Source organism: Xenopus laevis, chromosome 6L (genome assembly GCF_017654675.1).
Source record: "Xenopus laevis strain J_2021 chromosome 6L, Xenopus_laevis_v10.1, whole genome shotgun sequence".
Classification (NCBI taxonomy): domain Eukaryota; kingdom Metazoa; phylum Chordata; class Amphibia; order Anura; family Pipidae; genus Xenopus; species Xenopus laevis.
Window position 1 is genome coordinate 92278671 of NC_054381.1, and position 232674 is coordinate 92511344.

At 39.0% G+C, this 232674-nt stretch overlaps 5 protein-coding genes across 12 annotated transcripts; 3 read left to right on the forward strand and 2 right to left on the reverse strand.

Annotated features, from left to right (window-relative positions):
* Positions 1 to 31904: 31904 nt before the first annotated feature.
* On the forward strand, positions 31905 to 126800 carry slc22a23.L (solute carrier family 22 member 23 L homeolog). Of its 2 annotated transcripts, none has more exons than XM_018267750.2 (10): positions 31905 to 33515; positions 58787 to 58890; positions 68796 to 68950; positions 98915 to 99083; positions 99798 to 99925; positions 100412 to 100514; positions 101614 to 101846; positions 102970 to 103002; positions 104306 to 104429; positions 107446 to 107957. In XM_018267750.2, the coding sequence occupies exons 1-10, from the start codon at positions 32991 to 32993 to the stop codon at positions 107498 to 107500; spliced, it is 1629 nt and encodes a 542-aa protein (XP_018123239.1). In that variant the 5' UTR covers positions 31905 to 32990; the 3' UTR covers positions 107501 to 107957. The 2 variants fall into 2 exon arrangements, with proteins under 2 accessions (XP_018123239.1, XP_018123238.1); XM_018267749.2 differs by lacking the exon at positions 107446 to 107957 and adding an exon at positions 123210 to 126800 and having other exon boundaries at positions 31907 to 33515.
* Positions 126801 to 129342: 2542 nt separating this feature from the next.
* Positions 129343 to 139923, reverse strand: psmg4.L (proteasome (prosome, macropain) assembly chaperone 4 L homeolog). The gene is made up of 4 exons (XM_018266862.2): positions 139906 to 139923; positions 138565 to 138750; positions 136342 to 136417; positions 129343 to 129749 (listed from the first exon to the last, which is right to left on the reverse strand). Exons 1-4 carry the CDS (start codon positions 139921 to 139923, stop codon positions 129628 to 129630), a joined length of 402 nt encoding a protein of 133 aa, XP_018122351.1. The 3' UTR covers positions 129343 to 129627.
* On the forward strand, positions 138747 to 160110 carry XB5835883.L (uncharacterized XB5835883 L homeolog). Of its 6 annotated transcripts, none has more exons than XM_018266670.2 (15): positions 138747 to 138928; positions 139914 to 139980; positions 141127 to 141248; positions 141787 to 141911; positions 144083 to 144173; positions 144370 to 144449; positions 146900 to 146944; positions 147951 to 148006; positions 149657 to 149811; positions 150446 to 150542; positions 152130 to 152207; positions 154078 to 154197; positions 154707 to 155725; positions 156978 to 157057; positions 159758 to 160110. In XM_018266670.2, exons 3-15 carry the CDS (start codon positions 141144 to 141146, stop codon positions 159822 to 159824), a joined length of 2118 nt encoding a protein of 705 aa, XP_018122159.1. In that variant the 5' UTR covers positions 138747 to 138928; positions 139914 to 139980; positions 141127 to 141143; the 3' UTR covers positions 159825 to 160110.
* A 34908-nt stretch (positions 160111 to 195018) lies between these two features.
* Positions 195019 to 200313, forward strand: tubb2b.L (tubulin beta 2B class IIb L homeolog). Its single transcript, XM_018267752.1, has 4 exons — positions 195019 to 195212; positions 196599 to 196707; positions 196793 to 196903; positions 198967 to 200313. The coding sequence occupies exons 1-4, from the start codon at positions 195156 to 195158 to the stop codon at positions 200025 to 200027; spliced, it is 1338 nt and encodes a 445-aa protein (XP_018123241.1). The 5' UTR covers positions 195019 to 195155; the 3' UTR covers positions 200028 to 200313.
* Positions 200314 to 202364: 2051 nt separating this feature from the next.
* bphl.L (biphenyl hydrolase-like (serine hydrolase) L homeolog) lies at positions 202365 to 229260 on the reverse strand. Of its 2 annotated transcripts, XM_041565576.1 has the most exons (8): positions 228964 to 229260; positions 216204 to 216479; positions 215071 to 215174; positions 212092 to 212258; positions 210246 to 210399; positions 208092 to 208223; positions 205869 to 205992; positions 202365 to 202801 (listed from the first exon to the last, which is right to left on the reverse strand). In XM_041565576.1, exons 1-8 carry the CDS (start codon positions 228975 to 228977, stop codon positions 202708 to 202710), a joined length of 1065 nt encoding a protein of 354 aa, XP_041421510.1. In that variant the 5' UTR covers positions 228978 to 229260; the 3' UTR covers positions 202365 to 202707. The 2 variants fall into 2 exon arrangements, with proteins under 2 accessions (XP_041421510.1, NP_001089794.1); NM_001096325.1 differs by lacking the exon at positions 228964 to 229260 and having other exon boundaries at positions 216204 to 216315.
* Between the last annotated feature and the right edge of the window lie 3414 nt (positions 229261 to 232674).

A 232674-nucleotide genomic window follows, 5' to 3' on the forward strand; every position in this document is an offset into this window, starting at 1 on the left:
TTTAAAACCCGGAAATTCGGCTCTTAAAGGTACCTCTCCGGCGTTGCCGCCTGAGGCGAGTTTCTCAATTCGCCACATCGGCGGCGCGCCCCTGTTTGGAACACTGTGTAATTCTTGCATCTGCAGTGCTTAGGAATGTCATCCAGATTGTGAAAATATGATTTTTTTAAAAAACTTTTTTGTAGGGATGCACCAAATCCACTATTTTAGGGTTCAGCTGAATCATGAATCCTTTGTGAAAGATTTGGCCGAATACCGAACTGAATCGAAACCCTAATTTGCATATGTAAATTAGGGAAACAAAGGGCGAAAGAGTACTGCATGAACAGCGTGTGATTAAATATAATTTGGAATTACTTATTTGTGTGACGAAAAGTCATGTGATTTTTTTGGATTCGGATTCGGGTTTGGCTAGGTGCTTGGATTCTTGCTGAAAAGGCAGAATATTTGTTAAATTCCTAACTGAATCCTGGATTTGGTGCATCCCTACTTTTTAGTATTACAAGAAATGAGATCTTTGGTTATACCATATGGCTTTTTTCAGCCATGTCAAGGCAAAGTTCTAACAACCACTTGAGATATGTCCCATGGGGTTATATACAGTTGAATAAAAAAAAAGTTTGGGAACCCCTCTCAGCCTGCATAATAATTTACTCCACTTTTAACAAAAAAGAAAACAGTGGTATGTCTTTCATTTCCCAGGAACATCTGAGAACTGGGGTGTTTTCTGAACAAAGATTTTAGTGAAGCAGCATTCATTTGTATGAAATTAAATCAAATGTGAAAAACCCAGGTCTGGCAGGCCAAGAAAAATACAGGAGAGGCATATGCAAAGGATTGTGAAAATGGTTACAGACAAACCAAAGATCACCTCTAAAGAAATGCAAGAACATCTTGCTGCAGATGGTGTATCTGTACATCGTTCTACAATTCAGTACAATTTGCACAAAGAACATTTGTATGGCAGGGTGATGAGAAAGAAGCCCTTTCTGCACTCACGCCACAAACAGAGTCGCTTGTTGTATGCAAAAACTCAAATTTGGTGGAGGCTCCATCATGCTGTGGGGCTGTGTGGTTAGTTCAGGGACTGGGGCTCTTGTTAAAGTCGAGGGTCGGATGAATTCAACTCAAAATCAACAAATTCTTCAGGATAATGTTCAAGCATCAGTCATGAAGTTGAAGTTACTCAGGGGTTGGATATTCCAACAAGACAAAGACCCTAAACACACTTCGAAATCTACAAAGGCATTTATGCAGAGGGAGAAGTACAGTATTCTGGAATGGCCGTCACAGTCCCCTAACTTGAATATCATCGAAAATCTATGGGTTGATTTGAAGCAGCCTGTCCATGCTTGGCGGCCATCAAATTAACTGAACTGGAGAGATTTTGTATGGACGAATGGTCTAAAATCCCGCCATCCAGAATCCAGACATTCGTCAAAGGCTATAGGAGGCGTCTAGAGGCTGTTACATTTGCAAAAGGAGGCTCAACTAAGTATTGATGTAATATCTCTGTTGGGGTGCCCAAATTTATGCACCTGTCTAATTTTGTTATGATGCATATTGCATATTTTCTGTTAATCCAATAAACTTTATGTCACTGCTGAAATACTACTGTTTCCATAAGGCATGCTATGTTTTAAAAAGAAGTTGCTACTTTGAAAGCTCAGCCAATTATAAACAAAATTCCAAAGAATTAAGAGGGGTTCCCAAACTTTTTCATATGACTGTAACCCTTTTCCCCTTTTCTGGTGCTTTCTTTGTTACTCAGTGGAAATGTAAATACACTGATTAAGTAATACAGAATAGTTGTGGTGCTAGAAGCTACAGAAGAGAATATCTTTTAAAAAGAGACCAGAACAGCCAAGTAAAATTGTAGGTATATAGTAATTTATACACCTCCAAGCTAAGCATACAGAGTATGGCTCCTGTTGTACTGTTTTGTTTTTTTAAATGAATCATCACGTCATGTAATATTTCATCAGGTGAAAGTCATAAAGCAAAGGTTGTTTGTGGGCACACCCTGAAAGAGAAACATTGTCTGATGATTTTCATGGAAGTCATAACGCCACAAAGCAGTGAAATCCCGATTACACTGCAAAATTATTCCATATGAAATCTCTAGTTGGATGATTTATTAACATATAAGCAGGTGCTTTATGATCTATATTGTCAGCTTTTAAAAAATACATATATGGCTACAGTTAACAGAGCTTTTCTAATACTGGCAGGTTGATCCATCCGTTAAAACTTTTACCCCAAAGGCCTAAATTCAAATCTTGAAACCTTTTAAAGCAAGGAAGTCCATTTTACTTTGAGATACAAAATTTACTGTTTTAATAACAAGGGTTAAGCATTGCAGCGTTAATGTTACATTATTGGGGGCATGTGCAAGGCCTCTTTGTCAGTCACATACAAAACCTAAAGCAATAAGTGATTGGTGCAGAACTGTATAAGGGACCGACTAATTGGAATTGACCATTTACAGGCAGAACCATGGCAAAATACACATCTGGTTAGTATTTTAAACCTATTTATTTACAAATAATAACTTTCATAGAGGGAAAAAAAGCAGTTTTTGGGAACATCAGGTAGGGTTGCCACCTGTCAGCCCGGTATTTTGAAGGGCTGCAACGGTCAAAACTTCCTTCCCGGTTTGCCAAATAAGGAAAACCGGGCAGGATTCCCTTGATTGACACAGTGATCGCCGCATCATAGTCCCAACCCTTGACATCACAGCCACTCCGATCTACATCATGGTCCCGCCCACTGACATCACGGCCCCACCCCCTGCCCGGTCTCAGCCGTACGGAAAGGTGACAAACCTAACATTAGCACAAAATTTTGGTGTAAAATCCGGGAAAACATTACTCAAAATCAGGGAAATGCACTCATTGAAATGTATTATAAATTGCTGGGACCCCAAATAAAAAATGTAAAATGTGGGTCCTTAAAATCAAGGTTTCACTGTATGTAGATGTGTAACTTTATTTGTCCATATAAATACTGGATATAAGTAAATACATGCATATTTATTGATAAATAAGATTTTAAATAATATTTAATCCTTTAAGGTATGTTAACCATGCTTGTGTTGTTTTCATACCTCCTTTTTAAAACATTTGCCTCTCTTTTACATATGGTGCTTGTTTATATAAGTTTTATACATAATTGTTTTAGACAAATGCCATAAACAGCAGAAGATGGAATTGCTTGATGGGGCAGAAAAAAGGGGTTGTGCGACTGGAAGCGTGGCGCATGGATAAAGTAAGCTAAACCCCAGTGGAGTATTTGGGCAGCGCTGGGCCCCCTGGCAAAAAATCTACTGAGGGGGTCCAACGCAAACAGTCCTCTTTCCCTGGCCCTCCTCCCAAGTCCCAACCCATTAGTGTCGCACCTCCCTGGCCAGCACTGCAACACTATTTAAAAAGTAAAAAATGGGGTGGGGAGGGAGACTATGATGCAGCAGACCCCGCTATTCGGGATCCTCTGTTGCTTGGGGCCCCCCTGTGGGGTCTGATGTATAGGTAGATACGCCAGTGCTACACCCACCTTGTATAGGCCTTGTATAGCAGGAAGTGGAGAGTAACTGCATAAAGTGGTTAATATAACAATAAATATATTGCAGATAGAACTTTCAAACCTACCTGATCCCCAAGCTGACTGATTTCCATATAGAACATGGATGTCTGCCATGACCAGTGGCCATCAAACATGTACAGATAACTGTGAAAAAATTATTTCCAACGCAATTTTACCTGTGCCTAAATGCCACCTTTACAGTTTTTACACTTTATTTTGTGCAAAAAGCGGTGAGAATTATTTTAAATTCCCAGTGAAACCCACACTATGGCAACCTTGAAATATTGCATAAGAACATTATTATCACTCATTTATAAAGCTCCAAGATATTCTGCAAGACTGTACAATAAATGGGTACATAGACTGATCATACAGATTAACATACATAGCAGTCAAAAACTGATAGATGAGGTAAAGAAAGCAAGGCCCAAAAGAGTTTACATGATATATTTATGGTTGTTGGGACTTACTATTCTGTAGCATATTCAGGATAACATTTGTTGTCAGGCCGGAAGCTGGTGTACACCATCAATGACACTTTAACTGCATTATACAGTGAGAGAAATATGTAATAATAATAATGATAAAATGCTGTACTGTGCCTCTTTCAGTAGCTGAGTTGATCAATACACATATAGATAGCTTGGAAATATGTTGCAAAAGCCTTTATTTGTAATGTTGTATCTTTGTGTTTTTTCTAGAAGTCTCCCTGATTTTTCACCGAATTGAGTGACATTATCGTAGCACAGACTTACAGTATATATATATATATATATATATATATATATATATATATATATATATATATATATATATATATATATATATATTAAAAATAAATGGCTTCCAAAAATGTTTTTAACCTGCAGCCCAAATGGAAGGTGCACCCCATATTCTTAATAGCAGCCCATTACTGTTGCACCTTCCCACTCCAAATGCTATAATGTCATGACCTAACTGATATTCAAGAGAGTGCTAAATTTAAGAAATATAGGGAAGGTTCTGCGAATAATATTTAGCAATACTGAGATCAATTGTTTCAGGAGTTATTATATTTGAGAACAGCCTCCCATACATTCAATGGCAACAGTAACAATTTAGCAAAACACAACATATGTTACACGTTCCCATCAAAGCTCAATTGTTACTGTTAATCTCCATTGCTTGGCAACAATTGTTATTGGTGTAACCATGTCGGTTCAAGGCGAACATTGGGCTTTCAGGCCAAAAGTTCTATTAGCTATTCAAAATTCAATTGTGCCCACCACCCCCGCTCCAATTACTTTACAACTAAATAAAATAGCTTATAAGTCTCACTATTATTATTCTCAATGTCTGCTTATTTCCAAACCAAAAATTTGCACCTGTTGTGTGTTTACCTCTGCTTTATCAAAGGATTTTCTTTGGGAAGATATAACAGTAATGGGTTACTATTGAGAAATTCTTCTCTCATGTGGTTTGTATAAACAATTACATTTGCGTACTATTTAACTGCTTCCCTGATTTATGAGGAAAGTCCTTTTGTTTCTGTTGCTCTTGTTATTAAAGGGGTTGTTCCCCTTTAAATTAATTTTTAGTATGATGTAGAGAGTGATATTCTGAGACAATTTGTAATTAGCTTTCATTTTTTATTATTTGTGGTTTTTCAGTTATTTAGCCTTTAATTCAGCAGCTCTCCGGTTTGCAATTTCAGCAATCTGGTTTCTAGGGTACAAATTAACCTAGCAACCATACATTGATTTGATTAAGAGACTGAATTATAAATAGGAGAGGGTGAACCATCCCTTAAAATATAATAGGAAGTAACACGCAGCTGCCCTTTGGCAGAGAAGATGCATGTGGCAAAATATCAGGAAGAAAACAAATGAGGTTACATCTGACAAATCTAATTTTAAACAACATATGTAAATCATCATGCACTGTGGTTCAATATTTGGACCTTTGTTAGTTTGGATTGCTAGTTAAATACAAATGAACACATATAAAATACAAATGAACACATACAAAAAATGTGTACAAAGATGATTACTAATTAGGTTTCATACATTGTGCAGGCTGTACAGATTTATATTTAGTCATGCTGTGTAAATCTGAGACTATTATAATGCAACCATGCAGGATGTAAGTTTTAGGGTAGAACTCCACTGGTGATTTTACCTGAGATACCTTCCGTTCCGACGTGATGAGACTAATCGCAATCGTCACGTTGGATGTAAGTAATACAAATGTCGCACATAGAAGCTGATTCCATCCGACACGACACAACTGGAACGGAAGGTATCGCAGGTAAAATCACCCATGGAGTTCTACCCTAACAGGTAAGCGATGTCAGAAACCAGGATTATTATTAAACTGCAGTACTGTAATTCCTTGACCCCTACAGTGAAGTTCTTTTATGATCTTGCTACCCTGTTACTCACATTTCCCTATTAATATAATTAGTTCAAGGGTGCAGCTAAAGACATCATTACGCCATATAGCATCAGGCCCGAATTTGTGGCAAGGCCACAAAGGTCCGGTCCTAGGTTGGCAGAGCTAATGGGGGAGCATCTTGCTCATCTGCTTGTGGGGAACTCTGGGGTCTATGAGCGAAGGTCTCTGTGCTTCCTGTCCCTTCAGGATCTGATCGCGATGGGGGAGAATACCTGCGTGCCGTGATTAATGCCAACCTCGGGGCACCTACAGCTAAAATCTGGCCCTGTAAAGCCTTCAATTATGTATCATCTGCATCACAGCTAAAAACTTTAGCTGAAACTTAGATCGCACCTATTCATTTCTTTGGTCAATGACCCAAGCCATTTTTCAATTATTTTCAGTCCAGTCAGTAGAACTGTAGAACAATTTATCCAAACTCTATGCTAAGGTGCTTTTAGATGCACAGATATCTGAGCAGAATGACAAAAGTCAAGCGATCTGTCCAACCACATACTAATTTAGGGGCAGATTTATTAAGGGTCGAAGTGAAAATTCGAATTTTCTAAATTTTTTTTGGTCAAAACTCTCAAATTCAAATTGTGAATTATCCAAACTCGATTCGAGTTTAAATTCGAATTTCGAGATTTATCATAATCTGGCCCTTTAAGTACTTGAAATCGACTTTTGACAACCTAAAACCTGCTGAATTACTGTATAAGTCAATGGGAGAGGTCCAGGGATCAATTTGGTGATGTTTGTAGCCTTCCTGACAATCAAGTTTTTTAAATTTGAAACGGGTTTTTATAATTTAAATCTAATTCGATTCGAGTTTCCGGGTTGTTTAAATTTGTTTGTGTTTTAAAAATTTGATTTTATTAATACATTTCGACTAGTCGAATTTGGAATTTATAGGAGTTTAAAAAACTTACATGAATTCAAAATTCGATCTTTGATAAATGTGCCCCCCTATGTTTCACCTATAAAACGACAGCCTTTTAACAGAGTTTCTAACATACCAGTAGAAGAAAGAGAATGGATAAGAATATATGCAGGGCTGGACTGAGAGTCAAAATAGGCCCTGGCATTTCAGGTACAAAGAGGCCCAATCAGCCTACACAGAGGCCCAAACAGACCCCACCAGCCCACTAAATAGTGACTTTCTATGGCACTTTATAGCAGCCCCTCTGGCATTTGCCAGAACCCACAGATTGCCAGTCCGGGCCTGAATATATGGTTGGAAACAACTACACTGAATGTTAATTTAACAACTTAGATTTACAAAGGGGGTGGATTTTGTTGACCTGCTCACTTTTGTTGACGCTCAAGACAGCTTCAGGCATTACTCCACATTTAACAAACATATTGCTGTTAAATTTTTAGAAAACAATGAATCATAAACAGACTTACAAAGGTGTCTCCTGCCAAACTGACCGAATATGATATATACACCAGAAAACTGCCTTGAGAAAACATTCCAAGTTAAAGTAGTTACAGGCATAAACAAATATGCAGCTGAAGGATTTAGCCTCATAATAACTTTGCTCCTGAGCTTAGCCCAACTGTATAGTCATGTCATAGGAACTAAGAAGGGTGTCCTACTGGGAAACTAAGGCCCATTTAAAGGAGCACCATAACTACACAAATTTGCAAACACTTTGAATGCCCATATTAAAGTGGCAGTAGCAGAGTGGTTTGTCAAATCTCTTCTAGTTTGTCCTACTAAGGACAACCATTATAACAGTGATCCCTAACCAGTAGCTCACAAGCAACATGTCGCTTACCAACCCCTTGATGTTGCTCCCAGTGGCCTCAAAGCAGGTACATATTTATGAATTCCTGGCTAGGAGGCAAGTTTTGGTTGCATAAAAACCAGGTGTACTGGAAAACAGAGTCTCCTGTAGGCTGCCAGTCCACATAGGTGCTACCAATAGCCAATCAGAACCCATATTTGGCACTCCCAGGGACTTTTTGCATGCTTGATTTTTTGCTCACAGGGAAAAAATTCAGTGGACACAAGCTTTAGAACCTATGTTCTATATCCTTGCTGCCATTGTGAGAGTAAGGGTAGAACTATATGGGCGTTTTGAACCTTCTGTTCTGATGCGCATGCGCCAAATCGAAGGTTAGTAATAGGAATGTTGACCGTTGTCATATCGCACATCCGAAACGATTGTCGGATGCGAATGATGCATGTTTCGTCTTCATCTGACAGTCATGTCAGATGCATGCTGTGACAACGTACGACATTCCTATAATTAGATTCAGCGCATCTGTCGTGACGCCTGCACTTCCTCGTGTTGCGTCGTAACAGATGGAAACGAATGTCAAAACGCCCGTGTAGTTCTACCCTAAGGGTTCACATTACTACTGTATAGTAATGCATCAGACCCTGTCAAGAGGGTCACAGAAAAATATGTGACTGCCCACATTTAAATTTTTTCAGGCCAATGCCATTCACAGTTATTTCTTTAATTCACTGATCTGTTTTGTTTTTTGCATATAATAATGTTTATTTTATCTCTCCCTGATTTATTACCTACAAACCATTGTTGGTTCCAGGGTATACCATTATTCTGTGTTCATTTAATTTATGCTCTATAAGGGTATAATACCCTTGCTTTCTGAAGCTAAGTTCAGAGAAAGTGTATAATTAAAAAACTGTTCAATAAAAATATAATTGAAAACAAATTTCAGTGCTCTAACTTAATACTTTTACAATGTACATTCAACTTATATTTTGGGGTTTAATACATGATTATATGTACAGAAGCATTCACAGGAAAGCTGTAGCTATTGACATTATTCTCATAACTACAATGTTAGAGAATAATTTTAGAGTTTAAGCAGATTTCCTGCTTCCTCTGCAAAGCTGTTTGTACGCTATAGCAAAAACCCTGGGTCTTTGAAAAATAGACCTAAAAATAGAGAGACAAAGAAGCGATCTACTAAAATGTAATTTTTATTTCTAAAGGAAATGTGTATTAGACACAGATAGGAAATTTCACCAGTTACACAGGCATTTCCTGGCTCTCACATATGCACTGTATAGGAAGTATCATTGTCATGCATCTCGTGTGCTTTTCAAAGGTAAGTATTGTGGGGATGACATTAGTTGATAAATCATATGAAAGACATAAAAGGAAAAAATGGCACAAATAAAAAAAACTAGGCCCATCTAGCCTCTGATTTCCATGACTTCTGTGATTCCTGATTCCTGTGTTCCCTGCCTGGTTCTGTGTCCGTTACCCGTTTCCCTTGCTCCTGTTCCCACCTGGTTCCCGATACGTGTCTTCTGTGGATTCCCTGGTTTGACCTTTGGCCTGTTACTCGACCTGCATCACTGCCTGCCACTGACCATGCCTGCCATTCGGACATTGCTAAGTCTTCCGCCAGCCCTGACCTTCTCAGCCCGTTACTGGAGTCGCTCAGTTTTCTGTCTCTACTCAGAATTTTGGGTTATTTCCCTATAATTTGAAGCCTCTGAGGAAGTCGGGTCTCTGACAAAATGCATCAGGCAGAAAGAGGAGGAAGCACTAGATGTCACTACCACTACCTTCGAAGAGAGGGAGCAACGCTGGCCGGGGGTTGATTGCTGTGTTTGCGGGTGGACACTAGACTGGCGGGTTTGTGATGCTTGGACTCATGATTCATTTGTGAGTGCGATTTTAAATTATTTTATAACCAAATAAAAGGGTTTTACACTATTTATTTGCTCCATTTTTAAGCTACAATGTTGGATGGGAGTTGCAGTTGAGGACCGATCTAGTCTGATGTGCACAGATTACCTTTTAACATTCGTGAGTACCAAAACCACAGTTGGTGATCAAAAACTACCACGTATGAGAGACACACGAATCTGCATGCTTGTTAACTCTGTATAAATGTGGAAAGCGGGCTGACATAAAAAAAGAATTATAAATACACTACACTATATATTACTATTTGCTATACTGCTTATTCCCCTTAAGATTTTTTAGCGCTGACTCAGCTTTAATTGAAGGAAGGTTTTGTACTCAGAGGAGAACGAGTGTTTTGGAGTTGGCAAAGAAAAGGGGAACTCCACCGTTTGATTTTCAAACATTTTCTAAAGAAGTGATTCACCTTTAAGTTAACTTTTGGTATAATATAGAATGGTCAAGTCTAGGCAACTTTTCAATTGGTCATTATTTATTTTTTTATAGTTCTTTAATTATCTGCTCCTCTTCTGATTCTATCCAGCCTTCAAAAGGGGGTCACTGACCCCATCTAAAAACCAAATGATCTGTAAGGCTAAAAATGTATTGTTATTGGTACTTTTTATTACTCATCTTTCTATTCAGGCCATCTTTTATTCATATTCCAGTCTCATATTCAAATCAATTCATGTTTGCTAGGGTAATTTGGACCCTAGCAACCAGAAATTGTAAACTGGAGAGCTGCTGAATAAAAATATAAAAAACTCAAAAAAGATAATAAAAAATTAAAACCAGTTGAATATCATACTAAAAGTTAACTCAAAGGTGAACAATCCCTTCAAAGGTTTACACGTACATTGTATACTGTTGCATGGTCAGCAAATACTTTCATTGGTTCACAAAAGCTATATTAAATTCATGCAAAGGAAAATAATTTTGCACAAAGGGAACATATTTTTCCTTTGCACATATTTTTCCATTTAACAGCTTTTATTACTGTTTGAAACTGGTTAAAGATGTATTTCTGCTGCAGGATGAAATTTCCATTCATAGGTTAAGGCATTACTGTATAACTCCTCATGGAGAACTATCATGCAAGGAAATATACATGAGACCAAGATACCTATCTGCAGAAGAGAAAGGTCAAAAAGACTGCAGCAATGTGACATTTTCAGTTCATTTCTTTAGTCTGAGTTTACAATACAAATTTAGTGACATAGAATGAACTTTAAAAATATCGTCTTTGGATTTATCAAGATGATCTGTCTAAGATATCACAAACTAAAGGTTATTAGAGGGCATGCTATTAAGTCTCTGTACTTTTTTTAATGTTATTCTAAAACATTACAGAAAAAGAATATAAAATAGAAAGAGCCATGTGTACCACTCACGGACAGAGACGTCAGTCATAAAACAATCTGTCTGTAGCAGAAATTACCCCAACCTACCTGGGGTTCACATAGGGAAAATAAATCCAAAAATGTAGCACACTGAAAAAGATATTGTACTGTGAATGGTTTATTAAGTAATGAATATGAGGTTTGCCTTCTCATATTGCAACCTTACAATCTTATTCATAAAGTGTTATTTATGTGCAAACTGCCTTTGCTGCTTACAGAATTGCCACAGGTCTCAGCACTCCGTATTTAAGTACAGAGACCCGAGTCACTTAATGGCATATTTATTATGTGGTGTAAAAAACAGCAGAATAATTCACCGCATATCACCAGGCATCGCCAAGTTAAAAACGGCGTAAAAATGATGAACTTACTTACAAAGGTCTGAAGCAGTGTAAAATAACAACGGAAAATCTGGTGTTCATATCTCATAAAATAACAAACAGCTTCATAAATTTATCATACATTGCTTTTTACACAGTTTGGCAAATTTTGATTTAGACAGAATAATAAATAGGCCCCTTAGACTACTCTATGACAAAAAAGTTGGTGCCACACCCATTTTTGTGGCCACACTCCCTAATTACCATGTTCATTTTAAAAATTTTACATATTTCTGTGTTTTTTTTCCAGTTATTACAGTTTTGCTAATGAAGGTCATTTGCCATTTAAGCTGTGAGTCTAACTTCTCCCAAGGGACCTGTTATCTTATATTGTTACAATTACTTATTTGCTTATCTAGAAATTGTTACAAAACTATCTTATCTGCTGCTGTGGCTGTTCTGGGGTCTCTGACAAAAGCCAATAAAGTTAGAAACTTTGTTTCTTTTTCTGGCTGTTCAGTGCAGGGAAAAACTGGAATTTCCAGTAGAAATGATGGACTGCGGGTTGAGCTGTCAAAAGAGGGACTGCCCCTCTGAAAACAGGACAGTTGGGAGGTATGGACAGGTAGTGAGAAAAGGCCACAATTATTTTATCTGGCGTGAAGAGCATAGCACAGGCATTCCTCTGAGCAGAAGTGATACCTGAATCAGCACTTAGGATTGCCCTCTTGCTCCTGTTAGTGCTCTTGTACTTCTGCTGGGAGCATTGTAAATTACCCCTATAGTCTTTTGAAGTCTCAGCTACACAGTGGGACAGGGATGTTTCTGCCAGGCCTCAGGCAGCAGTTCCCCAGAACTTAACAGGGGCTGCAAAACTTTAAGAGCCGAATTTCCATTTATTAAACCAGAAATTCTGCTTCTCTAGCACACAGAGGGTAATTAGCACTAGCAATTTGCCCCCCCCCCCGCCTGGACCCTTGCTGGCTATGTAAAGTAAGTGTGGGGGATAAGGGGGGTGCAGTATCAGCGACTTTAATGCAAAAGTGATTAAAAATATTATTTTAAGATACTGGACAATACTTAAAAATGATCCAAAAATTGGTAAACTGTTTTGTACCCCTCCAATTTTCTCTTACAAGAGAGGTAAAAATATTGCAGATATAATCAGATATAATCAGATATAAAAAAAAATGTCGAGTGGAAAAAGCACCCCCCGGGACTTCACACATCCCTGCAAAGATACACGCCCCCACACAAAGGGGTTCCAGACATGCAATTCAGAGAATGTGATTTATTGCATCATATGCCCGTGTGGTATGGCCTATATTGGTCAAACAAGTAGACCAATCAAAACAAGATTGAACAAACATAAATCCACCATATGGAATCTTAAACTTATTACAGAGGAGGACATTACGGGGCCGATTCACAAAGGGTCGAATATCGAGGGTTAATTAACCCTCGATATTCGACTGGGAATTAAAATCCTTCGAATATCGAAGTCGAAGGATTTTAGCGCAAATAGTGCGATCGAACGATCGAAGGATTATTCCTTCGATCGAACGCTAAAATCCTTCGAATCGAACGATTCGAAGGATTTTAATGCAACGATCGAAGGAATATCCTTCGATCAAAAAAAGTTAGCCAAGCCTATGGGGACCTTCCCCATAGGCTAACATTGAGTTCGGTAGCTTTTAGATGGCGAACTAGGGGGTCGAAGTTTTTTTTAAAGAGACAGTACTTCGACTATCGAATGGTCGAATGGTTGAACAATTTTTAGTTCGAATAGTTTGGTTCAAAGTCGTAGTCATAGTCGAAGGTCGTAGTAGCCCATTCGATGGTCGAAGTAGCCCAAAAAATATTTCGAAATTCAAAGTTTTTTTACTTCGAATGCTTCACTGGAAGTTAGTGAATCGGCCCCTAGATCTAATAAATACAAAAAACACAAAACTACATTGGCTAAACATTTCTTTGAGAAACACCACAAAATATCACAACTACGATGGCAGATTTTAGAGAAAGTGGTAGTTAAGAGCGGACACAGTTTGAAACAAAAACTACTTCAGCGTGAGAGTTATTGGATCTGGCTCTTACAAACACAAGTCCCAAGGGGCTTAAATGAGGAGTTCAGTCTATCTTGTTATATATAAAAATTGTTTCTTTTAACATGTAAAGGTGGCCATACACCGCAGATTTTTTACTTCCAACCGACCGATTCCAGAACTTTGCGAGCATATCGATAACCTATCGGATGATTGATGGTGTACGAACGATCGTCGGACGAACAATCGTCTCAACATTATCGTTCGCAAAATTGATCAGATGAGTTTAAAAATTTTAGTCGTTCAGGGATAAAATCCCTCTTTGCGCATGTCAGGATTGTAGCACAAGCCAACGAACATATACGGAACAGCGAACATGTACAGAAGGACCCGAACGTTCTTTGCTGAAAACTTCATTTGTAACCATATCAACTATGTAAAGAGTTCATGGCATATCGTACGGTAAAATAATCGGCAGATGATCGTTTAACGATACGATTGTTCATCGCAGAACGATAAAATTATGCCCGTGTATGGCCACCTTGACAGAAAGTGGTTAACTTGTATCTGTAATCAGGACATACAGGGGTAAATTTATCAAAAAGTGAAGTTCCGCCACTAGAGTGAAATTCCGCAGCTCTCCATTCATTTCTATGGGATTTTGAAAGGTGTATTTATCAATGGGTGAAAGTGAAAGTTCACCCTTTGATAAATACGCCTATAAAAATCCCATAGAAATGAATGGAGAGTGGCGGAATTTCACTCTAGTGGCGGAACTTCACTATTAACTTCACTCTTTGATAAATATACCCCCTTGTTACATTGTTTCTTTTTACCTTACAGATAACCTTCTTGTATGAATACATTCAAGGGAAAGGTAATTGTTATGCTCTTAAACAGGGAAAGTACATTCACATAATTGTGTTCTAGTAATTTTTGATTTTTTTCCAGATGGATTACTTTTTGTTCGTCGGGAGAATGCCACCTAGCAACAGCTGTTGGGTTAGGTGGCAGCCTCCTGAATATATCGCTGGAAAACTTCTGAATGCTCTAAAAAGAGCTGGAAGAAGTTACAGGAACAGGATCTCTTAACTCTCCTGGGATCTTGTTCCTGTCAGAATTTTTCACAGCGCTGTGATGGAGGACGCACTTTCTGTAAAGGCTACAGAGTCCGTTGGACAGTTAAAAGAGGAGACAAATTCAGTCTCTAGATAATTCTTCATCCTCGGAAGAGGAATTCATAAAAAATAATAAAAAGAAAAACTATAATATTCAAGACTCTTCCTCAGACTCGGGTAAGAGTTCTGAGCCCGTAGCTGGCAATTCAAATGTCAAGAGTTGATCTCCTGGGGAAAACACCTCCACCAAAGTTATTTAATGCCAGATGGGTACTTAATGATATATCTGAGGTGTATGATTTCACAAACTATGCCTTTTGCTCTTCTTTAATGAAAGAAGATGACTTAGTTTTAAGAAATCATATTGGAATCCCTGATATACAGGCTATGTTAGCACCAGATGTAGACCCTGCACTATCCTCTATTACTGGTACAGAAACCAATAACGACAGGATGGATCAGTCCTTGCGCAACATACAATTTAAAATTGCAAATGCAGCAGGTCCTTTGTTACTCATGCTTGATAAAGCAGAACAAGAAGGACAACAGTCAAGAAAGAATATTCATTCCTTGCAATCCTCAAAATTAGCACTTCTTAAAGCATCCACTAGGGCTGCATTGATGATTGGCCAGGCTTTCAATCAAGTCACACGTGTAAGAAGAGCTTGTTGGTTATATACTATGGGCATGTCTGACCTGGCTCCAAAATCACATGAATTTCCAAATTCTAATTTATTATTCTAATTTATTTGGTCCAGATTTTATTAAGGAGGTGAAATCATGCTATAAGTCAAGAAAATCGTTTGGGGACTGGAAAAGACCTTCCTTTTTCAACAAAAAACCCTTTTGTGGAGAGCGATGTCCTTACAGAGCTCAAGGGTCGTCCCGTGAATCCTCACAAAGCTATAAGAGACCTTTCGTTGGCCAGAGAGTCCAGTCCAGTGGACAAGCAACCAACCCAAAGTGGTCTACTGGTTATAAGAAAAGAGTGCCAGATAAACAAAACTCATGTATTTTCCCATTCAGAAATTATACAGTTTTGGCAAACAATAACCCACAGGCAAATGGGTTTTAAAGATAATAAGAATGGTCTTCTACCTTCCACTAAAATCCTTCCCACTTCATGTTAAATCTCTTTTTATTAAGTTTTCAATAATCCTTCCCACTTCAAATCTCAAACAGATACAGAGACACCAGTGCAGTTCTAGACGGTGCCTTAGAAAAGGCTATGCTAGAGGGAAAGATAGAACTCTCAGACTTTTCACAGTCAGGCTGGATAAGTCATCTTTTCCCAATACCAAAGCCAGACGGTTCTGTCAGGCCAGTCCTGAATGTGAAGTCTTTAAACAATTTTTTAAAAAGGAAACATTTTAGAATGGAAAACATTGCAGATCTCACATACCTCTTGAAAGCAAATGCTTATTGCATAAAGACAGATCTAAAGGATGCATTCCATGCTATAAAAATATCAAAAAAATCACAAAAGGTTTTTGAGATTCCAGTGGAATTAAAATATTTACCACTGGAATGTAATGGTGTTCGGCCTCTCCAACGCTCCATACACATTTTCCAGGGTAATGAAATCGGTAATTTCTCACATAAGACAAAAAGGGATAACATGCATTTTTTATCCGGACGACATTCTTATTCTAAATCCAGATATTTCAGTTCTCATAGACCAAAGACAGATGTTCATCACTTTAATGCAAAAATTAGGATTCACCATAAATTGGGAAAAGTCAGTACTAAACCCTTGCCAATCAATAACATTTCTGGAATTCACAGTAGATACAACAAGGTTAACCCTTTCCATTCCAAAGAAAAGGGGGAACATATTCAGGTTTTCATAGCCCAGTTGCTATCACTTCGTCAGGTTTCCCAACGTTTAATTGAAGCAGCAATAGAGAAAATAATTGCTTTGTCCCCAGGATGCACTCAAACACCTCTTCTGTGTCGGCACTCACAAATGTGGCTAGCACAAAAATTAAGGAAAAATATTCACTGGAACAAAAAATTAACACTTCCAAACAAAGTAAAAAGGGAACTCGCTTTGATAACCTGGCAAACCCAGCCTTTCCCAAAGCCACTTATAAAAAAACAATTACGACATCATCATAACAACGGACACCTCCTTAAGAGGTTGGGGAACTTACACTCACAAAGGAGCAGTCAGAGGTCTTTGGTCAGGAAAAGAAAAAACACTTCACATAAATGTATTAGAGCTAAAGGCCATGTTTTTAGATTTAAAGGCTCTAATTTCCCCAAATATTCAAAGTCAGTGTTAATTCAGTCAGACAACAAAACAGCAGTTTCATATATAAACAGAATGGGAGGAACAAAATAAAAACACTTTGTTATTTGGCGTTAGACCTTTGGGCTTTTTCCAATCAAATCACATTACACGCCACATAAATTCCCCGAGAAGAAAACGAATTAGCAGACGCTTTATCGTGTCAAAAGGTAACACTATCACAAGTCTCACTTAAAAAGGACATTTTCCACAAAACTGCGAGAAAGATCAATAGATTTATTTGCCTCCCAGGCATCAGCTCAAACAAAGAAATTTGTAGCCAGAACCTGGACAAGCAACACATGGAGAATGGATGCACTTTCCTTCCCATGGACAGGCTTAACAAACCTTTATGCCTTTCCCCCTCCATATGGTCTCCCGAATGTTCTCCAAAAAATTCAAATGGAGGGAGTCAGAGATCTAGTCTTGGTGTATCCAATTTGGCCATCCAAACCATGGTTTCCACTGATACAACCCCTAATTTCAGGCAGGAAGGTTCCTTTGGGGTTCACTCAGGACTGTTTTCAGGGTACACAAGAGATACTGAAGAACCTACCAAAACTAATGTGGATTGCAGCTCCAATTTCTTATACCAAAATCCTTCATTGAAACATTCTACCATAAACCTAATAAATTCTTCCCTTCGATCTAGAACATGTAAAAAAATATAATTCCCTCATTGCTGAATTGAAAACTTGGATGTACCCTCATTTACAGGACTCAGCATATAAATTTGAACAAGGGACAGCTTCTAATACCCTAAAATCATACGATTCAGCACTACATTTCTTAATTCCAAATTTCACGGATAGTAAACTCTATTTAAGATTAATCAAAGGAGTTTGTTTATCAAGACAAATTTGTCCTAAATATGACAACACTTGGGACACAGAACCTCGGTTGCACTACCTATCTACGATAGATAATCAGAATGCAGACTTGAGAAGCCTTACTATCAAAGTGACTGCTCTCTTAGCTCTAGCAGCAAGAGGAACTGAACTAACTCTCATCCACATAACAGAACCGTGGTTTTCTTCAACCCCAGGTGGTTTCCACATTATTCTTAAAGGTAGAACTAAAACGCTAATTGAAAACTCATCTCCAGTGGAAGTGGACTTAATTAGAGATGAGGAAGATCCATCTTTATGTATTGTATCAGCTTTATCCACCTATTTAGAAAAATCTAGTGAGGTGAAAGGTGATATGTCGCAATTACTCTTGACAACAAGAAATCCTTTTCGTCTTGCTAAAGTAAACACAATTAGAGGGTGGATACTGCATGCTATCAGTCAGGCCTCAATTGATACTACCATATTTAAAGCACACACTCTAAGATCAGCCACAGCCACAAAGGCAGCATCAAAGGGGGTATCACTTCCCATCATACTCAAAGCCGCCAGGTGGTCTTCTCAGAGGACATTTTCAAAATATTATTGGAGACCTACAGAGCAAGATAAACTCAATTTCATTCGGGCAACCACCAGGTGTGTGCTATTCTAGCCAAAAGCTGTTGCTAGGTGGCATCCTCCCGACGAACAAAGAGGAGTTTGCAAGAATCTATGATCTGCGAACTCTATTTGTTCTAGGGAATAGTGATGGGCGAATTTGTGCCATTTCGCTTCGCGGGCAGGCAAAGGACAATTTATAGAGGTGGCTGCCCAGAGCCCCCCTATCACTGCGCCCTAGGCAGCTGCCTCTTCTGCCTATCCATAGTTCCGGCCCTGAATTTATTGACAAAATGTTTTTTCTATCAATTGTGTGTGGCTTTTGACTTAAGGGCTGCAATTGTTAATTACCACTTCACCTGACGAAGGGGCCAGCCCCTGAAACGTTGTGAACTTTTGTTTGATGTAATAAACACGTAGGGGAATCACGCATTTGCAAAGCTACTGTGTGCCAGTACTTCATTTGAAGGATCCTATACTCGTGGGGAGAGCCGTATCCCCCAAGGACTGAGCACCTAGCAACAGTTACCAAGGAAGGCCAAGGTATGCAGGAAAATTCTGTCTTATTCGACTTTAATGCAAGGATCTTGCATTCAAAAATGTTCAAAATTTTAGGAATCACCTGCTGCTGCTGTTGACTGCACCACAGCAGTTTTGCAAATTTATTTGGAAATTCGATGCAATTCTATGCCTGTTGAATTTATTCACCTATTACTAACTGTGATTGCTTAAAATAGAGCTAATTACCTCCATAAGGAACGGTTGTTTGCGGCTATATAACAAAAAAAAGTAAAGAAATGCTCTCTATACAAAATGATTTGTTCGGATAAGTAAAACTCTGATCTGTATGTATTTAATTAAATCAGAAAACAAGTTTAGCCATGACTCACCCAATAAACAGTTTGACCTGGGTGCAGGGGTGATCCTGCCCATTTTGCCGCCCAAGGGTCGACGTGCTGGGTCCACGTCGCTAGTGAAGAGAGCGCAATTGCGCTGAGGCACACCGATGTGGTAAAACTTGATTTTACTCCATGAATTAAAACAACCTCATCCTAAATGTTTTGTTTCTAGAGATACGTAATCAGGCACCTCAAATACCTCAAGCACTGCTTAGTGGTAATAAGTACAAAACCCTGTAAACTTTAGTTGGAAATGGAAAGAAACAGATGAAAGTAAAGGCTATGTCACGCAAGACATTTGGTTGCCATCTGCAACCAATGTTGATACAGAAAATACAGTTGCAAAGTTTGCTACAGTATAATAACCTACAGCAACAACTGAGCATGTACTGGTTACCTGTTAAAAAGCAAATATCTTATTAGATGCTATGGGTTAGTGTACAAGTGTGGGCAAACTTGGGGGGTAATGTAATATACGGTTTTAATGGGCATCTATTGTCAAAAATTGCTGACTCACCCCCCCCCCCCCCCGAAGTCTAAGTCAATCGCACCAGCAGGGAGCTCCTGGTGCGGGTAGCCATGTTGGGACACTAAGGGGCAGATTCCCTAAAGGGTGAAGTGACTAACGCTAGTGAAAATTCGCCATTGTGGCATCATTTCGGAACTTTGCCGATTCCCTAATGGGCACAGGCATCACTTCGCTAGCGAAGGAAATAGATGCTAACGTTGAGTTGCACTTTAACGCCAGATGAATTTTCGCTCTGACAAATGGATGTAACTCCACAAATTCTATTCAAGATGTGGATTTTACTGAAGTGCCTCATTCGCCAGACTTGCCTTCGCCAGCTCAGACCAGGCAAAGTGCAATAGAGTGCATAGGACTTCCTCAATTTTTAGTGCAAAAAAAAAGTCCCAAAAAATGCTGGCGTCTTTTCCTTTTTTCTGAGTGATACACTGCAAAGGTCCGTAAATTTCCTCCCTCCATTTTCTAATAATGGAACATAAACTATACACTGGGGCATTTTAGGGCATTATAACAACTCTATTTATTAAGGTCCCCTGGACTTGTGTAATGTAATGTATTTGCTGCAACATATACGTCCATGTAACTTTATCAGTTCTCACCGTATGCAAATTAGGCAATGCTAATGCATCTTTCCTTTATTGCCGAAGTAACGCTAGTGAAAATTAGCCAGCGTTCTGGGCCCTGGATGCAACTTCGCACTTTAGGGAGTTGGTGTTGTCCTATCGAATTTACTCTTTGCGAAGTGTTGCAATGGCTGCAAAGCCGTTGCTGGCGGATTTTCACTGCTTAGGGAATTTGCCCCAAAACATAGTGTCCCACATCTTATGGATTGCTACTGGTTAGTAGAAGTGGGCAAATTAAGACTTTTTATTACATTACCCTGTCTGTGCCTTTTGTTTTAACTGCCATTACTGCCTAGAAGATAAAGAAAATGAGTATGCTTCTGTCATATGTGTGCTTGTGGTTTGACCTTGGTTTACTCTCAAACTCAGTCTTTAGCCTTATCTCTGTGCTAGAGAGCAAGACAGCTGGTGCTGATTCTTCCTTCCATTTCTCCTTGTGCTGGCAAATATCTTATTATGGTGCTAAAGGGCACATCTATAAGCAGAGACAAAGATCATTCAAAAAAGATGTTTTTGTATGTTACAGACAAATGTAAATTAAGCAACTTTACATAGTAACATAGTAACATAGTAAGTTAGGTTGAAAAGTTCAAGTTCAAGTTCAACCTTTTTACTTTTTTTACTTTGCCTATTTGCCAGTTGATCCAGAGGAAGGCAAAAAACCCCATCTGAAGCCTTTTCAATTTGCCCCAGATGGGGAAGAAAATACTTTGCAACTGAACGTTGTATAACATTTTTGGTAACCTTTTATTTATTGCTTTAGTCTGGTATTAGAGGTCAGTGACCTTAAAAACAAATTAAAAGACTAGTTACACCAAAATGTATGGGTTATCTATGCATTTAAATATGATTTTCTGTTACCTATTACTGTGTGGTTTCTTCAGAAATTTGAAAATATTATTTAAATAAATATTTTCTGTAGCCATGGAGGCAGCCATTCAAGTTGAATAGGGCTATCGGGCACCTATTTTCACCGCACATAACAGATAACAGATAAGCTTTTTATAATACAATTGCTTTAGTACATAATAACGTAGAATCAATTGTCATTCATGGATTATCAAAAATGTAAAGCTCTCTATATACAGTAATAAATTACACATACATAATCATAAATTTGTGACTGGTGAGCCTACACTTAGGGGCAGATTTATCAAGGGTCGAATTTCAATGTAATGGGAGCTCTCTCCCTTTGTTCACTCTGGTGCATGGAGAAACAGGTGCACGTTGCTTGTCAATGCAAAGGAAAATATTGGCAGCAACTCCATAATCCAATGAAAAATATTTCTGTATTCAATTAATAATTGCATAGCTTCTAGGTCAGACGTGACTGCCCTTAATTATAGCCATTAATATTTATATACACAGCGACTCTGACGCTGTTAACTACATATAGAACAACCCAATCAGTCACTATATCTGCAGCATTCTAATAAATAATCATTTGATCTCACCCACTCATTCACTTCAGTAGAGGCAGGGGCACTCCTGCTATGAGGTAAGGTGAAAATCTTGCCTCAGGCAGCGGCACCCTATTTATTATCAGCGGCACGAAAAGTTGCACTTGGTAATTTTTAGAGGTAAATTACTGATTATTAAAACAGTTTAATTTCTGGCATCAGTATCTCTTTAAAGGGATTCTGTCACAGGAAAACATGTTTTTTTCAAAAGAGAGCTTGAGGCTATACATGTTGCCAGTTTCCCAGGTGCCCCCAGTCTTGTGACTTGTGCTCTGATAAACTTCAGTCATTCTTTACTGCTGTACTGCAAGTCAGAGTTGTATGATCCCCCTCTAATCCCCCCCCCACAGCAGCCCAAAAATGTCTACCTCCTCCTCTGGCAAACACTGTGGCACAATATTAAAGTAAATATAGAAAATGAAGCTTCAGATCTTTTCTGAGTTCCTTTTCAGTTCTCTTTACTGTTTCAGTTCTCTTTACTGTTTTGTAGCTTACAGACTGACTTGTTGATATAAAAACATTAGTATGATCACATTTATGCCTCCCTGTTCAATTTTGCATTAAGCATTATGGGAATAGGGGGGCCCAGACTGCCGGGTCTGCTGCACAAAAAAACTCCTGCCCCAACCACTTTCTAATTTAAAATATGCGCACCCACAGAATCAGGCAGACGTGTGTGACCAGGGAAGGAGAAAAGGGCAGAATGCTGTGTGCCGCACCCTCTAAAGATGTTATTGTGGGGGGGGGGGCAGTGAAGGCTAGCAACCGCACTGATGATATCTGTGATCTGCATATCAATATTTCTTTAGATAGTTTGATCTCTGTCCCAATAGAATATTCACTGTTATCTGAAATGCACCTTTCCTAATTCCATTTAATTTGGTACAATTAAATCTAGTGTCCAGCAAATGTTCTTATACCAGGCAAATGTTTGATCAGAATAACTTTGGCCCCTTTGATGTCTTCTCTCTGTTCTTCTAAAATGGCAGGTACAACTCAATTTCAGTGTTGACATTTGCAAAGGGTTTAGCTTTAAAAGCCCACTTGACATTTGATTCAAAGAGTGTGTGTTACTAGCTTTTCTGTCAAGAATACTGGCTTTCTGGCACATACTGAATTAAATATTCAGAATAGCTAGTACACCAGTCAGTATTTAAATGTATACGTAATTACTAAAACAGAAATAAATGATCACAATATTATCTATCAATACTTTATAGGTTTTGTAGACAACATGTCCAAAGAGCCAAGATGGACATAAAACCCCACATGAGTACCTGACAGTATTTAAATCCAACTGTAATCATGACAAAGTGTGTTAGGACTATGAGAAAAAGGGACAGTTATTTACTATTAGGATACTGTATGACCCGTTTGAGTGAGTAAATCAAGGGCTTGTATATCAACCCTAGTACAGTTTTCTTTAGTTAGCTACTCAAGTAAGTTCCATTGCTTCATTATGATCTTTGTCATCAATCATTGCTTCAGATACTGCTACATAAATGTTCTCAGCGGGGACTTCGAAAAAAGCTCTTCAGTGATTTATTTTCTACAAAATTGTTAAAACCATCAGAAATTGAATCTTGAATTATTAGGGAAGACATTCACAAGAACATGAGGATCCTTTCTATTTTGTCCTCCATTAGACCCCCAAGAAGTTGAAACAAGGAATATTACCACCAAGAGAAGATTTAATTATGGAATATAGTGGGCCCTTTTTAGAGCTGACAGGCACACAATTAGATCTGATATATAAATCTGATTTATAAATCTGAAAACATTATTGACTCTGAGACCACCTAAAAAAACTTTAGTCTATCTGCTCGGTCCATTTTTTAAGCATCACACATTGACATTAAAACATCAGATATCTATTCACCATTATGCCAGCAAGTAAATCTTAATAGAAGTGCATTCAAAGTATTCCTTCCAGTAACATGCAAATGTGACATGTTGGCCAGTCGAAAAATTATATGAAACATAACAAAAGTGGTATAAAGGTGATACCTTTATTGGCTAACTAAAATGATAATTACAGGAAGCTTTACAGAACTTGAATACAAAGAAGCAATATTTGTTTGTATGTTGAAAAAACACATAAGCATAATTTGAATTGTAAGCTAAGGCAGACATACAGTATGGGGAAATGGGTTATGCAGAGGGGGGAGTCAGGCATGATATGAATTAATTAATCAGGTAACCAGACCAGGTAAGAATTAGACCAAAGGTGTAAAATGTATAGATTACATCTGCTGTGGCAGTTTGTTGTCTTCACAAATGTTTGCTTTTTTGATTTGTACAGACAGGTCCTAATGTACGCCATAAATCCATTGCCTATATTAAGTCATGTCTCCAGTCTATTAAATGTTTTCATCAGTTTGTATTACCTTACATTTCTTTAATTTACTGTTTTGAAACTGCCTTTGACAACAGAGATTTTAAAGTCACTTAGGTTATGGTTGGGTTGTTTCCTAGTTTTTTATTGGGTTTTATTTTATTGGGTGTTGGGTAGGCCTTTTGTGAGGATTTGTCTAGTTTCTACATTAAAAATACCTCCTATTTAACAGTTAATGCATTTTATTGCATAGACCACATTGTCATCTTTAAGGCGGCACCCAACCTGCCCCCTCTATTGACGTCAGAGATTGATGGAAACATCACCTGAAGAGAAAATTATGGGAGGTGAGAAGGTGGGAGGTCTTCCTGCTTTATCTGGATTTATTTTGGATTTCCATGCGGATACAAAGGAAGTATAGACATTTTGTAAAGCAGTTACTTACCTGGTTTACCTGTGGTTTGTGTTTTTTGGTGCATTATAGGTAAAAAGGTGTATTGAGCCTGTTTTTTCATGTTGCCACCATTCAGCGAATTAGTGCACTTTTTTCAATCTTCCATCTCTTCCATCTCTTCTGAACATTTTGGTAACTCACAATATCTATTGCAAACAGGAAATGGATGGGAAAAAAGGAATATTATCTATATTCCCTAATTATTATATTATTTTTCTATTTTCATATCAATGTATTGATCACTTACTCTAATGCTGTGGTATACACAGCAATATATTTCACAATATAGCATGGTAATATTTAAAATGATATATAGAATGCAGATTGATCTACGTAATAATGACTGTAAAGCAGAAAAAGCCAAGGCAAGTCTGTTCCAGAACATTTTACAACGAGCACTGAGGAAACCAGTCACTTGGAAGTCAGCTGGGAGCTAATCAATAGTAAATACTACTGGGATTAATTAACTTTCATAACATATAACTATCTCTATTGTAAATGAGATTTTCCGAAACAACTTATAATAACAAACAGGAAACATGGCTAGGTTAGTAAACTATCTGTATCTTTGGGTTCTTTATTAAACTATCTATGCAAATAATAATATTTATACTTCTTACTATTCTATGGTCTAAAGTGTCTTGCTTGTAGGCAGGTTAATCCTTGCTGCCTGCATAATGCTGTCCTTCAAATGGTCTCATTGTTCTATTCACTTTTGCGGTTACTTTTACCCTGAATATGATTTTAGTTTTCGTTTAGAGTCGTCTTGTATTTATTGGTAAGGAATATCTCTTGAATACAATGTATTGGGATATTTCCTTCTAAGGATAACTATAGTTATAAAGCAACTGTATATTATGAACTGCTTTATGAAAGTATCCAAAGAAATATACATATATTCATATAAAAGTGTTGAATACAATTACATTTTTTTAAAAATAGTGGTTATACTGTATTTTTTTTACTTTTTTCTTATTTTGCTTTTCCTGACAGTGTTGGTTTTATTTTTCTTAAGGGACACACTATTTCTTTAAAAATAAAGCCTTCTTGACTTCTTAAAATTGCTCTTCTGTTGTCCAAATGTCAAGGCAAAGTCTATTCAAGTGAATAGGAAAGGAAACAAAGGCACTAAGGTGTATAGAAACCAGCTTTGGTAGTAAAAGTCAATATGAAACTTGCATATCTTGTTAATTATGCTGATTTCTATGCAAGTTTATATTAGACTTAGGTTTACATAGGGGCTACCAATAGTCAATCACAGCCCATAATTGTTATTAGCACTCAATGGCGCTCCTGTCTCTGTCGGAAGTGTGATGACGTCATCCCGTCTGGCGCGAAAATTTTAAATAAAAAGACGCTGAGGTCACGGGTTCAATGCCCGTTTATAGGATTTCCTTTTGTGTTTCCTGGGTGCTTCTAAAATTACTCCTGAACCTTTTGACCTTGCCTGGACATTGATATTGCTACTCATCTTTTGCCTGGAATTGACTATGATTACTCCTGATCCCTTATTAATTACCGCAAACTTGGACTTTTACCCGAAGCTTCCTCCTTGGTCCGGACGTCTCAGATAGGCCGGCCGATAGGCCCCCTGACAATAATTGACCCCGCCAGAAACTTTTTTGCATGCTTGTATGGCCACCTTTTGTAACATTTTCTGATTATTTTTTACACTACATTTAGACATCAATACTTTTCATGTGTGCCATTTAAATATGGCATATAAAGGATAATAATAATAATAATAATAATAATATGTTGCCTCAGTGTTATGGAGCTATTGACATGAATCTGTAAAAAGCAGCCTTCTGTATCACATGCAATATAAACAAATTTGTGTAGCAGAACATGCACTATCAGTGCCATAGCACATATATCTCCTGTTGCTAACAGAGCAAGCAGAGAACTACTCTTGAAACTCATTGGACAAAAATATGCAGTCACCAGAGAAAAGAGGGATGTTACAGAGACGTTGAAAACCCCTTCCAAGCACTAAACAACAAAATGATTATTCTGCAGTTTCACTTCTATGCTTACCAGTGCTAAGAGAAAGAAAGTCACAATGTATTGGGTAGTACATAGAACAAAGGATATTTTAGTTCATTGTGTCAATAAGAAAATGTGAATTCAGCAAGAGTATCACCTTGTACCAAAGCGAGCAGCATTGCTGAAATATTAGATGTTACCCTAAAATATGTTTATCTCTATCTCCCTCAGTGCCAGGAGTGCATCTATGGAGGAAGCAGATTCTGTCACTGCTGGGGGGGGGGGGCAAGGAGGTATAGGGGGCCCAATGGAGCAGTCACTGATAAATAGTTTCAGTGTGTGTGTATAATAAATGTTTTATTTGCAAAGTTTAGGGGGCCCAAAAAATGAATGTGACATGGAGCCTAGTAAGTAATTTTTAGTTCCGCAACTGCCTAGTGTATTTTGTATCTTTGATTTTTTTAACTTTTAAGCAATATTTCCATTTTTTCTCTTCATCTTATTCATTCAGATATATACAGGATATAATTTTAACATCAAGTATGTCTACATGGTGTCTGCATGTTCCTTTTTTACTCTGTGGTTTTCCTCCTACATTCCAAAAACTTGGAGTGTGAGAGGTAAATTGGGTCTCTGGCGGTGCTGCCTAGACATGGCCTCCAGTACAATCCCTCACCTATGTGATCGGAGCTTGCAGTCCATGCACCAACCTTAGCTTCACTGTCTAGGGTACTAAATAAAAAAACACATCAGTGGGCATAAACATCTATATGCATTGCAGAGTGAGATTCCAGGAGGGCCCAAAGAAAAAGGGAGCCTGGTAAGAAGCATCCGAACCATTTATTTGCAGGATCTTAGTAATGGAGGGTCGAATATTTTTCTGCAGGTGGGCCCATCAAAGTCAAGTTAAGCCACTAAAATACAGCTGGAACCCTAGTAAAGTAAAAATATATTTTCACCAAATTCAGACTAAAATTATAAATAAATAAAGCTTTGTTAGAAAAGTGCTTCTATAAGCACCAAATACATCACAAATGACTCAACACAATACAGTATTTTTTAAATTAGAACAGATACGCTCAGTACATCATTTATTGCCCAAAAATAATCTTTTTGCTCACAAATACACAAGTATTTGGTACAATAAGAAGACCAATAAGTAATAATCATGGGGTATAGTATAGATAAAAATGACATTTAATAGCAATGTGATTAACAGGAAAGAAAGATAAGAAAGAAAGGAAAGATATATTTTTTTTTCAGAAAAGCTTGCATCCCTAGCAGACACATCTTCTGCATTAGTGCTGTTGTAACACACAGCATTGTCTCCACTGTTTCAACCCTGTGATGTGTTCAACCACTGACAATAGGGTTGGACTTTTCTGCCGATCTCCCAATGGGTCTATGCAATAGTGGGTAGCAGTCTGGGCAAATTCCTATAATCCCTTTCTTATTTCCACCATAAAACTAATATAACCTCTATTACATTTTGCACTGTCTCCACCTAATTGTTGTGAGAGTGGATCCTTGATATCAGGTTCTCTGATGGGGCCTAGGAGGCCTAGTCTGACACTGACTAGCAGGCATGGAATTTGCCCCGACTGAGCAGTGACAGGCGAATGTCATACCTGTCAGTGACAAAACACAAGTGGCAGTAGTTGGATGAATTGGTGACTTCTCCACTGGTGGAAAAATGTTGTGTGTGACATTAACCATATAACCCCATTATTTAGCTAATCTGCAACTTACCCTGCACTGCACACAAGAGCATGGATGTAGGTTTTCCCAAGTCCAACTTATCAATAACAATATTAGCAGGACTAAACAGACAGATTGTAGAGTATACATAAAACAAATTACTTATAACCAATTTCTGGTGCTAGGATGAAAATGGTCTCCAACAGGGACTTACACATTTTCTTACATCTTGTAACACTGATACTCTCAAACTGTTCCAGATCTTGATCCAATTTATATTAGTATTGCTAGGGGTTTCTGCTCAGGCTAATTGTATAAATACCATGCCTTGTTAAGTTTGCACTGTTTGATTGGCTGGTTATTATTTCTCACTTGTTTGTGCCTTTCGCTGAAAGCTTCCTGTCATGTTCTGATTACTATACTGCACTGCAGAGTACAAGCCTGCTGAACAACAACATGTTTGTGCATGAATTGTTCTGTATAAGCATTTTATTTAAAAAATGGAACAAATTAAATTTAAGGTCTGCCATTGCTCAGGAATGTTGCATTCAAATTCTATTTCTGCCCATAAGGAGTAGCTCATCAGTCTAAAATGGTGAAAACCTATTGCTTTACTAAAAATATTTACAAATTCAGGGTCGGACTGAGCTGGCAGGACACTGGGAAGAAACCCGGTGGGACCCTCTGACCCTGACCCGCTCCCTGTGCACTGCCCCCTGACCTCCCCCTCTGGCCCGATCGTGGGCAGGAGAAGAGGAAACAAGGTATGTGCCGGGAAGGTGAAGCAGACAGGAGTTGTTGCTGGGGTGGGAGTGCCCCTGAGGCAGCAGCCCCTGTGGGCCCGGACCCCCCAGTCCGTCACAGTACAAGTTTAAGGGGTGGTTCACCTTTAAGGTAACTTTTAAGGTTTATTATGTTATAGAACAACCAATTCTAAGCAACTTTTCAACTTGTTTTCATTATTTATTTTTTATAGTTTTATAGTTATTTGTCTTTTTCTTCTGATTCTTTGCAGCTTTCAAATGGACGTCGCTGTCCCCCTTGTAAAAAAACGAATGCTCTGTAAGGCTACAAATGTTATTGCTACTTTTTATTACTGATCAAATCAAATTGCAAATTATGTCAGACTATCACTCTCTACATCATACTAAACGTTATCTCAAAGGTGAACAACTCCTTTAAACAAACTAGGCAATGTTTCGGGCTAACACTCTTTCTCAAGCCTCCAGACCCAGATTTACAACTGAGGCACATCTAGGCTGGCTCCACTCGTTTCGTCCCCCATTTACATCCCCCTCCCTGTTTCCTTTCCCTGTCCCCCTCCCCTTCGTGTGCGTGTGTGTGGAACCGGCACAGCACTGGAGATTGGCACCCCTGAAATTCTGGCACCCTAGGCCTGGGCCTTTGTGGCTTTGAGGCCTGACTAGCCATACAGCAAACCCGCAACATGGGGCCCCGGAATGCAGGTTCTGCTTCATCATATTTCCCCATCACCCAACTTGCTGTGTCTTTTGATATAGTTGCACTATGCAGCCTGGTGAGTATAGCGCAAGCAGACCAGAAGGGGACAGACTGTTGGTGCTAAGCCCCTTTAGAATGTTTTTTGCTGGGGGCCCATGGCACCCGTTATGCTGTTGGGTGGCAGGGGGCCCTGGGTGCAAAGTTACACCTCTGGTGGCCATAACATGCAATATAGAGATGCCATTTTTAAATTTTTCTGTCATATTTGGCAGGTTCTATACCTGAAGTTATTATTAGAATGTATTTATAAAGCTGTTTACCAAACCCCAATGGGTTTGAAACCAAAGCATCAGATGGGGCCAAACCTGACATTCAGTTAGCATGTAATTTGGTAACAATGATTACTTGCTGTCTTAGATAACTACTGCTGTGAAGGTTGGCGAAGATGAGATTTGAAGTGAAAACTAAGTTCTACATTAAATTTTGGAACCACAGCAGGATGACTGAAACAGTGCTGTATCTGTAATTGCGATATGAGCTAGAGGGACCCAAACCAAATATTTTAACATAAAGGGGACTTGTGTCCAAAAGGTCATAGAACCACAGTTCTATTCTGTGTAATATAATTGTAACAAAAATGAAGAAGACAACACCATCAAGGAATATCAATTTAAAAAGCCTTTATTAGCATTTGATCTGAAAAAGTGGACACTATATGAATTGCCAGGGCCGCCATCAGAAATCGCAGGGCCCCATACGAAAAAAATTCCTGGGCCCCCTGGGCTGCGCCAACCACAAGCCCCACCTACAGGCCCGCCGCCCGCCCTTGGTGGCTATGGTTCCCACATGTTAATGAAAAAATATTGGTGGTCAGGGCCCCCCCATTGAAAAAAACATTTGTGGTCAGGGCCCCCCATTATAAATATTGGTGGCTGGGACCCCACATGGGGAAAAAAAATTGGTGGCCAGTGCCCCCCAACATTATAAGAAAATTGGTGGCCAGGGCCCCCCTTAAAAGTCCATGTAAAAAAACTTGCCCCCCCCCACAACAGGGACCACAAAGGGTTACCTTTAGGGGGCCCTGCCATGTTACACTTACTTCATTAGTGTAGCCCACCTGCTGTCAGTGAGCTGCCAACTACAGAAGGGAGAAGGGGAGCACCGGTGTCTGTATCTTCTTCCAGTGACAGCATTTTCTTCCCTTATTGGTCACAGAATTTCAAGTCCTGGTAAAGCTGCATGGTGATTGGATGAGCTGGAGAAGTTCAAACCTCAGATATCCAATCCCTGAGCAGCTCAACCGGGACTTTAACTCAGTGACCAATGAGCGGAAGTAATAGACAGAAGATACCTCCCCTTGTGCTCCCACCCTGCCTTCCCGAAGTCAGCAGTTCTCAGAAAGCAGGGGGGCCCGGCTAATCAAGAAAGTGTGGCGTGGCTGGGCCCCCCTTACCCTCGAGGGCCCCCTACAACGCTCCCCCCTGTCCCCCCCCTGATGGCTGCCCTGTGAAGTGCACCTCTATTTTTGGAAGTTGTAAAGCTTGGTGAGTGCTGCCCACTACTAATGTAGTTGTACAACAAATCCTACTAACAAAATCTGCTGTAACTCTAACAGCTCAATCCAACGCCATTGACTAGACTAAAACTACATTATTCCTCCTGTGAATAGACTCACACCCTACTTCACGCCTGGTCCTGGACTAGCAATCTGTCGATTCTGGCAAATTCCAGAGGGGCTGCTGCAAGATGCCACTTACAGTCAATACTTATTGGGTTGGTCAGTTACTGTTTGGGCCTCTTGGTACTTAAAATGTCAGGGCCTATTTTGAATTCCATTAATGTAATGAGATGGAGCATGCTGTAATGGTATTTCAGTAAACTATAACACATATTCCATATGAATATAGTGTTATTCCTGTCATCATTTTTCTGTGAACAGTGGATGAAGCATTGGTTATTCTCAACATGGAACATTTTACTTCCAAACTGTATTTTTATTCCTGAATGTGTGTTGGAATCCTAATGATAATGAAAATGGAAAAATGTTTGTTTAACTTTTCCATGCTTTTCCATTGTACAGACACTGCAGAGGTTTTAATCAACAATGAATTCTATGAGCCTCTAATATTGTATTTATGAACTAGTGATGTCTATGTGCAGATGATTATTAGGGGGATATCACAACACAGGCCTACTCCTCCTGCCGATGCAGGGACTGGGAGTCAAGTAGCACAGTGCCAAACAATCTGGTGGTGGAGGAGGAGGTTTTATTCATTCAAACTGCTTTTTTGCCAGCAGCTTGCCAAGCAGGAGGCATCTCTATCAGGGAGCTCGTAATACCTGATCCCCTCCCCAGGGAGGCAGTGCACAGAGGCAGGTTGCCTTTAGGTGTAAGTGCCAATACTTCCGGGGGCGTTGATTAGGGATGAAAAGGCGAAGGGAGAGAGGGAAAGAGGTGGCAGCCAGCAATGCAGAAACTGACAGCGAGTACTGACCAAACCGGTTGGATGATGTTATTCCAGTCTCGGCCTTGGGAGTCGTGGAGCTGAGTGGAACACTTTCTCTCTGGGAAGGGGACAGATTGTGCGTCTGGGATCTCTGCTCGTGCTCTGCCTTCACTTCCCCGGCGCTGGAATTGGAATCCGGGGCAGCATTTCCCACAGCACGGCCGCTGCCTCCTGAGCTTTCCTTCCCAAAAGCCGATCGTGGCGCTCGCTGGTGTGAGTGAGTGAGTGAGAGAGGAGGAGGAAGAGAAGGGCAGCTAGTAACCAGACTCGATCCAGGTCCGAATTGAAGTACGCGGCTTGGCGCGCTGATTGTACATGGAGTTGCTTCCCTAGGGTCTGGGCAGGATCGGCTCTACTGCTGCTGAAAATATACACATGCTGCACTGCCGGCTAGTCCAGACATTTTATATTCACAGTAACGCGTGATGTCTATAGCAGCCCATTGAATCCTACACGAAATTTACTGAAACGCTGCTGCTGCATTGGGCTCAATCTCTTCTACCAAATATCAGTGTGAGCGGCGTATATACAGTAAAAGCTGCGCACCCCTGGCACACACCGTATATATGTAACATTGTGTTGTATCTTTCCCATCGCTACCCCAGCGATACAGTGACTGAACGGACAGTGCGCTCTGGGAGGCATCAGCGACAGACTAGTGAGTGCCAGGGTGCAGGTGGCTGCTGAGTGACAGGGCTCCGGGTGCCCGGATGGTTGCATGCTGTCACTGACGCTCTCCCCGTGCTTTGCTAAGGATGTCCAAGGAGCGGGAATGTGGTTGGAGGAGGCAGCCAGAGGCCGAGGAGAATGGTTCAGTGTTGCCGGCTTCCAGCTCTGTGGTTCCACCGTCTGAGGAAATTCCGGCGGCTCCTGTATCCCCTGGGCGACCCGAGGCCACCTCTCGCTACAACTCGCTGCTCCTGGACTATGACGGCTCGGTACTGCCATTCCTGGGCACCTACAACAAGCGGCTGGTGCTGCTCACGTGGATCCCGGCTCTGTTTCTCAGCTTCAGCCAGTTCTCAGACTTCTTCCTGTTGGATCAGCCGGACAAGTGGTGCCAGGTGAATAGCAGCCTGGGAGTGCATGGCCCCGCCGGGACACGGTCTCATGGAGGGAATGACAGCTCAGGGGCCCCGGGGCTTCTTCTCCTGCTCCCCCCGCCACAACTTCCAACCACCCCGGCTCCCACCAGCGCCACCAACCACACGGACAGCTGCCTGTGCAACAAGTGGGACTACAGGATCCGGGCCGGACTGCTACACAACGTGGTTAGCAAGGTAAGGAACCAGGGGCATTGCTGGAATTCATGTGTCCGACCTTTTCCTCCTATAAGCCTTTGTGCAAATGGTAATGGCATCTGGGGGTCCCAGTCTGTCCATAATGGACATTAAGTATACTTTCTACTCTGTGGCTTTACAGGGAAGCTGTTAAATAAAATCACAGTAAAGTTCTTTCCTCTTGCCAAGAAACCTTAGTTCAGGGCCCTCACACATTGATCCATGACCTTAAATAATCCTGTAGGAGAACCTTTAAGTGCTCATGACCTTAATTCTTCTATTTACTGCAACACACATTATATCCTCTATTAAATTAATTTCACTTTGTTATCCCATTTTCCTTTTTTGCAGTGCATTTGGCTCCCAACAAAAGGATTTTCAGCCAGAGTTCCTTTTGTTGGGAGCCAAATGCACTGCAAAAAAGGAAAATGGGATAACAAAGTGAAATTAATCTAATTTGGTGCAGAATGCGTACTGCTTATCTATACATTGCTTCCCCCACTATTAAATGTGAATTAAACCATTCACACTCTTAAGGTGGCCATACACGGGCAGATTAAAGCTGCCGACTGATTCGGCAGGTTATCTGCTCATGTGTGTGGGCTCCCGACAGGTCCTCCAGATCGATATCAGGCCAAAAATCAGCCAGATATCGATTGGTCAAGTTTGATTTTTTTGCAAGATACAGGACTGCATCGTCTGCGACCCGTCGGAGCCCATTTGTAGTATTGTAATCCGATCGTTCAGCACCAGGGCCGAACGTTCAGATTCACCCAATGGCGACAAGCCGTTAGTGGGCATATAGGGTCAAGATCCGCTCGTTTGTCAACCTTGCCAAAAAAGCCGATCTTATAGTGTATGGCCACCTTTAGGGCTCACAAGTGGTTTGATTTCTCATATGGCAAAGAGCAGGACATCACCATGGTTTGTCTTCAATTGACACCGCTGAGGTGGCCAGTGACTGCCACTTGAGAGAACTTTTGCTGGTTCAGAGGTATTGAGTTGCAGTGCTTCCTATTGCTGACAATGGGAAACAACCCATGGGGATCCCTAGTGTTGAGCAGCGCAGAACAAATTTCATTGTGTACTCTAGCCCTTATTCATCCTGTCCTTCATTTCACATCCGCCTGGCAATGAGAAAACAACATAGGATCACTTTGTTCCTATATGAATTTACCTTTTTCTATATGTGATGACAGAACAAGGCACATGGTAACTAAAAAAATTCAGTTAATTTTTTTTCATTTCAAGAAACGCATGGCGCCATACAATTTAACAGTGATTTCCCCTGCTCTTTTTTTTTCTTTTCTTTTTTTTTTTAATATATTCTGTTCTAACATACTGTATCTGCTTGTCTGCATTGTGATTCCTGCACATACTCGTTACTATATATCCAGGGATATATATCAGGCATTTTCAATGTTTTTACATGTAAATCTAGGGACAGATTTTTTCATATTATGACATCCTACAAAGAGCCCTTGAGTCGACTGGAATCCAAAAAAATCCCTTTGAGGGTCACATCCAGCCCATGATCCTTTAGTGCGATAGCGATGTATTAAAAGAAATATATTGCTGAAATATTTATTTATCCCGTTGAAAATTTGGGCAAAAACCTTTTTTATTGATATGGACTGAAAAAAAAGCTCTATAGATGCTTTTTGCATTTTGACAAATTAAATATCCAGAATTGCTTAATAAATGTTTTTTTCCCTTTCTGCTTGTTAATAATTTAGTTTTTGTGTTTCAGTTGCTATGTCTGGTGTGTCTTTATTTAATACCATTGAGAGACCCTCTCGTCTGAACATCTGTTCTCTCCCTCTGGGATGCCCTGTAGGTCTTATTACCCAGTATGTTCATTACAGGAACCCTTCAGTGACAATCGCTTTTCTTTTTTCAAAATACCCTATGAACTATACATCTTTAAATTGTATGTTGTAACATTATCCTTAGCGTAAACTGAGTTGCATAGTGCTTGAAAGAAAACTGTTATCTAATGTATTGTTTGAATTTAAGCAATGTGAATATACCAAAGCAGTTGTTTTGGCATATTTGCTATTGTGAGTGCTGTCAGGTAGCACAGACAATTGTTGGTTGCTTTGTCTACTGATACTTTGTCAGACTGAGATAGCTCTGCTATAGAGATGGTAAATTGACTGCTTACCATCTATTTTGACTATGAAGGGTGGATGATCCCCGTAGTTGTTTTAGTAGCCATAGACCCACAAATGCCATAACCCTTTAATAATCTATACTGACCATGCTGATCTTAACAAGCTGGTTTCAGATTTCATTATATTTAGTTTATTTAATTGAATATTATCTGTTTATACCTGTTTTGTAGCACACACACAAATGCTCTGCTTTTAGTCAGTTAATCTCTTTGGTTGGGGAAGATAATTTAAATCAATAATACATTTTAAGATTAGTATAAATGTATGTATATACAATTTTATATATTGTTTTCTATTGTCATGTGATCAGTGTCAGACTGGCCCACCGTGATACCAGGAAAACTCCCGGTGGGCCCTCTTGCTTCTAACCATTTGGCCTATTTCTTTTTAATAATGGAAAAATAGAGAATAGTATGTAGAGATAAAACACTAGGAGAAAAAAAGGTTGAATGAGGAGAGGAGGAATAATAGTTTGTAAAGTGGGCCCACAGCCTAAGGGTCTCTGGTGGGCCCCTGGCATCAGGCCTGGATTTGTGGCGAGGCCACATAGGCCCAGGCCTAGGGCGGCACTTGTCAGTGTTGCCTATTGTGAGAGTAAGCAAGCACCATTCCTCATGTGTATACTGTAAATCAGATAAGTGAGTCAGCATAGACACTTGCTACGGACACTGGAAGCACTGTTCTCTCTGTGATACTTGTGAGTAATGCTGAACTCTCAATCATACCAGTCTGTGCATGTACTTACAAGCAAAGGCAAATTATTCAAAAACATAAATAATTAAAGCCAACTGCAAATTTGATCGAAATAGGACATTCTATAACATGCTAAAAGTTAACTTAAAGGTGAACCGAGTACAGTAATTATTAGAGATGATTTGTGCCCTTTCCTCCCCAAATGGTTGTCACTAGTGTTGGACGAATTTGTTCCGTTTCACTTCATCATGAAAACGCGGATTTTGACGCCGTCGTCTGTTAATTGTTGCCGGCGTCTAAATTGTCACCAGCATCTAAACGTGGATATACGCAGCGAATTTGCACCTGGCAAATAAATTCGCCCATCACTAGTTGTTACAATATTCTCCTTGACGCCTTGCATAGGATTTTCATTCTGTACTTACAGAAGTAATAAAATGCTTCCTTTCGCTCCTCGTTAAATGAGAGGAGGTGATTGCATAGTTGGCAGGCTACAGTGACTGAGTGCAGTTGGCTCCAGTAATGAACAGATTTAGTTTAGAAGCTTTGTATATGTAAATGTGCTAATTTGTTAAAAATGTTGACACATTGTTTAAAAAAGTACAATTGTTTATTTGTATATCTTTCTTAATTTAACAGTTACAATGCATATGTGACCTGAGTACTCTGAAAGATCAAATATGCTATAACAGCTGTCTAAAGACATGGTTGATAGAGATAGCTATATTCATTAACTGTAGGAAATAACATTTGAGGTGATCTCTGTTTCCTTTAATTTCTCGTGGTTTAAGGCCTAGATCTTACTTCTGGTTGGAGCAAACAATTTAGAAATAAACACTTTAAAAGTGACAAGCGTGTTCTATTCCAACACTAAAATATCCTCAAACATTTTATCTGGAAACTATTCTGGAGATTATCTGGAGACTCCTTCTCTAGAAAACCTTGGGTCCCTAGGATTCAGAATAACCGATCCAACTTCTCCACACATTAATATATAAACATACATACATATACAGATAAATATACTTTTATGATATGGATTAGATGATGCATATGTTACCAGGAGTCTTCTAGCTGTTGCTTATCTATTACCCCACAGCAGCTGAGTGCTGAACATTCTGAATATGCATGAGTGTTTCTTAATATATGAGTTCATGAAGTCTAACCTCAAACAAATTCAAATAATTAATTCAGCTGCTGTTTGCTTTTCTACTCTTCTTTTAACTGATACATACTAAGAAGTTCAGATACCTGTATAATGGCACAAGGCCCGAGCATCTGTTTGTACAGTATTAAATTTTCTGTAGTCACATTTCTTTATATAACATGAGTTTAAGGGCTGAATATAAATCCAGCTCAGCTTGAATATAGTGTGTACAAAAGGAGTAAAAATTTGCTGATTACATATTTAATGTTTGACATACAGTGTATATAAGTGTTACCACACCTGTTTAATACAAGGTCTTCGTTATTAAAATGGGATCATAAAGGGGGCCGCCACCCAAAAAAACTTATTTTTTATTTTTTTTATTTTTTTGTTTAATGAAAGAGAATATAATATCCTTTATTTTAAATATATGTCTGTCATGGCCCATGAACATCATGGTGTGTTAGTTAATCAGGTGGTAAATACCTGCAATAGCAGTGTCAGTTTGTAGCCTAAATTGTAGAGCTATATGGAATGATAAGTGGGCGAAAAAAGCTTCCTGAAAATTCTCCTAAAATTCTTGCCATAAAAAAGTTCTCCACATGGTTATAAAAGGGGTAAGCATCACCCAGTGACAAAAAGCCAGACCAAAAATACATTTAAATGCCTTTCAAAATATTAAACATGCAGCAAGTGTTTGGCTTGAACTCCACTTCAAATGAGAGTTACATACGGTTCGACTGAACTTGGCAGAGGAGGAACTAAACAAACCATTCTGATGAGGTTTACATGTTGTGCATTATTAAAGGTAAATGAGCTTAATAAATAATGTCCGCAAACTCCATATCTGATCATCATAGAGGTCTCGCATAAGTTCCTGATTATACATTCATACATCTTTTTAATGGGAGACAAAAAGTTCATCATAAAGTAAACTTTAGTTCCAACACAAAAAGTGGTTTTATACACACTCCACCAAGACCCTGCATGATAATTTATAATAATAATAATGGAGATATACAAGATAATAAGATATTGGTCAGAGGCATGCACAGTATCTGCAAAAGAAACTCGTGCACACCTGGCCTCTTCAACGTTAATATACGTTAATATACCTTAATATACACAAGCAGAAGCTATAGAGAACTCTAGCACATGGGAAATAATTGCAAAATGGGGATTACACCTCTGTCAAGCCAAACATTACAACATTTTGGGGGTGCACCTGATGGAGTATGCCCCCAAAATGTTGTAGTGTTTGGCTTTACATATTAAACACAGGAGTTTTGCAATTATTTCTCATGTGCTTCAGTTTTCTATAGCTTATGAAAGTATCTGACCATTGCAAGTGGTAGCTGTTTGCATATACCGACTGCTTTGTATACTAGTATACTAGATACTCATCAGAGCAAAGGAAACTCATTTCTACCAGCTGTGCTAATGGATCTTACAGGCACAACAACGTTCAGTACAGTCATAGTCACATATTTTAGGTTCAGTAATGTGAAAACCTTCCCCTACACTGCAGGAAAGGATACAATACTTTCCCAAAATGTACATACCCTTAAAATCTATTGTATCTCTATGAATGTTCTTTGTATTTTGTTGCCTCCTTTCTCTTCTCTTTTAGAATAACTTAAAATACTAACTTAAAAAGCAGTATTACCCATGTATTGCGTAGGTTATGTAGTACTATGAAAAGAGAGGAAAAATTTGTTGGATACAATTTGTATAATGTTTAGCCTTTACACAGAAAATGCTATTGTATTTCACAAAGATAATTCCCTTATAGCTTGCTGTTTGGATTGCTGTTAAGAGGAGATGCATTGTTTGAATCATGATACTTAATTATATCTCCCTTTGAGAATATTTCTTTAACCAATGTATTTTCTATTATAAATTATTTACAATATGTCTAGTACAGTCTACCTAATAAACACTGTAGCTAGACATTGGTGAAAAACCTTCCATTATGTGAAGAAGGCAAAGCTAAATATTAAAACTGCAGTCCAATTTAAGCTAAATTAAATATATATTACAGATCTTGAATATGTTTGACCACCAAAAATTTCCTGATCGTGAATAGAATGAAAACGAAAGTACTAAAATTTGCTGGGACACTGTTCGCCAGTTTGACGTTCATAAAACTACTCCTAAATATTGTTTTCCCCTTTTCTTATTTTCAAGTAGCAGCTAAGTAAGCCTGATTGTAGAGTTTTTAGGCTGTTAGAATTTGATGCATTAGTTGCAGCTAAAGCTTCAAGTCTTTGAACATGGGTGGTAGATACTAAAGTAGTTACTACTGAGAAATGCCAGCAACTTATGTGAAGCTTAGTACAAAGTTGATCCAGGGACGGGTCCAGTTTCCATAGTGGTAATAAGTAAAACATTTCTCCCCTCTGAGGCTAATTGGAGATGCTTCAAATGGGGTTTTGCTCTGGATCAACTAGCAGTTAGAGAGGTTTCACTTTGACATACATGGTTGAACTAAATGGACAAGTGCCATTTTTTCAACCTGTGTGATTGCTGACTTCTGTGTGGAAACTGAGCTATGATTAGCTACTCACATCCCACTGTATTTCAATAGGCACATATGTAACATGTAAGAGACGAGACCAGAAAGCACCTCCTACAAGTGGAGAAGGTGTTGGCCTAACTGATAAGTGATCACACTAGTGGGAAACACTGGTTCGATTCCCAGCAGCAGCTCTTTGCAACTTGGACATGTCTCTCAATCTCCTATGTCGAAGCATATCAAGTGGGCTTATATATGGGCAATTGTGTCTATGTATAGTGGCTAGCTTGGTTGCTGAGAGAGAGATGGATGCATGTATGCCTTGGTTACTATCTTTTTCAGTGGCTACATTTACATTTCCCCACAAATCCTCTCCACATTTTAAATGGCAGCTAATGATGCGTGACGCCAGTTTTAAGATTGCCGACCATTATTATGGCTAGTTGTTCCTATCACAGTTAGTGTAATTGTGCTCTCTATGGCAGCTGAAAACAACTGACACCAGAAAAATCTTGTTTGGTATCACTAGAAATGATTCAATTGGTACGCATTCCTGATCCTTGTGATATTACTTGGAATAATTTAGTTCAAAGGGCCATTGCTCTTCTGCATGCTGGAAACTGAGTGCTGACTGTTAAAGGATGGCAGCATTTTACCACTCCCCTTTTTAGCGCTATAATGCTGGCATTACAGGGGCTTTTTTCAATTCAGATGTTTTCAGATGGTTCACCAGGAAGACTTTTTCTTTATATTTTCTAAGTGTGGCTGTTTTTCCAATATTGAAGTGTAAAGTTTCATTTTTCACTTTGTCTTTCTAAAGCAGGTCTGGAAGGGGTTTCACCGATTTATCTAAATTGATACATTATTTGATACATTTCTTATCTTTGGCCCTGCTGAGCAGAATCCCTGAGTTTCATTAAAGGCAGCTGTTAGAATTGATACAATAGTTGCTAATATTCCACAGATTCAGTTGACGCTATTAAATGTAGCAAAATTGTAACAGTTCAGAATCTGCACCTGGATTACTCAACTGTCAGACTAAAACACCAGAGACAAACTTTAAATTTACATTTTGGAAAAACGGTAAAAGCAACTGACAAAAGTATATATTTCTAATGAACAATCTGAAAACAGTTTAGAGAAACAGTATAAAGACCCACTGACCTGGTTAACTAAGCCTAAGAGGAGGTGGAATTTTTTTTTTTGTTTAAAGCCTGTATTTTTTGCTATGCCTATACAAGTTTTTAGTAAAGGTAAACTATTCCTCCCTTGATCATATATTGATCCTTCTGTAGGGAATTGTGACACAGCATCTAACTTTATTATCTAAGGTGCCACTGGATACATTAGACTATGTATGTATTTTCGAGTGTGTAGATATTTGTATGATGTCAGTTATGTTTTCATGTTATCTGTTGCCTAGAACTGCCTGTGAACAGCCTGTTCCAAAAACCGGAACATCTGCTTCAAGGTAAGGGTTTTTACTTGCTCAGAGTAGAATGATTGCTTTGTCATTTCATATGATGAATGTTAAGTAATTACCCTGAAGGTATGTGAAGAAAGGGCAGGAAGGTTTTTTTTTAACATGACATCATTGAAATATGCTCATAAGGCCATGTGAATTACCAGAAATGGTAATGAAAGAAATCTGCATTTGTGTATTATAGCATTGGCATTCATACACTGCTATTGAAAAATATACAGCTAAAATGTGTATACCATTTATTTGTACTACTGAATTAATGGGGTACCACACTTTCGCAAAGAGCATTGTTTTCCAATAGCACACCTAGGGCAAACTGACAAATAGTAGCAGGTATTGTATAAAATTGTATTAGTTGCTGTATAAGTCATCTCATCTAATGATTCATTGAGGACTGGATTTGTGCTGAATATTGTACATATTAAAATATCACTGAAGAAGCTGTTGGAGTATTTGCAAAGCAATGTCTTCAATACAGTAACATTGAATTGTGGAGTGAGACATGAATAAAATAACACAACACAAGGGGATGCTTATTAGAAGTTCCAATATATGTTATCCTTTTCTGAATATGTCTGCTATTTTGCTCTCACTGTACTGTTCTCTTAACCATACAACTAATTTAGAGAGTATTCAAAAAAGCCTGAAGTGATAGACTGATATTACATCTATAGGAAATCGGTCACTGCAGCTAAATAGCATGAAGGTCATGTGGCGTAGGATTCTCTGAAGCAGGATATTGATATGTTTATGGTAAATATTGGCCACAATTTGGGAAGTTGTTAGGTACTGAGAGATTGTTTATGTGTGGTTTTGGATCTGTCTTTTAAAAGAAAGATACAGTAGATGCAGTCCTCTAACCATTCCAAAGTATTTAATCTGTCAATGTGACAATGTGATTAATTGTCTTTAACTGTCTGTGTTTTTGCTTGTGCCTGATACCTGTGTGATCAAATATATATCTGTTTGTATGGTGTGACAACATTTATTAACAGTATCCCACTGAGTATAAATAATACATTGCTAGCTTCTTTTTCTCCTAAAGCTAAAGTCTCAAGCAGAGCCACAATTGAGCTTGCTTAGTACCATGCGTCTTAATAACCATACAAGAGTGAAAATGTGTTTTAGTACATAATGGAAACTGGACAAATAAAGACGTCCATATATAATTTATCATACATCAGTGCTATAAAGTATTGCAGGTTGGCAAGACTGGTTTACTTTTAAATGCATCTCTGTGTTTTGTAACTGGAAATTCAGCTCTAGTAGTGCAGTTGCACCAAAAAAGTAAGTGTCTGATTAATAGGGGAATCAGGACAGGTGCTTCAGTTATGTCCCCAGTAGCTCCCCGTCTACTTTTCTACTGATTCACAACACATGCTCTGTGCTGCTGTCAGTTACCTGAGCTTAGGGAACAATTCACAATAAACTCTATATATAGAATATAAATTCACAATATAAGGCTGATTAGTAATATGTAAATTTCATGGCAGCTCAGAGCAATAAGCATTAGAATTTAATAATCAGCCCTGTAGCATCAGCTTATATGACAGGTAAACCTCCTTTTCTGCTTGAAAATTTATGACAATACCTGAGCTTAGCGTCACATAAATTGCCCAGAGCACACTGAGCATGTGTGTGTCACTAACGGGGTCAGACTGGGCTGGCAGGACACCAGCTAAAAAAACAGTGGGCCCCACCAACACATACCCATGCAATGCCCTCCTGATCTCCCTCCCTGGCCCCAATCGTGGCTGTAACTAAAAAACAGGTAAGTTAGGGGAGATGTTGGGTTGCAGCTGGGGCAGGGGGCCCAGAGGGGGGGCTCCTTTGGTGGAAGCCGTCGGTGGGCATATGGCCTACCATGTTATTCAGAGTGGGATAAAACAATATGAAATTGCTACCATGACACTTCCTATCATTCTAATAGTGAAACGCCTGGAAGTTGTGACTTTGGCACGGCTGCATTTTTGGTGCTACCATAGGCACCAGGCACCTAGTTGCCAACAGTTTGTGTAATGCACATGTGCTGAACACAGAAGAAAAAAGTAACCCCTTCTACTGCAAACCGCAAGTGTACTCCGGGGGCAGAGGAATTTTTATGGTTCATTTTTTTTTTTTCTTGAACTTTTTTTTAATATGTGGCCCAGGGGTGCCTATATATAAATATGACCGTGGTCACTGGCACTTTTCATTCTGAAAATGTAAACTAGCATGTTTTCAGCCTTCTTATATTTAACTCTAAATACAGATTGTAGATATATATATATATATATATATATATATATATATATATATATATATATATATATATATATATATATATATATATATATATATATATATATAATTATATTTTCCCTTAACGTATTATGCATTTCATTTTTCTCAATATGTGCACACATTTTGTATTATCTTTATATTTTTCTCTAGGGGTTATCTGCACTGATGATTGGCGTAATTCCAATATTTGTATCTTGAATGTTTTCGTCCCTTGACCCTTATTGAACATGGTGTTTTCCAGCATTTCTCATAATAGCCCAAATTATTCTCACCAGTCAAAAGGCGTGAACTTAGTTGGCACTGCATTTTTCTTTCAGATATGAGAGGAATGTAAATGAGCAATGGAACTGGCATATTAGGCTGATGGATTGTTGTACTGAATGGAATGTTGAAGGGCAGGTGTTGAAATTATTAAGACTCAAAAGGGTTCATTCATTTTTGTTGCTAATGATAAAAGTAGAATAATTGATTATTATTAAAGAACCTTCTGCATAGGCATACTATATGTTGCATAATTACATAGTGATAAAGCAGTATGGGTAGTATGATTTTTCAACATCAAACAGATTTAATTATAGAGAAGGGTGGTGCCTGGAAGCAATCCTGCATATGGTAGCTCTGAATGGGGAATTATTATGGAACATGTTTGCCAGCTTGCCAGGTTCAATGGGGCATGACTTAATGTAGCAAGAGGACATTTTAGGTGTCCCAAATTCTGATTTTGTTATATACATAATATATATAATATATAAACAAAGCATTTGTTGAGATTTCAGTGCCACTTTAAAAGAGCAGTGTACCCCCTTGTTCAACATAATTTAAATGAATAGGGCTTGCACTGAACCTACCTTTTGCCATTGTTTAAATCATGAAATAAACTATGATTTTTGTTATTTTGAGGTAAACAGGACATACAGATGTCGGATGAATGTAGTTGTTACTTAAAGGTGAACAATTCTTTAAACTATTTTATCTGTGCAGCTACAGAATATTGTAAATTTGGAGTTCTTTAATTACTGTTTCCATGTTATCACATTGCAGCTAGGTTAGACTTGTTTAGTCCTCAAACCTGTTCTCAATTGCATTGTATAATCCCTTAGTTCCTGGCTGTACCCTCATTACTTTGCAATAAACTTTTTACACACACCTACACAAATGAGATAATTGTGGGTTTCTCCTTTTTTGCTCTTTGCTAGGTTAAAATACAACTTTTTGATATTCCTCTAATAGTCATAAAGCCTGAAAGCCACAATACTAATATCAGTCCAAGTGTGCTGAAAGCAATTACAGATTTTGTTTCAACTTGTTTCAATTACAAAATTCCGGGGAAAAATGTTTTCATTCATGATTGATTCATAAGATTTAAACAATTTTTATGCTATTTAACTGAATAATAACTGATTTTGGAAACAGGGGCAGAATTGTCTTTGGCATTATTAAATAAACATGGGGACTCTTCAAGAGATATTCAGGTGGTTTTTACTGGTCTATGGACTTGCATTGTTATATAAAAAGTACTATTATAACCAGATGCCATTATCAAATGCAGATTAGACTAAGTATTGTATCCTTAATTTGTAGCTAGATATACATTCAAATATTATATTAATGCAACTTATTAGCAAGGGATATTTCTCACTTTTTAGTAAAATAGTTCAGTAATCTAACTGCACATCTTTCCTGACTATTTCAATCTGAAATATTGCAGTATTGCAAAAAGCTGATGCCTGAATTAAAGTATAGTTTTTACAGGATATTATATAAGAAGGGACTGCATTCCAGTGTGTGACATAACTGCAATTTGCATGCTTGGTCATGTAGGAAACACAGGGCCTTGAAAAGGAGGAAGGAATTCAAAGGTTGTCTGCAGATTACAAATTTAGATACACCTTGAAACATTTAAGTAATTAAAGATGTAGCCTCCGTGCAATAACTGCATCTCCCACATAAAAATATGTTTATTTGCACCTAGTAAATATTTCACAACATAGAACTACAGTAAAAATATTTCACTACAATAAAGTACAGTAAAAATATTTCACTACAAAAAAGCACAGTAAAAATTGCTCCATATTCTGTTTAGTATTTTGACGGTGGCATTTTATCACCACAATTTTGACAAACTATGTTGAGATATATATATATAGATATCTATAGATATCTATAGATATATATAGATATATATAGCTATAGAGATATATATATATATATATATATATATATATATATAGATATATATATATAGATATATATATATAGATATATATATATAGATATATATATATAGATATATATATAGATATATATATATAGATATATATATATATATAGATATATATAGATAGATATATATATATATATCTATATATATATATAGATATCTCCCTGTAACTTTTTTTTTTTTCATTGCCCAATAATAACAGTTATTTTCAATGTAAAGATTGCTGCATGCCTTGCCTATGTTTGAAGATATGTTTTCTACCTACTAAAATAAGGATTTCAAATAAGCAGCACTTTGGTGGGCTGTTCTGCCCAAAATAGCCCAGTTCACATCAAGCCTTCAATTAAGTATGTTTTTAGCAAGATCACATAAAAGCTGTGTGATTCACCAAGGTTTCTTTGTTGATGTAACCTTTATATTATTCTTTGTGTGGTAATGGAGATATTTATGTGGTACACCACAGTGCTGCTCAACCACAGATTTAATTTGCAGAACTTGATGTGTGTTTGAATTAGAAAAAGCTTAAAAATAATGCATGCGACACCTAGGCAGTGATTTTGCCAGATCTCTGTACTAGGAGAATAATTGCATACATAAATCCCAGTTTTACATTGCTTATTATATTCGGCCCTATGTTCCTGTAAAATTAATTCTCAGTCATTACAAAGAATAAGTGGCCCCGCAACCGCAAAGTCATCATTATTTACTTCTGGACAGTGTCATCATTCACAGGACACTATGTGAAATGCTGTTTAGAATGGTTTGGGAAAAACATAACTGTACTTAAAGGTAATAATGTATGTGCTTAGTTTGGGAAACCGTGGCACCCATCTGGGAATAGATATTGTAATTTTTACAAAGTACCAAAACTGAGATATAATAAAAACAGCAATTCCTCTTATGTGCAGCTTATCTTGTAGCCTAAATGGATCATTTACATAGACTGGGGAGGTATACAAGAACACTAGGGTGTGCAAGAGACTGACTGTGGTCTGAACCTCACAAAAATGTCTGAAGTGAGGTTAAGGCCACAGCTTCAAGGGTAAAGAAAAGCCCTGTCCTAAATGTCTGACATGGGGCCAGACATTGTGTCAATTTCCCAGCTGCCCCTGGTCATGTGACTTGTGCCTGCACTTTAGGAGAGAAATGCTTTCTGGCAGGCTGCTGTTTTTCCTTCTCAATGTAACTGAATGTCAGTGAGACATGGGTTTTTACTATTGAGTGTTGTTCTTAGATCTACCAGGCAGCTGGTATCTGGTTACCTTCCCATTGTTCTTTTGTTTGGCTGCTGGGGGGGGGAAAGGGAGGGGGGTGATATCAATCCAACTTGCAGTACAGCAGTAAAGAGTGATTGAAGTTTATCAGAGCACAAGTCACATGACTTGAGGCAGCTGGGAAATTGACAATATGTCTAGCCTCATGTCATATTTCAAAATTGAATATAAAAAAATCTGTTTGCTCTTTTGAGAAATGGATTTCAGTGCAGAATTCTGCTGGAGCAGCACTATTAACTGATTCATTTTGGAAAAAAAAAATTCCCATGACAGTATCCCTGTAAAGTAAATTACTATAGTCCTTTTTTGCATAGCTTACCATGACCCCTTGTTTCAAGGGTAAGTCCATAGTTTTAGCTGTTTCTTGGACATTTTTTACCTGAAATGTCCCAGGACCAATGGACCAACAGTTTTAAAGAACTGCACTCAAAATTAAGTGTAATTCTAAGCAACTTTCTAATATATATTAATTTAAATATTTTCAGTGATTTTAAAGTTATTTTTAAATGGCATTGCCTGTTGTTTGTGGCTACATGTAAACTTTAGCTGTAGCAGGAGTTGCTTAGAATTGAATATTTTCACTTTTTTTTTATATATTTGGGTAGATTCCCCCTTTCAAAAAAGGCAAAAGGTAAAATACTTTATTTTGGCAGCTGTATTTTAATGTTCTTGCATGCTTACATACTAGTTTTGTCATAGGCCTGACAATTTGGCATACAGTATCATGGTGGGTGTGACACTTTATGCATTTTTGAGCAGGTTTATGGGCTGCACTCTTTAAGTGACATAGTGCCCTTGAGCCTTTCTATGCAGATGTCCATTTCTATAAGCTTACCAGAAGCATGTAGAAAGTTACTGCAGCAAAGTAGAGAGATCAGAGTAATGCTTTTCTTTATAAATAACATGGTGATAATATCTATAAAGTACTAATATAGTCAGAGAAAATGAGCACTTATTGCATAAATGCATGAAATATATTATTCTAGCCTGACCTAGGGTGGCCATATCTGCTTCTGGAGCACTGGGGACTGAGAATGTGACCAGTCCCCAGTGGTAGAAAAAAAAACTAGAGTAAAGGGGCACGGTAGCGGGTAGAGTTGGGGAGTGTTGGTTTAATAATCCGTGGCCATAAAAATACAGATTAAAAAGTGCCACCCTCCTTCTGTTGCTGTCCTCAACCTTCTCCTGCAGTTTATCGCCACCCTAATTACCTTATGTATTTTCCTTTGCTTTATACATGGCTTAGACGGTTGTGCAGTATTCTGTCCTTGATCATGTACGGTGTGCATGTGTTCCTCTCCACCCACCCAGAGCTTCACACGCCTCATACATAACTGGCTGATAAATATAGACAACTCTGTTGAGCCTTTCTCAGTTCGCTGCAGGCTGCTTAACTCCATGTGTACTGACTGAGCTAAAAGCATGTTTAACACATTCTACAAATCAATTGGTTTTGCAGGTGTTGTTTTTGAAATTAGGATAGTGAGTTATTATTAAGTGTTTACACCACATTAAATTAAATGTCATTGTGAATTGTGTAAACCAATAAGGTCCCATCCTGCATTTCCTGGCTTAAATTATAATTGCATTCTTTACTGCTGGTATCTGTAGTTAAATACAACTTGGGTTTCTTATAGCACTTAAAATGTTGCTTTATGTGGTGTCAGTGACTGTTCTTTTGCTTGTTTTGTGGCATTGTAACCACTGTGCAACATGCAATTTATAACCAATTAATGAAGTGCTTACTGGTACATATGAATGTTTTTGTTTTTTTTCTTCAACAATTGCTATGAGTCAGGCAGTCAGTTTCTTTTTGTTTGTGAGACAAACTGCAGAATTTAAGTGTACACCTTAACAAGGTGATGATGGCGTATGATGTATATTATGATTTTCGGACACAATTTGCATTTACTTTTCATTTTTTATTATTTGTGTTTTTTTTTTATTTTATTCAGCAGCTCTGCAGTTTGCAGCTGCAGCAATCTGGTTGCTAGCCTCCAAATTACCCTAATAACCATGCATTGATTTGAATATGAGACTGGAATATGAATAGAATAAGGCTTGATTAGAAAGAGGAGTAATAAAAAGTAACAATACATTTTGTAGCCTTACATAGCATTTGTTGTTTTAGATGGAGTCTGTGACCCCCCCCATTTGAAAGCTGAAAAGAAAAAGTAAAATAATTCAGAAACCTTTAACTTGCTTCAAATTAGCCATTCTATAACTTAATAAAAGTAGACTTAAAGGGAAACACCCCTTTTAAAGCCCTATATAGGTGCAATGTCAGTTTATCACTAGCAAGGAGTTTGTATGTTCACTGGCAAGGTGTTTGTATGTTTTCCATTTGCTTGTGTGCGTTCCCTCTGAGCAGTGTTGTTTCCTCCAACACGCCAAAACACTGGTTGTCTCATGGTAAAATAGACCATGAGTAATGGGACTGATGTGAACAATGTGTTTGTCATAGTCAGGTTTTCATTAAGGCTTGGGGAGGCCTTGATACCATTGTGACAAGGTCTCACTTTCACACCTTTGTGAGTTTCAATCAACCCCTACCTGAATGGTTCAATGGAACCAATGTGATTGGATTTTGGTGTGTCCTTATTGGGGTTGTTCACCTTCCAAACACTTTTATTTTCGGTTCAGTTGTTTTCGGATTGTTCACCATAAACAAAGACTTTTTTAATTTGCGTTCCATCTTTTACTTTTTGCTGTTTTCCCAAAATCGAAGTTTAAAGTTTAATGTTCATGCCTCTGGTGTCTGTCTGACAGCTCAGTGATCCAGGAGCATTTGAACCGTTACAATTTGCTACACTTAAAATACAATTAGTTAAAACACTTCTTAGCAGTATATGAGGAATATTACCAACTATTGTATCAATTCAATTGACCGTCCTCTGGATCAACTAACAGATCGGTTTGGCTACTTTCACTTACACACAAATGTTGATGGTTGAACGCAAGTTTTTTTCTCAACCTCATATACAGTTATATTGTATTACTTAGAAACTGCAGTAAAAGGGCAGCTACTGTTTTTGCAAGGGGACCAAAATATATCTGCATTATACTTTCTATGAATAAGATCTCCCATGAATGACAGTTAACATATGTTTTATGTGAAAGTACACCAATAAACATGCTTTAATGTTAAACAACCCGATTATTAGCCCTGATTTCCAGTAATGTGGATGAACTGAACTTTTTCTATAATGTTGAGAATAAAAGAGTGCTATGAATATTATTTTCAAAATAGTCTGGGCTTTAGCCATGTCAAGTAAAAAATGACTTTGTACTTAACCATGCAGGGTGTTTGCCAATCAGTAAGTAGCTGTTAAATTTGCTCAGGTATGGGACAGATTTCAGATTGTAGTGCAGTTTTAGACAAAAAATCCTCCCTGTGCGCTCAGACAGGTGAATTACAACTTTTGCTAATGCTTATAATATGGGAATGGATCATCTGTTTCTACGCCAGTGGAAAATCACAGATGAAGAAACTGTTGATGTAACATTAGACGTAGCCTACCCAAATAAAAAAATCACCCTCCATCTATGGTGTTTATAAAGTGCTGGGGAACATGTTGGTGGTATTTAAATAATGAATCATCATAATCATAAAACTATACTTTCACTTAAAAAGAGAAACACTCAGTGGAATCCTTTCTAGCACTGTCGACAAACCATTTCTTTTGCAGCAGGTTCTTATTTTGGTACATGAATGGTGCATCAGACAGAATGATCGCCTTCTATCAGAAGGATCAGATGACCCCGTAGAGAGCAGCTACTATTACTGAAAACCTCCTGGGGAAGCAATCCAAGAACCAGCAAGGGCAGGACTATCCACAGTGCAGTGACACTGGGGTCTGAAAAGCCTATTGGCTTTCAAATTATAGAATTTCATTGTGTGTTTTCTAAAGTTTTGTTATGTGGAGGAGCAGAACATTTTATAGTCCTGCATTGGGCCCACCTGTAATTCGTTTTTCCCTTAGATTTTAGTAATACAGTAGAACTTAAGTTTTACATCCCCTGATTTTGTTTTCCCTCATTTTACATTTGTTTTGTGGTCCTACCTATAGATTATGCATAACATATTTCCCTGATTTTACATTTTCCTGGATTTTACACCATTTTTTCTAGTCCCCTGAAAAACGTAAAATGGGGTTGCTACTGTAATTGATGGAGGCTCAGACCTTGTGAATGTGACTATGTGAACAGGGGGGGCTGTCAGTGAGAGGTGAGAGGAAGGTGCATAGGTCAACCAATGTAGACCAATATATCTCATGAGACTTAGACAACAACGGTTTCTCTTTACGCACTGTTGGGCTAATGCCACACCAGGCTGTTCTGATCTGCTCTGTGGTGTAAGTGCACTGACAGGCATAATGTTGATCTATGCATGCATACAGTACACTAAGTGGATTTCATACTTTTGTGTTTTTGCACCAAGATCCATGGATGACAGTGGATTGACTTTTTCTCCACGTGCATATATACTCAAATAAACCGTTTGGCGTGGCATTAGCCTTAATGTAAGTGGAGCACTATCAGGGCAAATATCTGAGCCTGTGTTTGCAACTATGTCTTTGGGAAAAATAATGAGATACACCTTTATGTTCACTTTTATCATTATGTTATAGAATTGCTAATTAAGCATCTTTTCAATTGGTCTTAATTTTTTCTTTGTTATAATCTTTGAATTGCCCACATTTTACCCTTACTGGTCTTAATGCTTGCCCCCCCCCAGTTGTTGCACTACACTTACAGTATTTGAGAATTTTCTTCAAAACAGGTTACTGGATATCAATATACCGTATATAAATATTGGGAAAGTAGGGCTAGAAGCACTAAATCAGACATGACCTAATGTAGTCTTGTGATTATTATTATGTACTTGCATGCATACAAGTACACTACATCTTTCTCAGGGCATTGTCAGGAGCTTAACAGAGAGACACAGACATTTTGCCAGTGTGTGCCTTTTACTTTAAGGCACTTATTCAAACATTATACGTGCCAAATAGCAAGCCGTTTGAATGGCTGCCCTTGATGTATCTGTTTTGCTTCTTTCCCTGTTCATGTTCTTAGTTCTCTAAAGCAGTGACTGATTTGCTTTTTGAGTGGAAAGGCCAACAAGAAAAGAATAAGAGAACACTTTCTGCAGTAACAGGAACAACTTTTAAATCGTGTTCAGCTCTTAGTGGTTCAGCACACATTTATCCAATTGCCTCTAGAAATATAGCCTTGTATATTAGTTTTGTAATATTAGGACAGGTTGGAAAAATGTATAGGTCCCTTTTAATTGTAACAGATTTCAGTTTGTTTCTGAAAAATGTTCAAACAAAACCATGGCACTGAAAAAGGTAGTCACTGCTAATGCATAGATAGACAGGGACTGTGAATAGTGAAACAGGTGCCAACTGTAATGTAATATTCAGGGGACAAACTCGATGTTGCATTATGTTAAAATTTGGTGCCTACCTTGTTTTTTTGCATTCTTTTATTCCCAGGCATTTGGGTGGCTATAGATGTAACAATTACAATCTTTCTTGGAAAAGATCTTTCCAAGAAAGATCGTTTGTTTCAATATACACGTCTAGAGCTGAATCGTCAGATATACAGGTAGATATACGGGAAGAAACAATAGAATTCTACCTGTATCTGACGATTCAGCACTAACAATGGCCGATGTTTGGGTCCCTTCAAAGGCACCCGATCAAAATTTTCTGACCAGCCAGATCGACGAGCCGACCAATATCCAAGTCTTCTGCCGATATCGGTCGGCTCTTTTTCCACCATACACGCACCGAATATCGGACGAAAATTTTTTTGTACGATATTATCTGTGCGTCTATGGCCACCTTTAGGGATCACTGATTCAGCCCACAGCTGGTTGAAACATCACCATTGTGTAATCATCCAATTGAAAAAAGCCTTTGGGCAGTGAGAGTTGCTTATCCACCCTGTGTCTCTAGCCCATACAAACACTACACTAAAAAGTGTAAGTTTTTTTTTAGCTATGTATGATTAAGTGCATGTAAAGTGAAGCTGAAGCTGAAACCCTTGTTTGTGACTGTCGGTGATCACGAGCAAGGGCCAGTGACACAGAGGTCTCTGAAGACTATTTTTAGTAGCATTCTTGCAAAAGTCAGTTGGCAGGAATATGTAAAATCTCTACAGTTTCTTATGGCGGGAGAAGTAAAATTGTTTGCTTTCAGGGGCTTAACTACAGAGGAAACAGACCCTGCAGCTGCAGTGGAGCCCAGGAGGTATAAGGGCCCCACATTGCCCTAATTCATATGCAGTTTCAATCAATATTGGTAAAACAGGTCAACCTCTTTCCGGGGCCTGAAAAATAATTTGCTGTGGGGTCCAGTAATATTTAGTTACACCACTGTTTGGTTTTTTTATATATTTTTTTTGGGGGGGAAGGAGGGTGCACCAATTCATCCTCTGAATATCTTCACATGTGACATAAAATGGGTTGTTCACCCTTTAGTTAACCTTTAGTATGATGTAGAGAGTGATATTCTGAGACAAATTGCAATAGGTTTTCATTTTTATTATTTGTGGTTTTTGTTATTTAGCTTTTTATTCAGTAGCTCTCCAATTTGCAATTATAGTAATCTCAGGGGCGGAACTACAGGGGGAGCAGGGGGTGCGAGCAGGCCAGGGCCTGCACCCCCTCAGGGCCCCCCGGCAGTCCGCACGCTGCATATTCCCGGCCAGTTCCGGGTGTACGGAGGGGGGCTCGGCTGTGTGTCCTGCGCCAGGGCCCGCCCCCCTCTAGTTCCGTTTCTGAGTAATCTGGTTGCTTGGGTTCAAATTACCCTAACAACCATACATTGATTTGAATGAGAGACTGGAATATAATTAGGAGAGGACCTGACTAGAAAGACTAGTAATCCAAAGTAGCTATAAATATACATTTGTAGCCTTACAGAGCATTTGTTTTTTTTAGACAGGGTCAGTGACCCCCATTTGAAAGCTGAACAGAGTCATAAGAAGAAGGCAAATAATAATGAAGACCAATTGAAACGTTGCTTAGATTTGGCCACTCTATAACATACTAAACGTTAACTTGTTAACTAAATGTTAACCACCCCTTTCATCTAAAGAAAGAAAACATACAATTTCCATAATTACATGTAATTTATTCAACACATTCAGGGATAGTGTGTTTTGTTGCACTGCAAGTCCATCATTCAAAAGCCGGAATACAATTCAGCACTTTATGAATTGGCTTTTGCTTAGAAAGTAAGCAAGAGGTCATGGAGGAAGAGTACAAAAGACTGGCTTCGGGGTTTCTGAAAGGAAGATAAGAATATAGGAGGCTTAGAGATTTGCAGGTTGACAGAAGCCAGTCTATGTGCCCTTGCTGCGTAATGTAATGGAAAATGATTTAACACTTGACATTACTTGATTAGTTATCATGGAATGAGTTCATAACTGAAAGGTACGTTGGCGCATGAGTGCTGATGGAAATGTAATCAAGCGCGTATGATTTTCTATATCCTAAACGTGAAGGAATCTTTCACTGATCTCTCTTGTCTCTTTCATCACTGATAAATTATGCTTGAGAACTGCTGCTGTTAGCTGAAGAGGCTGCATGATTGACTGAATGTTTCACTTATAGATGCCTGATGACTCTGCTTATTGCATAGATTTTGCAGAGCGTTCCCATAACAGCATTAGACATAATCCATAGTGTGTCCTTACATGAACTGAACTGGGTTATTCTATATGTCTCCCTAAAATTGTATATTCTGATAAACATCTATTGTCGAAGTGCAACAAACTTTGAAACAGTGAAGATACCATTTTTTTTGCTGGAATGTAAATGAGAGCCTCAAGAGATTTTGAGACGTAAATTGGAATGTGCCAGTTTAGTAAACATGAGTAGAAACAGATGTAGTTAGTAACTCTACACTGGTTTTTACACACATTTGCGAATTACACCTTTGATGATGGTCCAACCTGAGTATACAGGGCCAGGGATGTAAAGTCTATTTGTGAACAACTGAAGACAGCATTTTGGGAGTAAAGAGCTACCATAGTGTTACTGTAACATACACACATTGTAATCAAGCAAAAATATGAAAAAACAAATGTATCTTGTTGGTGTATGTGATTTAACCCATCAATCCTTGCAATTAATTGAAGTGCATCAACACAATGTATTAAATTTTGATTTATAAGGGGTTTATATTCTGTATTTATTTCCCCCATCAGATTGGCCACATCTCCTTGCAGATTCTGCTGTGTCATTGTTGCAGAGAGCCATTTCCTGGTGTCAGTCTCACTGTGAAAAATGGCAAACAAAATAAAAGCAACTAAAAAAGTAATTATTTCTTGTGTAGTTGTTCTTACAGAAAACAATACAGTATATGAACTACTAGGGGACTGCACGAAGCAGCAACTGGTAAACCCTAAAGTCTGCTTCTTTATAAAATAAATCATTACTGGAAAGACTGTTATATCTTATATTGAACAGTACAGTCAGCAGATTTACTATGCAGGTAAAGATGCCAATCAGAAACCTCATCCTAGAGCTCTTGGGCAAGGAAAGCATTAGTGACATGGAACTTTAGTAAGGGTAATTGATACTTTCTACCTGGGCAAATTGGCAGTACCACAGATGTATTTTATTCGTAAAAAAATATGGAACACTTTAATTAAAAGGAAAAATGTGACCATCAGCACTGGTAGAAAGTAAAGGAGAATATTTTTAAATGTATAAAAATGCTGAGTTTATCCCTTTCTGGGAAAAGGCAACATTATACATTTACAACACCTGCCATAATGTAAACTGTTGTTGCCGATTTAATTGATGTAAAATTAAAGGGATACTGTCGTGGGAAAAAATTTTTTTCAAAAGGAATCAGTTAATAGTGCTGCTCCAGCAAAATTCTGCACTGAAATCCATTTCTCAAAAGAGCAAACAGATTTTTTTTATATTCAATTTTGAAATCTGACATGGGGCTAGACATTTTGTCAATTTCCCAGCTGCCCCTAGTCATGTGACTTGTGCCTGCACTTTAGGAGAGAAATGCTTTCTGGCAGGATGCTGTTTTTCCTTCTCAATGTAACTGAATGTGTCTCAGTGGGACATGGGTTTTTACTATTGAGTGTTGTTCTTGTGTTAGGGAGCTGCTATCTGGTTACCTTCCCATTGTTCTTTTGTTTGGCTGCTGGGGGGGAAAAGGGAGGGGGGTAATATCACTCCAACTTGCAGTACAGAGTGATTGAAGTTTATCAGAGCACAAGTCACGTGACTTGGGGCAGCTGGGAAATTGACAATATGTCTAGCCCCATGTCAAATTTCAAAACTGAATATAAAAAAATCTGTTTGCTCTTTTGAGAAATGGATTTCAGTGCAGAATTCTGCTGAAGCAGCACTATTAACTGATTCATTTTGGGAAAAAAAAATTTTCCCATGACGGTATCCCGTTAATGACGTCACTTTACTTTGTTATTATCTTTATTAGGGATGCACTGAATCCAGGATTGGGTTCGCTATTTTGCCAGGATTCTGCCTTTTTCAGCAACATTCAGATTTGGCCGAATCCTAATTTGCATTTGCAAATTAGGGGTGGGAAAGGAAATCACGTGACTTTTCATCAAAAAAAAAAAAAGAATTAAAAAAAAAAAAAAAGGATTTACACTTTTTCCTTTCCTGTCCCTAATTTGCATATGCAAATGTAAATTAGGATTTAAATTCGGTTTGGTATTCGCTGAATTCAAAAGAGTGGATTCTCTGAATTTCTTTATGTGCTCAGTATGCACACTGCTTGAGTGTGGTTATCTGAATCTCTATACAAAACATTGTTAAAAAAGTAATCTTATTGTAAACAAAAACAAGGTTTATCAGACTGTTTATCATCTACCAGTCTATTACACTGTAACATGCTGGTGCAGTAACCCAATAATAATTTTGCACCAGTGCAGTAACACAGAAGTTAGAAACTAAAGGTGGCCATAGACGTTACAATTGCAATCTTTCCTGGAAAAGATCATTCATTCAATACAAGTGTAGAGCTGAATCATTAGATATACATGTAGAAACAATGGTTTTGTATCTGACTCTTCAGCACAAGCAATGGCCGATGTTCAGGTGCATTCAAAGGTGCCAGATTGACTAGCTGACCAATATCTAAGTCTTCTGCTGTTATCGGTCTGCTCGTCTCCCACGATACATGCACCGAATATCGAATGAACATTTGTTACGTACAATATTGGTGTGTCTATGTCCACCTTAAGGATAGGTCCAGACGATGTTACGCATAGCAGATTCTCCATAGGCAGAGAATTCACTGTCCTGCTGCTCCCCCTTGGCTTTTCAGTGCCTTGTCTCCATAATCTGCAGCGTTTACCTCCTCCACCCATGCCAACACAATGCTTCCGGGTACAGGCAGACCAATGCAATGGAGAGAAACGCAGGAAGAGATCTGCCATTGCCTGACCCTGATTGTCTTGTCTGATTTTGGTTTTTAGGTTATGGCACTGGTACAGTATTATCCAGTGTTTATAAATCCAACTCGTTGTGTTTTGGTTTTCTGCAAATAAGAAAGCTGTACTCTGCTGGTTTCACTGGATGACCTGTAAACCCCAGTGCATTATTATAACTCCATTGTGGATTTGTGAGCACTTGAGGTATTGCAGAATGTTTATCCCATCACTCTACTTGTCATTTATTGTTCCAGTTACACTTAATCCCTTTCATTTCAGGGGATTGTTTTTGGATATTTAGTAGTGACTCATAAATAAGACAAGCGTGGGATCTCATGACCAGCTGCCTCCATAGTCATCTTAAACAATGCCCTACTCTGATTTAAATTGTACTGTGTGACCAAGATACAGTGTAATGAAACTTGCCCTTTAATTATCAAGGATGTGCACAGAGCTACACTCATGGTTTGTCATTAGTTTTGACTTGCCCTTTGCTTATAAGAAAAGTACTGTTATTGAGAAGTTATTTTTAGACAAAATCAGAAAGTTTAAAGGGATTGTATTATTCCACAAATTTTTGTGAGCATGGGTAATAAGTGCTGGGCAGTTTCTGTACAATCACATATGTCAGTGCTCTAAAAAAACTTGTTAATAATAATAATCACATCATTTAAAACAGCTGTGTAGAGGTTAACACAGCATTGATAAGCTTAAACACTTCTAATTAATTTTGTTAAGTGTCTGATGTTTTAATCAAACTTTTGGGTCATATTATAAATGTGGTGTTGCTCAGTTTTATTTGTTTCAATTTGTTTTCAAGCTCAATACTAAAGCCCAAAAACATTAATTTTCAGTTTTTGTGTCTGTGACTTTCTCTCCTTTTCAATATCAACTTTTAAGGATAAAACATATGCAGACTGACTATATCTAAAATATCCATTTATTTTCCAAGCTTGAACAGCTTGCAATTAAAGAGTAAATTGATGTTTACTTTGCTGTATATTGCTTGTTTCAATGTGAGTCTCTTGTTTTGTCTCCTAGTGGGATCTTGTTTGTGACTCTTCTTGGAAAGTCCACATTGCCAAGTTTTCTCTGCTGGTTGGAATGATATTTGGATACTTGATAACAGGATGTATTGCTGACTGGTAAGGTTTCCATATTTTGAATTGAAGTGTGCAAGTGTTACATTCAGTATATTTTTTAAAAGGTCAAAATTATAATATACTGTACTTAAATGTACAGTTCACCTTCATAGTATTTCTTATTTTTAATCGTACCACCGCTAGTAATGCCTTTTTCAATTACTTTCTATTTTCTGTGGTTTATTTTCCTGCGGTTTTTCTAAAATGTACATTTTAAAAATGAGTGCTTAATTTCCCCCCAGATCTATTGAGCATGCACCCAAAGCTTTAATAATGTCTGTCACAGAGCAACTATTTTGCTGCCATTTCTGTGATGCTGCTGATAAATATATGTACTAATAAAATCTTAAACCATTTAGAAAGCTGGTGACCTTATATAATTTTATGAAAGGGGGGTAAATATTACAAAAAATTGTACAAAATACAAGTAGAAATATATTATTTCTGGCATTTGAAAATCAGATTTGTGAAGGCTGACTTCCCCTTTAATATGCGCAAGATTATTTCTATTAGGAAAAGCACTGATGAAGGATCTGCCACATGTGCACTTAATCATAATTGCCAACCCTAATATTGCTTCCTGATTTTTATTTTACTTGCATGTCATAAGCTTATGTAGTGTGGTTTAGACTCCACATTAAACTAAAGGTATTTTTGCCTAGGAATCATAGTGTCTAGGAGCCCCAAATGTACTGGTTTTGCTCAAGTTACCGTTGTTACATCATTTTTTGGTGGATCATAGTCTTCCAAGAAAAATAAGTATACACTTCTAGGAACTGTCACAATTTTTAAAACCATAAATTACATAAAGTATTGGCACAGACATGATTTTGCAGACAGAATTGCAATCACATCTTATTCTTCAATTGGATTCCTTGGATTCTTTCCTTTTTAGAATTCACAACATGGAAGATTCCCAAAATATTTATTAATGACTATACAATGCAAGATCCTGCCTAAAGGTGGAAACACACATGCATGCCAGAATGATGAATTAGTGATTACAGAATGCTACAGTTTTCAATAAAGAAGGGTTATTTACAAACACAGTGCAGTTTGTAAAGTTAAATGTTCTGTTGCAGAGTGCCATGTTTTTTTCCCCCTGAAATGCAATATTTTTGCAGCTTCATGCTGAGTTGCACCTGATTCAGCATGTTTTTGCTAATCACCCAATCTGAAAATCTTGCATGAATATTGTATCGCTGTATTGTATCCATGGTGTGTTGATTTTTGGTAAAACCATAGCAGCTATTATGCAACTCTATGTGGTAACCCTGAAATTACTGCCACATTCGGAGTGGCAGCAGTTCTAGCGTTACCTAGCCTAAGTATGCACATGGTTCATTAGAAGAGGCGGAACAAAAAGATTGGAGCTTAGCACAGCTGTGCAAAGAGTGTATTTGGGCACAAGTTCCCAATATTGTCCGTATGCACACAATCTTTTGTCCATTTAACATGTCTAAAGTTACACTTCTGGTCGTAAATAAGGATTATGATATCTGTATAACGCTTTGCACTGTCTTTTAAACTGGTAAAAATACATAATTAACTTCAGGTTTCTGTATTTAATATGTGATGAATAATACAAATTATACAGAATATATAATATATTTCCATTAAAATTACCTATGTATACATCCTGTGATAAGTAGTATCATACTGGACATGGCAACCCCCAACCATATTGTAAGCCCAACACTGTGTGGAAAGATATTTGCAACCTTAGCAGTAGTGTAGCTTTTCCCGTGCATACCCACAATTCAGTGATGTATGCTCCAATCTTCATTATACACATATGTCCATTACACCAGAACACAGTGGAAAGAAATAGGCACATAACGTATTAGAATTGTGCCATGGTGTGGGCTAATGTCAAATGGAGCGGAGGTCGCTTATCATATGTAAGCTTTAAAAGCAGGCCCGGATTTGTGGAGAGGCCACCAAGGCCCGGGCCTAGGGCGGCAGGATTTAAGGCGGCAGCATTCTGCCCAACCTCACACCACAAACACTGGAGATGAGCAGGAGATACAATTGTTTTTTTAAATATCCTGTGCACCAATCGCCATTGCTCCGGTCCCGGTGATGAAAATTTGAGTGAATAAAAGGAAGCGGATGGAGGCGACGAATGACAGTGGGCCTAGGGGTGCCCTCTATTTAAATCCAGCCCTGTTTAAAAGGTATCACTATAGAGATTAACTTGCTCCGGCATTATTTACACTTTAAATTCAGACATTAATCCCCCCTGCATTGTTCACACCGCTAACACCTCTAATTGTTCACACCCATAAATTCCTGTACTGTTCACTCAAACTCAGACTGAAAGTGCCCACATTGTTCACCTGTTTATACCTCATACAAACTTCTGGAGGGCACCAGCATTGTGTCACTGTATGTAGCACAGTATGAACTGTTCATCTTAGAGTGCTTCCCTGTCTGCTGCTCTATTCTGTCTGCGTGCCATATTCTGCCTCCCCTATGCTCCCTAAGTGTGCTATACCTGTGTGTGGCACACCCTGCCTGCTCTACTTTGCCTGTGGGATCTGAGCTAGGTAAGGGTTTGTTTTTGGGGTTTGTTAGCATTTGGAAATTGTTGTTAGTGGCCACTAAGATATTCAGTCATGTGCTGATGTGCAATCATGTGCTGTGTTATCCAAAGGGTGGGAGGAGGAGGCATGTGAATTTAAGGGTATGTCTTAATATTTCGTTTTTTTGTATGCTAGCACCATTAATGTGGGTATTGTCTTAACATTTCTTGTGATAACACGGGCGTCATCAACACTGGCTGCCATTATCTGCCTTTCACCATGTAGGCCAGAAACATTCCGGACCTCGGTACCACAGAAGTTGGACAGCGGTGTTGTAGGTTATGTACTGTACATGTTGGCATATCTTTCAGCCTCACATCAGTATTTAAACAAGCTATTTTATCCTTACCTTAGGGTAAAGACACACAGAGCTGCTAGTAGCATCTCCTTGTCATGGCTACAAAAAAGACAATCGTTATAATTGGCTTTGCTGAGGCACATGTGTTTTAGCAGAGGCAATTCTCAGTATTGTCTATGACAGGTTTTTCTGCCATAGACAATACAAGTACTTGTAACAGCTCCTTTTTTTGTGGCTACAAAATGTCAAAAAAATACCCTGCCATAGACAATACTGAGAATTGCATCTGCTAAAACACACGTAGTGGCTTAGCAAAACCAATTATCACTATTGTCTCTGCCATGACATGTAGCTGCTAATAGTAGCTCTTCACTTAGGAACATGGAAAACTGTAAAAATTTGCTGCTCTGTAGCAGCCCTCAGCAGTTTGCCTCTAAACGGTGTTGCTCATATCTTTCAATCCAGGACCAGAAAATATTACTGAACATTGTGAAAGCCTTTTTTCCTGCCTCGCCCCACTGTCTAAATGTGTAGTATAGCCAGATGGCTGTGTCACAGGTGCAACAATTTTTTTTATCAAGATCTATAACTTAGTCACTAGGGCTCCCATAATATTGAAACTGGAAACCAGGACATCCTTGTGTCATTAACCTGATCCCTGCCAGCTCATTTTCCATAAATACACCTAAGCTAGCCATACATTATAAGACACTTTGAGGTAGTAAATATCGGGCGGATCTGAAAGGTTACAAGAGGGGGGTTGTGGGTGCACTCCTAAGGCCATATAAAAAATATTTAAATACAATAATCCCCTGTCTAAAAAAAGAAAAACAGGGTTTTTTGTTACAAAGTTATGATCATAAAATTGGTAAGCCGCCATACCACGTCAAGGTAAACCCCATACGGCGGTCCCTAACCTGTTTACCTGTGATCAAAATTTAAAACCTTGGTTTCAATCTGGACTAGATCCTCCCCCGCCACCTGCATATGCGGCTTTTGAAGGGGAGACTGCCCAGACCAACGCCCATTTAAAAAAAAAAAAATGTGATTGTGAAGAGACCGCCGTATGGGGTTTACCTTGACATGGTATGGCGGCTTATCAATTTTATGATCATAACTTTGTAACAAAAAACCCTGTTTTTTTTTTTTTTTTTTTTAGACAGGGGATTATTGTGTATATATATATATATATATATATATATATATATATATATATATATATATATATATATTTTATATATGGCCTTAGGAGTGCACCCACAACCCCCCTCTTGTACCGGATCTGAAAGGTTAACCCTTGAGCTCACGATCTGATCATAATTGCTGTAATGCCAGCAGTCACAATGAGGACGACATCAATGCGCAGATGTGGAAATGTTTTTACCTCACATTTGCATTATTTTGGTAGTTCTTGCTTCATTAATGAGGCAATATTAGAATTTTTAGCTAATATATGTATGCATGTTGAAGAGGAAAAAAGCCTCTTTGCCAAATTTTTAGTTTTAGTACCAGTACACAGCCCCCATTCCCCTCTCCAATATGTCACTGACACTTGCCCCCCTAAAGGGCTGCTCAGCAGTGTTGGTGCCACCTTCAGCTGTGTCACTTCTGTTCCACCATCCATCTGTTGATCAGCAAGCAGTGGGATTTTGAACTACTGCCCATGTTCCTAGCTGAAATCTATGATGGGAATGAAAGTTACATGGGCAAAGATGCTGGTGTGGTTCTGGATGGCCCAATGGCCTCAGTTGAGTTGAGGCAGGTGTAACTGATGTGGTTTGGGAGGTGGGCTGGAGGATCTGTGCAGTAGCGCTAAATCTAAACATTTTCTAGGAGGTTTTACTTCCCCCTACAGGAGACACTTAAAGGGATCCTGTCATCAGAAAACATGTTTTTTTCAAAACACATCAATTAATAGTGCTACTCCAGCAGAATTATGCACTGAAATCCATTCCTCAAAAGAGCAAACAGATTTTTTTATATTCAGTTTTGAAATCTGACATGGGGCTAGACATTTTGTCAATTTCCCAGCTGCCCCTGGTCATGTCCCACTCTTTTGAGAAATGGATTTCAGCGCAAAATTCTGCTGGAGGAGCACTATTAACTGATTCATTTTGAAAATAATGTTTTTTCCCATGACAGTATCCCTTTAATGAATACTTATGTGGCACTGCATTCATCAGTTAAGAGATGAGAAATTAACTGAAATTGTAGCTGATAAAGCCTGTGTTCTGCAGGGAATCTCTTCTCTGAAAGGCACAATCATTAGTGCAAGGCAAAGTTACAGCTGAGAGTCGCATGATAGCAGACTGACAGGCTTAGGAGCAGCTAAAGACAAATTCAGAAATAATGTTTTGTGAAAGACGCCATATGGAAACTGTCGGCTTAAAAGACAAATTCACAGTTCAAAGTGAAGATAAGAGATCTTTTTTTTTTGTCGCAGTATCACCACTTGTGTGAATTCCCCCCATTGTGTCAAAACACATATTTGCCATTGTATTATTCACCTCTGTACTTTACTGAAAATGTCCCAAATGCCCCTAGGGTCAGATCAGAGACACTTGGAGGCGGGGCTATCACTATGGGGGTGGAGTAATGGACAGAAAAATCTGGATAGGACTGCAAAATGGGCAGAATGGGTAGGTAAATAGGCACACAGAGATGGGTTTGCAGTTATTAGGGAAATGTATATGGTATTATTAATTTAACAGTAAGTATATTGCTGATATTGATTCCAGCCCTAGCTGTTGACCGGCCAGGGTGTGTATATATTTATTTATATAGCGTTCCATGGGCAGTAGACATGTGTGTGTAAAAAAAAAAAAATGGCATACAAAACTAGAGAAAGATTTGGAGCTTTGTGCTTCTTTTAAGCCCCACAACTAATTACATAGATACATTTAGGCCCAACATTAACATCATTAACATCTAAGGAGCCAAGACCAACCATTAACCATTGGAGCCATGCCTAATAGCAAAGAAATATTGATACATCCTGGGGTGGGGTGTAGGGAAAGATCACTGCTTTAAATGCATCTGGTTAGTTAATACCATGTGGTTTGAAATAATAAAAAAATAGCTGTTTTATATAATACAAAGTACTATGACAGAAATATATTTTATTAAATACACCAAAATGCAACTAATCTGGATAGACTCTGTCCCTTTAATGTGCCATTACCAAATATGTATGAGATTATTGACTTGTAGATCAGAAACAGATTTTTCATAGCACCAATAATTAGCACACTTTAGATTCCAAGGTGAGAAATGCTACTAACCAATAAATTGACATTTTTGTCAATTTCCCAGCTGCCCCCATGACTTGGGGCAGCTGGTAAATTGACAATATGTCTAGCCCCATGTCAGATTTCAAAATCGAATATAAAAAAAATCTGTTTGCTCTTTTGAGAAATGGATTTCAGTGCAGAATTCTGCTGGAGCAGCACTATTAACGGATTCATTTTGAAAATTTTTTTTTCCCATGACAGTATCCCTTTAACAATATTAGCATTCTGCTACATGCCCTTAGGAATGACAGGGGTCTTCTGAACAGTTTGATGCTAAATATGCATATGCTTTCTAAATTGTAAACTAAGGCGCATGTAGAGGGCCAAAATTGTTAAAAATGTTCATGGCTGACATTTTGGCTGCTACAATACAAGCACACCTGTTTTTATTTATGGTAAAAGCCACAAAAATAATATATTATTAGAAAGTAAACATGTTGGTGAATTTAAAATGAGTATATGTATTTCTACCTCAAACTAGCCAACTATAAATCTTTACCAAACTCTTTTTTTTATTGTTATTTTTATAGTTTTTATTCTGTTTATTATCAAAATAGTCTTAAAGCTTTAAGTACTGAGATTAAATGTTCTAAATATGAATCTGGAATCTTCTGAATAGTTTCATGTCTATTATACATAGGTTTGCAAATGTATGTGCCGTGTAAACACCCCAGAATTAAAATAGTACATATGCCTTTTTATTTCGGATTCAACAAAGCACACTGTCTATATTTTATATGTTGTAAAAGCTCTAAATATATACATGTATATTTTTGGGAAAAACACATTTTGACTCAAGAACCCCTAGATAACATGAAGTTGTTCAAGTGTCGTTGCTATTCGAGGCAAAATGCAGTGTATTGTGCCAAGTAGTGCCCAGAAGTCCCACATGTGAATTCTTTTCTTGGGCAGTCAATTTTAAAGAACAGGAATCTTTAAAATTTTAAAGAACAGAGAATCTCTCTCTAAAAAAAAAAAAAAGCACCCTCTGTTCTGCATTACAACTCCCAGAATCCTCCTCTAGACACTGGCTGGGAGGCAATGAGTATGACATTCCTGGCATAGAACATTAAATGCAATAAAGAAGTGCAATTCTATTCAACTGAAAAGAAACACAAGGGTAATAGACGTGTTCGGCATGGACTAGAAAAATGACTATCATCCTGCTGAGTGGGAAATAAAAACAACAATGTGTGCATTCAGTTGCATGTCAGCCCTCCTTTTAATTCTGCAGGTTGCCGAAAGAATACTAATGCAATTCATTATGATGATGAGATTTCCTTTTAACTCACGCAGGACAATATATTTTCATGTGTCTGTGGTTAGAGGATAGGTTGTAATTTTTAACCCTTTCTGTTTGTAACACTGTCCTACAGTTAGTTCTCTGCAGCAAACTGTATCCTGAGTCTCTGTTTCTGCCCAGTGACAAACTGTTGTGCCATCTGTAAACCAGGTCATATAGTGTTTTCTATGTAAATGGAAAGAAGTCCAGACATGTTATGTTTTGCACAATATGAGCAATATTTTGTTATAGGAGCACCAGGAATATTTAAAATAAACACAACCATTTTCCCTAGTAACCTTGAGATTGTCCTTCATAGTTTTCAAACATTTCCCCCCCATGTATGTTACTGGCCAAATAGAGATGATGAGGTAAAAAGGAACACTGCAGGGTTTCAGCAGTACGCATGTACAGTTTAACTGCAGTTGCTAAGGAACCTTGCAAATTGCTGCACAGAAGGAAAATGCAGGATTTCACAAGAAAGTTATTATTGAAGTTAGGATATCAAATGTATTTCCACTGAGTACTTCCAGAAAAGAAGGATTAGCAAGCCTTCCTAAAGGCTGCCTGGTTCAAAATTGTCTCCACTTTTGTAAAATAGACATACATACTGTATGTGTTAAAGAGGTAGTTAATCCAAAAATAAAATGCTACTTAGTGACGAAAATGTGTAACTCTTATTCCATTTGAAAGTAGCATTTGTCTATCCATTGCCCTTTTCTGCACTCACTGCTGGTTCTGACTTTTAAACCAATTATTAAGCAGAAGCCAGCTCTCCTCCAGCCAAAGCTGTAATGAACACAATGCTACATTGTTTCAAATGTTAGAACCTGCAAAAGAGCAAAATACTGCTTTTTAAGCTTCCCTTGTCACTTTACGATTACAGACTTCTATGCATGTTGGAATTTCTTTGCACGGAAGCAACTTTAAAAAATAACTGCAAGAAAAAAATTAAATTCTCAACAAATTGAATTCAGGTACAAAATGACTGGATAAAATATATGGGTATGTAATAATTATATTGATTTACTGGGTGAGGTGCAGTGCGTCATTTAAGAACCAGTACTGTTTGTTTGGTGAGCATTTAAATACTGCAAGCAACCCATTTAAGCAGTTTAGGTGAGATTAATGTACCACCCTTCATCGGATTAGGTGAATTTACAGACTAGTCTTGAGTTAGTGATATGTTGAAATTACTTTGTAAATTATCCTGGCCTTTAAAGGCGCCATCCCACCAGTATCTGAATGTTTGTGTGTGTGTCATACCATAGTTTATAAAGGCAGCCATAAATTGTGCCATCCCGAACAGTATCTGATCGATGGACCAGCAGGCCAATATTATGTAGGTGGCCTATAATATGGCTGCCTCTCTATTGTGACATTTGCTCAGCCATCGATGTGAATGATCAGAAGCAGGAAGTAAAGAGAAAGTACAGCTCTTGTTCATTTTCTAATCTGTTGGTGCATCATGCATAGATTTTCAAAAATGGTAGATGCACAAATTGACCATTATCCATGGATATCAGTCAGGATCTGAAAATTGTTCACAATCGGTACTTGTATAACCAGTTTAAAGGAAAACTATACCCCCCAAACAATGTAGATCTCTATTAAAAGATACTGAGTAAAACAGCTCATGTGTAAAACCCTGCTTCATGTAAATGAACCATTATAATAATAATATACTTTTTTAGTAGTTTGTGCCATTGGGTAATCATAAATAGAAAATTGCCATTTTAAAAAATAAGGGCCGCCCCCTGAGATCGTACGATTCACTGTGCACACATACAAACCACATACAAACCACATGTAAGGTCACATGAGCCAATTAACACAGAGTTCTGCCTTTTGCTTCCTCACTTCTTCCTGTTACAGTTAGTGTTGTAGTATTTCTGGTCAGGTGATCTCTGAGGCAGCACAGATAGAGTCACAAAATGGTGGTTCAAGGCAAGAGATGTAAAAGGGCAATATTTATGTAAATATATATTCCAGTTTGGTAAGATTCTTTAATATGTCATTCAATTTGATATAAACTATCTGTTGCTTAAGTGTTCATTTTGGGTGTATAGTTTTCCTTTAAGTAAATGAGTGCTGGATAAGTATCTAGTGACATTTGATACTGCTACTACATCCAAAATATTGAAATATCCATAAGTATCTGAGGGAATTAAAAAAAATTTGGCCAGGAAATGTAACCCATTTATATGAAAATATGTACTATATTGCCCTTGCTACTTCTTATCTTCAGCTTCAGACAAAACCCACTATTTTAAAATGTGTTTGATAGTAACATTTTTATTACGTATATGAAAGCATATGTATTCTATGCAATGTTAACCCATTTGCTATGTTTTCAACAGCATTATATAGCAAAGTTATTTTTGTTAAAGCAGAATATCATTTTTTTTTCATATCTGAATATCTCTGATCGACAATGTTTTTGTTTCCTTTAGGATTGGTCGGCGTCTTGTGCTACTGATCGCTGTAATCTTCAATTTGGTATTTGGACTGGCAGTGGCCCTTTCAGTAGACGTGAATATGTTTAGCACACTCAGGTTTTTTGAAGGATTCTGCCTGGCTGGAATAATTTTATCACTGTATGTACTGCGTAAGTATCTCCTTATTTTAAATTTTGCCTATAAAGATAAAATTGTTGTTAATTTATAGAAATGGTTTGCATATTTATTATTTCTGTCCTTGAACTTCCCTTCACTCTAACTAACCTTTCTATAAATTGAGACATAATGCCTTATATCATAAATGATAGATCTGTGTCATTGGTGACTTTGGAATTGAATTAAAAGTTATTTACTGGCCTTTCTTAATTAGGAGGGAATCCATGCATTCTGTAAATGCAGTATGAGCTGTATTAATGTTCCAATTTCCCTCTTATCTTTGTATATTTATACAACTGACTGATGTGTCACAAAAGAACAGCGAGTTGCTTGTGTAGTATGCTACAGAACCTGACTTCGTTTGATATCAGAAACTTATCAGGAGTGACCTAATATTTTATGCAGTGGTCACAAAACTGGCAGATACCTTAGCTTATGGTATTCGTTTAAAGGGATTCTGTGACAGGCAATAGTGCTGCTGCAGCTGAATTCTGCACTAAATCTATTTTTCAAAACAGCAAACAGATTTTTTTTTATTTTTAATAATATAGAGATGTTGGTTTTCCAGGTACACCCAGTGACTTTTATAAACTTCAGTCAATCTTTACTTGCAAGTTGGAGTGATATCACCCTCCCCCCCAGCAGCCTATCGGTAGAATATTGGGAAGGTAACCAGATAACATCTCACTGGCACCCTCCATTGCTAAACGTGCTCCCTTGAGATAGAAGAATAGCACTCAATAATAAAAATCCCTCGTGACTCCTTCAGTTACATTGAGTTGGAGAAACTGTCTGAAAGCAGTTTTGTTGTGAAGTGCTGACTCTACCTAAATGCACAATAAAAGATTTGGGAGGCCTGTCTTTGTTCGGAATGCAATTTTACAGGTATTCTTTCTGCCTTGTCAACAATATAGCTCTTAACTGCTTTGCAAATAATTAACTTAAGGAGTTATTTCAGATTTAGATTTTGTTTGTCATCACAGTTAAGGTGGCCATACACGGGCCGATAAAAGCTGCCGACAGACCGTGTCGGCAGCTTATTGGCCTGTGTATGGGGCCCCCCGACGGGCTTCACCGATCGAGATCTGGCAGATAGTCGGCCAGATCTCAATCGGATGGGACAAAAAATCCCGTCGGATCGCGGCCGCATCTATTCGTTGATGCTGTCCTGTGATCCGACCGCCCATTGGTATTCGTTAGGATCCGATCGTTGGGCCCTAGGGCCCACGATCGGATCAGCCCGATATTGCCACAAGGTGGGCATATCGGGGAGAGATCCGCTCGTTTGACAACATTGCCAAACGAGCGGATCTCTGTGTATGGGCACCTTTATACACAAAAGTACACAATGAGACAAAATCTTTACGACCAGATTAAAACCTACGTCATTCATAATATAAAAATATTGTTTTTGCAGATATTGTGATTTTTGAATAATACCTTACTATAAGTAACTATATTCTGGACTCTGCATTAAATAAAAGGCGCAAAGTTTGCAACCGTCTAATAACCTTTAGCAGCCAATTCTCAGGTATTTGTTACTGGCCACCTGTTTCAAAGCAAACATAATATGCTTCTCATCCTCCCTCATGTTTATGGTTGCATTTGTAAGGAAACAAATAAGCAGTGGCCTGTAGGATTGACCATTTTAATCTCAAAGTTGTTTTTTTTAATCCTACTTCCCTGTCTGAAATTTGAGAGTTTTCCTTTTATTTGGGGCCTGTATGAACTATGCATCACCGTAAATTTATCTTAGAATTATCTTAGAATTACTGTAATTTTATTATTTGTAATGATGCTGATGTCTAAAGATGTTGTTGTTTGATGAGAGCACACAAAATATAAAAACCTGTTAAATTATCTGTTAGGAATCTGTATTTTCATAATCTTTGGTTCAGATAGAAGTTTATATATAAAACATCATTGGATGTGTGTCCGAATTTTCCCAGTATTAATTTTTTAAAATCTAATTACACATGAAATTATGTATTTCAGGCATGTGTTATTAGACCTTTTTAATAGCAATGCCACCTGACCAGTAAAAATTATGCTCAATGCCAATGTTATTAACAGGGCATAAAAAAAATGTAGGAAGGCCAGTAATTTATTTTCAAAAAAGGTGTCAACCCACTTTCCAAGTGGTTCTTAGATTTTCTACTTCCTAAATTAGCTCTTTAGATCTGGTTGTGTGTGTATTTAAAGAAAAGCACAGTTACTAGATCAAACTTGCATTGACCTCATGGATTTGTCTTGAGACTGCAGGATGGTTCATTGGATTGTCACATAGTCAACATCAAGTGTTAAAGCCTGGTATGTGACTTTGTCAAATAAAGGAAGTCACATTTTGGTGTGTTTGCTATACTGTATGGTAACCACACAGATGGCAAACAATGCAAGGTTAAGCAAGGAAAAGGATTACTGTATGCAAACTAGAAGGGTAACTGTTCAAAGTTCATTCCCTTTAGACAGTATGTAATTGTGAGCAGATCCCTCTAATCCCAGTTTTATTCTGTTAACCTTGTTTGTGAATTTATTTACCCCTGTTATAAATTAAGTGCTGTGTCACTTGCTGACACTATAAGTATAAATGTTGATGATTACACGTGAAGATGTGCTATTATATCCTGCTGTGAATTAGTCATGTTATGGATTTCACAAAGACATCATTATATAAACCTTGAGCTTTCGTTTACAAGGACAGAAACAGACATGGATAAAATCATTATAGACGAGAAAATGTAATCTTGGAACACTGTTTCTGTAGGGGATTGCTGATTGCTGGGTTACTGGAAATTTCCTACCAGATAAACAGAAGTCGAAATTCTTTATAAACAAGGCTTTCATTTGTGAATCTATGGAAAGTAGTTCCATGCTCTAGGTTATTGACTATTTTCTCCATAGCAAATGGAAGAAGGTGAAGGAAGGTTAAAAGGAGGAAAGAAGCTATTCTACTGTACAATAAATGCAATTAAAAGCTTCTTATAACAGATGTCACAACAGGTCCTTATAAAAGTGATTGGTGGCTTTGGTAGATGCTGACTGAGTTAACTGTACATGACTGTATTTTGACTGTATTTCAGAGGTGCCTGCAAGATTTTATATTGATTACTGGTATGCAGAAAGCAAAGCAAACAGATCCCTTGAAAATCTGGCCCAAAGCTGTCTTTCATTGGCTGATGACCCCATATGTGTGCCTGTGAGGATGATATTCCTGTTTGTTATTCCATTAAGAGTGATTGGTGGTGGTGCAATTGTAATAGAGTGAAGTAGTTTGAAACGCTTCCTTGGAGGCCCCACATATGAACCTTTGGTTATTCAATTGGAAGATATTGAATTGTATCACCTGGTTACCATCTCTGGCCAGCTAATACAGGTATCGAGCCAATACTCGATCAATTCAAGTTTTCGGGTTGTGGGACTTGAAATAGCAGAATCGGGTTTTTCAGATTTTATTTTTTTCTTAAATAAGATGCCATTAGAGTTTTGCGTTTATTTGAGGTAAAAATAAAAAACTCGACCTTTGATAAATAACCCCCATAATGTATCTGCTGAGCCTTCTCTTAAATATTATTGTTCATTTTGCTCCCACTTAATATTTTACAAAAGATTACATATATATATTTCATTATAACTGTTGGTGTCCTTTTTCTAGTTTTTTCTTCCATTTAGCAGCAGTTTCTTTTTGTTTCTGTTCTGAAAATAATGAATCTGCTGCAAATTCTCAGTTGACTGATTTCAAGAGATTTGTGTCTATAGTACAAGAGTTAATGCCAAACAAACCTTTGTACACTGTTTCAAAGTGTTTAATTCACTCATTCAATTTTGATGTGTAGAAAAATAGAATTTCAGCTGACTACATGGGCGAGTAGCAGTGGGTTGAGTGTTTGCTTTTACTTTTTTTTCATTTAGTATCTGTTTTGGAGTTGACTAAAACATTAAAAATGTACCCCTGACTTTCATCCCATATTTTTGATAAGCTTTTAATTTATTTTGGTCTTGTATAGAGGTACCTTTTTTTGGAAACACCAAATAAAATTTGGATTAATATGTTTTTTAATAATGTGTTTCTCCGATCTGATTGTGTGAATGTCATCTAGCATATTTTCCCCTCTGGAAATTAGGAATTTTCCATCAAAACTGGGATTTTATTATTTAAGCAGATGAGTAAATAGCTACACTGAATCTGTTGTGTTACCTGGTAATTGTTGCAAAATGTGTGCATTTAACATGGAGCACTAAAAAGCTGCCCTGTATACTTTTAAATTAAATATACAAGAAACTGGCAGCAGCCTGTCTGAATGTATCTGGTTCACATTTCCTCACGCTTGCAGCCAAACCAAAAAGCAGATTTACTGGGTTACTCATTTAGCAAGTTATTGTATCTAATTGCTTGTTCATACGATTCTTAATGTGGTATTTAGAAGGCAGTTAAACTAAGGTCATGTGTTTTGATCAGAGTTTACTTAACCGTTCAAATGGACTTTTGTGTTATTGTTGTAAGCCAACCAATTCCAAAAACCCAGTGCAAAATAAAATTTGTGTATGATTCAGTTAAAAATGTGTGATTAAAATTAAGGGGCTAACTGAATATAAAACTGTAAGGGCACTTATACATGGGTCTTTTGCCCTGCGCTCAGTTTCCACTTCCGCTTTGAGTTGTCAGTGGCTTCTTCCTTGATTATATTGAGTATAATAATATTACAGTACTTGGTCAACAGGCTGACGGGCAACAGCTTATCTGTAGAAACCACATGACTCATTTGCTTTGCTGTTATGTAATGTTTTTCATCTGGTCTGCACCTGTTTTCCTGTCATTAGCTATTTTTTTATAAAGAGGCAATCAAGTCACAGGATCAGACTTCCATATTTAAGACAAGGCATGAACAGATGCAGAAGATGAGGAAGGTGGTATATGTAAGGTATCAGCCTACCTTATTCCCAGATACATTAGCAAGGAGCCTTAATTAGGTGTGTTGCTAAAATTTCATGGGTCCCAGTGCAATATTTTAAAAGTTTTATGTATAGAGTAGAATTTTTTGTTTATTGTGTGTTTGGACACTGTATGATTGCAACAGAACATTTTGTTAAACAAAATGGGGCCCTCTCGTGCAATAAGCTGAGCTTCAGCCCTAACACGCCTCCCATCCGACCAATCAGTTGCTTCTTTTTAAAGTAATGTAGAATTTCATACCATGGTGACAAATGACACTTGGTAGCATTGCCACCTTTTCTAGATATAAAACTAGATGGTGATATCATGCAGGTTAGGGCGATGATGATGCCTGCAATTTTGAACTGGAAGATCTACTTAGCAGAGCATTCAATTTCCAATGAAAAACTAGCTATCAGCTAGTTTATTCAAATACACATTTAAATAAGTAAATAAGAATCTTCAGTAACACATTTTAAGTAATGTTACGTGCTCATCAACAGATGCACCTTCCAAGAGATTTTTTATCCTGAAAATGTCACTCAGCGTTAGCCAAATCTTATGAATGCTTATTAGTCCAATGTCTTAGGCTGGGACACACTGGGCGATTTGGGGAGATTTAGTCGCCTGGCGACTAATTGCCGCGACTTTCCACGACCAATCTTCCCCGAATGCCTTTCCTCGCTCTGCGCCTGCCTAAAATGAAAATCGCCCGCGCTAATCACACGCGGCGATTTGTTTTCCGAAGTCGCCCAAAGTTTCCTTGTGAGGCGACTTTGGAAAACGAATCGCCTTGTGTGATTAGCGCCGGCGACTTTTCATTTTATCCAAGTGCAGAGCGAGGGGAGGCATTCGGGGAGAAAAGTCGCGGCAATTAGTCGCCAGGCGACTAAATCTCCCCAAATCGCCCAGTGTGTCCCAGCCCTTATGTAGCTATACATATCTCAGTATAAAGTTGAAACACCTTAAAGGCTAAGCAATGAAAATATTCCTCAGTGCTTTAAGTTTTTGGGAATTTACTTAAATGTAAATATGGACATACTTGTTAGGATTTGGGGCACCCCAGCTAGATAATCACTGGACTCCTCTGTAGTAGGAGAATACCCCAATAGATTACCTGGGCCCATGCAAGGTGGATATGTACTCCTTTAAATGGATATAGATTCAATTAGTCCTTGGGTCCTAAGTGCTTGAAAATAATGAACCATTTATGTTCTTTAGGGTAATATAGTTACTCACAAATATTGTTCATGGAACGCATAGCAATCAATCAAGCAATCTATGTTTGTTTTTAAACAGGTGGAGCAGTAAATGATCATACTTATTGGTATCTGGTTTGTTTGATGCCATGCTAGAGTGGAATCTGCCAACTGGAAAGTACCAAAATTAATTGCTTGCGGCGAAACATGGAAATTCGCCTCAAATTGGTGTCTGGCGAATTTATTTGCCCATCACTAATTGTGATTCCTATCAACCCAATGATCAGATCAGCTGGATATTGCCCACCTTAAAGCAGGAATATCAGTGAAAGATCTGCTTATTTATTTATGAACCATTTTCAGCTAGGCGGCTTAAATAGTTCTGTTACATTAGTAACATAAATTCCTAAGCAAGCTGTTTAGATTGGATATTTACGATTAGTGGGACTGTGTTGGGTTTTATGTTTAACATAAATCTAAATCAATTTAACAGGTTACAGTGCAGAGTACAGTGTTAAATAGAGAAGATGGCAAGTGAGGGGAAAGGAGTAGGAGGGGGCTCTCGTCTGGCATTATTAGTGTCATAAAGCTTCCATATCATCTCATCAAAAAGTACGCCTTTTTCCATGCGGATAGAAAGATATTCATTTACAGTTGCTATATGTGCATCTGTTTAATGATCGAAGTACATTTTTAATAATATTGAGTGAAGAAGAGCATATGGTAGTTCCAAATAATATTTGTCTATTAGTAAAGAAGAGCTGTTTATCCTTCTATGGAAATTGCCCATAATAGCAGTATTGCTAAAAGGAGCTATTTTAATGAAACGACTGTACACATCAAAGCAAGAGCATTCAGCTATCAGGAAGAAAATTACAAAGCACTCTTGCTTTTACAGGTATTGCTGGCAGTGGGTATTTTGAGTGTTTTGTTGCTTTGTCAATTTGCAAAGAGATTCAGCTGGTCTTGTCTTAGAGTTTTACTTTGGATGAGTCAACAAATTGCCAATAGAAGAAACTCTGAAATTGCTGTAAAAACAATGTATTTTGATTCAGTCTCCTTTGGTAAGATTCATCTTACCATTGCTTTTTTTTTGTTGCTCAAGATGCAAACGATATTTCCTAGACAAGGCCACCAAACACTATGGTCAGCTGAGGATTTTGACCTTATCTTATGAGCTACTAAAATGACCAAAATTCCCTAGTGTGCCTATTGAACTAAAGCTGGCCACACACACCAAACAGGCCACCTTCACAGATCAATAATGAATTTGACCCCTGGGAGACAAAAGTGGAGCACTTTACATCTAGATCCACCCTTACCATACCCTACACTGTTGCAGCAATCAGAGCTGTCATTTTAAAGTGGCACAGGTGGGAGGTATGGAAAGAGATGAGGAATGATGTGTAACAGAAAGAACGTTTTTCTGCAAGGCATGACAATGCAAGCATAGATTTTTCATAGCGTTCCAGACTGAGCTGTCTGTTCTTGGACAGTCCTAAACACCTGACAGATTGTGTCAAGTTGGGCATGAGGGAGAAATATTGATCTGAAACTGCACTAGTCTTCACTTCCACCTGGTGATCCAACTAACTTGACCTACAGATTATCCATCCAGTCAATTCATTGTGAACTCCTACATTTGGTCAAAGAGTACTGATATTAGAATGATTATAACAATTGACAGTCACCCAGTCATTCTTCATCATGGTCTGTGTAGCAAGCTTTTTTGATTTTTTGATCAATAACTTTTTACTGCACCATAATATTCTGGCAGCAGTCAATTGTAATATATTAGTGTTATGTTTAAGCACTCAGCCTTAAATGAGATATAATATGCTCAGACAAAAGCAGTAAGGTTTTGTAGTCCAATAAAATGACTGGGAAAAATGATTGTTTGCTCATATATTGCTTTTCAGTTAGTCACATGCATATGTAAGGGGTCTGCTTAACTGCCAGTGAATTTCTCTGGAAGCTATTCATATATTACTGTACTTTTATAGGTGCATCAAAAAAAATCTGCAGCATGTGTAGTCACTGTGAAACAGCCTGTAGTAGAGTGATTCTCAGTCTTTTTGGGTTCAAACATCCAGAATGAGAACAAAGTTTTAGCAGGCATATTACAGAATTTCCAAGAATGGACAAGGCAGAAAATAATTGCTTCCCCAAACCTCACCCATGCTTTTATTCTAGGCTTTCAGGAAAGACAGGGACAAGAATCATTCACCCTAAATTCCTTTCTAATTTGTGTTCAGTCTGTGTTCAGAGACAACAAGCATTTACTGTATGATCTTTTGTGTCCTTTATGGAGGCAGTCACTTAGTATGTAAGGCATACTATATAGCTATATATCAGATGTAATCATACTAAGTTTAAACGTTTTTATATATGTTTAAACAGTTTACACAGTCATTTATTTTACACCTACGTACGTTGTAAACCGTATTTATGAAAAGTGTTCTGAGGAAACACAGAAATGATTAAATAATCCATGCATTGTTTAAAGCTATGAAATATGTCCAACACAAAAAAGCAATTATGATAAAAAGAGCATCAGGGATTTGGGAAGAGCATACAGCTCCAAAGGCGTAATTGCTGGAAATCCAGCGTATTTTAAGCCGTGGGATGCTTGGCATGGTCCTTGCAGTATGGCAATTGACGTGATAGAGAGAGCTTTTTTTTCCTCCTTTTGTAGCTGTGTCATTGCATCTCTGCATAATAGTCCAAATGTACTACCTGCAGTCAGAGCAGTACAATTGGCCTTGGCCATTCAAATTTACTTTGCTTAACAATGATAGGAGAAATAAGTAATGTTCATTCTTCCGTTATTGCAGTCTATGAACTTACAATAGTCTTTCTATTCTATTAGTGTGCCTTGGGTTTTATAATATGTGTTTATTAACTGATCAGCTCACTGGTTGTGTACATTTATCAATATAATTTGTTTTTTTTTCACCCTCACATTCTTTTTCCTGCTTTTAAAAATGGATTAATGTACTTGTAGTATACATCAAAGTAAAGTGTGTTATATTGAGAAATATAAAAGGCCTATTAGTCCTACAGAGGGGTGAATACTGGGTATTACATTTTAAAAGTTAAAGGGGTAGTTCCCCTTTAATGTAACTTAGTATTTTATAGAATGGCCAATTCTAAGAAACGTTTCAGTTGGCCTTCGTAATTTTTATTTTTTTTTTGTACTTTTTTTTTGTAATTTTTTCCCAATTATTTGCCTTTTTCTACTGACTCCAGCTTCCAAATGGGGGTCACTGACCCCCATCTAAAAACCAACTCTGTAAGGCTTCAAATTTATAGTTATTGCTACTTTTTATTACACTGCTTGTATTCAGGTCCTCTCCTATTCATATTCCAGTCTCTTATTCAAATCAATGTGTGGTTGCTAGGGTAAATTGGACCCTAGAAACCAGATTGCTGAAATGGCAAAATGGAGAGCTGTTGAATAAAAAGCTAAACTCAAAAACCACAAATAATAAAAAATATTAAACCCTATATAAATTTTCACTCTCTACATCATCCTAAAAGTTAGCTCAAAGGTGAACAACCCCTTTTAAATTGACTTGGAATCCGCACCAACATTTTGCTAAATAATGTATTGGCATTATTCTGAAAAGATAATTTTAAACCTACTTATAACCCCAGGGTGGGAGCACTGTAATATTTGAGTATGTCTATTGACTATTGTCAATATATATCAGTAGTGTCGCAGAAGCCATTGTGGGAGCTGGAATTACTTCTGTTTTAGGCTAATGGCACTCTACTCAGTTGCAAATTATATATATATATATATATATATATATATATATATATATATATATATATATATATATATATATATATATATAAATTTTTTTTTTTTTTTTTTTTTTTTTCTTTAATTAGGCAAAATGTTCTATTTGGGTATACATCCCCTTTGACTTCCAGATTTTAAATGTTTTATGAAATTGTCAAGTCCCACTCATATTTATAAACTGGAAGTTTTTCCTACTTCTCTTCTCCTGTAAAGATATTTAACATGCTGTCTTTTACATATAACACATTTCCTTTAAATCCGCAATGTGGAAAGTACAGTATTTTAGGGCTTGGGTGTTTGTGTCTGTTATAACCTCAATTATATCCAGCAAAAGTGTCATGCAGATAAAGGTTTCAAACTGCAGCATGTGCGTCATCAATCTATCTAGATTAATAGCAGCAGCAGCAGAACTCAATACTCGGGCAAGTGCCTTTTATAAGTAAAGATAAAAGATGGCACAGATCTTCAATTGCGGTTATTCCTAATAATACAGGCTTTCTACCTTATGTTCCCTCTGGCTACTTTTGTTCTATTCTATTAGTGCCAATATACTGTAATCCTTATTATGTCAATGAAATGCGAGTGTTGAGGTGCACTTACTAATCATACAAAAAGATGATTGCAGCCTGTGCTTCTTAAGCTGGCCATAGACGCAAAGATCCGATCGTACGAATCAACGTACGATCGGACTTTCCCATCTCCCGACCCCCCACTAACCATTCAGATCAAAGTCTTTACCATTCCGATCAAATAAGAACAGATCACCCAATGTTCTGCCCCTGACAGCAATCGTACGATACTTATGTCTGACAACACTAGTGACAGTCTCCCTCTGAAAATCGTACGATCGGCAATACACGCAGAGATATTATCGGCACACAACAGAAATTTTCTAACCTGTCCGATCGACCAAACGACCGATCTCCGACGGACGAAAAATGTCGGGACTCTCCACACACGGTCCGAAAATCGTACGAATCCACGATTCGTACGATCGGATCTTTGCGTCTATGGCCAGCTTTAAAAGCTGCTGTGTTGTTCCTGCAAAGGAAGATCTTTCCGGTGTAGGTCTGCTAGTATGACCAAAACATAGCTATCTTTATTGGCTAATGTTTGAATGAATGTACCTCTGCTAAGGATGGTAACATAATGGAGGTGGCGCAGTGTATTGTTGACACATATTCAGGGAGCACTAAAGCCCTGTATCCTCATATGGTATTTCAGTGCTGACATGTTGTGAAAATAGCACAGGCATCAATAGGGCATGAGGCAGATGATGTGAAGTTGTGTCCTGCGGCCTCATAATAAGTAAAGCTGATTGAAAGCGATTGAATGTAGGGTACAGCTGATTTATATAGAACTAGTCATTCTTTAAAGTATAGCAAACCATGTTGCTGTACTAACCATTCAATTTCTTTGTAATTGTGTTATTACAATGTCAGAGCGAGTCATTTGTGATATATGTGTAGCCTTTAAAAAAAAAAAAGTAGATTAATTTTATCTAATTTTTAACAAAACATCTAATACTGTACTTGCATCCACAATTGTGTAGTTTAGACTTGTACTTTGCTACATTAAGTAAAATATGAAATATTTGAAATGATCATAGCCAAAATGTTTTACCTAGTGTTATAAAGTGTAAAAAAAAAAAAAAAGATAATGCGGAAAACAGACCTTGTGCTTAGACTTAATATTGACTACATACCATGCTACTGCTGTGTACATACCAATTTAAATATATTGTCTCATAAAGTGTGACATGCACATGGCGGGTGATAGCTCAAAAATACCTCTTTGTAAAGCACACAGTATATGACCTTTTCATACAGAACTGTGATCATATACTAGACCTCGGACATCTGCACTCACTCACTGCAACGTGTATGTGTCCAAAATTCAGGGGAGAGGGCAAAGTAGGCATATGTAATATATGACCACCAAGTAGAATCAAAGGCAAGCCATGTAAATAACAGGTAAAAGATCTTCATGTGTGCGTATTTGGATTTGCTAGAGCCACTTATCTAGTAACTAGTACCTGTATTATTATCTTCCATCAGAAGTGCAAACCACCTATATTAATATTTAAACATCATGTAACGTGCGTACGAAGAGCATGCTCTTCATCTGTTACAGTATACTGGCAGAATTGTCTCAGTAGTGTCAGGGCCGGATTTACATAGCGGGCGCCCCTAGGCCCACTGCCGTTCTTCACCCATGTTCCCTCCCCTTTATTCGTGCAGTGGGATTGGCGCATGGGAAATTAAAAAAAATTATTGTATCTCCTTCGCGTCCCCAGTGTTTTTGAACTAATGAGGGTGTGGTTGGGCAGCATGCCGCCCCCTAAAATCCTGCTGCCTTAGGCCCGGGCCTTGGTAGCCTTTCCACAAATCCGGGTCTGAGTGCTGTAACCCGCAGTAAACCATAGCAACCGATTAGACAGTCCCAATGTGTTTCCATACAGAAACTCATAAAAAATTTTTTTTACACAAAAGTAGCAGCAATACAATGTGGGAAACTATCACCTGATAAATCTCCTAGTGTGATATCACAATTAGAAGAATTCATTTCTGATAACCAGCTAGAAACCTGTGTAGATTATCTATTCCACTGGAAATTATGTCACAATATATAACCATATAAATCACTATAATAAGCAGAAGTTTGTTTCACATTTTGTTTTATATTCTCTCACCTGCACTAGTGCCTGCTGGTTTAGTTCCCGAGGGCAAGTTTGACATTTATCAGCACATAGTTTAGACTTGTGTGTCCCAGAGGAAAATAAAGGAAGAACATTTAGCCCATGGGAAGATGGAAAAGAGAATAGCAGAGGCATAGCAGCACAGCACATGGTCACCTTGGTAAAGCCACAGACTTTTTTGAAAACCTATCTTTGTAAACACTGGTTAAAATGGTCTATACATTCGCTATTTATACATCCCTTGAGTCCAGCAACTTCCTTTTAAATATTTTGTGGTAGCACAGATATATTAGAAATATATTATATATATATATTATATTGTGGTAGCACAGATATATTAGAAACTTTCTATCCTACTGTAATATAGTCCCTGATCCCTGATTGACTGGCCCTTGTTTATCACCTTCCAAAGACATTTATTTGCAGACAGGTGGATTCAGGTTTCTTTCCACTTATTATTTTCCAAGTTAGCATCTCCCTTCCCATTCTAGGAGTTCACTGAACTGAGTTACAAAACAGCCAGTCAGTGTCTAGTGCAGGTGGCATTTACATAATTTTTATGTAATGGTGTTGTCAGCCTCAACTGTGTTTTTTAAAGATTTGACATGATTCCACATGCAAGTTATGGGATCTGTTTTCCTGAAACCCGTTGTCCAGAAAGCTTCAAATTAGGGGATGGCCATCTCCCATAGACTCTATTTTATCCATTTATCCATTTTATCCAAATAATGCTAATGTTTAAAAATGACTTCCTTTTTCTCTGTAGTAATAAAATAGTACATTGAACTTGATCCAACAACAATACAGTATAATGAATCCTTATTGGAAGCAAAATTAGCCTATTGGGTTTCTTTAACATTTACATGATTTTCTAGTAGACTTAAGGTATGAAGATCCAAATTACCGAAATATCAGTTATCTGGAAAACTCCAGGTCCCGAGCATTCTGCATAGCAGGTCCCATGCCTGTACTACATAAAACTTGCATACATTTTAAGCCAAAGGACTGTACAGGTCTCTTTCAGAACTATAAAATGGTGTACGTAGATAATGAAATAACAGTTTAAAAATCGCAAATACAAATAAAGAGTTAAAAAAAAATCTTGTGCAAGGGAACAATCATTACATTCAACTAGTATTTCCTTGATTCTGTAGCATTTATCAACTAAAGGGAGCTTAAAATCCCATTATGATTTAAAGTAATTTAATCCAAAGTGCTCTACTAAGCATGTCTAAAAATGTCATATTCATTCTGTTTTCCTTGTTCAAGATATTGCATCTTCCATGGTGAGCTTGCAGACATATAGGGATTGGGACGCTGCTTAGAGCTTTCCAACCTCAGTACAGTGTAGAAATCCTTGGGGTAAAGGGAACAATAGTTTTTGTTTAGTTCTTCTTTTAAAGTAGAAAAAAATTTATGTAAGCCCAGGAGAGCTCACTAAGCATAACTACTTCACTCAGAGGGATCTTCTCATCTTCAGTGATAAAAAGACATTTCAAAAGCATCCTTCATCATTTTCCCTTTGCCTCAAAGACAACGATATTCTCTTGTTTATATCACTGTGCAAGGAATGTTTTAAGCACAGTGGCACACTTATAAAACTGTACAGAGTGTTTAGTTTATGGATCTTGCGAAACTCTAGTTGGAGCAATTATTTTTCCTGGTTGCCTCCCCTTATAGGTAGGGGAACATGGTCAAAAATCATGCATCTGAGGCTAGCTAACGAGTGCTTTGTCATTAGGAAATGTTGGGCCACCGGTGTATCTGCTTTTCCGGTCTCCGGGGCTGCCCGGATAGAGGCACGGTGGTTTCCCATCCGTTCACGAAAGGTTGTGATCATCTTGCCCCCATAGAATAAACCACATGGACATTTAATAAAGTGAATTAAAAATTTTGAGGTACACGTTAACCTGTGTATTTTTTATAGGTTTTCCAGTATGAGGATGGTTCAGTGATCAAATTGTTGCAAGTGGTACAAGAGGGGCATTTTTGGGTTTAGCCACATGTCAGGGGCTTTTGTTTGGTAGCAATAAATCGGGTCCGTCTTCACCAATGCGTCCCTTAAGTTTCTGCCTCTTCTGTATGCTATTTGTGGACAGTTCCTAAATATAGGAGGCAATGTTCTGTCTCTCTCCAAGACTGTCCAATGATTTTTGACCGCTTGAACCAGTCACCTCTTGTCTGGAGCATATGTGGTGATAATTAATTTATCAGTGCCTGGTTGTTGGTTTGTAGGGGATTCCTTTGTTAGAAGATCTTATTGCGTGTATGCCAGAGCCCTGGACTTACATTCCTCTAGTTCCTCGAGTCTGTAACCAAGTTGTAGGAACTGGACGATGAGGTCATTGAGTTGTTTCTGCAGCTGTCCCTTTTCTGAGTTATTCCTGACCATCCTTATCATTTGCAAGTATGGGATACCCTTCAGTAGATGCGGAGGCAAGAGGAATGATGTAATAAAGTATTATGGACTGTATCTTTTGTATATGTAGTGGTCATGAGTCCTGTTCCTGACCAAATTAATGTTAAATCCAGGAAGGAGATTTGGGACTCATCGAGGTTTGCCAAAAATTGTATAGTAGATGGTATCGAGTTCAACTCAGTAATCATAGTATGGAATTCCTCTACACTTCCAGTCCATAGAAGGAACAGATCATCGATAAATCGGAATAAATGATAAATTGTCCGTAGTTGTTGAAAATGTGTGTCTGTTCATATTTGAACATAAATAAATTGGCGAACGCAGGGGCTACGTTTGAACCCATACTCGTCCCGTTGACTTGTAAAAAATACGAAAATTCTAATTTAAAGTAATTCAAAGTTAAACATAAACTGAGTAATTGTATTAAATATTCAGTGGGTGGTCTCAGTTGATCTGGGTTCTTAGTTAAATACTCTCTCATGACCTCTAGTCCTTCCTCTGTGGGGATGACTGTGTACAATGAAGACACGTCCATGGTGACCAGTTTTATGTTAGACAGGAGTGGCGACGCCCCCTTTAATTTTTTCAGAAAATCACCAGTGTCACAAATATATGTGGATGTCTTCTGGACCAAGGGCTCTAAATGATGGTCAACATACATAGCTGGGTTGCAGCAGAGAGTCGTTGGCACTCTCAATTGGGTGTCCAGGAGGGGATATAGGATCTTAGAAAGTATTTTAGAAAGCGTATACAGGATAGGACAGATAGGGAAATCCTGTCTTCTTCTCTCCTGCTCAGTGAGCCATCCTTGTTGGAACTCCAATTCAATAACTGAATCAATCTGTTTCTTAAATTTCAATGTTTGATCGCCATCAACGGTGGAAATCACATGAGATTGTTAAGGGTGGAAATCATAAATTATATTTTATTACATAAATTATATTTTACTAAACGGATCACAGGTTGTAGTGCACGTATGGCATTTTTCAATGTGGAGATGGTAATCTGTTCACTCATCGGTGGGGGTTCAAAGGTTTGATGAATGAAAGGGGTGGTACACGTTTTTACACTTCAATTCACATTGGTGATGTCACTTGAGGTTCACGCCAATACTACGTATTTATTATAGTGGATGCATTTGTTTTTTGTACTTTGAGAAACGTCCGTATGTGCCAATAAATATACATTTTAGTTTTCATAAGACCTGAGTAGTGCGGTTTTTCTTGGTCTATAATTGAATTTTTCCAAAAACAGCACCCAGGCATCCATTGAGTTTTTTGAGAGTGCCGATATTCCATTGTTGTTATTTAGATATATATCTACATTAAGTTTCACAATGTAGATCTGGGTAGTATAAACTTTTTTTATTTTTTTATGTTTTTATATTCCTCAGCTGCACAATTCAGAATATATTGCTATACCTATTGTGGGTTTACAGTAATAGGCAATATAGTCGACAGTTCCATAACAAAGAGTGTTTGAGACCTACTCAACTAGGATTCCAAAGATCCTTTCACAGCAAGGCGTAGCATTTACTTTCTGCAGTGCAAACAATGGAATGTCTTCTCTGTAAACAGAAACTGACAGTGAATTTGGATGCTCAGCATGTTGTTTGTTGCACTGTCACAAAGTGGATATTTGTTTGTTGTTAACACACTTTATTTTTAACTTCACACAAATATTGTTGGCAATACACACAGATCTGTTACATTGAAAGTCATTTCAGTAAATATACAATACAGCCAACCCAAATAAACGTATTAAATAGAGGCATTGCCTTGATGTTAGTTACTGAAACCAGTATGAACTGCTATCCATTGAAACTGGTGAAAGCAAATGAATTGTATCATAGCCATAGCTATGGTGTGTCCTACAGCTGATTGGAATAAAAAATGTACTTCTTTCTTTAAATATGGGATGTGCTTAAGTGCCTTCCTATACAGGTCCACAAGTATTAAAGGAAAACTATACCCCCAATCAATGTAAGTCTCTCTAAAAAGATATTGCATCAAACAGTTCATATGTAAAACCCTGCTTCATGTATATAAACCATTTTCATACTAATATACTTTTTAGTAGTACGTACCATTGGGTAATCATAAATAGAAAATTGCCATTTTAAAAAATAAGGGCCACCCCCTGGGATCCTAGGATTATATATATATATATCTGTTGCAAGAAGATCCGCACTCACAGGACTTATAAAAAATATGAAGATTTATTGCATGGGACTAACGTTTCGGCCTCCCCAAGGCCTTTCTCAAAGGTTGGCAAGATTCTATAATATGTCATTTAATAAGATATAAACTCTGTTGCTTAAATATTCATTTTGGTGGTAAAGTTTTCCTTTAAGAAAGCTAAGGAATTGCATTACTGTACAGGTCAACCGTGTCCTTAGTTCCTGAATTTTTAGGACAGAAGACTGTAGAATGCAGAACTAAACCAGTTAATTAAAAGACCTGGAGAAGAACCTATCCTGTTACATTGTTTCAAGAGTCAAAACCAGAGAACAGAGAGATACTGCTTTCAATTGCAACAATTACATTTTTCTTTCATTACTTTTGGATTCAGATTAACAATATATAAATAAAAAAGTCTGAGCTTTCAAAGTAGCAACTTCTTTTTAATATATAACATGCCTTATGGAAACAGTAGTTTTCAATAGTCACCCAAAATTTCCTCAGTGAGGCAACTTTGGGCGACTATTGAAAACGCATCGCCGTGTGTGCATTAGCGCAGGCGATTTTGCGCTGTAGCCTATGGGGAAAAGACGCTGAGGCAGTTCGGGGAGATAGTCGTGCAAAAGACGTGGCGATAAAATCTCCCCGAATCTCCTCGTCTGGCCTTACCCTAAGAGGAGTTCCCAAACTTTTTCATATGACTGTAGAAAGTATAGCTAGCTTATTGTTTACTAATGAAAATGTGTAAATTAGCAGACTGTTATATGGATATGGGATCCATTATCCAGAAACCAGTTATCTAGAAAGATCCAAATTACGGGAAGCCTATCTCCTATAGACTCAATTTTAATCAAATAATTCCAATTTTTAAAAATGTATATGCTTTTTCTCCTTATTAATGAAACAATAACTTGTGCTTGATCCCATATAAAATACAATTAATCCTTAATTTAGTAGACTTAAAGCCGCAGGCCCCGAACATTCGGAATAACAGGTTCCATGCCTGTATACAAAGGGTATACAGGTCAATATTTGCTTTCTTTCTCAGAGGGAAATTGGGCACAGTTGTGTACTGTGTACACAGCATGCATGCTAAGTGCCATACATTCTTTTAAAAAGTAGTTTTACTACATCTGTATAAGCATAAACATCAGCACATATACCACACATTATGCAGAGCAAATAGTAGTTTTTATCCTTAAGGTGCCAAAGTTGGCATTCATTAAAATCCACTTTGAATAAAAATGGAGTGAAAAAGCTTTGTTAGTAAGGTCAGCCTGGGCTTGTTTTGGATATCACTAAAACCAATCTGAGTCTGCAGATCACATGCAAAATGATATCTTTATTCTAACAACAGCCATTGCAATGAGTTCTTTGAGGTTATTAAGAGATAAAGTTATCACTGTGCTATGCTTTAGAGTCCGGCCACACGGGCAGCTTCAAGGATATTAGTCGCCTTCCCCTGCCTTCCACCAGCTAAAATGAAAATCATCAGGGGGCAGGCAGTCGGAGCGATTCGTTTTCCGAAGTCGCCCCCAGTATCCTCGTGAGGCAATTACGGGCGACTTCGGAAAACGAAGCACTCCAACTGCCTGCCCCCAGGATATTTTCATTTTAGCTGGGGGAAGGCAGAACAGGGAGATTAGTCGCCTGAATCTGCCCGTGTGGCCAGATCCTTATGTCAAAGTTTTAAAGAACAGGGACTTCTTTGCACCTTTTCTCAATTGCGTGGAATTTAATCTCTGGAACAGAGTATATTTTAATGTATTAAGTACAATGTGTATCTTACAATATACAGTGCTGCAGATACTAGTGGCACTATACAAATAAAGATATGCATACATACCAGAGTGTGTAAGCAGACAGAACATGTATTTTATTTTTGAAATGAAGACAAGCAGAGAGCACGGGGATACTGTTTACTGTCTTAATTTGATGCTAATGTTATTTTTAATTATACAAATTAACATGTATTATTTAGGCATAATGACTGATGAACAGCCTGCTTATTTAGTGCTGAGTGTGGGATTTGAATGTTTCTTCCCTGGCATGGTATTACTGCCACTGGGGGATTTAAATGTGGTGTATACAGATAAAGCATCATTACATTAACATCTCGAATACATCTCTGCCTCCTACACCATATTAAGTAAATACATTAAAAAATAAATAACATACAGAGCTGGTGTGTAGTTCAATAAATAAGTCTGCTGGAAATTGAGTTCATTTAATGTAGTTTAGCTGAATATAGATAATTCCTTTTTATATTCTATAGAACGGTTTCAGTTTTTAGTGGTAAATGTCGACTCTTGAGTAAAGCATAAAGTAAAATAAGGTGGCCCATTCCTCCACTGACTTCCAGCACAACTCTTTGGATTGAATCGGCAGAAATTGTCTCTTATCTTGGGCAATCTAACTAAAGCAGGGTGGACTTCTCTTTCTCATTCTCTGTGATCTGCCTCTATATACTGTAGGACAGGGCTGTCCAACTGGCGACCCCCCCCCTTGTGTGGCCCCCCATATGAATATTTGCCTGCTGTGTCTGTTTACTATTTGTAAACTTTCAAAGGTTTACAGAGATTAATTGATCCCTGCATTGTTTAAATTCAAATTCAGACTGTAATCCTCTGTATTCACACCTGCATTGTTCCCACTTTACCACCTCTATTGTTCATACCCTAAAGCCCTGTACTGTTCACACCTAAATCCCAGACTGAAACTGCCCACATTGTTCACCCTCTGCTGAAGGGCCACTGGCACCGGCATTGTGTCACTGTATGTAGTACATCTTAGAGTGGTCCTGATATGTTTCCCTGTCTCCTGCTCTGTTCTGCCTTTCCTTTGCTCCCTATGTGTGCCATACTCTGTCTGCCCTATTATGCATGTGTGTGCCATGCTCTGCCTGTGGAACATAAGCCTGGTATTTGTTCTGGGGGTTTGTTAGCATTTGAAAATTATTGTTAGGGGCCCCAAATGTGTTTAATCATATGCTGGGGGTACTGTATTGTACACAAGGGATGAGGAGGCATATGAATTTAAAGGTATGTCTTATATGACTTAACTTTGTTCACAGTGATTAGGGATATCCCTGCAGTGAGCACCAACCATTTGGTTTTTTGGTGTGCTACCACCATTAATGTGGTCATGTTCTTGTGGTCACATGGGTGTGGTTTTAAGTGGGTGTGGTTTAAAAACAGGGAGTGGCCAACACTGGCTTCCATTATCTGCCCTCCACCATGTAGGCCAGAAAAATTCCGGCCCTTGGTACCACAGAAGTTGGACAGCACTGATGTAGGAGAAAGGGGAGGTGTGGGGAGATATAGAAAAGCTGCAGAAAAAATGGAAGATGGTTAACATATTACCAAACTTCAGAGATGAAATTGAAAATCGTGAGTTATATCAAATTATTACTGTGCACCACAAAGGTAACATGTACACCTATGCACAGATAATACTGTTAATTCTTTGTCATATTTGGGGTTGTTTTGTCTGGTTTTCAGTGGCGGAACTACTGGGGGGTGCACCAGGATCCGGAACCCCTAGGAGCCCATCCAGTGGCGTAACTAGATGTTACTGGGCCCCACAGCAAATAATTTAAGGGCCCCCAACATAGTTACATAGTTAAATTGGGTTGAAAAAAGACAAAGTAAATCAAGTTCAACCCCTCCAAATGAAAACCCAGCATCCATTCACACACCCCTCCCTACTTTTAATCAAATTCTATATACCCATACCTATACTAACTCTAGAGCTAAGTATCACAATAGCCTTTGATATTATGTCTGTCCAAAAAATCATCCAAGCCATTCTTAAAGGTATTAACTGAATCAGCCATCACAACATCACCCGGCAGTGCATTCCACAACCTCATTGTCCTGACTGTGAAGAACCCCCTACGTTGCTTCAAATGAAAGTTCTTCTAGTCTAAAGGGGTGGCCTCTGGTACGGTGATCCACTTTATGGGTAAAAAGGTCCCCTGCTATTTGTCTATAATGTCCTCTAATGTACTTGTAAAGTGTAATCATGTCCCCTCGCAAGCACCTTATTTCCAGAGAAAACAACCCCAACCTTGACAGTCTACCCTCATAATTTAAGTCTTCCATCCCTCTAACCAATTTAGTTGCACGTCTCGGCACTCTCTCCAGCTCATTTATATCCCTCTTAAGGACTGGAGTCCAAAACTGCACTGCATACTCCAGATGAGGCCTTACCAGGGACCTATAAAGAGGCATAATTATGTTTTCATCCATTGATTTAATGCCATTTTTTATGCAAGACAGAACTTTATTTGCTTTAGTAGCCACAGAATGACACTGCCCAGAATTAGACAACGTGTTATCTACAAAGACCCCTAGATCCTTCTCATTTAAGGAAACTCCCAACACACTGCCATTTAGTGTATAGCTTGCATTTATATTATTTTTGCCAAAGTGCATAACCTTGCATTTAGCAACATTGAACCTCATTTTCCAGTTTGCTGCCCAGTTTTCCAATTTACACAAATCACTCTGCAAAGTGGCAGCATCCTGCATGGAACCTATAGTTCTGCACAATTTAGTATCATCTGCAAAAATAGAAACAGTACTTTCAATGCCCACCTCCAGGTCATTAATAAACAAGTTGAAAAGCAAGGGACATAGTACAGAGCCCTGCGGTACTCCACTAACAACACTGGTCCAATTAGAAAATGTTCCATTTACCACCACTCTTTGTAGTCTATCTTTTAGCCAGTTCTCTATCCAGGTACAAATACTATGTTCCAGGCCAACATTCCTTAATTTAACCAGTAACCTTTTGTGTGGCACTGTATCAAATGATTTAGCAAAGTCTAAGTAAATCACATCCACTGCCATCCCAGAATCGAGGTCTCTACTTACCTTCTCATAAAAAGAAATTACGTTAGTCTGGCAAGATCTATTGCGCATAAAACCATGCTGGCACAAACTCATAGTATTATGATTTGCTATGAAGTCCAGTATCTTATCCTTTATTAACCCTTCGAAAAGTTTTCCTACCACTGACGTCAGACTAACTGGCCTATAGAGGCTGAGAACGTGATCCTTTTTTGAATGATAAAAATCCAGAGATTGTCCTGTATTATCATTACAGGGTCTGCTGCCTCTGTAGTTATGCCCCTGGGCCCATCGGAGCCTCTCGTTCATCCAAATCAGTAGAGAAAATTGGCAATCTGTGGGTTCTGGCAAATGCCAGAGGGTCTGCTGTAAGATGCTATAGACAGGCCCTATTTATTGGGCTGGTGAGGGGCTGGTTGGGTCACTGTGTACCTGAAATGCCAGGGCCTATTTTGATTCTCAGTCCAGACCTGGTCTGGAGGGGCGGTGTTCTGCACGTCATGCCCCTGGGCTCGTCAGCATTAGGTACGTTACTGCTGCCTTTCTATTAATGGGATGGTTTAGTATGGTGTATTCTCATATATTTAAAGAGGGTCTTAAACAATATGACTTGGAATGAAGCACATTGTTTACAAAGCTGGCAAAAAAAAATCTAAAAAGTTTCAGCAGAAACAAAGTGGAATAGAAACCAATGTAGAGAAGTGATTTCATTCATGCCTCCGTGTGTTTAATAGCATTTATCTTTTTTGCAAGTGGCCAAACCTGCAACCCTTTCTTGTCTGTGCATGGAAAAAATTATTATATTGCTTCTTTTCACAGCAGAACTTGAGTCACAAATCATTCACAAGAATATCTTGTACTTTCAAACAGTAGAACTCAAGTTTAAAATAAGGATTGCACCAAATAATCCTTTTACTGGCCATTTAAATATGTCTTGTCATCTCCAAAACTGATAATAATTTGAGCACTAAATGTAAAGTTGCTTTTATTCTCACTCCAATCTTAGTTTTTCTATCCAGTCCGACTGAATTATCCTCAATTCATATTGTGCCATTTAAATAGATTGCTTGCTGTTAATTAAACAGAGGTTTCAGTGTGACGGAGAGAGGATCTGACAGTAAATGAGTTCTTGATCTGCAGTAATTGTTTCTGTTGGAAAGCAATAAGCAATGAAAGAGATGTCGACATATGTTCTCTGATAATAATGAGTGGTATTGTCATGTAACTGACCGTTTATTATTACCTAGTTGTGTCTGCTGAAAATGGCAGTGTTTAATATGGAATAGCTGTAGAATTCTGGCTGGATCTTCCTGGTAAAGCGGAGATGCATTATAGCCATAATGACATTTTTTTTCTCTTACAAAATGTATTTTGTCCCCCTCATTCGATCACCCCATCCTCCTTCTTATATAACATATCTTCATTGCTGCTGCAGAGAGCCATGCCTGCCATACTCACTTTCATCTCATTTTAAAGGGGTGGATGTCATAGAATGATCAATTCTATGCAACTTTTCTATTGGTCATCATTTTTTTTTTATATATAGTTTTTTAATAAGTTGCCTTTTTCTTCTGACTCTTTCCAGCTTTTAAATGTGGGTCACTGACTCCATCTAAAAAAAATGCCCTGTAAAAAGCTTTTTTTTGTTGCTACTTTTTATTACTCATCGTTCTGTTCAGGTGATACTCATATTCTAGACTTGTATCCAAATCAATGCATGGTTGCTAGGGTTATTTGAACACACCAATATCGACTGGCTGGAACCTCCTTCCTACATATTTACATTTTTAGGTAGGAATAGAAAATACCATATTACGTGCCTCATGTTTGTCATCTGCCATAGTATACAGCATAAACTACTAAAGCAAAATCAACAAATTTAAGGGGCACATTTACTAAGGGTCGAATTTCAAAGTGAAAATACTTAGAAATTCGACCATCAAATTTTAGTAGTACGATAGTCGAAGTTTTTTATCGATGGAATATGGCTGTTTTAGATCAAATTAATATCGTTCGATCGCACGATTAAATCCTTTGATTCAAACGATTTTACAAAAAAAAACTTTGACTTCTCAAAACTTAGCCAAAACCCCTATAGGCTAAAACAGCAATTTGGCAGGTTTAAGGTGGCGAAGTGTCGAAGTCTAATTTTATAAAAAGACAGTACTTCGATTATGGACTAACGACTAATCTCCCTGAATCTGCCTGTGTGGCCAGACCCTAAGACCACTTCAGATCAAATAAAAAAAAAACAATAACCCTTAGTTATCGACACATGATGGAATTTGGGGAAATCAATCAGTATGTTGACCACTGTAGGTGGCTAGATCGATTTGGTCAGTCACATTTGTTGATTTTCATTTGGTCGAGCATTGCCAGTGGGGGTACTCCAAAGATTTGCTGAGGCACAAAATCCGGAGCACAAATTTAGTGGCTTCAGTGACAGTGACAAAGGTAGTTTTTTTTTTTGTTTTTTTTTACTTAAAATAAATAAAACAAAAAAATATGAAAATGAAGAATGAAACATTTTACATTTGCAGTGTTAAGGGACCAACGCAACGATTTCACAGACCATGGGATAATAGAGGGAGAATAGATGGAGCGCATTAAAGAAACTCAAATTAAATGAATACTTAAGCAACAGATGTTTATATCATATTAAGTGACATATTAAAGAATCTTACCAAACTGGTATATATATAGTAAATATATATATAGTAAATATTGCCTTGAACCACCATTTTGTGATGGTCTCTTTGCTGCCTCAAAAATCATCTGACCAGAAATACTGCAATTCTAACTGTAACAGGAAGATGTGTGGAAGCAAAAGACAGAACTCTGTCTGTTAATTGGCTCATGTGACCTAACATGTATGGTTGTTTTGTTTGTTTGCCTGCACCCGTGAACCCAGAGGCGGCCCTTATTTTTTAAAATGGCAATTTTCTATTTAGTATTACCCAATGGCACATACTACTAAAAAAATGGTTTATTTACATGAAGCATGGTTTTACACATGAGCTGTTTTATGCAATATCTTTTTGTAGAGAACTACATTTTTCGGAGGGCATAGTTTTCCATAAATCAATAAAACTATAAAGATAACTTTCTGTGAATTTGTTGTGCTCAGGGTCGGACTGGGGGGCCCTGGGCCCACCGGGACCGCTGTCCGGGGCCCCCTCTGGCCCCCCTAATGTGAGGCGCCGATCGGGCCACATGCATGAATGCGTGGCACCAAAAGAAAACTTTTGTTTTTTTAGCATTCCTATATCAGAAGAGTCTGGCCCGGCAGGGGGCCCATGAGGGTCGGGGCCACCGGGTTTTTTCCCGGTTTCCCAGTCCGACACTGGTTGTGCTTATGACATATTTACAATTTAGCGACCAGCACTGAGAACTGTGTATTTACTGACACTTCTGTGGATTCCTCTACAGAGTATGCTTTATCTAACATAAAAAGTCAAAATAAATTGAATGCATGGAGGAATAGATGTTAAGACAAACTGTGCCTTGACCCACCTACCTTGAGGAGAGTCTAAAAGACAAGCTGAAACATTGCTGTTCAGATAACTGTAAAATCCCTACCAGGTGCCACAGCTGTAGTAAGAACCATAGCAGAACACAAACTATTAACCATTTTGAAATCCGATGTGACTTAATCTAGATATAATGCTATTCTGTTTCATTTACTGCTGTTACTGTGCTTGTTGGCTTTCTAATGCATGTTTCTATTAGCTGTTTGTTACCTTCTGAATAAAATGCAACAAGAACAGTCTCGCCGTTTTGTTCAAGTCAATTGAGGATGAGTCAGAAGGTATTCTGAGGTTTTGTTTGTTTCAAAGTGAACAGTTAAGTGTTCTGTATATAATAATCATAGCAATGCAGTCAGAACTGATAATGTCTGGGTGACATTTGCACAATATTATGAAAGGTGCCTCTCATCTGACTCTCAACAGACTGGCTCTTCACTATAGAGAATTAAAGGGGTGGTTAGCCTTCATGTTTTTTTTATAGTTTTGCAACTTCTGACTCTTTCAAGCTTTCAAAATGGGGTCACGGACCCCATCTAAGAGTACAAATATTCTGCAAGGCTATACATTTAGGGGGTTATTTATCAAAGCCCAAATTTATCTCAATATTTTCTGAAAAAAACTCTGATCAAATCTGCACAGGTTTTTTGGCATTATTTATTAATAAATTTTCCCGAAGATTTTGTTTGCGGGAAAAAATCATGAAAAATCAGATTTTCACAATTTTTTCTGATTTTTCATCCGATTTTCAAGTTTTTTCTGATTTTTCACCTAAAAACTCTAAATTTTGTCTGAAAACTTCGGTGTATTACCAAAAACCCAGCGCACATCAAAAAATCATTGGGACTTCTCCCATTGACTTATATGCAACCTCGACAGGTCTGAGATGCCTGATTTTCAGATTCAGACTTTTCCATCCTCGGGGTTTAATAAATTCTGTTAGTCCGATTTTATAAAAAAAAAATTCACAAATTATTTGTGATTTTTGTTGTTGCTACTATTTATTACTTGTCTTTCTATTGAGGCCCTCTTCTATTCATATTGCAGTCTCTTACTCAAATCAATCCATGTTTGCAAGGGTAATTAAGAACCTAGCAACCATATTGCTGAAATTGCAAACTGGAGAGCTGCCTAATAACAAGCTTAAAAACAACAGATCAAATCAAAACCAATTGCAAATTGTCTTAGAATATCACTCTCTACATCATACTAAAAGTTAATGTAAAGATGAACAGCCCCTTTAATAACTTGTTGGCAGAAGAGGGGCGCAGCAGCAGGAACAATAGGATTCAAAGGCACAAATACAATTTAGGTATTCTGCTAAGGCTGCCAATTAAAAAGCCAATATGGAGTAAGCCTCAGACTCGCATGTAATCTTTTATTGGTGCTTCATAAGTAAGTTGTAGTAAAGTGCTTACATATTCTGCAGTGCTGGGTATGTTCAGTGAATGTATAGATATATATATATATATATATATATATATATATATATATATATATATATATATATATATATATATATATATAGAATAAACCAATACAATACTGGGCCCTGCTCAAACAACAGTTGCGCATGCTTGTCTCCCTCTATAATGCACCTAACATTATATCTGTTGCTGAGAATTTCTTAAAATGTTGCCTGTGAAAGAATAAAGATATTTTTATTTGGCAGAATAATTAAAAATGATCTGTCCAACCAACTTTCTTAATTCCTCTTTACATCTGCTATAAGCCTTGGTGCCAGTTGTGCCTACCCCCATTGTTTGTTTTTATGTGTTAAGCTTCTTAGTCATAGATAGGTAGCACTGAGCAGTCTGCCCTATGTGTCTACGTGCTTAGTGATTCACTTGTTTGCATAGAGGCCAAAATGAATGAATCTGTAAATGAAGTATGGTATGTCCCCCTCCTGTGGCCAATTTGTCATTTGGCTCTAAGACAGACCGCTTTCTTGATCTACTATTGCATAACAGAGTCAGTTGAACCTTTAGGAATCTGAAAAGTACTGACTCATTATATTATTTTTGGTCTTGGCAAATTGTTTAGCAGTGTGTAAGGTCTTGTTATGGGTGTAGTGACCCAGATCAAGTTTTGTTTCACACATTCTCGCTTTTACATTGAACTGCATCTCTGGAAAATGAATCAGGTGGTACAGTACTAGCTATTGAAGTGTCAATGACCTGGATGGATAGAGCTACAATAAAAATCTGACTAAGATAACTGCTATTGTACTATTGTATACAGCTTTCATGTGATCCTTCTATGTAGAGGATTGCAACATTGTGATTGCTCATATCTCACGTTACAAGTGATTAGAATCTAAAGTGATTAGAATCTAACCGTAAACCTAGAGAAAGAAACAGGAATGAACTAAAATGCATATTGCTTGCAAGAGACTTGTGGAAAGCATTCAGTTAAATTATCCAGTGGTTTCCTATTTTCTTTGGAATAAAAAAGTGTAATCATTTATATAAAAGACATATCTCATTGACCTACACTAACAACTTTGACTGCATTTATCTTGGCCTCGAGATAAGTGTCTTGTGCCGACATAAGAAGGAAAGCAGCTGTTCTTTGGTTTGGGATGTCAGAAGAAGGAGATTTTGAATTACACTATTCATTTCCTCAAATAACCTTCCAAGTCAACCTTAAGAAACGTAATACTAATTTCTAATGAGTTGATTAAATACCTTGCTGAGCACTTTATTTTAACTACAGATGTCATCATCTCAATACCTGACAAAAAAACCTCTCTTATCTAGGAAAGCAGAGTAATCAGAATGGATTGTTTGGCTCTCCATGCTCCAGACCAGTTTCAGTAGAAGTCATCTGTTTCTGTAGCCTGCATAGCAACTGGAGTTTGTGCTTTTCTTACCTACATATTTTTTATTAACATTCTTGAATGTATGGAAAATACAGTTTAGGAAGGATTAAGCAATGTTAAATTAATAAAATATCATTGTACATTTTGAGTAGTGTTAAATAGAATTTTATTTTAAGGTAAACTTGTTTGAGTGAACTGCTGAATCCTGAACTGAACCTGAGCCCTAATATGCATTTGAAAATTACTTTAAGAAAGGGAGAATTTAAAAAAAAAAATAATTTATTTAAATGTGTGACCTAAAGTCAAATGATTTTTAGGTTTTCCAAGGCACTTGGATTTGGCTGAATCTGAATCAAAAACTATACCCGGGATTTGGTTCATCCCTGATATTGACAAACCAGTTGGGCCAGAACTTGTGTCATCCATCACCTCCACAAATGAGTCTCAGACGGTAGTAACTGGTTTATTTAGTGCCTCAGGGACTATGGTCATCATTCCGTTTCTACACGCTTAACCCTCAGATTTAAAAGTTCCAAAGGCAATGTGTGTAATACTCTTCATCTTTAAATCTACTCCTTCTATTTTAACAGTCCTTGTTTGATGCTCCACCCCCAGGTTATTTAATTTCTAAAGGATGATGTTCAAGGTTTAAATGTCCCATCTACATCTTTCTTGTTTTACAATTTAGGCCAGGGAGGTGTGGGTTCCAAAGGAAATTTTTTTAGTTTTGTCACTACTACCTTCAGTGCATGGTATTATCTCTAGAATGATACATGGGTATTGAGAGTCATGTGACCTAGAACTGTGAGAAAATATTTTTCAGTTATAGTAAAAGGCATGTAACATTTGGATTTGGCTAGTCTATGAATTGATATAAAATACCAAATAAATGATTGCCTAAAATTTGAGGTATTTCTGCCTTAATTCATAAATGCAGTAGAGCGTGGATTATTTCATAAGGCATTTGCTGGAAGAAAAATTAGACATGTAAGATACTGTATGTAAGCCTAAAAATATTAACTTTTGATATATCAAGCTAAAGGCAGCAGAGCAACACAAATAACATGTTTTGATCACATACTTAAAGTAGAGATACATTTTTGTTAGTTAACCTGCCAAGTATTATATTTACTATTAATGTTGCATACACCAATTGTTATTGTTGGAGCAAAGGGAAACTTCGAACAAGAGGTTATCCAGGTTTCAGTAATGTATGGGAATCATTATGTTTAATGAGTTGGAACCCTGTGTTATTCGATAACTCACATTATTACCTCGCTGTTATTTTTATATTTGAAAATCTCTTACTGCAAATAATCCTTACTTAAGCACACCTCTGTATCAGTCAGTTCCAGTGCTGATGAGATGTCAATTATGACAATAGCCATAAACTGGTTTAGATGGGGCTTTATTTACGGGAAATTAGTTTTTTTGCACCAGACATAAATACTTATACTCAAATAAATGTTTATTTTGCTTGTATGAGAAGGCATAGATATTTATGATAATTGTCTTTTGGTTTCAGGAATAGAACTTTGCCCTCCTAGTCACAGATTTATGATAACAATGGTCGCCAGCTTCATTGGAATGGCCGGACAGTTTCTCCTACCCGGCATTGCAGCACTCTGCAGGGATTGGCAGGTCCTTCAAGCTGTTATTATATGCCCTTTCATCCTGATGTTTTCATACTGGTAGTAAGTATCCTAGTATAGGATGTCTTCATTTATTTGAAATTATATAAATCGATTTTATGCCTGAATAAAACTGTCATTTTAATTTGGTGATGTATTGCCTTTAAAGGTTAGATTTATTTCTAGTGTTAATAAAGTGAGAAATCATTCTAAAAAACATTGTACACTTTAAGACAGTGTTGCTGGCTGACCACAATTTTGAGATGTTCTCCATCAAGGCTTATGGGGTTATGTAATAAAAGGCACTAAGTTTGCCCAGGAGCAGTAACCCATAGCAACCAATCAGCAGATAGACTTTACTGATCACCTGTTTAAAAGCAAACATATTATTGGATGCTATGAGTTACTGCTCTTGGGAAAACATAGTGCCTTTTATTACATATGGGGGTATGTCTTACCAACACTGTGAAGTTTGGTTTGGGGCAGATTCTGCAAAATGCGGGTGAAAATACTGAATATGAAAAAAGCAAAGCTAGCGCCTTATAAGATCTATTTCTTCATACAAAATCAAAAGGAAATATACATAAAGAAACAAACTTATTTCATGAGCTCTGTTTACTTTTTGTAATCACTGTGATGTTTGCCCCCTATCATAATGTGCACCTCATGCAATTTTTTGCCATTTTGTCATATTGTAATTTCCTTTTAGAAGAAAACTATCTACTATCTTTCTAATCCTTTAGTATAAATAATAATTAATGAATAATTTACCTGCAGTATTTTCCCAGAATCCCTGAGGTGGCTCATGGCCACAATGCAGTTTGAAGCTTCTAAGAAGCAAATTCTTCAAATAATTCACAGAAACAGGGTGAACATGGAAAGTGATATCAAAGGAGTAATGCCTGGTAAGAATTTTCATCATGGTGTATCAGTAGTCAACATTTAAGGCAGCAAGTTAAAACTAAAGTGAAATAATAGTTTGTAAAAACAAGTTAATACATCTATGGGATCTATTACCCAGATGGTTTGGGACCTGAGATTTTCCAGATAAGGGGTCACTATACTTTAAGTATATTTTTTTTAAAAAATTATTGTTTTGCCGCCAATATGGATTTTATACAGCTTGATTTACAATAACGTACATTGTACTATTTTATAAAAAAAAGAAAATCGTGAAAAAAAATAATTAAATATTTGCTTAAAATTTACTTTATGGGTGATGGTCTTCCTGTATTTCGGAGCTTTCTGTAAAATAGGTTTCTGGATACTCAATCCCATCCTTTTAAATTATTTATTATTAAAGTAAAGTGCAAAAAAAGTAATATTACTGTTGTGTTTTATTATTTTAAGTAAGGATTCAATATTCCTCATTTCACATACATTTGTTGCAGAACTTGAAAGAGAATTCTACACAAGGCCCAAGAAAGTGTGCATTGTAAAAGTAGTTGGAACCAGGAATCTGTGGAAGAATATTCTAGTGCTCTGTGTAAACTCGTAAGTCTTTGGCAGTCATTTCCAGTGGCCAAAAATTATATATATGTATGCTATGGGGCAGATTTACATATGGTCGAATATCGAGGGTTAATTAACCCTCGATGTTCGACTGCCGAATGTAAATCGAAGGATTTACCGCAAATAGTTCGATCGAACGATTAAATCCTTCGAATTGGTCGATTCGAAGGATTTTAATCCATCGAATCGAACAATTTTTCTTCGACCAAAAAATTGTTACAAAGCCTATGGGGACCTTCCCCATAGGCTAACATTGCACCTCGGTAGGTTTTAGATGGCGAAGTAGGGGGTCAAAGTTTTTTTTTAAAGAGACAGTACTTCGACTATCGAATGGTCGAATAGTCAAACAATTTTTAGTTTGAATCATTCAATTCGAAGTTGAAGGTCGAAGTAGCCAATTCTATGGTCGAAGTAGCCAAAAAAACACTCGAAATTCAAAGTTTTTTTTTTTTTTTTATTCCTTCACTCGAGCTAAGTACATGTGCCCCTAAGTGTGTGTCTGTATATACAGTATATTTGCATATCTTTAGAACTTTTGAGCCCTTTAAAGTAGTTGGTAGTGGAAAAAAGGGTAGCATGTTTTTTGACCAAGGCACCTCCACTGCCATTGACCAAACTCCAGGAGCTTCTATGTTCTCCCCGTCTTTATGTTTTTTCCTTCAGGTACGACAGTTTTCCCTCATGCCAAAAGCATACAGTGAGCTTAATTCACTCTTGGCAAAATTGACCCAAGTGTGTCTCTTGTGTTCATGTAATAGGGAATTTTAATTGAAAGTTCCACTGGGGGGCAGGAATGATGTGAAATCTATATAAATCACTACTATCTGTCAAAATATGCTGGTGCAGTATAAATGAAAGAGAACACATTTTGTACTGTTACTACTACATAACAGTAACTTACTGTCTGTGCGGTTTAGACTTTTATATGAATAAATCACATACTGTAAGGTAGCGCTGAATCCAGAATTTTTCTACAGTGTGTGGCTAAGGTTTTTGTTGAAGGGGGGGGAAGTATTACTTAAATGTGTGTTTTTATTTTTAACTGGGCCCTAACCTTCTTTTCCTCTGTTGGTACCTCCAGACTGACCGGCTATGGGATACATCATTGTTTTGCAAAAAGTCTGATGGACCCTGAAAATAATACAAGCTTCATGCACAACTTTTACGTGAACTACTTTGCCATGGCAGGGATTGCTCTGGCATCATGCCTGGCAATGTGTCCTGTGGTTGGCTTTCTAGGGCGAAGAGGAGGATTGCTGCTATTTATGATATTAACTGCACTAGCATCTTTACTTCAGTTGGGCCTTCTGAACTGTAAGTTATTTAACATATTACATACTATCAATAACTATTTGGCTCTTCATTATCTTGGTACAATGTCATTGAGACTTTCCATCCACATGTAATGACAGATAAGATAAATAGTTGTGACTGTTGTCTATCATACGTATACTTTAGTGATGGACTGCCCAGAACATAACAGTGCTATGGAGTAGTAGCACGTCGGCCAGCCTGAAACATGCCGGTTTACCCCACGGCATTACTCTGCCAGCTCCCGTCTCCAGCAGCCTCTGTTTATAGGTGCGCACAGATGGGAGGGTCAGGCGTGGGTATATAAATAGAGAGTCTGTCCTGGGTTGTGTAGGTTCGGAGGGCTTGGGTTAGGGTCAGGTTTTACAGTACCATATATGTTAAACCATTGCAACCAATCAAGTTTCTACTGCTCTAGATGAGAAAACTGAATTGGTTGTTACAGTCTGGTTGTGTTACAACTACCTGTAATACAATAGTTCAAAAGACTGTGGCTACTGTATTGTGGTGTTCTATCCAGAAAGTTTTAGCACAATTTCTGAAGTGTGTGCCATCTGACTTTTTATGCTATATACAACTACCTGTATAAGGTTTACTGTACAGAGCTGCCATGTTAAAAAGTATTGATGCCACTGTGTTGGATGAAATGTTTTGCCTTTACTTAACAATCCTCATAACCTTCAAAATGTATGTGTAAGATTTTTAGTCTTCTATAAATGACAGATACCATTTTTTTAAATAGATGTTTTATAGTTTTGCTGCAGTGTAAGGTGAGAGAAAAGTCTGCCAAAAGAATATAATTCTGAGCAAACAGCTTGCCCATTCTTTGAGGCTGCAGCATTCTGTATGATTTATTTACACTTTTTTCCATCACCCACAGAGGCCTCTGTTAAATATAAGTCATGGCTGTGTTTTGTTTGTGAATTCCGCTCATCTTCTGCATATATATTGACATATCATTAAGATTCTGCCTTCGGCTTTTGAATTCACGTAGGGGCACGCATACTTGGCTTTGTAAAAGAATGTAATGTTCGCTCATCATTCTGAGTAGTGTTCAGGTGAATAAAAAAAAATAAAATGTATGTTAATATTCTTCTTTTTTCTTATTTCCACTGTCTGGCTAAAGTAATTGGAAAATACAGTCAGCGTCCTGAAACAGGTACTGTTACATTTTTTTGTTATACATTGCATTGTACATGAATTTAAATAAATGACTGAATTAGTGAAATTCATATATAGGCATACTTTGAACTTGATTTTTGGTCAAGTAACCTCTTAGACAGAAAAACCAGCACCTGCACTATACCTTTATACTGCTTTACCCGCAAGCCATATATGTTTCATGCATTAATCACTGCATATCATTGTGTTATCCTGTCAACAGCTATCATGGAATTATTGATATATAGCACATGTAGATATACTTTTATTCATATAGCTCTACTTATATACACAGTGCTTTACCACAGGACAATAAACTAATAGAATAAACAGGGGTCATTACAATAATAAATACAATGAATGCAAAGTACAGTTACATGAACGATTAAGAACGAAGGGGCACATTTACTAAGCGTCGAATATCAAGGGTTAATTAACCCTCGATATTGGACCATCGAAGTAAAATCCTTCGACTTCGAGTATCGAAGTCGAAGGATTTACTCCAAATACTTTGATCGAAGGAAAAATCGTTCGATCGAACGATTAAATCCTTCGAATCCAAGGATTTTAATCCATCGATCAAAGGATTTTCCTTCAATCAAAAAAAGCATAGAAAGCTTAAGGTCCCCATAGGCTAACATTGATGCTCGGTAGGTTTAAAGTGCCGAAGTAGGTAGTCGAAGTTTTTTTTAAAGAGACAGTACTTAGACTATCGAATGGTCGAATAGTCGAACGATTTTTAGTTTGAATCGTTCGATTCGAAGTCGTAGTTGCCTATTCGATGGTCGAAGTACCCAAAAAAAACCTTCGAAATTCTAAGTTTTTTTTACTTCGAATCCTTCACTTGAGCTTAGTAAATGTGCCCCTAAGTGTCATAAAGACAAGCGGAAGGGAAACCCTGCCACATAAGGAAGAATGAAATTAAAAATCACAAGCAATGTTTAAAATTGAGTTTTTGCGAATTGTAATGCTGTTTGCAATGTTAAATCTTTCTCTGGTGAATATTACAGAGCTAAGCAAAGGTTAGCATTAACACTGGCTTTGGAGTTCCATTAAATATTTTATTGAAATTTGCGAAATTTTATTACATACACTGCACATGTTCGCAAAAGCCATTTGGTCTTTGCGTGGAATTTGTTGAGGTCTGTATAATCAGTCTAAAAGCAAACATGGTCACTGATGTTCGCAATAGTATTTGCAAACATTACATTCTCCCAATAGAGCTTACGATCTGGGTAATAGTTATAAAAATGTGGCTATAAAAACACTTGGTTGATATCATTGTATTTTTCTGTCAACAGGTTTGAGTGACATTGTGAAAAATAAGTTCTCCATCATTTTCTCCATCATTGGGATGTTTTCTTCTCATGCCGTGGGGAGCCTGAGTGTGTTCTTCTGTGCTGAAATCACACCTACGGTTATCAGGTACATTTGTCATTTATTATAATAAGACACATCATCATCATCATCATCATTTATTTAGATACGCAGTGCTTTACACATTTAGCATGTAGTTCATACTAGACAGGGGCAGATCCTGTGAACTGTTTTGGTCCCAGCATTATCTTCAGGGCTCAGTCACTTGTTTGCCAAACCTAATCCATGATAAATATCATTTTGTTTGACCTGGTATGATCTCGGATTTGGTAACTAAGGCAAGTTTATTTGATAATATTTACAACAACATCAGCATGTCCGCTATCATATACAGTTGCATAGGACATTAGCAGATTTAATTCAACAAGAAGTAGTATATAATCATAGATATCCTGGAGTGTACAATGACATTGGGAGCACAGCTTACAGCACAGGGAGTCAATCAACATGATTTCACACTGTTTCTTTTTCTCTTCCATAAAAAGTGTGGATAGTTACTGCACTATCCAGTATGCAGGGCTTAGGAATTAATACTGAATAAAGGGTGTATGGTGTAGAAATTGATGGTGACTGGGGCACAGGTGTATCAAGGATGCAAGGAGGGATCCTTGACTCTCTAGTTACCGCAGCACTTACCAGTGAGCGGCTTTGCTAAAAACTTTTTTTTTTTCAACTAGGCATAACACATTAATTACTATTCCAATCTTTGCATGATAACTCTGAATAAAGTGACATACCTTCTTGTGACTTCAGTCTGTTAATGTCTACATATAAGGGAATAAAATTACTTGACATGTCTGGCTGCAGAAAAGCATGGAACCTTTAAAATTACTGAATGTGAATAAAAAATGTCAGCATTTGCAAACAATCTAGAGTTGAATTATCAGAAAGTTTAGAGTTAAATGTCTGTCAGGCTGTGCATTGTGGAAAACTGTAAAGGTTAAAGCAATACAGATTGCGAAATTGTGTGAAAGTTCTTTGTACACATGCTTACTGGATAGACCATAAAGATAAGCAACTACACAGCACATTATGTCTGCTATCACTCAACTTGCAAGAAACTTTGCTAGCAAATAACTTGATAACCCACTTCACTGCCCCAACCACACTTTCATCTTGGAGTCTGTAATGTGCTGTGCATTTATGTGGCATTACTTATGTAGTGGTACAGTACATGGACATGTGTTTCTGCATGAAAGAAGCTTAGAAGGAAATCTATAGATTCAGAAGGGAAAATGTAACCATCAGATATTTCCATTCAAACAGTAGACCGTAACGGCTATGTTCTGATTGGCTGCTATGGTGTAGTAATTATGTCATATGAAAAAAATATAGAAAATAATGATTTTTTTAATGAGTATAATCCCAACATTATAACTATATTGCTTACACAACATAAAGACTAAAGAAAGACTGGTGTCACAGTACAAGCATTACTGTATTGTAACACTTTCATGCAAATATCTACATTTTCTAATAGTGACGCAAAACTATTCTTTAAAAGACCGTTAAATCTATTGCATTGGATAAGCACTTAATCTTCTTTACTGAAACCGAAGCACCTGACATGCTGAATTTTCCTATTAGCAGGGGCACAGGGGTGGCAGGTAGAGAGAATAAATGTTATGCTTTTGATGATTCATAAACGAGAAACACAAAACATGAATAATATTTGCTAATGGGCAAATGTGCCATGAATTTCAGGTTAGTCGACTAATGTTACATCACACGTTTCAGTCTCAGTTTCAGACCCCCTGAATGGTTTCCTTTGTCTGGTAAATATTCCCAGTGAGAAAAATTATTTAAACCCTGACGTATAACTCCTTGAAGGAATGGCTCTTTATGTCTTTAAACAAAGAACAAGCCTTTATAGCAATTGAGCAGTGTTGTAGCACTTTTTTCATATTACAGCGCTACATGTATTCATTTAGGCATGAGCACAATTTAAGCTTTAATAAACAAATCTTTCAGATTAACTCCAATATTACCCACTCACACTAAATAAAGACTATTTTCCGGTACTTTCCGAGTATCCCAGCACAATAATTAGCTATGTGCAACAAAAATATATTAAAAATCGTATAAATTCTATTTACATCCACTTAGGTAAAATACCCTATCCCATAAAAACAAACAAACATAGCACAACACTTGAAGGGGCCCCTCAGGTGAATAATATATTATGTACTTATGATTTGATTCCCACTGGGGGGGAAACTACCATATAACTGTTTTTGTAGCAGCAGCTAGGGTTGCCACCTTTACTGGAAAAAAATACCGGCCTTCCTATATATTTACATTTTTTCCCTATTAATAACATTGGGATCAACCATCATTTTTACTGGCCAGGCCGGTAAAATACCGGCCAGATGGCAACCCTAGCTGCAGCTGGTGTTGCAAAGTTAATAGTTGTTGTATCTCATATTTCACAGTGTCACTTGGTGCCTTTAGGAAGTAGCTCCCAGGGGTACTGCTAAGTTGGCATCAAAATCAGTCTATATGACATGATATTCGAAATTTACAGTGTCTCTATACCCCAAGCCAAAACGATAGGCATAAAAACATTTCCAGTTAGTGTCAGTGTCGGACTGGGGGGCCCGGGGCCCACCGGGACAGATGTCTAGGGCCCCCCTCTGGCCTCCCCGTCCGGCCCCTACTTTGAAGTGCGCCGGCGCGCACGCATTCTGGCGCGCTCAGCGCGCACGCACGATGCTGTACTCGCCGCATCGGCGCATGCGCAGGCTGCGCGGCGCAGTTTTTTCTTTCCGATATGTGAATGGAGAGAGGTGGTCTGGCCCGGCGGGGGCCCATGAGGGTCGGGGCCCACCGGGTTTTTTCCCGGTGTCCCGCCGGGCCAGTCCGACACTGGTTAGTGTTATTTAGCTGAACTCCATTGTAAGTTGAATCTGCCTCACAGCCAGATAAATCTCCTTGGACATGCTCCAATCATTGTAACATTAAGCTTATTCTGTAGCAATGCACATTCAAACACTTCTGATTTTTTATATAATTTTATATAATTTTTTTATATTTTATATAAGGGTCTTTTCCCATTTCTGTGCAGGACTCCCCAACAGCCGTTTCGTCACAAGAGTGACTTTCTCACTGACCCCATCTGAAAACAAATGCTCTGTAATGCTACAAATGTTGTTATTGCTAGTTTTTATTAAACATTTTTTCTATTCAGGTCCTCTCCTATTCATATTCTAGTCTCTTAGTTTTTACTGTGGCTGAGGTGATTTTCTATTGGATGGAGTATTATTTTCATTGAGGGCCATTGGTTCAACAAGATATTGGTGCAGGGCTTACATGGTGGCTGCTGCACCAGGCAGAGCAAAGTTGTTCAGGTAATCATTGAACAAAATATATGTCCCGTAGCCCTTAATTTGTTTGAATGCAAAAGTTTATTCAATTTAACATCATAGCTTGTTAAAATTAGTACACATTTCGTACCCTCTGTTACTTACTCATATGTGTTTGTCACAAACACCTATGATTAAGTACCGGAGGGTACGAAACACATAAGGTGGGTCATAATTTTAATATGCTATGGTGTTAAAGGAGAAGGAAAGCTAAGGAGGCATTTTATTGCCAATAGATTAGCTGCAATAGTGCAAGCTAGAATGCTATATTTATTCTGAATGTTTTACCATACCTGAGTAAAAAGTTCTAGAAGTTCTCAGTTTGTTTAGGATATCAGCTGCAGTATTAGCTTGGTGTGACATCACTTCCTGCCAGTCTCTCCCTGCTCACTTATAGCTCTAAGGCTCAAGTTACAGCAGGGAGGGGAGGAGGGAGAGGAGCAAACTGAGCATGTTCAAGCCCTAGCCCTGGAGGTTTAAGCTGAAGGCAGGAAGTCTGATACAGAAGCCCATGTGTACACAATAGAAGGAAAGAAATGTAGTGTTTCTTTTGACAGAGGACTCAGAGCAGCACTACATTGAGGTTTTATTGGTATATTTAGGTTGCCTAATAAGGCTTACTTTGTTTTAACCTTTCCTTCTCCTTTAAATTGATTAACTTTTGCATTTTTACGAACTATGGGCTATGGGACATATATTTTGTTCAATGACTATTTAAAGGGCAACTAAAGTCTAAAATAGAATAATGTTAGAAATGCTGTATTATGTATACTAAATATAAACATGAACTTACTGCACCAGCAGCCTAATAAGACAAATGATTTATGCTTTTAAAGTTGGCGCAGGGGGCTGTCATCTTGTAACTTTGTTAGACATTTCTGCAATATCAAGACTCGCACATGCTCAGTGTGGTCTGGGCTTCAGTTGGGAGGTTAAGCTTAGGGATCGTCATAAATTATCAAAACAGCACAAGTCAAATAATATCTGCCATAGAAGCCAATACAGTAAGGCTGATTAATAATCATAATATAGAGACTGCACTGCGTCTCTGGATACAAATCTCTACAGGGAATCCAACAATGCTGCTAGAGTTCTGGGAAGTAAGGTGGGGGGGCTCCCCCTGCCATTTGAAAGTATGATCGTTTACCTGCACAGCAGTTGGGGACCATCTGACAATTCCTATCAACAGCAGTAAAAGAAGGGGGAATTGCATTGCATACAGTCAGGTTTATGATAAAAACTGTAGACATCTTTTAATTAAAGTATATTGGAGATAGATTTCTTTTTCATTAAAGAAAGTAAAAATGGGATTTTATATTTTTGCCTTTACATGCCCTTTAATGGTGCCTTGGGAATTGGGGCACTGCATATTTTGGAATGATAGCATAGACTCCCCCATCTTTTTAAGAAAATTAGGGTCTGGCCACATGAGCAGATTCTGGGAGATTAGTCGCCCCAGTGACAAATCTCTTCTTCTTTGGGTTGACAATCTCCCTGAACTGCCTTCCCCCTGCCTTCCGCCGGCTAAAATGAAAATCGGCTGGGGGAACGCACGCGCTTAATTTTCTGAAGTCACCCGAAGTGAAACTCCCCGAATCTGCTCATGTGGCCTGACCCTTAACCCTTTGCCTGCCAAGCACGTACACCGTACGTTCTGGCAGGCAAGGGCTTTAACTGCCAAGCACGTACATTGTACGTGCTTGCAGTTTTACATGCTGTACTCTGCATCAGCGGCTTTAGCCGCCTCTGCAGAGGTTTAGCAGCATTGACAGCCCCCTGGGCAACGAGGCTGGGGGGCTGTCATGTCGGTCCTGCGACTGGATTGTCGCAGGGCCGACCTAAAAGAGGCAGACACAGCAAATCGCGTGTCTGCCTTGCTGCTCTGCTTCCTCCTGCTCACCTCGTGTTCCAGCGACGCCCACACACTTCCTGCTTGCTGTAACTCTGCAGATCTCTCTTCTCCAGCTCTTAGATCAGCCAAAAACGGTAAGTGCCCTTTATTTTACACACTTGCATACACCTACCTACCTTATACACACATACACACATATTTTAGTAGTAAAAAAAAACAAAAAAAAAAAACGTTTTTTTTAATTTTTCATTTTCCACTTATATGCATTTATATACACTTATATGAACTTATATACACACTTATACACACTTATACACTGTCACACAATTCTTGGAAGTGTACACACATGTATACACATTTTATTTTTTTTACTTTTTCATTTCACCAATTTGTGTTTTTTTTACCCATAAAAACTGTTTATTTCAGCAGCGTGACTATTGGATAATCGATTTCGGCCACTAATTACGCTGTCGGTGCAGTTATTTTGTTATTTCATTGATTTGCACAATTTTTGTGGTTTTATTGCAATTTTATCCCTGGATTATTGTTCCTTATGTATCTTTAGTATAGTTTTGCTGTTTGGTGCTTTGGTATATTATTTTACTTAGATTGATCCGTCAGAATATATGCTTTCCAAAAATATATGGTTTTCTGGGGTCTTTTTACAGTTTGGGGGTCTTACGGCACATAACGCACAGTTGGGGTTCTCTTTTCAGCAGCTTAGTTGGCCAGTGTGAAAATTCATATGCACATTTTTCATTTGCGGCCGTACACACCATATACTTTGGTAAATCTATGCATATTGGGCATCAAACTATTCAGTAGACCTCTGATGTCCATATTTGGGGTGATTTTTCTTTGTACGTAAAACATTGTGTGAGATAAATGTGGCATACTTCAACATTTTTAGGCGATTTTCAGAAATGTAAAAATCTCTATGTTTATAAAAGTTTTGCAGTTTGGTACTTTGCTGTAGAAAGACGTCTTTATCTTGGTTGTTTTCGTCAGAATGTGTACTTTCCAAAAACATATGGTTTTGGGGGGTCTTTGCTGTTAGGAGGGTCTTGAGGCACATAATATGAAGTCAATGGTCTATGTTTACAGAAGGCGAATCGGCAGCAGAGAAAACTCATATTCACTATTTACATTTGGGGTCCGCACATGCCAGCTGCCTTGGTATATCAATGCATATTGGGCATAAAACTGTTCAGTAGACCCTTGGCATCAGTATTTATGGTGTTTTACAATTGTATGTAAGAAGTTGGGTGAGATAAATGCGGCCAATTGCAATATTTTTAGGCGATTTTCAGAAATGTAAAAACCGTTGCTTTTATCGCCAAATTTAGGAAAGGCTTGCGACTTGGTACTTTGGAGTACAAAGACATGCATACCCAATTTGGATTCGCGGGAATGTGTAATTTCCAAAAATATATGGTTTTCTGGGGCGAACATACTTTTTTCTACCTTTGCCCCCCCCAAAACTATGTAAATGTGTTGATTTTGCAGTACCTGAAATGACAGACCATATGGGGGTCTTCCTTTTGGGGCCCTATATGCCACGTGCTTGGGTACACCTATACATATTGGGTATCAAACTGTTCAGAGGACCCTAGGCTTTCATATTTGGGGTGATATCTCTTGATACCTAAAAGTATGTGGCTTATACGATGCTGCAGGGTAGAAATTTTGAGGTGATTTTTGGAAATGTCGCCAAAATCATCAAATTTAGGAATGGTTTGCGGCTTGGTACTTTGGAGTACAAAGACATCCATACCCAATTTAGATTCGTGGGAATGTGTACTTTCCGAAAATATATGGTTTTCTGGGTTGAAATTACTTTTTTCTGCCTTTGCCCCCCCCCAAAACGATGTAAATGTGTTGATTTTGCAGTACCTAAAATGAAAGACCATATGGGGTTCTTCCTTTTCGGGCCTCTATATGCCACGTGCTTGGGTACACCTATACATATTGTGCATCAAACTGTTCAGAGGACCCTAGGCTTTCATATTTGGGGTGATTTCTCTTGATACCTAAAAGTATGTGGGTAATACGATGCTGCAGGGTAGAAATTTTGAGGTGATTTTTGGAAATGTCACCAAAATCACCAAATTTAGGAATGGTTTTCGGCTTCGTACTTTGTAGTACAAAGACATGCATACCCAATTTAGATTCGTGGGAATGTGTACTTTCCGAAAATATATGGTTTTCTGGAGTGAACTTAATTTTTCCTACATTTGCCCCCCTCAAAACGATGTAAATGTGTTGATTTTGCAGTATCTGAATTGACAGACCATATGGGGGTCTTCCTTTTGGGGCCCCTATATGCCACGTGCTTGGGTACACCTATACATATTGGGCATCAAACTGTTCAGAGGACCCTAGGCTTTCATATTTGGGGTGATTTATCTTGATACCTAAAAGTATGTGGGAAATATGATGCTGCAGGTTGGAAATTTTGAGGTGATTTTTGGAAATACCAAATTTAGGAATGATTTGCGGCATTGTACTTTGGAGTACAAAGACATGCATACCCAATTTAGATTCGTGGGAATGTGTACTTTCCGAAAATATATGGTTTTCTTGGGTGAACTTACTTTTTTCTACTTTTGCCCCCCCCCCCCCAAAACGAGGTAAATGTGTTGATTTTGCAGTACCTGAAATGACAGACCATATGGGGGGGGGTCTTCATTTTAGGGCCCCTATATGTCACATGTTTGGGTACACCTATACATGTTTGGCATAAAACTGTTCAGAGGACCCTAGGCTTTCATATTTGGGGTGATTTGTCTTGATACCTAAAAGTATGTGGGTAATACGATGCTGCAGGGTGGAAATTTTGAGGTGATTTTTGGAAATGTCACCAAAATCACCACATTTAGGAATGGTTTGTGGCTTGGTACTTTGGAGTAGAAAGACATGCATACCCAAATTGGATTCAGGGGAATGTGTACTTTACGAAAATATATGGTTTTTTGGGGTGAACGTACTTTTTTCTACCTTTGTCCCCCCCCCAAACAATGTAAATGTGTTGATTTTGCAGTATCTGAAATGACAGACCAAATGGGGGTCTTCCTTTTGGGGCCCCTGTCTGCCACGTGCTTGGGTACACCTATACATATTGGGCATCAAACTGTTCAGCGGACCCTAGGCTTTCATATTTGGGGTGATATCTCTTGATACCTAAAAGTATGTGGGTAATACGATGCTGCAGGGTAGAAATTTTGAGGTGATTTTTGGAAGTATCACCAAAATCACCAAATTTAGGAATGATTTGTGGCTTGGTACTTTGGAGTACAAACACATGCATACCCAATTTAGATTCATGGGAATGTGTACTTTCCGAAAATATATGGTTATCTGGGGTGAACCCACTTTTTCCTACTTTTGACCCCCCCAAAACGATGTAAATGTGTTGATTTTGCAGTACCTGAAATGACAGACCATATGGGGGCCTTCCTTTTGGGGCCCCTGTATGCCACGTGCTTGGGTACACCTATACATATTGGGCATCAAACTGTTCAGAGGACCCTAGGCTTTCATATTTGGGGTGATATCTCTTGATACCTAAAAGTATGTGGGTAATACGATGCTGCAGGGTAGAAATTTTGAGGTGATTTTTGGAAATATCACCAAAATCACCAAATTTAGGAATGGTTTGCAGCTTTGTACTTTGGCGTAGAAAGACATGCATACCCAATTTAGATTCGTGGGAATGTGTACTTTCCAAAAATATATGGTTTTCTGGGGTGAACTTGCTTTTTTCTACTTTTGACCCCCCCAAAACGATGTAAATGTGTTGCTTTTGCTGTACCTGAAATGACAGACCATATGGGGGTCTTCCTTTTGGGGCCCCTGTATGCCACATGCTTGGGTACACCTATACATATTGGGCATCAAACTGTTCAGAGGACCCTAGGCTTTCATATTTGGGGTGATTTTGCTTGATACCTAAAAGTATGTGGGTAATACGATGCTGCAGGGTAGAAATTTTGAGGTGATTTTTGGAAGTATCACCAAAATCACCAAATTTAGGAATGATTTGCGGCTTGGTACTTTGGAGTACAAACACATGCATACCCAATTTAGATTCATGGGAATGTGTACTTTCCGAAAATATATGGTTTTCTGGGGTGAACCCACTTTTTTCTACTTTTGACCCCCCCAAAACGATGTAAATGTGTTGATTTTGCAGTACCTGAAATGACAGACCATATGGGGGCCTTCCTTTTGGGGCCCCTGTATGCCACGTGCTTGGGTACACCTATACATATTGGGCATCAAACTGTTCAGAGGACCCTAGGCTTTCCTATTTGGGGTGATTTCTCTTGATACCTAAAAGTATGTGGGTAATACGATGCTGCAGGGTAGAAATTTTGAGGTGATTTTTGGAAATGTCACCAAAATCACCAAATTTAGGAATGGTTTGCGGCTTGGTACTTTGTAGTACAAAGACATGCATACCCAATTTAGATTCGTGTGAATGTGTACTTTCTGAAAATATATGGTTTTCTGGGGTGAACTTACTTTTTTCTACTTTTGACCCCCCAAAACGATGTAAATGTGTTGATTTTGCTGTACCTGAAATGACAGACCATATGGGGGTCTTCCTTTTGGAGCCCCTGTATGCCACGTGCTTGGGTACACCTATACATATTGGGCATCAAACTGTTCAGAGGACCCTAGGCTTTCATATTTGGGGTGATTTTGCTTGATACCTAAAAGTATGTGGGTAATACGATGCTGCAGGGTAGAAATTTTGAGGTGATTTTTGGAAATATCATCAAAATCACCAAATTTAGGAATGGTTTGCGGCTTTGTACTTTGGAGTTCAAACACATGCATACCCAATTTAGATTCGTGGGAATGTGTACTTTCCGAAAATATATGGTTTTCTGGGGTGAACCCACTTTTTTCTACTTTTGACCCCCCCAAAACGATGTATATGTGTTGATTTTGCAGTACCTGAAATGACAGACCATATGGGGGTCTTCCTTTTGGGGCCCCTGTATGCCACGTGCTTGGGTACACCTATACATATTGGGCATCAAACTGTTCAGAGGACCCTAGGCTTTCATATTTGGGGTGATTTTGCTTGATACCTAAAAGTATGTGGGTAATACAATGCTGCAGGGTAGAAATTTTGAGGTGATTTTTGGAAATATCATCAAAATCACCAAATTTAGGAATGGTTTGCGGCTTTGTACTTTGGAGTACAAACACATACATACCCAATTTAGATTCGTGGGAATGTGTACTTTCCGAAAATATATGGTTTTCTGGGATGAATCCACTTTTTTCTACTTTTGACCCCCCCAAAACGATGTATATGTGTTGATTTTGCAGTACCTGAAATGACAGACCATATGGGGGTCTTCCTTTTGGGGCCCCTGTATGCCACGTGCTTGGGTACACCTATACATATTGGGCATCAAACTGTTCAGAGGACCCTAGGCTTTCATATTTGGGGTGATTTCTCTTGATACCTAAAAGTATGTGGGTAATACGATGCTGCAGGGTAGAAATTTTGAGGTGATTTTTGGAAATGTCGCCAAAATCACCAAATTTAGGAATCGTTTGCGGCTTGGTACTTTGTAGTACAAAGACATGCATACCCAATTTAGATTCGTGGGAATGTGTACTTTCCGAAAATATATGGTTTTCTGGGATGAACTTATTTTTTTTTACTTTTACCCCACCCCAAAACGATGCAAATGTGTTGATTTTGCAGTATCTGGAATTACAGAACTGATAGCTCAAATGAGGTGTCTACAGTTTAGGGCCCCTATATGTCACGTGCTTGGGTACACCTATACATATTGGGCATCAAACTGTTCAGTGGATCCCAGGCTTTCATATTTGGGGTGTTTTACATTGATACCTAATGATGTGTGGGAGATACGATTCTGTAGATTGGAAGCTTTGAGGTCATTTTTCAAAAATTCACCAATTTCTATAAAACATTATAACTTTAGGAAACAATTGCAACTTGGGAGTTTGGAGTACAACGATATGTTTACCCATTTTTGATTCACCAGAATCTGTTCTTTCTAATAATGGGTAGTTTTCTAGGGTAAACCTACTGTTAGTGGAATGTTTGGCCTTGAAATCAGAAGTATGCCGTTTGGGGAGCGGTGCTTTGGACATTTGCTAGTGTACTGCTTTTAGATTTTGATCTATACAAGTGAGAAATCTCCATAAAACTATATATATTTGGTATTGCCGCGTTCAGGAGACACAGACCTTTCCAAATCAGCTGTTTTCTCATACATAAAGTAAATAATGTTTCTGATATATGTGATTGTTCTTTGTGAAACATGATTTTTTTCATTTTATTGGACACTTAGAAGCCTATATTTTTTTACAGAAGTAGAATTACACCAAAATTCTTGCATATTTTGAAAGTTCAGGTTGTCCTGAAAAAAACAATATATTGTTTTCCTGGGTAAACTAAAAGACCGCCCCAGGAAGGGGCCTAAAAGTGAAAGAGTGCAAAATATCTAAAAACTGCTTGGCAGTAGATGTTCGCATCTAGGACAAAACGGCTGGCAGGGAAAGGGTTAAAGTTGTTTAAGTATTTGTAAAGTTGTTTAAGTATTTGTTCAGTCTCATTTCCTCACCAAAAGTAAATGACTTGGCACAGCTTGCACAGGGTAAAACAGTTATACAATGTGCTGTTTTAGGACAATAGCCAGTATTTCCTGCTACTTAAAATTCCACATTATACCGATGTTATTTGTTTCAAACATTTTATTTACTGTTACAATACACAACACAAAAGCATACTTGTTTGCAATCTGTACTAATCTGAGGATGCCTAAACAATCCAGGTATGTTGAAACTTGATCCATTATTATGGAACTTTTGCTTTCATGCCAAGCTGAAACTGCCTGCACATATTTTGCCAATGAGTTTCTAGTTTAAAACCAATCATAAACAAATGGAAATTTCCAGTGTTTCAAGTCAGTACATAGTGTATATATCATTCCCATGTGTCAAGCCTGTAAGCATTTCGGTAAAGATAGATGGCAAATCACTTTTTACTTGCCTTACATTTATTCAAAGCCTGTCTAGAGATACTATGGAGTCAGCATGTGTGCACTAAGCACCATTATGCAAACTGCCTGTTAATGAAATTATAAGATGCCATGATAATTTTTGATCATTTGGATATTTTTCTTTTAGGGATGCACCGAATCCAGGATTCGGTTCGGGATTCAGCCAGGATTCGGCCTTTTTTCAGCAGGATTCGGCCGAATCCTTGTGCCTGGCCGATCTGAATCCTAATTTGCATATGCAAATTGTTGGCAGGGAGTGATTTCACGTGACTTTTTGTCACAAAACAAGGAAGTAAAACAATTTTTTCCACTTTTTCCTTTCCTTCCCCTAATTTGCATATGCAAATTAGGATTCGGGTTCGGTATTCTCCCAAATATTCCAAGAAGAATTCGGGGATTCGGCCAAATCCAAAATAGTGGATTCGGTGCATCCATAGTTTCTTTATTACCAACCTGGAAGGTTAATAGCAAGGAGAAGTGGTGCATTCCACTATGAAGAGGATATGACTTCATATTACAACTGATCCCCCTGCATGCACTTGTGTCAGACAAATGTTTATGGTGAATCCTATTTAAACGTAAATATGTATGCATTTACAACATCATAAGAACACACATAATAAAAAAAAAAATAAAACACTCAAAATGACTAATTCTGGAAACAGTAGATGTAGTGGGATATCGGTTGCTATTGAGCACTATATAATGAGAGTAACAGGCTAAAATACACAATCAACATTAACTTCAGGGATGCGAGGTAGCAGGCAAGCCTGTTCAATTCATATGTGTTAGTGAGAACAGTATAAAGTGACCAATTGCAACTGCCTACTTTAGATTGTACATTTTAATACATATGAATTGGGACTGCTGGATACATTAAAGCCTTGCAGTTACTCTTTCACTTTGTGGTTTAATTAAGATCCAGATCCACTTTCTGGATCTAGTGTTTACTAAAAAACTCTCTCTCTCTGATTTTAACAGCGAACCCTTCCCCCTTTCCGATCACAATTTGGTTACATTTTCCATCTCTCACTCTCCGTGCCCACCTGCTTCTTCCCCCACTGTCTTAGTCCGGGATACACGTGACATTGACCTTCCAGCCTTAGCTCAGTCTTTCAGGTCCAGTCTCATTTCCCTTAAGGAAATGTCTGATCCTGATATCCTGGTAAATGAGTATAATCACATACTATCCTCAACCATTGGCTCATTTGCCCCTTTACAGGCTAAGCGTTCACGTGCTCTGAACCCACGACCCTGGCTGAATTCACAAACCAGATACTTACGCTCCTGCATGAGATCTGCTGAACGTATGTGGAAAAAATCCCGTACGCAAGCAGACTTTATTCACTATAAATTTCTATTGTCCTGCCTCAATTCTGCCTTGTCAAAAGCCAAACAAGAGTACTGCAGTACCCTTATAAACAATCACAAATCCAACCCACGACGCCTGTTTTCTCTATTCAATACTCTTCTCCATCCCTCATCAACAGTATCAGTCAACCAGACACACTCTCCTCAGGACTTTGCTGATTTCTTTAAAGACAAAGTAGAGTCCATCCGCAATCAGATCCCTACCTCTACTAATGTAAACCAGTTCCTCCTTCCTAAGCCCCCTTCTGCATGTCTTAATTCCTTCCCTCCAGTAACAATGTCTGAAGTCTCCAAGCTTCTTTTGTCCTCCCCGCTCACAACTTGCACCCTTGACCCTATGCCTTCTTCTCTGCTCAAACACTGTGTTGCAGAGCTTACCCCACTACTTACTCACATCTTCAATTCTTCTCTAGCTTCTGGAACCTTCCCTTCTCCTTTCAAACAGGCCTGTGTAAAGCCTATTCTTAAAAAGGCCACGCTTGACCCAGCCCGTCTATCAAATTACCGTCCTGTCTCCCTTTTACCACTTGCCTCTAAACTCCTAGAGCATATTACTAACTTTCTACACACCCATGATCTGTTGGACCCTCTGCAAGCTGTTTTCCGGCCTGGTCACTCTACTGAGACTGCTTTGTGCAGAGTTACAAATGATCTTCAGGTTGCCAAAGCCAAAGGTCACTTTTCCATCCTTCTCCTCCTTGACCTATAATCTGCATTTGATACAGTTGATCACTCTCTCCTGATGCAGATTCTCTATTCACTTGGCATCCGTAACCAGGCTGCATCTTGGCTCTCTTCTTACCTCTCTAACCAATCATTCACTGTCTCCTATGATAACAAAACCTCATCTCCAGTTCCACTTAATGTGGGGGTGCCGCAAGGCTCCGTACTTGGTCTGCTGTTGTTCTCCCTGTACACTCTGTCTTTGGGAGATCTCATCCATTCATTTGGCTTTAATTATCATCTGTATGCTGATGATACCCAAATATATTTATCCACCCCTTCATTAACAGCTGAAACAGAGGCTCAGATCTCTAACTGCCTCCTGGCTATCTCAAATTGGATGAACCAACGCCACCTCAAACTAAACCTAACAAAAACTGAACTTATCATCTTTCCACCTAAGCCTGGTCCTACTCCCCTATTTACTATCTCTATTGATGGCATGCTCATTAATCCTGTCAACTCAGCTCGCTGTCTGGGGGTAATCTTTGACTCCTCTCTCTCTCCTTCTCTGATCATATTAACACCACTGTCAAAACCTGTCACTTCTTCTTACACAATATTGCCAAAATCCGTCCCTTCCATTCACCTGATACATCCAAGACACTCATGCATGCTCTCATCCTATCCAGACTAGATCACTGTAACCTTCTACTAACTGGCCTCCCTAACTCCCATCTCTCCCCTCTACAGTCTGTATTAAACACTGCTGCAAGAATTATCCTCCTCTCATCCAAAAGGGTACAGGCCCCTCCGCTACTGAAGTCCTTATCATGGCTTCCTATAAAACAAAGAATAACTTATAAACTCCTCCTCATAACCTTCAAAGCCCTTCATTCCTCTGCACCTAACTACATCTCATCTCTTGTCTCTCTATATGTTCCTGCCCAAAACCTCCGCTCCTCTCAGAGCAACCACTTGGTTGTACCCCCCACTACTACTGCTGTTTCTCGTATCAAACCCTTTTACCTTGCGACTCCTTATATTTGGAATGCCATTCCTGAATCTCTCAGGAGAGAATCTTCCTACAATGTTTTTAAAACAAAACTCAAAGACTACCTCTGGGAGCACCTGTATAACACCTGAACTGGCACCTATATAACAGTGTAACAAACTGTAACCCACAGCACCTTAATACCCCTCTGAATTGTGTCTGTATGTTACCCCTCCCATTTAGACTGTAAGCCCTACGGGGTAGGGTCCTCTAGCCTTTTGTTTCCTTGACACTGAGCACTTAATCTGCATTGTAATTATATTTTATATTTTTGTGAATTGTATTCTAATAATGCACTTATTGTTACTTTTTATTCCAATGACCCCTTGTTTGTTACTACTAATTTATTGTTTTGTTGTACAGTGCTTTGCCCTCAAGGAGCGCTTTACAAATAAAAATATACATACATACATACATACATACATAATTGATTACATAGAAACTGATTTTTGCTATAGTTTATTAGGGATGCACCAAATCCACTATTTTGGATTCGGCCGAACCCCCGAATCCATATGCAAATTAGGGGTGGGAAGGGGAAAACTTTTTTTACTTCCTTGTTTTGTTACAAAAAGTCAAGGTATTTCCCTCCCCTAATTTGCATATGCAAATTAGGATTCGGATTTGATTAGACCGAATCCTGCTGAAAAACGCAGAATCCTGGCCGAATCCCGAACCGCATCCTGGATTCAGTGCATCCCTATCGTTTATAGTATCAGCCGGGCTCTATTTCTTTAAATCAAACAGTCCATAGGACTAAAATGCTTACCGTATATACCGAAGTATAAGCCGAGTTTTTCAGCATCCAAAATGTGCTGAAAAAGTCTACCTCGGCTTATACTCGAGTCAGTGGGCAGTAGCTGAGATTGCAGTCACTTTTAATCATTCCTATACCAACAGTTCGCTTGGGGAGAGACTGCAATATCACACAGCGCCCTCTGTTGGTTATATGAAAGAATAACAGTGCGCCCTCTGTTGGTTATATGAAAGAATAACAGTGGCTGCAATATCACACAGCGCCATCTGTTGGTTATATGAAAGATTAACAGTGACTGCAATATCACACAGCGCCCTCTGTTGGTTATACGAAAGATTAACAGTGATGGCAATATCACACAGCACCCTCTGCACATGGTATGGGACAGTGGGACAATGCGCACAGTAATCCGTTTGGCAATTCTCTGTCACCATCAACTTTGCAAAGAAGCCCAGTTGATCGTTGGGGGGGTCGCTTTGGCGGAATGTGCGCTGCTGGGAGACAGGGCTGTAGTTGTGTCTAGGCTTATACTCGAGTCAATAAGTTTTCCCAGTTTTCGTAGGTAAAATTAGGTACCTCGGCTTATACTCGGGTCTGCTTATACTCGAGTATATACGGTAATCTCATCATGACAAATCTTTTAAATAGCAACCAGGGCACAGGGTAGTTTTGTAGGCTTTATTTAACCAGTCAAACGACAAAAATATACAAATACTAACAAATACACGGCAAGGTTTTGCCATTGTTCAGTTACCCCTAGCAACAAAAATTACTTTGTCAGAATACTGACAACATCTAACGTGTTGTTGTGAGTCCCTTCATCAATAAATGTCATATAAGAAAGTGTTGCAAAAAGGACAACTAACCTAGGATAGAGCAACACATTCTGATATGAAACGTTTAGTACACTGTACTACTTTGAGCAGTAATTGTGGCTTATTATATATTAAAGGGGCTCTAAAGCCCCCAAAAATTTTTTGATGTAAACTTACTCAGTGGTCCTCTGAGCACTTCTTCAATTTAGATAAAATTTCTTAGTTTTTTAGTGCTTTGATAATATATGTTTTATAAATTTTAGACTTTTAATGGCTTTCAGCTATTCTGACTGTCTATGCACTGCTACAGGCACAGTGTGACCCTAAAGGTGGCCATACATAGGAAGATTTAAGATACTGATCTGTCCGTGTATTGGCCTCTTCCATGGGCCTACCTGATCGGGCAGGTTTGATTTTCCCATCGAATGAAGGAGCGTATCGGCTAGTTGCTATGGTTCTCTCTCTTCGCTGGATCCTGTATTAATTTAACCCTGACTCTATTGATTCAAAAGCCTAGTCTAAAACAGCTAATGTTTCAAAAACTAAATGTAAACTGCAAAATTGCTCAGAGAAGTATTCTTGAGTAAGTTTTAGTCAATTCACTTTTTGGGTTTAGATCCTCTTTAAAAGTTGACATTAGCATTTTCTCCATGTATAAAAAATGCTGGTACAACCTTAATGTATACACTGTGTTATAACTATGAGATCATATATGCATGTGTGGGTTGCCCTCTTGTGGAAAACTTGTGAATTATGAGACATTACAAGATTATTTGTTTCTTCCTATATATGTGCTCTCATCGTTTGATTCTTTGATAGCTCACATATTTCTATGATAATGAAAGCAACGGAATATATTGATGCCGTTACAGTATTTTATCCCAACATTTTTCATTAACCGTTTTAATGAATTCCCTTGCATTTAACCAAGTCTACGTCATTACAATTAAAGATCACTCATTTTATGTTACAACCACCTAAAGTATGCTCTGCCTAATAGCTACCAGCTGCTATTATTATTATTAAAATGTATTTATAAAACACCAACATATTCATTTTTGACAGTATATTAAATCTCCTGCATGAAGTCCCAGTGCAGGCAGATAAGATGTGCATGTGCACTTGAGAGGGGGGCGGGAGCAGAAAGACCCAGGCCAGCCTAGGGGTGCCAGAAATAGAAATCCGGCCCTGGGTCTGCTTCCTCTATAGCAGGAGTGCCCATACTTTATTATTGAGAGGTCTTTTAGTGATATTGTCCCATTATGATCTAGCACTCAGTGAAAAATATTACTTAAATATTGATTTATGAGAAAATGTACATTGTTATATTTAAACATCTATTAATTATGTATCTTTAACATCATAAATATTTGGATGAAAAACATGAAACAGGAGGGTGATTGAGACAAACTGTTTGTTGACAGTGTCTTGAGATCTACCAGCTAAAGGTCTACTGGTAGATCCCGATCTACCTTTTGAACACCCCTGCTCTATAGTTAAGAAAATTCCCCCTTCCCACTGTTTTACCGACTAGAGTAACCAGGGGAGCGGGAACACGATCAATTGAGCGAGCAGGTGTTGTTATGCTACTGTTATTCTCGTTAGAGAAATAGACAGTTGCCGTTATAATGAAGATAGCCTTGACCCTTTTTAGAAAAGAGCACAGCTGACTGTGTAATACAATAGCCAAGACTACTTATTCTATTATACTGTTTCAAGATGAACTGCAATCTAATATGATTTAAACAGTGGCAGGAGTGATTGTGGTCCCCCGTCTGGCACTTGCAAAGTTCAACACCTTAATCTGAATGAAACTAGATTGAATTTGGCTACAAGTATTGTTTGTTGCTAATGCTAGAGTTTGTATCACTTTGAAAATCTGGATTTTGTGTATTTCAGGGGTAGTGGTCTGGGGCTAGTTCTGGCCAGTGCTGGATTTGGAAGTCTTACAGCCCCCATAATGGAGCTCCACAATCAGAAGGGATACTTCCTTCACCATATCATCTTTGCCTGCTGTACCCTCATCTGCATTATCTGCATTTTGCTATTGCCAGAAAGCAAGAACCAAAATCTTCCCGAGAACATCCCTGAAGGAGAACACTATACCCGCCAGCCTCTTCTATCACACAGGAAAGGGGAGCAACCACTCTTGCTAACAAACTCTGAACTTAAGGATTACTCCGGCCTCCACGATTCTGCAGCCATGTCGGATGGAATATCTGAAAACACAACCGTAAATGGTATTAAATCATCATAACCAAGAGACGCTCATGGAGGAGCATACCTATATTTATTTGTTTCCCCCTTTGCACAGGTCTTACAGACCAAACGTACAGTCAGATTGTCTGACGTGGGTAGAGCCTCCATAAAGCTGCTAAGCCTTAGGAAACGTCTATTAACACTCCAGAATATGAAGACTTATGTGGATTTTTTTTCATGATTTCTGAAATCCTGCCATTATTAAAGAAAAAGTATGGCTTATTTTCTTAATTTGATTTTTATACCACTGTATAAGCACTTTTGTGTTTAATAATCAACAAGCCCCACCAAACAAAAAGTGCTGAGGGTATTTTTATTTTGTCTCTAATTGTTCCTAAAGGTGTAGATTACTAATTAGTCTGCAGTGGGGGACGATGATATAAAGAACTGTTTTTAAGAGCGTTTCAAAGTCAATGTACGCCCTACTTTTCTCTTTATTAGGTGTAGGTTCAGATGCCCAAATTTCTTTCAGGTCAGTGAGTAGCCTAAATATGTAAATGGTGGACAAGGAGAAAAATGTCTACAACACTTGAGTTATCTAAGCTCCATTGAACAGCTACTGTCTGTAGTTGCAACACTATTACTGTACAACGAGTGACGCTTATTAACGTACATAAAAGATGACCTAAAGTGGAAAGACTAACAGATTACCTAACCATGCGCTAATGAATTCTAGGTTAGAATTCACATTGTTGTTTTCTAGAATTTGTGAGCAATACAGACTTAATGGGAGAAGCCTATGAGCTGCTGCTGCTCCATTCCTGTAAGACGAGGCTTATCTACCATTTAACCCTCAGGTTTCACATCTTATATTGACAACTTTTAGGAAAAAGGTTTATAAAAATGTTTGGTAGGAATGTGCCAAATATTGCTCGCTATTATCCTCCTGTATAAACAAAACAGATCCTGCTTCTACAAGTCAGTTACCTTTTGTTATTTATGGAAACAGTGGAAATATGAGCTAAGTCATTGGGATCCTATTTAATGCTGCTGCAGACTGATATGAGAGAGAGTACTTGGACTATTTAGTTGTCCGTGTAGGACAAAAGTAAGACATCAGCTACAACTCCTACAGCTACAACTCGTACAGCCTGTATGTAGGCACCTCTGCTGTGTGGCTCAGCCTTGCTGCGTTCCCAGCCTTGTGGCAAAGTGAGGAAAACAGAAGACATTACAAATAAAGCAATGCAAATACCGATGCCCATGAAAGCAGAAAAGAAGTAACATTTTTCTGCTTTCAATTACATGCTTCTGTATTTATATGCCTCCATAGTCAATAATGTACCCCCTTTCCTTTTAGTGCTGGGTGTCTGAATGGATCTTGCACCTACTGCAGCCCAAAAACTAAGACAACCCTTGTGTACAGGCTACAGCCTTTAAGCATAATGGTGAGTGAGCAGAAGCCTTAGGATATTTAGCATTTCTGTGGGACATTTACTATCTTGTAGTATACTTAATGTGAAACAGTGCGTCTGGAACAGGCAAGTATGGCCCTCTTTCTTATAAAAGGGATCATCTTGCTTGCTTTAAAATGAACTTTTTGGCTGCCGAGAAGTGTTCTTGGCTATGGATTTTTTTCCCTGTTACTTATCCAGGAATAAATACAAATTAATGGATGAATTTTGAATACAATTAAGAATGGGTTATGTCTTAAATAAGTGTCAAATTGATAGCAAATGGACACTACTGATTTGGAAGGACAAAATACACATGCTGGTCGAAACCCATTGTACTGACTCAGCTCTCAGTACCAAAGAAAGGTTGTTCAGAAACCAGGAATAAAACAACAATTTATGACAATTATGGCCTAAGTAAATGGTTCCTACGCCTCGCCTTGACAACACCCAATTACCTACCCAGCATGGAACTGAAATCATAATCTTGATGAACTGTTAGAATAGAGCTTTACTTGTTCAGCAGCCATTTATCACAATGTGAATGGAGCTGCTGCGAAACGGTCTACTTCATTGGTACAAAACCTGTAGCTTTCCAGCTGTTGGGCAATTGTATCTTAATTTACTAACGACAGCTGAGCAACAGCAGGAAAGGGAACAGGTTGTCTACTCTTGGAAAAACAATGTGGGTCATCTACTTGAAATCTCCTACATAAGAAATTAAAGTGGGAGGTCAAATGATTTGATGCTTTATGAAAAAACAAATCCACGGTTAGTTTTTAAGAATATCGTAAGAATGAACAAGATTTGCTTAGCGCAGAAACAAAGTAATCAAATCAATGTGATTTTTGTGATTTGATGAGAGATATCGTTGGGATTGTACAGATGAAAAATAAGTGTTTGTATTTTATTGAATGTTGCTTAATGTTGTAGAGCAAAGTAATAGGGCCACCAAACTGGAAGAAGTGCCATTATTTGATCTGAGTGTTAACCACATCACTATAGGAGGGGCTACAGTACACGGTATCTCTTTTGAAATAGATGAGGTTATAAAGCACCTTAAGAATTGTGTGTTCAGAATTGTAGTGTGTGCTTTTGGGGAAATGCTAGTTTATGTAAACGAAACTAAAAAAAAAATTCACATCGATTTCTGTGTATCAAACGAATAACCGTAAATATCCTCTGTGCCGTAATTTACAAGCAATCACCAATGGATTTGTAGGCATTGTACTGTATTTTTACCAAACCACTACTACTGCTTGTATCATTATCCATCAGCTAATTTCCATAATTTAACAGATTGGCCATCTCCGACATTGTATAGTACACTGGGAAAGAAAGATGCTACTGCAACAATGGCAGTGTTTCTGGAAGCCTGTACTCTAACCTGTGCTTTCAAGGACAAAGAGCACATGATAGAAACTCCTATACATTGCACTATAAACTAGAAGGTAATGATCTTTGGTGTACTTACTTGGTCTTGTGTTTCAATGGGCTCGGCGGTCTCTTAACTGCCCTAGGGATTTTGTGTCTGTCTTTTTTTATGTTACCTGTACATCAACAAAGGAAGGAAAGTGGTAATATTTTTAAGTTTTTTTTTCTTTTTTCAACAATTGATGGCTTTATCTGCCAAAATTTTAAGTAGGAAATTGTTTTTACTGTTTTTTATTTTATTATTATTCATAAGAAGTAGTCTGGTGGTGCTCATCCATAGCACAAGCTTCAAATCAAGTACTGCAAATGTCTTAGAAGCTAAATGTGTGCATGTCATCTGGTTGTATCTGAGCAAAATACTTTGTACTGTAAATGTACAGAAATAAAAACATAGAAACTGGCACTTGTGGTACTTGTAAGTTAATGTCAAGCTTGAGTCTCACAATAAATGCACCTGGTAAATAGAGGGCAAATACTATCTACTGAAACCTGCAAAAAAAGCTGAAGCACAGAACACTGAATGTTATGGATCACCATGTAAAATCCAGTATATTCATCTAGCTGCATATTAAAGAGGAACTATCTCAAAAATGAAAATTGAATAAGCTTCAGTATAGAGTCCTGCAGCGGGTCGGGTACCTGCGGACTACCCGCTAAAACCTGCGGGTTGCAGGTAGAAGTTCCAGGTGCAGGCATAGACGCTGGTCGGGCCCCGGTCTTCTCAGTGATGATTTTTACTCCTTTATACTAATCACGCCTACTTCCGTTGATGTCACTTCCGGTTTACAATGACAGCACTTCCTGATTCTTGATTGTCGGTGGGTCGCAGGTCTGGGTTGCAGATAAGGTACTTGCGGGTCGGGTAGTGGGTTCAAGCGGGTAAGCATGCCGGTTGCAGATCCGGGTTGCGGATTGCAGGTTGTGGGTACAAGTTCCAAAAAAATGGACCCGCGCAGGACTCTACTTCAGCATACAGAAATAAGAATTTTTCAAAATACAATTAAATTCTGTATTGTTTCTGAAATAATCAAGTTTATCTTCACTATTCCTCTCTCAGCATCTGTTTCTCTTCATTCTCTCTTTATGCAGCAGTTGGGTGTCAGATATTCATTGCTCTAATACTTGTTAGGAAAGTATAGGAGCCCACCCTATAAAATATATTGGATCTAACTGTCACTGACTATCTGACACCCAACTGCTGCATAGAGAGAATCAGATGCTGAGAGAGGAATAGTGAAGATGCACTTGATTATTTCAGAAACGATGCAGAATATTTAGTTGGTTGTATTCACAAAGTTTCTTATTTCATTATGCTGAAGCTTAAATTAAATGTTAATTTTCGCGATAGTTCCCCTTTAATTCTGGGCAAAAGCAAAGCTTTCTGTAAAAACTGGAAAATAGGCTGTGTAAATTCTGTATTCAACACCAGTGTTTTACTAAGCTTCCTACACTTGAATTACATTAGACCACTATTGTTTAATAGCATAATAGTTGCTTATCTTTTTATACTAGCCCTCTCCTATTGATCTTTCTTTCTGACATCCAAATGTCTAGGGTCAAAGCACTAGCAACTAGACAACAATTAAAGTTGATTTTTTATTTGTGGGTTTATTTAAAGGTTAAGTATCCCTTTAAATGTTGCCTTAGCATTGCAGAAAATGTAAATTTTTCAAAAGCCACATTAACAAAAGAGACATTGCAGATTATCTTCGAATACTGTAGTCTAGTTCATATAAAACTGAGCATGCTAGCCATTCAGACAACATCCAATCTACCACTGCACTTACCATGCAGGTACCATCTAGCCTGACATTCCCTGGTGATGTGAGAAATATTTACCAAATCAGTGAGCATCCAGTATCTGCACCTAGGGGCCACCACACTGAGCAGGTGCTTTTTTTGGGACAGGGCAGAGCAAACTAGCAGCACATGGTACATCACAAGTATGTGTATATCTTTGACATGTCATAAGCATGTGATCCAACTGTGACTGTCTGTTGCATGCAACAGTAAACACAGCACCAAATATTAAAGGGGAGCAAACATGAACATTAAGGGCCTTATTTATCAAAATCCGAATTTTTCGGATTTTGATAAAAAAAACTCCAAACTTAAATTCATTATTGGAGTTTATTTATTATAAAAAAAAAACCCACAATTTCATTGGATGGATTTCCCCTCCCCCACTCAAATCGCTTGATTTCTTTTGGGTTTTTTTACGAAAAGACCCGAATTTTTCGAATTTCTCCCGAAATCCCTGAATTTTTTGTTTTTTTTGCACGAAAGTTTGAAATAGTCGGATTTTCGGGCTACTTCCAGCACAGACCACAGAAACTTCCGAAACAGGATAGGGACCTCTCCCATTGACTTATATACAACCACGGTAGGTATCAAATGCCTGATTTTCTGATTCTGACTTTTTCCATCCTCGGTATATAGTAAATCTTGAAAAAAAACAATTTTCCCCACTAAAAATTTAGATTTTATAGTAAAAAAATAAAAAATATTCGGATTTAAATAAACCCTTTAATGTAGTATTTATCTAATGGAAATAAGACATTTTCTAAAAATAACCAATTAAAAATTCTCTACCGTTTCTGGAATAATCAAGTTTATGGTCATTATCCCTGTGTCAGCAATTTGTCTCTCTACATGGCTTTGTGTCAGTTGGTTATTTAATAAGATGGCTGTAATACATTGTCTAGGCAAAGGGAGAACATGCCAAGGTATTTGACCCAAATTTCAATCAAAATCTTACTCCAACCCTTGCACAAAGAGAGACAGACTGGTGAGAGGGAGCTACTGAAGAGTAACTATTCTAAGAAAGGGTACATCATTTTTAATAGATTTTTACAAGTTTCCTTTTTTCCATGAGATTATGCTCACATGAAATGTATTTTTGCAATTGCTCCCCTTTCAATATAGAAATAAATACTCATCAATAACACGTTTAATATTTTTAATAAAATAATTTTCTCTATAAACAATATTGAAAAGGTAGTTATTTTTCTGTTTAACTTTTTGTAAAATAAATGGATCTTCTCAACTCAACAATCAATGAGCCACTTTTGGTGCATACACCTTTGGAGGGAGCACCTTCCCCTGCACGGCTTCTTAGCTATACATAGGACTCCCATAATGGAGTTCACTTGGAACAGTCCACATATTTCTGTGTATTAGGTTCTTCATAAAGAAAAGGAATACACTTAGGTGCCTTCCAATTCACATCATCAGAACTTTTCAGGAAAGGCGTCCATCTCCTGCCGGATGCGTTTCTCAACCAGTATCATTAGCTGGCTTTCCTTATTTGGGATGTTCATGCTGGAAAACACTTGTTTTTTTGTCTTCTTTGCTGCAAGTTAAAAACAAACATTTACATTTTATATTATTTGTGGTTTTCAAGTTATTTAGATTTTTATTCAGCAGCTCTCAAGTTTGCAAATTCAGCAATCTGGTTGCTAGGGTCCAAATTACCCCAGCAACCACTGGTAAATGGATAGGAGAGGCCTGAAAAGAAAGATCAATAATAAAGTTGCTTAGAATTAGCCATTTTATAACATACTAAAAGTTAACTTAGGCGAACCACTCCTTAAATTCAGCACTTTCAAATCTATCTCTTGGCTACAAGTCTCTTATTTTATATGAGAAAGGTGTTCATTTTTTAGTTACAAATAACCCCTCTTTAGGTTCCTGTTTAAAGGAAAACTATACCCCCAAAATGAACACTTAAGCAACAGATAGTTCATATCATATTAAGTGGCATATTAAAGAATCTCACCAAACTGGAATATATATTTAAGTAAATATTGCCCTTTTACATCTCTTGCCTTGAGCCACCATTTCGTGATGGTCTGTGTGCTGCCTCAGAGATCACCTGACCAGAAATACTTCAACTGAAGCAAAAAAGAAGTGTGGAAGCAAAAGACACAACTCTGTCTGTTAATTGGCTCATGTGACCTAACATGTATGGTTTGTTGGTATGTTTGTGAGCACAGTGAATCCTAGGATCCCAGGGGGCGGCCCTTATTTTTTAAAATTTTCTATTTATGATTACCCAATGGCACATACTACTAGAAAAGTATATTATTATGAAAATGGTTTATTTACATGAAGCAGGATTTTACATATGAGCTGTTTTATGCAATATCTTTTTATAGAGACCTACATTGTTTTCCTTTAAGAACTAAAACCATTGTATTCTCCAGACCATATCTATTATCTGATGTGTTAACATGAGCCTTTTCCCCCGGGTAGATTAGCTGCCCCCATGGTTACACAGCAGCTTATTTATATAAACGGTACTAGTGTTTCTAAAGCAAATACACTGGGTTTTTTTTTACCAGTGCAGGTTAATAGTACATTATATTTAAATGCATATAAAACCTTTTTTGTTGGTGTTACTGTTGTTTAAATTCACACCCTTCAGGGCAATTGTAACTAACACCCTGGGCTACTGTGTTGCTCCAGGCCAATAATTGATAAATCCCTGCTGCTACAGTACATGTTGATCTCTGCTTCTCCCTCCTGGCTGCTGCTAAACCCAACTTCTTTCAGCCCAGCAACAAATCCTGTACAATGTCTCCAGATATGAACATATGTACAGGCCAGCTATTAATCCCTGGGTCAAAAGTGCTTGGTAGTGATTATTAAGATGGTTGTGAATTTTAAAAGAGCATCGCAAAATGGAGATTGTAATTCCTTGAAGTGCTCCAAATCATCGTCAGACTAGCCCACCAAGAAAACTCCCGTGTCAATGGGCCCTCCTGCTCCAGACCATTCCAATCCTAAGTACTCTATAAATGTATAAAGTGTTTTCACTTTCTGGCAATAGTACAATAGTGGTAAATTTATCTGCACCATCACATAATCCAGGTAATGTTACCTCTCTACCTGGTGCTTTCACACACTTTATGACACCAGTATACACAGAAAATATTGTATTGAAACCCATAATGCAGCACTTGCTCTGCATATATGTTTTTGTGCATAAATAAAAATATTTGTATGTTAAGCATGTTATTAGAAACAAAAGGGAACATTGCATGTGAGTGAGATACACAAATCCCATATGTCTGCTCAAGCAGCAAAGTCTGAAAAGATGCCCAAATATACTTGGGTCGTGAGGTTGGATTTAAAATTGATAGTGGTGTGTTACTGGAGCATGCCACTATCACTTCAGCAGGGGAGGGGTTACTATGAACAGATATAAATGTAATATTGGATTATGTTTCACTAACATAATCTGGGATGACCGATACAGGGGATCCAATGATAATACTCCCATAATAACCAGGCAGAAATTATGGGGTAACTTTATCTTAAGGAATTCAGACTCGTGTGAGAATCATGCTCCTATATAGATTTCAGGACTTGATGTGTTGAAAAGGGGCAAAATCTGAGCAAGTGCTGACGTCCTTTAAGATTCAGTTCCAGAATACTGAAGAACAACAAACTTTTGTACTAAATTATTTCCCCAAGTAATATCACATTGATCAGAAATGTGTATCAATAAACTTCTTATTAGGTTAGTGATAAAAGACTCATATTTCTGGTGACAGTTCATTTCAGCTGCCATAGACATCACAATTCCACTAACTGTGATGGGGAAAAGTACATGGAGTCAATGAAAAAGTTAAAACAGCAACCACGCTAGTCACTATACATAGACACAATTGCCTGTATATAAGCCCACTTGATATGATGGGACATAAGCGTTTAAGTGACTTGTCCAAGTTACAAGGAGCTGCTGCTGGGAATTGAACCAGGGCTCCAGAGTCTGATCACACATCAGTTAGGCCAACCCCTCCTCCCACTTCTTTGAAGGTTCTATGTTGTCTTATCTCTTACATCATATGTACCTGTCCACGGACAATAGTTTGTGAGCAGCCAATCACAGCTCAGCTTTCACACAGGAGAGGGCAGACATGTTCATCCAGCTGCTGTTTGACTATTTTACTGCAGTGTAAAGTGCTAAGAGCTTCCAGCTGAAGAAGCAGGAAGTGGAACAGCTGGGCAGTATTTGAGGAGCTTTGGGGACATTTACTGTAAAGTATAGAGGTGAATAATACAATGGCACAGACTTATTCTTGACACAAGTCCACAGATATGTATCTTGCTCATGCCTTGTAACAGTGCTGTCCAACTTCTGTGGTACCGAGGGCCAAAATATTACTGGCCTATGTGGTGTAGGGACGATAATGGAAGTCAGTGTTGGCCACTCCCCATTTTAAACCACACCCACTGTAAACCACACCCATGTTACCACAAGAACTTTTAAGATCATGTCCACATAACGGTGGCAGCACACCAAAAAACCAAATGGTTGGTGCTCACTGCAGGGAAATCCCTCATCACTCATATGTGAAAAATTGAAGTCATGTTAAAACATAACCTTAAATCCATATGCCTCATCCACCCCTGTGGATAATACAACAACCCCCTAACACATGATTAAACAACTTGGGGGCCCTTAACAACAATTTCCAAATGCTAACAAACCCCAAGAACAAACCCCTAACAGGCTTACATCCTACAGGTAGCATAGGGCAAGCAGAGAATGGCACACACAAGCAGCACTGGGCAAGCAGAGAATAGCACACAGACGGAGCACTGGGCAAGCATAGAATGGCACACCCAAGCAGCACTGGGCAAGCGGAGAATGACACACCCAAGCAGCACTGGGCAAGCAGAGAATGGCACACACAAGCAGCACTGGGCAAGCAGAGAATGGAACACAAAAGCAGCACTGGGCAAGCAGAGAATGGCACACACAAGCAGCACTGGGCAAGCAGAGAATGGCACACACAAGCAGCACTGGGCAAGCAGAGAATGGCACACACAAGCAGCACTGGGCAAGCAGAGAATGGCACACACAAGCAGCACTGTGCAAGCAGAGAATGGCACACACAAGCAGCACTGTGCAAGCAGAGAATGGCACACACAAGCAGCACTGTGCAAGCAGAGAATGGCACACACAAGCAGCACTGGGCAAGCAGAGAATGGCACACACAAGCAGCACTGGGCAAGCAGAGAATGGCACACACAAGCAGCACTGGGCAAGCAGAGAATGGCACACACAAGCAGCACTGGGCAAGCAGAGAATGGCACACACAAGCAGCACTGGGCAAGCAGAGAATGGCACACACACGCAGCACTGGGCAAGCAGAGAATGGCACGCACAAGCAGCACTGGGCAAGCAGAGAATGGCACACACAAGCAGCACTGGGCAAGCATAGAATGGCACACACAAGCAGCACTGGGCAAGCAGAGAATGGCACACACAAGCAGCACTGGGCAATCAGAAAATGGCAAACACAGGGAGGGAAGGCAGAAGAGAGCAGGAGACAGGGAAACCTATCATTCTAATATGTACTACATACAGTGGTACCCCATTAGTGGTAAGCAAACACAGCATGTGAAATCTTAAGCCATATCCCTGACAGTGAAACCATTTAGATGAACCATTCGCTTACAAATAAGGGAGAGTGGTACTATTTGGGCTACAATTCAGGTAATAGAAAATTGTTTAGTTTTTCCTTAGAAGGTTTTGCTATGTACCTGGCAATATTTAAATAAATATAACTGGCCTATACTATCATGGTGATGCTGGGACCATGGACATCTGCAAAGAATGTTCCAGGGGGAGGGCATATACACACAGAATAAAGTCGAGGGTTCAGCCTGGGATTCTGTGGATTCCCTTGGTGCAGTAGCCACAAATAACCATGCTCCCTCCCCACTTACTGCACAATAATGCCCCCTCACACACACTCAAGCCAACTCATACTAAGTCTCTCTCACATACACAAGCAGATTTTGCCGATCCCCCCCACTCCGATAAAGACATATTCTTATCTATCACATAGAACCCCAAGGGGCCCACAAAACACATAATTGCACCTGCTACTGCAATCCCTGCTACTGCAATCACTGCTACAACCCCTTAAAGGGGATGTAAAGGCAAAATAATAAAATCACTCAACGGGCAATAGCAAGCTCATTTCTCAACTGGGAGAGAAAATAAGTTTTAACAGACTCCTGGATAATATTGCAATGACCTCGCTGGAACTACACACTGGTAAACTATTTTATTTGGTAAGGGGAGGACAAGGTGCTCCAGAATTAATTGTAAAGTAACTCACCAAACAGTGAAAGTGGTCCGGGTGCACCAGCCCCAGACCCCCAGCTTTAGGGAGCGGTACAGCAGAAGATAAGGAAGCAGAGCTGACTGGCACTCAAACGGATCCACAAGACCAGAGATATTCAGTTAAAAATTACCAATAAATTTATTTTTTAACTGAATATCTCTGGTCTTGTGGATCCGTTCGAGTGCCGGTCAGCTCTACTTCCTTATCTTAAACTATTTTATTTGTCACACTAACATCTCCAGGTGCAGAACCTAGTAATGTACAAGAGACCTCTCATAGCATTAGCAACCAGGAGAAAGCCAAGAACAATGACACTAAGGGAAATCCTGCTAGGACCCAGACCTAGACCTAGGAGCTCATATTACTGAGAATGACACCAACCTCACTTCTTTAAATCCCTATTGGCTGGACAAATTAATCCATTGCAGTGTAGAGTGATGGGGTTATTATGATTATATATATATATATTTGTTCCGAAAGTACCTGCTCTGGTCAGATGTAGTGTATAACCTTCAGAATGGACCAGCACTCTAGAAATTTTTCAATCAAGAAGTTTTATTGAAACATCACTTGTTGTGTCCAAATTTTCGGCCCACAGTGGGGCCTTTATCCTTGATATATATATATATAGATATATATATATATTTATATATATATATAGATAGATATATAGATATATAGATAGATATATAGATATAGAGATAGAGATATAGAGATATATATAGAGATATAGAGATATATATAGAGATATAGAGATATATATAGAGATATAGAGATATATATAGAGATATAGAGATAGATATAGAGATAGATATAGAGATATATAGAGATATATAGAGATATATAGAGATATATATAGATATATATAGATATATATAGATATATATAGATATATATAGATATATATAGATATATAGTGAATAATGTACCCCCTACTGTAATTTATAAAGATATTATTAGTCACCGAGGAGTTATGTGACCATATAAAAGCACGAGGCCGCAGGCCGAGTGCTTTTATACAGGTCACATAACTCCGAGGTGCTTATAATATATTTATAAATTTTAAGTAGGGGGTACATTATTTATTATAATCTACAGTTTCAAAGTTCAATTTTTATATCCTGTCTTTGCTTTTTACAAAATGCATTACTTTTTTTTTGCTGTAGTCCCTCCTTGTTGATTTAAGTACCTGTATTTCTTTTGCTTTCTGTAGATTATTTTGCAGGTGCCTGCTCTGTGTGATGACATTCTGCTGCATCAGAGATGGGGGTGGGGGCAAGGGAAGAAGAGGGAGTGAGACTTGATATAGTGATGGGAGGGGCGAGTGAGACTTGTGATTGTGGATGGGAGGGGAGCGTGATTTGAGATGATTGATGGGAGGGTGGAGCGAGACTTGCCATAGTGGACGGGAGGGGGAGCGAGAGTGGAGCGGAATCGTGTGAGGAAGGAAGCGACATCAGGGAGGCAGCTGCAGGAGACGTGAGAGGAAGGAAAGTGCAGCCGATAGATGGGAGGCAGTGAAACAGGTGGAGCGTGTTACGAGTGGGCGGAACAAGGAAGTCTGGCGCTTGAAAGCCAAGCTGGCTGGAAACAAGGGTACAGGATAGAGCAGCAGCTACAAGTGCTGTCTCTTTAAGTTTATAAACGGCGCGTTCTGACGCCAGAACGCGCTGTTTATAAGGATATAATTTACAGTCTGGTCCCATAGGGAAATGACCAGACTGTAGATTATATATATATATATATATATACACACACACACATACATACACTATGTACAGTACAGTTAATACATACCTAATCTTTGTGCAAAAGAAGTTGACATGATATCAGAGGTATCCCCAAGAACCAATGTAGACATATTGTTATTTTTCTAACACAGGATGATGAAAAGCAATGTGATTTGTTGGATTCAGATTCTGTTCAGCCAGGCACTTGGATTTGGCTGAAAAAGGCAGAATCTTGGCTGAATCAAGAACCGAATAAGGGACCAGTGCATCCCTACTTTGGCTATACAACAAAGACTAAATGTTTCTGCTGTTATGGCCTTCCTCTCTGGAAAAGCTATTGTAGTAAGTGACATTAGTAATACAATAAAAAAAAAACATTACAATAAATGGATTAACACTTGATTAAGACTTCTAATCATGAAGATGGATCTGGAATTTTGCCAGCTCAGACCTGCTCTACCTGACCCAACATGCAACTGTCTGAGGGGAGGCCTGTTGTGAGAGAAAGAGACAAACACTTTACTGGAACAGAACTGCAACTACATTTAGCTACCTGTCCATTACCTGAATGTTCTGTGCACTCAACCAACTACAGGACTCTAATTCACACTCTAACACATTCTGTGACTCTGTCTCTGTGACTCTGTCTCTGTGACTCTGTCTCTGTGACTCTGTCTCTGTGACTCTGTCTCTGTGACTCTGTCTCTGTGACTCTGTCTCTGTGACTCTGTCTCTGTGACTCTGTCTCTGTGACTCTGTCTCTGTGACTCTAACACATTTTCCTAAATTTATATTTCCCTGGGTTTTAAACCATTCTGAAAAAAATAGTGCTTCTGCGCATTTCTGTCCTGCATCTAATCTGGATAATATAGTCATACAATAAACTACAAATTAGGTAGTTCAGACATATTTACATCGGCAATTAAAATAATATCATAGACTAACTGCTTTCTAGGTTGCAAGGGGGTATCACATAAGAAACTGTTTATGGCTCTGCACACACACACTTAGCACTCTTGAGCACAACAAATAATAATGCCAAAACCTAGGCAAAATTGGTCTCTGTTTTAAAACAACCCAACTAAAGCCACATTTCATGACTTATCAAGGAATGAATGAACCGCAATACTAATTTCCATATTTCCCAGCTGTAGGGTTCTTTAACTTACCAATATGAATTTGTTAATATTAGATCAAGTAGCATATAGGTGTTGCTCATATTAGATAGACAAACAACTTTGAACTGCACCACCTTGGTAATGAATGGCCAGCCTGCTAACTGTGAAGTATATGTTATGTGACAGAAGCAGAAAGCGGTGAAATAGGTCAGAAATTTGGAATGAATGATGGCAAGTGTCTTGTTTATTTGGACATAATAAACAACAACATAGCAACAAAGATGCACAATGCTTTTATATATACCTTATATAAAAGTGTATACTTTAAATAAGAAATACATGATATAAATTAATGGTAAAATTGGGAAGGCATACAGATGATCAGCAGTTCAACATTAATCTAAACTGAACGAAAGCCTCATCATTGGGAGGAATGACAAGACTGACTGCATATAAAGTGTTAATGATGTGGCAGTGGCATGTTCATTCTATGGCTGTTGCTACGAGGGTAAAGCTGAGAACGCTATAATAACAGATCAAGCAAATGAAAGCATAGTAGAATGAATATGCATATAATACACAAAAGCCATGAATATCTTATAAATGATATCCTTATAAACAGTGAGTTCTGATGTCATCGGTTATAAATGGTGAGTTCTGATGTCATTTCTGTCACATGGCTCACTGAAACTTGTGTATTATAATAAATAAAGTACCCCCAGTTGCAAAATATGAGGATATTAGAAGTTACCTCGGCGTTCCATAACCTGTATAAACACATGAAACTCTTCGGTAACTTATAATATAGTGAATAAAGTACCCCCTCTTGTAAAATATAAGGATATTATAAGTTACCGAGGAGTTTCATGACCATATAAAAACACGAGGCCGAAGGCTGAGAGTTTTTATACAGGTCATGGAACTCCGAGGTAACTTATAATATCCTCATATTTTACAACTGGGGGTACTTTATTAATTATAATACACAAATTTTAGTGAGTCATGTGACAGAAATTACATCACTACTCACCGTTTATAACTGATGACATCACTACTCACCGTTTATAAGGATATAATTTACAGGATATTCATGGCTTTTGTGTATTATATCCTTATATTTTACAAGAGGAGGAACTTTATTCACTATATAAAGGATAAATCATTTAACTCACAAATCTCCTGCACATAGCCACGGACAAATTGGCTAAAAGAGGCGAGAGCCCGACCCACAGGAAGAAGCAGTCCTCCATGGCCATTACATGGAAATGCACGAGCTGTTCGCAAATCTTCTCCGATAAGTAATGGAACTGGACAGCGGCTCCATCATATACAGTGAAAATCCGAGCACTGTTGTAGCGCTATACAACTGTAACGGCGCGCTCAGAGAACGTCACAGAGCATATACGTCAGGCTCGCTACGGGGCCATTGTTAGTGTGGGTTATTCCCCCAGTTTATAGGCAAGGTTTTGACGATACAGTATTTACCCAAATCAAAGATGTCTGCCTTCTGTTTGCGTCTAGGATTCTGATCATCGGGTGAGCAGCAGTTTTATAGCGATATTGGAAAGAAGCTGACGTTGCTTGGTTATTGGAGCTGTGGCAGCTTATTGTCTTTTTTATGTAATGGCTCATAGAACATGAATTCCTTAGTGGCAATATTTTCTGAGAACCTAGAGCTGCCTTGCTCTACTTTGTGAGCGGGATTGTGACAATAACACAGTGAAGGCAGCTATAGTGGCTGTGTGTCACATAACTTATTTACACCAAGTGGTTACGGTCCATCTCTGTCAATTGCCAAGTAAACATCTCACTCACCAGTGAATAAAAAATACCTCCCAACTGTCCCGTTTTCAGAGGCACAGTCCCTCTTTTGAAAGCTCAACCCGCAGTCCCTCGTGGAAAGTCCTGTTTTTATCTGCACTGAACAGCCAGAAAAAGAAACAACGTTTCTAACTTAATTGGCACAGCACAGAACAGCCACAGCTCCGGATAAGATACTTTTGTAACAATTTTGAGATAAGCAAATAAGTAATTGTAACAATTTATATAAGGAGGTCACAGCTTAAAGGGCAATTCACCTTCATTAGCAAAACTGTAATAACTGGAAAAAAAACACAGAAATATGTTCAAACTTTCCTAACTTGCTAAATTTTGTAAAATGAACATGGTAATTAGGGGGTGTGACCACAAAATGGGCGTGGTCAAAAAATTCAGTGCAGCAACTTTTTTTGCCCCTCCTTTTCTTTACAAAATGTTGGGAGGTATGAAATGATATCTAAATAGGGTGATTTACAGGCAGCCCGAGTGAGTAGCTGCTCATTGTGCTTGAGGTCCAAGTTGTAGCATTAAAGATTCTGGGGGGCAGGTCTTGGTGAAGGTAGAGAACTAGAAAATTAACGAGGTATGGGTATAGGAATGGTGAGTTCAGGAAACATATATTTCATGATGGCTCTGCTATATATTTATTTGTTGTGAATATGCTTGTAAGTATAGGGGGTATGTTTTTGTTTTACCTGCACAGGCACTGCCATCTGTCATATGAAGTTTTTTTGAAAACTGAGTCTAAATCAGAAGCAGAAACATCCGTTGTAAGCTTGTTTATCCAGCTTTTGCCAGTATGCATGAACCTTTGCTATAAAACTGCCTAGAGGTCACACTATACCTATGTCAGACTGTCATTTTAACATACGATGATTGAGGTGGGGACATTATTCAAATTGTTGAACATGTTATTGAATAGTTTTGTCTGTATTAGAACTTGTCTGTCTTATTATTTATAAAATGTGTGAGTGTATGAGACCTGTTAACCACAAAGCTCAGGACCTGGGGTTTTCAGGATAACAGATCTTTCCGTAATTTGGATCTTCAGTCTTGTTTCACCTCCTATCACCAACTACAGAGAGTGCTGATCCTGCTTTTACATACATAATCTACAATTGATCGTGCACCTCTGGCTTTGCCAAAGGGTGAGTGCGGGCACTGTGCGAATATATATATATATATAAATGTATAGGTAAAAAAGTGCCTGGGTGCCAAAGAAGTTCAAATAATAAATATATATATATATATATAAAGGGATCAAAACGTTCAAATAAACCATTCATTTTGATTTGCATCAAACAAGTCCTTTGAGTGTCGCTACTCTCTAAACAAGTTATCAATTCTATTATTGCTGGCACCCCGGCATTTCTCAGGTAAACGGAGTGCATCGCTACACCTGTCTTAATATAAATATAATTTCATGGTAAAAGACTTTTTTAAAAAATTATATGTCTGAGTCAGGTGTTCAGTGAAGACACCTGTTTGAGAGCTCACAAAATAATGTTTTTAATGAAGCTATAGTAGAAGCAACGCACTAAAAATTATAATGCACAATTGTAATGAAGTACAGTCAATTTATAATAAAACAGTGCCTTGTACTTGATGGTAACTAAGCTGCATACATCCATATTGGCACAAAAAAGCCTATTGAATTTATTAAAAATGTTTTTTTAATAGGGCTAAGGTATGGCGATCTATAGTACAGAAAACTCCTAATACTTGCTATACCTAGGCAGGGGCAAAGAAAAGAAGCCAGACGTCTTAAAAGGAATTAAGGAATAAATGCATTGATTTTTTTTTAAAACCATATTGAAGTGTTTACTGTAAAATACTAAAGTGTGCCACGGTTTTGTATGTGTATATTTTTTGTTACGTTCAGTCTTCTACAATATATTTCTTTTTTGTGTTTCTAGGATACTTAAGAACAGATATGACTGCCTATCAATGTTCCATTGGTCACCCTTGGATAATGGATATTCTTGCCAAATATAAGAAAAATGTAAAATACAAGCCTGTTACTGCCCAGGTGGTTGAGGTACTTATCACAATTTTAGCGTAGTAAGGAAAGAAAAATATGCTAGTATTGTCTTTGCCTTTATTTATTCATTTGTGCACATTATGAAACTGTATTGGAAATCATCACCATGGTTCATCTTTTCTTTTGGATATATCATTCTTTGGCCCCTAGAGCAGTATATTTGTTGTGTCCTTAGAGCCTACAAATGCATTACAATAATGCATTCACAACAAGTAGTTCTATTGATAATTACTTTAATTGAATATCCATATCACAGGCAAATTGGGGCAAAAACTAAAGGTGATCACTGATACTTGGGGACAGATCAAAATCAAGTGAGATCACAATTGGTTGCCCAATCACGGATGGTTGAAATAAAATGCTACAAATCTTTGTATATACACATAAATGATTGTCTTCATATACATTAAGCACTTGAAATTTGTTGGGATGAATAATCAACAGAATAATTTACTAGTTCTTTTCTACACTGTCTGTCATTTTGCACATCACATTTACTTACATTTACTTACACCATTGTTTGAACTGTTCTCAGTTTGTAAAGATGTCGGCTATGTCCTCAGATGACTCCCAAGGTGTAGCAGCAGTTGTACATATTTCTGATAGAAAGTACTACATCCGAGGCATCATCACAAAGGAAGCACAAGTAATACTGGAAAGGTATGTGCACTTACATCCCAAAACTATAACCCATCAGTTCTGTGTAACACCAGGGGGATTTGCTAAAATATGCTGGGTGCATGAAGAAGTCTAATTGTAACGTTAGCAGTGTTGCAGTTCACGTAAAAATGACATTTTGTATTCCAATTTCCTCTCTTTAGCTCACTGATATCACTTTCTGTGTCACCCTTTCTCGTTCTTTCTACTCCCCTTCTTTTAAAATGTATATTCTAAAAAGTGTATTATTTTTGTAGTGTGGCATAGAGCTGCTTTTATGTTGCTTCACATAGATACCCCTATGAACTTTACAGCTTCCTTTTAAAACTACCCTTACCTGTACCACATGTGGAGCCTCTCTTCACTTGTCTCTGGTATTCTGCATGTTCACAGTGCCACCTAACTGTGTAGTACACTGCACTTTCTAACAGCAAACTTCTGCCTTCCATGAGAAGCAGGATAAAAATGCTGGACCACGAGCTGAATAAAATAGAGCAATATACTTTCTCTGCTTTATTTCCCCCTTATTCTATCTACATAATTCTTTATTTTCTTAATACTAAACCTTCTTCTGCTCCCACATCCCACTTCTATGATGTAACATACTCTGTCCTTCTCACCAAGCCAGTTCATTTTTTTTGTTGACATCCCTATCCCTCTGTCCACCCTACTCCTTGTTAATTTGAAACTTGTTAATTCAGACAACCCCTTTAAATGAGCAATATTCTGTTAATCTTTGTGCTATTAGTGGTGCAGGATAACATCAGGTGGAGTCCCTGGGCCATCTTTCCTCTTTATAGTGTTTTATAGGGGTTGTTCATAGGGAAGGGGCGAATTTGACCCGTTTCATTTCGCCAAAAATTTGCAGACGGCGAAATGTTGCCGACTCCCATTAAAGCCTATGGTTGTTATAAAATTTGTAAATAACATTTTTTTTTTTTCAATTGTTTTTGTCGCACGACACCATATAAGTCTATGGGTGTCATTTCCGCGTCAAAACAAGGCGAAAAAATTCGCCCATCCCTAGTTGTTCACCTTTGAGTTAACTTTTAGTATGATGCAGATTGTAATATTATGAGTTAGGCAAGGAGTTGCGCACACACACACCTGGCCCCTCCATTAATTACGTACGGTGCCTGGGGTATAGGAGGATGGCCCCTCCACAATTCAATGAGCAAAGGTAACTCCAGCACACGTAGCTTGCTCAAGGGATTCCTTCTGTGTTTAATGTCAATCCCCGAAACGTTGTTATTGTTGGATTGACATTAAACACGGGAGGAATCCCTTGAGCAAGTTACGTGTGCTTGAGTTATTTTTGATCACGATATTATGAGACAATTTGCAATTAGATTTAATTTTTTATTATTTGTGGTTTTTGAGTTATTTTGGGGTTTTTTTCAGCAGCTCTCCAGTTTGCAGTTTAAGCAATCTGGTTGCTAGGGTCCGAATTATCCTAGCAACCATGCAATGATTTGAATAAGAGACTGCGATATGAATAGGCGAGGGACTGAATAGAAAGATGAGTATCAATAACAATAAATGTGTAGCTTTATAGAGAATATGTTTTTAGATGGGATCAGTGACCCTTGTTTTAAAGCTGGAAAGAGCCAGAAGAAAAATGCAAACAATTAAAAAATAAATATGAAGACCAATTGAAAAGCTGCTTAGAATTCTATAACATACTAAGGGGCAGATTTATCAAAGGTCGAAGTGAACATTCGAATTTCAAGCTAATTTTTGTGTACTTCGACTAGGGAATAGTCCAAATTCGATTCAAATTTGGAAAAAATCAAAAATTTTAATTTTGAAATTTCTCATTTACTGTCTCTTTAAAAATTCAACTTCGACCATTCACCATCTAAAACCTGCCAAATTGCCGTTTTAGCCTATGGGGGACCTCCTAGAACCCATTTGAGTCAATTGGTGGACTTTGAAAAATCAAATTATTTGGGGGGAAAAACAATTCGAATTCAATCGAAAACAGACCTATTGGATCGAAAACTGACCTATTTGGCCAAAAAAACTTTGATTTAATTTCGGTTGGTCTTTTTGAATTCAAATTTCGATGTTTTTCAAATTCGAAATTCGACCCTTGATAAATCTGCCCCTATAAGTTAACTTAAAGGTGAACCACCCCTTTTAGCTAAGAACAAAATTGTTTCTTCTATCTTTAGAGAGGATGAGCACTTCACATTGGGTGACATCAAGAACAAAATTATCATCCTGAAGAATTATAATGTTGTTTTTACTGCAGTGGAAGACCTAGTAAGTGCTTTTATTTGTAGGACTGTATTTAATATAATTGTTAACATAATTATTTGACACTGATTCTCGTATACACTTCTTTTTTACTTCTACAGAAGTTTTTTTTATTTTCTTGTTTCTATGATATTAACTGGTGATTTTTATTTGTTAAAATTCCCAATGTATCCACGAATATAATTTACATCTTTTGTTTCAGAACAGTTGTGAATTCTCCATAACTGTTCACCATTTCAGTATATTGCCGATGGAAACAAATAGTGTAGATCTGTTGAACTGGTAAGTGTTTTGGTAATTTATTGTAATTTTTCTTATTTACATTATCCTGTCTAAGAAGTGTCTTTAAAAAGAGTTGCGATAACAAATAGAGGTAAAGATTCTATGACCAATTGTTGTCGGGTCGGCTGTGCATTTGCTCTGTATTTGCCATGGAACGCATGAAGCCGCATGAATATTTTAAAAAACCCCAAACATGGCTTTGAATTCTATAACAACATAATTTGTTTATTTATAAGTGCAAGTAAACATCACAGAATTGCTTTAAATTTTCTTCACATTTAAGCATTGTTCATAAAGGTACATGTTCCTTGTACCTACTACCAACTTGCTGGTTTGGAGTGTTTAGATGAATTGCATGCAGGGTTTAGATGAATTGCATGCAAAGTACAAGTCTTAGGGTAGAACTACACGGACGACTTTCAAGTGATTTCAGCGGATCCGACGGTAGAACTACACGGACAACTGGCGCCAAAATGCAGGCGTCAAGTTGGATGCGACGGAAAGTAAGGTAAGCACTACAAATGTTGGATGGTGTTGCAGCGTTCATCCGATGCAACACGACTGACGCTGCGTCTGCATCCAACAGTTGTGTCGCGTCAGATGAACCCGCGTCACCATCCAACATTTGTAGTGCTTACCTTACTTTCCGTCGCATCCGACTTGACGCCTGCGTTTTGGCGCCAGTTGTCCGTGTAGTTCTACCCTAAGACTAGGACTGTGTACTTCACCCACACATCACAAAGTCCTCTCGACTTCAGCAGAAAAGTGTTTAACTCAACAAGCTTGTGATGGTGAAGAAGAGCTGGGCAGCAGGGAAAACCAGCCTGGGGAGAACACTGGCTACATTGGAGGCAAAAGGCATGGCAGTCTTCATCAGTGTGCAATTCTTTATTCATTTTTGAAAACTTTATATTTTTTTGTTAAAAGTTTTTATTGTTTCTTAGACAACAAACATAAGCAATATGATTGTAAACTAGGGATGCACCGAATCCCCTATTTTCGATTCGGCCCAACCCCCGAATCCTTTACGAAAGATTCAGCTGAATACCGAACGAATCCAAACTCTAATTTGCATATGCAAATTAGGGATGGGAAGGGGAAAACATTTTTACTCTCTTGTTTTCTGAGAAAAAGTCACGTGAATTCCCTCCCCGTCCCTAATTTACATATCCAAATTGGATTCGGTTCGGCTGGGCACAAGGATTCGGTCGAATCCTGCTGAAAAAGGCTGAATCCCGAACCGAATCCTGGATTCGGTGCATCCCTATTGTAAACGGTATTGTGAGGGGATTTATTGTGCTTGTAAAATTGTTGGCCATTTGTGATTTAATGCATTTTGTAGGGCATTTTCAAATGGATTTCCTCCCTTGTTCTTCAGCTAGCATCGCCACAGACTACTATGCACAGAGCAGGAATGTTAGCTATACCTAAGAATTGGGAACTGAACTGACTGTGGTAGTAGTAGTAGTAGACCTTTTAATTATTATTGTTATGGTGCAGACATCCAGTAAAAATATTATATTAGTAGATAATTCATATTAAACTTTTTATATATTCTCATACACCACGGGGCACATTTACTAAGCTTGAGTGAAGGATTCAAAGTAAAAAAACTTTTTTTAAAACTTCAACCATCGAATAGGCTACTACGACCTTCGACTACGACATCGTTTCGAACGATTTGAACTAAAAATCGTTCGACTATTCGACCATTCGATAGTCGAAGTACTGTCTCTTTAAAAAAAACTTTGACTACATACTTCGGTAGTACCTCGGTAGGTTTAAACTACCGAAGTATGTAGTCGAAGTTTAGTAGGATTTGCCCAAAATCCTTCAACTTCGATATTCGAAGTTGAAGGATTTTACTTCGAGGGTCGAATTCGAGGGTTTATTAGCCCTCGATATTCGACCCTTAGTAAATGTGCCCCCACATGTGTTTTTGTATTTTAATAAGATACTCAGGGATAGACGTTAAATCCTGCATCTTTGCTTATTAACTTGCATTGCTTCCCATTTGTCTCAGGGCTAGATGGTGGGAGGTACTGTAAATATCCAGAAGGGCTTAATGATTACTTGAGACAGGATACATTGCGTTTCTTGACTATGACTGTTTGCTTTTTTTCTTAAATGATATCATATTTAGTTAATACTATAAACTGACATTCCTATTTCAATATACATTCCAATTTCAATATACATAAAAACATGTAGACAAGGTTTTAACCTGGTAAACACATTAATTAATTTAAATGGAAGCATTAAAATGTCAGTAGTTATGGTTACAAAATTACCTGTATTATTAACCCTTATTTGTTCTTTGTGGGCATTGATTGATGGTCAGTGACAAAATAGTTAAAGCATTAATATTGGTTTGATGAGGAAATACACGTTTATAATCTCCATTTCAAAAAAATTGCACATAAATAAGGTAGCACGTTGTACCATTTCAGCAACATGAACCCTGCAGTGAGAAGGAAGATCAAAGAACTATGGCAGTGAGTTGAAACTTTGTTTCTATATAGAGTGTTGTATAGAAGAGACTTGTCTGTCCATTATAAATATGTCTGATTCAGTATTTTTGCTACAAGATTGGCATTAGTTCAGCTTTCAGTTTTAGGGGCCGATTTATCAAGAAGTGAGATTAGAAAAACTCACCTACTTTCTATTCAATCCTATGGGGTTTTTAGAATCATATCATACCTCCCAACTGTCCCTTTTTCGGAGGGACAGTCCCTCTTTTGACAGCTCAACCCGCAGTCCCTCATTTGTACTGGAAAGTCCCTCCGCGCTACATGCGGAAAAAAATTTTTGTCCCTCTTTTTACTTCCAAAATGTTGGGAGCTATGTCATATTTATCAATGAGTGAAAGTTAGAGTTCACCATTTGATAAATGCAATTCTAAAAATCCCATAGGAATGAATAGCATCAATAGCATAGTGTGTCTGTTTTTCTGTGGTGAGCTCTAATCTCACATTTTGATATATCTACCCCTAAAATTTAGGGCTGAACTAAATCTGTCCCTTAGTCTTGCATAAGCTGCCAATGACATTCAGGCTAAAACCTTTATCTAGATCATTAAGGGACCATGCAAGGAGCATTGTGTCTGCACTACACATTGCTACTGAGCTTAGGAACCAACTCCCAATATACTCAATAATGTCACAATATAAGGCTTATTAGTAAATAATTATTGGTACATGGCAGCTCTGAAACCAGCACATGATCTGTGACAACCCCCAAGCTTAGCTTCTCAACAGCTGCTCAGAGCCCACCATGCATGTATTAGTCACAGATACTTCTAACAAACATACACATTTTGAGGCCAGGGCACACAACAAATTGTGCGCACAAAGAATTTTGTGTGAAAACACAAAATTTTGTACTTTCACACAAAATTCTTTGTGCGCACAATTTGATAAATAAAAAAAAATAATTATTTGATAAATTCTTTCATTTTGTATTTTAGCTATTCTTCCCCTTTAAATTAAATTTTCATTTCAGAAATTACACGGCAGAACAGGCTATGAATGCATCATCAGCTGATATGAGTTTATCAGGTATGGTGCCTGCTCACGGGCTTTAATTCTTTCTCACACTATTAGCTGTGTTTTTACATCTGCACATTCTCCAAGAAAACACCTAAATCTGAGGATTGGACAAATCTTTTACAAAGCATACTGCTGAAAATCTCCTTGAATCTCCTTGAATTCTCATTTTTCTGATTAACATTTTGAACTGTTATTTTTTGTCTGTTTACAAAACCGAGGAATCGGTTATTCTCAGGAACCAGTTTTCATTTCAAATAGACCCTATTTTAAAGAGGTAATTCACGTTTAAGTTTACTTTTAGTATATAAGCAACGTTTCAATTGGTCTTCATTATTTATTTTATATAGTTTTTGAATTATTTGCCTTCTTCTGACTCTTTTCAGCTTTCAAATGAGGGTCACTGACCCCATCTAAAAAACAAATGTATACAAATGTATTGTTATTGTTATTTTTGTATTAGTCATATTTCTGTTCAGACTCTTTCCTATTCATAATCCAGGGTAATTTGGACACTAGCAACCAGATTGATAGAATTGCAAACTGAAAAGCTGCTGAATAAAAAACACAAATATTAAAACATTAAAACCAATAGCAAATTTTCTCAGTATGTCAATCTCAACATCATACTAAAAGTTCATCTGAAGGTGATATAACTATTGATGGCTGGTGAGGAGGAAGCTCATAAGAGACTAGAATGTATGAAAGTAAACAAAGGTCCAGGACCATATGATAATCACTCAAGGGTACTAAAAGGGCTAAGGTCTGTAACTGCCCAGCAACTTTACTGCATTTTCTAGGATTCTTTGATGTCTGACTTGGTACAGAGTGTTTGGAAAATTGCTAATGTGGTGCCACTATTCAAAAAGGGACCCTACTCCCTAAACCAGGGATCCCCAACCCTTTGAACCCGTGAGCAACATTCAGAAATAAAAGTAGTTGGGGAGCAACATTAGTATGAAGAATGTTCTTGGGTGCCAAATAAGGGCTGTGATTGGTCATTTGGTAGCCCCTATGTGGATTGTCAGCCTACATTGAGACGCTGTTTGGCAGTGCACCTGGTTTTTATACAACCAAAACTTGCCTCCATGCCTGGAATTCAAAAATAAGCACCTGCCTTGAGGCCACTGGGAGCAACATCCAAGGGGTTGGAGAGCAACATGTTGCTCACGAGCTACTGGTTGGGGATCACTGCCTAAACTATAGGTTTGTTAGTATGACATTGGTGGTAGGAATGCTTTTGAAGAGGGTAATAAGGCATAAGACACTGGCATACATTTCAGTTCCAAAATTCTGTGGTACAGTTGTTTTCAGACAGTAATTGTCCTAATTCACATATAGAAATGTAAACTTTTCAGAAAATCTCCGCTTTATGTTCTCTAATATAAATATTCATACATGATTCCATTAATAAGTCTTCATGTTTTATGTAGAGATCCTTAAAAATTGCCATGTAAGGGAAAAGCAACAAGGAAGCTCCCACTAATTACAAATAATGCAAAGGAATGTAATGCGTACTATAAATATGCCATAATACTGCCAGTTCAAATGACGAGGAAACCAAAATAATGAATTAGGTAGTTGCAATATTATATATAGGTAGTTTACTACAAGCATATTCTTCACCATTATTATCCTACTTATTTTCTCTGTTTACAACAGAAATATCTCTTACTCAGCTACTGAATATTGCATGTGAAGAAAGGCTCAGTGCTTTAAAGTCACTTGCAGAGCAGTGCCTCGATATTGACCAACCTTCTAACCAGGATACCCCACAAGCCATGACTAGGTGGGGAGAGGAAATAAGGAAAAACACGGTAAGAACCCATCTTAATAAGGCACAACATTTAGGGGGTTATTTATCAAAGTTTTTTATAACTTGAATGAACTCACAACTTGAATGGTTTCTTAAGAAAATTCTTGAATGGAAAAATTTGATTCTGCGAGTTTGAGTTGTGAAACCCAAAAACTCAAATAGATCGTGTTTTTGGCAAAAAAAACTCTAATCGTTTGAATTGATCAGGCTATTAACATCTTCAGATGGTTCAAGGGACCTCTGCCATTGACTTCTACATGACCTCAACAGGTATTTTTGGATTCGTGCTGTTTCCAGGGTCGGGTTAAAATAAATCTCAAAAAATTAAAAAAAAAAAATTTTTTACCCGAAAACACAACTTGAACCTTAATAAATAACCCCCTTATTTTTTAAATGCAGTATTTTTCACATTGTGAACTGGTGTTACATGAGCTGGTTTTAATTCATTCATGCTTTCCTCTCCTTCATGTATCATGTGAAACCATCTGGTATTCATTTCATTTCTGTTGATGCATAAATTCAAGATGGAGCGTTTGTATCTATAGTCATGCTAAATATGCATTTCTGATTATTTAAATAATAAAAACTATAAGAAAACATACAGTGTATTTATAGATTATGGCATTTTTTTACAGGATGCTAATAAGTTTAATATCCCTTTGGATTTACTCCTTATTTCACCAGATGAGGAAGCTGCTTTGGAACAGATTACAGGTGCTACAGTGCAACATTGTGAGTGCGGAAATTTGCTAACAATGTATTTAATTTAAAATGTTTAGATGGCTTTAACGTTAATCTCTGTGTTTTCAGATTCAGTTTACAAATAGATCGATCACCTTGTTGGTAAACTACATATCGATACCTTTTTTTAAAGAACAAAATTGATTAAAGGTCGCCATACACAGGCCGATAAATGCTTCCTTCTGGTCTAAAGGTGGCCATAAACAAGGTCGCCAAACAAGTGGATCTTTACCCAATTTGCCCACCAAAGGCAGTGTGAAATTGGTTTAATCCCTAGAACCAAACGATCAGATTACAACGAAGAAACAGGGCTCAGACGGGAGGAGGACCGCATCAACAAGCCAATTTTTGGCCTGATATTGATCAGGGAGACCCGTCAGAACTCCAAGTACACGGGCAGATAAGACGCCGATTTGGTCTAAAGGGACAATATCGCCAGATTTAATCTGCCCGTGTATGGCCACCTTAAATCAGCATTTTAATGGCCCGTGCGGATCTGACATTATGTCCATCTTAATTCCTTATACCAATTAAGATGCAAATATATGCCTACCCTGGCTCTCTAGGAAAGGGGTGTAAACCACAACGTACAGATTCTCCCCACTGAATCCTCAGCTTCTTTAAGGCACACCTCCAAAACTTTTAATTAGTATTAATTAAATTAATACTATATAACTTTTTTTTAATAAGGCATAATCAGTTCATATGATTATTACCAACAATTCAGTCAAGGTAAAAAACAAATAAAAACAAATAATTCCTGTGACATTAAAAAGTGTCCCAATTAATAACCGCATAATAAACGCATCCAATTAGCAGCAATTAGTCGAGATCAACAAAAATGGGTTTTGAGTACACTTTGTCCTAGTTTGTTTCAGTTTTGCTTGAGTACTTTGGCAGCAGTGACAGTCTATGATGCTCAGCACTGCGCTACTCACTGTGACTGGGTTAGTGTCTGATAAGTATTGCTATTTTGATCAATTAATTGGGATACTAATTATTATTTATTTTTTAATGTGACAGGTTATTACAGGTATGGGATCCAGAAACCTGTTATCAAGAAAGCTCCGACTTACAGAAAGTATCCCATAGACTCAATTTTAAACAAATAATCCACATTTTTAAAAATTATTTCCTCTAATAATAAAACAGTACCATGTACTTGATTCCAACTAATATATTATTAATCCTTATTGGAAGAAAAACCCGCCTTGTGGGTTTGTTTAATGATTACATAATTTTCTAGTAGACTTAATGTATGAAGGTTGAAATTACAGAAAGATCCGTTATCCGGAAAACCCCAGGTCCCAAGCATTCTGGATAACAAGTCCCATGCCTGTGTCTGTTTTTTTTTATTGTTTATTTGTTTTTTGCTGAATGAATTGTTGGTAATAATCATATAATTCATTATGCCTTAGTAAGATGATAGGAGCCTAGGAAATTTCTTATGGTTTTAAAAATATTTGTATTGTAGACTGGCTAGCCACAGGGTACTAAGCAGAATTATTTGAATTTATATAACATGTTTTAAATGCTGTGCAAGCGTGATGGCAAATATGTGATCTATTTAATTTTCAGCATCCTGTAATGATACTTATGTGTCCAGTGAAATGGATGATGCCATAGCTGAGCATCATAGTGAAAAAGAGCCTTCCTGTAAGTATTTTGTAATGACCTAGGATTATGACAAAGGGCATAAAGCCTTCTCATTTTTTTGTTAGCAATTCTCATAATTCGAGAATAATAATGAATATATAGATCTGTGCCTGTAAATGTAGGATGTTTCAGAGACTTTAATGTTGTTATAGTCGAGATCCATTTATTTTTTGTGTTTCCATTTCATTTTACTATTTTTTGACTTTCTATATTTTTTTTAATGCTTTATTTTAGTTTGTATAATACAGCCCGAATAGATAAATAAGTCCCAAATAGCCATAAACTAGTACTTTGCCTTACAGAAGATACAGTATATTCTCAAAGATAAAAGCTGTAAGGTAAGGGGTATCCAATTTCTGGTTGTATTAAATGAAATTGGCTACAGTTCACATCAAAGGTCTTGGTAACAGGATATAGTAAGCCGATGGCTTTCAAATTGGGCTATTTGTGCTGTAAGAACAGAACATCTCATTTGACAGTATATTAGACAGGGTTAGGCAGTAATGGTAAAATTAACCTTTATACAGAGCTCAGCCCTTTGAACCAACTAGTTCATTATATGGGTACAGTATTTGGGTACATATTCTTATTCATAGATACCTTGTACTTAATGTTGACTAAACCCATTTTGATGGCACAACCATTAAACTGGGTTTACACGTTTGTGTTGATTTTGGGCATGGTTCTCTGAAATGTCACTTATCCAGATGATAGATATGGATACTTTTCTATTCCCTCAATATCTATACCGCATTGGTCTAATATTACATATTTCTAACAAAATATACAAATAAAACTGAGAAGATCAGTGTGTAGAAGATAGTGTTTGTTTATTTCTCTATTGCATATGACCTCTGCTGATTTTATTTGTTTTGGCATCACATCTCAACAACACACAGCAGCTTAGGGGATAAAACTTTCCCCTGTGGGTAGTACATTTGTATTGTAATTATTAGATGTTCCCTAGCTACATGAAGTTTAACAAATACATTCTGGCTGACAGAATGCTTAATTCAACTCTGAACTTTTATCTCCTATTGACAGAAATGGATGGTAGGTTACATGAGGTGATAACAGCTCCTATGGTTGGTTCTTATGAGGAACTAGTGAGAAGCAGTACTTCAGTCAGAGTTGGAGTATCAGACAGGTCACAATGATCCAAATGATCCAAATGATCCAAAGTCAGTCACAAACTGTTTGATAGAGGCAGATGGAGTTAACACTGGCTCTTTTGCCTTTCTCCAGAGTTCACATTTTGGGTGATTTTGGGTATTGACTGGGTTACTGCCCAGGTACACATCTGCCCATTGTTTATAAATTAGACCCATATTTCTTCCTTTAAAATAGGATTGTCCAAATTAAGGACCAGGGCATTTAAACTAATGCTTGTGGTATTCAAACTGATTAAGTTTTCCATAGATTTTTTTAAAAATAAAATGGTCAATGTAATATGACTTGGCCTTTGACTTTGTATATCAATTAACTGGCCTACTTTTTTTAGATGATTTTTATTATATAGATTTGTGGACATGTTAACATTTTTAAATTGCCCTTATTAAGCCCCCTCACTCAGGCCACAAAGGCCCGGGCCTAGGGCCGCAAACTTTTAGGGGCAGCACACCGCCCAGCCACATCCCTAAATACTCAAAGTTGCCAGCACTGGGACCATGTGGCCTTGGGGCACTGCTTCTCGAAATCGGGCCCTTCCCTCACCCGGTCACTTGTAGTATCAGATCCATGGCCTGCTGTCTGCAATTAGCAACTGAAACCTAACTTGCCTGCTCCATTGCAGTGCATAGAATCATCACCCGAAGGCATGTAGGGATTTATGTGTTCTGTCATATTTTCTGATGATGCATTTTTGTTTCAGCTCCCTCATATAGCACTGCATTGTCAACTCAAAGTGATGACTACTTTGATGATGTTCCTGCAACTCAGTCTGTGAATCCTTGGAACAAATTGCAGCCACTTAGCCTCACTTTGAGCTCTGGTGAGCACCTGCATTTTACATCATTGCATCCAACATAGGATTCTGAAGTTATAGTATAGTAAGGTTCATTTATGACCAAGTTTTTGCCCAGTGGGTTGTGTCCCGAGGTGCAGGTCCCTGTTTGGATTAGATCCCTGTTTCTCACCAGTTAAGTACAAGTACTCTGGGCTAGCACAGGGATCTCCACCTTTGTTGTTGCTGAATTGCAACTGCTATCATCATGCCATAAAGCATTTGCTGTAAGCTGTAGTTCAGAAACAGGAGAAGTATCATATCGATATTTACCCAAACATGGTGTGGATATGTAGATATGGAAGGTAGACAATGCAGCTTCTGTATGATACTAATTTAATGGAATGGGCACTGTGAGTAGACATTTACAAAGTGACTTACTTTGGTTTCTCAAATACATTTCACAGACACTTTTCAGTGGTAATTCATCTTTATATTTTACATTTCATAAACATTCATTTTGTCCTTTGAGACCATATCTTTCTTTACTACCTTAGTTTCCCAGGCAAAAGCCTCTTCCTCTGAAGCCCAGCAAAATACAGATGAAGATACACTTGAAGATTCAGAGAGTGGAGAGTCAATTGCACAAACTTTACTAGGGCCTTCAGTTCGAGGATCATCTGGAAGCCAGCAGGAGAGTTCTCCTCTCATTTTTTCAGACAGAATGTGCAGACGAGAGGCAATTGAAGAATCCAGTGATATACATGAAACGGTCACAACTCAAAGGCAGAATGTTAGTAGCAACTCTGGCTTGACCAGTGGCCAAAGAAAAGTTAATTCAGATAGGACCACAAGCCCACCTCTATTGTTACCTCTTAACAGAATTTCCCTTAGTAGTATTGCTCCAATAAAGCGACAGAGCTCCCCTAAGAGGTTATGTTCAATTATATTATCTGATTCTGAAAGTGAGCCAAGTCACAGTAGCATGAAACCCCTGGTCTGTCCTGAGGAAACTGCAAAAAAACATGAAGACAAAAGGGAATGTTACCCTCTGAGAGGGAGGAAGGCTAAGAGGAAGACATTCTTTTCAGATTCTGACACATCACTTTCTGATGCAGAATCTCCCAATTTGGAATATGAGCCTGTGCAAAAAATGGAGCAGAACAAGTTTGAGAGCAATGTGTCTTTAGTAGGACAGGACTTGAATGTCCCAAAGTTAGTAGGAGAGGACTTGAATGTTCCAGATACACATAATGAAGCAGAAAAGGCTAGCAGTCATATGTTAGGGGGAAAAGACAGGGGAAATCATTGTTTGTTTATTGAGAAAAAGCAGTGCAAAGAAGAAGGGGCAATCAGACGTGTCTTAAATCCTAAATTGTGCACAAAAAAGAGCCCGAATAAAACGAAACACAGTTGGCAAAGTATAGAGAGCACCAGATCAAAAGGGGAAAATGCAAAAATAGAAAGTGCTAGAGCAAGTACTACCAAGCAGATAAATGCATCTGCAAAGAACCAAGCAAGGAACACCAGGAGTAAAGACATTCAACTTACCCTTGATTTCAGCAACACCAACATGGTAAGAAATTCTCTACACTCTCCATGTTCAAAATACTGGATTAATATGATTTGTTTTTGTGAATGTAGATTTTTATGAGTAATAGCAATGTGCTATGACTATCTTGCATACATTAAAGTGATACTGTCATGGGAAAAAAAAAATTCAGTGCAGATTATGTCTTCCTTAAGGGCAGTAGGGCTCAAGTGCCACTTTTCTATTAAAAATGCCCTGATCACACAAATTATTATGATATCACAGGGAGATGTAAAGTTAGTTTTTTTTTATCTGCTGTTCAAGTAATATGTATATTCATTACTAACCATATAGTCCAATTTAAGTCGGAGTGCAAACGTTACTGTGTTGAAGGGGTTAGTCACCTTTAAATTAACTTTTAGTATGATGTAGAGAGTGATATTCTGAGATAATTTATAAAACTTTTTCATTTTTTATTATCTGTGGTTTTTGTTACTTATCTTTTTATTTATCAGCTCTCCAGTTTGCAATTTTAGCAGTCTGGTTGATAGGGTCCAAATTACTTTAGCAACCATGTACTGATTTGAACAAGATTCTCGAATATGAATAGGAGAGGGCCTGAAGAGAAAGATGAGTAGTAAAAAGTAGCAATAACAATACATTTGTAGCCTTACAGAGCACTGGTTTTTAGATGGAGTCAGTGACCCCTATTTGAAAGCTGGAAGGAGTGAGAAGAAAAAGGCAAATCATTTTAAAACTATCAAAAAATAAATAATGAAAACCATTGACCGGTCTATAACATACTAAAAGTTAACTTAAAGGTGAACGACACCTTTATTTTTGATGCATCGGCTGCAACTACACCGGCAGCGAAAAGAACAATAGCGCTACTACTGCCTTTTCTGTAGGCGGCAGCAGCTCCAGGGTTTCTCTGCCTCAATTGGAGCAGCAGTACTTGATTTTGGAACAGAAGGCAGGAGGAAGGCAGCGACTGTAAGCACAAATATATGGAAGTGCAAAGAGCACATATAGGCACAAATATCTTTAATGAATGGGGTTTTACACATGTGACGTAACCACTTGTGTGTTGTTCTTGGGTATGCATTGAGCCCTTTTGTATTTATTTAGCAATATGCACAGAGTCAAACTGTTAAAATCAACCCCTTTATGGTAAATTAAATATATTGTACACCAAAACGTGTAGGGGTTATAGCTGAATATGTGACACTATTGCTGTACTAGAATTATTGTCCATGTGTTAATGATGTATAAGCTGACTTTTTTTCTGTTTGTCCAGGTACACTATGATGGCACCCCTTTCCAATATACATATACCACTCCTTCTGCAGAACTCTGTTCCTGTGTAGATACCATAAGGTTTGTGTTAAGCATAATTTTTCTTTGCTGAAATGCATGTTCGGTGTGACATTTTATATCAGAGTATATTCAGGCGCAAGTCTCCCGGTACATATTACGTAGCAATAGGCAACAAAACGAAGTGTATATAGAGGGAATAAAGCATACAGTGCTATCAATTAATATTGCACAATATAACACCAAATACTTGTCAAGTTTAAATCTTTTACTTACATTTTTACACTTAAAAAAGCAAAATAAGCAATAAACAGAGTAGAAAGGGTAGATATGTCACCGGCCATTAATCCCTAGTTTACACTGCAAAATGTTGTGTGCACTTTTTTTTGATAAGGAGAGAGTTACATTTTGAAATGAACTACGGTGCTTTTTCTGTACTTTATATATTCTGTTCTGCAAATTGGACTGTACCAGCTATTGTTCTGACTTGCTCTATAATTTATAACATGCGTTGGAACCAGACCTTTGAACAATGAGGAGGAGATGGAATAGCAACTAAATGGTCTGCAACTTGCTTCCATTCTGTGAAGAAACATAAGATTTACCATTATTAAAAATGATGATAATACAGTAGAAATCCCACTTTAACATACACAGATTATACGTAACTACTGGAAATTACTTTGTGTTTCTTATTTGGCCAAGATTTACTACATGTGACCCTAGCTATACAGTATTAAAAAAGGGAGGATGGATAGGACATATTATTATATAGTACTAGTAAAAATTGTACAGAGTGCCATGTTATTCTGACATGTGTATATATAATACTGTCAATTATTCACTGAAGGGTCCTCTCTATTATACATATAATAATATACATATAATAAGACAGACAGATCTAGATAGAGCATGGGGATACTTGATATGGTTGGCTAGCACTTATTCCTATGGTTTATGTTATAGAACCAAAACTTGTATCCGTTATTATCCATTATTTGCTGAAGATATGGTGCTATAATTAATTGTTCTGCATCGTATACACTATATAACCACACCAGCCCACCACTCTAGGCTGGTGCTCCTATCAGCAGAAAAGTGAAAATCATATCATACTTACCGAGATTTTCCTTTCCTGGACTGTAGCATGGCAGTGGGCATGGCTTGGATGCCCACTGCCATGTGAAGGAACAGGAAAACTGCACCGACCCAGGGTTCTGCCCAGCGATGGACGTCCTGCTTCTTCTTTCAGCATGTGTCTGCCCCAGGAAATTTGAAAAGCATAGAAGCAAGAAGAGGATCACTTTGTGGTGCTCTCTGGAAGAACCCTGGGTTGGTGCAGTTTTCTGCTGAACACCAGCCCAGAGTGTCTGTTAAGTAAATACAATCACTTGGGAGTGCCTAATGTTTGGCACCCCCAAGTATAAAATTACTTTCCTTCTCCTATATGCCATGATTGTTATGTTTAAGTTTATACTCTCTGTTCCCTTATAAACTGATTTTTAATTGAAATGTTTATTTTGTGGCCGATGTATTTTTAAAGGGATACTGTCATGGGAAAAAATTTTTTTCAAAATGAATCAGTTAATAGTGCGACTCCAGCAGACTTCTGCACTGAAATCCATTTCTCAAAAGAGCAAACAGATTTTTTTATATTCAGTCTTGAAATCTGACATGGGGCTAGACATATTGTCAATTTCCCAGCTGCCCCAAGTCACGTGACTTGTGCTCTGATAAACTTCAATCACTCTTTACTGCTGTACTGCAAAATGGAGTGATATCACCCCCTCCCTTCCCCCCCCCCAGCAGTCAAACAAAAGAACAATGGGAAGGTAACCAGATAACAGCTGCCTGGTAGATCTAAAGCTGGCCATAGATGTTGAGATTTTTAAAAGATCAGATCCTGATCGTGAGACCACGATCTTCTCAGAACGATCGTACGATCGTACGAATTTACCATCAACTAAAAAGACCAATTTACCAGGAAAACAAAGGGGAGCTGCCTGCTTGGTCCTGCAAACCTAGAGAGATTGCACTGGGACCGACAAAGATTTTTTGACCTGGCCGATCAATTTCCCGACAGATGTCGGCCGAAAAATCGTAAGATGTACGATCGTTCGAATACCACTAACCACACGATAATTGGTCGGGCTTCCCTAAAATCGGTCGTTCGGCAAGAAGAATCGTCGCTTCTATGGGGAGCTTAAGATTGGATTTCAGTGCAGAAGTCCGCTGGAGTCGCACTATTAACTGGTACGTTTCCGATGACAGGATCCCTTTAAGGGGCAGATTTATCAATTTTATGAAAATTCAAATTTGAAATTCGAATTTTCAAGTTTTTTTTATAGTCAAAACTGTCAAATTCGACTAGCGAGTTATTCAAATTCGATTCCAGTTTTTCAAAATATTTGATTTTTGAAATTTATCATACTCTGGTTCTTTAAGAACTCGAATTCGACTATTCGCCACCTAAAACCTGTTTAAGTCAATGGGAGATGTCCAGGGATCAATTTGGAGTTGTTTGCAGCCCTCCTGCAAACGAGTTTCAAATTTGATTTGAGTTTTTGGGTCAATCCTATTCACCTGAGTTTAAAAAAATTTGATTTTTATAATACATTTAGATTGTTTGAATTTCAAATTCATGGTAGTTTTAAAAAACTCACATGAATTTGAAATTCGACCCTTGATAAATGTCTAAGTTTTGAATAAGATATTGTGTTTGTGATATACTGATAGTTGTCTTTTGAATATTTTACCTTTCAGGCTTCCCGCAGACCTCTGTGAATGGGCAAGAAAGATTCTTTTGGAACCTGAGAAGCTGGTCTCTTGAATAGATTTCTTTCTGCAGTTAAACAGTATTTTCATGTTCTAATTACACTGTGTTACAAACAGTCCAGTGAGCAGATGCTCAGAGAAGCCATTCCTAGCTATGCAATCTGACAAGCTGATTGATCTTTGCTTTGCTCATTAGACTATGTAGAAGCACTAGTATAATGCTATTAACATGTTCTTGCCAGACCACAGAACACTGCAAAAAAATTTTTCTAATGCTGGTTGAATGTTATTGTTGTTTTGTTTTTTCATACACATCCAGATAGATGAAACATTTTCTTATAGAACGCATTCATTTGAATATGTCTTTTTCTTGTATAGGCTGTAAACAACTGCAATTACACGAAGCTAGAAATATTTATATTACATACTTTCAAACCATCACACACACTAAAGCTAATCCTAAAGGTGGTCATACATGGGCCGATAAAAGCTGCCAACAGACCAAGCTTATTAGCCGCTGTATGGGGCCCCCCGTTATAAACGTAGAGTCTGCTCAGTGATATGTGACCCGAAACTAAAAATATAGTTAGACTAAATAATAATTGTTTAGCCTAAAATAAAAGTACCTGTTGTCATGAATAAGATTAGATGATGTTGAGATTCCATGAGTGCTGTTATCTATTTTGTGTGTAATATAAAGCACTGCAGCACCTACTGTAACTCTCTCTATAGTAACATTTCAGTATGCAGTTCTGCCCTTAGCAATATCACAAAAGCAAATGGGGTCAGTGTCTGTACATTAACCAGGCAGAGTGCTTGAAGCCAGACATACAATACATAGCAAGGATAACAAGTACAAAGCAAATATTTCCCTGTAAATTCACTGCTAATTTGTTGCATAGCTGATACTATACATGATAGGTAATCCTACATATATATCTGTATCAGTTATTTCATAGGTTCAAGTATGAATGCATTTTTCCTTGATGATTACATTTACATTGTAAATGGTACTGCAGGCTCAAAACTGTTCATTTTAAATCGCCATGGGGTATATTTATCAAAGACTGAAGTTAATAGTGAAGTTCCGCCACTAGAGTGAAATTCCGCCACTCTCCATTCATTTCTATGGCATTTTTATAGGCGTATTTATCAAAGGGTGAACTTTCACTTCACCCATTGATAAATACGCCTTTCAAAATCCCATAGAAATGAATTGAGAGCTGCGGAATTTCACTCTAGTGGCGGAACTTCACTCTTTGATAAATTTACCCCCTTATGTAAAGTGTGTGCACTTGGGAGCAAGGGTGCATGTTGTGTTACTGTGTTACATTATAGCTTGCACTTTGTGGTGCATGCCAAGATGTGTGAAAATGTAGCAAGTGCAATTACATTAAAATTTGGGGAACAAAACATGGAACAATGGGCTAAATTGTTGCACTTTCCAACCCTTCGTAAAAATATTATGTCATTGTCTCATTAAAGCACTTTTATGCCTTGGCTGATAAACAGAGGCATAGACATTGTGCTAGGCATTACCATTAGCAGCCTAAACAATAGACTGACTTGGTAATGTTAGATAATAAATCATGTTATATTGATTATTAAAGGGAAGATATACCCCCCATTTTGAAATAAGTTTTTTAAATTGGGCTAATGTACAAAGGTGCATATATACTACCTGTTTTTTGTTTTTGTTTTTTGTTTGTTTGTTTTAATGCCATCAATTGAGAGGAAACCACAATACTAGTCTCACAATGTAATGCTACCCCTTCCTCACCTTGTTCTATTATGAAGAACTAAATACCCCTCAGCTTTCCATAGCGGGTGGGAGGTTCTTTGGAAAGCAAAGGAACTACATCCATCACTTTACAATGGAACAAAGTTGCACGAGGGCTTGGATTACACAGTTGGGATATATATATATCCTCTAAATTATATCCATATAAATTTAGCTATGCAATCTGTTATAATCTGAGCTCAGTGATATAATTTCTGTCACATGACTAACTGAAACTTGTGTATTATAAATAAATAAAGAACCCATGTTGCAAATATGCAATATTAGAAGTCACTTTGGACTTCCATGACCTGTATAAAAACTCGCGGCCTTCAACCTTGTGTTTTTATATGGTCATGGAACTCCTCTGTAACTTATAACATCTTTATATTTTACAAGAGGGGCTACTTTATTCACTATATACATTTACATTTCTTTTGGGTTATTTGTTGCATAAACCCAACTAAAAGTTTTAACATCTGCTTTTTCATAAATAAATCATCTTTAAGGGCGATAACACACACTGAGATTTCTCTAATTGTGCCATTGCCCCTAAACCATGAACTGATGTAAAGTAAACATACTAAGTAATTGCATAATATGTAAAAGAATAAGGACATACTAAATAACTAGGGGCTGTAGATATTGTTTTTCCCAGGCAGGCACAGGCTTTTTCTGTAGAAGGTCCACTTGGCCTTCTATTTATCGTTGCCCATATCTCTAGCATACACTGAGACTTGTATAGTAACAGTTATGATTTTTGTATACTGCTCATGCACTAGTCCTGGGGTCACTTGGAAAGACAGGTAAGGTGGCTAAGCAGTGCTGCTAAAGAAAAGACCCTGGCTCCAGCACAGTCTGACAGCCAGAGAAAAACAGATCAGAACTTGCACATGGACAGAGCCCATACACAGGTACTAAAACATGTTTCTAATGATTTAGATCTATTTCTGATCACACACAGTAAAGGGTGCACTGTATGTTTTCTACAAAAAGGGTGTAACTGACCGGGGTCATGTTATTACTAATAAAGGATATAAGTATCTATTTATGCATGTATTAGTCATATATATCAATCACACATTAGCTGCCCCTTTCTATTGCTGTACATTAGCCTAGCATTACAAAAGCCCGTTGATTGCCTAAAGCTTCCATTCCATACTGAACTATATAAATCTCTATAGCTGAACCTTTTGCCTCAGCTGCTTTGTTCAAGGATACGTTTTCAGTGTCTTCATTACTTTGCCTCTAGCCCTCAGCATCCATCTGCTACACTTCTATTCGGCAGCTCAAGAGGAACTAGAAAACCGTTCATTGGAAAAGCATTGTACTTCAGTTCCCCACCATTGCTTGATTACTTTTTGCAAATAAAATATTAATAATTAAGTTAACCATTTACATGGTGGGCCCAGGTGTCAGTGGGCCCTTGTGCTGCTAAACATTTGGCCTATTTTGTGGCCATTCCCTATTTCAATGAGAACAAAGAGACTAAATAGAGAATAATAGATTATATTATGTAAAGAAAAGAGACTATGAGAATAAAGGTTGAGTGAGGAGAGAAAGAATAATAGTACTGAGAGTGGAGCCCTAGTCTAAGGGTTTTGGGTGGGCCCCTGGTGTCCCAGTCCGACACTGGCTATACCTTAAGATACAACAGTAGATATACAGGTATTGGACCTTTTATCCAGAATGCTCGAGCCCTGGGGTATTCTGGATAATGGATCTTTCTGTAATATTGATCTATATATCTACAAAATCATGTAAACATTAAATAAACCCAAAGGACTGGGTTTGTTTCCAATTAGGACTAGTGTCAAAGGGTTTTTTTTGGCCGAATAGGTCATTTTTCGATTGAATAGGTCCAAATTCGAATCATACGAATCAAAGTAATAGCGCATTCGGTCGAATTCGAAACAAAGTTTTCCCCAAAATAAACTTCGATTTTTCAAAGTCCACCAATTGACTCCAGATAGGAGGTCCCCCATAGGATAAAACAGCAATTCGGCATGTTTTAGATGGCGAATGGACAAAGTCGAATTTTTAAAGAGACCGTACATGATAATTTTTTTCAAATGGAATTTTGACTAATCCCTAGTCGGGGTACACAAAACTAGCTCGAAATTCGAATTTTTTTAATTTGAAAATTCACCTTGACCCTTGATAAATCTGCCCCTGTGTGTGTGCGTGTGTATGTATGTGTATATTTATATATAAATATATATATATTTCTACACTCACTGATCATATATATACAGTATATACTATATGCGCCACAGCTTTCATTAGGAAAATACCTCTCCATATACCACAATTCTTGCTCATATTATTGATTATACGAGAACATTACATTAAATCCAAAACCTTTTGTAAGGTTAAACTGAGCATAACTATTGTTACCACTCAGCAAAATTTACAAAAACTTAAAAGATTGCCTCCTGAGTCTTAAGCTCACTAAGCTTGTATTATTTTCTCCATTGTCGGCTTGGGGGACACAGGAAACAGTGGGGTATAGCTGGTACCACTAAGAGGCAGGTCACAACAAAGTAAAAAAACTAGCTCCTCCCCTGCCAGCTATAACCCCCAGCAGGCGGAGCGCAGTTCAGTTTTTTGTTGTGTCCTCAGGAGGAGGAGGTGATTATTCATACTCAACTTCTATATATTTATTGAAGAGGCCCAGGACCCCTACACTGAGAAGCTGGTCTCTGCAGGCATTCTCCCAACGTGAGATTGTCTCTGGGGTTATGTAGGTGTGTGTTTGCCACCAACCACCCAGTCCTATAATGTATGCAAGGATGTGACTGGCTGGATGACAGGAGGGAGCTAGAAGACTGCAACAGTAAGTATGTGCAGCTAGCTTCCCTCCCAGTTATGACACTACATTCCTGGTGTCTAGGCTCCCCTCCGCCTTACCCTACCTCCGTTACTCTTACCAAGGGTACTCAAGGGGATGCTCAGGTAGAAGCAGGGCGAGAACTGTGCGCTACTCTTGGTGTTCACGCCACTGCGATACATCTATTACCGGCACCATGACTCTGTTATTTGCCTCATGCACACACTGAAAAGCGTGCTCTATGCAGGATGAGGCCCCTTACTTCATGGGTTTCCGCACTACCTCCTTACCGTGTGCAACCAGGTTGGCGCCAAATCTCCCACTCTGGTCTGGAGAACGGTGCGGTGAACGGTGGGGTAGCTGCTGCCATACGATCAGCAGGAACACTCCGGTTGGGGCCTTACCTCCACACCTGCTTCCTACACCCTCCACTGCAGGCAGGTCCCAGAACAGCGTATAGCTCCTAACAAAGGAGTGGGTCGCTTCTCTCTACAAGCCCTCAGGCTTACCAGGTATTGCACTACCATGTCTGAGGGGGCTAGTGAGGGCCCTTTTCTTAGAGGAGGGGCCTCAGTGAGGACATCAGTAGGACATCAACCGCTGGGTCAGATTCCACAGAGACTGCTCATCCCCAGGGGGCTCAAACTTCCCAGGGGCAGTCAGGAAATTCTCTCACAGACATTCCTTCCCAAGACACTCAGGATATGCTACAGTGGGCATCCCAATTACCAACAGGGATGCCACGGTTGGCTCAGTCTCTGGATAGGCTCCTGTCTCATTTTGAAAGCCCTGCTGCTGTTAGGACTAATAAGAGGAGGACTCCAATCTCTTCTTCAGAAAATGAGAGCGAGGGAGAAGACCACGGCCAGTCCCTTCCTCCCCCAGACTCCAATTTCTCAGACGGAGAACTGTCTCAGAGTGATCAGGAGGAAGAGGAGGGCTCACATTCTCATTCTTCTGAGGCCATAGACTCTCTAGTCAATTCTGTACTAAACACCTTACATCTTCAGGAGCCAGTAACTGCTCTCAGGCGCTTCTAGCTCCTTTTTCAAGAGACGGTAAAGTGTCCCCAGTATTTCCCTCCCATTCTCAACTAGATCAAATAATCCAACAGGAGTTGGACAAGCCCGAAAGACGCTTTCAAGCTAACAGGAGGTTCCTAAAGAACTATTCATTTAGTACGGAGTCCGCAGACAAATGGACCACACCTCCTTCAGTAGATGCTCCTGTGTCCAGGCTTTCCAAGAACACTGATTTACCAGTCCCTGATGCCTTGTCCTTCAAGGACGCAATGGACAAGAAGATGGAAGGTCTTCTACGCTCAGCCTTTTCCACTTCTGGCACATCCCTTCGCCCGGCTCTCACCAAGGCATGGGTTAGCAGAGCAGTCCAGTCATGGTCAGACTTGACGCCATTCAATAGGGAGCACCACACCATGAACTGACAAGTTTGGCGTCACAAATCAAAGAAGCAAATGACTACATTTGTGAGGCTTCCCTGGACACAAAACAGGTAATCAACCGGACCTCTGCCTTAACGGTAGCCGCTCGGCGATCACTTTGGCTCAAACTATGGTCCGCTGATATGTCCTCCAAAAGATCCTTGACTTCCATTCAAGGGTAAACTACTTTTCGGTCCTGATCTGGACAAAAAAACTATTTTATAAAACTTAGCCAGGTCACAGGTGGCAAGAGCACTACTTCCACAACCTAAAACAAGGACTTCCTTTCGTAGAGGAAAATGTTTTCGGGGCTCACATAACAAGAGTTCCAGAGCGTCGCCCCTCGTCTTTCCACCTCTGGAAAAGGCCGTTTGGGGGCAAGACCAGATCTGCCTGATGCAGAAAAACTGACTGCAGGGGAATGCATGGCGAAATGCCCATGGGGCATGTTTACTAACATTGGAAATAAATATCTCGAGAGATTTCTGGAGATGTTGCTCATGGCAACCAAACAGCAATTATACAACTATAAGTTAGAAAACAAAAGCAAAGATCTGATTGGGCAACATCTCCACAAATCTCTCCATATATGTATCTTCAATTTTAGTATCTTGGAAAAGTAGTCAGCACAACGATTATCTCTCCTGTAGAGACTTGGTGCACGTTCCTCAGTGGCCACTTTCCACTGATATCACGACAGCCTTTGTAATAATAATTATTTTCAGTTTGAGGATGATTTCTATATGCAGATTAGGGGGACGGCAATGGGGTCCAACGTGGCCCCGGCATACGCAAACATCTTCATGAACCAATTCGAAACTAAATTTGTGTATGCTAATGAATTATTTAAAACACATTGTAAGAAATGGATGAGATACATCGATGACGTGTTTGCGTTGTGGGCGGGGCCTCGTTGGACTCTAGAATTGTTTGTTCAGGAGATTAACAATGCTTTACCCTTTATAAAGTTTTCCCTGAATGCACATTTGGAAGAGATTCCATTTTTGGACACAAATGTGTATAAATCTACAGAGGGTCTTCTAACAGATCTGTATGTTAAACCCACAGACTGAAATCTGCTACTTAATTTTAAATCTTTTCATCCGCCACAACTAAAAAAAGCATTACCCAAATCTCAATTAAGTAGGGTTAAACGGATAGTGGCGTAGAATGAAGTAGCAGACAAGAGACTGGTGGAGATGTGTGAAAAATTCAGTGAGAGGGAATATCCTGATCATCTATTACAGACACAGTTGAAGGAAATACAAAAACAAGATAGGGCAGAAATGCTAAAGGGGGAACCGAAAGGGGGAGAAAGTAAGGTCACATTTGTGACACAATACAATATGTTAAGTAAACAAATCGCAAACATCTTACGGAGGCATTGGCCCCTATTAAAAGAGAACCTACCCCAAATTACATTATTTGCTAGACCACCTGTTATAGCTTATAAGAAAGGTAAATCACTGGGATCCATGGTGGTACACTCAGACATAAGACAAAATACAGATCCAAGGAAAGGAAGAAAAGGAAAAATGGGGACCTTTCCCTGTTACAATTGTAATTGTTGCTCCAATGTGCAACAAGGGGATTGTATTTTTCACCCTAGGAAGGGTTACCCCATAAAAATTAGAGGTCAATACACGTGTTGTTCCACATACGCAGTTTACATCATTAAATGCCCATGTGGATTAGCGTATGTGGGGCAAACCAAGCGGACGGTCCGTGAGCGTATCAGGGAACATAAATCAGCTATTAATACAGGTAAAAAGGAACAGGCGGTGGCGGGGCATTTTATTGAATGTGCACATAGAGTAAACCAACTTAAATTTCAGATAATCGAGACTATTGAAACTAAACAACGTGGAGGTAATAAATTAAAGGAATTGTTGTATAGAGAGGCATACTGGATCCGTAAATTCAAGACCCTGGAGCCAAGGGGTCTCAATAAAGAATTCAAACAAATAGAAGCAGTAGCACACCTGGTCTCTCAGTATCCTCACCGGTGCTTGGGGATAAAGGAGGACGGCACCTCCAACAATTGATCAATAAGATGAAACTCCAGCACACGGATGCTTAAGGGTTCATAACCCGTGTTTATTGTCAATGCCAAACAGGAAACAACGTTTCGGGGGCGTACCCCTTCGTCAGGTGAGCTGTGCAGACCCCACCTCCACCTTAAGTAGAGGGCAAACCCGTGCAGGTGTGCCTTTCAATCCCAAATCCAAGGTTAACCCCCAATTAACCACATAGTATCAAAAGATTAACATATCAATGTACAAATGCAATTAGCAGAAATATCAGTCCACATTTTGATCAGAGATAATAATCTACATATTTGGTCAAAAAGATGTCAAAAAAAGTCCATAATAATCATTGGAAAAACGTCCATATCTGAATACATATTGATCCTGAAAAATGAAAAAAGTCCAATGAAAAATATTCAATGTTCAGTGAAGGCAAAATTCATAGCAACATAAAATGTACAAAAAGCTCTATAAATATGGCTATATAAGGAAGGATTAGATATTACCTTTCCTTAGATACTTTGTATCGAAACAATAATCAACTTAGGAGAATCTGTAAGAGAACAGGAAATAAATTAGCAACAAACGTATTTAGCAACTTTGTAAATAGTTATAAGAAGCAAGCCAAACTGAACTCCTCGTTTAACCCTCTAGGAACCTGTGTCTGCAATAACCAGATCCAGAATGCTTCACGTTGTGCCAATTTTTGTTTTAGAATGTGCTCAGGTGCCTTAACCTTTTCTAAGACCTGCCACCTTAATTGGGACACTCGGTGACCTTTTTCAAAAAAATGTTTATACAGAAATGTTTCAAATTTTCTCTTTTTCTCACCTATCCCTTTGATAGGTTCCTTCTGTGGTTCATAATTCCTGATAGCCGCCTTGTGTTCATTCAACCGTATTTTAATTTGTCTGCTTGTTTGGCCAATGTATGCCAAGCCGCATGGGCACTTTAAACAGTATATTACCCCCTGAGAGTTGCAGGTGTGGAAACCCTTAATGCTGTGTTTTGTACCACTCAAGGGGTGTACCACGTAATCGCCCTTAATAATGCCGGTACAATGCCCGCAATTAAGGCAGGGATAGGTACCCACCTTAGATGTATTTTCCACAGGGGTAGGCATACCTTTCTTCTTAATCATGTCACCCACATTCCTACCACGTTTATAGGAAAAAACTGGGGGTAGGCTGAATAACTTGCCAAATTTAACATCGTTTTTGAGACACTTCCAATGTTTTAAGATGGTTTTTCTTATATACTTAGAATTAGTATCGTAGGTAGAAATGAATGGTACACGTTTGTCCCTATCCTGTGTTCTTTTCTGTTTAACCAGTAAACTAGCTCGTGGTATCTTACCCACCTCCTCCCGTTTGGCTTGCTTCTTATAACTATTTACAAAGTTGCTAAATACGTTTGTTGCTAATTTATTTCCTGTTCTCTTACAGATTCTCCTAAGTTGATTATTGTTTCGATACAAAGTATCTAAGGAAAGGTAATATCTAATCCTTCCTTATATAGCCATATTTATAGAGCTTTTTGTACATTTTATGTTGCTATGAATTTTGCCTTCACTGAACATTGAATATTTTTCATTGGACTTTTTTCATTTTTCAGGATCAATATGTATTCAGATATGGACGTTTTTCCAATGATTATTATGGACTTTTTTTGACATCTTTTTGACCAAATATGTAGATTATTATCTCTGATCAAAATGTGGACTGATATTTCTGCTAATTGCATTTGTACATTGATATGTTAATCTTTTGATACTATGTGGTTAATTGGGGGTTAACCTTGGATTTGGGATTGAAAGGCACACCTGCACGGGTTTGCCCTCTACTTAAGGTGGAGGTGGGGTCTGCACAGCTCACCTGACGAAGGGGTACGCCCCCGAAACGTTGTTTCCTGTTTGGCATTGACAATAAACACGGGTTATGAACCCTTAAGCATCCGTGTGCTGGAGTTTCATCTCAATAAAGAATATGACTTGAGCCCTATTTTTAGATAAATATATTTACCTTATTTGTTTATGTCAAAAAGATAATAATCTGTATTTTAACATAAAAAATCTTTTTAATGTGTTTTTATTCATTTATGTTTTACAAATGTTTGTTATATACACATGCTGTCGAATACTCACCTTAAGGTTTGAGCACCTATTTATAATATATATATGGACACTGTGTTCATTTGGTATTGTTACACTACTCTGATTGTTATGAGAGTTATAGTTCTATTTTTGTAAATGACCACTAGATGGTGGTGGAGAGTATAAAAAGCATGTTTAATGGAGTGTCAGTAAGCTTGACAAAAGGCCGCATGGCCTGAAACGTTGTGGTGATGCCCAAAGCTGAAATAAAGGCTTTTTAAACACTAAAGTTTCACAGTCTGATGCTGTTCTACATACAAAGGCTGTCTTCAATTTTAGTAAACATGTCCCTTAGGGTGTATTTACAACTGAACCCACAATTGCGGTCACATGAAAATGGACACAGTAATTTTGCGCATTGATGCTATTCTTTAAAGGTACTTGCATCCAAAGCACTTACCACCACTGCATCCATCCCACCTCCTCTGATGAACTGCTTGCAATTGACACTCGGGAATCCTGAATCTACAGCCGCAGTCAAGTGTGTGGTAATTCTGGGGTTCCCTCTGGAGGCTGCAGATATGCACACCCAGTGAATAACGTGCAAACGTCATATTTATACTGACCACCATAAATCACCAATCCCAATTCTGACTAGTTCAAACTTTGGGGCGCAGTTGATTCCGATTAACCAAAATATGCACCTGAAATTATATTCTCTTTGATGCATGGGGTGCGATTGTGGCAGGTACCCTTTTAGTCAAGTATGGATATAAATTCATCAAGGATGAACAGATGGAACTAGAACAGTGTGAAGTGGAAGATTAAATGTAAAAAACCCAAACTACAAAATATTATAAGTCAATTCAGCATTTCATGACCTGTAGGAAACCTTTGTATGGAACCTTTGTGTCTTATAATTATATTTTATAGTGTGGGTACATTATATCCTATATGCCCAAGATCAGCTGTTTCCCTAATTAGAACTATTCTCAGTGGATGTTATCTACTCACTGATCATTGATTCCCTGCTGCTACACACCACAGGCGTTTCCATCAATCAATAGGAAGCATTGGGGGTTTCTCTGTTCCATAATTATAGCTTAAAACATTTTTAAAAAGGCTCCGATTGTGTTTGAGTTAAAAAAAGTTCATAAGATACAGTTTAAAAGCTTCATTTCCCTTTGGCTTTGCCACTGCTATGTCTTCTCAAACACTACTCAGTAAATGTTTCCTTTAAAAAATCAATCGGGCTTAATCAGTATTGTGAAAGCATAAATATTCAGTGCATGCATTATTCTTAAAAGCCTTCTGGTGTTAAATGTTGCTGCACTTCAGTATGCAAATACTCCTACTGTAAAAGCAGGTTTTAACAGCTGTTCCTTCTTATATCTAAGAAATATGTAAAACTCCTAACGTTCTGGATGTATGATTTGTCACTTTCACCTATGAAGAGTTGTTCTTGTTGTGAAGTCCAGAATTTAGTCAAAATGTAGCAAAAAAAAAGCTTAAAATACATAGAAAAGAATATATTGAACTGATGTTATTATCAGCACATGGTTTGTATATTCAGGGCTTACTACATATCACTCCATTACATTTAAGGGTATATACTACCCACTGAATCCACAGCTCATGAAAAAATGTATGTGTCATTGTCAAGTCTGTTTTAAGTAGAAGCAACCTGACTAGAAATATTCTAGAAGGCCTCGTCCCTCCTATGGGTACATTTGGAGAGCCCTGGCCTAGATGAATTGCCTGGTGTTTTATTTTTGTTCAAATTAAAATTATTTTAAGGGTCAGGCCACACTGGGCGTTTTCGGGAGATTTGTTCGCCTGGCGACTAATAGCCTCGTTTTTTCGGAAACTAATCTCCCCAAACGCCTTCTCTCACTCTGCGCCGGCTAAAGTGAAAAAACGCCGGCGCTAATCACACACAGTGGTTCGTTTTCCAAAGTCAACACTTCGGGCGACTTCGGAAAACGAACCGCCGTGTGTGAATAGAGCCGGCGTTTTTTCAAAACGCCCAGTGTAGCCTGACCCTGAAACTCAAGAGAAAAATTGTCTCACTTATTAAAGTGAAAGATAAACATACACTATATACTTCTGAGAAATAGCTGACCAAGCAGCTTTTCCAAAGCATTTCCAGATCATGTATCACTCACATAATGCTGTTCAATTATTCACTGGCTGCCCCCCCCTTTTTTTCTAAACACCTGGTCTATTACTGTAGCTAGAACATGTGCTACTTGTGTAATAAAACAGTCAGAATGAGCAATCACAGACTCAAGCTGTTTGCTCAAATACAGTACAGCTTGCTTTCATATCCCAAAGAATATTAAATCCCATATGTAATATACTGTACAAGATATTGCAAAGTAAAATGTCATCTCCTATAGCATGTTTAGCAGATTAACATTTAGAATGTTATAGAATAACCAATTCTAAGCAACTTTTAAATCGGTCTTCATTATTTCTTTTGTTATAGTTTTTGAATGAATTGCCTTCTTCTTCTGATTCTTTCCAACCTTCAAATGGGGGTCACTGACCCCATCTAAAACAAATACTCTATCGTTTTATTCAAGCCTTCTTCTATTTATGTTCCAGTCACTTATTAAAATCAGTGCATGGTAGCTAGGGTAATTTGGACCGTAGCAACCAGATTGCTGATGTTGCAAAGTGCAGAGCTGCTGAATAAAAAGGTAAATAACTAAAAAATCACAAATAACTAAAACCAATGGTCACTAAGCTGCAATAATCCATCCATCCATGAAACAGATTCTATGTTTATATGTAGACTTAAGATATGGTGATTCAAAATACAAGAAAAAAAAACCTTGTTTGAAAACCCCAGGTCAGATTGTTTGTGAAGATTCTCATTCATCCAGGTCATGGTATATCTTTATAAATAATTCAAATCAACTGGACTTTTGTTTTTCTTGCTGTGTTTTTCTTGAAAACGTTTTACTAGTCACCCAACTGGCTTTTCCAATTCAGAATAACCCGGGTCAGATTCCAGATAAAAGATCCATTACCTGTACTAACCATGTTATACATAATCTCTGAAAATCCAGATATTATACTGTATGTGGCCTTAGGTTTCATGACTGTCATGATATCAGTTATTAGATTGGGTATTTGATATGAATGTGAGTATATTTTTTACACAAAGAGAAGGAGAATGATTCCCAGTTTACAGTTCCAGCCTTTTAAATACTTGTTACAAAAAGTGATGTGTTTGTACCTTACTTTGGCCAAATATGTCAAGGCCCCTCACTGCATGTGAGTCCTACACTGCCTATTTATTACTATACTAATTCTGTGCTGCATTTAAAACCATTAGTCCCCCAGCAAACAGTGTGAGTAGTAAGACCATATTGCACTTGCCTATAACCAGAGCTGTGCCAAATAGTATTTGCCTCTGAGACAATGCTTCTTGGCTGATGCCCCCACTATCTCCAACCTCTGATGCAGCTGGATATTTGTTAGTTGTTTCTGCCAGAATGTAATGACATATGTCAGGGTTCCCCTTGCAATAAATTCTTTGAAGGGACCTGGTGTGTATTGTAACCTCCCTGCATGTGCATGCGTGCCTAACCCTGGGGGAAAGTTGCTGCATCTGCTTGCTCTATAGTTACGCCATTGGTTGCCGCCCATCTTTAATCCTCAGGAAGTTCATCCCTTCCCCTCTTGCACCACTCTGGTGCCCTGGCGAATGCCTGTGCTCCCTACTCTGTGTTTCAGCCATACCATTAGCTCAGATACCCTGTAAGGAGTTGCAGCCATTTCAGCTAACAACAGACTGTAACACAGAATGACTGAATTATACGTGGGCATTGATTTTTCAATTGCCAAGTCCCTTGATCACTCACGATGTAGAATTGTAAACTGTTAATTATTAGGTCATTAACTAAAGTGTCCATTTCTTCAAAAATGTTATTATTTACAGTGATATAGCCAATGGTGGGCCTGAGACTTTCCAGACTTCAATACTATACACACTCATACCAATACTGGTCCCCCCCCCCACACACACACTATTATCCCATGTTTTCTTATGAGTTGGTCCCTTAACACCACAAATGTTTGGTGGAAAATGTTTCATTCTTGAATCATGGGGGAGAGAATTCACAAAAGTGGAGATAGCATTTGAATTAAAAATGGTGTCAACCATCATATTTTCCACTTTGCGCTCTATCCCATCCAAAATGAAACACAAGGGTCTGAGCTTACCAGATGAATACAGCAACACCTGCACGTGGCAAAACTGTGAAAATGAGGGGCAGGCTGGGGGAGATAGGTAGACAAGAACCATCCCATCCCTTACCTGCCCCCAAGCTTGCAAATCATTTAGAGAAACAAGTTAGTGATCCCTGGCATATATATGCATAATGTATACAACATTTTTGGTGCTACTGTTGATATAATTACAGGGATGCCTTACCATGCTAACTACTGAGCATACAGTAACATATTAACAATGTGGTCACATTGCCTGATCTTTAATGTTTGTTTCTTGATTTAAGAAATGAACTTATATATCATGCTCCAATTACTGTAATGTGTGGTTAGAGAAACAATTTTATTCATATTGTTTATTGAACATTTTTTTTCAATACATAAAAGAGACTAATTCCCTAAGTAATGCATTATTCAAATCATGATACAAAGTACTATATTATGAATGAATTAACCCGAATAAATTGTTAAAATACCCTAAACCAGGGTTGTCCAACCGGTGGCCACATATGGCCCACAACCCCCCCCCCTTGTATGGCCCCTCACCTACCTGCTGTGTTTGCTGACCATGTGTAAAATTTAAATGGTATCACTACAGAGATTAACTGGCCTCTGCATTGTTTAAACCTCAAATTCAGACTAATCCCCTGTATTGTTCACACCTACGTTGTTCACTCTTGTGACACCTCTATTGCTCACTTCCCTAAAGCCCTGTACTGTTCACACCTGAGACCCAGACTGAAACTGTCCTCATTGTTCACACTTTATACAAAATGCTAATGGGATACCAGCACTGTGTCACTGTATGTAGAGTAGAGTGGTCCTGATAGGTTTCCCTGTCTCTTACTCTGTTCTGCCTTCCGTATGATCCCTGTGTGTGCCCTGCTCTGCCGGCCTTATGTTCCCTGTGTGTGCCCTACTCTGCCTGTGTGTGACATACTCTGCCTCTGTGTGCCCTGCTCTGCCTGTGTGTGCCCTGCTCTGCCTGTGTGTACCTGGCCCCTGCCTGTGTGTGTCCTGCTCTGCCTGTGTGTGCCCTGCTCTGCCTGTGTGTGCCATGCTCTGCCTGTGTGTGTCCTGCTCTGCCTGTGTGTGCCCTGGTCTGCCTGTGTGTGCCTTGCCCCTGCCTGTGTGTGTCCTGCTCTGCCTGTGTGTGCCCTGCTCTGCCTGTGTGTGCCATGCTCTACGTTTGTGTGCCCTGCTCTGCCTGTGTGTGCCCTGCTCTGCCTGTGGAACATAAGCCTGGTATTTGTTCTGGGGGTTTGTTAGCATCTGAAAATAAATTATTGTTAGGGGCCCCTAAGGTGTTTAATCATGTGCTGGGGGTGCTGTGTTATCCAAGGGGAAAAGGAGGCATATGGATTTAAGGGTATGTCTTAATATGGCAACTTTTTTTAAGATATAAGTCAGTGATAAGTGATATCCCTGCAGTGAGCACCAACCATTTGGCTTTTTGGTGTGCCACCACAATTAATGTGGACATGGTCTTGTGGTAACCTGGGTGTGGTTTAAAAACAGGGAGTGGTCAACACTGGCTTCCATTATCGGCCCTCCACTATGTAGGTCGGAAAAATTCTTGCCCTCTGTACCACAGAAGTTGGACAGCACTGCCCTAAGACATAAAAACATTCGATTATTCAGACAATCAGCCATGTCATATTACTGTACAGATTAATTAAAGTTTATGTTTCAAATATCTCTATAAAACTTCCACAAGTCATGTTAGTTTGAATGGAAAATCTCTTGTCAAACCAATTTTCTCCATCTGAAAAATCTGCTCATTTGTAAATAACTTTTTATATTCAATTCTGTGCCAAGAATAAAAGTGGAAAAGAGGACAAAAAGAGAGAAAATAAAACATTGTGCAGATTTTTAACTCTTTGTTAAAATTTTTAATATTCCCGCAGCACAGATTCTATGTGAATCATACAAAGAAATGTTATTTAATAATTTAATATTAACATGTATTAACTGCAGATTTTTTGATGTGTAGAAAATTAGTTTGACCAGAGACTTCCCAGTTTTAGTCTGACTTCAGGCTGGGTTCCTATCAGCCAACTTTCTTTGTCGACAAAGGAAATAATTTCACAACCACTGATTTAGATTTATCCCCTTTCCTAATAAAAAATGGATGAGAATAACAAAATATGACATATATTTAGGGTCGGACTGGGGGGGGCCCGAGCCCACCGGGGCTGCTATCAGGGGCCCGCCTCTGGACCCCGGCCCCCACTGCTGCCGCGCTAGCAGACGCGTGCGCACCAGCCCCCCGTCACACCGCAGAGTGCATGCACACCTATGTTTTTCCGGCGGACGCGGCAGCAAGGAGCCTGCAAATCGCAGAGTGTTCTGCTGGCCCAGTCCGACCCTGCATACATTTTCCATATAGGCTATATACAGGGAAGAAGTGGCACAAGTTCTGCAATAGAATAGTTATACATTATTCATATACATACTAATATTGAGTGCCTTTGCACATATGAACAATAATTTCTTATGGAGAATGGATATGCATGAGCGGATGGGAGCAACAGGGCAGTGTTCTTTCAGGTGCCAGGCTGGTTGCAGTCCCATGACCAAACTGATGTTTTAGTAACCAGTCTGGGTTTTCTTGCACCCATGTAATAGTCCCTTCTAACTTGGCGCACTGCAGAGTTTCTAATTCTGCTACTATGCCCAGTGCTACACAGTTAATATCAACTGGAAAGTAATCGAGTTGCACTCGCACACCCTGGCCTTCAATTAGGATAATCCCTGGTGCACAGCAATGGAGGAATCGGCATCCCACATTGTAACAATGGATCAGAAGAAAATTCACTGGCACACAGGTACTGCTAGCAGGGTAAACCCTTGCTGATTTATTAAATGGTTTGCAGCATGCAACGTTTCAGGGTAACCCCCTGTTTGATAAAGGGGGTTACCCTGAAACGTTGCATGCTGCAAACCATTTAATAAATCAGCAAGGGTTTACCCTGCTAGCAGTACCTGGGTGCCAGTGAATTTTCTTCTGATCCATTGACACAGAGAATATCACACAGTTCCAAGTAGCTGATCATGATCAGATTATTCATTTTGGTGATGCCACAGCAGCGAAAGCTGTATCGATTCCTTTCCAGCCTCCTTGGAACTTTTGATTGTAGCTGCTTAGACTGTGTGCTGTGCAGACTGATTGATTATTGCAGCATAGTGGCAGGGAGGTTAAAAATAACAGATTACCTGTCAGTTTGGGGGAGGCTGATTGAGTAGGAGAAACAACAGCCTGCCTGAAAGCAGTTCTATCCTGAAGTGTTGGCTGTTTCTGAAAGCACATGTCCAGGCAAAATGACCTGAGATGGCTGCCTACACACCAATATTACAACAAAAAAATACACTTGTTGGGTTAGGAATTAAACTTTACATTGTAGAGTGAATTATTTGCAATATAAACAGTGTAATTTAGAAATAAAAACGACCCCATAAAAATCATGACAGAATTCCTTTAATTTTAGAGCCCAATATGCAAAACATGTAAACAGACTGCTATCAAATATAACTACAGTTTGGCAAAATCCCAAGAGTAATATGGCTTTACTTAATGAGAAAAATGTCTTAACAAATGATTCAAAGAAAATTTTTCAAAACTTCTACCTAACTTTACACTCCCCACCACGTCCAAATAAAAATGCAAGGGACTTTTTTTCAATAAAATATCTTTGCCTCACATTTCTCATATATTTTACCAAAATACTTTCTACTGAACAAAATGGATTTTTTAAAAGATAGATCAGGAGCTAGGAATTTGAGAACCCCTTTGGTTTTATGGGTAATTTTATTGAGCTTATAAAATTATGGATCAAACATTGTTTATGGGTAAAATATCTAAAACTTTTCAGTTGCATAGGGGTACCTATTCAACCTATCTCTTGAAACTTTACTTAGATTCCTCAAAGATTATTGTGTATTTTAGGGCAAACAGATCTTAAAAACAGAAATAAAATGCACAGTGTTTGCTGATGACAAGGTCCGCAAAGCTCAGTATTAAGGATGGGCAAATTTTTTCGGCTTGTTTCGCCGCTAAAAAGACGCCCATAGACTTGTATGACCTTCGCACGTCAAAAAAAAATTTGCCATGCATCAAAAAAATTAGGCGCCCGTAGACTTTAATGGGTGTTGCGACATTTCGTTGGCAGCAATTTTTGACTAATCGAAACGGGTCAAATTCGCCCAAGCCTACTAAGTATACCTTTATCAAGTTTATTGGCTACAAAACATAGAATAACTCAAATTTATCAAGTTTTCGATCGCAAACCAGCAAAAAAACAAGCAAAAATCATGAAGGAAAAAAACATCTTCAAATGGTTAAAGGGACTTCTGCCATTGGATTTTACATTAATTTAATGGTTTTATCTGGAGTATTTTCGGATTTGGAATTTTAGCAGCTTCGGGGAATAATAACTCTTGAGAAATTCTAGTATTTTAGTGAAACTAACCTCTCAAGATATTTTTTATACTGGCTGCCTGGTAAGGGGAAATTTATGAACATAGCAATACACTGGCATGTAGGGACCTTAAAGGAAAACTATACCCCTCAAACAATGTAAGTCTCAAAAAAATTTATTGCATAAAACAGCTCCTATGTAAAACCCTGCTTCATGTAAATAAACCATTTCATAATAATATACAGGTATGAGACCTGTTATCCAGAATGCTCGGGACCTGGGGTTTTCCGGATAATGGAACTTTCTGTAATTTGGGTCTTCATGCCTTAAGTCTACTAGAAATTAATTTAAACATTAAATAAACCCAATAGGCTGGTTTTGTTTCCAATAAGCATTAATGATATCTTAGTTTGGATCAAGTACAAGCTACTTTTTTTATTATTATGGAGAAAAAGGAAATCATTTTAAAAAATTTGGATTATTTGGATAAAATGGAGTCTATGGGAGACAGCCATTCCATAATTCGGAGCTTTCTGGATATCGGGTTTCCGGATAAGGGATCCTATACCTGTACTTTTATATTTGTATGTGTCATTGGGTAATCGTAAATAGATAACTGCCATTTTAAAAAATAAGGGCCGCCCCCTGGGATCGTATGATTCACTGTGCACACATAACATAAACAAACTATACTTGTTTGGTCACATGAGCCAATTTACAGACAGAGTTCTGTCTTTTGCTTCCACACTTCTTCCTGTTACAGTTAGAATTGTAGTATTTCTGGTCAGGCGATCTCTGAGGCAGCACACAGACCATCACAAAATGGTGGCTCAAGGCAAGAGATGTAAAAGGGCAATATTTACTTAAATATATATTTCAATTTGATACGAATCTTTAATATGCCACTTAATTTGATATATACTATATGTTGCTCAAGTATTCATTTTGGGGGTATAGTTTTCCTTTAACAGACAGCTAGGCAGTGTACACAAAAGACAATATCTTACTGCATTTGTTTACTAGAAATAATTCAATTCAAAATCGGGAGTCCATATAGTTATTCAGCCAGGCCCAAGGGACTTGCCTCAGTTCAAAAAGGCATTCAACTGCAGAAAAGTTTATATCAAAAACGATATAAGTCCCAAGGCCTCTTCAAGTAAAAAATATTAATTTATTGTTATTCACATTAAAACAGTAACTAGTACATACTACCCCACATACCCCACCTTACGCGTTTCGCACCCTCCGGCGCTCAGTCATAGGTGTTTCTACTAGAAATAATTGCCTACCAAATAATTGTCTTTAAGGGCTCCAGAAAATTTGCCAGTGGGAGTCATAGGCTGTAAAAGAAAATAGGATGCGTTTGTTATTAGCAGGGAGATGCATGAGTAATACTGATGCCAGGCATTAGTCATGCCATATAACATTTTGGACTTGGAGGCAGAAAGTTTAATAGGACACTGTGAAAGTAAAAGAAAAGTTGTATTTAGGTGAACGGCCTATTTATTGTGGGTAAGAAACTTCATACAGGGGCAGATTAATGCACAGGCTTCCCTAGGCTGTAGTCTAGGGGGCCAGTGGGATCTCTTTTATTTTATTATTTTTTAATATTTAATGTTTTTTAATATTCTTATTTGCGTTGCTGGGTCCAGTCAGGCTCACCTGCCGGGAGAAGAAGGCAGTCTAGGTACATGCATGTGCCCAGATATGTGCAGATCCATTGACATCACTGGCACATGTCTAATCCAACCCAGAACAGAGAGCTCAGGTGCTCAGGAGCAGCCTAGAAGGGGGGCCTGTGGATGTAGCCTTGGGGCCTCACATCTCATTAATCCGAAAAATTACTTCATAGTCTTTGAATAAAACAATGGATTTGTCAGGCTCTTTTGGAGATTCAATAGGAAGAGCAGTTAGAACTGCTGTTAGTGTACAGCTTGCTGAACTTGACCCGAAGGAATAGATGCAAGTCAAAAGCGTGGTCGGAGAACAGGCAGAGAGTCGGTAGGCGGGCAGAGGTAAACGTAGTCAGGTACAGGCAGAGGTCGGAGGCAGGCAGAAGATATTCGTAGACGGGAATCAGGCAATAGGTCAGTAGGCAGGCAGAAATACTCGTAGTCAGGAACAGGCCGAGGTCGAAGGCAGGCAGAAGGTAATCGAAGTCCAGGTCAGGCCGAGGTCGGTAACAAGAAAGACAAATCCAAAGAATAATCAGAGAACACAGTAACAAGCACTAGCAAGGAAATCACCAAGCACTGTTTGCTCTTGCTGACGTCTTTTTATAGGGACAAGTTTGGCGCCAAAAACGTAATGACGCAGCGTCAACGCGCCCGCGTCCATCGCGACGTGCGCGCGTCCGAATGAACGGACGCGCGCCCGCGCAAAGACGCGCGCGCGACAGACGCCGGGAATCCTCAGGAACCTAAGCACCCCCGTGTCTGCGCCTCGGCTGCGGTTACAGGTACCTTACATTGCCCCCCCCTGAGGGGCGGCCTCAGGACGTCTTCAGCAGGCTTCTCAGGGTGACTCCTATGGAAAGCTGAAACCAACCTCGGAGCATGAACGTTTTCCACTGGTTCCCAGGAATTCTCTTCGTTAGGAAATCCTTTCCACTTGACAAGATACTGTAATCTCCTGCCTCGAAGCCTTGAATCTAGAATCTTCTCCACCTCAAATTCCGCGTCGCCTTGACAAGAAACCACAGGAGGAGGAGGAAGGATACGACCATGAAAAGTATTTGGAACAACCCTCTTGAGCAGAGCAGAGTGGAAAACAGGATAAGCTTTCAAGGACTTTGGTAAATCAAGTTCAAAAGAGACAGGGTTAACAACTCTTTTAACAGAAAAGGGTCCCAGAAACTTCGGAGCCAGCTTCTTGGAGGGGTTAGAAAGGCGTAGATTCAATGTAGACAGCCAAACTTTATCACCCACCTTGAATTCCGGATCCTCCCCTCGTCTTCGATCTGCAAAGATCTTAAAGTTTTGTTGAGCCTTGCTGATGTGTATCTTCAGAGTCTCAGAGTTTTGCTTCAAAAACTTCAAACGATCCTGGAGCGAAGGAAGGGTTATTTCAGGCAAGATATCTGGAAACATTATAGGATGGAATCCCACATTAGAGAAGAATGGTGTTTGACCTGTGGAAGAATGTATAGAGTTGTTATAACAGAACTCAGCACAGGGAAGGAGTGAAAACCAATTGTCCTGGAGATAAGAAGAAAATGTACGAATATATTGTTCAAGAGTCTGATTGGTTCTCTCGGTTTGGCCATTAGTCTGTGGATGATAGGCAGAAGACCGGGACAATGAAATACCTAAAGCCTTACATAAAGCAGTCCAGAACTTAGAGGTAAATTGTGACCCTCGATCGGAGATAATTTCATTGGGTAAGCCATGTAGTCTCACAATTTCCTTAATAAATACCTCTGCAGTAACTGCTGCAGAAGGTAACCGAGGAAGCGGAATAAAGTGAGCCATTTTTGTAAGACGATCTACTACCACAAAGATAGTGTTATATTTGTCTGAAGCGGGAAGTTCCACAATAAAATCCATCGAGATAGAACTCCATGGTCTCTCAGGTAAAGGTAAGGGGCGAAGTAACCCTACCGGTTTGTTACAAGATGGTTTAGACCTTGCGCAGGATTCACATGAACGTACAAAAGAGATACATTCTTTTACTAAAGAAGGCCACCAAAAGAATCTTCTAGCCAAATCCAAAGATCTTCGAATCCCCGAATGTCCAGCTAAAGGATGATCATGAATAAGTTTAAGAGCCTCTAGACGAAGACTGGGAGGAACAACCAACTTGTTGTTTCGAAAAAGAAGTTTATCTTGAAGTGACAAGTCATTAACCCCAGTATAATCCGTAAGTGACTGAGGAAAATTTCTTAAATTTTCGATAAAAGAAGATTGAAGAAGTAAAAAATGTCCAGGCTGAAGAATCGTGTCAGGTGCCAAATCATCTTTTTCTACAGGAAAAATTCTGGAAAGAGCATCCGCCTTCATATTCTTAGAACCAGGCTTGTATGTGATATGGAACTGAAAACGAGAGAAGAAAAGTGCCCATCTTGCTTGTCGAGGATTTAATCTTTTTGCTGTGCGTAAATATTCTAAATTTTTGTGGTCAGTAAAAATGATCATTGGATGCACCGCTCCCTCTAAAAGATGTCGCCATTCTTCTAAGGCTCCTTTAATAGCTAACAGTTCCCGATCTCCCACGTCATAATTTCTTTCAGTCGGGGATAATTTCTTAGAAAAGAAGGCTACTGGATGTAAAATGTCCTTAAGTCCTGTGCGTTGGGAAAGAATTGCTCCAATGGCCACCTCCGAGGCATCAACTTCAAGAATAAAGGGTTTGGATACATCAGCATGTACAAGAATGGGGGCAGAGACAAACAACTTCTTTAGACATTGAAAAGCTTGTTGAGCAGCCGGAGACCAGAAAAATTTAATTTTACTGCTTGTAAGATCGGTGAGAGGTTTGATAATAGAAGAAAAACCCTTGATGAACCTTCTGTAAAAGTCAGCAAACCCTACAAAACGTTGAATACCCTTACGATCCACAGGCGGGGGCCAATTAACAACTGCCTCTACTTTCTTGGAATCCATCTTGAAACCTTGATCGGAAACTAAAAAACCCAAAAATTCAATGCTGGATCTCTCAAACTCGCATTTGGAGGCCTTGGCATGAAGTTGATGTTGTCTGAGGCGAAGTAACACCTCTCTTATATGAAGCCGGTGTTCTTCCAAGGAATTAGAGAAAATTAGAATATCATCAAGATAGACAATGACGAACTGGTCCAACAGATCATGAAAGATGTCGTTGACAAAGTGCTGAAAAGTGGCAGGAGCGTTGCAAAGACCGAAAGGCATAACAGTATATTTGAAATGACCATAACGAGAACGGAAAGCAGTCTTCCACTCATCTCCCTCACGAATACGAACCAAATTATAGGCTCCCCTGAGATCAAACTTTGAAAAGATTTTAGCACGACAAAGTCTTTGAAAAAGATCAGGAATGAGGGGTAACGGATAACGATTCTTGATAGTTATTTTATTGAGTTCTCGGAAGTCGATGCATGGTCTTAAAGAATGGTCTTTCTTTTCGACAAAGAAGATGCCTGCTCCAGCGGGAGAAGTAGAATGTTGGATAAAACCCTTAGCAAGGTTTTCATCGATGTAATCATTTAAAGTAGCCAGTTCAGGTTCGGATAAAGGATAAATTCTTCCGAAAGGGATGGCTGCACCGGGAAGTAAATCGATAGGACAATCATAACTTCTGTGTGGAGGAAGGGAGTCCGCTGCTTTCTTACTGAAGACATCTAAAAAATCGTGATACACATGAGGGACCAACTGAAAAGTCTCATCATCCACAGTGGTGAGGCCTAAAACTTGTGAGGAAGGAAGACAATTTTCACGGCAGTAATTAGAATTAAAAACAAGTGTCCCAGACTGCCAATCAATACAGGGATTGTGACTTCTTAACCAAGGAATTCCAAGAATGACAGGGAAGAGAAGATTTTCCATCACATCAAATTTTAATAACTCAAAATGCCCCTGAACAGAAAAGGTCGAAATATGTGGGGTCTCCAAGGATACTGGTCCTGAAGCAACAAAATTTCCATCCGCCATCTTGACAGGAATGGGCTGGGTCTTGGGAATGAGCGGAATCAAATGAAGATCTGCAAAAGCCTGATTAATAAAACATCCACAGGCTCCTGAGTCCACCACGGCATCCACTTCAAACCTTCTTTGGTTCCACTGAAACGAGAGATGAAGTAGAATATAAGATTGCAGCGAAGGAATGCAGGGCAACTTGTAAGTTTGAGATGAAGGAATTTTACCATCAGGTCGTGTGGGACAATTCTTAAGCAGGTGTCCAGCCAGGCCACAGTACAAACATAGATTTAGACGTCTACGTCGAAGTCTCTCCTCCACCGAAAGTGCCTTACGGACCACACCAAGTTGCATGGGTTCTGGTGACACCTCTTTCTTGGCGCCTCTCCCTGAGTCTCTGGTCGATTTGAATAGCGAGGGAAATCACTTCCTCCAGGGAAGAAGGTAAACCAACCCTTGCCAATTCATCCCTTAGGGTGTCGGACAGTCCCATACGAAATTGATGTCGAAGGGCTCTGTCATTCCAGAGGGTATCTGGAGCCCAGCAGCGAAACTCAGCCACATACTCTTCTACTGGACGACGGAGCTGACGAAGGTTTCGTAGAGCTGCCTCAGCTGTATCTACTTGGTGAGGGTCTTCATAGATTTTAGACAGGGCCTGAATGAAGGAATCTGTCGTAGCCAAGAGGGGACTATTTTGCTCCAATAAACGATGAGCCCACGCCTGAGGTTGCCCTTGAAGCAAAGAAATCATCACTCCCACCCGGATCTGATCGGTAGCATGAGACTGAGGTTTCAATGTAAACAGAAGACGGCAACTATTAATAAAGGTTCTAAAAGTCCTTCGGTCCCCAGAAAACTTGTCAGGCATAGCTACCTTAGGTTCATGAGAAGAAGAAGTTGCTCCTCCGGCGGCAGCACCTGATTGCCCAGATGTGGGAGCGACTGAAGGAATCGCAGAAATCTGTAAATCTTGCAACTGTTCCTGCACATGCAAATAATCTCCCCGCAGTTCTCTCACTACCTGGGTGAGTGAAACGATTTGTTGAGACAAGTCGACCAGGGTAGGCAACTCTTCCGAATGCTCCATTTTGGCTTGGTGATTCTGTCAGGCTCTTTTGGAGATTCAATAGGAAGAGCAGTTAGAACTGCTGTTAGTGTACAGCTTGCTGAACTTGACCCGAAGGAATAGATGCAAGTCAAAAGCGTGGTCGGAGAACAGGCAGAGAGTCGGTAGGCGGGCAGAGGTAAACGTAGTCAGGGACAGGCAGAGGTCGGAGTCAGGCAGAAGATATTCGTAGACGGGAATCAGGCAATAGGTCAGTAGGCAGGCAAAAATACTCGTAGTCAGGAACAGGCCGAGGTCGAAGGCAGGCAGAAGGTAATCGAAGTCCAGGTCATGCCGAGGTCGGTAACAAGAAAGACAAATCCAAAGAATAATCAGAGAACACAGTAACAAGCACTAGCAAGGAAATCACCAAGCACTGTTTGCTCTTGCTGACGTCTTTTTATAGGGACAAGTTTGGCGCCAAAAACGTAATGACGCAGCGTCAACGCGCCCGCGTCCATCGCGGCGCAAAGACGCGCGCGCGCGACAGACGCCGGGAATCCTCAGGAACCTAAGCACCCCCGTGTCTGCGCCTCGGCTGCGGTTACAGGTACCTTACAGGATTCAACATTGGCTATGTATGGAGCCTTGACTATGGCCCGCCCAACTTATATCTGGCAGAAAATTGGACAGACCAGAAAATCCCATCTGCTGAGGGTCACCTTGGCATGCTGAAATGGTCCCATCCAAATGTGCAATATGTTTTGTCTTGTCTGGTTAAAATGATCAGAAATGTAGATGTTGCAGAAAGTACAATAAGGCTCAGTTATGACTCCAGTTGTGGTTGTGCTAAAATTGATGCAAGTTAGTTTGTGCATTGATTCCATTCATTAAATGTATGTATGTATGAGTCCAAACATGCTCCTTGCACTTCCTTGAAGTTGCATTGAGCACTAATATGTCCATCAACTTAATTGTGCACAAGTGCACCTATTGACGCTGGGAAACCCCAGTAGGTTCTCCCAGCAGGTTGAGTCAATAGCCACAACAGATTTAAATAAAAATTTAGACAAAATTAAAACCAATTCACAAGAAAACATGCAACTTCATTAGTTTGGATGTATCATGTGCAATTGCAATGGATTCAATTTAGCGCTCAGCCACAATGACTGTGGCATTCAGACACTACATTCAGGGGAAAAAAATATGGTGATTTCCATTTGAAATTGCACTTTGCACATGACACTATATTCATACATTACATAGTAAGTAAGGTTGAAAAAAGACACATATCCATCGAGTTCAACCTTTTTTTTTTTTTTTTCTTTTTTTATTAACTACCTATCTGCCAGTTGATCCAGAGGAAGGCAAAAAACCCATCTGAAGCCTCTCCAATTTAGAGGGGGAAAAATTCCTTCCTGACTACAAAATGGCAATCGGACTAGTCCCTGGATCAACTTGGACTATGAGCTATTTCCCATAACCCTGTATTCCCTTACTTGCTAAAAAGCCATCCAACCCCTTCTTAAAGCTATCTAATGTATCAGCCTGTACAACTGATTCAGGGAGAGAATTCCACATCTTCACAGCTCTCACTGTAAAAAACCCCTTCCGAATATTTAGGCGGAACCTCTTTTCTTCTAATCGGAATGGGTGACCTCGTGTCAGCTGGAAGGACCTACTGGTAAATAAAGCATTAGAGAGATTATTATATGATCCCCTTATATATTTATACATAGTCATCATATCACCCCTTAAGCGCCTCTTCTCCAGCGTGAACATCTCCAATTTGGCCAGTCTTTCCTCATAGCTAAGATTTTCAATACCTTTTACCAGCTTAGTTGCCCTTCTCTGTACCCTCTCTAATACAATAATGTCCTGTTTGAGTGATGGAGACCAAACTGTACGGCATATTCTAGATGGGGCCTTACAAGTGCTCTATACAGTGGAAGAATGACCCCCTCCTCCCTTGACTCTATGCCCCTTTTAATACAGCTCAAGACCTTATTTGCCCTTGATGCTGCTGACTGGCATTGCTTGCTACAGCCAAGTTTATCATCTACAAGGACTCCAAGGTCATTTTCCATAATGGTTTGCCTAGTGCAGTCCCATTAAGGGTATAAGTGGCTTGGATATTTTTACATCCCAGGTGCATGACTTTACATTTATCAACATTGAATCTCATTTGCCACTTAGCTGCCCAGATTGCCAGTTTGTCAAGATCATGTTGCAAGGATGCCACATCCTGGATGGAATTAATTGGGCTGGATAATTTTGTGTCATCTGCAAACACTGATACATTACTTACAACACCCTCCCCTAAGTCATTAATGAACAAGTTAAATAAAAGTGGACCCAATACTGAGCCCTGGGGACCCCACTAAGAACCTTACTCCAAGTAGAGAATGTCCCATTAACAACCACCCTCTGTACCCGATCCTGTAGCCAGTTTCCTATCCACGTGCAAATGACTTCATTAAGCCCAACAGACCTTAGTTTAGAAAGCAGTCGTTTGTGGGGCACAGTATCAAACGCTTTGGCAAAATCCAAATAGATCACATCTACTGCCCCCCCACTATCCAGAATCTTACTTACCACATCATAAAATGCAATCAAATTCGTCTGACATGACCTATCCTTCATAAAGCCATGCTGATTGTTGCTCATAATGCCATTCATTAGGACAAAATTTTGAATGTGATCCCTTAACAAGCCTTCAAATAATTTGCCCACCACAGATGTCAAGCTTACTGGCCTATAATTGCCAGGCTGAGATCGTAATCCCTTTTTAAATATTGGAATAACATCAGCTTTTCTCCAATCCATAGGCACCATACCAGATGACAGTGAATCTGAGAAAATCAGAAATAAGGGCTGGTCTAAAACTGAACTAAGCTCTCTTAGAACCCGGGGGTGTATGCCATCAGGCCCTGGAGCCTTGTTTGCATTAATTTGTATTAGCCTTTATATCTTTTATTGGTCTATCACATGGTAAGTGTCAAATGCCTTTAAACATTTATTACATTCTGCAGCACAGCACAATCAGAAATTCTTGCTGCCATACACATTCACTGCAGCTTCCATAAGACATTACTATTTTTTTTCGTTGGTGCCCTGTGAAATTGGAAGGCTGTCCGTGGTGAAAATAAGGTTTAAAAATCATCCAGATTTATTACAGTATTTGAGATTTTAGGATGTAGCTTATAAAAAACATGGCAAATAAGGTGAATAAATTAACAATAATACAATTTAGCACTTATTTGGTACTATAGAAGATGCAAGAATATGTATGTGTTTTATCCATTCTTATTCTCCACATATCTTAAAGCATAATGTCCGTTTCAATGGATACGCAGCATGGAGTAAATATGCTTCTCTTGCCAGGAGCAGATCCTGATATGTGTGCCCTGTGCCAGACAGACACGACAACAGCAGCCAAAAGCCCATGGCAAGGATTCAGTAATGTAACAGATACTTAGGGGAGAAACTGAGGGACTCACTGGCTACATTATTCTCATGCCTTAAAGGAAAACTATACCCCCAAACAATGTAGGTCTCCATAAAAAGATATTGCATAAAACAGCTCATATGTAAAATCCTGCTTCATGTAAATAAACCATTTTCATAATAATATACTTTTCTAGTAGTATGTGCCATTGGGTAATCATAAATAGAAAATTGCCATTTTAAAAAATAAGGGCCGCCCTCTGGGATCGTAGGATTCACTGTACTCACAAACATACCAACAAAAAAAACATGTTAGGTCACATGAGCCAATTAACAGACACAGTTCTGTCTTTTGCTCCCACACTGCTTCCTGTTACAGTTAGAGTTGAAGTATTTCTGGTCAGGTGATCTCTGAGGCAGCACACAAAATGGTGGCTCAAGGCAAGAGATGTAAAAGGGCAATATTTACTTAAATATATATTCCAGTTTGGTAAGATTCTTTAATATGCCACTTAATATGATATGAACTTTCTGTTGCTTAAGTGTTCATTTTGGGGGAATAGTTTTCCTTTAAAGGGATACTGTCATGGGAAGACAGAATTCTGCACTGAAATCCATTTCTCAAAAGAGTAAACAGATTTTATTATATTAAATTGTATTATTATTATTATTATTATTAATACTGTATTATTATTAATACTGTATAATACATACTGTATAATACATACACTTTAATCTTGGGGGGAGTCTTAAGCATTATACCTGTTCCCATTAGTGGATTGAGACTAAATAATGCAGTATATGCCATGGATATGCAATAGGATGTCTTGGCATTTTTGTTATATTAGAAGCAAGCATTTGGCTTAGACACATGCAGATATAATGTGAGAATCTGGTTAAAGGAGAACTAAAGCATAAATAAAGAAGTAGGCTAGAAATGTTGTACATTATGTTTTAGACTTCTGTACCAGCCCAAGGCAACCACAGTCCTCTGGCAGAGAAGATCTGTGTCTCCAGAGATGCCCCAGTAGCTCCCCATCTTCTTTTCTGCTGATTCATTGCACATGCTCTGTGCTGCTGTCACTTACTGAGCTTAGGGCGCCACTCACAATATACAGTACACATAGAATATAAATGCCACAATATAAGGCTAATTAGTAATTAATATAGATAATTACTACATGGCAGCACAGAAACCAGTGCAACTACCATCAGATTATTATTTTTAATAATCTGCCCTGTAGCATCAGTTTATATTACAAGCAAACCTAATTTTCTGCTTGATAATTTGTGACGACCCCTAAGCTTAGCTTCTCTGATCATATGAATGTCGCAGACACTTTCCGAGATGGTGACCCCCTGTGACAAGTTTGATGTCCTGGATCATTGTTGCCATTGAGAAGCAGAAACTTTCGGATGGTGCAATGAAATTTGTAGCCATATTCATTTTTAGGTTTTAGTTCTCCTTTAAAGGTGTTCATCTGGGCACAGTGCTTGGATTTGCTTGATCACTTCGCACAGACTATTATATGGGGTTGCCAGTTTATGTTTGTCACCATTTCAAATGTGTCCCTTCCCTTGACAGAGTAACGTCTATGTCTCTCTTCCAAAAGCAGCATCTTCTCCCCCTCCAGGTACCATGTGACACTTTCATTAGCATTGCCTCATGCTTTGTGTGAGTTTCACCATGCGCTCCCCTCCCCTGATGCAGTACAAGGCAGAAAGGAGAAAGCTGTGTCTGCATATCAAGCGAAAAGCTGCACGTTCCAGAGGAAGAATGCCTGTCTCATGGGCCTCTGCACATGAAACTCTACCACTGAAATCCACATTTATTGGCAGTGGATCTGTTACTGACATTTATAGCAGTCACTACATTACCTTCAAAAAATGGCAGTAAGGCATTGGAATGTTGCAATACTCATCTTCAGTAATATAAACTTTGCTTTCTGTATTTTTTTTTTAATCATTTCAAGTTCCTTCGTAGTCCTCTTAAAATGCAAACATAACCAAACAATATTGACCAACTGAATCACCAATGCACTGGGCTAAGTCAGGATGATAATCAGATCATAATTGCTGGTCTAGGGAGACCCATTTGGAGAGGACCACCATCAACATGCCAATGTGGTCCTCACCCAATAGGATTATCCAACCTGCCTGATAGATTTACAGTATCTGTTTGATAACCAAATACAGGTATGGGATCTGTTTTCCGGAAAACTATTATATAGAAAGCTCCAAATTACAGAAAAGTCATGTCCCATAGACTCCATTATAATCAAATAATTAAAATGATTTTCTTTTAATCTGTAATAATAAATCAGTACCTTACACTTGACCCCAACTAAGATCTAATTAATCCTTATTGTAGGCAAAACCAGGTTATTGGGTTTATTTAATGTTTACATGATTTTCTAGTAAACTTAAGGTATGAAGATCCAAATTATGGAAATATCCGCTATCCAGAAAACCCCAAGTCCCGAGCATTCTGGATAACAGGTCCCATACCTGTATTGGTCAGGCAGGCCATTGAGAAGGCCCCATGCATGGGGCAATGAGCTGCCAATAGGGTTGCCACCTAGCTGGTATTATACCAGCCTGGCCAGTTAAAATAATGCTTTATGCCAATGTTATTAATAGGGAAAAAAACATATAATAAAAACAAAATATAGGAAGACTGGTATTTTGTTACAGAAAAGGTAGTAACCCTAGCTGCCAGCTAAGTCTGGAAGGGCTGAGTTGGCAGCTCATACTATAAGGATGTACTGATTCAATTTTTTTTTGGCCAAATGCCGAATTCTAATTTCTGGATTTGGTGTCTGCCTGTTTAATAGGTATACTGTATATTTAAGCATGATGCAAATTTGATTTTAAACTCCATCATGTACTTTAATATCTACTGTGTTTTTTATGTATAGAATCAATACCCAATCCAAACAAAAGTGGCATAAATATGATATATTGTAAGGAAATGACACCGGTTTATTGGCTATTAATCTCCTTTGCAATCCACATGCTGCTCTGGTAGCTTTAATCAGCACATCAACACTACAGTAAGCAAAGAACTCCTGGCTGTCATGCTGACTCTAATGCTCAACAGCATTTTACACATTTTGCTGCATTTTCTAGAAGTCAGCTGTTTACTCCCAGAATCCACTTGTATTCTGACGCTTAGCTCATAACAAGGGCCACTTACAAGTATCTCTATGTGGGTGTAACTAGAGAGCAGATGGGCTACATAAAGAGTGTACCTGGCGCTACTTATTTCTTACCAAGGCAGAAAGGCTTCAGATTGCAATGGGTAGAAATGCCCCTACAGCATACAAAGAATTGGTATCGGGCACACAGAAAAATTCCACAACGGCTGCCAAAATCAAAGTTAAAAATATAATATTTACTATAGATTCATTAAAAAAGGAACCATATCTCCATTGGTCTTACACCTTTTGTGCACTCCAAGGCACTTAATCATAGGTTAGTAGCTCTCTAAGCTGAGGGGCTGGGGCTGGTGAACCTGGACCACCTGTTCTACGTGGTGAGAACCTTATGCCCTGGTGGTTTAATGTTACTAGAAGGGCCCCTAGTATCATGTGGGCACAAACTTAATGTACATTTGGAAGGGACTATCCAGGGTAATGATAATTCCAATAGCACGGGTTGGTGGTTACCCATCCCCATTCAGCCTGGTCAACATAAATATCTACTTAAATGTAAATTGAATTTTTTCACACTTGTATTTTATATGTCAGCAAAACCTTTCAAGAGAAACTAAGGTGAAACTGGAGGGATCTTTATTATGTGACACAGCAGTTAGTGCTGAACTGCATTCCAAGGCCTGGATTTGTGGAAAGGCCACCTAGGCCCGGGCCTAGGGCGGCAGGATTTTAGGGGGGCGGCATACTGCCCAACCACACCCACATTGGTTCATTTTTTAAATTTCCCCTGCACCAATACCCATTGCTCCAGTCCAGATGATGAAAATTTGCACGAATAAAGGGGAGGGGACAGGGGCGACAAACGGCAGTGGGCCTAGGGGCGCCCACTATGTAAATCCGGCCCTGTAGCATTCCTCTGTATTGACAAATATTATTCAACCTCCTCATTCTTCTAATACGGTCACTGGTCTTTACGGAAGCAATTAAATAAATCAAGGGCTATATCCTGCCACCAGTGCTTGTGTGTGTTAGTTTGTGTCTGAGCCAAATGTGCTGCTTCCAGTTAAATGGAGGGGGATATTGATACACTGACTCTAGGAAACCACAAGAGAGTGATTTGAGGCAGAAATGGATATGGAACAGTATTGTGTGATAAAATGAAATTTTGAGGCAGCTGCATAGGGTTCCACCCATCAACACTGCACCTTCCTTCACCCTACCTACACAGCTCACTATGATTGGATGGGTGGGTTGTGTGGGGAATAGTATCTTCTAGGTTTCGGAATAATTGTTAGGCTACAGTGTTGGACTGGGATTCCAGGGGGCGGGGCCCACCAGAAAACCTTATACGGTGAGCCCACATTCCTAGCTATTATTACTGCTTTCTTCACTTAAAGGGATACTGTCATGGGAAAAAAAATTTGTTTCAAAATGAATCAGTTAATAGTGCAAAATTCTGCACTGAAATCCATTTCTCAAAAGAGCAAACAGATTTTTTTATATTCAATTTTGAAATCTGACATGGGGCTAGACATATTGTCAATTTCCCAGCTGCCCCAAGTCATGTGACTTGTGCTCTGATAAACTTCGATTACTCTTTACTGCTGTACTGCAAGTTGGAGTGATATTACCCCCTCCCTTTCCCCCCCAGCAGCCAAACAAAAGAACAATGGGAAGGTAACCAGATAGCAGCTCCCTAACACAAGATAACAGCTCCCTAACACAAGATAACAGCTGCCTGGTAGATCTAAGAACAACACTCAATAGTAAAAACCCATGTCCCACTGAGACACATTCAGTTACATTGAGAAGGAAAAACAGCAGCCTGCCAGAAAGCATTTCTCTCCTAAAGTGCAGGCACAAGTCACATGACCAGGGGCAGCTGGGAAATTGACAAAATGTCTATCCCCATGTCAGATTTCAAAATTGAATATAAAAAAATCTGTTTGCTCTTTTGAGAAATGGATTTCAGTGCAGAATTCTGCTGGAGTAGCACTATTAACTGATGCGTTTTGAAAAAAAACATGTTTTCTGATGACAGGATCCCTTTAACCTCTTTATTCTCCTAGTCTTTAATATCTACTTACTATTCTCTTCCATTATAAAGCATTTTTTTCCCATAAAGAAATAGGGAATGACCAAGAAATAGGCTAAAGGTTTAAGGCCCCCATACACGGGCTGATAAAAGCTGCTGACAGACCTATTGGCCTGTGTGTGGGGCCATCTGACGGGCTTCCCTGATCGATATCTGGCCGCATCTGTGCGTGTATGCTGTCCCGCAGTGTCGGACTGGCCCACCGGGAAACCAGGAAAAGTGCTGGTGGGCCAAGGTGTCAGTGGGCCCTCATGCTGCTAAACATTTGGCCTATTTCATGGCCATTCCCTATTTCAATGAGATCAAAGAGACTAAATAGATGGAATAATAGATTATAGTATGTATAAAAATAGACTAGGAGATTAGAGGTTGAGTGAATAGAGGTAGAATAATAGTGGGCCCCTTGTTTAAGATTAATTGGTGGGCCCCTGGTCAAAGGTTTTTGGGTGGGCCCCTGGTGTCCCAGTCCTACACTGCTGTCCCGTGATCCAACTGCCCGCCCGTTTTGGATGCATTGTGATCCGATCGTTGGGTCCTAGGGCCCACAATCGGATCAGCCCAATATCGCCCACTTCAATGTGGGCATATGGGGGAGAGATACGCTCATTTGGCAACATCGGCAAACAAACGGATCTCTGCGTCTATGGACACATTTAGAAGCAAAAGTGCCCACTAACACCTGGGCCCACCGGGAGTTTTCCTGGTATACCTGTCCAACACTGTTAGGCAAATATCAATAGCACAGTTATTGCTCATCTAGGCTTAATTGGCTCCTCATTCGTGTTTTAATTAAGATTTGTTTTATTGTATTATGCAATAACCACATTTGCAGCATCTTTCCACCTTCTTGGTGGGTGCAGCCTGATGGGGAGACAATGCAGCACCCATTGCCATTCCCTCCCCAGCCATGTGATTGGCTCTCATCCCTACTATGCACTGTTGCACAGGGCCAGTGGCTCCATCCTCCATGACATCATCCGGGTGGCAGTGAATGGGAGAGAGCAGCTGTGGGTGGGAGTAGCCCCCTCCCTGATCACCCTCCTCCCTGATCACCCTCCCTTAGCAGCAAGTGTATAAAAGGCAACAGAACGCGCATCTGCTCAGATTCCTAGCCGGCCGGACACCATCAGGGTGTTGTACAAAGGGGAAGTAAAGCAACAAGACTGATTATACCGCTGTAACACTAATATCCACCAATCGGAACCATGCGTGAAATCGTGCACCTCCAGGCTGGCCAGTGCGGAAACCAAATTGGAGCTAAAGTAAGTAGAAGGCATTACGCACGGTGCTACCCCCAGATATGTGTGGAATGCTGGTAGTTGTAGTCCATTAAGCAGTGAGCCCGGGTTTCAGAATGACCGTAGGCAAAGGCTTGTAATAAACAGGTATAAAACTGGCTGTAGGGAAGCATCACTATAGCGGGAGGTGGCCGGTGGCAATGGCACCCTATGAATAATTCATCCCCATGCACAGGGCACAATGATTTGTGCTTGAGTGGCCACAAGGAATGTCTCGCTTTCCATTCAGCCGCTTATTGTGTGTGCGACTGGAATCGCTTTATCAGATCGGCGAGTCACTTCCCTGCAGAATCCAGTCCGGCCTGGTCAGAGAAAGGAATCTTTTCTGTGGCATTTTAGTGCCAGACATTCGCTGCCTCAGCTCTTCTTCCCACACTTCATTAGCCTCATCATGTCACCAAATGTTTCTCATTAATATTCCATAGACTCGCGATTAGCATTTCCTTGTAACACCATCATATCGTGTAAATATTACATTAGGCTTCTTTTCACTTGTTCCCAGACAACAAAGCATGGGGGGGGGGTTCTATTGCGGGGGCTCTGCCTTTGTTAAGGGATCACAGCGAGCAGCCGGCGGGTCCTGCACATCAGTCTGTGGGTGGGGTCCCTGTGACAGCCGCTTTTATTGTGGGGGTGGTTGGACAGTCTGGCCTTCTGCATTGCCTTTTGTCTCTTATTAACCTTAATATTAATGTCACTTGGCACACTTTACAACAATTATTATCTATCTATTATCTATCATGTATATATATATATATATATATATATATATATATATATATATATATATATATATATATATATATATATATATATATATATATGTCTATCTATTTATCTGTCTATCATCTATCTATCTATCTATCTATCTATCTATCTATCTATCTATTTATCCATCTATCCATCTATCAACATTCCTGGAATTGTCTCCATACAGCATTGATTTTTCTGTAGATCACAATTTATTTTACATTTTATTGCACTATTTTTGTATCTCATTATTGCATGTAATAATAGTAGTTTCCCATTTATTTAAAAATTGACCCCTGCTTACTGAAATGTCACATTCTTCAAACTGGTGTCAAATAGACCAAAACATTCTAAATGTGTCTGTGTATGTAATACCAGATATTATTTAATATCACTTAATAAGCCCACCAAGTGTCTGCCTCAGTTCATTATACTGGGTGTGGTGTTCAGCTTTGTAGAAGCAAACACATCTTTTGGAGAAACCCCACTGTTCCATTGTGCTTTAGAAAATAGGATTATTCATTCAGTATGCACTATATATTTATATTGATATAGGCTTGCAAGAAAAGTGATATTTTATTCATTTTTTTTTTCTTTCAGTTTTGGGAAGTCATCAGTGATGAACACGGCATTGATCCTACAGGGAGTTACCATGGAGACAGTGATTTGCAACTAGAAAGGATCAACGTATACTACAACGAAGCCACAGGTCATTAACTTTTAAATCCGAAGGGGGACATCCCAGAATCAACAGATTTTTAAACTAGATCTGATTTGTTTTTCTCTTCCAACAGGTAACAAATATGTACCCCGTGCTGTCCTTGTGGATTTGGAACCGGGCACAATGGACTCTGTCAGATCTGGACCATTCGGGCAGATTTTCAGACCAGACAACTTTGTATTTGGTATGTATCTATTTTCTTACTATTTATTTATTAATTGTGAGCCAAACTGTAATCCAATAAAAATAATCTTGCATATAGCAATATGCCTCTGTCTTCATTCCCTCCCAATGTTATTCTACAACCTAAAGCCTCCCATGACAGTTGAAACCTAAAGAATCACAGGATGAATTTCACAATTAGATTTTTGAGCAATGCCTCAAAATAAAATAGGAATGCTTGCCTTTTACACCCACAGGAGGGGTCCTGTTTCATTCGATTCTTAGAATGAGATTTCATTTAAACTCAATAAGAAAGCATTACGGCAGCTCCACTATAATTCCTTATAACATATAAATAAGGCTTCTGCATTTAAACATTGTTGTTTCCAAACAATGCACATAATGTACTAATTAGCTAATTTTGGCCCCGATATAAGTAACGTCTTTCCCTCTTATTAACTTTGTCATTTTCTGTTTATATTTTCAAAATGATATAATTGCATATTTAAAGGCATTCCTCCCGTTCTCTTATAGAAACACATTTACAAAATTGCATAAAATATAAAGTGAGCAATACCTTTATAATGTGTTGTACAAGCAGAAAATGAGCTTGTTTCTAGTATGTTACAGGAGTACTTTTTCAATAATGTGTTTGGTGTTTTGAATTCCACTTTCCATGGTGTATTATCTATTAGCTCATACATACTGCATTTCTGTAAAGTACTCAGTGTTAGCTAACAATATGTTGTTCTTGGAGGATCAGGTTGCCAGAAGAGACAATTTCCTCTTGTTCACAGTGAGCTGACATTGCCTGTAAGGCAGACTTTAAACCTTCTTCATCTATTACTGTATATGGTTGTTGCCATGGAGACCCAAATCCAAGATTTCAACTGGGGAACTATTAATATGCATTCATGCCTACACATACCAGCGCATGGTGTACTCATTGCATTTGTCTGCTTACCAGCTGTACTCACAAGGGAATAAATAGATTCATAGGGAAACAAAGAATAAATGAAAGATCTAAAAGTTTGGGGAGCAGTTATGGCAATATTGACATAGTAGTGACATGTATGATATATAAAACAGGCATACAGTGTAATTTAAGAAGTGGGCATGTAAAGGCAAAAAAAAATAAAATCCCATTTTTACTTTCTTTAATGAAAAAGAAACCTATCTCCAATATACTTTAATTAAAAAATGTGTACCGTTTTTATAAGAAACCTGACTGTATGCAGTGAAATTCTCCCTTCATTTACTGCTGTGGATAGGAATTGTCAGATGGTCCCTAACTGCTGAGCAGGGAAACAATCATACTTATGAACAGCAGGGGGAGCCCCTGCCTTACTTCCCAGCCATGCAGAACTCAAGCAGCTTTGTTTATGACGATCCCTAAGCAGCCCAGACCACACTGAGCATGTGCACAGTCTTAGTCTTGCAAAGATGTTTAACAGTTACAAGATGTTAAATGGATGCTGGGTTTTCATTTGGAGGGGTTGAACTTGATGGACTTTGTCTTTTTTTCAACCCAATTTAACTATGTAACTATGTAACCCCCAACTTTGAAAGCATGAATTGTGTGTTTGATTAGGCTTGTGGTGCAGTAAGTTCATGTTTATATTTAGTACCGGTATACAAAATACAGCATTTTTAGCCTTATTCTATTTTAGACTTTATATGCCCTTTAAAGACTTTAAAGCAAACCCCCTAGCCAAATGTCATCTGACTTCCTGCCATGACAGCTTGGCTTCTCCACTCATGTCCATTACCACCCCCTTGTTATCTTCACCCAAGAAAAATATTAAAATAAGTTTGTTGTCTGTTGGGCCATACAGAATGTACAAACTTTAATGCCCACATGTCTTAATAGGTCAGGACTCACACAAGAATTTTTTATGTACAAAGGCACTTTTTATGCAGCGTGGAAAAACCATATATCATTTACGTTATAACTCCTATACACATCATTGCAATTGTCTAAACATTCTTTACACATTCAATTTTCTACTGTTTCTCCATGTACAACATTTTTGCAACTCTTATCTCTCTTTGATGTTTATAAAAAGTCTCTAATTGTGTTTTTAGGTCAGAGTGGCGCTGGAAATAACTGGGCCAAAGGTCATTATACAGAGGGAGCTGAGCTGGTGGACTCTGTTCTAGATGTGGTGAGGAAAGAATCTGAGAGCTGTGACTGCCTACAAGGTTTTCAGCTGACCCATTCTCTGGGTGGTGGCACAGGCTCTGGTATGGGAACCCTGCTCATAAGTAAGATAAGGGAAGAGTATCCAGACAGAATCATGAATACATTCAGTGTGATGCCTTCACCCAAGGTCTCAGACACTGTGGTTGAACCATACAATGCAACACTCTCGGTTCATCAGTTGGTGGAAAATACAGATGAAACCTACTGCATAGACAATGAGGCCCTCTATGATATCTGCTTCCGCACTTTAAAGTTAACGACACCAACATATGGTGATCTGAATCACCTCGTATCTGCCACAATGAGCGGGGTAACAACCTGCCTTCGTTTCCCAGGCCAGCTGAATGCTGATTTACGCAAACTGGCTGTCAACATGGTGCCTTTCCCTCGACTGCACTTTTTTATGCCCGGCTTTGCCCCATTAACAAGCCGTGGCAGCCAGCAATACCGAGCCCTGACAGTGCCAGAACTAACACAGCAAATGTTTGATTCCAAGAACATGATGGCGGCATGTGATCCTCGTCATGGGCGCTACCTCACAGTAGCTGCTATCTTCCGTGGAAGAATGTCTATGAAGGAGGTAGATGAACAGATGCTCAATGTCCAGAACAAAAACAGCAGCTACTTTGTTGAATGGATTCCCAACAATGTGAAGACCGCAGTATGTGACATTCCACCAAGAGGCCTCAAAATGTCTGCAACCTTTATTGGTAACAGCACTGCCATTCAAGAGCTTTTTAAGAGAATCTCAGAGCAGTTCACTGCCATGTTCCGTCGCAAAGCTTTCTTGCACTGGTACACTGGCGAGGGCATGGATGAGATGGAGTTCACAGAAGCTGAGAGCAACATGAATGATTTGGTGTCAGAGTATCAGCAGTACCAAGATGCAACAGCTGATGAGCAAGGCGAGTTTGAGGAAGAGGAAGGGGAAGATGAAGCTTGATGACAAAGGCTCCTAGCATTTTTAGAAATCAAAAGGCACAGTTTTTAAATAGCTAAAGCATTTGCTCAGAATTTTGTTCCAGCATGCTTCTTCATTTTCTATTGTCAATAATACCACAATCAAATTTTTGTAACCTTTACAATGTCAAAGTAACAGTTGTTGTTTTTAGCATCTCTTCGAACTTTTACAAAATGCCCTAACATGATTAGGATGACGGTAGAAGTGATTTTGACCGCTTTTAGATGTTTCTCCCCATTGGATAAGATCATAAAAATATTTGTGCTCATTCTTGTCTCTTTGTATTTTCTAATGTACTTTTATAGCATGATGTATTGTACATAGCATAGTCATTTTCTCTATGTGCACAAAATGGAGGAGTCACATTTTTTTTGTCGGGTACAAAAAGTGCAGTGCTTCTCTGAGAGACACACTTATACAATTCTAAGCTGGAGACCCAGACAGCAACCTTGTTTTCAGCCCACTTTGGTACATACACAGAGATATCTTGGCATGGCTAAACAGGTATTATTGTATTTTGGATTGCAGATGAAATAACAGCACTAGGTAGCACATGTCCTCCAATCACTTTCACTGAGATATCTATTAAATCCTATATCCACAGGTATACCACTAGTGTGACAGTGGGAAGAGGAGTTTGTGGGCAAATTCATAAACAATTACAGGCAATTAACAAAATGCAATAGTAGCTAGAGTGGTAACCATGGCAGTTATAATACATTTGTACAGGTATGGGACCTGTTATCCAAAATGCTCAGGAGCATTGATCACCATAAGTAAAATTAGTAATATTTTAGTTATGAATAAGTACAAAGTATTGGTTTTTTGTTTAAAACTGACTCTTCCTGTTATTAGGAGCTTTCTGGATAACAGGGTTTCCCATACAAGCAAATATGTAGCTAGTTTATAGTATATTTTGGGAGTTGTGTAATATTGATAATGTTAGTGCCTTTGCATTCTGCTTCCCTGATGTTTTGTCTACCAAGTCTTACATTCTTTAACTTATTGAACGGAATCTTATGAAACAATTGTAATGAAGCATTTTGCTCCTAGTTGTTTTAGTCTATCACAGTGGTCACAAACACTATGGGCCATGTTTATCAAGGGTCGAATTCGGAAATTTTGGAGTTTTTTTTATTGCTAAAACTGTCAAATTTGACTAGGGAGTTATCCGAATTCGATCTGTGTTTTTAAAAAAAATTGATTTTCGAAATTTATCATACTCTGGCCCTTTAGGGTCAGGGCACACACTCGGATTCGGGGAGATGAGTCGCTCGGCGACAAATCTCATCTTCTTTGGTGCGACTTATCTCCCCAAGCCGGCTAGAATGTAGATCGCCGGTGGGATGGCACTCGGAGCGCTTCGTTTTCCGAAGTCGCCTGAAGTTTCCTCGTGAGTCAACTTCGGGTCGACTAATTTCCCCGAATCTGAGCGTGTGCCCTGACCTCGAATCGAATTTGAGTTTTCATGTCGATCCTATTCACCCAACTTTCAAAAATTCTATTTCAATTATAAATTTCGATTTTATGAAATCACATGAATTCGAAACTCGACCCTTGAAAAATGTGCCTCTATGTGTGCCATAGATCCAGGGGCGCTTCTCACACCAGGCAAGGTGAGAATCCCAAAAGTTGCCAGGGACAGAAAAAAAACACTCCTTGTCATTTAAAGAGACACATTTCTGGTTATTAAATCAGAAATTTGGGCTTCTAGTACAGATAGCTCAAATTGCTCTATGTGCTCCATTAGCGCTGTAAAGGTAAGCACATGGGCAGCATGGCAAAAGCTGCATCAGATGGCTTTGAGCTAAAATTGCCCCTGCATAGATCTTAGCTTTGCATCAGTAACAAGGCACCAGAAGGCCATTTATGGAGTTAACATGAAGAACTTCCAGTCAACGAAGAAATAAAAACAATGGGGGAAAAAAGTATATTGGAGGGCAAGAGACAAGGCCAACATAACGGGTACCCAGTACAGGTATGGAACCTGTTATCCAGAATGCTTGGGACCAACGGATCTTTCTGTAATTTGGATCTTCATACCTTAAGTCTAATCGAAAATCATGTAAACATTAAATAAACCCAATAGCCTGGTTTTGCCTCTAATAAGGATTAATTATATCTTAGTTGGGACTGAGTATAAGGTATTGCTTTATTATTAGATTAGATAAAGGAAATAATTTCTAAAATTATATAAAATGGAGTCTAAGGGATACAGCCTTTCCATAAATCCAGGCTTTTTGGATAATGGGTTTCCAAATAACGGATCCCATACCTGTACTAGACAGAGCTCATAGAAATTAAGTGAAATGAGAACAATTAAAGGTTAAAGATTCTCTTTTATGAATAAGCATAACATTTTACATTATATCACTGGCACTACATAAACAAAACAATCTGTTGTTTGGCCATAACTAATACTTTATAGTGTTCTTGGGAGATAACAGTGTTCCGTGCCAGGTGATTTTCCAGAGGAAATGTAGAATTAAAACACATTGTGACAATACCCGAAGGCTTTTCATGTAGCCTCTGCATACATCCAGATTATTTTCGCATTCAGTTGGAATTGATAAAAAGTAAAATTCAAAAACATATTTTGTTAAATATGAAGTCGTTTGGTGCACTTAAGTAGATTGCTCTTACAGGTAATATGGGAAAAAAGCTATTTTTCACAAAGAAAATCTTCTACAAGTCCATTAAATTCTTCTGCATATCGTAAGTGAAGATTGTGCTTCCCTTCTGACATCAGATGAAGTCTGCAAAATACATGAAATATGTATTAAATGATAAAGCACTGTCCAAATGAGGGGAACTGGTACTCGTACTGGCTGCATGAATCTACAGTAAGGTCCCTTTATTGGTTCAGTTGTTTGTTGTGATGACAAAAGCAGTAACAAACTAAATCGAAAGATGAGTAATAAAAAGTAGCAATAACAATACCGTATATACTCGTGTATAAACCGACCCGCGTATAAGCCGAGGTACCTAATTTTACCTATGAAAACCAGAAAAACTTATTGACTCGCGTATAAGCCTAGACACAACTCAGAAGTCTCAGAAATCATCACTGCATCACTGAAATGTATTACCTGGCCCGAGAAATGAGCAACCGAAGCAGTAAATAACCCTTAAAATAACCCTTAACAAGTTCAAGTTCAATTCAGACTGAGAGATTGCTCTCTAACAGTCCACCTGTTTTTCTGTACTATGTATTACAGGATTTCATATTCATTTATTCCCACTTTGGTGCCAAGCACATGATGATTCCGTTAACTGTTCCAGCACTGAAGGTCCTTACATGATTGTATCAACATACCAGTAACTTTTCTTCTCTCACCAGTCCTCCGATACACAGAGCACACTCTAGCTATCCTGCTTCTTACAATGCTATATCCATGGTGACGTCAGCGTAGGCACACACTTGCGCTGTTGCAAACATGGCATCCCTGCAAGTGCGGCCCATAACAAACACGGCGCGTCTCAACTGGCCTGTTCCCTCCCCCCTCATCCTCCTCACCCGCAGCCTCACTTACCGGTAAGTCATAGCTGGACAACAGATTTGCCGCAAACATGGCATCCCTGCAAGTGCGGCCCATAACAAACACGGCGCGTCTCAACTGGCCTGTTCCCTCCCCCCTCATCCTCCTCACCCGCAGCCTCGCTTACCGGTAAGTCATAGCTGGACAACAGATTTGCCGCAAACATGGCATCCCTGCAAGTGCGGCCCATAACAAACACGGCGCGTCTCAACTGGCCTGTTCCCTCCCCCTTCATCCTCCTCACCCGCAGCCTCGCTTACCGGTAAGGCAGCTGACCCGCGTATAAGCCGAGGTAGGATTTTCAAGCACATTTTGGGTGCTGAAAATCTCGGCTTATACGCGAGTATATACGGTATATTTGTAGCCTTACAGAGCATTTGCTTTTAGATAGGGTCAGTGACCCCCTTTCAAAAGTTGGAAAGATTCAGAAAACTGAGGCAAGTCTAAAATAGAATAAGGCCAGAAATGCTGTATTTTGTATACTAAACATAAGCATGAACTTACTGCACCACAAGCCTAATCAAAGAAATGATTTATGCTTTCAAAGTTGGCCACAGGGGGTCACCATCTTGTAACTTTGTTAAACATCTTTTCAAGACCAAGACTGTGCAAATGCTCAGTGTGGTCTTGGCTACTTAGGGATCGTCATAAATTATCAAAACAGCATGTAATCTAATGTGGATTTTAGAGTTTTTGTATTGTTTAATTTAAATGTTCTCCAACTCTGCAGAAACAGTGGCTGCTGCAAAATAATCCTCCAAATAGAATCCCAGTTTATCTGTTTAAATCTGGTTCCATGATCTTTGTCCCTGCAGCTGGAGTTGGAGTTGGAAACAGTAAACGGGATGTAAAGGCAAAAATAAAATCCAGTACAAATCTCTTCACAGTCTCCAACTGCTCTACAGGGAAACAAACAAAGCTGCTTGAGTTCTGCATGGATGGGAAGTAAGGCGGGGGCTCCCCCTGCTGTTCATAAGTATGATTGTTTCCCTGCAGAGCAGTTAGGGACCATCTGACAATTTCTATCCACAGCACTAAATGAAGGGAGAATTTCACTACATACAGTCAGGTTTCTTATAAAAACGGTACACATTTTTTAATATAAGTATATTGGTGATGGTTTATTTTTCAAAGTTAAAATGGGATTTTATTTGTTTGCCTTTACATGACCTTTAAAGTAGAACTAAAGCTTAACTAAAGAAGTAGGGCAGAAATGTTGTATATTATGTTTTGGGCTTCTATACTACCAGCCCAAGGCAACCACAGCCCTTTTGCAGGGAAGATTTGTGACTCCAAAGATGCCCCAGTAGCTCCCCATCTTCTTTTCTGCTGATTCACAGCACACAATCTGTGCTGCTGTCAAGTTACTGGGCTTAGGGACCAACTCTAAATATACATTACACATAAGACTATAAATGTCACACTATAAGGCTGATTAGTAATTAAAACAGATAATTACTACATGGCAGCACAGATCAGTGTAACTAACATCAGAATTGAATAATCTTAGCATAATTAGCAATAATTTTAGCATCAGCCAACCTCATTTTCTGCTTGATAAATTTGCGACAACCCCTAAGTTTAGCTGCTCAATAGCTCAATAAGTTAATTTTTAGGGTTTATTTCTCCTTTAAACCATTTGTGTCTGAACTACAAACACGAACATTAGATTAGCTTTCTTATTGCAATATAGCTTAATGAATTTTTTCACCGACGTTAGCTGCACCAAAAAATGCGAGCTCCTCCTTTCTGTTGTTTAATAACAATATCCTGCCGATAAAAACCCACAATAATCTCTGTAATAATCTATATGTATAATGAAAGCAAGACACAGTCTCAATAAGAAATATTTTCAATAGTAAATTCTCTAACATCTGTTATTATGTTTTTGGAGATGATCTTAAAGGAACAGCAACAGCAAAAAATAACATGCATTTAAATATAATGTGCTTTTACCCTGCACTGCTAAAAGAATTTATATAAAAAAAGCTGCTGTTTAGCCATGGGAGCAGCCACAAAAGATAAAAGCACAGGTTTATATAGCAGATAACAGATGCGCTCTGTAGAATACAATGGGCTTTGTTCTTACATAGGAAGGTTTTTTAAGGTCATTATTGTCTGTCTACAGAAGTAAAGACTGAAGACTTCTCATGTAAAAGAAATAGTTTATTTATAAGTGCTGGATATTCAGACACAAACAATAATTGTACAATAATATTTTCAGTTTTTATTGCTACTGGTCCTTTAAGCAATGATAAGTATAGTCAGCACTGGCAGGTCTTACCTGGAACCTTTGATCTGTTGATGAATATACTGTGGATGAAAGGACGGGACCATTGGATCTTTCTCCCCATGTATAATCAGTGTTGGGCAATTGATCAAAGGAAGTAAATGTCGGCAAATATTACCTGTCAATAAGCCATATATGTCATTTTTAAAACAATTGAAAGCCTCCAAAACAGGTTTTATTTGCAATTTACATATCGTAACTTTCCATTTTGAAGCTTTACTTTTCAGTTTGTGAAGCTGAAATTGACAAAATATATTATTTGTTAAAACAGCAAAGGAAAAAATAAATTATACAATTATATATTGAAACACTATCTCTTCCATTTTAGTCTTTGTTGTCATTAGCTGACACAGGAATTGTCATCAGGGTACAATTTTACAGCTTTACATATTCATTTGGAAACCCATTATCCAGAAAGCTCCAAATTACAGAAGGACCATCTTCCATAGACTCCATTTTAATCAAATAATTCTAATTTTTAAAATTGATTTCCATTTTCTCTGTAATAATAATAAAACAGTACCTTGTACTTGAGCCTAACTAAGATATAATTAATCTATTGGAAGAAAAAACACCTAATGGGTTTAATTAATGTTTAAATTTTTTAGTACATTTAAGTAACGGAAATTCAGATTACAGAAACAGTCTTACCTGGGAAACCCTAGGCCCTGAGCATTCTGGATAACAGTTCCCATGCCTGTGTTATTAAAAGCTGAATAATACAAAACAAAGGTAATCACGATCTCTGCCTGCCATTCATTTTAGAATGAGTCTGCCACACAAGTATAACTTTAATTGTCTTATTCATTCTATATTCTTCTGTTTTGGGTTTCCCAATAATAATGTAATTTGTCTGTGTGTATGCAAGAACCAGTCAGTAATGGAAGGTTTAGGTGGGCCTGGTGGGGTTGTTTGTAATTGATTTTTAATGCTAATTTAATAAAACAATATTTTTATGAAAACAAAAGCCTTGGGACAGCTATCTTTGGATAAAGGACTTTTTTATATGTGATCGCCTGAGAACTGGGGCGAGTCCCTTAGGCATAATCAAATATAAATCAGATGTGGACTCCCAATTGATGTATAAAGTAATGGAAGGTCACCTGCAAGTATCTGACCCTGACCCAGTAAGGACTGGCAGTCTAATTAGCTAATTAGAAACATGATGGTTATAGTTAACACATTGGTTGTTTTGTCTGTAGCATAATGGCTGGTGATTATTAACTAAAATATTACGGAGATTTTTAGATAAACTATGGGGGTAATTTATGAAAGGTTGACTTTGTAAGATTCGTAAGGGTTTTTCTACCTCAAATAAACTTACAACTCGAATATTTGCTTATTTATGAAAAAACCCAAATGAAAAAACTTGATTTAATGCAATAGGGGGGAAAAAAACATGAATACCTCAATTCATCGATTTATTGGCTAAAAAAAACCTTGAATACCTCGAATTGATTGAGTATTCGAGCGAAAACCACTGTAAAAAAATTATGAAGAAAAGAAATGGTTCAAGGGACCTCACCCTAAAAATCTATGGGTGGTATTGCAAGTTAATGTTAAATGAAACAGGTATCTGCAAATTCACTGTGTTTTCATTATGTATTTTAATTATCTGGAAAACTATAATCCAGAAAGCTCTGAATTACAGAAAGGCCGTCTCCCATAAACTCCATTATAATCAAATAATCCAAATTTTTAAAAATGATTTCCTTTTTCTCTGTAATAATAAAACTGTACCTTGTATCTCAACTAAGCTATAATGAATCCTTATTGGAGGCAAAACCAGCCTATTGGGTTTATTTAATGTTTACGTGATTAGTAGACTTAAGGAATGAATGTCCAAATTATGGAAAGATCCGTTATCCGGAAAACCCCAGGTCCCTAGGATTCTATATAACAGGTCCCATACCTGTATTATAATGCATTAATAATTTTTAGGCGCAATAAATACATTTGTTGTATGATTATTTGACATATTTTGGGTAGATAAGCACAATGTTCAGCTTCATTCACTAATGTGAAACAATGGCAATACCACTTGTGCCAATGAATGTGACCTGGAGCTAGATCTTTTCCCAAGCACAGGGGCAGAGATGTTTTAGTCACATCATCACTTGCTTCACTGCATGGAAACAGAAGAAATGTGGAACCCTACATGTTCCTGTCTGGTTTAGCAGTTTTATAAACATTGTGGTTGACTTTAAATAATCTTACCATCAGTTCTGCTGGCAAGCTTACACATTGCCTCACACCATGCTTTAAATGTATCAGCAAAATACTCCTTTCCATAAAGATCCTCCATAGGCTTTCTCATCTTCTCACTCCAGTTTGATACATCCTTTATAGCTGTAGAGTTTTTGAATTGAAGAAGTATCTTTTGTGATTCCAAGAGAAATATTACATATAATATTACATTTGCCATTTAATGAACAATAACAAACTTGTAAACTGTTAATAACATGATTATAAATTCCTGACATACAGGAACTCCTCTTGGAGTAAGATTTTGCTTGGTAGGCATATACAACGCACAAAAATAAACAATATTAAAGCAGGGGTTTCCAAACTTTACCCATTTAGTGGCTACTTGTAGGGTACCTTAGGGTCAACAACTTTTACACTGCTATGGACAATGACAAAAATAAAACACAGCTTGTTGCATTTAAATTGTCAACAGCCATTCATAAGTGATTTAATATCTGAATAATGGAAAGTTCCCCAATGGGTGATCTAAAAATTTAACTGTTTGTGGGCGATGCAGGGCTGTTGTTATACACTGGTTGCCAGCTCTAGACTAGACTAGAAGACTATTTGTAGGGACAGCTGTAAGATCTAATCAGACTGTAGTTAGAAGTTCTAGGTTACAAAGCCTGTTAGCCAAATAAATATGATGTTAATGGGCCAAAAGAATTAATAGGGCTTTACCACCGACTGACTAACCATTGCAATATACTCATCAATTTATGTCACCAAATGTCAAGCGTTTTGATTTCATAGAAATCCAGTGCTCTGTAAGCAAAATAGTCCTTTTATACCTAGCCAAAGGACTAACCAATCATTTTTTGCCCCCTTCTTCTTTAGGTTGGAATATTTAATAAGCATGGCTTATCTGACAGTACTTGTATAAAATTTCAAGTACTCCCTTTTATTACAAAGTTTTGAGGAATATTTTTGTGCTTTATAAATGCTTGTTAATAATAATAATCATCATCACTAATTCCTTGAAGCTGCAACATAGTGCTAATGTTCACATTAATAATGCTTACAGCAGGTTCTGCAATGCTCACCAATTTCTGTTAACAAAATATGCTTTTCTAGACTTTTTAAAACTATTATATATACCCGCCACTCCGACGCCATGGACAAGATGGCGGCGTCCAGGAGTTCCACGCCAATGCATCAAAACGTGCGCTTCAGCGCGCAACGTCAGCGTGTGGCGCCTATAAAAGACGCCAGAGCCTTGCAGACCTTGCCCAATTATAGATTCAACTTATTGTATTCCTGGGTGTGATTTACTGATTTTGATTCCTGTTACTGACCTCGGCCTGGTATACCGACTAAGAACCTTGCTGCCTGAACTGACCTTTTGCCTGGACGTGATTACTCTTCTTCTTCAGCCCTATTGATACCGTGAACTGTGTTGGACTTGCTGCTTCCTCCTAGGTCCGCAAATCCAAGTGGAGCCTTCAGGCCCTGACAGCTATTGACTGTCTACTAGTGACTTTTTTGGTTCAAGTGACCGATCGAGGTTGAACCTTGGGTAAGAGCCCCCTTTAGCACATAACATGATACAGATATATAAAAACCTTACTATAGCAGTAATTCAGACCTAGGTCTAACAATATATAGAACAGCAAACAACTGTTCACCCAAATATCCACTTTATTTGATCTTCATAGACTTCCAGGAGTATATGAAGAGCAAACAGGTATTCCCCTCAAATCCCACTGTAACCTGACTTCAGGTGAAGTTCACCCAATCATTGCTAGGTGGCACTATCATTAAAGACAGAACAGAAAGGGGCAAATAGAAAGTCTAGTCCGCTACCTCGGTTACACCTTGTAATATAGCATAAACCACACCTATCTTAAAAGAGAAGGAAATGTTAGGCAACCCCCCAGTGATTATAATCACTTACCTCATAGCCCAGGCCAGTGCTCCAGCAGAAAACTGCACCAGCCCAGGGTCGTCAATGGCCCTGGCCAATGCGTGCACAGTAGAGTTTTTGCTCTAAAGTTTTGCTTAAAGGTCAGCTACAGAAATGCTTTCAAATAGGAGCATCAGCTACAGGGTATCATGCAAGTGATTAAAATCACTGGGGGGTACCTAACATTATGGTAAAACTAGGACATTTCAAATGTTACATACCATTATAAAGCTTTAAGTCTTCTTCTGTTACAGATGCATTTGCTCCCCAAACAACAAGCTTTCTGATGAGGGATGGGTAAGTGCCTGCCCCAATGAGAGCAGTTACACCACCATCACTCCATCCTAACAAAGAAAATTTCTTGAAGTTAAGTGCCTGGAAAAAAATATGTCATGTGTTTATAAATATTAATAATGGTAAAAATGCATCACATCCAAATACATAAGAAAGACAAACCAATGCTGCTGCAAGAGGTGCCCAAAGCTATCTTTTCATACACCACTGTGAGACCTCTATTTAGTAAGTGGGAACCTGTAGGAACTGGATTTGTGAACATACTGTATGGTCTATTTGCAGTCCAACTGCAAATGATGAAGGAAAGTGCCATATCTACACTCACAATCAGATTGGAAAGAGCTACACCATGTCACTACATAACTCCAAGTACCATAGACTGAACAAGTGCAGTTCAATCCTGTTAGTTCAGGTGACTTGTTTAAAAAAACTTTCAGTTCATGGGAAGTGTAAAGTTTAAACTGAACTACACTGACTAGTAAAAAAAACTTCAATATATTGAGATAGCAAATCACGGAAAAAGGGCACTTGCTGCCCGAAACATGTTGTGTGAAATGCACAATAAAGATTGAATAGCAGGTATTCTGCTCTTTGCTGTTTTCCGTGATTTGCTATCTCAATATATTGAAGTTAACCCTGTGGTTGCCTGTGACGGAGCACCAGTGCAAATCAGGAATATTCAACCAATGCTGGGTGCATGTGTGTTACCTTTGAATGTGTTAGTAAAAAAAACTGCTTACTCTATAGCTGTAGAATATTTTATATGCTATACAGTTATGGGACCTGTTATCCAGAATGCTCGGGACCAGTGGCTTTCCGGATAATGGATCTTTCCATAATATGGATCTTCGTACCTTAAGGGGCATATTTATCAAAGGTCAAAGTTAAAAAAAACTTTGAACTTCGAATTCAAAAAGACCAATCGAATGGTGGTCGAAGTTTTTTGAGGTAGAAGTGGGCCTACTTCGAATCGTACGATTCGAAATAGCGCTACTTCGATTCAAAGTTTTTTTACTTTGACCTTCGATCTCCCAAACTCCCCCAATTGCCTCCATACAGGTTCTATGGTCCCCCATAGGCTAAAACAGCACTTCGGCAGCTTTTAGGTGGCGAATGGTCGAAGTTTTAAAGAAACAGTACTTCAAAAAAATTCAACCTTCCAATTTAGAAGTTTTTTCATATTCAAATCAGTTGGACTATTCCCTAGTCGAAATACCCAAAAAATTACTTCAAAATTCCAAGTTTTTTACTTTGAAAATTCACTTCGACCTTTGATATATCTGCCCCTAGGTCTACTCAGGGGTGCTTCGCCAATGAGGCAAGTTGAGGCTGTCGCCTCAGACGGCAGCGCCCCACTAGGTACCAGGAGCGGCAAAAATGCTGCTCCTGGTACTTTAAGAGCGAATAACCGGTTGAGGGGGGGCAACTGCTGCTACCTCAGGCGGCGGAGGGGCCAGAATCGCCCCTGGGTCTACTAGAAAATCATGGAAACATTAAATAAACCCGATAGGTTGGCTCTGCTTCCAGTAAGATTTAATTATATCTTAGTTGGGATCAAATACAAGCCACTGTTTTAATATAACAGAGAAAAAGGAAATAATTTTTAAAAATTTGTTTAGAAGATTCATAAGACATTTATAGACAGATTTTAATAGCTTATTCATGTGGTAAACCTTTAAATACAATTTCTCACCTTTTCTACAATATGAAAGATTCTTGTATTGATATTGCACCTGTCAATACTTGCCCATGGAATAGCATATTAGTTATTACCTGCATCAGATCCACAGCATCTTTTGCATCTCTTTCAAAGAAATGTAAGGGATAGTCCCGGCTTGGTGGAACGGAGTAGCCATATCCCCGAGGATCCCACGCAATGATTGTAAATGCTTCTTTATCCAGAGATTTGAGCTGAGGGCCAAAGTCTGTCTGACCACTTCCTGAGAACCAGATTGCACATAAATTAGCATCACTCAATGCAGATTATACATAGTTTATTTTATGAATACAGATAGATATACAACATAAGTCACTATAAATTGTATATTATATTAAGGCCTTTTGCCTCATTCTATTATATGGTCATGGAATTCAGCATTGACAAATTATCCTGACATTTTTCAACAGGGTGTACATTATTTAGTCTTCTTAAAATATCAGATATTTTTAGTCTTTTTTTGCTCAGTTTCCTCATTCATGTGCAATATATAGCAGCCTACACACATACTACACATGCAGCTTTTCCTCTGGCTGTTCATTTATTTATGCTTTTACCTATTTTCTGACATTAGATTTTTTAAGAATCATTCTGATTGCTTCTTATCTTTGGCCCTGCTGAGCATAATCTCTAAATTTCATTACAGTCAAGTTTTGTAATTAGGGTTAGGCGAATTTGACCCGTTCCGCTGCGCCAAAAAATTGCCACCAGCGAAATGTCGCCGATGCCCATTACAGTCTATGGGCGTCAAAATGTTTTTATCGCGCGTCATCTTTTTTTTACGCATGCCGCCATACAAGTCTATGGGCGTTATTTTCTAGGCGAAACGAGGCGAAAAAATACGCCCATCCCTAGTTGTAATTAATACAGGTATGGGACCTGTTATATCGATTTCTGGGGACCTGGGGGTTTTCAGTATAAGGGATCTTCCTGCAATTTTAAATCTCCATACCTTGAATTTTTGCTTGGTAAAAACAATACATTGACCCCACCCAAAACCATTCAGAATATTTTTGGAAGTACATTTTTTTGGAAAGTACACAGTTTTGTAACCATGTCTTTCTACTCCAAATTGCAGAATTGCAACATTCTAACAGCTTATCTTCCACATAGCAGAAGGTACCAAGGAGAAAACATCCCAACTATGAATGCCATGGGTCTACTGAACACTTTGATGCCCAATATGCATAGATTTACCAATCTATGTGGTGTACAGAGACCCTCAAATTAAAACAGCGGATATGAATTTTCACGGCTGACACTCTGGCTGCTGCAATATAAGCACCTGGTATGTATATTATGTGCCACAAGACCCCCTAACAGTAGAGAGACCCTAGAAAACAATATATATTCCAAAAGTACACATTCTGACGATTTCAAAATGGGTAAATACGTCTTTGTACTGCAAACTACAAAGCCATTCTAATCATAACTGTTTTTATAAAATTTCTGAAAATGGTCACAAAGTTTGCATTGTACCCCAGTTATGCTCCACATTGTAACGTATCAGCATAAAACATTCTAAATATGAATGCCAGAGGACAACTGAACAGTTTGATGCATAGATTTACCAAACTATGTGGTGTGCAGAGGCACCCAAATGGATATACAGCACCTAAATTTCCATGGGCACAAAACAAGTAACAAAGAAATGGAGAATGCAATAAGTTCACAGAATCACAGTTTGAATATTTTAGCTTGGCCAAATGAGTTTTACGGACAGAAACAAGCAGGCCCGGACTGGCAATCTGTGGGTTCTGGCAAATGCCAGAGGGGCTGCTGTAAGGTCCCATATACAATCACTATTTAGTGGGCTGGTGGAGGACTATTTGGGCCTCTGTGTACTTGGAATGCAAGGGCTTATTTTGACTCCCAGTCCAGACCGGAAACAAGCAAGCAACAACTATGCATAACTGAAAATGCAATAAAATGGCTAAAAAATGCACCAAAAATGGAATACAATCACCAAAATAACATACAGTACTAAAGTTATTGCACAGTGTGGCTAGTGAAAAATGGCAATAAAACAGTTTGTGCAGTGTGTAAAAGTGTGCGTACACTTGGCAAAATAAGTGTTTTATGCATGTGAGTATGTGAAAAACCCCCAAAATGTATGTGTGCGTGTAAGTGTGTATTAATGTAAAAAGTGTTTGTAAGTATATTCTGTATTTTGTGTGTTACATTAACCTGGGGGGTGCAGGCAGCAGATCCATCTTCAGAGCTGTTGGACACGTATCTGCTGCACCAATCTCTTTTTTTAATGTTTAGAATAAAAAAACAAATCACTTAGCTACCTGTGTTTGTTTTGAAATGGCCTTCTCGTTCTCTTTCATTTCATTTTTCTTCACGATGAGCTCCCTCATGTTATATACCCCCAGCCCAAACCCAGCTGTGTATTTAATCTTATCAGACTCTTTATTAATCATGCTTTTCATTTCATTTTTTTTCTTCCAAATACACTGAAAGGTGTATTTGTTGCTCTTACTAGCAACTACTGTGCACACTAAGGGGCATATTTATCAAAACGTGAGTTAAGAGCTTAACAAATAAAAACTTACCCACGTTCTATTCATTCCTATGCAGGGTCAGACTGGGCCGGCTGGACACTGGGAAAAACCTGGTGGGCCCCAACTCCACCAGCCCAGAACCCGAAACCCAATCTGCCCAGGCCCAAAATAAATATTGCAGAGCCGCGCACCAGACTTTGCGCATGCGCGCTTGCATGCCAGAATTTGAACTCTAAATATCTCATAAGAATGAATAGAATGTGGGTGAGTTTTTGTTTATTAAGCTTTACACTCACATTTTGATAAATCTATCTCTTAAGTTAGTTTGGCACGTCACTTGCAGTGCAACTACTGCTGTTAACTTGATGTCACGCGTAGAGTCTATTCGCTGCTATTGCTAGAAATATCCAGTAAAATGATGGTTCAAATCGAATTTTATCACCATGCTCCACATGCAGCCATTGTTCACAGAAGAGCTGGTCTATGTCATATTAGTTTTTTTTATATAAAGATACTGTAGATCCACACCTAGAACACCAGGAAGCAGCAGAACGGCATGATCTCCCCATCCTGTGCGCTGATAATGCAGATTAATGCCATTTACATTCACTCTTTCAGAAATGGTGGCAGTACTGTAACAAGACAAAGGACAAGCGCAACATCATTTTTATATCCCAACAGATTTGTCTAATTGAAATATAAGGACTGGATTTTGTATTTATTTTCCTTCTGTTTAATTTCCCCAAATTACTTTGGAGGCATCACTGACTTGCCTTTGTTACGGTACCTGTTCAGCTGCTGCTGATTGATTTACAACATATGATATAAGCAAACAGATCATTATGGTGTATATGGGCAGATCCTTTTTATCTAGAGATGGTGAAACATTTCAGACAGAATAAAGGACAGGGCAAAGTGTCTTAAAGGGTTTGCGTTTAGTATGACGCAGAGAGTGATATTCTGAGACAATTTGCAATTGGTTTTCATTTTTATTATCTGTGGTTTTTGAGTTATTTAACTTTTTATTCAGCAGCTCTCCAGCTTGCAGGTTCATCAATTTGGTTGCTAGAGTCCAATTTACCCTAGCAACCATGAATTGATTTGAATAAGAGACTGGCATATGAATAGGAGAGGGTCTGAATAGAAAGATGAGTACTAACAAGTAGCAATAACAATACATTTGTAGCCTTACACAGCATTTGCTTTTTAGATGGGGTCAGTGACCTCTATTTGAATGCTGCAAAGAGTCAGAAGGAGAATGCAAGCAATTCAAAAACTATAAAATAAAAATGAATAATTAAGAGCAATTGAAAAGTTACTTAGAATTGGCCATGCTAGAAAATAATAAAAGTAGGTGAACCATCCCTAAAAATGTTTTTTTACTACAGATAAAACAGCTGTTGCTTGTTGTGGTTATTATTATAGTTTTTATTCAATCGGATAACGGTCACTAGCAAGAGAAATACATCTTTTCTTACCTACATGAAGCATATACTGATAATATCTCCAGTTACTACATTACATGGCCAGTCCTATAAAGAGCTACCAGGGAGCACTGCAATCATACAGCCCTACATTATATCACCTTTACCACCTGTGCTTAAAGCAAATTACTTCTCATTGTTGACTTGAAAGTGCAGCACTGCAATTGTTCTCTTTACCAGTAAGAAGTAGCGCCTTGTCGAAGAAAAACACCGCGCAGAAACTGAACGGCTGAGCGCAGCAGTGGAGATTTACGGGACAGCGCCATATTCCTGTCACTTTGCTTCTGGCCAATGTGCGTTATGAAGAAAATGTACCAGCCTGCTTTCCGTACATCCAACATACATATGCTGCGTATAAACACTGCTCTCTGCTGTTCATTTCCGGAACCGCAATTCTTTTCATTTTGCTGCAATTTGTTAGGCGGTGTTGGCGACAGACGGAAGTTGAGTTTACTGGAAATAGAAGAATATTGTTTCTTTATAAATGTATGCTGCTCGGAGCTCTGACATTATATGGGGTTGGAGGCGAGGAACATGGAACACGTTCAGACCAAACCCAAATACACAGGGGAAAAAAACTATAACAATAATTATCAAAGGCAATGTACACCTCACAACAATTATTAGTAACACTAATTTCCTCTAGTCATATTCAACTGAATGGTCTCCTTCTCCCTTTTTGACCTCTTCTTCAATTGACTATAAAAAGTTACAACTGTAGATTTTTTAGATGATGAAACTGGCTCCAGGGTTGCCAGGCTGGCGGTTTTACAGCCAAATTGAAATTGGGCTACTAATTTAAAGCCCAGGTACTAGCCAAGGTACAGGTTTGCGCTACTTTTTGAGCCTTTGGCTGGTTGTTGTTTGGAAACCAGTCAAAGTTTATTCTTGCCCTAGAGCAGGGGTCCCCAACCTTTTTAACCCGTGAGCCACATTCAAATGTAAAAAGAGTTGGGGAGCAACAAAAGCATGAAAAAGTCCCTTGGGGTGCCAAATAAGGGCTATGATTGGCTATATGGTAGCCCTATGTGGACTGGCAGCCTACAAGAGGTTCTACTTGGGACTATAATTAGTTTTTATGCAATTAAAACTTAATTTCAAGCTTGAAATTCAAAAATAAGCCCCTTCTTTGAGGACACTGAGAGCAACATCCAAGGGGTTGGAGAGCAACATGTTGCTCACGAGCTACTGGTTGGGGATCACTGCCCTAGAGCCTGCGTCTCCCAATGCATGTTGGGTAATGTAGTTTTTGTTTAACAATTTGGCAACTGCCAAGTTTTTTTTTTTTTTGTAAATAACTTTATTGAGAGTTTTATACACAAAAAGAAAACATAAAAAGGGGGGTAAAACAGAGGGGGGAGTATGACATGGAAAGAAAGGAAAATACAGTGCTGTAGATACAAGCCACATTGGAATCTCCATAACAATAATAAATGACAACATAGGGTCACATAGCGAGATCATCAAAAAATAAATAAATAAATAAATAAAAAATGCGCTGAGTTAACAGCAATGAGACAAATGAGAAACAGGAATTGCCAGGCTATACATTGAACATGACACCGAAAGAAGGTTATGTTAAACTCCTAAGAGAGTGATTGTTTATAGTAATCCGACTCCTTAAATGAAATCCATCTATACCACTTAGTATTATAACTGAGATTTGGATCAGTATCAAACAATGATAATTGTTCAAACTTGTGTAGTTCTTCTATCTTATGAAACCAATCTTGTAATGTGGGGGAGGTAGTTTGCTTCCATTTTAATGGGATCAACATTTTAGCTGCATTCAACAGGAGAGGTTCAATAGTGGAAGTGAAATTGCGAAGTGATTTGTCCATATGAAACAACAGCACATACGCCGGATCCTCGGGAACATCAAACTGTAGGATACGGCTCATGGTTAGTCTAATAGTATTCCGAAAAGGAACGATAAGTGGACAGGACCAGAAAATATGTAACAACGTTCCCTCCCCAATTCCACATCTCCAACACCTGTCACTCGTGTGTCTAAAGATGCGTTTGAGTCTGGAAGGAGTTAAGTACCATCTAGAGATTATTTTATAGTTAGTTTCTTGCAGTCTACAACACCTGGAGCTTTTAAATAATTTGAGCATACAGTCGGCTAAGGTCTCTTCCTGGAACTGAACACCTAGGTCTGTAGACCACCGAGCCAGGTAGGATGGAGATATGAATTGGTGAGGTTGGCGCAGTAGTTTGTAAATTATAGAAATGATGTGTCTTGGAGCCGTCCCAGTGGAGCAGAGGGATTCAAACGGAGTCAGTTCTCGTCCCAGTGCAGAGGAACCTCCCATACGCTGGAAAAAATGTTTAATTTGGGCGAATTTGTAATGGTCAGTGGGTGAAAACGGGTGAAGCAATTGGAATTTTTCTTTAACTATAAAATCATGGTTATCCAATAGATGTAGAAGTTGTAAATTATCCTTTATCAGCCAGTGGGAGAAATATTTAGTTTGTTGGCCTGCAGGAAAGGCTGGATTATTAATTATGGGAATTAGCGGGGAGGGGAATTGGGTAAGTTTAAATCTAAGGCGGCATTTGTCCCACAGCGAGAGAGTATGAGTAAGGAGTGGATGGTCCACGTATTTGATTCGCCTATATCTTTTGTCTAGCCACGGTAGGTGAAGTAGAAAGCTAGAAGTAGCTTGTTGCTCAATTTCAATCCAGAGTATATTGTCAATGTGGTGCGACCAATCAATGATGCGCCCTAATCCAGCAGCATAGTAGTATAATTTGCAATCAGGTAGAGACACCCCTCCTTGGATTCTATCTTTTATAAGTAGTTTATGGCTCAATCTAGATTTTTTGTTGTGCCAGATGAATTTAGTGATGGCAGATTGTAAGAAGTCTAAGACGGAGTCAGGGAGTTGCAAAGGAATCGTTTGAAAAATATAAAGTATGCGAGGAATAATGTTCATCCTAACCACATTCATGCGTCCAAACCACGACAAAGGTTTATCCAGCCATCTATCTAAGTCTTTCCTGATAGTTAACAGCAGATCCCTTAAATTTTTTGAAGCCCATTCAGTGTAATCTCTCGTAATTTTAATTCCTAGGTAGACTATATTGTGTTGGGACCATTTATAAGGGAAGGTAGCAGTCATGGATTGTATTGTTAATGGTGGTAGGGAGATATTAAGAGCTGCAGATTTTGAGAAATTGACTTTAAAATTGCTAAGGTAGCCAAACTGAGTTAATAAATGGTTGAGAGTCGGGATGGATGTGGTGGGGTGGGTAATAAAAAAGAGCAGATCGTCAGCATAAGCAGCTACTTTATGATGACGAGTTGCAATGGGGACGCCTTTGATGTCTTGATTCATCCTGACATGACATAGAAAAGGTTGCAACGCGATTACAAATAAGGCTGGCGAAAGGGGGCAGCCCTGACGCGTGCCATAACGAATGTCAATGTAGTCAGTCAGTTGGCTATTTGTGCGAATTCGGGCTATGGGGTTGTCATATAAGGCTTTAATCCACTGAACTGTTTTGGGACCAACACCAATGTGTTCGAGGCAGGAGAACATATAAAACCAATTGACTCTGTCAAAGGCTTTCTCCGCATCGGTGGAGAGGAGCATGAGTGGGGTATCGTGTGTTTTAGTCCAATGTAATATGTTGATCAATCGGTTGGTGTTGTCTCTGCCCTCTCTACCTGGTATGAAACCAACTTGTTCAGGGTCAATTAGTTGGGGAAGAACTGAGTTGATTCTATTGGCAATAATTTTTGCGAAGAGTTTAATATCTCCATTAATCAGAGATATGGGCCTGTAACTACTAGGTTCATTGGGGGGTTTTCCAGGTTTTAATAGAAAGCTAATTTGTGCTTCTAAAGATTGTTTATTAAAGCGGTGTCAGGGAGCCGGGAGCCCCCTCTGGGGAGTAGTCCGGATCTAGGAGGAAGCCCCTCAGGAGGGATCAGGGTCGTGGTATCCAGGGGTAAGGCAAGAGAATAAACAAAGTCCAAGCACAGGTCAAAAGGCAGGCGGAATACAAACAAAATCCAGGGCCAGGCAGGGAGTCAATGGCAGGCAGAGTATCAGCGAAGTCCAGGTCCAGGCAGGGGGTCACAACAAGGAATCAGGCAGATAAAGCAGGGGAAACAGCAAGGGAACCCAAGAATCCCTTAGGGAACAGGATCCTATTTTCGGGCGCCATCTTGGCGCCTCAGGCGTCCTTTTAACTTAGAATTTGGCGCCCTTGCGCCAGCGTCAGCGCGCCTGCGACCGTCGCGCCGTGCTGGCGTCACGGCGTCGGAACCCACGTGGGTTGCCTGGGCGCCGCCATCTTGGATTCTTCGCCGCCGGGAGCGGACGCGACTCCTCGCGCTCCCGGCGGTCTTGACAGTATCCCCCCCCTCACGGGGGGCCTCAGGACCACCGGGACTTGGTTTCTGGGGAAACTTGGAGTGGAAGTCTCTTACCAAACGAGGAGCATGCACATCACGGTGTCCCTCCCAAGAGCATTCTTCGGGGCCAAAGCCCTTCCAATGGATGAGGTATTGAAGGGACCCTCTGGAGATTCTGGAATCAAGGATTCTCTCCACCTCGAATTCTTGTTGACCCTCCACAGAGACGGCAGGAGGAGCAGTTTGGACACCAGAGAAACGGTTGGAGACGGTGGGCTTCACCAGGGAGACGTGGAACACGTTGGGGATTCTCATCTCTGGTGGGAGTTGAAGTCTGATGGCTACAGGGTTAATTATCTCCAAGATGGGGAACGGACCCAGGAACTTCGGACCCAACTTGGGAGATGGCACCTTCAAGCGAATATTCCTGGACGAGAGCCAGACACAATCACCCACCTTGTAGGGAGGAGAGGGCCTTCTACGGCGATCCGCGAAAGTCTTGTGGACTAGAGCACTCTTCTCCAGATTAGACTTGGTTGCAGCCCAAATAGCAAGCATATGGGCTGCCAGATCATCTGCAGCCGGGATGTCCGACAACACGAAGTCCTGAGGAAAGGCTTGAGGGTGCTGTCCATACACCACCATAAATGGAGACCTTCCTGTGGAGGAATGACATGCATTATTATGAGCAAACTCCGCCCACGGGAGGAGGTCAGACCAATCGTCCTGGCAAAGAGACACATGGTTCCTCAGGAACTGTTCTAAGGCTTGGTTCACACGTTCAGCTGCCCCATTCGTCTGTGGGTGGTAGGCAGACGAAAATTGAAGTGTTATTCCCAAGTCTTTACATAGGGAACGCCAGAACTTGGCGGTAAACTGGGTGCCTCTGTCGGAGACGATCTCCACCGGGAAACCATGCAGGCGGAAGATGTACTTAATAAAGAGTTGGGATAATTCCACCGCAGAGGGTAACTTCTTCAAAGGGATGAAATGGGCCATTTTGCTGAAGCGGTCTATGACAACCCAGATCACAGTATTCCCATCGGAGGGAGGAAGTTCGACAATAAAGTCCATAGAGAGGTGCGTCCACGGACGAGAGGGAACCGGCAAAGGCTGTAACAACCCGCTGGGGCGGGAATGGCTAGGCTTAGAAGTGGCACAGATATTACAAGCAGCCACAAAGTCCTTTACATCCTTGCGGATATCAGGCCACCAGACTAGGCGCCTCAAGAGTTCAAGGGTCTTGGCCGGACCAGGATGTCCAGCTTGCCTGGAGCAGTGGGTTTGTTGCAGGATGGCCAGGCGAAGTTCTGGAGGGACGAAGGCCATGCCAATCGGAGTATCTTGAGGAGCCGAGGACTGCCCAGCCAGGATCTGGTCGGCAAATTGGGGATACAGAGAGGCAATGATCTTGACTGGTGGAATGATTGGTTCCTGCCTCTCAGGGTCACGGTCCACCGGAGTGAAGCTACGAGACAAGGCGTCGGCCTTCAGATTCTTGGAACCTGGGCGATAAGTCAAAACAAAGTTAAATCGAGAAAAGAAAAGGGCCCACCTGGCTTGTCTGGGATTTAGCCTCTTGAGGGACTGTATAAACTCCAGATTCTTGTGATCTGTGTAAATCTGGACAGGAATTTCAGAGCCCTCCAGGAGGTGACGCCATTCTTCAAGGGCAAGCTTGACTGCCAAGAGTTCTCGATTTCCGACATCATAGTTCTGCTCTGCGGATGAGAACTTCTTGGAGAAATACGCACAGGGGTGCAATTTTCCATCAGTGGAGTATCTTTGAGAAAGGATAGCTCCGGCTCCGACTTCTGAAGCATCAACCTCGATGCAGAAGGGTAGTGCAGGATTGGGATGTCGGAGAACAGGAGCGGACGTGAAGGCCTCTTTCAAGGACTGAAAGGCTTCTATGGCAGATGGAGGCCACAGGCTGGGTTTACCCCCTTTCCGGATGAGGGCCAGGATAGGTGCAATGCGGGAAGAGAACCCCCGGATGAACTGTCGATAATAATTAGCAAATCCGATGAATCTCTGGATCGCCTTGGTACTCAGAGGGAGAGGCCACTCCTGGATGGCCGACACTTTCACGGGGTCCATCTCAAATCCCTCTGGAGAGATAATGTACCCTAGGAAGGGGATCTTGGATACCTCGAAGACACACTTCTCCAACTTGGCGAAGAGAGAGTTCTTCCTCAGACGAGAGAGTACCTCCTTCACCTGGGAGCGATGACTTTCAAGGTCCTTGGAGAAGATCAGGATGTCGTCCAAGTATACGACTACGAACCTTCCTAGGAGATCTCGGAACACATCATTAACAAACTCCTGGAAGACGGCAGGAGCATTGCATAGGCCGAAGGGCATAACAAGATATTCATAGTGCCCATCCCGAGTGTTGAATGCCGTCTTCCATTCGTCACCCTCCCGGATGCGAATGAGGTTGTAGGCCCCCCGGAGATCCAACTTGGAGAAAATCTTTGCCCCTTTCAGCTGGTCAAAGAGCTCGGCAATCAGGGGCAGGGGGTACCTGTTTTTCACGGTGATCTTATTCAGGCCCCGATAGTCTATACAAGGCCGAAGGCCTCCGTCCTTCTTCTCCACGAAGAAGAACCCAGCCCCTGCAGGAGAGGTAGAAGGGCGGATAAACCCCCGCTGGAGATTTTCTTGGATGTACTCCTTCATAGCGGTAGTCTCTGCAGGAGAGAGAGGGTAAGTGCGCCCTCTGGGGGGCATGGCTCCTGGCAGGAGTTCAACCGGACAGTCATAGGAGCGATGTGGGGGAAGGAAGGAAGCAGACTTTTTACAAAACACATCGGAAAATCCCTTGTAAGTGGAGGGCAAAGTCTTTAGTTCTGCAGTGGAGACATTCACCTTCTCGAGGGGTTTCGGCGGAAGGCAATGTTGCAGGCAAAATAAACTCCAACGAGAGATCTGCCCAGTGGACCAGTCTATGGTGGGGTTATGCAGACGTAACCATGGAAGACCCAATATTATTGGAGTAGAAGGACAGGGGATGATGAAGAATGAAAGTTTTTCTTGATGCAGCGCCCCAACTTGTACAGATAGTTCCGCCGTGAACATTGTGACGAATTCAAACTCCAGGGGTTTGTCATCTATGGCGGTAATTCGCAGAGGTGAAGACAATGGGAGCAGGGGAATCTTCATGCGTTCGGCAAAGAAGGCGTCCATGAAATTGCCATCCGCTCCGGAGTCGAGGAAGGCCCTTTCGAAGATGGACTTACTTGCCAGGTGAATCTGCAAAGGAAGGAGAAGTCTGCGTGAATTTTCTTGATACTTCTCCTGAGGCCCTCGAGTGATGCCCCCTACATGAGATACCTGAGACATACCTCGGGGTACAAAACTCTTGGCTTTGGCAGGACAGGCGTTGGCAAAATGGGAATGCCCACCACAGTACAAACAGAGACCTGCCATTCGTCTTCGGAGTCTTTCCTGCTCGGAGAGGCGAGCTTTTCCTATTTGCATAGGTTCCTCCAGGGGAGACGTGGACTCATGAGTCACAGGAACAGCGGGTGCTTGCAGAATCGGCCTTTGAAAGCGAGGGGCCAACATGGGAGAAAATCGTCTGCTGCGCTCTCTCTCCACCTGGTGTTCTCTGAGGCGGGTGTCCACCTTAATAGATAGAGCGATCAGTCCTTCCAGGGTGTCAGGAGTCTCTCTGGAGACGAGATCATCTTTGATGCGGATGGATAGGCCTTGGTAGTATACAGCCTTGTAAGCGTCATCACACCAGGAAGTCTCCGCCATCAGTGTTCGGAAGTCTATAGCGTACTCATTGACACTGCGGCTTCCCTGCCGGAGCTGCAAGAGACGGGCAGGGGCGTTCGTGACCCGACCTGGAGCATCAAAGACTATGCGAAAAGCTTGGAGAAAGTCTTTAACAGCATAAGTCACCGGGGAATTCTTCTCCCAAAGAGACGTTGCCCACTCCAGTGGCTTGCCTTCCAATCGAGACATCACATACCCCACCTTGGAACGCTCACTTGGAAACTGTGTGGGTTGGAACTCAAATTGAATTTGGCACTGTGTGGCAAATCCCCTGCAGGCTTGTGGGTCCCCACTGAAGCGAGGGGGAGGGGGAATGCGAGGCTCACCTGTCGGGTAGCTTGCGTTCGTAGAGGCTGCCGCCATGGGAGGATCTCCAGTAGGTGGAGCAGCGGAGGGCGCAGAAGGCACTCGAGCAAGCAGGATATCGAGTGCTTGCCCAATGCGAACCTGCTGGTTTTCGTAGTCCTCCATGCGGGATGCCAGTCCGCGGAGCGCTCGTCCGACATCAGGTGTGGCTTCCTCAGAAGGATCCATGGCCCGAAAATAATGTCAGGGAGCCGGGAGCCCCCTCTGGGGAGTAGTCCGGATCTAGGAGGAAGCCCCTCAGGAGGGATCAGGGTCGTGGTATCCAGGGGTAAGGCAAGAGAATAAACAAAGTCCAAGCACAGGTGAAAAGGCAGGCGGAATACAAACAAAATCCAGGGCCAGGCAGGGAGTCAATGGCAGGCAGAGTATCAGCGAAGTCCAGGTCCAGGCAGGGGGTCACAACAAGGAATCAGGCAGATAAAGCAGGGGAAACAGCAAGGGAACCCAAGAATCCCTTAGGGAACAGGATCCTATTTTCGGGCACCATCTTGGCGCCTCAGGCGTCCTTTTAACTTAGAATTTGGCGCCCTTGCACCAGCGTCAGCGCGCCTGCGACCGTCGCGCCGTGCTGGCGTCACAGCGCCGGCGTCGGAACCCACGTGGGTTGCCTGGGCGCCGCCATCTTGGATTCTTCGCCGCCGGGAGCGGACGCGACTCCTCGCGCTCCCGGCGGTCTTGACAAGCGGGAGCCATGTTGAATGGCTAGGAAAGCTTTAAGAAGGTTAGGGAGAAGTGTGTCCTTGAACGACTTATAATAGAGGGTGGTGAAGCCATCCGGTCCAGGGGCTTTACCTGAAGGGGTGTTTTTAAGGGCCGTTTCTAGTTCGACCATAGTAATATCCAGGTCAAGAAAATCTGAGTCCTCTGCGGATAGACTTTTCATGTTGGAAGTCTGTAAGAAGTCATGCAACAGTTGTTTGTAGTCAGGACCGTCATCAATAGAGTTATCGGGCAATTGGTAAAGGTCTTTATAAAAGGTTGTGAAAGTATCAGAAATAAGATCAGGTGTGTGAACCAGATCACCATTTGCCCTTTTAATAGAAGGAATAAAGTTCCTGGTCTGTTTATGTTTTAGGACTCTAGCAAGGAGACGTCCACATTTGTCACCATGTTCATAAAGTCTATGTCGAAACATCGTGATTGCTTTTTGGGTAAAAAAATTAAAGTGGGCGGAAAGGGACTTCCTGGCTTCTGTCAAGTCTTTCAGAGTTTTATCGCAGTGGGATAATTTATGGTTACGTTCTAGCGTTTGGATCTTAGCTATTAGTTCCGCCCTAGTTTTTTCTTTATCTTTCTTGTACCTAGCCCCATGTTTTATGAGATGGCCCCTAATAACGCATTTATGAGCTTCCCAACACGTCAAAGGAGAGATGTCAGGTGCAGAATTTTCAACAAAATAATTTGTCATCTGGTGTAGTAGGTCCGTCTTAACAGCATCATCCTTAAGAAGGGTGTCATTAAGACGCCAGATAAATTGTGTAGGTGAAGGTAGGGGTGTCCTCAATAGAAGGGTAATCATAGAGTGGTCGGACCATGTTCTAGTCAGAATTTGAGAATCCAAGACATCAGATAGGTGGCTGTGAGAAATAAGCAGATAATCTATTCTTGAGTAGGAATTGTGCCTGTGTGAATAGTAAGTGTAGTCTCTCTCGCTGGGGTACAAAATACGCCAAGGATCAGTTAATTGAACGGAGTGAAGCAATTGTTTGCAAAGGGAGAAGTGTTTGGCTGGCAGGCTGGATTTGCCAGTGGAGCAATCTAGGCGTGGTTCTAGGGTCAAATTAAAGTCACCTCCCAGCACTAAGGTGCCATCAGTGAATGTGTGTAAGGTTTCCAGAATATGGGAGAGTTCCTGAGCTTGATCCACATTAGGAAGGTAAATGTTGGCAAGCGTATAAGTGCGACCCATATAGAGTCCTTTTATTAAAACGAAACGTCCGGCCCTGTCAGCTATTCTGTCCGTCACCACAAAGCCAAAGTTCCTAGAGAAAGCTATTGCAACACCTCTAGCTTTAGAGGGTTGAGGTTTACTCACATAGAGATCAGGAAAGTGTTTGTTGTTCCATTTAGGGACCGATCCTTCTTTAAAGTGGGTTTCCTGTAAAAAAGCCACATTGGCTTTTTGTTTTTGGAGATCAGAGGAGAGGAGGATCCTCTTCTGGGGGGAGTTTAAACCATTAACATTGATACTGACAACTTTAAAGGAATCCGGTTTGTCTTTAGGTTTCGTTAAGGTGGATGGCATAGGATCGAGATTGGTGGGGGATGCAGATGGGAGAAAGAGTCTAGATTGGGGTGGTAAAATAGAGGGGAAGGAAAAAGGGGGAGAAAGTACGTCTCTATAGTGCGTAGGCCACAGGCACTACGGCTATAGTGAATAGAAAGACGTAGTAAGCGGGGGTCGGGAAGTTAGCACAGTAAAGAGTAGGGTCACGGGGGGGCTCCCGCTCTCCGCGGTACCAGAATAAAATTATCGTAAGAAATGGATCAACAGCTGAAACCAGCTCAGGAAGGGAGGGGGGGACTGGGAACAAAGAGAGAAAGGAGGAAAAAAAAGGGGGGGGGGAACCAGGGTGGAGAGAGGTAAGGTGAGGGGAGATGGGAGAGAAAGGATATATGTCTAGTAAATAGTAGAGTATAGACGTGTCAGTAGCAGTAGAATGTAAAGTAGAGGCATGCTGTAAGACAAGTATATCAATTGTATTGGTACTTGAATTATCCAAACAAAGGTGGAAGGAAAATTGACATAATCAACATCAACATAACAATCAGCGAAATGAGCTGGGCAATCAGCTAACGTAAGGGAACATAGGATAGCATAAAATACACAAAGCAGAATCCAAGAAAAAGAAAAATATATATATATATATATAAAAAAGGGGGTGGGGGGAGAGTTAAATTTCTATCCTAAATTTTTCCCTCTGTCCCAACTCCATGTCCCTCACCTTCGTAAGTAGAAGGTTATGTGATTGGAAATACCAAATACTGGTGGCCAGAGGCGTCTCTGGACCACATCCCCAGGTAGGTAGAGTGGTATAATGATCGTAAAAACAAGAATCAGGATGTGGGTTCGGGCAAGAGGAGCAACTGGCACAACAGTAGAAAATGTAGCAAGCAACGTAGTAAACTGGGGGAGGGTACACTAACTGGCAGAGTAAATTTAGTAGTTGAGCAAATAAATCAGCAATGGGTCATAAGAAATCACGTAGTAGTGTTGACCGTAATAGGCTCCCCACTCCTTTTCCTTTTTGCTTTCCCAATTTTTCCCCTTTTTCCTCCCCTTTCCTTTTTTTCCTTTGTTTTCTTTTCTCTTCTTCCTTTTTTTTTCCCCCCTTTGTTTTCTCTTCCCTTCTCCTATTTTTTTTTTTTTTTTTCCCTTGTCCTACCTCCCTTTTTTTCTTTTTTTTTCCCTTTTTCCCTTTTTGTATTTTGTATTTTTTATTTATTTATTTATTTTTTAAAAAAAAAAATTTCTCTTTTTCTCTTTTTTTTCTTCCTTCTTCCTCCTCTTCCCCTTTCACCCTCCTCACCTCTTCATTCCTCTTCGTCTTATAACTTTGTTTCCCCTTTTTTGTTTTCCCCCTTTTCTTTTCCCTCCCTTCCCCAAGTTGCCTAAGGCGAATGATTACTCAGCAGGTATAAGTCAAAACTGTAATAAAATGTTGCAGGATAGATGAGCTGAGGTAGAGCCGTGAGCTATGCAATGACATGACAAGTAGCAGTTTAGGGGTACCAATCTAATGATAAACGTAACAAAGCCAATAACATAATGCAAGTATAATCGACCCGTGGGGTTAACCTCATAATACAATTGCAGAGCAGTGTGAAACAACGTGTTAAAAGGGAAAAAGTGAGACAGGTGTATAAAGATAATACGTTGAGTTGAGAGGGAACATATGCTTTGCAGCCCCACAATATGTTATGCTAAAGATCGTGCGATGGGGGCATGAAAGCAGTGGATAGGCTTAAAGGAACCATAATGCAACCGAAAACAGTGTAACACAATAAACATTCCAAAATAATGGGGGAACGTTGCATAAAATCAGGAAAATATAACATCAGATTAGATGAGCCCATACAGTATGTACGGGAACATTATCAAATCCTGATAGGCAAGTAGTAAAGTTCCAGAGAGCCTGGGATAGTAAGCCGGTAGCAAAACAGTGGTTGACGAGTCATAGGGTAGCGGATCATCGGGTCTGTCCGCTGCTGTCTAAACATAGCAACACAAGTCATTCATGCAGGTCAGAAAGCAAGTAAAAAAAAAAAAAAGGGGGGGAGGGCTGAGACAAGCAAAACTTCCAAATCACAAAAAAAAAAAAAGGAAATAAAAAGGGGGGGGGGGAAGGGGGGGAGAGGGTTAAAGTGGGGGAGAGGGTAGATATAGATCTATGAATTGTAAGGTCGTCATACAATTACCAATAACGTTGCATCTCAATATCGGTGCCTAAGTGCGGAGCCTAGATTAGCCAAAGCCGATGTGAGGAGGCAGAAAATGCAGAGGGAGCGCTAGCCCCACAATACAAAGTGGCAAAAAAAACTGTAAAGATGAGTCACGATCCTTCAGGTCAAATCTGGGGTGGCCGGAATCTGTGGGTCCAGGACTTTGCCTCCGATGGGAGGTTCGGTTGAGACAGTGGGAGCATCAGCGGAGGGCTCATCAGGGCATACGAACCGGATCCAATCCTGGATGTCAATAGGTGGAAGGCCAAGGTTGCGGGAGAATGGAACGAGGTCCGCTGGTTCTTTCAGGATAAAAGTCTTGCCGTCTTTGTGCGCAAGCAGCGCAAATGGGAAACCCCACTTGTAAGGGATATTGAGTTCTCTGAGGTGATTCACCATATTACGCAGCATACGACGTTGTAACACAGTAGTGTAGGCCAGATCTTGGTAGATTTCAATGGCAGTGTCTTCCAAGTGTAGCTCCTTAAGCTCCCTGGCCCTGCGCAGTATTTTTTCTTTAACAGAAAAGCTGTGGAAGGCGCAGAGAACGTCTTTCGGTTTATTAGGCCGACCGCCTGAAACTCTGTGTAGCCTATCAATCGAGATGTCTGTGCCCGGCTCCTGGTCAAGTAGGTGTTGGAATAAACCCATAAGATTATGGCGTAGATCAGCGTTTTCAACACTCGCCGGTATACCGTGAATGCGGAGGTTGCAGCAACGGCTCCTATTTTCTGCGTCCTCTTGTAATCTGCGTAGATTAAAGATGTGGCGTGCTTGCGTAGAAAGTCTGGCCGAGTTCGCTTTGACCACTTGGGATAGATCCGAATGGCGGCACTCCAAATCTTGGAGTTTAGTATGTAGGCCCTGGATTTCAGTTTGGAGCACCAATGTCTCCTGTTGCTGACTTTGTTTGATATCAGCCAGTAGCGCGGATAGATCCCCTTTTTGTGGGAGAGCAGCAATCATTTGCAGCAAATTAGTAGCATCTGGTAGCGTAGTCGAGAACTGTGTGTCCGTTATTGGATCGGGCAAGTCTCCCTCATGCAATTCAGTGTCGGCCATCTTGGGGCTGCCGTCCACACTTGGCGACGGAGGGTTCTTCGCGAAGAATTGAGCAATTTCTTTGTCTTTCTTCGAAAGAGTTGTCCTCTGGGAAGTACTAGGAGGATTAGTTTTCTGAGATCTCCTCATTCTGGCAAAAAAAAATGCAATGTAGAGCAATCTGGCAAGCGTAGAGAACGGGAGCCCAGCCAGAACACGTCCTCTCTAGGTAGCCATCAACCACGCCCCCGCAACTGCCAAGTTTAATGTAAAACAATACAATACCCAGCATGCAATGGGAGTGACTCGGGAGTTACCAGATTTTGGGCTCTGTACCCCAGTCTCCTGTCCCTCTTAAGCATTAGAGTTTTCTGGTGACTTTCCTCAATTTCAGACAATTTTGGGGCAAAAATCAGCTGGCCACCAAAATGTCTAGAGGTTGACCTGTTTTACAAATATTTATTGAAATTGTATGTGTATTAGGGCCTTATACAGCCCCTATACCTCCTGGGCCCCCCTCTGTAGTAACGCCCCTGGTGACAAAAATTGGAAAAAATTTGCCAAACAGTGAAAATTTAAAAAGGGCATATTTAAACATATATCCATTTATTTTTTAGACTTTTTTTCAGTGCACATATTGTGCTGTTTTTTGGCTACTTTTGAAGTGCCTCTTGGCTAGTTATGGGCTGGTTTTGTAGCCAACTTTGGCTGGTTTTGAAAATTAGACCTGGCAACCCTGGGCTTGACCAAAGACTTCCCTTCCATTTCCCTTATCTGAATTTTGTTATTGAGATATTTGAACAATGAACTTTAATTGATCTATAATTTATAACCTATAAATTAGTTTATTATCATTGACTTTTAAGCCGCAATCGCTGTGGAAACTTTTGCGCTGGCGTCTATGGGGAATCGCGTAAAATCGCCAGCGTAAAAACACACGCGGCGATCTTTTTTCTATTGTCGATCGAAATCGCCTAGCGAGGCGATTTCGAGCGACAATAGAAAAAAGATCGTCGCGTGTGTTTTTACGCTGGCAATTCCCCATAGACGCCAGCGCAAAAGTTTCCACAGTGATTGCGGCTTAAAAGTCGCCGCGAGTCAAATCGCCGCGCTATCGCCTAGTGTGGCCTTAGCCTTAGAGTCTGGGATTGCTCATGGTTTATTACACAAGCAGCACATGCTCAAGCTATAATAATAGACCAGGTATTTAAAAGTGTGTTTCACCTTTAAGGTAAATTTTAGTATGTTATAGAATGGCAACATTTCAATTGGTCTTAATTTTTTTATAGTTCTTGTTTAATTAGCTGCCTCCTTCTTCTGACTGTTTCCATCTTCCAAATGGGGGGTCACTGCCTCTAGCTAAAAACAAATGCTCTGTAAGGCTACAAATTCATTGTTATTGCTACTTTTTGTTATTCATATTCCAGTCTCCTATTTAAAGCGAGGCATGGTTGCTAGGGTAATTTATACCACCAGACTGAAATTGCAAATTGGAGAGCTAATGAATTAAATGTTAAAAAAACACAAATAATAGTGAACACAAATTGAAATTTGTCTCATTATATCACTCTCTGCATCATATTAAAAGATTACTCAAATGTGAACAATCCCTTTAAAAAGGGGGGGGGCAGCCAGTGAATAATTGAACAGCATTATGTGGGTGATACATGATCTGGAAATACTTTGGAAAAGCTGCTTGGTCAGCTATTACTCAGCAGTATATGGTGTATGTTTATCTTTCACTTCAATGAGTGAGAAAACTTTTCACTTGAGTTTTAAAATAATTTTCATTTGAACAAAAATAAAACACCAGGCAATTCATCTAGGCCAGGGCTCTCCAAATGTACCCATAGGAGGGACGAGGCCTTCTAGAAGATTTCTAGTCAGGTTGCTTCTACTTAAAACAGACTTGACAATGACGCATAGATTTTTTCATGAGCTGTGGGTTCAGTGGGTAGTATATACCCTTAAATGTAATGGAGTGATATGTAGTGTAGTGGAAATGTATTATAAGTGATAGTGATAAGTCATGTTAGAAGTTTTACATATTTAAAAAAAGGAAACACTGTTAAAACCTGCTTTTACAGTAGGGGTATTTGCATACTGAAGTGCAGCAACATTTAACTCCAGAAGGCTTTTAAGGATAATGCATGCACTGAATATTTATGCTTTCAAAATACTGATTAAACCCTTTTGATTTTTAAAGGAAACATATACTGAGTAGTGTTAGACACAGCAGTGGCAAATCCAGAGGGAATGTGTCGCTTTTAAATTGTAGCTTATGAACTTTCCTTGACTTCTTTGTGACAATAGGTGTGTGTGCACATTTTTAAAATTAGAATAATCATGGGGCAGGGAAAACCCCCCATTTCTTCCTATTGATTGAAAAGCCTGTGGTGTGTAGCAGCAATGAATCAATGATCAGTGAGTAGATAATATCCACTGAGAATAGTTCTATTTAGGGAAATAGCTGATCTTGGGTATATAGGATATAATGTACCCATAATATAAAAATATAAATATATTAGAAGACACAGAGTTCCATACAAAGTTTTCCTACAGGTCATGAGATGCTGAAGTGACTATATTTTGAAGTTTTGGTGTTTTATTTCAAATAAAATAAATTTTAATGAGTTAACACAAGTG

Excerpts from the sequence above, each read along its gene's own strand:
- slc22a23.L (XM_018267749.2), top strand. The coding sequence starts at position 32,991 with ATGTCCAAGGAGCGGGAATGTGGTTGGAGGAGGCAGCCAGAGGCCGAG. Across the intron at positions 58,891-68,795 it reads ACAGGATGTATTGCTGACTG|GATTGGTCGGCGTCTTGTGC; the intron begins GTAAGGTTTCCA and ends TGTTTCCTTTAG. Across the intron at positions 104,430-123,209 it reads ATCACACCTACGGTTATCAG|GGGTAGTGGTCTGGGGCTAG; the intron begins GTACATTTGTCA and ends TGTGTATTTCAG.
- psmg4.L (XM_018266862.2), bottom strand. Across the intron at positions 136,418-138,564 it reads TGGCTATGTGCAGGAGATTT|AAAAATAACAATATGTCTAC; the intron begins GTGAGTTAAATG and ends ATCCTGTGTTAG. Across the intron at positions 129,750-136,341 it reads TTCTTTTGCACAAAGATTAG|CAAAGAAGACAAAAAAACAA; the intron begins GTATGTATTAAC and ends TTTAACTTGCAG.
- XB5835883.L (XM_018266670.2), top strand. The coding sequence starts at position 141,144 with ATGACTGCCTATCAATGTTCCATTGGTCACCCTTGGATAATGGATATT. Across the intron at positions 141,249-141,786 it reads TTACTGCCCAGGTGGTTGAG|TTTGTAAAGATGTCGGCTAT; the intron begins GTACTTATCACA and ends AACTGTTCTCAG. Across the intron at positions 157,058-159,757 it reads TCCTGTGTAGATACCATAAG|GCTTCCCGCAGACCTCTGTG; the intron begins GTTTGTGTTAAG and ends TTTACCTTTCAG.
- tubb2b.L (XM_018267752.1), top strand. The coding sequence starts at position 195,156 with ATGCGTGAAATCGTGCACCTCCAGGCTGGCCAGTGCGGAAACCAAATT. Across the intron at positions 195,213-196,598 it reads GAAACCAAATTGGAGCTAAA|TTTTGGGAAGTCATCAGTGA; the intron begins GTAAGTAGAAGG and ends TTTTTCTTTCAG. Across the intron at positions 196,708-196,792 it reads ATACTACAACGAAGCCACAG|GTAACAAATATGTACCCCGT; the intron begins GTCATTAACTTT and ends CTCTTCCAACAG.
- bphl.L (XM_041565576.1), bottom strand. Across the intron at positions 205,993-208,091 it reads GCTTGCCAGCAGAACTGATG|GTAATATTTGCCGACATTTA; the intron begins GTAAGATTATTT and ends GCTTATTGACAG. Across the intron at positions 202,802-205,868 it reads CAACAGATCAAAGGTTCCAG|ACTTCATCTGATGTCAGAAG; the intron begins GTAAGACCTGCC and ends TGTATTTTGCAG.